The 288,358-nt window shown below is 46.8% G+C and overlaps 3 protein-coding genes across 3 annotated transcripts; 1 reads left to right on the forward strand and 2 right to left on the reverse strand.

Annotated features, from left to right (window-relative positions):
• The first annotated feature begins 29,755 nt into the window (after positions 1 to 29,755).
• Positions 29,756 to 30,691, forward strand: LOC136991807 (olfactory receptor 4S2-like). Its single transcript, XM_067295260.1, has one exon. It carries the CDS (start codon positions 29,756 to 29,758, stop codon positions 30,689 to 30,691), a length of 936 nt encoding a protein of 311 aa, XP_067151361.1.
• A 52,491-nt stretch (positions 30,692 to 83,182) lies between these two features.
• LOC136991961 (olfactory receptor 4S2-like) lies at positions 83,183 to 84,088 on the reverse strand (the record flags this gene model as incomplete). The annotated part of the gene is made up of 1 exon (XM_067295462.1): positions 83,183 to 84,088. A coding segment is annotated over exon 1 (906 nt), but the record flags the coding sequence as incomplete, so codon positions are not given.
• A 274-nt stretch (positions 84,089 to 84,362) lies between these two features.
• On the reverse strand, positions 84,363 to 229,426 carry LOC136991808 (olfactory receptor 4S2-like). The gene is made up of 2 exons (XM_067295261.1): positions 228,518 to 229,426; positions 84,363 to 84,422 (listed from the first exon to the last, which is right to left on the reverse strand). The coding sequence occupies exons 1-2, from the start codon at positions 229,424 to 229,426 to the stop codon at positions 84,363 to 84,365; spliced, it is 969 nt and encodes a 322-aa protein (XP_067151362.1).
• Positions 229,427 to 288,358: the final 58,932 nt, after the last annotated feature.

The following is a 288,358-nucleotide window of genomic DNA, read 5'->3' on the forward strand; positions in this document are numbered from 1 at the left end:
AGCCTGTGCGGCCACCAACACATCCAGGTTCCCCCATCCCCTGGACTGTACCTTCTTCAGCCATGGCCTTGCAAAGGAGGCGACAGAGTTGTGCAGGGACAGCCCTGAAGAGCTGGAATTTACTACCCGCTGCTAAGGATACAGAAAAAAACAAGGATACAATTGCCAGTTTGGGCAGGGGGCTGTTCTTCCTCCCCTGCCCCACTACTTCAGTGACCACCTCCATTTATGCCCCACTGAAATTTTCCAAGATTCTGCTCTGTTGGGTCTTGGCAATTTTGCTGCCATTACTTAGAAACCCAATTTTTCATTTAATTTTAGAATAAAGAACATTCTGAGGGAGCCTAGCAGGGAGGATGGAGCCCACCTGCAATGTGAGCTGCAGGGAGGGATTATTCCCTTGCAACAGAACTACCTCAGAGCATCTTGTCTCCATGTCTGAAACACAAATGGCCATGAAAGAAAAAAGGATCGTTCTCAGCCCCATGTCTGAAGGCAGCAGCTAAGTCTGTAACTGGCCTGGGCTCATAACGAGCATCCTTAGTTGGACAGCTCAAGACCTGACAAAGCTCATTAATCCCACTATTAGTCAAAATCAGATTGCTTTGATCGCATTACTCCAGGAACATAGTCCTGGTGTGGCATGAGAGGGCTGAACAAAGCCCTTCTCCAGACAAACACTTGCCCCTCTGCCGCCTACATAAATCCCATAGTGATGGCTCCTCAGGTATAAGGCTAACGACCCTCGGTGGAAGCACCAGTCTGCAGGGTTACACAATGCAGTAGCATGCACAGGGCAAAGAAGAGGCCTAAATAAAACAGCAGTATGGCATGCATAAAAAGACTTTTCCTCTCCTTCCGAGCTTTCTATTTGCTTTGAGATCCAAAGCTAGGATGAAACGAGGCAGGGGCTGCCTGACACAAAGCTTCGTTAAGCCAAAAGGCATCCTCCCAGGACTCCCTTTGGCTCCTGCATCTCCAGAGCTCTGGGGATACCCATGAATGGACAAGCTCTTCTGTGAACACTGCAGCTCTCCAGATTTCATATGGGTGGCCCCCTTCGCCCACAACACTCCTTGCCTGCTATTCAGGAGCAATGAACTGCTAAGAGGAACAGTGCTGGCTGGTGCTCAAATGGGTGTAAAGGCTGCCAGGTGAAAGCCAGTCTGCCGGTTTTGGAGACCACAAGTCATCACTTTGACCGGGGGCTGAAGGACGCAGAAGTGCACCCCTGCACACTGGCGCCATCTGGTCCCAGCTGTCTACATGCTCACCTCTCAGCCCCACTCCCCCCTGCAAACCTGCCCTTGCTCATGTCACGCTGCACACTCTCTGCACGGGCTTTTCACAGAGGCCACGGTGGCAATGCAGCAGGCAATGTGGGCATGCCTGAAAACCGAGGGGTGCCTCTCCTTCCACTTCCCACCCCCAGCCTGGAGCCTGCCATTCCCGACAAGCATGAAGCCTGAGCACTGTGCCATGGCGTCCAACCCTGCCACGTGACATGTCCCCATGACTCACCAGCAAGTGTCAACACACATGCCAGTGGGCCAGAGGAGGATGAGGGAATTCCTGCTTTTGGGGCACAACTCCTCCTCTGCCAGCTTCTTCCTGCCCAGGCACCTCCTTCGCACCACAGAGCATCTGCAGCTCCCGGGGCCCCAGCCAGTGCTTCAGGCAGAAGGTCCTGCCTCCTCTGCAGAGAGGAACAGCAGGGGCTGACGTGGAGGCTGCTTTCTTGGGGGCCGTGCTGGCAATCCCCCTGGCAGAGCCTCGGGAACAGAGGCCAGAGTGCACGGTGCTCGAAATCTGCCACAGTCACTGCCCCTGTGGGCCCCTGCTGTGGAGGTTTGAGCTGGGGCCATGGGGCAGGAGGTCTCTGTGTTGGGCTCTGTGGGGCACCGGGACAGAGCTGGGGCCTTGGGGCAGTGAGTGGCAGCGGGGGCCATGGGCCAGGAGGTCTGGGCTGGGGCTGTGGGGCAGGGGGAAAGAGCTGGCCCCCGGGGCTCCACGGGGGCAGGGGCCGCGTCTCCCCAGGCTGAGCCGTGGTGCCCCATAGCAGCCCTGCTCCCAGCAGGCCGTGGGGATGCCCCAAGGCATGCTGGGAGTGTCGCTGCCGCCAGCCCAGCCCTGGTGTGGCAGAGCTGAGGTGCTGGCACCCTGAGGGCGCTGCCTTCCTGCCAGCTTAAAGCCATGGGCTCTATGCAGCCAGTGCGTCGCTGTCTGCTTTCCGGGGGCGTGCAGTCGTGTGCCTTGCAACCTCCTCGATCGCCTCCTTGGCACACTCCAGGCTCCTTTGTGCGACCTTAGATCCCTTCTCCATGCATGCTCTGATGCTCTGGTCCCCTCACACCTGCTAAAGTCTCCTACAGTCCTCTCCCTGCATCCTCAGGTTCCTTCTGTTTCCCTCCATGAGCACCTGAGCCCCCTGCTTTCCCCACCCTCAGCACTCTCCTCCCTTCCATTTCCCCCAAAGCTTCCTCTGATCCCCTCCGTTGCTCGCCACGTGCACCCTCAGCCCCTCCATCCCCTTCCCTCTGTGCTCCCGTCCCCTCCATTCACCTCCCGGCATGCTCGCATCCCCTCCCTTTCCCCCACTCACACTCACTTCCCCTCTACAGCTTCTCTCTTCTGCAGACAGTGCTGCTGCCGAAGGCACCGTGCCCCTTCCACAGACCTCTGCAGCTGGAGAGTTGGGGCGCGGGGGTCAGTAGGAACTCAGCTCTGCTCCCACTGTCTTGCTCACTCCATTGCTTCCTTTGAGGCTCCCTCAGATTTGCAGGGCGGAAAATAATGTGCAGGGGATGCCTTTCAGGCACTCGGTGTAAAGCCACTCTGCTTTCCATGCAGCCATCTCAGCTATCTGTTCTGCTTCTGCAAAGGGTCTCTCAGCCTGCAGTGCTTACCAAGCAGGTGAGAAAGGAAAGACCTCAGGCATCGTTTCCTTCCAAAGAGGCCAGAGGGCCGGCCGCTCCTTGGACCACCCTCAGGGCAGACTGAGAAGTAACCAGAGAGGGTCACCAGAATGTACTGCGTGCAGGCATTATTCCCGTGCCTCGTTCGGGTGTGTGATACTGCGTTGTCACGCTGTAGATGGGAAGCTGCTCTCAGTCTCCTCCACTGGGAACCCAAGCGGTGGGATGGCACTGCGAGTGTTGCAGGCTCCATCTGAGCATCACATTTTTCTTCTGCAAAACCAGTGACTTTAGAATGGATATGGGCTTTTGGGGCTCCAGTGATAATCTCCACCTGGCGCCACCCTTCTTTGGTTTTGCCCTGTTAGGACCACATCTTCAAAACCCCCCCAATTAGAACCCACCCCAAGACCAGGATTCACAGACGTCATCTCTAACGCAGAGAGAATTTAGTGCCAAGGGAAAGAAATGACCTTTCTGATAAGCGCTTTTATTTTTCTTGATTTTCCCATGCTTTGACACCGTTTGGAGGCATTCATGGTGGATTTGCCTTAACACAGTTTTCAGGGTGAGAGAGCAAACCCCTCTGCTCCTTCACTAGGCCATGCCATCTCCATGCCTGTGGCCTAGGGAAGCAACAGCTAGGACTTGGCCCTTCCTCCCCAGAGGCTGAGAGAGTGCAGTCACAGTCTTCCTCTTTATTCATCCACTTGCTCATTTAGGCCTTCCTTCCTGAGCAGAGCCTCTCCTTGCCAGCAGTTGTAGCCCCGCAACCCTGATCTGGGGACATTGTGGGAGTGGCATGCCTGAGGTGAGCCCCAGCCTGGGGGACCCCTCCTGTGGCTCCCCGTGCCCCCTGCTGTCCTTGGGGAGTGGGCAGTGAGGTGCGGGCAGCTCCCTAAAGTGCCCCAGGCAGCTCCCCTTGCCCTTGCAGGGCCCACCTTGGCAGCACCTGGGGGGTCAAGGGGTCCCTGCAGCCCCTCTGTGACATGGCCTGGGGCATCACGCAGTGCATCGCAGCAACAGCTGCGCCCTCCCCATATGGCCCTGGCAGCCTGAGCTGAGCCCAGGTGCTTGGGGCTGCTCTCGCCACAGCTCTGCCCTGCCCTGCTCTGCTCTGGAGCAGCTGCTGTGCAGCGAGCAGGAGAAGGCGAGAGGAGGTGGTGGGACAGTGCGAGACGCTGTTTGGTGACCTTCCCAGCAGGTCGTTGGAGAGGAGCGTTTCTTCCTGCCACAAGAGCTCTTTGAACTAACTCGGTAGGCTGGGAATTCCCTCTGTGCCCCTAGGGAAGTCCTCGGTGCTGCTGGGAATTGCTGCCTGCGGGAGCCCTCCATAATATGGCGCTGTCAGGGCTGCAGAACTTGCACGTTTAGAATCTTTGCTCCCCGGCAGTGCGTCCACCCCCGTGTTACTAGTCCCTTGTCAGCTGCGGTCATAGGACCTTTGGTCCTCGCTCCAATAACTCTTTCCTCCTATGCCGCTGTCACACCTGTGGTCCTTGGCACTGTGGAGCCAACCTGGTTTGACAGGAGTGTTTTGGAGGTGGACAGTCATGGCTACTGGAGTCTTTGAGCACTGGGAAGGTGCATGAGAGGAGCACTTGTAAAGGTGCTTCATGTCTGAAGAATTTGCAGACGGCTCCTGTGTATTTCCCTGTTGCTGCTGTCTTTGGTTTTGGATCATCTTTCCAACCAGACCTTCCAACTTCTGCCCCTCATGTCTGTGGGCTCAGTAATTTACGTATTCTCTTGTGAACCAAATGCTTGCTTCACTCACAGGAGTTTTACCATGTCCTCTTCAGCAATTTTCTTTGCCTGAGAAACTTCTGCAAAAGTAAAGAGCTTTACTTCCATGCTTACAAAAGTTCATTTGTGGTTCACATGCTCTTTGAGTTCAGGTTCTGAGGAAGAATGGACCTCAGGCAGACTGAGCGAGTCCTTGCAGAAGTCAAAATGACTTTACCTTACTCCTTTTCGGTAAGTAATGGATTTCACACAGTACAGTGATGCCAGTGCACTTTTCGCTCAGCTGAGAAGAACTTCCTCCAAAGTGTACCACAGTCTAAAAGAACCTGTATCTTTGCTCCCTATAGGCACGCTATAGCGTGAGAGAAAGGAAGCCTGTTGTATGCTATCAAGCTCCACTGGAAAGTAGGTTATAGGCACAGCTTCTCGGAAGGGCTAATCTCTCGTGTAGAAGGGGGATAGAAGATGTTAAACGAAAATGTAGCTACGCACAGCGCAATCAGAAACTATGTCTAGGTTCTGTAATTGTAGGGCCATTAAAGGCCGGTGGACACCAAGAAGGGGAAGATGGCCAAGATGATCACAAGGAGTATAACCTTTGGCGCAGGAATACTGTTGTCCAGTATCAAGAGCCTTTGGAATGTGGGTTACGTGTGCAGTTTGTCAGAAGGGCTGATTTCTTGTGCTTAAGGGTGGGAGCTATAAGTTCTTGAATGAAAATGTGCATATGCAGAGACAAACAAGAAATGATGACTTGGTACTGTAATGACAGGGTCCTCAGAGGACGATGAAGAGCAGGAAGAGGATGACGGTGAAGATACTCCAAAGCCATCTAACCTTTGGCAAACTGCTGAAGACACTCAAGCCCCACTCGAAGGTAGGCTATATGCAGAGCCTCTCTGAAGGGCTAATTTCTTGTGCGGGAGTGGCATACAGGGTGTTGAATGAAAAGCTATACGCGCACAGACAAATAAGAAGTTCTCGCTAGGTTCTATAATCATAGGGGCAACACAAGAAGGTGAAGGCCGAGAAGGGGAAGATGGCAAAGATCCCTGCAAGGAGTATAACCTTCGACCCAGGAAGACCATCATGTACTCCCAGGATCCACTGGAAAGTAGGTTCCATGCACAGTTTCTTGGAAGAGCTGATTTCTTGTGGATAGTGGGCTAGAGGTTGCTAAATGAAAAGACATATACCTCCCACCCCCCCTCCCCAATACCTTTCATTTAAATTCCTTGCCTTCATTCTGCAGGTAAAACTCTCCCTTTGGGATCGAGATGCCTGTATCCTGCGCACACTACAGTTCTTGGCCAGTGTGCTTGCTCACTGCTGCTTTTCATTTCTTCAGGGCCATCTTCTCCTGACAGGCAAAGGGCTGCTCCGTCGCAAAGGCCATGCTGCAGAAGAACAAATAGGTTGGTGTACGGATAGTGATAGTTCTCAGGGATCCATAGCGGTGCCACTCCCATCACTCAGTAATGCTTGAAAAGATTTTCCGATTGATGGCCGTGATGGGAAAATCGCAGCATTGTAGCTGGCACAGCTGGAGGGTCTAGAGGAAGCAAGGCTTTTCCTTTGGGAGAGAAGATAACTTTCATTAGCCCACAGCTTTTAAAAAGGCAGGATTTGGGGGTCAGCGATGAGATGATTGCGGATTGTCCTGGCTGAGATTGGGGATCTGCAATTCTTCTGTTCTGCACTTGAAGCCAGAATCCCCTTCCACAAATTGTCATTAGACGATTTCATCGTGCAGTATAAAAATGCCCACCTGCCTTTTCTTCTTGCATAGTGAACGCCAATCAAGTCTAGGGAATATTTCATGGTTTGGGAAGTTTATGCCAGTGTATAAGCGCTTCTGCACTCACTTGCCAACATGAAAACCACAGCAATCCCGCTAACTGCATGTTCAGTTAGAAAGCCCCTTTTCCTTTCTCCTCCATTCACATCTGGTGTCTTCCCCAAAGCTCTGGGAAAGACAAATTCAAGGCAAAGCACGTGGATGGAAGGAAAACCAGAACCACCCTGCCAGAAGCTGATCCAGTGCAAATCCAGAGTTCGGTAAGCAGTGGTAACTCATTGTGTCAGTGGGGACTTTTCCAGGGGTCATGAAAACCTTCCCTACTGTGCTGCCAACAGCTCCCGGGCTTTACACTTTCCTCTCAGGGAACTTCAAGATTGTCCTGAGCCTTTCCATAGGAAGAATTTGGAGGAAGCCTTTTTTTTCCAGGTGGCAGCTTTCTCTGGCCTCTGACATGTCTTCTGTTGCATGTCTCTTTAGGTATGCTTTGATGGTGTGGGTGGTCTCTCTCACCACATTTCAGCCTTAAAGGAGATGGTCCTGTTCCCACTGCTTTACCCAGAATTCTTTCAGAGATTCCAAATCCGACCCCCCAGGTAACGGGCAGTGCATTCGAACTACAGAGCTAACTGCTGCAATATGCTTTTCAACATGAAAAGTATTCTCCTCTTTTTTTCTTTTTTTTTTTGGAGGGGCAATATCTCAAGACGTAATGGTTAGCTTTATATATTCTTGGCCAACAAAGCTTGACTCACTGGATGTTGAAATATGACTTGAAATCCTTCCCTTTCCATACCTTTAAGAGTGTGCAAATCTTCAGATGCTTTGCTGCTTTGGTCACAGGAATTCCCTTTTCTGGCTGATGTTTTAAGTAGGGTGTGGAAACACAGAAGACCTTTTTTGGCCTCCCAGCTGAAGGCTTCCTCCCCAGTGCTTCCAACAAATTCTGGGAGGCACAGTCCAAGAGACTCCAACTGTGGCAAGGGAGAAAGACAGGCTTTGCTCTCAAATCTGTCTAAGACGGGAAGTGTTTTGGTTAGGAGGGAAGGCCGCTTTGCTTTCACAACGGGGGCTGTCATGGGCACTTTTCCATGTTTTTGTTGTAGCTACGTACATCTCTTTTTTTCATGTTGCAGAGGCTGTCTGTTCTACGGCCCACCAGGCACTGGAAAGACACTGGTGGCTCGAGCGCTCGCAAATGAATGTAGGCAAGGAGACAAGAGAATAGCATTCTTCATGAGAAAAGGTGCCGACTGCCTCAGTCAATGGGTGGGAGAATCCGAGCGACAGCTGTGCTCATTATTTCGGCAGGTAAGGAGGAAATGCGCAGTAGGTTGGGTCAGAGTTGGACCTCTACTTTTCCGGGGTGGACGTCTTCCAGGAGGACTTGGCCTCTTGGGCAGTTTGGCAGTGTCTCCTGTTGAAAAGGGAACATCAGGGTTTCCTGTTCCCGTGCTGTGCTGCTTTGCCTGAGGGGCTGGAAATCTTGCAGATGTTGGGTCCAGCACAGTGCCAGTGCCTTTGCAGCCATAATGTTTATCCTGCATGTTCTCGCTGCGTGGTGCTCTGTTTCACATACGTCAGTATGCCTGCATCTGTACTTCCCTTCCAGGCCTATGAGATGCGGCCTTCGATTATTTTCTTTGATGAGATCGACGGTCTCGCTCCTGTGCGCTCCAGTCGCCAAGACCAGATTCACAGGTACTTCCGTTCACTTCCATTTCCATGTCATCTGCTTCATCTCTAGGAAAAGAAGACCCACCTGCTTCCCTTTATACGACACACCCCCACACACCCACACTCTGAACTCCTCGAGTACAATGACACAGAGCTTCATAGCAGTTTAAAGGCAGGAGTTGAAATCAGGTCACTAAGCTTGGTGTCTGGACAAGGTCTCTCTCGAGACCTTGCCTCGCTTTTTCTGTCTTACCATGAGTCCTTTCGCTAACAACAGCTCATCCAGAAAAGCTTCTCCTTTCTGAGTGATGTGACTTTGGAGGAAGTCATGCCAAAGGTAACAACAGCTACTAACCCAGGGAATCCAAACAACATTTTTTTGGTAGTTCTATTGTCACAACGCTCCTGGCACTTATGGATGGCTTAGACAGCAGAGGAGAGATCGTGGTCATTGGAGCCACCAACAGGCCAGACTCCCTGGATCCTGCTTTACGAAGGCCTGGACGCTTTGACAGGGAGTTCCTTTTCACCTTGCCAAACAAAGAGGTAAGGCTGTTTCGGCAACCTTCCTGCTACTGGCACAAAGCCTTGCTTGACAAGAAAACCGGCTTACCCCACAGCATCTCCGAGAGTGAGCAAGGAAACAAGTGGCATACGTGCTCCACACCTCCCGGTTCCCCACACAGAACTGGCAGGAAGGCTGCAAACAGGAGTTTCACTCTGCCTGGAGCACATGGACATTCTTCCTTGCCCAAGGGCTTGCTCTTTGCTTAGTTAGTGAGTCCACCTAGGCTCTTGCCTTCTGAGGTTGCCACCTTGTTCTCAGTTCTCCAGTTGGGAAAGCCTCGGGGGAAAACTTGGGCTTAAGTGTGGCCAGGCTGACAATCCTGGGAGCCGCCCAAAAGCATTTAGGGAGCTGACATTGTTACTGGTATTAGCAGGGAGCTCCGGCTCTTTTTCTTTTTCTTTTTTTTTTTTTTTTCTGGCTACCCAGATTCTTTTGTCTTTAGTTCACATTTTGTGGGGAAAAGGACAAAAAGGTTATTGGATTGAAGGCTAGGAAAAATGCACAACACACTATACTGGACAGAAACAGGAAACACTTCACTGAAGCTCTGGCAAAGAGCAGCGATGAACATAGGCACAGCTTGACATTTGCTCGTTCAAGGATAGCAGCTGGAGTCAGAATTCTTGCTCCTACTACTGTACTTACTCTTCCTATCTACTTGAAAAGTACTGAGCTTTGAAAAGCAGGCAGTGTGTTACTAGAATGTAAACATTTCTTAATTTTAGCAGAGGAAGACAAGCAATTACGGGAATGTGACGGGGGGAGGGGGACTGCGCATTGCTTATTTTCTTTTTGAGAAAGAGTCTTAAGACAAACCACAGTGTGACCACCTCGTTTGTAGGCTCGAAAGGAGATTTTCAAGATCCACACCAGAGACTGGAGCCCTAAGCCCCTGGACGCACTGCTTGAGGAGCTTGCTGAAAAATGCGTCGGTAAGATGAAAAAACGCACCGAGTTCCTGCCTGTGCCTGGCTCCTGACAGCGTCTGAGCTTGTGCCAGGCAGTACCCAAGCTGCTTCTGTCTCCTTGCCTTCCCTTGCCTCTGAGAACATGGAAGGCTCTGGGGGGCGTCTTCCTCAGGAGCTAAGGTTGGCTCAGAGGCCTACTTCCGAAGCACAGGCTGTAGGGCGCTGGGCCTCCCGTAATGCAAGCTCCCCATCAGGGCACTGCTCTGCAGTGCAGGAACTCTTTTGCCATTGCCCATGAAACTCTTCCCCTTTGGGCCACATGCAAAGACTTTGAGAGTGTCCCTCAGCAAAGCCTGTCCTTGACTGCTTTCTGCTGCCTGAGACTGACATCCCTTTGGATTCTGCTCTTGTTGCTCAGGATACTGCGGGGCCGATATTCAAGCCCTCTGCGCTGAAGCTGCCCTCTGTGCTTTGCATCGACACTATCCGCAGATCTACACAAGCAGTCACAAGCTGCACATCGATGTTGCTGCCATTGAAATCACAGCAACAGATTTTCTTGTGGCTATGCAGAAGACTGCACCAGCTTCACAGAGGGCTGTGGCTTCCCCTGGACAACCACTGCCACCCCTGTCCAAGCCACTGCTTCAGAGCACGCTACAGAGACTCCTAAAAGGCGGGCAGAGGGTATTTCCCCACGCAGCACTTGCACTCCAGCAGGACCAACAGCCAGGTAGGGCTTCACTGCCTTCACCGCCGTAAAACTCTCCCAAAGCAAACACTGCTAGTTTGTGCAAGCAACAGAAACAAACCTTTCAGTCAGGATGAGGTGAAACTGAATGGTAGAGAGGGCAGAGCCAGGAACTCCTCCCACTTCACAGTACAGAACTCTATGTTCTCCACTCAAGCATCCAGTTTCTGAAGGCTGTCAGCATCATCTGTCCCGTTTGCAAGGAGAAAAGGAGCTTTCACCGCTAGCAAAACATAGCTTGCGCAAATCCAGACACTTAGGAGAGCTCTGTAGAGACTGAAGGCTTTGGAAAATGGCATTCAGCGTATGCTCCTCAGACAAAGAAATACAAGGCCCCAGGTTTCAGCTCACATTTAGAAGCTGTCTTAGCGCAAGAGAAGGTTGCAGACTCTTCGGGAAAGTTAACAAGCTTCTTTTGCCTTCTCATGGTACCACTCATTTCTTAGAAAATGACTGCATGGACTGTGATGAGGAGTCACCTTCTGGTCCTGAAGATGAGCCGTTTCCTCCAAGGCCAAGGCCTGGCCAGCAAAAGCAAACCTTCCTTAACTGTAACAGGTAACTGCCCGTGTCCTTTCATTGAAATTCTTCTGATTGCTGGGGCTTTCCAAGCTGTCGTGGCCGTTGCAAGTGGGAGGGGCGTTAGATGAGGGAGGACAGAAGAGTTAGTCCGGGGTGCTCTGGTATCAAAAACTGCAAGCAGGAAGCACGGAGATATAACTAGGTGCTACAGTTGTAGGAAAGCAAGTAGCTCCAGCCGATCATCCGGAAGGAGCCAGCCTCCTTTTCCTCCACCAAAGACATCCACAGACAATTAGGGCATGCTGATTTCATGCATGCTGTTCTTCAAGGATTCAAGGCCAAAGAAATGTGTTGTCTCTCCTCTTAGCTAAAGAAATGCAGTGTGGGTTTGTGGAGTCACCTAGCTTCCCAGATTGGGAATGCAGGAGTGACTCACTTCGTAGGAAGAAAATTGAGGAATGGCCGGCTAAAAGGGCATAATAAAAACCCTGCAAAAAAGGCTTCATTTGCGATCTTTAAGCCACTATGCTTACATTCATATTTTGATAGTGCAATGTGAAAGTAATTCAATCCCACAGTGGAGAAGTTAGCTTATGGGGTCCCAGCTGCATCAGTAATTTTTCTCACTCTCTCTTACCGTGCTGCTCAGGAAGGCTTCTGACCCACAGAACTTGGTCCAGTCTCTAGGCTCCTTGGCCTGAGCCAGAAAAGGTCCTGCAGTACTGGGAGGGCAAAAAAAGAGAAAAAAAAACAGTGCTATTCACAGATGTATTCCATGATAACAGAGCAAAAACCACGAGAAAGTTGTATTTGCAATCTAGGAGAGAGCACACAAGGAAAGATGAAACCATCTGAATGAAGGAATCTAATAAATATCCTCCAGTTCTATGGACTCACAGGAATGTTTTGCACTTTGTTAGATACAGCTAAGGCCTTTCAGAGCCCACGGCATTTCTTTTCCCACAAGGTTCTTCTGCTCCTTCCTGACCACCTTCTCCATTTCCAGTGGAGCCCCTGCACCTAAACTTGACCAAGGCAGAGGCCTCAAGGCTGCTCAGTCAAGACATCCTGAACATAAGAGCCTCACGGCCGGGGGGAAGAGATCCAGACCAGCGTGTGCTGAACAAAGAACGACACCTTGAACATCTGAGTCTTGACTGATCACTTCCTTTGCAAACTTCTTGTTTTGCAGTTGCGCTCCTAGCAATGCTTGTTGCCAGCCAACATGTCACAGGCCCAGGTTCTTAATCGCTGGAGAGCCCGGGTACGGGCAAAGTTCCCACTTGGCGCCTGCACTAATACACGCGCTGGAGAGGTTTGCGGTTCACGTGCTGGACCTGCCGGCTCTCTTTGGTAGGAGCACCTCACCCGAAGAAAGATGCGCACAGGTACCTCTTCTCTCTGCAATCTCACAGGATCAATAGACTCAGGGGAAGCAGGCAGACCTCCCGCGGTTAATGGTGGTGGCCCGGCTTTCCTCTGCTTCCTGTGGTGTTTATTTCGCGCTGAAAGAACACTTTTCTTGTACGCTGAACAATGGAGAAGAAGGACGTTGTGCATGAGCACCTTTTCCATTCCAGGCTAAACAGTAAGGATGTTGCTAGCAGCTCAGGGAGCTCCAAGATGCTCTTGATAAAGCCCTCTGCATGGCAAGAGCTGCTGCTCATGACAGTGGGCTCTCCAGAGTTGCTTCCCTTGCCTCTTCAGGCTCTGTAGCTCCCAGGAGGCGCCTCTGCCTCAGCCTGACTGCACGTCATGCCCTTTCTCTAGCCTCCCTCTTTATAACACTGAAATGCAACCCAGGCTTGGGAGGGGGGAAGAAAAGGGTTTCTCTTCTCTCATCATACCGCAGGGAAGAGGCAAGAACACACTTGCTGGATTCGAGCGGTGTAGCAGTGGCCCCAGGCTGATGTGGACCCTGCTGAAGGGCTGGGCCTGTTTTTTCAAGCACACTACCACTCGCACCGGGCGTGAGGCTCTGGGCGAGTTACCTGACACCTAAGCAGCTTGGAAATCAGGCAGAGATTCAGGCCTGCCTCTCGCTGTGGAGAGGCTGAAGGAACTGGGTCCAAGCAGCAATGTTACCTTATTCTTGGTGGCTTGTTTGGACGCTTTGTCTTTGTGCAGTCCCGTTTTGCAGGCAATTTTGATTGATCCATTGCTGTTCAGCAGCAGCCTCTGCTACCCGCTTCAACAGTCTTCTCCAAACTTCCTTTTGACTAGTTGATCCGAGAAGCCCAGAGGACAGCACCGAGCATCCTTTCTATTCCACATATCCATGCCTGGTGGGAGGCTGCCGGACTCACCTTGAGAGCTACGCTCACAACATTACTAGAGGGCATTCCAGCATATGCTCCAGTGCTGTTGCTCGCTACGTCGGATGTTTGCCATGAAGATCTCCCGCCAGAGGTATTTCTCTCACTGCCTTCCCGGCTTCTTTCAGTCTCATGTTAATTTATCACTCCATTAAGCACCCAAATACTGTGCTCTCCTAAGCCATTCAACACCGGCATTACTAGGGCACCCTGCTGGCATCTCTTCCCTCTGCAGTTGCCACAAGGCTTCAACATGAAGGGCAGCAAGGCAAGTAAATCCAAAACAGGCAACCTAGGAGATGCTCAGTGTCCTCCCTTGGAGCACTGGAACTTCGGGTTGCTTCACAGAGCTTTAATCCTAGAGGTGTTCCTTAAAGAAGATGCCCTAAATTGCCCTGCCGACCCACTACAATCTCGCCTTTAAGGCCAAGAAGCAAACTTGTTCTAGTCTCTCCCTTATTCAAAGCATTCCTCAGCTTCACTGGAAAAGGAATTCATCTTTGTGGAGCAGAACACACATTTGGGGGGGGGGCTTACGGCTGCGCTGTCTTTTCTCCTCCCACCTCAGGTACGAGCTTTATTTTCTGAGCTTTACGGAGAAGTTTTCAATGTCCAGTCACCTAGCGAGGAGGAAGGGAGAAAGTTTTTCGAGGACTTGCTTGTCCAGCAAGCTGCTAAGCCTGCTGCACCACAAAAGAAAGCAGGTGAGCCTATTCTACAAACACAGCGTTGCTATCTCTAGCTTAGCAGCCATTCGGCATTTGCTTTGGTAATAGATTTCCTGGCACGAAGGTTTACTCTGCTTGTGTCCACGCATCATCACTTGGCTAACCTTTTCTGGTTGACTGAAGCTTGTCAGGCACGGGAAGTCCTCCTGCCTGCGGCATCACCACCTGAGCCTCGACTGCTGAGAGAGGAGGAGGAGAGGCAGCTCGAGGAGCAAGGGGACGAGACATGGCCAGCGGTGCCTGCAGAGTCCAGTACACCCCTCTCTACTGGCAAGTCCTTTCTTCCTTTTTTCTTTTTTTCGTTTTTTCTTTTTTGGATAAGGTGCCAATGACATTGATATCTTCCCTCTTGTCATGGCATAGCTGGTTTTGGTGATGCCGGTGGCTTTATGCCAAAGGCATTCCATTTCCAAATTAGGTGCAGCATGTGAGGTCAGTCCCCAGGACAGTCACTCAACATGCTTATGAAATAAAGCCCAGCCACAGAGCTTGGCTCACACTGTAAAACACTGGCCTCGATGGCCCCACAACGGCTAACTCCTCAAATGTAACATGTTGTTTAGAGCAGTTGCTGAACACTCCACAAGTTCGTATGGTAATAGGAAACTGAGGATTTTTCCTGTGCTTTTGCTTCCTTTTTCTCTTCCTCTCCCTCTTGCCTTCCTGGCCACCACCCCCATACCAAGTAATGGCCGTCTGTCTGTGAGGCTTAGGCAACCTCTGCTTTTGGAACACAGGGGAAGGAGAGCTTGTCTCCAAAGACTTTTCTGCTTCTCACCTCTTTTACTTCCTGTGATGAGAGACGAAGCCACCTGAGCTTATGACCTTGCTTTGTGCTCATGCCTTCGGTCTACAGTCTGCTCTGTGCACAAAATCATCAAGGGCGTTCTTTTATGCATGATATAGTCTATTAGTTCTTGCGCTTTTTAATTCTAATAACAATTGGACCCCCTTCGCTTGCTGCCCTCTCTCCCTCAACACATGCATGTAGTGAGCCAGCACAATGGTACTTCAGTCCCTCTCACCATTTCCCTTGTGCACCAAGTAAGACGATGGTGCTAGATTTTGCAGACAGAACTGCTTAACTAATGCTTTGGCTTGCTTTTTCTCCTATCTCTGTGCAGCTGCCTGCAGACAAAAATAAAGGAGGAACGCATCGCCCTCAGAGAGCCTAGCAGAGAAGAGGAGGAAATGCTCACCCCCTGCCGAGAAGGAAACCAGCATCTCTCTCAGGGTAGGTTGGAGCTCACTGATCCACCTTTGCTTCCCGCTCTGCTGATGACCCTTGAGCTATCCATTCTGCCAGCAGAGCTGCAGGCATGGGCAACATTCAGCTAACGGGGAGACAGAAGCACCTGAGGAGGCTCCCACTGCCAGCTGGCAGCCCTCTTTCTGGAGGCTCTGTGGCCTCTCTTCAAAAGATGCATTTCGCAGGGCCCTGCATTGCAGCCACAGAAGCTCATCCAAGGCAAGAGGGCCTTTGCTGTGGCAGCTGCTGTTCTTTACTACAAAACGGGCCATGGCAGTTCCTGCTGTTCTCAGAGAAGTTCACTTGCAGTTAGGATCATGGAGGTGATAGCCTGAGGAGCAGCACAATGCTAGCTGAAACTGGAGCCTTGCTTTTTCTCGCAAGTCGGACACAGCAGCTCATTTCCTCCATGGAAATCTGCTGCGATAGTTAGTCTGTTCTTGGACGTTTCACTCCTTCTTTATTTAGCCATACAAGGAAGGAGGATGCGAGTTGTGTGGGACCATTTTCTTTTGTGTCTGAACACATCGAGAGCCCATTCAAATGTTCTCGTGCTAACGCAAACTTGTACTGTCTCCCTTTTTTCTTCAGCAACTTTTGAAGGTCGTTGGCGATGCAACAAAGGACTGCAACATCCGCCACCTCGAAAAACTACATCTGGTGCTCAGCCAGTGTGTTTACCGCCATCGGCAAGACGATGACAAAACGCAGTTGATAGAGGTACTTTGCTTACACAGCACTTCCTGTCACTGTTCTGCACTTCTTCCTTGTGCACAGTGGATATCCTGCTTATTCGCTATTCCTCTCTTTCCTGCTTAGCAGTCTGTGTTACATACGAGTTGCTGACTTCCACCTGGAAGGCATCTACACAGACTTTCATTTTATACAAAGCAGCTAGCTACAGGATTTTACATTTCTATTCCAGCTTATAGCAAGTTTGCCTGTGTTTAGTGGCAATTATTATTCCTTTTTTATCTTTTTAAATCTTTTTTTAGGAAATGAAGGAAGAAATTGAAAACTTCTCCCGTGCTCAGTAACAGGAAACGTGCTTCTACTCTGCCATTCTTTTTCATTATTTGCTGTTTAGTCCTCAGTGCACAATTCAGTGAAGAAAGCCTGTAGTTATCATATAAAGACATCTGTTTGTATATATATCCAAATATAGCGAGGCTATACCAATAAAGCTCATATAAATCCTTTTAAGCTTTCTTACTGGCTGTTTGTTGCTGTTGGTGTTCCAAACCTATTGCATATACATACATGATCTGTTGACATAGAGGCATTTGGCCTTCCTTTCGCATGTGCATTGCCTGAAAGTCTCGTGCCTGGCATTTTTAGGAGACCAATGGTCGTCAGTGCCTTTGACCTACACACATCTGGACGTCTTCCAAGTAATCTCAGTGCCTCTCTCAAAAGAAAGCAACGGAAAACTCGACCAAACGGTGACAGGCAGCTTTTCTGGCGTCGCCTGCGCTACTGCCTATGCTGTTGTCATTTAGGCAACGTTGCAAGGCAGCGCAGAGGTCATTCTTCTTCGGACCTGCTCGCGCCCCCAGGGGTTCTCAGAGAAGGAAAACAAACCTGCAGCAAGCGTCGGGGAGGAAAACTCTTCCCCAGGCAGCGGCACTTTGCTGTGCTCGGGGCGCCCCGCGCCCGGGCACGTCTCAGCCCGCAGCGCTGCCTGCTGCCCGCCGCCCCCCCCCAGCAGCTCTCCTCCGCCCGCTCGGCGGCAAGTGGCGCTCGCGGTCTCTCGGCCCCTCGCCTCGGCCCCGGCCCCCCTTCTCGGCCCGCCAGCGCCCCCGGCAGCCGCTCCGCCGCCAGGCACGGCTCTCCCGGCACAGCTCTCCGCCCGGGCGGCCGAGCCGAGCCGCGCCAGCCCCCGGCTCCCCCGGCGCCCACCCCCGCCCGCAGCGCCCGCCCGGCTCCCACCCGCCGCGACCCCCAGCTCCGCCGGCAGCCGCGCTCCGCGCCGGGAGCCGCCCTCGCGGCGGGAAGCGCCCCCGAGCCCCGCCGAGGCTGCGAGCCTGCCCGGGGCTGCAGCGCCCACGGCGCCGGCTGCCCCCGCACCCTCGCCCCCGCCGCGCCTGTCGCGCTCTCGGCTCCGCGCAGCGGCCCCACGCCCCGACGCCTCGCCGCCCGGCGCCCGCGCTCTGCCCCGCCGCTGCCCCGGCCCGCCTCGCCCGGCCGCAGCCTGTGCTAGCGCGCCCCGCAGCCGCGGCGCTCCAGCCCAGGGCGCTGCTCTTCCCCAGCGCTCTCCTGCTCGCCCCCGCCGAGCCTCAGCGCCCTCACCACAGATGCGAGCAGCGTGTTCATTGCACTGCTTTAAAGGCTCGCGTCTGGCATTGTAACACAACTATCGGCTTGGAGCAATGGTAACTCCCTTGCCAGGCTTGCTTGCCTGGATCGGCAGCGGTAATGGGCCTTCTTCCCAACGGAGAGCTGCCAGAGGCTGGTCACAGCCTGCCCTTCTGAGCGCAGATCCAAAAGCTGCCCTGGCAGATGGCCGTTGGCAGACGTCTGTCGCAGAGCAAGCGGCCATGGGAGCGTGGTCTTTCTTTTCCTGCTTCTGCCCGCTGCAAACAGAAATCAAGCAAACAGCAGGCAAGAAAATCAGGAGGAGAGAGCGCTTCTGCCCTTCCCCTTTGTGCAGGGCAGTGCTGTGCGATGCAGCAGGAAGAGCCGAGAGCGAACAGCTGAAGGCGCCACACACACTTTACCCCAGACTTTGGAGAAACTCCAAGGCAGCTAAGCACTTACGAAGGAAACAACCACCCGAGCTGTAAAACTGTGAGCATCCCTCAAGGGACACAGCCTTTGCTGATCTGGTTTTACATTTGACTCACTGTGTCCTCTCAGAGAGGGCTGCTGCCCAGGTGCTCCTGCTCCTCTGCATCTTCTACCCTTTCACTTGAAAAGCCCTCCCTCCTGCTCTCTCTCCTTGCTGCTAGCACTGGTGTTGAATGGTAGTGCTCTGAGTGGGGCTGCTGCTTGCCTAGGTGCTTGCCCAGCACTCCCTGGCAGGGCAGCGCTACCCAATGCAGTGCACTTGCCCCGGACGACGGGAGCATCAGTGCAGCCCTCTTTGGCTTCAAGAGGTTCGGAAACCTCTTAGCCTGGGATTTGCACCTGCATCTTAGGGAGGAGAGTGTGCTGGGAACTGAGAAGGATGGACTTGGTGGTGTGGCTGTGTGTTTCCTTCCCCTTTGGAACAAGCAGAAGAAGAGGACGGTGAGCATAGTCAGGGTGAAGAGCCTGCCTGTTTGGAGGTGCTGGGAGCTGCACTTGACTTTGAGGAAGAGGGTGAGGCTGAATACCAGCATGAGGGGCGTGCAGAAGAGGAAGTCCAGGACTCCAATGGTGATGAGGAGTATGTGGCAGTTGCTAGAGAGGCAAACAGTGCTAGAAACTTACCCCAGCATGTTCAGCAGCAGCGAGAGGCTCCAGAGCAGGCCGGAGATGATGCCGGACAAGTGCTTTGGGTGATGGCTTCGGCACCAGATGGGACAGAGGACAGACAGGCACCTCTCAGTGCTGATGGCTGTCAGGAGATAGAAGCCAGTCCCGTACGTGAAAAGATCCAGGAAGAGGGATATCCCAAACTGCACTCCCACATTGAAGTGCATCAGGTACTGAACTGTTTCGATGGCAATGCAGAGCAGGTAGCCAAAGTCAGCGGCAGCCACGTTCAGGATGTAGACAGTGAAGCGGTTCCTCCGGATGTGGAAGCCAAGGTACCACAGAACCATGCCATTTCCCACCATGCCAGAGGCAGAGCTGATGAGGCAGAAGCTCTCCATGAACTTGAGGAGAGCATATGACGGCTCTGCCTTTTGCACAGTCCCACTGTAATTAGTCCCTTCAGCCAAGCTTGAACTGCTTTGGAAGGAGAGCATTATGAACTGATCAGTCACTATGAAATAACCAAAATGGAGAAAGTTTCTTCTTCTCTCTGTTTCTGCAAGAGACAGAGGGGAATTTAGTGACTGATACACTGCTTTTATACTTACAGCCTTGTGGCCTGGGACAGCTATCGCTCACGGAGTATGCATGGCTGATGTCTGGGAAGGTAACAGCAAGATGCTACATATTGAGGAGAAGGCAAAATCATGCAGAAATTTGGAGAGGTTGAAGCAGGAAGACAGGGTGAGGCAGTTCAACAGAGTTCAAAAAAAGCAGAAGAAAACATTGCTACTTATAGAGAGGGAGGAGCAGGAGATGAGGAGGGAAGTCAAGCAAAGGAGGTAGGAGACCTGCATGGATGAGCAAGGAGCTCCTGGCAAAACTCAACCAGAAGAAGGAAGTCTACAGAAAGTGGAAAGGGGGACAGGCCACTTGGGATGAATATAGGAATGTTGTCAGAGTATGCAGGGATGCAACGAGGAAGGCTAAGGCCCGTTTGGAATTAAATCTGGCTAGAGATGTCAAGGACAACAAGAAGGGCTTCTTCAAATACATCAGCAGCAAGAGGAAGACTAGGGAAAATGTGGGCCCTTTGCTGAATGGGGTGGGTGCCCTGGTGACGAAGGATGCGGAGAAGGCAGAATTACTGAATGCCTTCTTTGCTTCAGTCTTTACTGGTCAGGCCAGCCCTCAGGAACCCCAGACCCTGGAGGCAAGAGAGAAAGTCTGGAGAGAGGAAGACTTTCCCTTGGTGGAGGAGGAGTGGGTTAGAGATCATTTAAGCAAACTTGACACCCACAAATCCATGGGCCCCAATGGGATGCACCCACGAGTGCTGAGGGAGCTGGCGGACATTATTGCTAAGCCACTCTCCATCATCTTTGAAAGGTCATGGAGAACAGGAGAGGTGCCCGAGGACTGGAAGAAAGCCAATGTCACCCCAGTCTTTAAAAAGGGCAAGAAGGAGGACCCAGGGAACTACAGGCCAGTCAGCCTCACCTCCATCCCTGGAAAGGTGATGGAGCAGCTCATCCTGGAAGCCATCTCCACGCATGTGGAGGAAAAGAAGGTGATCAGGAGTAGTCAGCATGGCTTCACCAAGGGGAAATCATGCCTAACCAATCTGATAGCCTTCTATGATGGAATGACTGGCTGGGTAGATGAGGGGAGAGCAGTGGATGTTGTCTACCTAGACTTCAGCAAGGCTTTTGACACTGTCTCCCATAGCATCCTCATAGACAAGCTCAGGAAGTGTGGGTTAGATGAGTGGACAGTGAGGTGGATTGAGAACTGGCTGAATGGCAGAGCTCAGAGAGTTGTGCTCAGTGGCACAGAGTCTAGTTGGAGGCCTGTAGCTAGCGGTGTCCCCCAGGGGTCAGTCCTGGGTCCAGTCTTGTTCAACTTCTTCATCAATGACCTGGATGAAGGCACAGAGTGCACCCTCAGCAAGTTTGCTGACGATACAAAACTGGGAGGAGTGGCCGATACGCCAGAGGGCTGTGCTGCCATTCAAAGAGACTTGGACAGGCTGGAGAGGTGGGCAGAGAGGAACCTCATGAAATTCAACAAAGGGAAGTGCAGGGTCCTGCACCTGGGGAGGAATAACCCCATGCAGCAGTACAGGTTGGGGGTTGACCTGCTGGAAAGCAGCTCTGCTGAGAAGGACCTGGGAGTGCTGGTGGACACCAAGTTAAGTATGAGGCAGCAATGTGCCCTTGTGGCCAAGAAGGCCAATGGTATCCTGGGCTGCATCAGAAAGAGTGTTGCCAGCAGGTCGAGGGAGGTGATTCTCCCCCTCTACTCAGCCCTGGTGAGGCCACATCTGGAGTACTGTGTCCAGTTCTGGGCTCCCCAGTACAAGAGGGATGTGGCACTACTGGAGCAAGTCCAGCGAAGGGCCACAAAGATGATTAGGGGACTGGAGCATCTCTCTTATGAGGAAAGGCTGCGAGAGCTGGGACTGTTTAGCTTGGAGAAGAGAAGGCTGAGAGGAGATCTTATCAATGTGTACAAGTATCTGAAGGGAGGGTGTCGAGAGGATGGGGCCAGACTCTTTTCAGTGGTGACGAGCGACAGGACGCGAGGCAATGGGCACAAACTGAAACACAGACACTTCCATCTGAACATGAGGAAAAACTTTTTCACTGTGAGGGTGACAGAGCACTGGAACAGGTTGCCCCGAGAGGTGGTGGAGTCTCCTTCTCTGGAGATATTCAAAATGCGCCTGGATGCAATCCTGTGCAATGTGCTCTAGGTGACCCTGCTTGAGCAGGGGGGTTGGACTAGATGATCTCCAGAGGTCCCTTCCAACCTCAGTGATTCTGTGATTCTGTGATTCTGTGATTCTGTGAGGGGGTAACTCTACGCAGTGATCGAGTGTGTGTGTGGATGTCTGTGAGAGAGGACATGAAGATGGAACAGCAGAGACAGAGAACATCCCAAAGCATTAATGATGGCAAGGAAATGCTGAACCTATCCCAGAAATGCTTACCTTCCTGCCCCAGTGCATCAGAACTGACTGCTCAGAGAAGCTGGGACCTGGCATCAGCTCTAGTGTCTTTCTCTTGGTTTCTGATTCATCCCATGGATCTTCTGGGAAACAGTTTCTGTGAAAAAGACAAGGAAGTTCTTTCAGCCTGCAGATTCAGTTCCTGTCTCCTGTGGTGTAATGAAGCAGGTGTTGTCAGGAAGGAGTGTTTTCACTGTACTGAGGAGGCTGGGATGAAGTCAGCGGCAGATGAGAATGGGGCTCTCTCATGTTGTGAGGCAGTTTCCTATTTCTGCTCTACTTCTCTGGTTGCTTTTACAGTAGGTGGGGAGAAAATTACCTGCCAGGGATTCCATTCCCAGGGATGCTGTGGGATTTTGCATGCATCTGTGAAAGGCTTTTGGTGCGTTCGTACTCTGGCCAAATGCTGTTATAAAGGAGATGTACAAATGAGCAGTCAGTAGAGATTGCGGGAAGTTGTCAGAGTAACTGTATTCTGTTTTGTTTTTTCTTTCTTGGAATATGAGAATCAGCTGGAATGGGATTATTCCAGAGGAGGATGTCCCTTCTTCCAATGTTTCCTTCAAAAATCCCTTCCTGTGCAATGTCTCGCCCCAAATTCTGCCAAGACCCCCAAAAGAGAAACGGCTTGTCTGCTGCGCGTGGGGTGGGAAAGGGAGATCAGACATTGAGGCCTTCACAGCCTGGGTGCTAGGCATCAATAAGCCTCTTTGGGCATTATCAGCCTTTGCCTGCCTCCCCGAATGCTTCTGGGCCTCCCTTTGACAACATGTGTAAAAAGGTGCCTATTTCTTTCTCCTGCAGATAGGAGGAGTCTCCCCAAACTGCACAGGGCTCTAACAGCATTTGATGAGTCGTCGTTCACCTCTGGCCCCAGAGAATTAAAGTATTTTAGCAGCTTGACCTGAAAGGGACTTTAGAAAAATAGTAAACACAGCGATTTATTCGCAGTAATACAACAGAAACCCTGCAGACAAGAAGTATGCTTGTTGTGTGCCACTTACTTACAAAATGAAGAGGAAGAAAAGAGTTTTAACAGTGTGATTGTGCAAGCTTCAAAATGGGCAGGTGTTGGCTCCAGAGGGACAAATCTCACTCAGACTTTGGGTATCACGTGGTGAAGCAGCAAAGGTCTCTCTCTCTCTGCCTCTACAGTCAGGAATTGTCTTTGATTAGACAAATTAGACCTATTTTGTGATATTCTGACTTTTGTTTGCTACTTTTGTTTGATGTTTGAGGTAGGCTGAGGTGAGGGAGAGAAGAGGGTTGACTGCAGTAGGAGCTCTTGGAGTTGAGAGGGGGGTAGCTGTGGGAAAGGAAGGGTGGGGATAACTACTGAGGGCAGAGGCTTGGGAAAGGGAAGCAAATCAAGTCTTTTTAGAGTTTTTCTCTGACCCTTCTGCATGGGGTGAAAATTGGACTGCTCTGAAACACACATATGCACCTACAGATTCCTTCCTCCAGGCCTCAACCACATTGCAGAAATACCAACAGTACCATGAGTGCCTTATGTTGCAATCAATGAGAAAATAAAGACTATTTCAAACACTGGTGTCTAGGAGCTCTTGTGATGAGTGGAGTTAGGTTTGCTGCCCTCAGGGCGGCAGGTGTCCCTTGCAGGCACCTCATGCCACTGGTACAGGGACTATGTTGAGGAACACACTCAGCACTAACATCCTTGGCTGCCTGTCTCCTTTCAACCGTCCCCAGGGAAGCAGAAATGTGGGTTTTTTTCAGGCTGCTGGTGGCTCCTGAGGAACACATTCTTCTTAGCCATGACCACTGACCTTCTAGAGTGCTCTGTGTCCTGGCATCTTCCCAGAGAGATACTGAGCAAGTCAGAGGACAAACATAGCTCCCATGCTGAGGGCATGCTCCATGGTAGGCTGGGCTGGCTATCTTAATGTTAGTTCAGGGCAGAAAATTCTGCACATGATCCCTATTCCTTGCAGTCATCCTATCACCGACTTCTTTTGGACCACAAGAAATATATTGCAAACATGTGGCAGATGGCACCTCTGAGAATGCTTGTCTCTTACTGTCAGTGATTGAGAGGGTCTACGATGGTGGTTTACATCCTCTGGAGGTGCCTCTCTCTCCATTGGGCATTCAGGGAATGTCAGGTGATTAGCTTTCTATCTAAGGCATTTCAAACAGATTTCATAATGTTAAATAGCATCAGCCTGGGCCATTGATATGTACTGTCATGTACTGTCATACTGGTTATAATGGACGCCCTGTGGAGATGTGCCGAATCATCAAAAACTTTGCATTCCATATAATGCAAGTGAAGTAACCATCCTATGACTTCCATAGGCCATGCAAAAGCAAGCTGAAAAAGTCACTCACATTTATCGTATACCTCTTATAAGACTTGGTAAGATTGGTCTCTTGTCTCCAAAGCATATTCAAAACCTTAGCCTACTTCCTTAATGAAACTAATTAATGAAAGCCTGCATCAAATAGCAGCAGCATAGCTCTAGTTTCACAGACCTTGCAGAAGATGCTCTACTGCTGCTCAGGGTCACACAGATTGAGAAATTGTCAGTCCTCTTCCCTAATGCCTGCTGCTGATTTCACAACCTCCCTCAACACAGCTTCTCATTACCCAAGGGTCCACTGTCACTGCAGAACCTCCCTTAGCACACTCATCACTACCGAGTGTCCTCTTCTGACCTCAAAACCTCTCCCAACACAAGCTGTCACCATACATTGTCCCCTACTACTTCACATTACCTGTTCTACAGTAGGGTCTCCTTGAACTCTCTAGCCAGCCTTATGACACCTCAGCAGCCACAATTTTGCAACCTCTCCTAGTGTTACCTTTCAAAACACGATGTCCGCTTCTGATGTCACAAGGTCTTTCAACACAGCTTAGCACCCACAGTATTACCTGCCACTTCATACGATCTTTCAGCACAGTCCCTCACCACACCTCAGGCACTTCTGATTTCACAAACTCCTCGAAGACAGCCCCTGGCCATGTAGCATCCATTTCAAGTTTCACAACTTCCCTCCACACCGTGCCTTGTCCCCATCCTGCTCATCATCAAATTCACAACACACATTCACCATGGCTCTATCAACAACCCCCTTGCCAGTATTCACTATCCAGCTGCAAAACCTCGTTCATCTCACCATGCACAGTCCCTCCTTCTCCAAATCACAGCTCCCCTGAGCATGACCTGCTGCCATAGTGGTGTCCAGAGCCAGGTGCCAAGGTAAGTGGAATGAAAATGGAGAAAAGACCTTTCTCCTTTGCTGGCACTAAGCACACCCCTACGGGGAATTATTTTGCAGCAGGAGGTAGCAGCAATTCTTCATTTGGACTTGTGCATTAAGTCACCTCTGGTAGTCCATTTGGCTAGGGAAACAAAAGGACACGAATGTGATGCTAGCCAAGTTGCTGCCATGTGTGCCACTGGGTACAGAAAGTGGCAGGCTGACTCATACTAGGTTAAGCAGGCCAGATGCTATTGGCCTGATCTCTGGCTTCTGTCATCTGTTGCTCCTCTTCCTTTCCCAAAGACTGTAAGACTTTGTTTACCTTCTTACCCAATACTCTTGTTTCCTGTAGTGACTACTGATAACCCTCATTAAGCTGCCCAAGACTCCAGGTGACAGTAAAAGGATATTTAAATTAGGGGACTATTTTCACCAAGACATTTCTTTACCAGTATTTATTCTCATTAACTGTAGGATTTCTGTTTTCAGTGTGGAGATCGCTGGCATTCTGTGCAGAGGAGATGGAGATATTAACTATGTTGCTATCAGGCCATTCCACATTTCCAGAAATTTCAGCAAAACAAAGCAAAGGACAGTAGCTGAGACAATGTCTTTCCTGACATCCATGAGGCATAAGCTACAAATACACAGTGGAGTTGAGAGAAACAATGAATTTGACTTGGGCCTTGGTTGAGATGATATGCTGATATAAATCAGCATGTCTATTTGCTTCGTTTGTTTCATTTCATAGGTTCACCTTTGACTGCAGCTGCTCAGGTTAAGAAAGATGGGGCCCGTCATGACAGTGAGATTTGTCCGCCCTAAGGTATTTTGTTTAAAAGCTAGATGTCTATTTCAGACCTAATCGCATCCTAAAATCAGTTCTGAGGTAGATCAGATGCATCTGCCTCCAGAGACATTCATTTTTTTCTGCAGAAGAGCCTAGAGTGACTAAGTCAGGGTTAAACTTGCTGACTTCCATCGGCATTAAATAGGTGACGTCCTCCCTCAGTTTCCCAATTCGTAAATGAAGGATTTTTTTGGTTGACTTGGTAATTCACTGACCTCTGTTAAAACATGCAAATTCTTGCAAAGAGGCTTTATTCACTGGATTTCCAGTGATGAAATTTCTGGTGAGATAGGACTTGGAGGGTCATCAAGAGGTCACCCAGGACATCTTCTGTCCCTATAAAAACTTAATCGTGACCACTCCTGAGAGAAATGAGCCCAACCTGTCCTTAAAAGACTCCTGTGATAGGAATTCTTTACCATCCCTGGAGGATGGTGACTCTTCCTACAGCTTGAGGTTTCTTTCTTTGTTTCCTTTAATGAGGATTTCTCTTTGACATGTTTTTTGGAATACACAGAAGTTAAAAAAGGAGAGAAAATATCTGGATTACAAATGGACTGTTTTAGCATTCACAATGCTAGGAAGCCAGAGCAGTGGACCTAATGGCCCTTTACACATGGGAAATCCATACAACTATCAGCTTGGAGTAAGGAAGAACTCCGAGAAGCGTTAACTGCATAGGTCTATGCATATGCTTGTCCAGTTGAATACTCAGCTACTCCTTTGACTGCTATTTCTTATGGAGAAACCCTGAAATGCCTTTGTGATATCATTAGAAAAGCATTGACTGACAACTGTTTCTTTAAAATATATTTACTTAAACTTTTCAGTCAAGACAGAACTCATTCTCCTCCTTTGCCCCTTTCTTTCACGCCTTCCCTTCACGAAGCCTCCACCCCTCCCTCCTGCAGTCCCAAGAGCCCTTCAGGTGGAAGATTTCCTGGGAGAGGGTTAAAGGTTGGTGCTTAAATGGTTTTCTTCTCAGCCCTGGGATATGAAAGCATCATTCAGGACACCCAGGTCACATCATCCACACAGCCTATTAAACCACTTCTCACATAGGCAGGAAACATCAAGATACACTTGTGACACACGAAAGCAAGTAATGAATTAGATGGGGTTGGATTATACACTAACAGCCACCTCCTAAGCAAGTTTTGGAAGCTTTCCAGAAGCCATTCTATGTTCTTTAAAGGTGCTGTGCTCTAACACATTCATACCAGGGGAGACAGAAGTTGAGGAGATAAAGTTGTACAGCCCTTACACAAAAAATTAGATCTCTAAACACAGGCGAGGTAAGTTTTGCAGCTTCTCTGGCTTCTCGTTTTGCTTCGCTTTGCTTTGCTTTGCTTTGCTTTGCTTTCCTCTTCCCTTTCCTTTCTTCTTGAACAAATGTGAAAATACAGAAAGGAACTTCCACTGAAGTTATCAACTGTCTCTAGTTATCTTTGGCTAGAATCATATACAGAGCTAGTTCTACAGCCGCAGATTCGATTGCTTCGATATTATTCTTTTGTTTCCCATAACCACCTGAGATTTTAGGGAAGAATGCATGCAGTAAGGAGATGGTGCAATTTCTCACCCTTTTTGAGATGTTAAGAGTACACATGAGATTCATTTTATTTTGCAGCTGATTGCATTATGTCATATAGCTCAGGTCTACCCCTGCAAAGGCACTTGAAGAGATAAGCCATAACTGGTGGCAATCCTCTACTGAATTAGTCATTCTAGTAATCCTCTTGGAGTCGACAGTAAGAAATGGGTACCTGCAGCACATGATTCATCACATCTACAAGTAGACTGGTCAGGTGTAATATGCCTAGCTTAGGTACAGGTGCCTACATGACTTAAGGCGATGAGATGAGATCACACAGATGGGTAGTTTGTTAAATGCAGTTTGGTGGTGATGGAAAGGACCTTATCAAGCAAGATACATAGCCAGGCTGTCTGAATTGTGAATCGGTCCTTTTGTAGATGCACACCTTGTTTTTAGCTCAGGAATTTGCCATCTGCTGGTATTCAGGCACATAGTTTCCCCTGACCATTTCTCTCTCGGTCACTCCTTTCTGACTGCCTAAATATGGCCCTGCGATTGCTGTGGTATGCTTCCAGTCATGCTCTGTCTTGGATGGAGCCCAGCTATTTCTTTTCGACTGGGTACTGCACAGCCATCAAGGTGTGCTCATTTCATCCCTGTCATTTATTTTGTTGAGAAGTCTACGTCGTTGCTCAGTAGAAGGAAGAGGGGTAGAAAGGATCACAACCTGGTAAGACGAGGCAGAAAGTGACCTCCCGTTGTTCTTACTGATCCTTTTCCTTGTAGAAATATCTGAAAGGGAACCATCCATGTAAATTTTACCGTTCTGCTTGAAAAACTTTCATCTAGTGTAAGTACAACTGTAAGCATAGGAAAAGTCCCTACCTTTCCCCACCTCCTCTCTCGGCTTCACTTTGTGGGTTTGAAAGTAATCTTGGGTTTTCTCAGTTTCAGTGTTTCCTGTGGATGCTTGATCCCTTTGTGCCTGCACAAGAATTTCTGATTATGCTGCAGATTGAAGTAGTTGGTAGATAACTTGGCTTAACTGAATCATTCCACAGATTTGCTCACAGATCACGAATACAAATGAGAAGACCTGGTTGTGATGTAATTCTGCAGGACTTAAAATGGTGCATTTTAACACCAGCTGACGGGGAATGCTTTGATGCTAGAAGGAAGCCCATACAGTGGATATTTTTATTAAAAGAGTGCCTGCTTTTGGCTGACCTTAAACTCTCTGTGAAGAGTTTCATCTGGTGGTTCCCAGACTTCTTTGACCAAAGGAACTCTGGTGGTCTCGGTGCATAATGGCAAGCTAGAGACGTTACACTCTTTCTAAAGATGTAGGCTACTCATTTATTAGTGACACGTAATGCTCGATGGGTTGTAGCTGGAATGCAGGGTGAACCAAAGAAGTCCCATGTTTATGCTGGAATGTGACCTTGTCTCGAATGAGAAACTGTATGGATGTAGAAATGCCTAGGGACAAGGAGCTCAGCCATAACCTAAAACAGGTGGATGGCATTACAAAAAGCTCTGAGCTACTTTCAGGCACCAAAAGGGATTATTCTCTAAAGGTCCTTCTAACCTGGTGGTGCTAATTTGCTTAAGCTCCTCATAGTGAGTGGAGGAAAAAAGGGTTCTGCAAAGGACCCTAATTCAGTCATTCTGAATCAGCCTATAGAGAGACTTATACTGGCTGTTGAAGGAGTTTAGTTAGATTAGCTTCATTAAGCTAAGTTAACCCTTGAAAGGATCACGCAGAGAGTATCAAAAATCATACTAGGTAAAATCAGTACAATGCTGGGACAGAAGATCTCACAAGAGTCTTTCATTCTTCCTTCCTCTGATAGAAACAATGCTGAGATTTAGAACAATGTGAAATACTACATTAAGTCATAGGTGCATTTTTTTCCCCTCCATGATAGATAACCTTCCCAGAACTCCTTTTTCAGCCTGTGACATTTCATATTTACGTTTCAAAATGTATATACACAAGAGAGTTCTTTTCTCTGCCTGTGGGTACATTTCCCTTCTAAACAAGAATTCAAACATCATGTGTACTTATAAAGCAAATCATCATTCTGAGCAGTATTTCCAGGTATTCTTAAAGACACCCATTTTACAAAGATTGCTGTCAGGGACTTTGTCTCCCCTGAGGGCAAACATGCTGCATTATCTGCCTTGTAGTGCCCAAGGTGAACACTCTGGCCTTGTCCTTAGTGCATGGAAGGCTACCAGCCATGGAGCCAGTCCTTCAAGATCCTGGAACACCAGGATTAAGGAACATATCACAGAATGCACCTATCTCCGTGCCACCAAAGCCATGGCAGAAGCTTTGTACTGTGGAGAATTAAATAGCCGTTAAAAAAAAATACATGACAGAAACTAAACACTTCATAAGCTTAATACTAATGCTATATCTTGCTTGGTTTGCATCCACTTCTGATATAGAACTCATCATTAATAATGAAAAAATGCTGATGAATCATGTGTCTGTCTTTATTTTCCCAGGTGTATAAGCCGTATATTGCATATTGGCACCCGACTGATCAACATGGAGAATGTAAGCAGTGTGAAGGAATTCATTCTTCTGGGCCTTTCAAAGAACCAAGGGGTGCAGAAAATATGTTTTGTGGTGTTTTTGTTCTTCTATATTGTTACTGTGGCAGGAAATCTGCTCATCGTTGTCACTGTAGTTAGCAGTCAAAGTCTGAACTCCCCCATGTATTTCTTCCTCTGCCACCTGTCCATTGCAGATCTTTGCCTCTCTTCTGTCTCAGCTCCCAAAATGATTGCTGACTTCCTTGTTGAGAAGAAAACCATTTCCTTTGGGGGTTGCATGGCACAGCTATTTGGGTTACATTTCTTCGGCGGCACTGAGGCCTTCATCCTCACAATGATGGCCTATGATCGCTACTTTGCCATATGCAGACCCCTCCACTACACCACCCTCATGACCAGGCATGTGTGTGGCTGGATGGTGATGGGTTCATGGGTGGGGGGCTTTGTGCACTCCCTGGTGCAGACCCTCATAACCGTTAGCCTCCCTTTTTGCGGCCCCAACAAAATTGACCACTACTTCTGTGATGTCCATCCCCTACTACAACTGGCCTGTACCGACACCTATGTTGCAGGCATCATTGTTGTTGCCAATAGCGGAATGATTACTTTGGTCTCTTTCATCATCCTGGTCACGTCCTACATTGTCATTTTGTTATCCTTGAAAAAGCGAACGTCCGAAGGGAGGAACAAAGCCCTCTCCACCTGTGGGTCCCACATTGCTGTGGTGATTCTCTTCCTTGGGCCATGCATATACACCTACATACGCCCATCCAGCAATCTCTCGGAGGACAAGAGCGTAGCTGTGTTTTACACTGTCATCACGTCCATGCTGAACCCACTCATCTACACACTGAGAAACGAGGAGGTAAAAAGTGCCATAAGAAAACTGTGGAATAGAAAAGTCTGGAGTGAAAAGGGTGAGGTGTAGAACTGTGGTAACTTTTTCTCAGGAGCTGAGAAAATCAAGTGTCTCTCACTATAATTCCATTTTGGAAAATTTACTGAAAGCTCCCTTTTGAAGAAAAGCTTGGTTTTAGCTGTTGCAGTAATTAGGAAGACACTGAAGGTTCATGTTTTGATTGGAATGGCATTGTAAACTCTGTGACTAGCAGGGATTCCCTTTATGTTCTCTTTCTGAATAGCACAGGCCCAGGACTGGGGCTTCCAAGCACTGTCGAGACACCAGCAAATAAATAAATGAATGCTATCAAAAATATTAAAATGTGTTGCAGGCAGAGCATCCCATTAGTCCGAGCTCTCCCAGGTGTAAACTTTCCGTCAGACAAACTCCATCTACTCTGCAGTCTGCTCTGCTAGGAAACGATGGCCCAAGGTGTCTGCAAGGCTGTTGGTCACCTGCTGCTGGAAGCAATTGTACCAAAGGCTTCCTTCCCCTTTACCTTGGAGTAAATGCCTTCTTAGGAGTACTGCATTGTCATATGCTGAATCCATGGGTTAGCAATTAAACTGCTGATATTAGGTGTGGGTTGGGTCATTTGCTGATGCAGATGATATGAGGAGAAGCTTCTCCCCTTCCCATTCCAGTGCAGCAACTCTCTGCCTTTCTGCAGTAGTTCACCTATCACTAATGCCCTCCTTCCTAACCATCCCCTCTGCCCTTCATCTCTGCCTCACATTTTGCATTTTACTGTTTAGACTAATAGCGAATCAAAGATCCAAGTGAAAGATAAATTGCTCACTGTAGGATATTGTCGCCACCAAAGAAAGCATTTGGGGGCAAAGAAAGCATTTGGGGGCACAATTTTATGTGTCAGTGAAAAAAAAGAGTTGTTTGGGAATAATTCCTGTACGCAGGATAACTCCTAGCCCAACAGGGCACATCTACAGGCCCAGGCAAAGGAAGAAACATATATTCCAAGGGAATAGCTGGAGCAGCTACTCCTGCAGGAGGGAAGAGAAGAAATGTGAAGATGGAAGATTAAATCATCTCAGAGCCAGTCACAGCTGCCACAGGGAGGTTAGTTCTAGCAGCTAAGGTTCTCCACAAGGACGAAGGAGCCACGAGGAGCCACGGGACCCTGACTCCTACCTTGCCAGGAGGAAAAGAGCAAATGAGCTGCGTGAGGGGGAAAGACATCTGTGTAATGCACTCTGAAAGTAACTAAAGCACTTTCTTTATTCTTCCTTCACTTCATGTTCTCTATAAACACTGCCTTGCACTTGTGTTGCACCTTAACATGGCTTAAGTGTGATTCAAGATAAGAAGGTGTTCCCTGCACAGGAGAGCGGCAGATCTACGGACCAAACCGTGGGACAATGTCGCAAATGCTCTGGTTCCCTGAATGTCCTCTGCTCTATGCAGGCGGTGCATTTGCAAAATCTTGCACATGGTCAGCCATGACATTGATTTTAAATAGAAATGTTTCCAAAAGAAGCACATAGCTAATACTAAATGAAGTCCATTTATCTAGACAGCTCTGGAAAGCAAGCAAGAAAGCAAGCAAACCTCCACACAATGTGACATGGTCTAGGTGATCACGCTCGAGTCACCCTGTAGAGATTACTCTAATAGCTGTCCAAAATATATATTTTAGCTCCCTGTCCACTGATTCTTTCTGATAAAGAAAACTTCACATGCCTCTGTGATCTCATTGCTTCTGGTAAGCTTGTGCTTCTGCTGTGCAATTTACTTGAAATATTTCTGCCACAACTTCCCCATCTGGAGAGAGAGAGAGAGAGAGAGAGAGAGAGAGAGAGAGAGAGAGAGTTGTTCTTGCAGATGCTCTTGGAAGTTGTTTTTGCAGAATGAGAAATGGAGCTAGACATTCAGGCTGTCCCTTTCATCCTCTGTAGTTTTCAGCCCTGGCAGAGATGTGGACTGCTCTCATGACATATAAGAAGCAGCTTGGAGCTGAGAGGTTTTGATGAAACTGCCTGAAGTGCTCCGAAAGGTCATCAGAGGAGAATAGCAGGCAAACTGTTGGAGACTAGCAAATATAAACTGTGTAAGTTTGGGCCTCCCCACATTGCTTTCCCTCTGCCCATGGAGTGGCAGGGAGATAGGGCTGGAGACACGAAAGAATATTTCCTCTGCTGCTGAAGTTGGAGGGTGGAAGAGGCAGAGATCTCGTGAGAAAGAACTGATTGACCTGTGATTGTGGAACAGGATTAAGGTCCCAAAGGACTTGCCAGTATTGTAGAAATTGTTATGCAGCTCTTGCCATCTATCTTTTCAGTGTAGAAACGGAACACTAGCGATACTTGCGTACTGCAATAGAGTGTAGCAAAGGTGAATACAAGATGTAGCCCAGTACAGCACATATAGGACAATGACTCTCCTGCTTCATGTTTCCCTGCATCCCTTGAACATGGTCTGATTTCCCTTAGGGCGCCTTAAAGACAGTTTGTGCCTAAAGGCACATCTCTGCTAAACAGACATGAGGTAGGTGTCCACTTTACCTCCTCCAGAAGGATCTACACTGATAGCTGAAGTGATGTTAATTAGCCAGCTGCCTTGTGTCATGATGTGAATACTGATGGTTGCACAGAAATGCATGGACATTCTACCAGAGTCAGAGAGCACTAGTAAGGACTAGTTCTGTTGAATTCCTTCAGGGGGTTGAAAAAGAAGGTACGTTCACTGCTTGAGCAGAATTCCTTAGGGCATGACTAACGTGTTGAGACTCAAATCAAAACATGCACTACCCTTCTCAGTCAGTTTTTCGTTTCCAAATCAACACTTCAAAAGTGGATGTTTAGGCAACCTAGTGACTAGTCTTCCTTTTTAAAAGGGGCAAAGATCAGAAATATGAATCTGGAGGATATTTCCACCAACTCCCTCAAATAAATGAACGGAGCTCCCTATTACACACTTCAGTAATACATTCTGAGTTAGATATCAACTGTCACTCCTTGAGAGAAGCATTGACTTTGAAAGGAAACTTTCCCCAAAAGGCATAAAAGGGAATACATTGATATTGAACATATCAGTGATCGACATGGATGTGTACTGATAGCACTGTGTTTCTAATGCCATCACAGGTGGCTTTATTCTGTGCTTCAGGTCCTGTCTACGTGACGTATGTGAAGAACAAGAACAATGTGACGGAGTTTGTCTTCCAGGGACTCACACAAGATGATACATTAGCAAAAGTATGCTTCACATTCTTCTTAGTCTTCTATGCCACTGTTATTCTTGGAAACCTGCTTAGCATCATCACTATACAGAACAGCCAACAGCTGGGCTCTCCCATGTACTTCTTCCTGAGCTACTTGTCCTTTGTAGATATCAGTTACTCTACTGTCACAGTTCCCAAACTTATTTATGACCTTCTTGCTGAAAAGAAGACCGTCTCTTCTGTGGGCTGCATAGCACAGCTCTTTGGGGTCCATCTCAACCATGGGGAGGCAAAGAGAAGTGTTCAGGAGGGACTTTTCAGGAATGTTGTTCTATTTTTAGCATGGCTATTCAGAATAGAACTGAAACTAAATTCAAGGTTTCATGTAGCTCTCATCTTTCTTTGGAAACTGTCAGTCACAAGGATGTGAGCATATTGTCACCAGTCAAACCCGAGCCTTCGGGGTGGTATTGTGGCTTTTACCTTTAGACACCTTAGAGCTGTGTAAGTCTCAGGTCTAGGCTTCTCCTGGCATTAAGAGGAATAACTAGGTATTTTGAGAGGTCATGCTTTCCCACTAGCTCCTACGAGCTTCGGAGAGTGGTGTCTGCTCACGTTTCTACACAAAAAAAGTGATGGTGGTGCTAAGCTTCCAAGAGAAAGCAAATCCTTCAGGATGGCACAGCACAAGCAGGTTTCATCTCACATATATTGGTGTGCTGACATGAGGTGCCTCAACTTGAGAGAGCTGCTGAAGACAGCAAGAGACCTTTGAGGGGACTGAGATTCATTGCATGGTAAAATAGGAGCATGAGAGGAGCAGGATGCTGCACTAGGTGTCTGCCTTACAGTGAAGGGTGACATACACTGCACTAGACTTTCCAAGGCTCCCAGGAACACTGATGGACACAGAGGCCGTTCCCCGATGCCAGGCATTTAACTCCGATTTTCAGCAGTCTGTGCCAGCCTGGTGTCTCTGGGAACGCTTCATTTAAAGGAGCTCTGCTAACACCTTTCCAAGGCCTTGACCTTATGTCATAGCTGAGCTTTATAATCTATCAGAGCAGCAATCCAAGCATGGTTAAATACCATAGTCAATGTTGGAGCCACAATCCAGTTCAATTGTCGGGACATTTTTCACCGCTTTATTTAGAGACTGGATGAAGTTTCATACTTTGGCCAGTCGTCTGGTGCTTTACACTATAAAGATCTAAGGAATAGGCATCTCAGTGGAAATATGGGGATCCAATATCTCTCCATACTCCACACAATATAACCTAATTCCTAGCTGAACACTGAAAATTTCCCTAAAATTCTTAACAGTACTGTTCTTGATCCATCGAGTTTTCCTCAACTGTTTGCAGCAGGAAAACCCCCAAATGCCCCTAGGACCTCCTGACTCTGGGCAATGCTGTTCTACTGCAAATGGACTTACTTTAGCATTGCTGTCATGACAAGTGATTCAAGGCCAGGATTTTCCCAAATCTCCTCCTGGAACTGAGATTTGGGGAAGGGAAGAAGAGGAACAGGATTCTGGAGGGTGGATCAGAAGGCTTTCTTAGAAAAGCAAACTGTAGATTTGAAGAGACAGCAGCTCTTTAACATTTTAAATTCCCTAATTTTGTCTGGGTTTCTCGAGGTGGGGACTAAGGCATAGGTGAATGCAGGGCTTATGATAATCTGTTCTTTTTGATGATATTTGTCAGAAAGCATATTTAGGTTTGAGATTGTGATTCTTGATTGAAACATGCTGCCGGTTCTGCTGATGCTTAGCTGTAGATGGCTTTGACTATCTTAAACATCAGCGCAGAGAGAGGTGTGCAGACATGACTCATTGCTGTGCAGGGAAGCTCTTTGATGACGATCTACCTGTCTTTTTCTGGAAGAGTAGTAGTGTACATTGCTCTTCCCAGAGACCTGTAAACATACACAGGAAAATAAAATGATGCCTGTGATTTCTTTTCAAGCTATTTCCTTCCTGTGAGCTGGGAGTCCACTGAAAGAGACAATTTTGGACACCTCAGACATCTGGTTTAAAAAGCTCACTTCTCTGTTCAAGATAAGGACAGCGCAACATTGATATGTGCAAAAACGGTGAACTTCACATATTTGATGATACTTAATGATGAGAAACAAGAGATAAACCTTGAGCTTCAGCCTCTGCAGCAACAGAAAGATGACAACTAGCAGCACCAAAAGGCTACATTTTCACATTCTTTTTCCTGCGTTTTGGGACCGTCAGGCCAGTGGGATAATACTGCATATAGTCCAAATGCTTTTACTACCCCGTGCATATTCTAATTTTAGCGTTACTGAGATAAATGTCTTCTGAGATAGTGATGGCCTTTAATCATCACTACTTGATCAAAATTCAGACTATAACATACTGAAGATAAGTCTTCTCCCCAGCCGTGTGTCTTTGGGCAGAAATAATGATGTTTCGCAGTCATATCACCTCTCTGTAAAATATGCTGGCAGCTGTTTGAAGAAAAGAGACTTGTAAAATCCTTCTTTAGGGTGCCATAGATGACCACAGGGACACAATCTTTGCTATAGTTATGCACAGCTTTAAGGAGAGGAAGTCAGGGGCAATAACAGCCCTAACAGGCTTGCAGTGAAATGCAAAGGGAATCCGCAAGACCTCTTTCCATCCCCCTTTGACTGTAAGCCTTATGCAGAGGCAGGAACTTCTCGCCTGTCTGAGATTAATTCTGTCACTTTCAGCTCAATAAAGATTTCAACTCCTTCTGCCAACTGAGGGACAGCATTTGTAAACTCAGCCAGAAGGGATGAAACATCGTTTAGCGCTAGAACACCTATCCTTAGAGCTAGCTTAGTTGAATTGATAAAAGGATTCCAAAGCCTTTCCCAACTTTCTCATCTCCCAGAAATGATTGGTCGTTTATTCTCAAAATCACATTGATGGCAGACATGTAGTTGGTAAGTCGCCATCTTATTTCGGCATTCTTTTAAGTGAAAGAACACTGCAGCTTGATTAACTTTCAAATTATGTCCAATGTCCTTAAAATAACTACCAGTTCACTCAGTTGCCTCAAGTGGATTGCTGATATGTGGAGATGAAAAGCAGGAATAAGTTCTTGTTACTTCACAATGGTAGCAAAATTAGAAGTCAATCTTTTCTGCATTTCTGTAGTTTTTTCATGTTTCCAGGCAGAAGGGGAAAAAGGAGGTAGTAATGAGTGACAGAAGAGGGGGATTTAACAGGAGAGGGACAGTTACTTTCCCTAGTGTTTGGGGGGCAAAAACACGGGTGTCTCTTCTCCAAGATTTCCTTTCCAGAACTTCAGGTTCTGTGTGTTGCACTGGAAGAGGCTACGCCTTTCAAATACTGAAGACGTAGCAGAAGTGGCCATAAATTCAAATCACATTGTTTTTCCCCTCTTGAATATCTCTGAAAGCTTTTTCTCGTCTTGATGGACTGGTGGTTTTCCTACATGAGCAAACGTTCCTAATAGAACAGAGAACTGCAGTTCTGTGCCACGCACTCCTCAGGCAGGAGTCCTGTTTGTGCTTGGAACTTGCAAGTTAAGAGTCAGGATTCCTCCAGCTTTCAGCAGCAGAGGAACACAGTCTTTCAAGATAGAAGTTGCAGATACAACCAGTTAAAAGTCCACCTAAAAGCACTTCTAACAATTAAGTACCTTTCTGAATCTCACCCTTGGAAGCTGATCAAATCTTCCTTGGAAGTCCTACTCTTTGTACCAAGGTTTTGATAAATTTTCCCCAAACAAAGTTCTCTTTCTAACAAGTCTTCTGAAGTTTCTCTAATATGACCTAAAACTCTCCTCAGAGCATCCTTCACCTCCTTATTCCTTAGGCTGTAGCTGATAAGATTCAGCACTGGAGTCACCACTGTAGAGAACAGAGAGGTCCATTTATCTCAGTCCAATGAGTAGCTGGATGTTGGGCTACCGCACATAAAAACGGTGCTCCCATAAAACAAGAAGAGAGCTCTCAGATGGGAAGTGCAGGTGGAGAAGGCTTTGCATCTGCCCTCAAAGGAGTGGATCCTCAGGGTGGTGGAGATGAGGTAGATGGAGGAGATTAGAATTGCCAGAGATGTGAAGATGCCACGAAACACACCAAAAATGTGAAGTACCGTCTCTTTGCTATAGGTGTCAGAGCATGAAAGCAGGATCCTAGGGGGATGTCACAGAAATAATGACCGATAACACCAAAGTCACAGAAAGAGAATGTGAAGGTGGAGATAGTTTGCGCAAGTGTGTGGACACTGGACAAAGCCAGTGAAAGAGGAGATGATTACCATCTGTGTACAGGCTTTTGAGGACATGACAGTTGCATAAAGGAGAGGGTTACAGAGAGCCACATGCAGTCATATGCCATTACTTCCAGCAGGAGACACACAGCACTAGCCATGAGGAGACAAGTGAATAGCTGTGCCACACAGGCACTGACTGAAGTGGCTCTCCTCACTGCTGAAGAGTTCACCAGCAACCTCGGGGAGAGAGCTGAGGAGTAACAGAAATCCACAGAAGCCAAGTCACTGAGGGAAAGGTATACAGTGTGTGAAGCCGGGGGATCAACCTTCATCTACATGATCCTTCCAAGATTCCCTATTAATGTGCTTAAAAAAAGCGGGTTACCTTTACCTCTTGGCTATCTGTTAGTCCAGAGAGGATAAACTCAATGGCCACACAGTGATTCCTCTCAGGCATGTTGCTAGCACACTCATGTTATCTCCCGACAAGAAACTGGTTCAACACCTAGAAGTGATGGGAAACTGGCAACACACAATGGATTGTCTCAGTAGCCGCAAGGAAGTACAGAGCATTTTCATCATAGCTTCTGACTAGACTTCTTTAATTACGCATTGAAATGACTTGTGATACAAGGGAGTACTGTTCCTATTTTTCAGGTGAGATAAGAAAGCGCAGAAAGATAAAATAATTTATTCAAAAGGCAACAGCAGCACTGTGAAACACCAGTCCTAGTCTGGCACTACAATGGTTTTCGTGTGACCTCTTTTAGTGTGCCTTTTTTAAGGAAAAAAGTCTGCTTTTCTTGAGGACATCTATGGAGCGCTCTTCTCCCCTCACTCGTGGCCACGGTTGGGTGTACAGTATCATCCAAATGGCCCACTCCAAGGACAATGGCCCGCTTGTTTCTGAAGATACATGGTCTTGACACTAGTTCAGACATCATTCTTCCTGTATTGCAATCACCAATACATTTTTTGCCTCTTAGCTAACTCCCCCGGGCATTGGTAGCAGGGTAGTTAGAGCTCAGTATGGGCCACAAAGTCCATTAACAGGACAAAGCAGCCCCCATTCAGCCTTGCTGAAATAGGAATATAATGGTTAGGCTGCAGCTGTGCCAACTTGCTAAGACCTGCCTTCATTACATGGACCTCCACCACCCTGACCTTTGGGACTGCAACTCGTAAACATACAAATAACACATCCACATCCTGGCAGAAGAAAGTAAGAGTTTCCTCTCTTGAATGAAATGGTGCCAAGCACTAAATGGCAACAGCAGCAGGAAAACTCAGCTTTGCATCTTCCGAAAGAGGAGCAGATACCACAAGATCCTCCAGGTTTGGCTGAGAAAGGATTTCTCATTTGCTTGCATCCCCGTTGTCAAGGAAAAGTGGCCATTTTCTGCTCAGGAATAAATTGGGAAGAGTCACCAAATGAAATACTGATCTGTTTTATCCAGTAAGACAAGAGTAGATACTGTAGACACCAAGCCAGTTTATTCCCCCCTTGAGCCAAATCTTCAGAAGTACTTGCCCATTTCAAGACAGCAGGATTAAAACCAGCCTATAATGGTTAGGTACACAGTTTAAGTGAGGAAAATGCTTACCCTGCTTAGATGCACAAAAGACCAGACTGCCTTTACACACTGAGTTATCTTTGCATAGCTGGCTGTTGTTTATCTCCAACCTACCCAACCTTTTCTGCCCTAAAGCACAGCAACTAGCCCAGTTAATTCTCAGAAAAGGGCTTCAATGAGCTTGCTATCAACAGGTTGCTCTCTTCCATGGACTACTTGGGAAACTGAAGGAGGAAATTTCCCTCTCCTGCCCCAACGTGAGTGATCAAACACTGGATTAGGTGCAAATTTGTACAATCTCCATCTGTGCTGACATTTAAAGTTCAGCTGGATCAGGCCGGAGCAGTCTGATCTGACTGAACCTGCTCTGAGGAGGAGGTTGGACTTGATGACCTCCAGAAATCCTTCCCAACCTAAATGATTCTATGATTCCATCTGCAGATTGAAAATGATCTTTTTGATCTCTAAAATGAAGAAATAGGCCTACCTTCCTTGCATGAAGGTGCGAGATATTTTAGGCAGTATTGTTCCCAGAAATAAACTCTTATTTCAAAAGCTACAAACATTTCATGTACCTTCGTAAGAGTGAGCAGCTTCCTTCTTCACTTCAAAGACATCTTACTGAAACAAATCAGAAGATTTATCTAAACAGAAAAACTTTAGGACTTCACACTTGCAGTAGAGCCCCTCCCTGCTCCAGATAAATGCCCAGATAAATGTTCTTTGCTTATAGGTTTGCAGAACTACGCAATTCAGTACTGCCTTTGGAACAACAGCTCATTCTTTTCCCTATATGTTGCAGCTGACCTGCAGCCTGGGCGTTGTGAAACATTAGTGGAGTGACACGCTGAGAAACAACTTCAATATGAAATGTGATATTCTAACACTCAGCTTGCCGCTTTGGAATTCTTTCTTCAGAAAAATGGTGTTACTGAAGTACTTGGTGTATTTATGACTCTCGATGCAGTTTAATGTCTGTAAATTAGATCTCCTGCAAGACACCAGGCCTTAATTAGGAGTCTCAGCAGATGCACTGTAATGAAGAATCTTTCTGCGAATTAATTTCCCCTACCCTTGGTTAGGGGTCTAGTCAACATCTATTCTGGGCTCCCCCTATAGACAAAGGAAGCAATATCACCTTCAAAGGACAATTCATCCCATCTTAAGATAAGTGTGATAAGCAGAAGGAATCATCCTCTAAGGGTGTCTTTGTTGTCATTGATTACAGGACATGCCCATCTCATTCCCTGCCCTTACTACTTTTTACTAGTGAAACTGATGACATTAAGTGTCCTAGTAAATTCAGTGAACCCTCGTCATGTCTGTCCCTATCAACTGACAAACAAAGCTTAACAAAGCTTTAGACTGCAAACTTTCATATAAATTCTTTTAATAATAATAAGACCGTATTCATGTAAATAGCAGTACAGTGTAAGATATCAGAGGAATCAGTTCTGCTTATCTTACTCTGAAGAGCTGCAGTGCAACTCCGTGGAGTTTAAGTGTGCCATCTGAATGTGAATCCACCTCTGTTATTAATTATGATCAAACTTGATAATTCTTCCTCTCATTAAAATGCACAGTCCTGATACACAGTTAGCTGGTTTTTCCACAGAAGACTCCTGTTGTCTCTAATAACACATCTACCCTTGGACTCGTGTCCTTTGTTAGATAACCTCTTTGGCTCATGGACCATCTAGTTTCAGGCAGCCTGCTCATCTGTGGAGCAGATATTTTGCTGTGATAACCTGTTCATCTGTGGACCATCCAGGCTCAGATTATGTGTCCATCCATCGGGGTAGATTTTTCTTCAAATGCAGATAGAAAATTCTTCAAGTAGGTAATCGCTGGTGATTTGCTTAGAGTTCTGGTGCCTCTGCCTTAACACTGCCTTTGCACTTGCACCTAATCCCAGATATATTTTTCTTCTAAGGTCCTTGAATAACTAACTCTTTTGAAGAAAAGAAAAATAATGGTCTATTGGAAGATGTTGACATAGATATCATGCTTTAGTAACAGTTTGCCATTAACACCCCTCTGTTCTTGCAATATCACTGGACACTTATTGAAATTACTTTACGATAAGATGATGAAGACAGCTGTTCTGGGAAGCTGAGGAGCCTTTGAGACATATGAACGAAGACCCTTCCCCTGATTCTGGCAGGAGTTTAAGGACATCTCTACCTGCCAGAAAAGCTAGCTTACTTGTGCTACTTTGAGGGCTTAGAGGTTGTTCGACAAACTGTTGGCTTTCAGAGCAGAGTGCTGAATTGGGTTACTCAGCTGAAGAGTGATCTGCTCTGACTGTCCCTAGCAGGGAAAGTCATCAGTGGGGCTTAGGCAGGCAGAAATGTCCCAGGTAACGCAGCCTTAGTTAGACTGTGCTTACAGTGGCTGCTCGTGTTGTGGAGTGGGGGCAACTCCTGGGACAATGAATGTGCAGTGCCGTGTGTAAGATGATGAGTGAGGGAAGCTCGTCTCTTTGGGCTGCACCATGAGGTCTGCAATGTATTTGCATTGGACCGAGTCCTCTTCCAGACTGCATTAGACTGGCAATGTAATGGCTTCCAGAGTTCTCGTCTAGACTATGTGAAAGCCGTGGTGTTCAGGAGATAGCTGGGTTAAAAGTGGATCAACAGGTATTGCTTGTCTGGGTTATTTATCTTTCCTTGCTGTAGTCCTCTCTCACAGTTTATTCAGGAATATCTGAAACCTCCATGGTATTCTAGGAAGCATGAAAATGTTTGCTTGCAGAAAATTTGTACTTCTAGATGCTGCCAGAGTTGCTCTGGGAACTGACTGGTTATTGCTTAATGACACCTGTCAGTCTTAATGATAAAGCTATGGATATGGAAGAGTGGAACATATTTCTTCCTCAGACACTACGTTTACACATTAAGGGGTCTAAGTGGTTCAGGATGGGCAGAATGGGTTGCTCTGAGTGATGACCCCCAGTGAGAGGGAGTGTAGCTTTTTATGGGACCTTTACTTGCAGTCCTTCCTAAGAATAGGGAAAAATGGTCTTACACCCATTTGTCTAATAACTCTGTGTATTGAGGTAGTGTTACAGCAGGTTCCATTTCCTTCTCTGTGCTACTTCCATGGCCAAAGCAGCTGAGACTGAAGTCTTTCCCTACTGAAGCCAGTGGCTTTTTGTTCTCTGAGAGCCAGCTCCCTGAGTTAGATGGAATGTGATCCAAAACCAGAACTCAGGGCAGCATTAAGCTGCATTAACATGGACTTGAAATAATTCCATAAACCTGAGCTGGTCACTCTACTGTACTGTACTGTACTGTAATTCATAGATATAAATATAGACCTTTCAGGGGAGACAGAGACAGGTGTGATCAATCTCTCTTCCAAAACTATGGAGGCAAACAGACTTTTATTTGCCTTCATGAGCTATAGAAAGAGCCTACAAGTTTGGTTTATGCTTTGGCAGCTCATTAACAGAAGTCTAAACTTAAGTAAGATGAATCCCAGCCTCAGCATTTGTAAAAAATTCTTCTGTGTGCACATTTTTAGCCTGCGATGCATGTGAATTGATTCAAGGATATTCAGCCACAACAAAAGAGGGTAGGCTGTCCCTCAGGACCACCTGCTGTGTGGTAACTTTGTTCTTGCATGGAAGACTCGAGTCGCCCACATCACTAATACTGTAAACAGTTTAAGGTGCCTGATGAATGTGACCCGGTTTTGCTAAAAGGTTAATGATCACCTTCAGACTGTGAGTCAGGAAAAAAAAGACTACAAGGATGTATGAGGTAAGGGAATGGAAACAGAACATGGAAGCGATACTGCTGAAGTGGTACTAGTTAGCAACAGTCGAAAACAAAGCTGGGATGTCTTCAAGGCATCAAACTTGAAAGCAAAAACTTAGGTGAAACTAATCGCCTTCAAAAGTGTCACAATTGTACTTTCTCACAGTGAAGCTGTAGCTCTTGCTATTACAGAAAAGTCTTTAATACAACAGTTATTTCTTTCTTCACTTCTGCATTCACTTTTCTCCTACTTCTATTGCATAACGAGCAATTATTTCAGAATAAATTCATCCATGAACAGCTGTACTCATCATTTTACTTTTTTAAGCACCTGTTCCAACTCCTTTGGAGGTTTTATTGACTGACAAACTATTTTCTCCATGTAACAGTCTGTTCAGTGCCTCATTTACCTCCTTGGTCCTCAAGCTGTAGAATGCAGGGCTTACCATTGTATAAAACACAGACATCACCTGGTCTTGGTCAGGCAAGGAGCCAGAGCTCTGGGGTGTGTAGCTGGAGTGCCAAAGGATATGGCAAAAACTATCAAGTGCACAGGTGGAGAAGGCTTTGTGCCTTCCCTTGCTGGAATGACACCCCAGGATAGCAGAGATGATGTAGATGTAGCAAAATGTGTACCTGCAGTATGACAAAGATGTCACCTAAGATGCAAAATGCTGCGAGGATGATCTTGTTAACCCCGATGTCAGAGCAGGAGATACCACAGATCAGGGGTACCACACCACAGAAGTGACTGGTGATGATGGAATGGCAGAAGGACACCCAAAAGGCACAGCTGCTGTGTATCATTGAGCTTAGAGACCCACAAGAGTAAGAACCAAGTCACAGCTGGATGCTGAGGCTTCATGACATGACAGCTTTGAATAGCACTGGTTTACAGCTGGTCATATGCCATCACAGCCCGAATGAAACATTCGTTGGTGCAAAATATAGAGAAACAATACATCTGGGCAGCACAGCCACCAAATGAGACAGCTTTGCTCTCTGCTAAGAGACTGGCCACCGTCCTGGGGGTGATGCCTGAGCAGCAGAGGTCTAAGACTGCCAGATGGCTAAGGAAAAGCTATTTGGGAGGGTGGTTTGGGGAGACAATCCTTATCAATGCGGTCAAGCCCAGATTTCCAACTACAGTCATCAGGTAAATAATTAAAAGCATTACAATGAGAGTGGGCTGTGCTTCTGCCTTCTTGATTAGATCTAGGAGGAGGAACTCAGCTACTGTGGTGTAATTTTCTGCTGCCGTTTTGCTCAGATATTTGTTCACATTAGGTAAGCAAGCTTGTCTTGATACACTCTGGAGAACAACTGGCAAAAACCGATCATGATCATATGCTCCCGCTAGCGGTGACCAGCATACTTCCTTTGGTCAACGAGGACAATACTGATTTCATCCAAAATGCCATTCTGAAATGGAATCACTTGTCTGTGTTATCCCAAACCAGCTGTAACACACATTATCTACCTAGATTGTTCCAGTGTGAAGCTGGAGCACTATGAATGCCACTAAGTCACAGTCTAATAATGGTAAATACATACGTATCAATGTTCAAGAGCTGTTAGTGGGAAGTAGGCTAAATGAGACTGGAAACAGAAGAAATAGTCTCTGACAGATCTTAAAGAGGTAGTAACATTTCCCAGTTCTTTGAATTCTTAAATCAAAATTACATATGCTAGTGAGCATTTCAATTACTACTGTTTCCAGGGTCTGAGGGCACTAACAGGCCTTAATGGGCCTGATCATCCTTGCCTGAGGCAGCCACTTGCACCTCCTGCCCATGTGCCCAGGAGCCCCATTTAAGCTCAACCCTGGGCCTTCAGTTTCTGTCTGAGCTACCCTAGAGGAGCATTGATCTCCAGCTCAGCTCAGCTCAGCTTAGCTCAGCGTGCAGACTCCATTGCTCTGGACCCTGCCCTGTGGACTGACTTCCCAGCTTGACCCTGGACCTATCTTGTCACTTTGGGCCTGCCCAGTAGGCACTGGACTCTCTCTGTCCCTGGTTACCTGATCCTGGCTCTGACCCGCAGGCTGACTTCTCAGCTTGACCTCATACCTGCTTCATCACCAGGAACTCTCCTGGTCAGCTGGACTCTTGGTTGAACTCGGCTACCATCTCCAGGTCTTCTCTGCCCACCTGGCTCAGGGCCAGAGGGACAGGCCCTGGCTGCAGCCTCCTGAACTTATCATTCTACACATCCTGAATAGGGAAAAGGAAGAAAAAAATGGGCACTTCTATGGCATAACTCATCTCATCATGTAGCAGATGTCTAAGATACTTAGATGAACCATTCTGTAAAAACACCTGTTACTTTTTTTTTCCTCCCCTATTGCGAAGAAACTAGGATGGAAGACAGAAACGAAGGCATGCTTAAAGGTATATCTCTAGGTGAGATGAATTCCATAAGCAGCCATATGCATGTAGAGCTACTCCAGATTTATTACAAATAAACCAACTATTCCTTCACTGCCATATTTATAACTGTGATACTAATATATTTTTTTATTCAGAAAAAGATATTAAAGTCCACTGGTTGGATTCCAACTCTTTCCAGTCAACTTGATGGCATTCTACTAGACAAATGTCTGATAGAAAACACTCTTTGATTAATTCTGCTCGTTCCTGCACCAAACCAAGCTCCATTCACACTCATAACAAACTGACTGTCTGACTAGTAGGTAAACGGGCGTATGAATTCATGAGCTGACTTTTGAAGGTGTGCAGGATATACAGAGTTACCTGTGAAGACAGAAATGGATGGTCAGCATCTCTGGGGAAAACAAGGTTTCAAATGCATTTGTCTGCCTGGGATTACAATGATATTCCATAGCAGATGTCAGCTGCACTTAAACTCCACGACTATGAAAAGAGTTAAATTCATATCCATTTTCACTTATCATGTCTTTATTAAACCAAAGGTAAGTAACTGCAATTTATTTGCACGGAAGAATAAATCACTACAATCTTCTGCTGCTGTATCAATTCTATCAATAAATTGGACATACAAGCCACAAAGAACACGTATGAAAATGAGGCTATTCTAGGATTCCTAGACTGTAACATTCTAGTTCCACATTGTCCTGAAATGATGTTTTGCTAAATTTCAGTCTACTTTTAAATAGAAACAGACTTTATCTATCTCTGTTATTTCAGTTTTGTATAACAGAGATGGTCTCTTTCCAAAATGTTGAGAAGATTTGGATTATTCCACTCTTGGTAATACCCAGCACTGTGAAGAATAAGGAGATCTGAACAGGCTTTCATCTGGTTAACGATGGAGCTTCTATATGTATCTACAGACATCTGGAGATCAAGGGTCATATGGCTCAGATATCTTTCTCAGCTCCAATATTTCAGGATACATGAGAAAGTAACCGGGTTATAATTACACTCACTGACTTGGATTCCCCAGTCTGAAGGACAAGATGTGAGGTTTTTGCTGTCTGCACTTTGGCTCTCTATGATGTAAGAGATATGATCTCAGAAGTAATCGACTTCACCTAAGCTGGTCATCTCGTGTTCTTCATAGTTTACAAAGAAGATTCATGGATTCCGGGGTATGAAGATGTCTCTTCTAAGAAAAGATGAACAGTGCCCAAGAAGTGCCCCCCTTTTTTTTTTTTTTAACCTTAAAGCAAGATTAGATTGACAAGGTCAGATGAACTCAAATCTTCTGCAGAGGTTTAAATTTGGGTAAGATAAATCAATGTGCCCACCTATGACTGGAATAAGCCAGGACAGCCTTTTGCTCAAGCCTATGACTAGATGCAGAGTCAACTATCTGAAAAGAGCATGTCGGATATTTTTGTGCCACAACACTCAGATATGATGCAATGCAATGTTGTTCAGTACAATACAATACAAGATAATACATTAAAACAAGTAGCAGCAGTAAACAATAAGTATCACCTATTTACAAAATAGAAGATCTCCAGATGATGTCTATATATAACTGATGGTATTATCAACAAACGTTGAAAAACGGAAACTTTCTCAACCATCTTACTTATTTCGAATTCTCATTTTCAAACAAATAGATAGGGTCCAAAAACTTTCTCAGCTCTGTGGACACGCTATGATCGTGCTTTGCCACCAGATGGCGAAGGCACAAACCTGAGTGTGTATAAATGTGTATACACTGGTGCTGATGCTTTCCGGTAAGTTGAAGATGGCTATTTTATTTGTTGGATTTTCTTTAGCCATAGTAGGGCGCTATATTTTAAAAAACTTTTCTGAAAATTGTCATAATTCTCCTGCACAAGTTAATTATGAAAAGTCATACAAGGGGACATCCATAGGAAAGGAGGAAGTGACACAATCCAGTATTATAGCTGGGGAGGCAGCACAAGTATTTGGGGAAGCAGAGTAAAGGGAAGACAGTAGGATTTTCTTCTGTGAGGTGAACTGAATAACTGTGAAACTTCCACCTTGCAGGAACTAAGTTACTGTGCTCCTTCAGCAAATTATCCATTATGAATGTATTAATTATGTCACCAAATACGTCAAAAGTTCAACATCTGGCAACAAGAGAAATACAGGGAGTTACATTATCTGTTTGTGTTAGAGTAACTGACTCTTAGGATTCAGTTCATCCGCCTAAATTCAGGCATCCTACTGAAGGACCTCATGCTGGTGCCTAGTAGGTTGGAGATCTCTCAGTGGAGATAAAAGGGAGAAATTAGGGAGGATTGTGGGTGAAAACGCTCATGTCTTCAGGAAGCACCTAAAAGCTTTGTCTGAATCTAATCTAGTCATCTAAACCCCCTCTGTACTCAATGGAGAGAGACAGGCAGTTCCTGGAGATGATTCAACTTGTCCTAAGGAAGAAGCGCTCTGTGAAGATGCTATCTTCTTTCTCTCTGATGAACACAGAGGAAGCCTGATTAGCTTTAAATAGGTCACTTGCATACAGCTAAAGCTCAGCAAGGAAGTCTTCCTGTATGTTTTCCCCAAGTGTTTCACACCTATGAGCATTTGAAAGAGTAATCATGGAGCCTGGCCTCCTGCATTGCTGTGGTATGGAAATAAGGTGTGATGGCATGGCGCAGAACTGCAGGCTTGGGAGGGTAAGGCTGGTGGATTTCCAGGGAAGGGTTTTGGTTTTGTTTTTTTACACATGCACATGCAATTTCACACATGCTTTCTCCATGTCATGTTGATTAGGCTCAATGCATCCCAGATTTTGGGATGTGCATAGTTTACTGCGCAGATAAAGACAGTCAGAACAGCACACAGTGCAGCTCAGTGTGATATTTCAGAGAATGTGAAATGCATCTCCTGGACAGAGCTGTGCAGTAGATCCAGACCCATCATGGATCTTGAGCACATGCCACATGTCTATACAGCAGTAAAGCAGATGGGATTCATCTCCCTGCAGTTAAGCTATTTAAAAGTTAGGTGACTGAATCTAATCTAGTTGTCTAAGCTGCCTTTGTAGTAAAGGAAGGAGACAGGCCATTCAAGAAGATAATTCATCATCTCTCTCTTGCAAACTCATCTTACAGGGACGTGGGACATTTTCCATTTCCACTCATTTCCTGCTGGTATTTTAAATGCTATCTTAAATTTGCCCTCACTCCCACACCTGCAGAAAGAGAAGGAAGGTCAGAAGCATTGGGGGAGTCATTGATATTCCTGGTGGAGGCTGCTCTCCAAAGATCTCCCATCTCTGGGCAAATAGTGTTTCTCTTCAATGGTGAATTCCTACTTCTCTAATCTTCCTTTTGCATGAGAGAGCAATGTTGAAACACTGAAATGTCTTCTGGGTCAATTATGCTAAATTTCAATTGAGAAAAATCAAAATGCTTCATTTTGATTGTTTTGATTCATTCAATTTCAATAAAGAAATTATTAGATATTTCAGAATGTATACCATAGACATTGCAATACAGTCATATAATATGTAATAACAGAGTGTATTTCAAATTAAATGAAGCTAGACAAGAAAGTAGGTATGAAAAATGCTTTGGAAACTGGAAGTGCTTCTCCACCTCAAATGTAAGGATGGCTCAAAGTCAAACTATACCAGCTGACTAGCTGGGCAGTTGGTTTAAAAGGAAGTGCTAAAAACCTGGGAACAGGAGCACTTACAGAGATGATTTATTTATTTATTTATTTTTCCTTGAGAGATGTTGTGCTGGAAGCGGGAAGGGGACCTGTGGGAAGATGGAGGCACTGTGGGATGCGTGGAGGAATACCGGGGCTATTAAGGTAGTGGTAATTCTGCATGTGTGTCCATCGCATGCATCTCTAAGCACACGAGGTTTATCAACTGGAAATAACTGAGTATGTAATTACCTCACAGGAACAGCTTTTGGGAAAGAGGTCTTCAGATATGCATGGGGGTGAGGGCAGACTGAAATAGCAGCAGGTGGCTATGGCCCAAAAGTGAAGGGGCTCAGCTGGACTTCAGGGAGAAATAACAGAATGGTGGAAGCAGTGAATTTAGGAGCAGAGTTAGCCAGCTACAAACGAGGGACATGTCTGCAGAGGATGCGCAAATGACTTTTTTGCAATTTCTGATCGCCTCACAGCCTGTCTTTGCTTGAAACAAGGTAAACCCTGGCCTCAGCTCAGTTCTGCCATTATGAGCATTCACAGTCTGTGTTGTTACCTGTGGAGGCTAGGTTGAGTGCCAGTCTGGATTTCCAGCTGCTTGAGCTTATCTAGGTAGTGTCCTAAACTGCGCTTCTCACACTCGCTTCTGTCACTTGCTCCAATTACTCATTTCTTCTCCTCCTGCTAGGCTGAGCCATGTCTCCTTTTAGTCCTCTCCTCCCTTCCTTTGCCTTCCCTCCATCCAGAGTCAGCGTCCTCACGCACAGCCTAACCAGGCCACCACAGCGGGACCATTCTTTCCCCAAACAGCCCCTGGAGTCTTCCTCAGCTGAGTCCCTTGCTCCAGGAGTTCAGCCAGACCTTGGCACTTACTTCACAGACCCCCTCCGTGTTGGCTGTAGCCTTTGTGGCCACCAACACATCCAGGTTCCCCCACCCCCTGGACTCTACCTTCTTCAGCCATGGCCTTGCAACAGCAGCCAGCTTATCCTCAGTGCTGAGTTCTTCAGTTTGAAAGGCATTGCAGTATAGTAAGGCTAGAGCTCATGATCACGGGTGGGGGCAAGTGGTATCTCTGCATGGTCTGACATTGTGTGAAAATCGTCTGGGATGCCAAAGCTCTTTGCAGGACAGGGGACTGAACTCTCTATTTCCAAGTCTGTAGGTAGCAGCCCTCACCTGGGTCTGTGAGTTGACACATATGGCGGAGGTGGGCTCGAGGTATTCTTGATCTTTGATCTCATAGGGAACATGGCAGTGGAAAACAGGATTTGGGATCCTTAATGGAACTATGGCGTGCTTGTCGGGTAGGGTTTAGGATAAGAGTTGCACTGGCAGACTTGAAGGGTTGGCTGACAGGCTTCTCGGCAGTTGAATTTTGTTGCCAAACCCAAAAGGAGGCCACAGAGTTGTGCAGGGACAGCCCTGAAGAGCTGGAATTCACTACCCGCTGCTAAGGATACAGCAAAAAACAAGGACACAATTGCCAGTTTGGGGAGGGGGCTGTTCTTCCTTCCCTGCCCCACTCCTTCAGTGACCACCTCCATTTATGCCCCACTGAAATTTTCCAGGATTCTGCTCTGTTGGGGTCTTGGCAATTTTGCTGCCATTGCTAATCTGCTGCCCAAGGCAACCCCTCTGCTCTGCCTAATAACCTGAGAGAGGTGGCAGGAGAGAGAACAAGTTGGGCTGGATTATGTATACTGTCAAATTTCAATTATTTTATTATTAAAGTTCTTTTTTTTTTTTTTTTTTTTTCCGGAAGGGGCACCCTGTTTCATAACCTGTGGCAGTGGTGGACTTCAGCACTGGATTCCTCTGTTGCCAGTTTGATTTCTCTCAGCATTAAGATGTATGCCTTTAAGAAGACATTTTGTGCTGGTGAGGCAAAATGGAGAGACTGTGGAAAACAGGCACGTCAGGCTGATACTTATTAAATGATGACTAGTAATATTCGACAGATGCTAACATAGCCATAAGAACAAAACTGTGGCATTTCAGATTTTTTTTTAATTGCTTCATCTGTAATTGTGAAACTGTAATTTCCTAGTTTCTTTTTTTAAGCTTTACCTTTCCTCCAGGGGAAATGTCTGTGACTTCCTTTGATTTTCTCTGAGGAAACCCTACGCAGATTATTACATGTATTGATTTGAACTAATCACTCTGCCTTTGACAAGGAAGCCAAATGCAAATTCCAGGTAGGTTACAGCTTGAAGGAGCCTGTGTCTAAAGACTCAAGGCAAGCAATTTAATATAATTGGTTTGTCTTTCCAGGAAATGACTTAGGATGATTTTAGTAAGGTCTCCGTAGGTACAGTTAAGAAACTTGTGCCTGACAAATTGCAATGATGCAACTTGGCAAGTGAGTCTGCGAGTGTGTTTAAATTGGCTCCAGTGTGCATCATTAAAATCTCAAGTTCTTTCACTCCTTGAAATTAGCAGCTCTCTCATCTTACAGTCAGACGTGATTATTGCTCTAATCTAGGGACAGTGTGAGACCGCCTTGAAGGAAAAGCAGCCTGTGAAAACTGGCAGGATCTCTACAATGCTTTTGCTGTATCTCCAAAAACCCCACAGAGACCCCGGTCTAATCTATTTCATTTAAAGATGATGGGTCAAACAGACCTGGCTGCATTGCACTAGTGGGGCTGCAGCTTAAAACTGCCTGGACTGAGCTGGTTTTGAACTGCTCTGTTTTTTGATGGGATGATACACAGCTGACTGACCAATTTGGTCTACATAGCAAAGGCAGTAAACTCAGAAATGGTTTCTGGCAAAGATAAGTCCAATTCACAAGTTTCACTGTCTTCTTCTGCTGTCCCAGGTCTCCTACTCTGCAGATTTCTTCTTGCTACTCCATCTCCTTTGCAGAACCTGGAAAATAGGGGACAAAGTTTTCATTAGAAACCCAGTTTTTCATTTAATTTTAGAATAAAGAACATTCTGAGGGAGCCTAGCAGGGAGGATGGAGCCCACCTGCAATGTGAGCTGCAGGGAGGGATTATTCCCTTGCAACAGAACTACCTCAGAGCATCTTGTCTCCATGTCTGAAACACAAATGGCCATGAAAGAAAAAAGGATCGTTCTCAGCCCCATGTCTAAAGGCAGCAGCTAAGTCTGTAATTGGCCTGGGCTCGTAACGAGCATCCTTAGTTGGACAGCTCAAGACCTGACAAAGCTCATTAATCCCACTATTAGTCAAAATCAGATTGCTTTGATCGCATTACTCCAGGAACATAGTCCTGGTGTGGCATGAGAGGGCTGAACAAAGCCCTTCTCCAGACAAACACTTGCCCCTCTGATGCCTACATAAACCCCATAGTGACGGCTCCTCAGGTATAAGGCTAAGGACCCTCGGTGGAAGCACCAGTCTGCAGGGTTACACAATGCAGTAGCATGCACAGTGCAAAGAAGAGGCCTAAATAAAACAGCAGTATGGCATGCATAAAAAGACTTTTCCTCTCCTTCTGAGCTTTCTATTTGCTTTGAGATCCAAAGCTAGGATTCAAAATCTAGGGGGGGGGGGGGGGAAACCAGCCAGGAAATTGCGATAATAATGAGTGTATAGATGTAAAAGCGTGTGGCTGGGCACCAGGGGAATGGCTGCTTATTTGTCTTGTCCTGGTTGCTGCACTGTGGATCGAGATGAAACTCCAGGAGATCTCAGTTGCCCCAAACATCCTGACCTTTGAGAGCCTTTTGGAAAGCAAGTGCCTTTGGCAGGGCAGGAGTTTGGTAGGGAATCTGCAGTTTGAATGCAGATTGGAGACAGCTGAGAGTTGCAGGGGGGCAGTGTGCTGCAGGACTTGGCCAGAGTGAGGCCTCTGAAGTGACAGAGGGAGAGAGACTCTCCTGGTGGGCCAAGAGGGCCAGGGCTGAGTTTTCTGCGACCAAAAATGCCACTGAGAGGTGTTGACCTGGAAAGCAGGGCTCAAAGGAAGAACTATTTTTCCAAGGACTCACTGAATTCAGAGGCGTGTGTTCAAAACTTTTGATTTAAATTGCTCCCCCAACAGGCCTGGGATTATCTGGGCCCAGCATATCATCAACTAGTGCATGCATGTATTCTCCAAATAGACTCCTGAGATTTTTTTTGTTTTAATTACTATTTCATCATAAAACAAAATGGAAGAACTGTAATTTAAAGGGCACATCCTCAATTAGAAATTTCCTGTGGTGACCATACCAAAATAAGCAGGTTGAGTAGTAGCAGGTGGCTTTGGATGATAGAGCCATTGGGATTAATAAGATCTGGAATAAGGAGTTTACGCTGCACTACATATATCCTGCAAGTTAGGCGTATGAAATAGTAACATTTGAGGGAGTTGCACCACCCAAGTACCTCCAAACTACTTTGAAGTATTTGTAGGTGAAGAATACTACCTGTGAAATGGGATTTTTATCCAAAGGCAGAATACCCTTTTTACAAGCAATATGTAACATCTACTTGCAACTGGCCTAAAGGCCTCCTTTTTTTTCCTGAGCAATACTTCACAAGTACTGCAATTATTGCATATGGACTGAATATTTCAGTATCTAGAATAGAGAGAGGCTAGTAATGCTATTGTTATGAAATATTTCTCTACTTAGGTAAAATTCACTAGGCCTCGGTAACCGTATGACAAAGCTGATAAAAAGAACAGCATAATACAGACACAGCTGAGGACACTTTTGGTAATTGCTGATATTTTCCTAAGGCCTTAAAGTCAGCATTTGCATTTGGTACATAATAGCGGCACATACAGTTCACAAGCATCGTGAGGATCAGTAACATCATATGCACAAGCCTAGACCTTTGTAGTCTTGGGCTAACAACATCACAACCAACCTGGTTAATTGGAAGGCCTCATTAGATATGGCTAAGAACATATCTCAGACACTGCCCTATGTTTCTACTTTTAATTACCCGGTACAACTAAGAATATGCCTACAATGACACATCTGAAAACTAGAGGTGTCACTGAGAGCCAGCAGCCCAAAGCTCTCTCCATAGTCATGGGAGACTCTCACCTTGAAGGGGCAATGCATCCCAACCTGAAAGAGGTTTCTAAGATACATGACGTGAAGCTCTCCTTGAACTTGTTTATACTTTCACATACAACTACACCACTACCTTTTAGACGTGTGCATTTTGATGACATAGTTAGCTTTACCACGTACTTCATGCTGATGGCTAGCGATGTATGGTTTAGCAGAATGTCAGACGTTGCATTGTGACAGGATTGGATTATCAGCACTGGGATCTAGATGTAAGGTCTCAGGTTAGAAGTTCCAGAAAGGGAGCATCTCACAGGCAGGAGGTGCATTCGTTTGGCTAGTATTTGCACATCGTCACTTGACTATCTGTACAGCACTGTATTTTGGAGCCGTGTATCACAGAGAGATTTTGTATGAAGTATTGCCCTCTTGTGGCTGTCCAACAAAAGATGGGTAACTCGGAAAGTTTTCAGCTAGTGGAGAGCACATTAAGCCAGTTTGGGAAGACGGAAGGGCACAGCCCTAGTTCTACTCCTAGGAATACATGAAATGTATCTGTTCACTGTGTCCATTTCTGGCATCTGTTGGGTTTATTACCTAATGATTAGCTCCATTCTCTGTTTCAAAACTTCATGGGATACGTGATTTCTGATGGTCCTAGGGCTTACTGCAGTACACACAAAGAGAACTGGACCTCATGCATTTATTCCAGCCGAAGGTCTATGCAAGCATTGCATAAGGTAGACCTGTGTTTGGTAATCCTTGGAGAATACCAGCATATCTTCTAACATATACATGGGAGTCTTAATTTTGCAAGAGGCACACACTGCAAACATAGAGAAGAGGCTTTAGGAGTGATTGATCAACAATATTATCCACATTAACACTGCAAAAGTTATTGGTTGGTAGTGTTGGAACAGTAACATATACACCAAGCTGTGCATCCAGAGGGAAAGTGGCATTGCAATAAATAAATGCATGGATGCTTCCTGGAACAAGAGTGGGATTTTTTTGATTGTTCTCTGAAGTAGTGCTGGTAATTTGTGTTCATTCTTATGCCTGGCTACACATGCACTTCAAGCAGTGCATGGATTTCACAAGTGGTTTACCTTTTGTCATTTCTGGAGGGCCTATACAAAATCATAGCTGATCATAGTAATGAATTGCTAGAATGGTTATCAGTAAAGAATTTTCTGCATAAGATTCAGCTAGAATATTCTTGTGAGCTCTCGCTATAGAGCCAGTGTGTAAGTCATTCCTGCAAGTACTGAGTTACTGTTTAATATAGTAATGCAATGTATATGGAAAGATCCTTCAAAGCCAAGTCTGCCTAGACTTCTATGCACTGGGAGAGGGGAAAAAATTAAATGTCTGAGTAGATCCTAAAGGTGATAATACCGTTGTTATGAAAGTCTACAGGGCAAAATTTATAGGAAGAAGTGTAGTCTTTTATCAGATACTGGATTATATTCCATTTTGTATCCCACCAGATAAAGCCAAAAGAACAAAATGCATTCTGGGTACACCATCCCTTCCCTGAGCTTCAGTTTGTGCCCATTGCCTATTTTCCTGTCATTGGGCATTTCCTGTCATTGAGAAGAGTCTGGCTCCATCTTCTTCACACCTTCCCATCAGATATTTATAAACATCGATAAGATCCCCCACCATGAGCCCTCTCTTCTCTGGGCTAAACAGTCCTCTGCCTCCCTTTGTAAGAGAGATGCTCCAGTGCCTTAATCATTTCATGGCCCTTCACTGGACTTGCTTTGGTAAGAGGCAGAGTGCTGTGCAGACTCCTGTGCGTGCGTGTTGTGGTGATAAATCTGGGTGCATCTTAACTATGCTTCTGTGCTGCGATGATGAACACTCATGGCTGGAGATAGACCTCAGGTTTGTTAAAGCACTATGGCATGGCATTCCAGCTGTGGTGCCTGGTGCAGAATAATTGAGAGGACTTTGTTGTTTGCACACTGCTCTGTACTGAAACCAAGTGTCAAGGATGTGTTTCTTAGTGGCCTTTTATTGTGGTTGCTGCCTTTCTGTAAAGGCTAAGCTCATGACTGTTTCCTGCTGGAACTCAGCTCTCAGTGCTAATGAATGTGCATTCTTAACAGTAAATCAGTGAAAGTATGAAAGTAATTTAAGTTTTGTTCACCCTCAGCTGTGGGTCATCATGTTGACAAGGGGTTCATAATGCATTTTCTGATTTTTTTAAGTATATTTCAACAACTTTAAAAATAGCATGATTGTCCATTCCTATCCCAAACCATTTAAATTCCAAAGCCAGGCTTTAAGAAGTTGGTAAATGCCTCCATGAATTTTTCATGAAGCTTTTTTTTTTTTGTGGGGGGGGGGGCTGCCTCTGTTCTCATGTTGACATCACAGCAGAGTTGTTATGGATGGGATTGATGGGAAACAGTGCAGGTGAGGCATCTGTACCAGGGCTTTCTGTGCAGTTCCCTGTGCAGCAGGTGAAGAGAAATCAAGAATTGGCATTCATCCCATCCCAAAGTAAATATTTCTCCTACGCCAGATGAACTGCACCATCATAGCACCTTTTCTCTCGGCTGAAAAAGAGCCTTGGAGCCACGCACGGATGTGTAATTTCAGGGTCCGAACTAGGCAATTCCTACATCTGCAGTTAAATAAAAACCAGCAGGGCATTGTCTCCAGAACTGGTTTGGTATGACTGTCACTAGTTAAATAATACAGAGCCTATCACAGTGTTGGCATGCACCAAATCCATGTCCGTCTATCTCTTTCCCTCCCCCCTCTACCCCCAAGACAATGACAGGATACAGTGCCAGGTGACTGCTCATTAATAGTTTGCCCATGGCTAACCCCTTCTGAAGTGGTAAATGGGAGAAGAGAACTGACCCATTTGGATGTGAGCCATGCTATACTCTCATAGTTTTGGGGAACAATAGTCTGCATTGACAGCTGGAAGACCCTTTCTTACCCTTTTCAGTAAGGTCATACCAATGTAATATTCACCAACAAACTGAGGCAACCAGATCATTGCTTCTGGTACCAACAGGCTGTGCAGTCACCAACAACGTTTACTACCTCTATAAATGGAAGGAATCTCTTACGAATTGTGGACTAAACTAGCACTGTCTGAATACTATGGAAAAGTTTTCTGTAGCTACACCATCAAAAAACACTTCAGATGTTTCTAAAAGCTACAGGTAAGTTAATGACCATGAATTTCCAAACATTTGCTTCTGAGTTGGGAAATGAAGCAGACAGCTGGGGACTGGACAAACATATCTCTTCTCATTAATCAAGATTTTCAAAATGAATATTAACCCAGATGGATGACCAGCATAAGGCACTACACTTCCTAAAACTCTTTCTTCTGAAAAGAATATTCTGAAAAGAAATTTCTTTAAAGCATCTAAGACTGAGCTGTTGTGAAAGGTCTGGAACTAGGTTTAATAATATTTTAAAATGATATGTGCGTTCCATTGTTTTGGCCACAAACTATTTCACAGCAGATAAAAGCTTGAGCAAATGTCAGCTGTTTCTAACAGCCTCTTTCTAATCAAAATGATATGCAGGTGACTTTGAACTGCATATCAAACAGTTGTCTGAGAGTGGGAATGGACAGCACTGTCAAGGAAATCCTGATGTAATGGGTTAAAAGAAAAAAAAAAAGTGTGACAATAGTATAGTGATCTCTGCTGGGAACAGAGGCCAAGGCCTTTAGAAGCTGTAGGGATTAGCTTCTTTGTGCTTGAGGTAGGTTTGGTCATTGCTGCTTCTGTTGGGTTTAGCATGGATATCTGTCTGTTTGAATACCTGATCTAGAAGATTGGGGTTTTTTTGGAAGGAGATTGTCTGCTGTAGAAACAATAGCCCTACTAAGAGCAGCATGCAGAGATGCAACCAGACTGCAGCACCCTGAAAGCCTTGTGGGATTATACAGGAAAATGCAAAATTCAGAGATGCAAGAAATTTTTCTGACTCTTCCTCTCTGCCTCATATACAGTTGTTTGAGAGTGAGTGGACTAAGGAAAGAAGTTGTGACGGTGTGCTCCTTTCTGCCCCCACTGATGTACTCTCTCCCCCTCAACCTGACCTCCCTGTAAACAGCACGTATGTAGGGGCTAGTTGAGCATGCACCAGCTAAGACCTGTCTAGCATGCAAATACGACCATGAGTCAATCATCTCCCCCCCATAAATAGGGGGCAGCCCAGAGACCATTGAGCTCTCCTGCACAGCAGCGGGCTGCACTGCAGAACCTCCTTTTGAGTGGGAGCGCCTCTCAAGGTCACTCCTCGAGGCTGAGAGATTCCTTACCCGCCACAGATCCTCAGTAAGTGATCAACAGCATGCTGAACTTTTGTGAACTTCGCAAAACTTTCCTGAGTTATATCCCTGACTGATAGCACACCTAATTCCTTACACATAAACCGTTGACCAAGTCTGAGACTAGGACTGGATTCTGCCGCACCTAGGCTTCTCTTCGGAGGAGTTTAGAAAGCAAGGGGGTCCAGTCTGAATCTTGTGACTCAACAGGAGGGTTCCCTTTGCACTCACTCCTTTAGATATGAACCGCTGACCAAGTCTGGGACTAGGACTGGATCCAGCTGCACCTGGGCTCCTCTCCAAAGGAGTTTAGAAAGCAAGGGGGCCAAGTCTGAACCTCGTGACTCAATGGGAGGGTCTCCATTGCACACGCATCTGACCCTGTCCTTCATGCAGTGAATAACTGAGAGAACCTTGCCAATCGAACCTCGTTAAATTGTTCTTATTTACGACTGAACTTTGTTAAGTCGCTGTCTTACTGCAGTAAACGTAGTGCTGCTTCCCTCTTACGAGGGAAGTGCATCACTCCTTTTGCGACAGAAGTCTTTTCTCAAACCTTTTGCAACTAAATCATAGGTGGAAGAGACAAAAGGGGCATGTTGTAGAATGTCATGTAGTACACCTCTGTTTTCTTCCCTGCTCTGCTGTTGGATATTAGACCAATCACTTGTAAATCCCTATGGATTTCCTATCTATGGAATGAAAGGCCAGTGACGCAAAGGACTTAGAAACTTCTTCCATTACATGCCTGCTTTCCTGTAGTTTTACTCTTGTTGTTTATTTATATCCACCATATTTAATAAATACTGTCTGTATATTAAGATAATTCTCCAGGAATGAAATGAATCACCATCTAAAGGTTCTTCTATCTCTCTAGTTTAGAGGGAAACATCCAAATCAGAGTCAATATATTCCGCTCCTCAGGCTGACAGTGCAAACAAAATGCATAACGTAAAATACTGAAAATCTTCAGTGGCATCTAAGCACACTGCAGGGGGCTTTCAAAGCATCCTGAGGATGCTATCAGCTCACAGAAAAGAATTTCTCCATCTGATAGCAGTCAGTGTGCTATATGCAACAGCTAGTTGTGTTTATGTTCAACCTCAGTGCAACAGCTCACAGTGCTCCAATTTTGCCTTGCCATTATTTTATATGATGTCATCCCCATGCTAAATCTCTTGATCCACAGCCTGAGAAACACAGGTGGAAAGGATGCCCTGATGTCAGCTGTCACTGTCCACCTATCTAGCCTGAACTTCATCAGTTTCTCTAGCAGGATGTCATGAGAGACTGTGTCAAAAGCCTTGTTGCAACTGAGGTAAACAAGTACCTCTCCTCTCCCCTCACCCGCCAAGCCAATCATCTCCTCAGAGCAGGCTGGCAGCTTTGTTAAGCAGAGTTTTCCCCTCATAAAGCCATCCTGTCTACCTCCAGCCTATCACCTTTCCTTCCCATGTCTGGAAATGATGTCCAGGATTAGTTGCTCCATCACCATCCTAGGGACTGAGGTGAGGCTGACTGGCTTGTAGTTCCCTGAATCCTCCTCCTTGCCCTTCTTGAAGGTAGCCGGGGCGTTTGCTCTCTTGCGATCCTTGGGAATCTCTCCTGTACACTTCCTTTTTAGGTTTGAGGTCAGCCAGGAGCTCCTTGTTCATCCACATAGGCCTCTTGCTACCTTTGCTTGATTTCCTGCTTGTTGGAATGGACCACTCTTGAGCTTGGAGGAGGTGATCCTTGAATATCAGCCAGCTGTCTTGGACCCCTCTTCCCTCCAGGACCATAACATATGGAATCCTTCCCAAGCAGGCCAAATTCTCTTCTCCTCAAGCCCAGGGTATTGATCCTGCCTTTTGTCCTCTGCTCCCTCTTCACAGGATCCTCAGCTCCACCATTTTGTGGTCACTGCAGCTAAGACTGCCCCCGACTTCCACATCTCCAATCAGTCCTTCCTTGTTTGTATGTGTGAGATCCAGAGTGCCTCTCCTCCTCAGCTCCTTGATCACCTGTGTTAGAAAGCTGTCATCAATGCACTCCATAAACTCCCTGGATTTCTTGTGCCCTACTCCGTTGTCCAGCCAGCCAATATCAGGGTGGTTGAAGCTCATAGGACCGGGGCCTATGGACATAAACTTTATTCCAGTTCTCTGAAGAATGCCTCACCTATTTCTTCTTCCTGAAGAGATTGTCTACAGCAGACACCCATTACATGGTCACCAGTGCTGGTCTGCCCCCCAGTCCTGACCCATGAGCTCTCAGCTGGCCCCTCACCTGTCCCCAGGGAGAGCTCCATGCATTCCAGCTGCTCATTCAAGTATTTCTCTTCTCTTCACACTTGAAACAGATTGCATTTTAAGCAAGAGCCTAAATTTTGTCAAATTTAACTTGATGGCTTCAAGGAAGTACTTCAGCTGCTGCCTTGTACATCATATCCATTCAACTTCATCTGCAACATCTAATGTTGATTGTAGAGAGGGGCACACTATTTCTGTGCTCATCCTGCACCACAGGTGTCTGCCTCCTGACAATATAGAGAAAGAAGATTGAAATCAATATTCAGAGATATGACATCCCCGCTGTTGAAGGGACCATGTCTGTACTTACCAACAGTTTGTGCCATTAGGGACAAATTCAAAAGACTCTTTTGCTCTTCCCATGAGTCTGAACAATAGTGTACTAAGCTGTCACAGCAGAAGAGTCTGGCAGGTGAGCGTTCCACAGGTCAGCTGGTGACCACTGTTCAAACAGCCTACATAAGACTTCCTCCAGGAAAGCAAAGGTTCTTCCATGTCAAAACCATGATGCTACAGAGCCTCCCACAGAGTTCAGTGTCCTGACCGACAGTAAGGGTGGGACTCAGTTCTAAGAGACACTCACAGACACTAAGCAGCAGTGGGGTGAAGGGGGTGGTCATGGCCACATATTTTTCATTCCATCGACGCACCCTCCAGTAGCCCACCTCCTGCTTGGGGTCCTCTACATGGCAGCTGGCAGACTCATAACAGACACCCAGGGCCCAGTGGGTTTTGTCTCCTACTTCAGCCTCCCAGTAGTGGCAGCCTGATGAGTAGGCAGATGATCCCAGCACACAGGGATAAGTGGTGGAACGCCGAGAGCTTTGTGGCAGCTCCTGGGGCATGTCAGTGAAATAAACACTCTTGAGATTCTCCGAGAGCACCACACTGGCATGAGCTGTCTGAGGGTCCAGAGACACATCTCCTTTGGCAGAGCAGAGACTATGAGAAAGCAGGGAAAACCAAGGGGGAGGGAGCAATGGATTCACACACCTCACCCCAGAAGAATCAGCTGGAGAAGAGCAATTACACAGCCATTTGCCCATTGACCACAAGGCAGCTAGGCATCTGTCAACCCTCCATGCCCCATCTCCTCACCATACCACACACTTGAATTGCCTTCTCTGAGTCCCTACCCCAAACTGTCTTAGCTCTATGCTATGCCACCTTTCTCCTGAAGTTGCTTACCTTCCTCTGATAGTCTACACTGTCATCTGTTTCATCTCTCAAGCGCCCCACTCCTGACCCCTTATTCAGGCAGGCACCAACAATACTGGCACCAGGGGTCACTTCTGCACTTTGGCAGAGTGACAGGGGTGCTGTTGAGCACATGCACTGATATAATGGGCTTTCTCCACAAAGGGGCCCACAAATGAGCTCTCAGGTCCGTTCATTGGGTTCACCAACAAGATAACCATTCAAATGAAAAGAGTCAAGTCTAGTCACTTCAACATTTTAAACCAGGCCTAGACATACAGGTGAATTCAGAATGCCAAACAGAAGACACTTTTCAGAGCCAAGGACTGGACTCAGGTCCCAGACCGAGGCCTCTATATAGCTTGACTACCAGTGTACTTCTTCAGCATCTGCTTAAGCTGAAATAACGGCCTAGGGAAACAGGCCATTGCCCTCTTCAGCTCAAGAGGGACAGAAGGTAGCTCCAGCTTCTTAAGTGTTTCATACCTAAGGAAAGAAGTGACCTCATCTAGTAATTAAATCAATCACAGTGTCTAGAAGATGCCAATCACAGCAGCTGTTTCTAGGAATTATTACTATGCTAAGGTTGAAATGCTGGAAGCTTACCAAAAGTCTATATTCCCACTGAGAAACCATGACAGGAAAAAATTAAGGGGAAGAAGCTGACAGTTCATATATATTGGGATTTGGCCCAGAGTCAGTATAACTATCCTGGTCTGAGAAAAGGCAAAGGATGGAACTGACCACCAATATATCAGGTTTTATCTTCCAGGGGGATCATTCTATTACAGTGCAATGCAGCCAGTCTCCTAACACTGCACTGAAACACTGGCATGGCACTAATCCCAGAGGAAAGGAGCACTCCTACCAAGCAATTGCATCTTCAACTACTAACAGCTCCTTCCCTATCCCCTCCCCTCCCCTCCCCCCAAATAGGAAGAGGAATAGGGTACATCACCTCTGCAGAACACTCTGCATGTCCTAGAAAAGGAGAGGGAAGACAGCAAGTCAGATCCCACCAAAAAACCCCCCATCAGCATAAATATTGTAGGGTGTGTCTGCATGCCCAGCAATCCTTTTGCCTGCTAGTGCTGGGCTTTATCTAACCCAGGTGTCATTAATTCTGCTAATTATTTGGGGGAAATGGAAAGAAAGGCAGCACTTGTAAGGTCTGGCTCATGACATCTGGATGAGTCACACCCCATTTTTACCCTTTGAGTATAAAGTCTTGCTTTCCAAGGTGCAGACCTACCATGACTAAGTTTAAAGCTCAGCCTTTTCCTCACCTCACCAAGAAAGATGAAAGTCATGTTGCTCTCAGCTAGACCACATGGAAGAGATTCAACAGGGAGATCCAGGGCTCCTGGTTGCAGAGGGCCATACAGATTAATAGTGACCTCTCAAAATGCAAGGCAGAGCTTCAGCCCTGCCCCAGAGAAAGGGACTGCCACAAGAGCTTCTTTGAAAGGCTGTGACAGAGAAGTCACCAGGAGATTAGAGAGCATCTCCCAGCTGGGGACTGACCTGAGGCAACACCCCCAGGGAAGAAAGAGCCCCTCTTGTCAACTCTTCTGAGCTCACCATACCACTCCAGTTCACTCCAGATGGGTGGGCCTAAAGAGAAGGCCCCTACGCCACTCCTCCCAGCTCTGCCCCTTCTTCCACTTACTCTCAGCTCCTTGGGCTTTTTCTCCTCCATGGATAAATGTTCCTTCAAATCCTTTGCTTTTCTGCCCAGATGCTCCACGCAAGCTTGTAGCTTATCCTGGAGAGGGAAGGGCAAGAGATTCTACTCAGGCAAAATGGTCCAAGGCATCAGATGCTGAAGCAGCACTGAGGAGGCTTGGATCATACCAGCTGAGAATCATATACCAATTGATCTGACATGTCACTTCATGCACTTTGCTTTCATGGGGTGTCAATTATAAATTCCAGCAATCCTCTGGCTATTCACACTGAACATCTGCATCAGGTACTACACAGAGTGTTTCTGGGTTAAAGTTCTGAACACCTGTGTGTACAGCAGCAATACAGGTTACAATATTCCTCTGCCTTCCAAATTTAGCTTCTGTCACCTGGAAGTGCAGACAAGGAGTCAAAGCAAGATAGTTCTACACTGTATAGATTAATTTTTTCTAGGGAGTCAATCACCAGAACAACTTTCCAGGAAACCTACTGTATCTCTGAATCAAAATGGAACTTCTGACTCCACCCTCAGATATGGGACAGCAGGAATTACTCAGTGGAACTCAGTGGAAATTTTGCTGTAACACTCCCTCCTGCCTCTGAAAATGACTAATCGAATCCTAAGTTGAGATTCCGAGGAAAAAAAAAAAAGAATGGGGGGGGGCCTGAAAAATGCCTCCAACATTTTGGATGCAACTTGTGCAGACATCTTGGCTGGGATTCTGTCCAAGATTAAGACATCTAAATTTAGATGAATTAGATGCCTAAATTCCACTAGATGTCAGTATAGTCACAGGAGTATTCTAGAAAGCTAATTAGCTGACCATGCATCTACTGTCGGGTGAAGTGAATAAGTACACTTGTCAGACTGTTGGTTCTAGCCACCAACACAGCTAGCTCAATTGGTTGAAGTTGCCTCAGAGGGTGAAGCACACATCCCACTCAGCTGCTGGAATGTTTCTTCAGCTTCAAGAGTTTCTCTAGAAAGAGTTTCTCTAGAGTTTCTCTGGTCACTAGCACCCTTTTGAAATATTTAGCGTCAAAGTCAAACTAGAGATGCAACACTTGTTCCCAGACTGTTCTGCTGCATTCCTGTGACTTAACAAGTATTGGTGGGTCTGAACTGCCCTACTTCCTTACTTAGGATGAGATGGTTAGAAGTTTAAAGACTGGAGTGGAATGCCAGGTATCTCAAACCTTGTGAAGGAAATGCTTTCTAGCAGTACCTCTGGGAGATACCATTTGCTTTCCTTGTGTTTTTTGAGGGCTTCATCCAGGGGCCCTCCTGTATGAGCGAGATGGCCGTGGGAGACTGCACACACCACACACATGGCTTCCTGGTCCTCCTTGCAGAAGAGATTGATGACCTCATGGTGCCGGCAGCAGAGCTTCTCGTTCTGCATCTTTTCCTTGACAAAAGGCAACTGCCAGGCTGTCTCCACTATGCTGGCCAGCTGCCGGTTGGGGTACATGACTTGCTGAGCACAAACATGCTGACACATTGGGCAGCTGAAGTCCTTGACCACTGGCTCCCAGTAGTGGGTGATGCAGGCTCTACACAAGCTGTGGCCACCAGGAATCATGACAGGGTCCTGCAGGTAGTCAGACTGATGGAGCAAGTGGTGTCTATGTTAAGGACCTCCAAATGACTGAGGCAAGCCATTGGTGGTAGTGCTATGAGATGGGCACAGACTTTGGGAGACAGTTCCTATATCCTGATACAGGAATAGTCACCTGGAGAAAAAAAAAGAAGAAGAAAAAAAGAAAACCACACCACAGAGCAAATAGATCACATACATACATTATTCACCATGTGGACTCAAGGAAGCCTAAGAATCAGGCCTCATAGATATTCTCTCCTAGCTTGAGTGAGGAGAGAAGACTAGAGAAAAGACATGGGCTATGTAACCCAGACACCTGGTTCAGCTTCATTGTCCTGTTCCTCACTGACCAAGGCAAGCAGTAATTTAAGTAACAAGCATTTATTGAATTCCCCAATACCTTGCAGGAGAAGGAGTTCTTTCCCCATATCAGACATGGGGGGGGGGGGGTTGAAGGCAGGCTGGAAATAGCATGCATGTTAGCAAGCATAGTAGTACTGAATATTTCTGCTCTGTCACCTACATACAGACTTTTTCCCTTGAACTCAGTACATGGTAACTAGACACACAGAGAAACAGAAATGAGAGGTCCCACTTTCATACATAGCCCCCTGAAGGCAGTCTGGAAGAGGACTTATTAAAAGATAGCCCAGGCCTCATGGCATAGACTAAATAGACTAGCTTCCCCCTCTCACTGTTTACACATGGTGCTTACAAGATGAAAAATTCCAATGCAAACAAGTTTGTTAACAAGGAAAACATTTTTCATCCAGAGGGTGACAAAACACTGGGACAGAAGCCTAGAGAGACTGTGAAACCTTCATACTTGGAGACAGGGAAAAACCAGCTGGATAAGACCCTTAATGTCTTAATCTAATTAGGCCTACTTTGAGCAAAAGACTAAATTAGGAGACCTACAGAGAACTCATTGAACATAAACTAGTCCACAATTTCACAACCCTGTAGATCTCCACTTCAAAAAAGAAAAAGCATACTACAGTTGAAGGAAATCAACAGGAGCAGAACACCCCTAGACAGACTGAAAAAGAACAAGTCTAACCAAGTAAGACCTCTTGATAAAATTTTAAAAGCTAGAAGCACTACGAGCTAGGCATTCAGGGCATCTAAGCTTTTTGGTCACAACACTACCTTGCCAAGGATAACTTCCAAGCTAAAGAATTTGTTAGGCAATACACATCCCAGGTGAACTGCCACAGACCTTTGCTTTCAGCAACTAGAGAACAATTCCCCCTCTTCTCCTTTACAGAAAAAAACACAGATGTGGCTAACAATGGCATTTATATAGGAGCAACAGCTGTGATTGCCACCCACATGCCCTTTCCTACCTCACCCTATGAGTATGAATATGAAGCATATTAATTTGTGGTTTTAGGGATTAGTCATGGAATCTCTCTCCTTTCCCTCTACGTTGGATGTATATTCCCTGAGATGTTGCAGAAATCCTCTGCGCCCTCCGGGGTGACCCCTTCATCGATGTTAGGAGAAACAGTGCAGGTTTCCTTGACTGCAGAAGCAACTTTGACACCTGTGGTATGGTCAGAAATACAAGTTTATTGTCCTGTTCCAGGCTGTGTTGATCAGATTCAGGACTAATCAACAGGTACCCACAAGCAGCCCTAATGTCATTAGCTTATATTTCTCTTTCCTCTCTTCCCCTCCCAACTATGCTTTCCCTTTTGACTCCTGTTTTGCTCGTTTCACACCTGTATTTGCTATTTATATGATTATGTTGGTAACTATAGCCTTCCTGAGCAACTTTGCTAAGACAGCAATCCTATTTCACTGTCTTTCAATATCCTTCACCCATGGGGAGTTCCTGACAAGCCTCTTTCACTCTCTGTAATGTCCAGCAGTTTCTCGTGTTTTTATCCTATTAGTGTAACCTCGGGTCATGGAGAGCCACCTGCCCAGACAGATAAAAGCCTGTTCAGATCTCCTTCTTTTTCAGAGTGCTGGGTATTACCAAGAGTGGAATAAATCCAAATCTTCTCAACATTTTGGAAAGAGACCATCTCTGTTATACAAAACAGAAATAACAGAGATAAAGTCTGTTTCTATTTAAAAGTAGACTGAAATTTAGCAAAACATCATTTCAGGACAATGTGGAACTAGAATGTTACAGTCTAGGAATCCTAGAATAGCCTCATTTTCACACGTGTTCTTTGTGGCTTGTATGTCCAATTTATTGATAGAATTGATAACAGCAGCAGAAGATTGTAGTGATGTATTCTTCTGTGCAAATAAATTGCAGTTACTTACCTTTGGTTTAATAAAGACATGATAAGTGAAAATGGATATGAATTTAACTCTTTTCATAGTCCTGGAGTTTAAGTGCAGCTGACATCTACTCTGGAATATCATTGTAATCCCATGCAGACAAATGCATTTGAAACCTTATTTTCCCCAGAGATGCTGACCATCCATTTCTGTCTTCACAGGTAACTCTGTATATCCTGCACACCTTCAAAAGTCAGCTCAGGAATTCATACGCCCATTTACCTACTAGTCAGACAGTCAGTTTGTTATGAGTGTGAATGGAGCTTGGTTTGGTGCAGGAACGAGCAGAATTAATCAAAGAATGTTTTCTATCAGACATTTGTCTAGTAGAATGCCATCAAAGTTGACTGGAAAGAGTTGGAATCCAACCAGTGGACTTTAATATCTTTTTCTGAATTAAAAAAAAATATTAGTATCACAGTTATAAATATGGCAGTGAAGGAATAGTTGTTTTATTTGTAATAAATCTGGAGTAGCTCTACATGCATATGCCTGCTTATGGAATTCATTTCACCTAGAGATATACCTTTAAGCATGCCTTCGTTTCTGTCCTCCATCTTAGTTTCTTCTCAATAGGGAGGGGGAGGAAAAAAAATAACAGGTGTTTTTACAGAATGGTTCATCTAAGTATCTTAGACATCTGCTACATGATGAGATGAGTTATGCCATAGAAGTGCCCATTTTTTCCTTCCTTTTCCCTATTCAGGATGTGTAGAATGATAAGCTCAGGAGGCTGCAGCCAGGGCCTGTCCCTCTGGCCCTGAGCAAGGTGAGCAGAGAAGACCTGGAGATGGTAGCCGAGTTCAACCAAGAGTCCAGATGACCAGGAGAGTTCATGGTGATGAAGCAGGTATGAGGTCAAGCTGAGAAGTCAGCCTGCGGGTCAGAGCCACGATCAGGTAACCAGAGACAGAGAGAGTCCAGTGCCTACTGGGCAGGCCCAAAGTGACAAGATAGGTGCAGGGTCAAGCTGGGAAGTCAGCCCACAGGGCAGGGTCCAGAGCAATGGAATCTGCACGCTGAGCTGAGCTGAGCTGAGCTGAGCTGGAGATCTGTGCTCCTCTAGGGAAGCTCAGACAGAAACTGAAGGCCCAGGGTTGAGCTTAAATGGGGCTCATGGGCCCATGGGCAGGAGGTGCAAGTGGCTGCCTCAGGCGAGGATGATCAGGCCCATTAAGGCCTGTTAGTGCCCTCAGACCCTGGAAACAGTAGTAATATTAAATATTAAAAATAAATATTAAAGACTTTTCTGTAATAGCAAGAGCTACAGCTTTACTGTGAGAAAGTACAATTGTGACACTTTTGAAGGTGATTATTTTCACCTAAGTTTTTACTTTCAAGTTTGATGCCTTGAAGATATCCCAGCTTTGTTTTCAACTGTTGCTAACTACTACCACTTCAGCAGTATTGCTTCCATGTTCTGTTTCCATTCCCTTACCTCATACATCCTTGTAGTCTTTTTTTTCCTGACTCACAGTCTGAAGGTGATCATTAACCTTTTAGCAAAACCGGGTCACATTCATCAGGCACCTTAAACTGTTTACAGTATTAGTGATGTGGGCGACTCGAGTCTTCCATGCAAGAACAAAGTTACCACACAGCAGGTGGTCCTGAGGGACAGCCTACCCTCTTTTGTTGTGGGTGAATATCCTTGAACCAATTCACATGCATCGCAGGCTAAAAATGTGCACACAGAAGAATTTTTTACAAATGCTGAGGCTGGGATTCATCTTACCTAAGTTTAGACTTCTGTTAATGAGCTGCCAAAGCATAAACCAAACTTGTAGGCTCTTTCTATAGCTCATGAAGGCAAATAAAAGTCTGTTTGCCTCCATAGTTTTGGAAGAGAGATTGATCACACCTGTCTCTGTCTCCCCTGAAAGGTCTATATTTATATCTATGAATTACAGGAAGAAAGAGTGTAGAGTGACCAGCTCAGGTTTATGGAATTATTTCAAGTCCACGTTAATGCAGCTTAATGCTGCCCTGAGTTCTGGTTTTGGATCACATTCCATCTGACTCAGGGAGCTGGCTCGTAGAGAACAAAAAGCCACTGGCTTCAGTAGAGAAAGACTTCAGTCTCAGCTGCTTTGGCCATGGAAGTAGCACAGAGAAGGAAACGGAACCTGCTATAACACTGCCTCAACACACAGAGTTATTAGACAAATGGGTGTAAGACCGTTTTTCCCTATCCTTAAGAAGGACTGCAAGTAAAGGTCCCATAAAAAGCTACACTCCCTCTCACTGGGGGTCATCACTCAGAGCAACCCATTCTGCCCATCCTGAACCACTTAGACCCCTTAATGTGTAAACGTAGTGTCTGAGGAAGAAATATGTTCCACTCTTCCATATCCATAGCTTTATCATTAAGACTGACAGGTGTTATTAAACAATAACCAGTCAGTTCCCAGAGCAACTCTGGCAGGATCTAGAAGTACAAATTTTCTGCAAGCAAACATTTTCATGCTTCCTAGAATACCATGGAGGTTTCAGATATTCCTGACTAAACTGTGAGAGAGGACTACAGCAAAGAAAGATAAATAACCCAGACAAGCAATACCTGTTGATCCACTTTTAACCCAGCTATCTCCTGAACACCATGGCTTTCACGTAGTCTAGACGAGAACTCCAGAGGCCATTACATTGCCAGTCTAATGCAGTCTGGAAGAGGACTCGGTCCAATGCAAATACATTGCAGACCTCATGGTGCAGCCCAAAGAGACGAGCTTCCCTCACTCATCATCTTACACATGGCACTGCACATTCATTGTCCCAGGAGTCGCCCCCACTCCACAACACGAGCAGCCACTGTAAGCACAGTCTAACTAAGGCTGCGTTACCTGGGACATTTCTGCCTGCCTAAGCCCCACTGATGACTTTCGCTGCTAGGGACAGTCAGAGCAGATCACTCTTCAGCTGAGTAACCCAATTCAGCTCTCTGCTCTGAAGGCCAACAGTTTGTCGAACAACCTCTAAGCCCTCGAAGTAGCACAAGTAAGCTAGCTTTTCTGGCAGGTAGAGATGTCCTTAAACTCCTGCCAGAATCAGGGGAAGGGTCTTTGTTCGTATGTCTCAAAGGCTCCTCAGTTTCCCAGAACAGCTGTCTTCATCATCTTATCGTAAAGTAATTTCAATAAGTGTCCAGTGATATTGCAAGAACAGAGAGAGGTTAATGGCAAACTGTTACTAAAGCATGATATCTATGTCAACATCTTCCAATAGACCATTATTTTTCTTTTCTTCAAAAGAGTTAATTATTCAAGGACCTTAGAAGAAAAATATATCTGGGATTAGGTGCAAGTGCAAAGGCAGTGTTAAGGCAGAGGCACCAGAACTCTAAGCAAATCACCAGCGATTACCTACTTGAAGAATTTTCTATCTGCATTTGAAGAAAAATCTACCCCGATGGATGGACACATAATCTGAGCCTGGATGGTCCACAGATGAACAGGTTATCACAGCAAAATATCTGCTCCACAGATGAGCAGGCTGCCTGAAACTAGATGGTCCATGAGCCAAAGAGGTTATCTAACAAAGGGCACGAGTCCAAGGGTAGATGTGTTATTAGAGACAACAGGAGTCTTCTGTGGAAAAACCAGCTAACTGTGTATCAGGACTGTGCATTTTAATGAGAGGAAGAATTATCAAGTTTGATCATAATTAATAACAGAGGTGGATTCACATTCAGATGGCATACTTAATGCTTAAACTCCACAGAGTTGCACTGCAGCTCTTCAGAGTCAGATAAGCAGAACTGATTCCTCTGATATCTTACACTGTACTGCTATTTACATGAATATGGTCTTATTATTATTAAAATAATTTATATGAAAGTTTGCAGTCTAAAGCTTTGTTAAGCTTTGTTTGTCAGTTGATAGGGACAGACAGGTTCACTGAATTTGCTAGGACACTTAATGTCATCAGTTTCACTAGTAAAAAGTAGTAAGGGCAGGGAATGAGATGGGCATGTCCTGTAATCAATGACAACAAAGACACCCTTAGAGGATGATTCCTTCTGCTTATCACACTTATCTTAAGATGCGATGAATTGTCCTTTGAAGGTGATATTGCTTCCTTTGTCTATAGGGGGAGCCCAGAATAGATGTTGACTGGACCCCTAACCAAGGGTAGGGGAAATTAATTCACAGAAAGATTCTTCATTACAGTGCACCTGCTGAGACTCCTAATTAAGGCCTGGTGTCTTGCAGGAGATCTAATTTACAGACATTAAACTGCATCGAGAGTCATAAATACACCAAGTACTTCAGTAACACCATTTTTCTGAAGAAAGAATTCCAAAGCGGCAAGCTGAGTGTTAGAATATCACATTTCATATTGAAGTTGTTTCTCAGCGTGTCACTCCACTAATGTTTCACAACGCCCAGGCTGCAGGTCAGCTGCAACATATAGGGAAAAGAATGAGCTGTTGTTCCAAAGGCAGTACTGAATTGCGTAGTTCTGCAAACCTATAAGCAAAGAACATTTATCTGGGCATTTATCTGGAGCAGGGAGGGGCTCTACTGCAAGTGTGAAGTCCTAAAGTTTTTCTGTTTAGATAAATCTTCTGATTTGTTTCAGTAAGATGTCTTTGAAGTGAAGAAGGAAGCTGCTCACTCTTACGAAGGTACATGAAATGTTTGTAGCTTTTGAAATAAGAGTTTATTTCTGGGAACAATACTGCCTAAAATATCTCGCACCTTCATGCAAGGAAGGTAGGCCTATTTCTTCATTTTAGAGATCAAAAAGATCATTTTCAATCTGCAGATGGAATCATAGAATCATTTAGGTTGGGAAGGATTTCTGGAGGTCATCAAGTCCAACCTCCTCCTCAGAGCAGGTTCAGTCAGATCAGACTGCTCCGGCCTGATCCAGCTGAACTTTAAATGTCAGCACAGATGGAGATTGTACAAATTTGCACCTAATCCAGTGTTTGATCACTCACGTTGGGGCAGGAGAGGGAAATTTCCTCCTTCAGTTTCCCAAGTAGTCCATGGAAGAGAGCAACCTGTTGATAGCAAGCTCATTGAAGCCCTTTTCTGAGAATTAACTGGGCTAGTTGCTGTGCTTTAGGGCAGAAAAGGTTGGGTAGGTTGGAGATAAACAACAGCCAGCTATGCAAAGATAACTCAGTGTGTAAAGGCAGTCTGGTCTTTTGTGCATCTAAGCAGGGTAAGCATTTTCCTCACTTAAACTGTGTACCTAACCATTATAGGCTGGTTTTAATCCTGCTGTCTTGAAATGGGCAAGTACTTCTGAAGATTTGGCTCAAGGGGGGAATAAACTGGCTTGGTGTCTACAGTATCTACTCTTGTCTTACTGGATAAAACAGATCAGTATTTCATTTGGTGACTCTTCCCAATTTATTCCTGAGCAGAAAATGGCCACTTTTCCTTGACAACGGGGATGCAAGCAAATGAGAAATCCTTTCTCAGCCAAACCTGGAGGATCTTGTGGTATCTGCTCCTCTTTCGGAAGATGCAAAGCTGAGTTTTCCTGCTGCTGTTGCCATTTAGTGCTTGGCACCATTTCATTCAAGAGAGGAAACTCTTACTTTCTTCTGCCAGGATGTGGATGTGTTATTTGTATGTTTACGAGTTGCAGTCCCAAAGGTCAGGGTGGTGGAGGTCCATGTAATGAAGGCAGGTCTTAGCAAGTTGGCACAGCTGCAGCCTAACCATTATATTCCTATTTCAGCAAGGCTGAACGGGGGCTGCTTTGTCCCGTTAATGGACTTTGTGGCCCATACTGAGCTCTAACTACCCTGCTACCAATGCCCGGGGGTGTTAGCTAGTAGGCAAAAAATGTATTGGTGATTGCAATACAGAAAGCATGATGTCTGAACTAGTGTCAAGACCATGTATCTTCAGGAACAAGCGGGCCATTGCCCTTGGAGTGGGCCATTTGGATGATCCTGTACACCCAACCGTGGCCACGAGTGAGGGGAGAAGAGTGCTCCATAGATGTCCTCAAGAAAAGCAGACTTTTTTCCTTAAAAAAGGAGAAAGAGGTCACACAAAAACCATTGTAGTGCCAGACTAGGACTTGTGTTTCACAGTGCTGCTGCTGCCTTTTGAATAAATTCTTTTATCTTTCTGCGCTTTCTTATCTCACCTGAAAAATAGGAACAGTACTCCCTTGTATCACAAGTCATTTCAACACGTAATTAAAGAAGTCTAGTCAGAAGCTGTGATGAAAATGCTCCGTACTTCCTTGTGCCTACTGAGACAATCCATTGTGTGTTGCCAGTTTCCCATCACTTCTAGGTGTTGAACCAGTTTCTTGTCGGGAGATGATATGAGTGTGCTAGCAACATGCCTGAGAGGAATCACTGTGTGGCCATTGAGTTTATCCTCTCTGGACTAACAGAAAGCCAAGAGGTGAAGGTAACCCACTTTTTTTAAGCACATTAATAGGGAATCTTGGAAGGATCATGTAGATGAAGGTTGATCCCCCGGCTTCACACACTGTGTACCTTTCCCTCAGTAATTGGCTCCTGTGGATTTCTGTTACTCCTCAGCTATCTCCCCGAGGTTGCTGGTGAACTCTTCAGCAGTGAGGAGAGCCATTTCAGTCAGTGCCTGTGTGGCACAGCTATTCACTTGTCTCCTCATGGCTAGTGCTGTGTGTCTCCTGCTGGCAGTAATGGCACATGACTGCATGTGGCTCTCTGTAACCCTCTCCTTTATGCAACTGTCATGTCCTCAAAAGCCTGTACACAGATGGTAATCATCTCCTCTTTCACTGGCTTTGTCCACGCACTTGCGCAAACTATCTCCACCTTCACATTCTCTTTCTGTGACTTCAGTGTTATCAGTCATTATTTCTGTGACATCCCCCTAGGATCCAGCTTTCATGCTCTGACACCTATAGCAAAGAGACAGTACTTCACATTTTTGGTGTGTTTCGTGGCATCTTCACATCTCTGGCAATTCTCATCTCCTCCATCTACCTCATCTGCACCACCCTGAGGATCCACTCCTCCAAGGGCAGATGCAAAGCCTTCTCCACCTGTGCTTCCCATCTGAGAGCTCTCTTCTTGTTTTATGGGAGCACCGTTTTTATGTGCGGTAGCCCAACATCCAGCTACTCATTGGACTGAGATAAATGGGCCTCTCTGTTCTCTACAGTGGTGACTCCAGTGCTGAATCTTACCAGCTACAGCCTAAGGAATAAGGAGGTGAAGGATGCTCTGAGGAGAGTTTTAGGTCATATCAGAGAAACTTCAGCAGACTTGTTAGAAAGAGAACTTTGTTTGGGGAAAATTTATCAAAACCTTGGTACAAAGAGTAGGACTTCCAAGGAAGATTTGATCAGCTTCCAAGGGTGAGATTCAGAAAGGTACTTAATTGTTAGAAGTGCTTTTAGGTGGACTTTTAACTGGTTGTATCTGCAACTTCTATCTTGAAAGACTGTGTTCCTCTGCTGCTGAAAGCTGGAGGAATCCTGACTCTTAACTTGCAAGTTCCAAGCACAAACAGGACTCCTGCCTGAGGAGTGCGTGGCACAGAATTGCAGTTCTCTGTTCTTTTAGGAACGTTTGCTCATGTAGGAAAACCACCAGTCCGTCAAGATGAGAAAAAGCTTTCAGAGATATTCAAGAGGAGAAAAGAAATGTGATTTGAATTTATGGCCACTTCTGCTACATCTTCATTATTTGAAAGGCGTAGCCTCTTCCAGTGCAACACACAGAACCTGAAGTTCTGGAAAGGAAATCTTGGAGAAGAGACACCCGTGTTTTTGCCCCCCAAACACTAGGGAAAGTAACTGTCCCTCTCCTGTTAAATCCCCCTCTTCTGTCACCCATTACTACCTCCTTTTTCCCCTTCTGCCTGGAAACATGAAAAAACTACAGAAATGCAGAAAAGATTGACTTCTAATTTTGCTACCATTGTGAAGTAACAAGAACTTATTCCTGCTTTTCATCTCCACATATCAGCAATCCACTTGAGGCAACTGAGTGAACCGGTAGTTATTTTAAGGACATTGGACATAATTTGAAAGTTAATCAAGCTGCAGTGTTGTTTCACTTAAAAAAATGACGGAATAAGATGGTGACTTACCAACTACATGTCTGCCATCAATGTGATTTTGAGAATAAATGACCAATCATTTCTGGGAGATGAGAAAGTTGGGAAAGGCTTTGGAATCCTTTTATCAGTTCAACTAAGCTAGCTCTAAGGATAGGTGTTCTGTCGCTAAACGATGTTTCATCCCTTCTGGCTGAGTTTACAAATGCTGTCCCTCAGTTGGCAGAAGGAGTTGAAATCTTTATTGAGCTGAAAGTGACAGAATTAATCTCAGACAGGCGAGAAGTTCCTGCCTCTGCATAAGGTTTACAGTCAAAGGGGGATGGAAAGAGGTCTTGCGGATTCCCTTTGCATTTCACTGCAAGCCTGTTAGGGCTGTTATTTCCCCTGACTTCCTCTCCTTAAAGCTGTGCATAACTATAGCAAAGATTGTGTCCCTGTGGTCATCTATGGCACCCTAAAGAAGGATTTTACAAGTCTCAGGAAAATGTAGCCCTTTGGTCCTGCTAGTTGTCATCTTTCTGTTGCTGCAGAGGCTGAAGCTCAAGGTTTATCTCTTGTTTCTGATTATTAAGTATCATCAGATATGTGACGTTCACAGTTTTTACACGTATCAATGTTGCACTGTCCTTATCTTGAACAGAGAAGTGAAATTTTTAAACCAGATTTCTGAGGTGTCCAAAATTGTCTCTTTCAGTGGACTCCCAGCTCACAGGAAGGAAATAGCTTGAAAAGAAATCACAGGCATCATTTTACTTTACTGTGTATGTTTACAGGTCTCTGGGAAGAGCAATGTACAATACTACTCTTCCAGAGAAAGACAGGTAGGTTGTCATCAAAGAGCTTCCCTGCACAGCAATGAGTCATGTCTGCACACCTCTCTCTGCGCTGATGTTTAAGATAGTCAAAGCCATCTCGAGCTAAGCATCAGCAAAACCGGCAGCATGTTTCAATCAAGAATCACAATCTCAAACCTAAATATGCTTTCTGACAAATATCATCAAAAAGAACAGATTTTCATAAGCCCCACATTCATCTAAGTCCTGCATTCACCTATCCCTTAGTCTCCACCTCGAGAAACCCAGACAAAATTAGGGAATTTAAAATGTTAAAGAGCTGCTGTCTCTTCAAATCTACAGTTTGCTTTTCTAAGAAAGCCTTCTGATCCACCCTCCAGAATCCTGTTCCTCTTCTTCCCTTCCCCAAATCTCAGTTCCAGGAGGAGATTTGGGAAAATCCTGGCCTTGAATCACTTGTCATGACAGCAATGCTAAAGTAAGTCCATTTGCAGTAGAACAGCATTGCCCAGAGTCAGGAGGTCCTAGGGGCATTTGGGGGTTTCCCTGCTGCAAACAGTTGAGGAAAACTCGATGGATCAAGAACAGTACTGTTAAGAATTTTAGGGAAATTTTCAGTGTTCAGCTAGGAATTAGGTTATATCTTATGGAGTATGGAGAGATATTAGATACCTGTATTTCCACTGAGATACCTATTCCTTAGATCTTTATAGTGTAAAGCACCAGACGACTGGCCAAAGTATGAAACTTCATCCAGTCTCTAAATAAAGCGGTGAAAAATGTCCCGACAATTGAACTGGATTGTGGCTCCAACATTGACTATGGTATTTAACCGTGCTTGGATTGCTGCTCTGATAGATTATAAAGCTCAGCTATGACATAAGGTCAAGGCCTTGGAAAGGTGTTAGCAGAGCTCCTTTAAATGAAGCGTTCCCAGAGACACCAGGTTGGCACAGACTGCTGAAAATCGGAGTGAATGCCTGGCATTGGGGAACGGCTTCTGTGTCCATCAGTGTTCCTGGGAGCCTTGGAAAGTCTAGTATGGTGTATGTCACCCTTCACTGTAAGGCAGACACCTAGTGCAGCATCCTGCTCCTCTCATGCTCCTATTTTACCATGCAATGAATCTTAGTCCCCTCAAAGGTCTCTTGCTGTCTTCAGCAGCTCTCTCAAGTTGAGGCACCTCATGTCAGCACACCAATATATGTGAGATGAAACCTGCTTGTGCTGTGCCACACTGAAGGATTTGCTTTCTCTTGGAAGCTTAGCACCACCATCACTTTTTTTTGTGTAGAAACATGAGCAGACACCACTCTCCGAAGCTCGTAGGAGCTAGTGGGAAAGCATGACCTCTCAAAATACCTAGTTATTCCTCTTAATGCCAGGAGAAGCCTAGACCTGAGACTTACACAGCTCTAAGGTGTCTAAAGGTAAAAGCCACAATACCACCCCGAAGGCTCAGGTTTGACTGGTGACAATATGCTCACATCCTTGTGACTGACAATTTCCAAAGAAAGATGAGAGCTACATGAAACCTTGAATTTAGTTTCAGTTCTACTCTTGTCTGCTGAGAAGATGGTGGAAGGGCGCATATAGATGAAAATGCATGACCCAAGGAACAGAAGTGCAACAGTGATATGGGAGGTGCAGGTAGAGAGTGCTATCAGACGCCCTTTGGAAGAATGTGTCCTCAAAGAGACCAAAATAATGACACAGGACACAACAAGAACAAGCAAAAGAGCCCGAGGAAATCAGACCACTATTGGCAACCACGATGCAACCAACCACGTAGGTGTCAGTGCAGGCCAGCTTCAGCAAAGCGTGTGCATCACAGAAGTAGTGGTCGATCTCATTGGGCCCACAAAACAATAGCTGAGCGGTCAGCAGGGTCTGCACCAGGGAGTGCACACAGCCTCCCACCCACGAAGCTGCCACCAGCCGGCCACACACATGCTTGTTCATAATGCTTGCGTAATGAAGCGGCTTGCATATAGCAGTGTAACGATCATACGCCATTGCTATGAGGATGAACATCTCGGTGCAGGCAAAGAGATGGACCCCAAAGAGCTGTGCTATGCAGCCCACAAAAGAGATGGTCTTCTTTTCAGCAAGAAGGTCATAAATGAGTTTGGGAACTGTGACAGTAGAGTAACTGATATCTACAAAGGACAAGTAGCTCAGGAAGAAGTACATGGGAGAGCCCAGCTGTTGACTGTTCCGTATAGTGATGATGATAAGCAGGTTTCCAAGAATGATAGTGGCATAGAAGACTAAGAAGAATGTGAAGCATACTTTTGCTAATGTATCATCTTGTGTGAGTCCCTGGAAGACAAACTCCGTCACATTGTTCTTGTTCTTCACATACGTCACGTAGACAGGACCTGAAGCACAGAATAAAGCCACCTGTGATGGCATTAGAAACACAGTGCTATCAGTACACATCCATGTCGATCACTGGTATGTTCAATATCAATGTATTCCCTTTTATGCCTTTTGGGGAAAGTTTCCTTTCAAAGTCAATGCTTCTCTCAAGGAGTGACAGTTGATATCTAACTCAGAATGTATTACTGAAGTGTGTAATAGGGAGCTCCGTTTATTGGTTTGAGGGAGTTGGTGGAAATATCCTCCAGATTCATATTTCTGATCTTTGCCCCTTTTAAAAAGGAAGACTAGTCACTAGGTTGCCTAAACATCCACTTTTGAAGTGTTGATTTGGAAACGAAAAACTGACTGAGAAGGGTAGTGCATGTTTTGATTTGAGTCTCAACACGTTAGTCATGCCCTAAGGAATTCTGCTCAGGCAGTGAATGTACCTTCTTTTTCAACCCTCTGAGGGAATTCAACAGAACTAGTCCTTACTATTGCTCTCTGACTCTGGTAGAATGTCTATGCATTTCTGTGCAGCCATCAATATTCACATCATGACACAAGGCAGCTGGCTAATTAACATCACTTCAGCTATCAGTGTAGATCCTTCTGGAGGAGGTAAAGTGGACACCTACCTCATGTCTGTTTAGCAGAGATGTGCCTTTAGGCACAAACTGTCTTTAAGGCGCCCTAAGTGAAATCAGACCATGTTCAAGGGATGCCAGGAAACCTGAAGCAGGAGAGTCATTGTCCTATATGTGCTGTACTGGGCTACATCTTGTATTCACCTTTGCTGCACTCTGTGCAGTACGCAAGTATCACTAGTGTTCAGTTTCTACATTGAAAAGATAGACAGCAAGAACTGCATAACAATGTCCACAATACTGGCAAGTCCTCTGGGATCTTAATCCCAAAGTTAAGACTGAGTACATAGGAAGTGCTGCAGCTACCTATTGACTCCTTGACTCTGTAACACCAGAAACTTCCTTTTGACAGATATTGCTGGAAATGGCATATAACTGAAAAATAAGCAAAGAAGACAACAATTAAAACAAAGGGTAAAAAAAATTGAGTTCTTTCTAATTCATAAAATGCACCTCACAAAAGTCACTCAACAGTAATGCCTCTTTTCAAAGGCAGGATTTCATAGTCATGCTTGAACAAAACAAAGAAGCAAGATCAGAAAACTTACACAGTTTATATTTGCTAGTCTCCAACAGTTTGCCTGCTATTCTCTGATGACCTTCTAGGACCACTTTAGGCAGTTTCATCAAAACCTCTCAGCTCCAAGCTGCTTCTTATGTGTCACGAGAGCAGTCCACATCTCTGCCAGGGCTGAAAACTACAGAGGATGAAATGGACAGCCTGAATGTCTAGCTCCATTTCTCATTCTGCAAAAACAACTTCCAAGAGCATCTGCAAGAACAACTCTCTTTCTCTCCAGATGGGGAAGTTGTGGCAGAAATATTTCAAGTAAATTGCACAGCAGAAGCACAAGCTTACCAGAAGCAATGAGATCCCAGAGGCATGTGAAGTTTTCTTTGTCAGAAAGAATCAGTGGACGGGGAGCTAAAATATATATTTTGGACAGCTATTAGAGTAATCTCTACAGGGTGACTCTGGAGCGTGATCACCTAGACCATGTCACATTGTGTGGAGGTTTACTTGCTTTCTTGCTTGCTTTCCAATGCTGTCCAGATAAATGGACTTCATTTAGTATTAGCTATGTGCTTCTTTTGGAAACATTTCTATTTAAAATCAATGTCATGGCTGACCATTTGCAAGAGTTTGTGTTCACATTACCCTTGCAATCAAACATTTTTTGAGTAAAGATGTCTCCTACATGTGTCAGATATTTTTTCCCTTCCAAGCCAATATTTCACATATGCTTTCTTATTTCTTATTAACTTGCTCTTACCATTGCATGTTTGCAGCATAAATAAATATCAGAACTGTGCTATATGACTGTTGGCACTTAGACATCTGGTCTGTACACGTTTGAAACAAGGAGTAAACGAGGAAATTATTTCAAGACTTTAAAAATGTTTGTGGTCAGGCCTCACTACTTGCAGGTATTTTTACTCAGGCAATGCAAAATACAGAAGCAGCTGTTTAGTCCTCATATTAAGTCATTCTAAGAATCTGGGCCAATGTGTAGAGGAATCAAATGTTGTTGTTGACGCCTTCCATAAGCTATGGTCCCGCTGTTGCCTGCTAGCATCCAGCAGCCAGAAGAGAAATCAGAAAAATCATGGTGTTCTTCCCCAAAACATTAAAAAAAAAAAAAAACAGTTTTTAAATTATAAGCCTTAGCTTGAACTGGCCGTGTGCCCTAACCCCTCAGCAGTTTCAGTATGAAGGGGGTCGGTGGGCCCCATCTGTCTTTCTACCTGCCCCACCTATGGTAAGACAGACCAGCCTCTGAAGGCGCCTGTCTCTCTCTGTTGACAATGGTGCTGAGCTAGACAACTGTCCTTCATTGCATGAAGAATTTAGACTGCTACAAATAGGTGGGGCTGGTCCCACCTTTAGCTGTGTCCACAGAGTGTGAATGCTGGGTGAGGGACATGCTGGCCCAGGCCTGAGGGACACTATCCCTCTAAGCCTTGAGAATCAGGATTTATCCCAGTTCCGTCCTGCTGGCTGCCATCCACATAACCCACCACGGTGAGGAGAAGACACTGAGACGTCCGCAGTGTACTGGTGCATGCCTGTGAAATGGGAACCCACTCTGCCACCCCCTGCATAGAGCAGAGGACATTCGGGGAACCAGAGCATTTGCGACATTGTCCCAGGGTTTGGTCTGTAGATGTGCCGCTCTCCTGTGCAGGGAACACCTTCTTATCTTGAATCACACTTAAGCCATGTTAAGGTGCAACACAAGTGCAAGCGTTTATAGGGAACGTGAAGTGAAGGAAGGAAAAAGAAAGTGCTTTAGTTACTTTCAGAGTGCATCACACAGATGTCTTTCTCCCTCACGCAGTTCATTTGCTCTTTTCCTCCTGGCAAGGTAGGAGTCAGGGTCCCGTGGCTCCTCATGGCTCCTTCGTCCTTGTGGAGAACCTTAGCTGCTACAACTAACCTCCCTGTGGCAGCTGTGACTGGCTCTGAGATGATTTAATCTTCCATCTTCACATTTCTTCTCTTCCCTCCTGCGGGAGTAGCTGCTCCAGCTATTCCCTTGGAATACATGTTTCTTCCTTTGCCTGGGCCTTTAGATGTGCCCTGTTGGGCTAGGAGTTATCCTGCGTACAGGAATTATTCCCAAACAACTCTTTTTTTTTCACTGACACATAAAATTGTGCTCCCCAATGCTTTCTTTGGTGGCAACAATTTCCTACAGTGAGCAATTTATCTTTCACTTGGATCTTTGATTCTCTATTAGTCTAAACAGTAAAATGCAAAATCTGAGGCAGAGATGAAGGGCAGAAGGGATGGTTAGGAAGGAGGGCATTAGTGATAGGTGAACTACTGCAGAAAGGCAGAGAGCTGCACTGGAATGGGAAGGGGAGAAGCTTCTCCTCATATCACCTGCATCAGCAAATGACCCAACCCACATCTCATATCAGCAGTTTAATTGCTAACCCATGGATTCAGCATATGACAATGCAGTACTCCTAAGAAGGCATTTACTCCAAAGTAAAGGGGAAGGAAGCCTTTGGTACAATTGCTTCCAGCAGCAGGTGACCAACAGCCTTGCAGACACCTTGGGCCATCGTTTCCTAGCTGAGTAGATTACAGAGTAGATGGAGCTTACCTGACGGAAAGTTTACACCTGGGAGAGCTCGGACTAATGGGATGCTCTGCCTGGAACACATTTTAATATTTTTGATAGCATTCATTTCTTTATTTGCTGGTGTCTCGACAGTGCTTGGAAGCCCCAGTCCTGGGCCTGTGCTATTCAGAAAGAGAACATAAAGGGAATCCCTGCTAGTCACAGAGTTTACAATGCCATTCCAATCAAAACATGAACTTTCAGCTTCTTCCTAACTACTGCAACAGCTAAAACCAAGCTTTTCTTCAAAAGGGAGCTTTCAGTAAATTTTCCAAAATGGAATTATAGTGAGAGAGACTTGATTTTCTCAGCTCCTGAGAAAATGTTACCACAGTTCTACACCTCACCCTTTTCACTCCAGACTTTTCTATTCCACAGTTTTCTCATGGCCCTTTTCATCTCCTCATTTCTCAGCGTGTAGATGAGTGGGTTCAGCATGGGTGTGATGATACTGAAAAACACAGCTAACCTCTTGTCCTCCGAGAGATTGCTGGATGGGCGTATGTAGGTGAATATGCATGGCCCAAAGAAGAGAATCACCACAGTAATGTGGGACCCACAGGTGGAGAGGGCTTTGTACCGCGCTTCGGACGTTCGCCTTTTCAAGGAAAACAAAATGACAATGTAGGACGTGACCAGGATGAAGAAAGAGACCAAACAAATCATTCCACTATTGGCAACGACAATGATGCCCGCAACATAGGTGTCTGTACAGGCCAGTTTTAGTAGGGGACGGACATCACAGAGGTAGTGGTCAATTTTGTTGGGGCCGCAAAAAGGGAGGCTAACGGTTATGAGGGTCTGCACCAGGGAGTGCACAAAGGCCCCCACCCATGAACCCATCACCATCCAGCCACACACACGCCTGGTCATGAGGGTGGTGTAGTGCAGGGGTCTGCATATGGCAAAGTAGCGATCATAGGCCATCGCTGTGAGGATGAAGATCTCAGCGCCGCCGGAGATATGTAACCCGAATAGCTGTGCCATGCAACCCCCAAAGGAAATGGTTTTCTTTTCAACAAGGAAGTCAGCAATCATTTTGGGAGCTGTGACAGAAGAGAAGCAAGTATCTGCAATGGACAGGTGGCAGAGAAAGAAATACATGGGGGAGTTCAGACGTTGACTGCTAACTACAGTGACAACGATGAGCAGATTTCCTGCCACAGTAACAATATAGAAGAACAAAAACACCACAAAACATATTTTCTGCACCCCTTGGTTCTTTGAAAGGCCCAGAAGAATGAATTCCTTCACACTGCTTACATTCTCCATGTTGATCAGTCGGGTGCCAATATGCAATATACAGCTTATACCCCTGGGAAAATAAAGACAGACACATGATTCATCAGCATTTTTCCATTATTAATGATGAGTTCTATATCAGAAGTGGATACAAACCAAGAAAGATATAGCATTAGCATTAAGCTTTTGAAGTGTTTAGTTTCTGTCATGTATTTTTTTTTAACGGCTATTTAATTCTCCACAGTACAAAACTTCTGCCATGGCTTTGGCAGCACAGAGATAGGTGCACTCTGTGATATGTTCCTTAATCCTGGTGCTCCAGGATTTTGAAGGACTGGCTCCATGGCTGGTAGCCTTCCATGCACTAAAGACAAGGCCAGAATGTTCACCTTGGGCACTACAAGGCAGATAATGCAGCATGTTTGCCCTCAGGGGAGACAAAGTCCCTGACAGCAATCTTTGTAAAATGGGTGTCTTTAAGAATACCTGGAAATACTGCTCAGAATGATGATTTGCTTTATAAGTACACATGATCTTTGAATTCTTGTTTAGAAGGGAAATGTAACCACAGGCAGAGAAAAGAACTCTCTTGTGTATATACATTTTGAAACGTAAATATGAAATGTCACAGGCTGAAAAAGGAGTTCTGGGAAGGTTATCTATCATGGAGGGGAAAAAAAATGCACCTATGACTTAATGGAGTATTTCACATTGTTCTAAATCTCAGCATTGTTTCTATCAGAGGAAGGAAGAATGAAAGACTCTTGTGAGATCTTCTGTCCCAGCACTGTACTGATTTTACCTAGTGTGATTTTTGATACACTCTGCGTGATGCTTTCAAGGGTTAACTTAGCTTAATGAAGCTAATCTAACTAAACTCCTTCAACAGCCAGTATAAGTCTAATTCATAGGCTGATTCGGAATGACTGAATTAGGGTCCTTTGCAGAACCCTTTCTTCCTCCATTCACTATGAGGAGCTTAAGCAAATTAGCACCACCAGGTTAGAATGACCCTCAGAGAATAATCCCTTTTGGTCCCTGAAAGTAGCTCAGAACTTTTTGTATGCCATCCACCTGTTTTAGGTTATGGCTGAGCTCCTTGTCCCTAGGCATTTCTACATCCATACAGTTTCTCATTCGAGACAAGGTCACATTCCAGCATAAACATGGGACTTCTTTGGTTCACCCTGTATTCCAGCTACAACCCATCGAGCATTACATGTCACTAATAAATGAGTAGCCTACATCTTTAGAAAGAGTGTAACGTTTCTAGCTTGCCATTATGCACCCAGACCACCAGAGTTCCTTTGGCAAAGAAGTCTGGGAACCACCAGATGAAACTCTTCACAGAGAGTTTAAGGTCAGCCAAAAGCAGGCACTCTTTTAATAAAAATATCCACTGTATGGGCTTCCTTCTAGGATCAAAACATTCCCCGTCAGCTGGTGTTAAAATGCACCATTTTAAGTCCTGCAGAATTACATCACAACCAGGTCTTCTCATTTGTATTCGTGATCTGTGAGCAAATCTGTGGAATGATTCAGTTAAGCCAAGTTATCTACCAACTACTTCCATCTGCAGCATAATCAGAAATTCTCGTGCAGGCACAAAGTCATCAAGCATCCACAGGAAACACTGAAACTGAGAAAAGCCAAGATTCCTTTCAAACCCACAAAGTGAAGCTGAGAGAGGAAGTGGGCAAAAGTAGGGACTTTTCCTATGCTTACAGTTGTACTTACACTAGATGAAAGTTTTTCAAGCAGAAGGGTAAAATTTACATGGATGGTTCCCTTTCAGATATTTCTACAAGGAAAAGGATCAGTAAGAACAACGGGAGGTCAGTTTCTCCCTCGTCTTACCAGGTCGTGATCCTTTCTACCCCTCTTCCTTCTACTGAGCAACGACGTAGACTTCTCAACAAAATAAATGACAGGGATGAAATGAGCACACCTTGATGGCTGTGCAGTACCCAGTCCAAAAGAAATAGCTGGTCTCCATCCAAGCCAGAGCATGACTGGAAGCATACCACAGCAATCGCAGGGCCATATTTAGGCAGTCAGAAAGGAGTGACCGAGAGAGAAATGGTCAGGGGAAACTATGTGCCTGAATACCAGCAGATGGCAAATTCCTGAGCTAAAAACAAGGTGTGCATCTACAAAAGGACCGATTCACAATTCAGACAGCTCGACTATGTGTCTTGCTTGATAAGGTCCTTTCCATCACCACCAAACTGCATTTAACAAACTACCCATCTGTCTGATCTCATCTCATCGCCTTAAGTCATGTAGGCACCTGTACCTAAGCTAGGCATATTACACCTGACCAGTCTACTTATAGATGTGATGAATCATGTGCTGCCGGTACCCGTTTCTCACTGTTGACTCTAAGAGGGTTACTAGAATGACTAATTCAGTAGAGGATTGCCACCAGTTATGGCTTATCTCTTCAAGTGCCTTTGCAGGGGTAGACCTGAGCTATATGACATAATGCAATCAGCTGCAAAATAAAATGAATCTCATGTGTACTCTTAACATCTCAAAAAGGGTGAGAAATTGCACCATCTCCTTACTGCATGCATTCTTCCCTAAAATCTCAGGTGGTTATGGGAAACAAAAGAATAATATCGAAGCAATCGAATCTGCGGCTGTAGAACTAGCTCTGTATATGATTCTAGCCAAAGATAACTAGAGACAGTTGATAACTTCAGTGGAAGTTCCTTTCTGTATTTTCACATTTGTTCAAGAAGAAAGGAAAAGGAAAAGGAGGAGGAAAGAAAAGCAAAACAAAGCAAAGCAAAGCAAAGCGAGAAGGCAGAGAAGCTGCAAAACTTACCTCGCCTGTGTTTAGAGATCTAATATTTTGTGTAAGGGCTGTACAGCTTTATCTCCTCAACTTCTGTCTTCCCTGGTATGAATGTGTTAGAGCACAGCACCTTTAAAGAACATAGAATGGCTTCTGGAAATCTTCCAAAACTTGCTTAGGAGGTGGCTGTTAGTGTATAATCCAATCCCATCTAATTTATTACTTGCTTTCGTGTGTCACAAGTGTATCTTGATGTTTCCTGCCTGTGTGAGAAGTGGTTTAATAGGCTGTGTGGATGATGTGACCTGGGTGTGCTGAATGATGCTTTCATATCCCAGTGCTGAGAAGAAAACCATTTAAGTACCAACCTTTAACCCTCTCCCAGGAAATCTTCCACCTGAAAGGCTCTTGGGGCTGGAGGAAGGAGGGGTGGAGGCTTAGTGAAGGGAAGGCGTGAAAGAAAGGGGCAAAGGAGGAGAATGAGTTCTGTCTTGACTGAAAAGTTTAAGTAAATATATTTTAAAGAAACAGTTGTCAGTCAGTGCTTTTATAATGATATCACAAAGGCATTTCAGGGTTTCTCCATAAGAAATAACAGTCAAAGGAGTAGCTGAGTGTTCAACTGGACAAACATATGCATGGACCTATCCAGCTAACGCTTCTCGGAGTTCTTCCTTACTCCAAGCTGATAGTTGTATGGATTTCCCATGTGTAAAGGGCCATTAGGTCCACTGCTCTGGCCTCCTAGCATTGTGAATGCTAAAACTGTCCATTTGTAATCTAGATATTTTCTCTCCTTTTTTAACTTCTGTGTATTCCAAAAAAACATGTAAAAGAGAAATCTTCATTAAAGAAAAAAAGAAAGAAACCTCAAGCTGTAGGAAGAGTCACCATCCTCCAGGGATGGTCAAGAATTCCTATCACAGGAGTCTTTTAAGGACAGGTTGGGCTCATTTCTCTCAGGAGTGGTTACGATTAAGTTTTTATAGGGACAGAAGATGTCCTGGGTGACCTCTTGATGACCCTCCAAGTCCTATCTCACTAGAAATTTCATCACTGGAAATCCAGTGAATAAAGCCTCTTTGCAAGAATTTGCATGTTTTAACAGAGGTCAGTAAATTACCAAGTCAGTCAAAAAAATCCTTCATATACGAATTGGGAAACTGAGGGAGGAAGTCACCTATTTAATGCCGATGGAAGCCAGCAAATTTAACCCTGACTTAGTCACTCTAGGCTCTTCTGCGGAAAAAAATGAATGTCTCTGGAGGCAGATGCATCGGATCTTCCTCAGAACTGATTTTAGGATGCGATTAGGTCTGAAATAGACGTCTAGCTTTTAAACAAAACAACCTAGAGCGGACAACTCTCAACTGTCATGATGGGCCCCATCTTTCTTAACCCGAGCAGCTGCAGTCAAAGGTGAACCTATGAAATGAAACAAACGAAGCAAATAGACATGCTGATTTATATCAGCATATCATCTCAACCAAGGCCCAAGTCAAATTCATCGTCTCTCTCAACTCTACTGTGTATTTGTAGCTTATGCCTCACGGATGTCAGGAAAGACATTGTCTCAGCTACTGTCCTTTCCTTTGTTTTGCTGAAATTTCTGGAAATGTGGAATGGCCTGATAGCAACATAGTTAATGTCTCCATCTCCTCTGCACAGAATGCCAGCGATCTCCACAGTGAAAACAGAAATCCTACAGTTAATGAGAATAAATACTGGTAAAGAAATGCCTTGGTGAAAACAGCCCCCTAACTTAAATGTCCTTTTACTGTCGCCTGGAGTCTTGGGCAGCTTAATGAGGGTTAACAGTAGTCACTACAGGAAACAAGAGTATTGGGTAAGAAGGTAAACAAAGTCTTACAGTCTTTGGGAAAGGAAGAGGAGCAACAGATGACAGAAGCCAGAGATCAGGCCAATAGCATCTGGCCTGCTCACCTAGTATGAATCAGCCTGCCACTTTCTGTACCCAGTGGCACACATGGCAGCAACTTGGCTAGCATCACATTCATGTCCTTTTGTTTCCCTAGCCAAATGGACTACCAGAGGTGACTTAATGCACAAGTCCAAATGAAGAATTGCTGCTGCCTCCTGCTGCAAAATAATTCCCCATAGGGGTGTGCTTAGTGCCAGCAAAGGAGAAAGGTCTTTTCTCCATTTTCATTCCACTTACCTTGGCACCTGGCTCTGGACACCACTATGGCAGTAGGTCATGCTTGGGGAGCTGTGATTTGGACAAGGAGGGACTGTGCATGGTGAGATGAACGAGGTTTTGCAGCTGGATAGTGAATACTGGCAAGGGGGTTGTTGATAGAGCCATGGTGAATGTGTGCTGTGAATTTGATGATGGGCAGGATGGAGACAAGGCAGGGTGTGGAGGGAAGTTGTGAAACTTGAAATGGATGCTACATGGCCAGGGGCTGTCTTCATGGAGTTTGTGAAATCAGAAGTGCCTGAGGTGTGGTGAGGGACTGTGCTGAAAGATAGCATGAAGTGGCAGGTAATACTGTGGGTGCTAAGCTGTGTTGAAAGACCTTGTGACATCAGAAGCGGGCATCGTGTTTTGAAGGGTAACACTAGGAGAGGTTGCAGAATTGTGGCTGCTGAGGTGTCATAAGGCTGGCTAGAGAGTTCAAGGAGACCCTACCGTAGAACAGGTAATGTGAAGTAGTAGGGGACAATGTATGGTGACAGCTTGTGTTGGGAGAGGTTTTGAGGTCAGAAGAGGACACTCGGTAGTGAGGAATGTGCTAAGGGAGGTTCTGCAGTGACAGTGGACCCTTGGGGAAGGAGAAGCTGTGTTGAGGGAGGTTGTGAAATCAGCAGCAGGCATTATGGAAGAGGACTGACAACTTCTCAATCTGTGTGACCCTGAGCAGCAGTAGAGCATCTTCTGCAAGGTCTGTGAAACTAGAGCTGCTCATGGATGCAGCTGGGAAGCAAAGCATCAGTGCAAGAGTCAAGCTATAATTTTGGACAGACAGTTCTTGTGTTCTTTATATTGTGAGACTGTCTGAAGAAGGGAGAAGTAGTGAAAAAGCATTACTGTTGCATGCCAAACATTGGTAAATTCTCATTTTTGATGGTCCCTGGCTCATCTCTCTGGGACAGCAGCACCAACCCGGTCATTTACTTCCTCTTCAGGAGCAACCGTCACCACCGGCTCCATGGCTCTGGGAAAGTCACCTTCCGACAAGCATTTGCAGAGAAAGCAACATGCGGAGAAGGAAGCCAAGTGCCTAGAGACACTGCTGCAGAGACTGCTGTATAAATCCCTGCAGGCGAGGAGGTGTGGGAGGGTGGGGCAGCCTGCAGAGGGGACTGAGGGGAGGTGGGCAGCAGTGCTCAGCCCCCAGCAGAGCCAGGGCATCTCCACTGCAGTGGGAGCAGCTCAGCTGGTGACGTGCCCCTTGCGAGCAGGGCTGTGCTGGGGACCAGGGAGCTGGGTAAGAGCGATCCTTGTCTGCACACCATGCCAGTGCCTCTTCTCATTACATGGTCCCCCCTTGTGGAAGGGGACATGGTGCACAGAGCATGGCTATGCAGAGCATGCAGAGCGCGGGGAGGAAGAGTGACCCAGGATGCTGGGCATGTCTTTGGGACCCTGAACCTTACAGGGAGTCTTTTCCCTCACTTTGACTTGAGGCCAAGCCTGCAGGACTCCAGTGCATTCTGGCAGCTCCTGGGAGGCCACTCTCAGCAGGCATGAGTTTCATCCTGGCTATTTTGGGCTTGTATAGAAACATCCTTCAGGTCTGAACACCTAGGGGACCGTTCAGCTGGTGCCACGGCTGCTCTGGTCAACACGCAGGGGTCCTGGAGTGATGCGTGGTGCTTCTGTGTGTGTAGAAAGAGCACCAATTCCTCACCTACAGCCTGAGCCTCTCCATCGCTGTCCCCAGAGGGCTGGAGGGGGGACTCATCACTCCCAGCTTTCGCCCAAGATGGCCATCTCCAGATGAGTTAGTTGCCCTAGGCTGCCTGTACAGGCAGTGGAGAGAAAGGTGCTTGTAAGGAGCTTTTCCCTTCCCTATGTGGCTGCAGCACACAGCTCCTGCTGAGCCATCAGCCACCCTCCTGTGCCTGTGCCAAATCTCTTCCCCACCACCGTCTCGCCCCACACTGGGGATGCCTCGCTCCCCTTACGCGGTGCCATGCAAGGCCTCTCACCCTAGTGCTTCTGAGAAAGCTTTCAGCTCCCAGCCACAGCACCTTATCTCACTGTCTTCCTGGTAGCTGCTGTGAGGGTCACCTCTCTTCCTGGCACTGGCACTTGCCTCTTGCTGCAGGGCTGAAAGGGCATTTCTCTGCCTCTCCATCCAGCTCTCCACACTTTCTATTTGTTTTTATTTTGGCTCCTGCCCTCAATCCTTCCCTCCTTTGTTTCTCCATTACTCTCTTTCTGGTTTGGCTGGTGCGTGGATCTGATTAACACTAAAACAGTTTATGAGCAAATGAAGGGCTGGATTTAAAAGGAATGGATCTAAATCTGATTTTTTGAAATTAAGTTGAGGGCAGAGAAAGAAGGGAGAATGTCTGCACCAGAACATTGAAAGAACTAACAGGTGTCAAAACTTTTCTCTTTTGTTCATTTTAATTCTATGGGGTAACAGTATTCCTGAAGCCATTTCACAGAATCACAGAATGGTTGAGGTTGGAAGGGACCTCTGGAGATCATCTAGTCCAACCCCCTGCCCAAGCAGGGTCACCTAGAGCAGTTGCCCAAGATCGCGTCCAGGCGGATTTTTGAATATCTCCAGAGAAGCAGACTCTACAGCCTCTCTGGGCAACCTGTTCCAGTGCTCTGTCACCCTCACAGTGAAGAAGTTTTTCCTCATGTTCAGATGGAAGTGTCTGTGTTTCAGTTTGTGCCCGTTGCCTCGCGTCCTGTTGCTGGGTACCACTGAAAAGAGTCTGGCTCCATCTTCTTGATACCCTCCCTTCAGATACTTGTACACGTTAATAAGATCTCCTCTCAGCCTTCTCTTCTCCAAGCTAAACAGGCCCAGCTCTCTCAGCCTTTCCTCATAAGAGAGATGCTCCAATCCCCTAATCATCTTTGTAGCCCTTCGCTGCACTTGCTCCAGTAGTGCCACATCCCTCTTGTACTGGGGAGCCCAGAACTGGACACAGTACTCCAGATGTGGCCTCGCCAGGGCTGAGGAGAGGGGGAGGATCACCTCCCTCGACCTGCTGGCAACATTCTTCCTGATGCACCCCAGGATACCATTGGCCTTCTTGGCCACAAGGGCACATTGCTGCCTCATGCTTAACTTGGTGTCCACCAGCACTCCCAGGTCCTTCTCGGCAGAGCTGCTTTCCAGCAGGTCAGCCCCAACCTGTCCTGGTGCATGGGGTTATTCCTCCCTAGGTGCAGGACCCTGCACTTGCCTTTGTTGAGCTTCAGGAGGTTCCTCTCCACCCACCTCTCCAGCCTCTCCAGGTCTCTCTGAATGGCAGCACAGCCCTCTGGTGTATCCGCCACTCCTCCCAGTTTTGTATCCTCAGCAAACTTGCTGAGGGTGCACTCTGTCCCTTCATCCAGGTCACTGATGAAGAAGTTGAACAAGACTGGACCCAGGACTGACCCCTGGGGGACACCGCTAGCTACAGGCCTCCAACTAGACTCTGCGCCTCTGATCACAACTCTCTGAGCTCTGCCATTCAGCCAGTTCTCAATCCACCTCACTGTCCACTCATCTAACCCACACTTCCTGAGCTTGTCTATGAGGATGCTATGGGAGACAGTGTCGAAAGCCTTGCTGAAGTCTAGGTAGACAACATCCACTGCTCTCCCCTCATCTACCCAGCCAGTCATTCCATCACAGAAGGCTATCAGATTGATTAAGCATGATTTCCCCTTGGCGAAGCCGTGCTGACTACTCCTGATCACTTTCTTGTCCTCCACATGCTTGGAGATGGCCTCCAGGATGAGCTGCTCCATCACCTTTCCAGGGATGCAGGTGAGGCTGACTGGCCTGTAGTTCCCTGGGTCCTCCTTCTTGCCCTTTTTGGAAGACTGGGGTGACATTGGCTTTCTTCCAGTCTTCAGGCACCTCTCCTGTTCTCCATGACCTTTCAAAGAGGATGGAGAGTGGCTTAGCAATACCATCCGCCAGCTCCCTCAGCACTCGTGGGTGCATCCCATTGGGGCCCATGGATTTGTGGGTGTCAAGTTTGCTTAAATGATCTCTAACCCACTCCTCCTCCACCAAGGGAAAGTCTTCCTTTCTCCAGACTTTCTCTCTTGCCTCCAGGGTCTGGGGTTCCTGAGGGCTGGCCTGAGCAGTAAAGAATGAAGCAAAGGCGGCATTCAGTAACTCTGCCTTCTCTGCATCCTTCCTCACCAGGACACCCTCCCCGTTCAGCAAAGGGCCCACATTTTCCCTAGTCTTCCTCTTGCTACTGATGTCTTTGAAGAAGCCCTTCTTGCTGTCCTTGACATCTCTTGCCAGATTTAATTCCAAACGGGCCTTAGCCTTCCTCGTTGCATCCCTGCATACTCTGACAATGTTCCTATATTCCTCCCAAGTGGCCTGTCCCCCTTTCCACTCTCTGTATACTTCCTTCTTCTAGTTGAGTTTTGCCAGGAGCTCCTTGCTCATCCATGCAGGTCTCCTGCCCCCTTTGCTTGACTTCCTACTCATAGGGATGCACCGCTCTTGAGCTTGGAGGAAGTGATGTTTGAATATTAACCAGCTCTCTTGGACCCCCCTTACTTCTAGGGCCCTAACCCATGGCATTCCTCCAAGTAGGTCCCTGAAGAGGCCAAAGTTTGCTCTCCTCAAGTCCAGGGTTGCGATCCTACTCAGTGCCCTGCTGCCTCCTCGCAGGATCCTGAACTCCACCATCTCATGGTCACTGCAGCCAAGGCTGCCCCCGACCTTCACATCTTCCACCAGTCCTTCTTTGTTTGTTAGTACGAGGTCCAGCAGCACACCTCTCCTCGTTGGCTCCTCCACCACCTGTGTCAAGAAGTTATTACCAATGCTCTGCAGGAACCTCCAGGACTGTTTGTGCCTAGCTGTGTTGTCTTCCCAGCAGATCTCAGGGTGGTTGAAGTCCCCCATGAGAACCAGGGCCTGGGATTGTGAGGCTGCTTCCAGCTGTCTGTAGAAGACCTCATCGACTTCCTCTTCCTGATCAGGCAGCCTGTAGTAAACACCCACAGCAGTGTCACCCATGCTAGCCTGCCCTTTAATCCTTACCCATAAGCTCTCGACTCGCTCTTCATCCACCCCTAGGCACAGCTCAATACATTCCAGTTGCTCTCTCACATAAAGAGCAACTCCACCACCTCGCTTTCCTGGTCTGTCTTTCCTAAAAAGCACGTAGCCATCCATGACAGCGTTCCAGTCATGCGAGCTATCCCACTAGTTCAAAGAACTAACAGGGGTCAAAACTTCTCTTTTTTGTTTGTTTTAATTCTACGGAGTAACAGTACTCCTGAAGCCATTTCATGTCAGTTAACAAGGTTTGGAGAAGCCCTTTGACAGTTGATTATAATATTGCTTTAGCAGAGATTTCACTAGAAACCATGAGACCTCTCTGCTGTTCTCCTTCTATATCCACTTGTTCTTTCGGCTTCACTGACTGCATTTCCTGGATCTCCCTGGTTGTAGTGGGATCCTAGGCACCTGGCACACCTACACTGTGAGGACCCAAAGTCCAGTGACCTAAATCCTACCCTTAGCTTTTACGAAGACTAAAGATAAATCCTTCCCACCCTAAATACTTTACATTTATTTTATCTCTAAATGCAGTTTTCTTGAACAACACGAGAGAAGAGAAAATGACCATAACTAGTAGAAGTGTTGCTCTTTCTTGTGATAGTCTCAGGGGGAATGTGCAGGTTTAGGTAATACCTCTGCACCTTGCTGGAGCTCACACAAACGCAGTTCACATGAAAACCTTGCTCTTGTGTGGACCAAGGCAGCCGTAAGAAGCTGTGACCAACAGCCAGGTGTTTACCCAAGCACAAATGTCTGATGAGGTCAGGAGCATGGCACGGGAGGAGCACTTGAGGCCTGGAGTTTATTAAGCACAGGATGGACTGGGGCCGGTATGGTAAAGGTGGAACATGAAGAGCCATCCTGGGGCACAGATCAAACATGTTACAGGGTGGAATTGGGTAACGGGGATGCTATAAATTGTTTGCATGACAAAAGATCCACTTGGGCAGGCCAGCTGCAAGGGAATATGCCAAGCATGCTAAATCCTCATATGTAGTTCATTGAATCACATAGGGACTGGTCCTGCTCCCTCTGAAATCACTGCAGGACATGTTATTCCCTTGCCAAAGAGCAAGTGCAGCTGTGCAGTACCAGACTAGCACGGCTGGAGTTAGCTCTTCTCAAATAACCTTGGCTTTTTTTGTCCTTTTTCAGCCCACACTGAATCTTTCAGCAAAGATTTTTCCTGTGTCTTACATAAAAAAGTATTTCCCTGGTCCAGTCCCTATTTCCTTTTCCTTTTGTTTTCCCTTTATTTCTTTTCATTATGATTTGCCTTATATTTAGGGTTCTCTTTGACAGTAGTTTTAATAGTATTCCCTCCACCACACATTGTACGATGGGTATTCTCGGTTCTTCTCAGATCCCTTTTCTTTGTCAGGAACATCCCACGAAATGGGTGATGCATATGTTGCTACTCTAATGCAAAGCACAGCTATAACGGAAATGCATCCTAAGGCAGCTCCAGAAAATGCAAAATGGACTGAGAAAATCAGATGGATTTTCAGATGGAGAAAATATATTACCAAATGTGCACGAGATCCATGAAGAGCAGAGAACAACAATGACAACAACAACAAATCTCACAATTAAGTGGGTGCTAATATTCATCTGATTACCAGGACAGAAACAATCTATACAAAATAGGAATCTCTGTCAGCTAAAAACTTTTTTTTTTTTTTGCCCTCTTTGTCTCCTGAAATTTCTTTCCGTGAGTCATTTCCTCTACACAGAGAAGATTAGAAGTCAAGAGCATGGCTGAATGCCCTGAAACTTGCTCCATGTTCAGACAAAACCAGACTTTGTGAGCTCAATTCTCCTTCAGTTTGAGCTGGTGTAGAGCGACCTCTTCACGAAAAGTCCTGAGGGATGTTGAGGGGACAAATTCCAGCTATCATGCAGCTGGGAAATACTAGCTTTCCAAGTGACAAGGTTGCTTAAGGGATGGGAGAGGAAGGCGAAAAGCAGGGACAGAAACACCAGCAAGGAAAGCTTTGTAAGGAGTCCTTGCCTCTGACAGAGACAGGTTTGAGCTGCAGGGATTGATTCACTATGTCAGAACATGACAAAAAGCATCAGTTCTTTTTAAAATTGTTGGACAAATGTGTCCCTAATTCCTCTTTGCATATGTATAATTTGTACAAGGGTTCTAATTTTCATGCTAACAAATGTGTTTGGACTGCACTCTGTCTACAACAGGTAAAAACGGTTTTTGATAGTATCTCTCTCCTGAGATATGGTCTTTAGCAGGCTATTTCCTGTTAGAGATCAGTTTCAAAAGAACGGTAATCCCGATGAGCTCGGAAACCATCTAGTGTTCAGAAAATGTAAGGTTAAGTTGGTGTCCAACCTTGCACAGCCTAGAAAGGACAACCTCTGATAGGATTTGGCTGCTTTTCCTGGAAAGGGCGTTCTGAATGCGGGTAGCCAAGAGCAACCTTCCAATAAGAATTACGATGAGTTCTTGAGATATATATATATATATATAGGGAGTGTGTGGCCAATCCGCTTTAGGCCAGTTTCCATAAGGATGCAATACAGACTGCAGGGTTTCTTGGGGAAAAATGTGAAGGACTGCTGGCCCAAATCTCTGCTTCCTTCTGTGTTTACTGCTTCACTGCCTCTCTCCCTCCCTCACCCTCCAGCACTCTCCTCCCTGCTCTTCCATATCCTTATATCCTTACACAACTGATAAAAATCCCCAGGAAGGGAGAAGCAGCAGCTCATAACAGTCCAGATTCCTGACCAGTTAACTGCCAGGGCAGATGTACTCGCACTTTACAAAGCTGAACAGGAAAAGCAGAAAAATAGTATCTGTACTTCTAAGTTTCGTGTAATTGTGTCATCTTAAGTAGCATTAGCATATTACTTCCCCTCTCAGATCACATCTGTTCTTTTAAGAAGAAAGAGAGTGAATGGCCTGTTGGGGATTACCTCTGACATGACAGATGACATGGGAAGTGTACGAGAGACCATGCAGTCAGCTTTGGCCCCAGCTCTCTATTTATTTGGCTGAATTTCTTGCATTAACCCTATCAGCCCGTTTTACTGCAGGGATGTGTCACACTACTTGAGAGTCATGCTCAGAGTGAGATGATGTCCTTGACAGGTCGATCCTGCCTGTATTCTCCCTGTGATCCTCCAGAAGATGTTCTGGATTACTTCTGGCCAGGTTTTCACAGGGCCCTCGCGGGTCTTCGGAGCAGATTGCAGGAGAAGGGGACTGCCTGCTGTGTGCCTTCCTTCGCTGCCCCCGCAGGCTCTTGTGTGTCTGATAGAGCCTCACTGCCTCCCCAGCTTGCTGCTGTTTTACAGGAGTGCTTCTGGCCTGCAAGGGGGCTTGGCTCTACCCAGCAACCTTTCCCAGCAAATCAGGTGGTCGACCCACTGCACCTCCTGCTACCTCCTTTGCAAGGTCAGGGCTAGCCAAGTTCTCTCCTACCTCTAGTGGCTTCTTTGGGATGGGAATTTGTCAGTCTTCCCTTCTCTCTGCCCGGAGGAACTTCCTACACAGTCCTGTGCCCCACAGATGGTGGGAGTTTTGTGGCAGCAGGGGGACTCTCTTCATTATTCCCTTAGGATTCCTTCCTTTGAACTCTGACACACTCACATCCCTTTTTTCATTTGTATTCCCACAACCTGCACCCTGCCTCACCCTGAATCTCTTCCTTTTTCAGGGAGAGCTTTCAGTTTGTGGCTGGAGGCAGGTTGGCCTGTTCCTTCTGGTAAGCAGGAACAGCATCCAGGCAGACACCTCAAGCAGAGGAGAACATACATCCCCATATAGCTCTCCCTTCCTTCAATACATTGTGGTCATTCTTCCTTCCACATTTCTTTTAGAAAACCTTCTTTTTTTCCAAAAAATGAATGTTGAGGGGTGGGGAGAGATCCCTTGTATGGTTTATTGCCAAAAATAATTGTTTTTGAAATTATTTTTGACCAGACACTTTTGACAATATGTGATCTATGCAATGGCTTTAGGAGCAAGAAAATTGATGGAGAAGGAGCTGAGATTTTTGCTCTCAGTTAACGTGAAGGCTGAAAGCAAGAAGCAAACAAAGACCAAGCTGACACATTTCAAGATGGTGTTTAATAAATTTAGCACCCAAGGACAGTGACAGTAAGCAGAGTTAGAAAGCTATGCAGCCTGCTTCTCATGCCATATTGTGCAGGAGTCTAAATGAACAAAGGGCATTTGAATATGGGCTAAATGTAGGGGACTAGCAACATGGCTTGGGATAACCCTAAATTAAAGCCTTATGTTCACTTCCCCCCCGTCCCGATTTCTAGAGTCCAATGGTTTAAAGGAATCTTCATAGTCTTCCTCTCTCTTTCCTTTTGTCTCCAATGCAGAAGGTGTTCAGGCAAAAGAAGGGATGAATTTGAGAGGGCATAGTTATTGTTTGTGGCTTTCCCGTTCATCTTTGTCATCTGCTGAATCTTTAAAGGCCCTCTGGAAGGCCAGCCTGAGGGTGAGCCGAATCCTCCGATCCCTGTAGCTGCCCACAATGAAGTAAAGAACTGGACTGAGGCTGCTGTTGACGCAGGACAGCATAAAACCAGTGTCTGGGGAGTAGAGAAATTTATAGCCCCAGAAGTCAAAGAGGATCAGGACGCTCAGCGGAACAGCAAAAATGAGGAAGAAGAGGATGGTGAGCATAATCACGGTGAAGAGCCTGCCTGTTTGGAGGTGCTGGGAGCTGCACTTGACTTTGAGGAAGAGGGTGAGGCTGAATACCAGCATGAGGGGCGTGCAGAAGAGGAAGTCCAGGACTCCAGTGGTGATGAGAAGTATGTGGCAGTTGCTAGAGGGGTGAACAGTGCTAGAAACTTACCCCAGCATGTTCAGCAGCAGCGAGAGGCTCCAGAGCAGGCCGGAGATGATGCCAGACAAGTGCTTTGGGCGATGGCTTCGGCACCAGATGGGACAGAGGACAGACGGGCACCTCTCAATGCTGATGGCTGTCAAGAGATACAAGCCAGTCCCGTACGTGAAAAGATCCAGGAAGAGGAATATCCCAAACTGCACTCCCACATTGAAGTGCATCAGGCACTGAACTGTTTCAATGGCGAAGCAGAGCAGGTAGCCAAAGTCAGCGGCAGCCAGGTTCAGGATGTAGACAGTGAAGCGGTTCCTCCGGATGCGGAAGCCGAGGTACCACAGGACCGTGCCATTTCCCACCATGCCACAGGCAGAGCTGATGAGGCAGAAGCTCTCCATGAACTTGAGGAGAGCATATGACGGCTCTGCCTTTTGCACAGTCCCACTTTAATTAGGCCCTTCAGCCAGGCTGGTTGTATTTGGAAGGAAGGTTGATGTAGTTTTAGCACTCATAATGAGGGCTTCACTGTGAAGTATTGATCTGTCACTGTCTCTGATTTCACACAGACCTGTAAGCAGAGAGCACAGAGGTGGTAGCTCGTGTGACTTTCTCTCCTGATCATCTGGTGGTGTTTGCAATGCCTTTCCAGCTCTTTGTAGCCAGAGGTAGATTCAGGGAAGGATTGCTGTGTTTGGACTTGGAGCCCAGAGCTTCTATGTGTCATTTAGAACACCGTATCTGAGGCCAAATTGTGTGTGGCATGTAGGAAAAGCTAGACTGCAATGTATGTGTCTCTTTTTGAACTTATTTCTTGAGGCTCCTTTTACAGCCAGTGGTGGGAAACAAGTAGGCTAAAATAAAGCAATGTTAGCTCAGATTGATCATACCCAAAAATTTCCTCATTTTCTTGTCTTAATAAAAAGGGAACCCAGGGATATTAGCTCAGATATAATTGTCTTTGCTTTATATAGCTAGGATTAGGTGAGATGAATATTGTCAAAAGTGTATGAAAGTTGTAGACAATCAACATACAAATTTAGGCAGCATTAAATCAGACCGAGTTTTTCCTATCCATACTCCCAGAAAACATTGTCGACTAGTCATAATAGCTGGTAGTTTCTTATGTTGATGACTGATTTCTATTTTAATGAAATGTAGTTTAATGTAATGGGTTTGGCCTCTGGAGCCTTATGTATAGATAATAATTCAGCCTGACAGAGTCAGGCCTTACTAATTTCTTTCTCAGAAGTTTTAAGCACCATGTGTAGGAGAAAGTGTCTGACCCTCACATGACATTGGAATTATGGCTTAAATAATTCTTTCACACCGTTCTGTCAATTCACCCTGCTCCCTCCCCATGATACTGGGATTTGAATGAGAATCTTGCCCCCCCAAAAAAACCCAAAAGCAAAGGTCCAGAAATAAAATTCACTCCATTTTTGTGCAATGAGGTCAAACTGTGTGACTCTTTCCTGCTCGCCCCGCCAGCTGTTAATTTGGACGTGACAAGATAGAGAAGTGCCATGAAAGACAGCAGGAGATAGTCAAAAAGAAGAGAGAAACAAGTCAAAATAAGGACAGCGGTGAAGAGGTGAATCATGGGATAATCTAACCGACACGAATAGTTCCTTATCCCCTTGTCAAAAGCCACAGCAAGTGGGGAGACAGACTACCTGAACGGGTGAAATGTGACAAATTGAAACATTATTGTTTCGTCTGAACAGCCCACCCTGTCTCCAGTGCTACACGGAAAGACTATGCAGGTAATCTCCTCATCCAGCTGATGGCCGGGGCAGCGGGGATAGTTTTGCCGCATGAGTCTGCGACAGACATATACACGGGCAGTGCTTGGTTGAGAATCCAAGTGGAACCATTGCACCTAACTTTGTCCATTAAGAATACAAATGTCTCATTGCACTTAGCTTTTAAAGCTACCATTAGAATTAATGGAGGTTTAGGAGCACCTGCAAGGGTAATATTTTGGCCCTAAGATAGGTGTCTTAGGTGTGCATAGTCAGCTGCCTGTCTTTCTCTGCTGACTGCAGACACATCCCATGGTGCTAGCTTCACCTAGTGGCTTAACATCTGGATGGCTGAAGGCAGGTGAGGTGAACTGCACCCTTAATGTCATCACCACAGCTTGCAGGATGTGTCTTTTAGGGTTGACTGAATCCAGGGAACTTCTGGCACTGCGGCATACTCTTTTGCAGGGAGCTAGAAGATCCCATCCTCAGCCATTATGGGACCTCAAGTGTTTCTAACATCAAGCCTTTAGAGCCTGTTAGATCCAAGAAAGAATTTAAGTACGTACTTCTGAAACGGACTAAGGGAAATAAAAAGCATTGTCTCTTTCAGAAAGCAAGGAATGTCTGTTGTAGCATAGTTTGTTTCAGAACAGGTAGGTAAGTGCTGCATGTAACATCTGAGTCCAAACTCACCTTCTGTTTCTTTATCTTAGTAGAGTAGCTTACTGCTTGCCCAACAGCACTCACAAGGCTACCTGCTCCCTGAACATCTGTAGCAAGCCCATTGAAAATATATGGCCTTATGACTGTGTCCACTTCCTCTCCATCTGGTTGTGGGGTGGCAGCAGATCTCCCACAATGAAAAATTATCAGACCTTGATCCACAGTAGAAAGTACCTGAAGCAGCTGCTAATTCTGTGAACCAAGTCTGCTGTGAGGAGAAAGGAAGACCCGATGGTTAGTGGTTACCCACCCTTTGGAGAATCCAGTTGCAGCACACTCCTCTGCCACAACCTCTCTATGTGACCTGAAGCAATTTGCCAACTGATTTAAAGAGGACACAACTATTTGAGTGGCACCTACCTCTGCCTTTGCCCACTCCAACCTTCTGACCAGGTGCTCACGTCAAGAAAGTGGTGGTTTTACCTCCCTGCTGCCATCATCTCCACAAGGCAATTCACCCCATCTGAAATGTGGGTCATCCTCTGGAGGTGCCTCTCTCTCCATTGGCCATTTAGGGAACATCAGGTGATTACGTTTCTAGCTAAGGCATTTCAATCAGATTTCATAATGTTAAATAGCATCAGCCTGGGCCATTGATAGTGTACTGTCATGTAGTGTCATACTGGATGTAATGGACGCCCTGTGGAGATATGCCGAATCATCAAAAACTTTGCATTCCATATAATGCAAGTGAAGTAACCATCCTATGACTTCCATAGACCATGCAAAAGCAAGTGGAAAAGTGGCTCACAGTTCTCGTATATCTCTTATAAGACTTCGGTAGACTCCTTTGGTAAGACTGCTGCCTCCGAAGCATATTCAAAACCTGAGTCTACTTCCTTAATGAAACTAATTAATGAAAGCCTGCATCAAATAGCAGCAGTCTAGCTGGTCTTTCTTTCCCTTGAGATTAAACATCCTTCCTGTGGTTTACATGCTGAGTACAGTATAGTTCTTGTGGCAGCTGTTAGTCTGAACAAACTTGGCACCACAAAGACATCTCATTGTCTGGACACAGAGTTATGCTGTTGTGTTTTCTCAGCTAATTTTAATTGATCATCTAAGACCAAAACTGCTAGTGCTTGATCTCTGAAGAATGCCACCTTCTATGACGGATGGGCAGTTAGGGCAATGAAATAGCATTTGTTCTTGGAAAAAGATCCCTAGAAAGAAGATCTCCTTATCTTGAAGATGATCGAGACAATTGTGCAGCTATAGCCAATTTCTAACCAGCAGGAAAGGAAAATATTTGAGCTCCTTTCCCCCAGTTCTTTTTTCTTCTGCCTTCCCCTCACCATCTCTCCAAAATCATGGCAGAAAGCAAGAGACAGAGGGCAATGGCAAAGACCGCTGCAGCCATCCAGGACTTTCTCACCTTCTTGTGGGTTCCTTGGTATTTCAGGGACTATTTGCAGCAACTGCCTGGTGTGGATCTGCTGGTGAAAATTGTCACCTGAATTCTGTGACTGATGGTCCAGATAAAATCCTTGTGCTGTAAAATCAAATCCTGGTGCTGGGCTATTCAGACACTGTTAAAAAAGCCACGGTCATTGCAATGTGACGTCTGGAGAAACAGCCAATCACTCTCTTGGGGAAAGATCTAGTTTGTTGCATGTGGTCACTTAGATTTCAACCACTTCCCCCTTCCTTCCCAGCACAGAACCTGTCACTGTCATGGCTTAGGAAATGCTTTTTCACTACTTCTCCCTTCTTCAGACAGTCTCACGATATAAAGAACACAAGAACTGTCTGTCCAAAGTTATAGCTTGACTCTTGCACCGATGCTTTGCTTCCCAGCTGCATCCATGAGCAGCTCTAGTTTCACAGACCTTGCAGAAGATGCTCTACTGCTGTTCAGGGTCACACAGATTGAGAAATTGTCAGTCCTCTTCCCTAATGCCTGCTGCTGATTTCACAACCTCCCTCAACACAACTTCTCCTTCCCCAAGGGTCCACTGTCACTGCAGAACCTCCCTTAGCACACTCATCACTACCGAGTGTCCTCTTCTGACCTCAAAACCTCTCCCAACACAAGCTGTCACCATACATTGTCCCCTCCTACTTCACAGAACCTGTTCTACTGTAGGGTCTCCTTGAACTCGGTAGCCAGCCTTATGACACCTCAGCAGCCACAATTTTGCAACCTCTCCTAGTGTTACCCTTCAAAACACGATGTCTGCTTCTGATGTCACAAGGTCTTTCTAACCAATACTCTTGTTTCCTGCAGTGACTACTGTTAACCCTCATTAAGCTGCCCAAGACTCCAGGTGACAGTAAAAGTATATTTAAGTTAGGGGACTATTTTCACCAAGGCATTTCTTTACCAGTATTTATTCTCATTAACTGTAGGATTTCTGTTTTCACTGTGGAGATCGCTGGCATTCTGTGCAGAGGAGATGGAGACATTAACTATGTTGCTATCAGGCCATTCCACATTTCCAGAAATTTCAGCAAAACAAAGGAAAGGACAGTAGCTGAGACAATGTCTTTCCTGACATCCGTGAGGCATAAGCTACAAATACACAGTAGAGTTGAGAGAGACGATGAATTTGACTTGGGCCTTGGTTGAGATGATATGCTGATATAAATCAGCATGTCTATTTGCTTCGTTTGTTTCATTTCATAGGTTCACCTTTGACTGCAGCTGCTCAGGTTAAGAAAGATGGGGCCCATCGTGACAGTGAGATTTGTCTGCCCTAAGTTACTTTGTTTAAAAGCTAGACGTCTATTTCAGACCTAATCGCATCCTAAAATCAGTTCTGAGGTAGATCAGATGCATCTGCCTCCAGAGACATTCATTTTTTTCTGCAGAAGAGCCTAGAGTGACTAAGTCAGGGTTAAATTTGCTGACTTCCATCGGCATTAAATAGGTGACGTCCTCCCTCAGTTTCCCAATTCGTAAATGAAGGATTTTTTTTTGACTGACTTGGTAATTTACTGACCTCTGTTAAAACATGCAAATTCTTGCAAAGAGGCTTTATTCACTGGATTTCCAGTGATGAAATTTCTGGTGAGATAGGACTTGGAGGGTCATCAAGAGGTCACCCAGGACATCTTCTGTCCCTATAAAAACTTAATCGTAACCACTCCTGAGAGAAATGAGCCCAACCTGTCCTTAAAAGACTCCTGTGACAGGAATTCTTTATACAATACACAGAAGTTAAAAAAGGAGAGAAAATATCTAGATTACAAATGGACTGTTTTAGCCTTCACAATGCTAGGAAGCCAGAGCAGTGGACCTGATGGCCCTTTACACATGGGAAATCCATACAACTATCAGCTTGGAGTAAGGAAGAACTCCGAGAAGCGTTAGCTGGATAGTTCCATGCATATGCTTGTCCAGTTGAATATTCAGCTACTCCTTTGACTGTTATTTCTTATGGAGAAACCCTGAAATGCCTTTGTGATATCATTATAAAAGCATTGACTGTCAACTGTTTCTTTAAAATATATTTACTTAAACTTTTCAGTCAAGACAGAACTCATTCTCCTCCTTTGCCCCTTTCTTTCACGCCTTCCCTTCAATAAGCCTCCACCCCTCCCTCCTCCAGCCCCAAGAGCCCTGCAGGTGGAAGATTTCCTGGGAGAGGGTTAAAGGTTGGTACTTAAACGGTTTTCTTCTCAGCCCTTTTTGCAGCTGCTGGAGTATGAAAGCATCATTCAGCACACCCAGGTCACATCATCCACACAGCCTATTAAACCACTTCTCACACAGGCAGGAAACATCAAGATACACTTGTGACACACGAAAGCAAGTAATAAATTAGATGGGGTTGGATTATACACTAACAGCCACCTCCTAAGCAAGTTTTGGAAGATTTCCAGAAGCCATTCTATGTTCTTTGAAGGTGCTGTGCTCTAACACATTCATACCAGGGGAGACAGAAGTTGAAGAGATAAAGTTGTACAGCCCTTACACAAAAAATTAGATCTCTAAACACAGGCGAGGTAAGTTTTGCAGGTTCTCTGGCTTCTCGCTTTGCTTCGCTTTGCTTTGCTTTGCTTTCCTCTTCCTTTTCCTTTCTTCTTGCACAAATGTGAAAATACAGAAAGGAACTTCCACTGAAGTTATCAACTGTCTCTAGTTATCTTTGGCTAGAATCATACACAGAGCTAGTTCTACAGCCGCAGATTAGATTGCTTCGAAATTATTCTTTTGTTTCCCATAACCACCTGAGATTTTAGGGAAGAATGCATGCAGTAAGGAGATGGTGCAATTTCTCACCCTTTTTAAGCACACATGAGATTCATTTTATTTTGCAGCTGATTGCATTATGTCATATAGCTCAGGTCTACCCCTGCAAAGGCACTTGAAGAGATAAGCCATCACTGGTGGCAATCCTCTCCTGAATTAGTCATTCTAGTAATCCTCTTGGAGTCAGCAGTAAGAAACGGGTACCTGCAGCACATGATTCATCACATCTACAAGTAGACTGGTCAGGTGTAATATGCCTAGCTTAGGTACAGGTGCCTACATGACTTAAGGCGATGAGATGAGATCAGACAGATGGGTAGTTTGTTAAATGCAGTTTGGTGGTGATGGAAAGGACCTTTTCAAGCAATATACATAGCCGAGCTGTCTGAATTGTGAATCGGTCCTTTTGTAGATGCACACCTTGTTTTTAGCTCAGGAATTTGCCATCTGCTGGTATTCAGGCATACAGTTTCCCCTGACCATTTCTCTCTTGGTCACTCCTTTCTGACTGCCTAAATATGGCCCTGCGATTGCTGTGGTATGCTTCCAGTCATGCTCTGGCTTGGATGGAGACCAGCTATTTCTTTTCGTCTGGGTACTGCACAGCCATAAAGGTGTGCTCATTTCATCCCTGTCATTTATTTTGTTGAGAAGTCTACGTCGTTGCTCAGTAGGAGGAAGAGGGGTAGAAAGGATCACGACCTGGTAAGACGAGGGAGAAACTGACCTCCCGTTGTTCTTACTGATCCTTTTCCTTTTAGAAATATCTGAAAGGGAAACATCCGTGTAAATTTTACCCTTCTGCTTGAAAAACTTTCATCTAGTGTAAGTACAACTGTAAGCATAGGAAAAGTCCCTAACTTTTGCCCACTTCCTCTCTCGGCTTCACTTTGTGGGTTTGAAAGGAATCTTGGCTTTTCTCAGTTTCAGTGTTTCCTGTGGATGCTTGATGACTTTGTGCCTGCACGAGAATTTCTGATTATGCTGCAGATGGAAGTAGTTGGTAGATAACTTGGCTTAACTGAATCATTCCACAGATTTGCTCACAGATCACGAATACAAATGAGAAGACCTGGTTGTGATGTAATTCTGCAGGACTTAAAATGGTGCATTTTAACACCAGCTGACGGGGAATGTTTTGATCCTAGAAGGAAGCCCATACAGTGGATATTTTTATTAAAAGAGTGCCTGCTTTTGGCTGACCTTAAACTCTCTGTGAAGAGTTTCATCTGGTGGTTCCCAGACTTCTTTGCCAAAGGAACTCTGGTGGTCTGGGTGCATAATGGCAAGCTAGAGACGTTACACTCTTTCTAAAGATGTAGGCTACTCATTTATTAGTGACACGTAATGCTCGATGGGTTGTAGCTGGAATACAGGGTGAACCAAAGAAGTCCCATGTTTATGCTGGAATGTGACCTTGTCTCGAATGAGAAACTGTATGGATGTAGAAATGCCTAGGGACAAGGAGCTCAGCCATAACCTAAAACAGGTGGATGGCATACAAAAAGTTCTGAGCTACTTTCAGGGACCAAAAGGGATTATTCTCTGAGGGTCATTCTAACCTGGTGGTGCTAATTTGCTTAAGCTCCTCATAGTGAATGGAGGAAAAAAGGGTTCTGCAAAGGACCCTAATTCAGTCATTCCGAATCAGCCTATGAATTAGACTTATACTGGCTGTTGAAGGAGTTTAGTTAGATTAGCTTCATTAAGCTAAGTTAACCCTTGAAAGCATCACGCAGAGTGTATCAAAAATCACACTAGGTAAAATCAGTACAGTGCTGGGACAGAAGATCTCACAAGAGTCTTTCATTCTTCCTTCCTCTGATAGAAACAATGCTGAGATTTAGAACAATGTGAAATACTCCATTAAGTCATAGGTGCATTTTTTTTCCCCTCCATGATAGATAACCTTCCCAGAACTCATTTTTCAGCCTGTGACATTTCATATTTACGTTTCAAAATGTATATACACAAGAGAGTTCTTTTCTCTGCATGTGGTTACATTTCCCTTCTAAACAAGAATTCAAAGATCATGTGTACTTATAAAGCAAATCATCATTCTGAGCAGTATTTCCAGGTATTCTTAAAGACACCCATTTTACAAAGATTGCTGTCAGGGACTTTGTCTCCCCTGAGGGCAGACATACTGCATTATCTGCCTTGTAGTGCCCAAGGTGAACACTCTGGCCTTGTCTTTAGTGCGTGGAAGGCTACCAGCCATGGAGCCAGTCCTTCAAGATCCTGGAGGACCAGGATTAAGGAACATATCACAAAGTGCACCTATCTCCGTGCCACCAAAGCCATGGCAGAAGCTTTGTACTGTGGAGAATTAAATAGCCGTTAAAAAAAAATACATGACAGAAACTTAACAATTCATAAGCTTAATACTAATGCTATATCTTTCTTGGTTTGTATCCACTTCTGAAATAGAACTCATTATTAATAATGAAAAAAATGCTGATGAATCATGTGTCTGTCTTTATTTTCCCAGGTGTATAAGCTGTATATTGCATATTGCGACCCAACTGATCAACATGGAGAATGTAAGCAGTGTGAAGGAATTCATTCTTCTGGGCCTTTCAAAGAACCAAGGGGTGCAGAAAATATGTTTTGTGGTGTTTTTGTTCTTCTATATTGTTACTGTGGCAGGAAATCTGCTCATCGTTGTCACTGTAGTTAGCAGTCAGCGTCTGAACTCCCCCATGTATTTCTTTCTCTGCCACCTGTCCATTGCAGATACTTGCTTCTCTTCTGTCACAGCTCCCAAAATGATTGCTGACTTCCTTGTTGAAAAGAAAACCATTTCCTTTGGGGGTTGCATGGCACAGCTATTTGGGTTTCATTTCTTTGGCTGCGCTGAGATCTTCATCCTCACAATGATGGCCTATGATCGCTACTTTGCCATATGCAGACCCCTGCACTACACCACCCTCATGACCAGGCGTGTGTGTGGCTGGATGGTGATGGGTTCATGGGTGGGGGGCTTTGTGCACTCCCTGGTGCAGACCCTCATAACCGTTAGCCTCCCTTTTTGCGACCCCAACAAAATTGACCACTACTTCTGTGAAGTCAATCCCCTACTACAACTGGCCTGTACCGACACCTATGTTGCAGGCATCATTGTTGTTGCCAATAGCGGAATGATTACTTTGGTCTCTTTCTTCATCCTGCTCACGTCCTACATTGTCATTTTGTTTTCCTTGAAAAGGCGAACATCCGAAGGGCGGTACAAAGCCCTCTCCACCTGTGGGTCCCACATTACTGTGGTGATTCTCTTCTTTGGGCCATCCACTTTCACCTACATACGCCCATCCAGCAATCTCTCGGAGGAGAAGAGGTTAGCTGTGTTTTACACTGTCATCACGCCCATGCTGAACCCGTTCATCTACACGCTGAGAAATGAGGAGGTGAAAAGGGCCATGAGAAAACTGTGGAATAGAAAAGTCTGGAGTGAAAAGGGTGAGGTGTAGAACTGTGGTAACATTTTCTCAGGAGCTGAGAAAATCAAGTCTCTCTCACTATAATTCCATTTTGGAAAATTTACTGAAAGCTCCCTTTTGAAGAAAAGCTTGGTTTTAGCTGTTGCAGTAATTAGGAAGACGCTGAAAGTTCATGTTTTGATTGGAATGGCATTGTAAACTCTGTGACTAGCAGGGATTCCCTTTATGTTCTCTTTCTGAATAGCACAGGCCCAGGACTGGGGCTTCCAAGCACTGCTGAGACACCAGCAAATAAATAAATGAATGCTATCAAAAATATTAAAATGTGTTGCAGGCAGAGCATCCCATTAGTCCGAGCTCTCCCAGGTGTAAACTTTCCGTCAGACAAACTCCATCTACTCTGCAGTCTACTCAGCTAGGAAACAATGGCCCAAGGTGTCTGCAAGGCTGTTGGTCACCTGCTGCTGGAAGCAATTGTACCAAAGGCTTCCTTCCCCTTTACTTTGGAGTAAATGCCTTCTTAGGAGTACTGCATTGTCATATGCTGAATCCATGGGTTAGCAATTAAACTGCTGGTATTAGATGCTGGTTGGGTCATTTGCTGATGCAGATGATATGAGGAGAATCTTCTCCCCTTCCCATTCCAGTGCAGCTCTCTGCCTTTCTGCAGTAGTTCACCTATCCCTAATGCCCTCCTTCCTAACCATCCCCTCTGCCCTTCATCTCTGCCTCAGATTTTGCATTTTAAAGTTTATTAGTAATAGAGAATCAAAGATCCAAGTGAAAGATAAATTGCTCACTGTAGGATATTGTCGCCACCAAAGAAAGCATTGGGGGGCACAATTTTATGTGTCAGTGAAAAAAAAGAGTTATTCAGTAATAATTCCTGTACGCAATATAACTCCTAGCCCAACAGGGCACATTTACAGGCCCAGGCAAAGGAAGAAACATGTATTCCAAGGGAATAGCTGGAGCAGCTACTCCTGCAGGAAGGAAGAGATGTGAAGGTGGAAGATTAAATCATCTCAGAGCCAGTCACAGCTGCCACAGGGAGGTTAGTTGTAGCAGCTAAGGTTCTCCACAAGGCCAAAGGAGCCACGAGGAGCCACGGGACCCTGACTCCTACCTTGCCAGGAGGAAAAGAGCAAATGAGCTGCGTGAGGGAGAAAGACATCTGTGTAATGCACTCTGAAAGTAACTAAAGCACTTTCTTTTTTCTTCCTTCACTTCACGTTCCCTATAAACACTTGCTTGCACTTGTGTTGCACCTTAACATGGCTTAAGTGTGATTCAAGATAAGAAGGTTTTCCCTGCACAGGAGAGCAGCAGATCTACAGACCAAACCCTGGGACAATGTCAGAAATGCTCTGCTTCCCCAAATGTCCTCTGCTCTATGCAGGGGGTGGCAGAGTGGCTTCCCATTTCACAGGCATGCACCAGTACACTGCGGACATCTCAGTGTCTTCTCCTCACCGTGGTGGGTTATGTGGATGGCAGCCAGCAGGACGGAACTGGGATAAATCCTGATTCTCAAGGCTTAGAGGGATAGTGTCCCTCAGGCCTGGGCCAGCATGTCCCTCACCCAGCATTCACACTCTGTGGACACAGCTAAAGGTGGGACCAGCCCCACCTATTTGTAGCAGTCTAAATTCTTCATGCAATGAAGGACAGTTGTCTAGCTCAGCACCATTGTCAACAGAGAGGGACTGGTGCCTTCAGAGGCTGGTCTGTCTTACCATAGGTGGGGCAGGTAGAAAGACAGATGGGGCCCACCGACCCCCTTCATACTGAAACTGCTGAGGGGTTAGGGCACACGGCCAGTTCAAGCTGAGGCTTATAATTTAAAAACTATTTTTTTAAAATGTTTTGAGGAAAACACCATGATTTTTCTGATTTCCGGGTGCCAGATGCCAGCAGGCAACAGTGGGACCATAGCTTATGGAAGGCATCAACAACAACAACTTTCGTTTCCTCTACACATTGGCCCAGATTCTTAGAATGACTTAATTTGAGGACTAACCAGCTGCTTCTATATTTTGCATTGCCTGAGTAAAAATTCCTGGCAAGTAGTGAGGCCTGACCACAAAGTCTTGAAATAATTTCCTCGTTCTTGTTATTGCCCCCTGTGGTGTCTCAAACTTTTCTCCTTTGTTGCTGCTCAGTTGCCTCCCAAAAGTAGACACAATCTCCTGTCCTTCCCAGGTTATTCATCCTGCCCAACCATTTCTTAGTGGAACATCATAAATAACTGAGGATGCACAAAGATGAAAACAAACCAAATGGATACTATCTGTCCTGGTAGTCCATGCCCCCATGCCCCTGTTAAAGGGCTTAGCAAGTAGAGCTGGAATGAAAAAGTCAGGATTTTTCTATCATAGGTTGTGAGGCATCGTCATTCAGATGGTTTCATCTTTCCTTGTGTGCTCTCTCCTAGATTGCAAATACAACTTTCTTGTGGTTTTTGTTCTGTTATCATGGAATACATCTGTGAATAGCACCTTTTTTTTTCTTTTTTTTTTGCCATCCCAGTACTGCAGAACCTTTTCTGGCTCAGGCCAAGGAGCCTAGAGACTGGACCAAGTTCTGTGAGTCAGAAACCTTCCTGAGCAGCACGGTAAGAGAGAGTGAGAAAAACTACTGATGCAGCTGGGACCCCATAAGCTAACTTCTCCACTGTGGGATTGAATTACTTTCACATTGCAATATCAAAATATGAATGTAAGCATAGTGGCTTAAAGATCGCAAATGAAGCCTTTTTTACAGGTTTTTTATTATGCCCTTTTAGCTGGCCATTCCTCAATTTTCTTGAGTCACTCCTGCATTCCAATCTGGGAAGCTAGGTGACTCCACAAACCCACGTTGCATTTCTTTAGCTAAGAGGAGAGACAACACATTTCTTTGGCCTTGAATCCTTGAAGAACAGCATGCATGAAATCAGCATGCCCTAATTGTCTGTGGATGTCTTTGGTGGAGGAAAAGGAGGCTGGCTCCTTCCGGATGATCGGCTGGAGCTACTTGCTTTCCTACAACTGTAGCACCTAGTTATATCTCCGTGCTTCCTGCTTGCAGTTTTTGATACCAGAGCACCCTGGACTAACTCTTCTGTCCTCCCTCATCTAACGCCCCTCCCACTTGCAACGGCCACGACAGCTTGGAAAGTCCCAGCAATCAGAAGAATTTCAATGAAAAGACACGGACAGTTACCTGTTAGAGTTAAGGAAGGTTTGCTTTTGCTGGCCAGGCCTTGGAGGAAACGGCTCATCTTCAGGACCAGAAGGTGACTCCTCATCACAGTCCATGCAGTCATTTTCTAAGAAATGAGTGGTACCATGAGAAGGCAAGAGAGGCTTGTTAACTTTCCCGAAGAGTCTGCAATCCTGTCCTGTGCTAAGACAGCTTCTAAATGTGAGCTGAAACCCAGGGCCTTGTATTTCTTCGTCTGAGGGGCATACGCTGAATGCCATTTTCCAAAGCCTTCAGTCTCTACAGAGCTCTCCTAGGCGTCTGGATTTGCGCAAGCTATGTTTTGCTAGCGGTGAAAGCTCCTTTTCTCCTTGCAAATGGGAAAGATGATGCTGACAGCCTTCAGAAACTGGATGCTTGAGTGGAGAACATAGAGTTCTGTACTGTGAAGTGGGAGGAGTTCCCGGCTCTGCCCTCTCTGCCATTCAGTTTCACCTCATCCTGACTGAAAGGTTTGTTTCTGTTGCTTGCACAAACTAGCAAGCAGTGTTTGCTTTGGGAGAGTTTTACGGCGGTGAAGGCAGTGAAGCCCCACCTGGCTGTTGGTCCTGCTGGAGTGCAAGTGCTGCGTGGGGAAATACCCTCTGCAGGCCTTTTAGGAGTCTCTGTAGCGTGTTCTGAAGCAGTGGCTTGGAAAGGGGTGGCAGTGGTTGTCCAGGGGAAGCCACAGCCCTCTGTGAAGCTGGTGCAGTCTTCTGCATAGCCACAAGAAAATCTGTTGCTGTGATTTCAATGGCAGCAACATCGATGTGCAGCTTGTGACTGCTTGTGTAGATCTGCGGATAGTGTCGATGCAAAGCACAGAGGGCAGCTTCAGCGCAGAGGGCTTGAATATCGGCCCCACAGTATCCTGAGCAACAAGAGCAGAATCCAAAGGGATGTCAGTCTCAGGCAGCAGAAAGCAGTCAAGGACAGGCTTTGCTGAGGGACACTCTCAAAGTCTTTGCATGTGGCCCAAAGGGGGAGAGTTTCATGGGCAATGGCAAAAGAGTTCCTGCACTGCAGAGCAGTGCCCTGATGGGGAGCTTGCGTTACGGGAGGCCCAGCGCCCTACAGCCTGTGCTTCGGAAGTAGGCCTCTGAGCCAACCTTAGCTCCTGAGGAAGACGCCCCCCAGAGCCTTCCATGTTCTCAGAGGCAAGGGAAGGCAAGGAGACAGAAGCAGCTTGGGTACTGCCTGGCACAAGCTCAGACGCTGTCAGGAGCCAGGCACAGGCAGGAACTTGGTGCGTTTTTTCATCTTACCAACGCATTTTTCAGCAAGCTCCTCAAGCAGTGCGTCCAGGGCCTTAGGGCTCCAGTCTCTGGTGTGGATCTTGAAAATCTCCTTTCGAGCCTACAAATGAGGTGGTCACACTGTGGTTTGTCTTAAGCGTCTGTCTGAAAAAGAAAATAAGCAATGCGCAGTCCCCCTCCCCCCATCACATTCCTGTAATTGCTTGTCTTCCTCTGCTAAAATTAAGAAATGTTTACATTCTAGTAACACACTGCCTGCTTTTCAAAGCTCAGTACTTTTCAAGTAGATAGGAAGAGTAAGTACAGTAGTAGGAGCAAGAATTCTGACTCCAGCTGCTGTCCTTGAACGAGCAAATGTCAGGTTGTGCCTATGTTCATCGCTGCTCTTTGCCAGAGCTTCAGTGAAGTGTTTCCTGTTTCTGTCCAGTATAGTGTGTTGTGCATTTTTCCTAGCCTTCAATCCAATAACCTTTTTCTCCTTTTCCCCACAAAATGCGAACTAAAGACAAAAGAATCTGGGGTAGCCAGGAAAAAAAAAAAGAAAGAGAGCCCGAGCTCCCTGCTAATACCAGTAACAATATGTCAGCTCCCTAAATGCTTATGGGCGGCTCCCAGGATTCCCAGCCCGGCCACACTCAAGCCCCAGTTTTCCCCTGAGGCTTTCCCAACTGGAGAACTGAGAACAAGGCGGCAACCTCAGAAGGCAAGAGCCTAGGTGGACTCACTAACTAAGCAAAGAGCAAGCCCTTGGGCAAGGAAGAATGTCCGTGTGCTCCAGGCGGAGTGAAACTCCTGTTTGCAGCCTTCCTGCCAGTTCTGTGTGGGGAACCGGGAGGTGTGCAGCACGTATACCACTTGTTTCCTTGCTCACTCTCGGAGATGCTGTGGTGTAAGCCGTTTTTCTTGTCAAGCAAGGCTCTGTGCCAGTAGCAGGAAGGTTGCCGAAACAGCCTTACCTCTTTGTTTGGCAAGGTGAAAAGGAACTCCCTGTCAAAGCGTCCAGGCCTTCGTAAAGCAGGATCCAGGGAGTCTGGCCTGTTGGTGGCTCCAATGACCACGATCTCTCCTCTGCTGTCTAAGCCATCCATAAGCGCCAGGAGCGTTGTGACAATAGAACTACCAAAAAAATGTTGTTTGGATTCCCCGGGTTAGTAGCTGTTGTTACCTTTGGCATGACTTTCTCCAAAGTCACGTCGCTCAGAAGGGAGAAGCTTTTCTGGATGAGCTGTTGTTAGCGAAAGGACTCATGGTAAGACAGAAAAAGCGAGGCAAGGTCTCGAGAGAGACCTTGTCCGGACACCAAGCTTAGTGACCTGATTTCAACTCCTGCCTTTAAACTGCTATGAAGCTCTGTGTCATTGTACTCGAGGAGTTCAGAGTGTGGGTGTGTGGGTGTGTGTCCTATAAAGGGAAGCAGGTGGGTCTTCTTTTCCTAGAGATGAAGCAGATGACATGGAGATGGAAGCGAAAGGAAGTACCTGTGAATCTGGTCTTGGCGACTGGAGCGCACAGGAGCGAGACCGTCGATCTCATCAAAGAAAATAATCGAAGGCCGCATCTCATAGGCCTGGAAGGGAAGTACAGATGCAGGCATACTGACGTATGTGAAACAGAGCACCACGCAGCGAGAACATGCAGGATAAACATTATGGCTGCAAAGGCACTGGCACTGTGCTGGACCCAACATCTGCAAGATTTCCAGCCCCTCAGGCAAAGCAGCACGGCACGGGAAAAGGAAACACTGATGTTTCCTTTTCAACAGGAGACACTGCCAAACTGCCCAAGAGGCCAAGTCCTCCTGGAAGACATCCACCCTGGAAAAGTAGAGGTCCAACTCTGACCCAACCTACTGCGCATTTCCTCCTTACCTGCCGAAATAATGAGCGCAGCTGTCGCTCGGATTCTCCCACCCATTGACGGAGGCAGTCGGCACCTTTTCTCATGAAGAATGCTATTCTCTTGTCTCCCTGCCTACATTCATTTGTGAGCGCTCGAGCCACCAGTGTCTTTCCAGTGCCTGGTGGGCCGTAGAACAGACAGCCTCTGCAACATGAAAAAAAGAGATTTACGTAGCTACAACAAAAACATGGAAAAGTGCCCATGACAGCCCCCGTTGTGAAAGCAAAGCGGCCTTCCCTCCTAACCAAAACACTTCCCGTCTTAGACAGATTTGAGAGCAAAGCCTGTCTTTCTCCCTTGCCACAGTTGGAGTCTCTTGGACTGTGCCTCCCAGAATTTGTTGGAAGCACTGGGGAGGAAGCCTTCAGCTGGGAGGCCAAAAAAGGTCTTCTGTGTTTCCACACCCTACTTAAAACATCAGCCAGAAAAGGGAATTCCTGTGACCAAAGCAGCAAAGCATCTGAAGATTTGCACACTTTTAAAGGTATGGAAAGGGAAGGATTTCAAGTCATATTTCAACATCCAGTGAGTCAAGCTTTGTTGGCCAAGAATATATAAAGCTAACCATTACGTCTTGAGATATTGCCCCTCCAAAAAAAAAAAAAGAAAGAAAACAAAAGGAGAATACTTTTCATGTTGAAAAGCATATTGCAGCAGTTAGCTCTGTAGTTCGAATGCGCTGCCCGTTACCTGGGGGGTCGGATTTGGAATCTCTGAAAGAATTCTGGGTAAAGCAGTGGGAACAGGACCATCTCCTTTAAGGCTGAAATGTGGTGAGAGAGACCACGCACACCATCAATTACAGAACCTAGACATAGTTTCTGATTGCGCTGTGCGTAGCTACATTTTCGTTTAACATCTTCTATCCCCCTTCTACACGAGAGATTAGCCCTTCCGAGAAGCTGTGCCTATAACCTACTTTCCAGTGGAGCTTGATAGCATACAACAGGCTTCCTTTCTCTCACGCTATAGCGTGCCTATAGGGAGCAAAGATACAGGTTCTTTTAGACTGTGGTACACTTTGGAGGAAATTCTTCTCAGCTGAGTGAAAAGTGCACTGGCATCACTGTGCTGTGTGAAATCCATTACTTACCGAAAAGGAGTAAGGTAAAGTCATTTTGACTTCTGCAAGGACTCACTCAGTCTGCCTGAGGTCCATTCTTCCTCAGAACCTGAACTCAAAGAGTATATAAACCACAAATGAACTTTTGTAAGCACGGAAGTAAAGCTCTTTACTTTTGCAGAAGTTTCTCAGGCAAAGAAAATTGCTGAAGAAGAAAAGGTAAATCTCCTGCAAGTGAAGCAAGCGTTTGGTTCACAAGAGAATACGTAAATTACTGAGCCCACAGACATGAGGGGCAGAAGTTGGAAGGTCTGGTTGGAAAGATGATCCAAAACCAAAGACAGCAGCAACAGGGAAATACACAGGAGCCGTCTGCAAATTCTTCAGACATGAAGCACCTTTACAAGTGCTCCTCTCATGCACCTTCCCAGTGCTCAAAGACTCCAGTAGCCATGACTGTCCACCTCCAAAACACTCCTGTCAAACCAGGTTGGCTCCACAATGCCAAGGACCACAGGTGTGACAGCGGCAAAGGAGGAAGGAGTTACTGGAGCAAGGACCAAAGGTCCTATGACCGCAGCTGACAAGGGACTAGTAACATGGGGGTGGACGCGCTGCCGGGGAGCAAAGATTCTAAACGTGCAAGTTCTGCAGCCCTGACAGTGCCATATTATGGAGGGCTCCCACAGGCAGCAATTCCCAGCAGCACCGAGGACTTCCCTAGGGGCACAGAGGGAATTCCCAGCCTACCGAGTTAGTTCAAAGAGCTCTTGTGGCAGGAAGAAACGCTCCTCTCCAACGACCTGCTGGGAAGGTCACCAAACAGTGTCTCGCACTGTCCCACCACCTCCTCTCGCCTTCTCCTGCTCGCTGCACAGCAGCTGCTCCAGAGCAGAGCAGGGCAGGGCAAAGTCGTGGCGAGAGCAGCCCCAAGCACCTGGGCTCAGCTCAGGCTGCCAGGGCCATATGGGGAGGGCGCAGCTGTTGCTGCGATGCACTGCGTGATGCCCCAGGCCATGTCACAGAGGGGCTGCAGGGACCCCTTGACCCCCCAGGTGCTGCCAAGGTGGGCCCTGCAAGGGCAAGGGGAGCTGCCTGGGGCACTTTAGGGAGCTGCCCGCACCTCACTGCCCAATCCCCAAGGACAACAGGGGGCACGGGGAGCCACAGGAGGGGTCCCCCAGGCTGGAGCTCACCTCAGGCATGCCACTCCTGCAATGTCCCCAGATCAGGGTTGCGGGGCTACAACTGCTGGCAAGGAGAGGCTCTGCTCAGGAAGGAAGGCCTAAATGAGCAAGTGAATGAATGAAGAGGAAGACTGTGACTGCACTCTCTCAGCCTCTGGGGAGGAAGGGCCAAGTCCTAGCTGTTGCTTCCCTAGGCCACAGGCATGGAGATGGCATGGCCTAGTGAAGGAGCAGAGGGGTTTGCTCTCTCACCCTGAAAACTGTGTTAAGGCAAATCCACCATGAATGCCTCCAAACGGTGTCAAAGCCTGGGAAAATCAAGAAAAATAAAAGCGCTTATCAGAAAGGTCATTTCTTTCCCTTGGCACTAAATTCTCTCTGCGTTAGAGATGACGTCTGTGAATCCTGGTCTTGGGGTGGGTTCTAATTGGGGGGGTTTTGAAGATGTGGTCCTAACAGGGCAAAACCAAAGAAGGGTGGCGCCAGGTGGAGATTATCACTGGAGCCCCAAAAGCCCATATCCCTTCTAAAGTCACTCGTTTTGCAGAAGAAAAATGTGATGCTCAGATGGAGCCTGCAACACTCGCAGTGCCATCCCACCGCTTGGGTTCCCAGTGGAGGAGACTGAGAGCAGCTTCCCATCTACAGCGTGACAACGCAGTATCACACACCCGAACGAGGCATGGGAATAATGCCTGCACGCAGTACATTCTGGTGACCCTCTCTGGTTACTTCTCAGTCTGCCCTGAGGGTGGTCCGAGGAGTGGCTGGCCCTCTGGCTTCTTCGGAAGGAAACGATGCCTGAGGTCTTTCCTTTCTCACCTGCTTGGTAAGCACTGCAGGCTGAGAGACCCCTTGCAGAAGCAGAACAGATAGCTAAGATGGCTGCATGGAAAGCAGAGTGGCTTTACACCGAGTGCCTGAAAGGCATCCCCTGCACATTATTTTCCGCCCTGCAAATCTGAGGGAGCCTCAAAGGAAGCAATGGAGTGAGCGAGACAGTGGGAGCAGAGCTGAGTTCCTATTGACCCCCTTGCCCCAACTGTACAGCTGCAGAGGTCTGTGGAAGGGGCACGGTGCCTTTGGCAGCAGCACTGCCTGCAGAAGAGAGAAGCTGTAGAGGGGAAGTGAGTGTGAGTGGGGGAAAGGGAGGGGATGCGAGCGTGCCAGGAGGTGAATGGAGGGGACGGGAGCACAGAGGGAAGGGAATGGAGGGGCTGAGGGTGCGCGTGGCGAGCAACGGAGGGGATCAGAGGAAGCCTTGGGGGAAATGGAAAGGAGGAGAGTGCTGAGGGCAGGGAAAGCAGGGGGCTCAGGTGCTCACGGAGGGAAACAGAAGGAACCTGAGGATGCAGGGAGAGGACTGGAGGAGACTTTAGCAGGTGTGAGGGGACCAGAGCATCAGCGCATGCATGGAGAAGGGATCTAAGGTCGCACAAAGGAGCCTGAAGTGTGCCAAGGAGGCGATTGAGGAGACTGCAAGGCACACGACTGCACGTCCCTGGAAAGGAGACAGCGATGCACTGGCTGCATAGAGCCCATGGCTTTAAGCTGGCAGGAAGGCAGCGCCCTCAGGCTGCCAGCACCTCGGCTCTGCCACACCAGGGCTGGGCTGGCGGCAGCCACACTCCCAGCATGCCTTGGGGCATCCCCACGGCATGCTGGGAGCAGGGCTGCTATGGGGCACCACGGCTCAGCCCGGGGAGACGCGGCCCCTGCCCCCATAGAGCCCCGGGGGCCAGCTCCTTCCCCCTGCCCCACAGCCCCAGCCCAGATCTCCTGGCCCATGGCCCCAGCTGCCACTCACTGCCCCAAGGCCACAGCTCTGTCCCGGTGCCCCACAGAGCCCAACAGAGAGACCTCCTGCCCCACAGCCCCAGCTCAAACCTCCACAGCAGGGGCCCACAGGGGCAGTGACTGTGGCAGATTTCGAGCACCGTGCACTCTGGCCTCCGTTCCCGAGACTCTGCCAGGGGCATTACCAGCACGGCCCCCAAGAAAGCAGCCTCCACGTCAGCCCCTGCTGTTCGTCTCTGCAGAGGAGGCAGGACCTTCTGCCTGAAGCACTGGCTGGGGCCCCGGGAGCTGCAGATGCTCTGTGGTGCGAAGGAGGTGCCTGGGCAGGAAGAAGCTGGCGGAGGAGGAATTGTGCCCCAAAAGCAGGAATTCCCTCATCCTCCTCTGGCCCACCGGCATGTGCGTTGACACTTGCTGGTGAGTCGTGGGGACATGTCACGTGGCAGGGTTGGACGCCATGGCACAGTGCTCAGGCTTCATGCTTGTTGGGAATGGCAGGCTCCAGGCTGGGGGTGGGAAGTGGAAGGAGAGGCACCCCTCGGTTTTCAGGCATGCCCACATTGCCTACTGCATTGCCACCGTGGCCTCTGTGAAAAGCCCGTGCAGAGAGTGTGCAGCGTGACATGAGCAAGGCCAGGTTTGCAGGGGGGAGTGGGGCTGAGAGGTGAGCATGTAGACAGCTGGGACCAGATGGCGCCAGTGTGCAGGGGTGCACTTCTGCGTCCTTCAGCCCCCAGTCAAAGTGATGACGTGGTCTCCAAAACCAGCAGACTGGCTTTCACCTGGCAGCCTTTACACCCATTTGAGCACCAGCCAGCACTGTTCCTCTTAGCAGTTCATTGCTCCTGAATAGCAGGCAAGGAGTGTTGTGGGCGAAGGGGGCCGCCCATATGAAATCTGGAGAGCCGCAGTGTTCACAGCAGAGCTTGTCCGTTCATGGGTATCCCCAGAGCTCTGTAGATGCAGGAGCCAAAGGGAGTCCTGGGAGGATGCCTTTTGGCTTAATGAAGCTTTGTGTCAGGCAGCCCCTGCCTCGTTTGATCCTAGCTTTGGATCTCAAAGCAAATAGAAAGCTCGGAAGGAGAGGAGAAGTCTTTTTATGCATGCCATGCTGCTGTTGAGATTTGTTTAGGCCTCTTCTTTGCCCTGTGCATGCTACTGCATTGTGTAACCCTGCAGACTGGTGCTTCCACCGAGGGTCGTTAGCCTTATACATGAGGAGCCGTCACTATGGGGTTTATGTAGGCATCAGAGGGGCAAATGTGTGTCTGGAGAAGGGCTTTGTTCAGCCCTCTCATGCCACACCAGGACTATGTTCCTGGAGTAATGCGATCAAAGCAATCTGATTTTGACTAATAGTGGGATTAATGAGCTTTGTCAGGTCTTGAGCTGTCCAACTAAGGATGCTCGTTAACGAGCCCAGGCCAATTACAGGCTTAGCTGCTGCCTTCAGACATGGGGCTGAGAACGATCCTTTTTTCTTTCATGGCCATTTGTGTTTCAGACGTAGAGATAAGATGCTCTGAGGTAGTTCTGTTGCAAGGGAATAATCCCTCCCTGCAGCTCACATTGCAGGTGGGCTCCATCCTCCCTGCTAGGCTCCCTCAGAATGTTCTTTATTCTAAAATTAAATGAAAAATTGGGTTTCTAAGTAATGGCAGCAAAATTGCCAAGACCCCATCAGAGCAGAATCCTGGAAAATTTCAGTGGGGCATAAGTGGAGGTGGTCACTGAAGGAGTGGGGCAGGGAAGGAAGAACAGCCCCCTCCCCAAACTGGCAATTGTGTCCTTGTTTTTTTCTGTATCCTTAGCAGTGGGTAGTGAATTCCAGCTCTTCAGGGCTGTCCCTGCACAACTCTGTGGCCTCCTTTCGGGTTTGGCAACAAAATTCAACTGCCGAGAAGCCTGTCAGCCAACCCTTCAAGTCTACCAGTGCAACTCTTATCCTAAACCCTACCCGACAAGCACGCCATAGTTCCATTAAGGATCCCAAATCCTATTTTCCACTGCCATGTTCCCTACGAGATCAAAGATCAAGAATACCTCCAGCCCACCTCCACCATATGTGTCAACTCACAGACCCAAGTGAGGGCTGCTACCTACAGTCTTTGAAATAGAGAATTCAGTCCCCTGTCCTGCAAAGACCTTTGGCATCCCAGACTATTTTCACACAATGTCAGACCGTGCAGACATACCACTTGCCCCCACCTGTGAACATGAGCTCTAGCCTTACTATACTGCAATGCCTTTCAAACTGAAGAACTCAGCACTGAGGATAAGCTGGCTGCTGTTGCAAGGCCATGGCTGAAGAAGGTAGAGTCCAGGGGGTGGGGGAACCTGGATGTGTTGGTGGCCACAAAGGCTACAGCCAACACGGAGGGGGTCTGTGAAGTAAGTGCCAAGGTCTGGCTGAACTCCTGGAGCAAGGGACTCAGCTGAGGAAGACTCCAGGGGCTGTTTGGGGAAAGAATGGTCCCGCTGTGGTGGCCTGGTTAGGCTGTGCGTGAGGACGCTGACTCTGGATGGAGGGAAGGCAAAGGAAGGGAGGAGAGGACTAAAAGGAGACATGGCTCAGCCTAGCAGGAGGAGAAGAAATGAGTAATTGGAGCAAGTGACAGAAGCGAGTGTGAGAAGCGCAGTTTAGGACACTACCTAGATAAGCTCAAGCAGCTGGAAATCCAGACTGGCACTCAACCTAGCCTCCACAGGTAACAACACAGACTGTGAATGCTCATAATGGCAGAACTGAGCTGAGGCCAGGGTTTACCTTGTTTCAAGCAAAGAAAGGCTGTGAGGCGATCAGAAATTGCAAAAAAGTCATTTGCGCATCCTCTGCAGACCTGTCCCTCGTTTGTAGCTGGCTAACTCTGCTCCTAAATTCACTGCTTCCACCATTCTGTTATTTCTCCCTGAAGTCCAGCTGAGCCCCTTCACTTTTGGGCCATAGCCACCTGCTGCTATTTCAGTCTGCCCTCACCCCCATGCATATCTGAAGACCTCTTTCCCCAAAGCTGTTCCTGTGAGGCAATTACATACTCAATTATTTCCAGTTGATAAACCTCGTGTGCTTAGAGGTGCATGCGATGGACACACATGCAGAATTCCCACTAACTTAATAGCCCTGGTATTCCTCAACACATCCCACAGTGCCTCCGTCTTCCCACAGGTCCCCTTCCCGCTTCCAGCACAACATCTCCCAAGGAAAAATAAATAAATAAATAAACAAATCATCTCTGTAAGTGCTCCTATTCCCAGGTTTTTAGCACTTCCTTTTAAACCAACTGCCCAGCTAGTCAGCTGGTATAGTTTGACTTTGAGCCATCCTTACATTTGAGGTGGAGAAGCACTTCCAGTTTCCAAAGCATTTTTCATACCTACTTTCTTGTCTGGTTTCATTTAATTTAAAACACTCTATTACTACATATCATATGACTGTACTGCAACGTTTATGATGTACTTTCTGAAATATCTAATAATTTCTTTGTTGAAATTAAATGATTCAAAATGATCAAAATGAAGCATTTTGATTTTTCTCAATTGAAATTTAGCATAATTGACCCAGAAGACATTTCAGTGTTTCAACATTGCTCTCTCATGCAAAAGGAAGATTAGAGAAGTAGGAATTCACCATTGAAGAGAAACACTATTTGCCCAGAGATGGGAGATCTTTGGAGAGCAGCCTCCACCAGGAATATCAATGACTCCCCCACTGCTTCTGACCTTCCTTCTCTTTCTGCAGGTGTGGGAGTGAGGGCAAATTTAAGATAGCATTTAAAATACCAGCAGGAAATGAGTGGAAATGGAAAAGGTCCCACTTCCCTGTAAGATGAGTTTGCAAGAGAGAGATGATGAATTATCTTCTTGAGTGGCCTGTCTCCTTCTTTCACTACAAAGGCAGCTTAGACAACTAGATTAGATTTAGTCACCTAACTTTTAAATAGCTTAACTGCGGGGAGATGAATCCCATCTGCTGTACTGCTCTATAGACATGTGGCATGTGCTCAAGATCCATGATGGGTCTGGATCTACTGCACAACTCTGTCCAGGAGATGCATTTCACATTCTCTGAAATATCACACTGAGCTGCACCGTGTGCTGTTCTGGCTGTCTTTATGTGCACAGTAAACTATGCACATCCCGAAATCTGGGATGCATGGAGCCTAATCCACATGACATGGAGAAAGCATGTGTGAAATTGCACGTGCATGTGTAAAAAAACAAAAACAAAACTCCTGCCCTGGAAATCCCCCAGCCTTACCCTCCCAAGCCTGCAGTTCTGCGCCATGCCATCACACCTTATTTCCATACCACAGCAATGCAGGAGGCCAGGCTCCATGATTACTCTTTCAAATGCTCATAGGTGTGAAACACTTGGGGAAAACATACGGGAAGACTTCCTTACTGAGCTTTAGCTGTATGCAAGTGACCTATTTAAAGCTAATCAGGCTTCCTCTGTGTTCATCAGAGAGAAAGAAGTTAGCATCTTCACAGAGCGCTTCTTCCTTAGGACAAGTTGAATCATCTCCAGGAGCTGCCTGTCTCTCTCCATTGAGTACAGAGGGGGTTTAGATGACTAGATTAGATTCAGACAAAGCTTTTAGGTGCTTCCTGGTAGATGACATGAGCGTTTTCACCCACAGTCCTCCCTAATTTCTCCCTTTTATCTCCACTGAGAGATCTCCAACCTACTAGGCACCAGCATGAGGTCCTTCAGTAGGATGCCTGAATTTAGGCGAGATGAACTGAATCCTAAGAGTCAGTTACTCTAACACAAACAGATAATGTAACTCCCTGTGTTTCTCTTGTTGCAAGATGTTGAACTTTTGACGTTATTTGGTGACATAATGAATACATTCATAATGGATAATTTGCTGAAGGAGCACAGTAACTTAATTCCTGCAAGGTGGAAGTTTCACAGTTATTCAGTTCACCTCACAGAAGAAAATCCTCTTGTCTTCCCTTTACTCTGCATCCCCAAATACTTGTGCTGCCTCCCCAGCTATAATACGGGATTGTGTCACTTCCTCCTTTACCTATGGATGTCCCCTTGTATGACTTTTCATAATTAACTTGTGCAGGAGAATTATGACAATTTTCAGAAAAGTTTTTTAAAATATAGCGCCCTACTATGGCTAAAGAAAATCCAACAAATAAAATAGCCATCTTCAACTTACCGGAAAACATCAGCACCAGTGTATACACATTTATATACACTCAGGTTTGTGCCTTCGCCATCTGGTGGCAAAGCACGATCATAGCGTGTCCACAGAGCTGAGAAAGTTTTTGGACCCTATCTATTTGTTTGAAAACGGGGATTCTAAATTAATAAGTAAGATTGTTGAGAAAGTTTCCGTTTTCCAACCTTTATTGATAATATCATCAGTTATATACATACATCATTTTGAGAGGTTCTATTTTGTAAATAGGTGATACTTATTGTTTACTGCTGCTACTTGTTTTACTGTATCATCTTGTAATTATATTGTACTGAACAACATTGCACTGCATCATATCTGAGTGTTGTGGCACAAAAATATCCGACATGCTCTTTTCAGATAGTTGACTATGCATCTAGTCACAGGCTTGAGCAAAAGGCTGTCCCAGCTTATTCCAGTTATAGCTGAGCGCATGGATTTGTCTTACCCAAATTTAAACCTCTGCAGCAGATTTGAGTCCATCTGACCTCACCAATCTAATCTTCCTTTAAGCTTAATAAAAAAAAAAAGGGCACTTCTTGGGCACTGTTCATCTTTTCTTAGAAGAGACATCTTCATAGCCCGGGATCCATGAATCTTCTTTGTAAACTATGAAGAACACGAGATGCAGAGCTTAGGTGAAGGCGATTACTTCTGAGATCATATACCTTATATCTTAGACAGCCAAAGCGCAGACAGCAAAAACCTCACATCTTGTCCTTCAGACTGGGGAATCCAAGTCACTGAGTGTAATTAGAACCCGGTTACTTTCTCATGTATCCTGAAATATTGGAGCTGAGAAAGATATCTGAGCCATATTACATACTAAGATCAAATTAAAAAAAAAAAAAGTACTTCTCTTTTTCTATTTTCTCACTCTTACATTGCGTAGGAGGGGATTTACTAGTTACACTGGTTAGTATGAAATTTGCATTTTCCTGGCCTTAGAAATTAGTAGCTGAAAGATCTATTTCCCATCTCTAGGTTCTTTGCTATGAAGGATGGCCATTCATTTTCTTGCACCCACTGCTTAATCCTGCCTGCTATAACACTGGATTTCAACACAGGTGGAGTTGCTTGCTTTCTCAACTGGGAAGTAACATCTGTGTTCACTTTGGAAGTTCTTGTATGATCCAAGCATAAGTTGCTATGTAATTGCTTCTGAGACTTTTTTTTTTTTCTTTCAGTAAGGACTGGATTATTTACCAGATTTGCTTATAAACCCTTGATCTCCAGATGTCTATACATACATATAGAAGCTCCATCGTTAACCAGATGAAAGCCTTTTCAGATCTCCTTATTTTTCAGAGTGCTGGGTATTACCAAGAGTGGAATAAATCCAAATCTTCTCAACATTTTGGAAAGAGACCATCTCTGTTATACAAAACAGAAATAACAGAGATAGATAAAGTCTGTTTCTATTTAAAAGTAGACTGAAATTTAGCAAAACATCGTTTCAGGACAATGTGGAACTAGAATGTTACAGTCTAGGAATCCTAGAATAGCCTCATTTTCATACGTGTTCTTTGTGGCTTGTATGTCCAATTTATTGATAGAATTGATACAGCAGCAGCAGATTGTAGTGATGTATTGTTCCGTGCAAACAAATTGCAGTTACTTACCTTTGGTTTAATAAAGACATGATAAGTGAAAATGGATATGAATTTAACTCTTTTCATAGTTCTGGAGTTTAAGTGCAGCTGACATCTACTCTGGAATATCATTGTAATCCCATGCAGACAAATGCATTTGAAACCTTATTTTCCCCAGAGATGCTGACCATCCATTTCTGTCTTCACAGGTAACTCTGTATATCCTGCACACCTTCAAAAGTCAGCTCAGGAATTCATACGTCCATGTACCTACTAGTCAGACAGTCAGTTTGTTATGAGAGTGAATGGAGCTTGGTTTGGTGCAGGAACGAGCAGAATTAATCAAAGAGTGTTTTCTATCAGACATTTGTCTAGTAGAATGCCGTCAAAGTTGACTGGAAAGAGTTGGAATCCAACCAGTGGACTTTAATATCCTTTTCTGAATTAAAAAAAATATTAGTATCACAGTTATAAATACGGCACTGAAGGAATAGTTGGTTTATTTGTAATAAATCTGGAGTAGCTCTACATACATTTGCCTGCTTATGGAATTCATCTCACCTAGAGATATAACTTTAAGCATGCCTTCGTTTCTGTCTTCCATCTTAGTTTCTTCTCAATAGGGAGGGGGAGGGAAAAAAAAGTAACAGGTGTTTTTACAGAATGGTTCATCTGAGTATCTTAGACATCTGCTACATGATGAGATGAGTTATGCCATAGAAGTGCCCATTTTTTCCTTCCTTTTCCCTATTCAGGATGTGTAGAATGATAAGCTCAGGAGGCTGCAGCCAGGGCCTGTCCATCTGACCCCGAGCCAGGTGGGCAGAGAAGACCTGGAGATGGTAGCCGAGTTCAACCAAGAGTCCAGATGACCAGGAGAGTTCCTGGTGATGAAGCAGGTATGAGGTCAAGCTGAGAAGTCAGCCTGCGGGTCAGAGTCAGGATCAGGCCTGGTGAGGGTAACCAGGGACAGAGACAGTCCAGTGCCTACTGGGCAGGCCCAAAGTGACAAGATAGGTCCAGGGTCAAGCTGGGAAGTCAGTCCACAGGGCAGGGTCCAGAGCAATGGAGTCTGCACGCTGAGCTAAGCTGAGCTGAGCTGAGCTGAGCTGGAGATCAGTGCTCCTCTAGGGCAGCTCAGACAGAAACTGAAGGCCCAGGGTTGAGCTTAATTGGGGCTCCTGGGCCCATGGGGCAGGAGGTGCAAGTGGATGCCTCAGGCGAGGAAGATCAAGCCCATTAAGGCCTGTTAGTGCCCTCAGACCCTGGAAACAGTAGTAATTGAAATGCTCACTAGCATATGTAATTTTGATTTAAGAATTCAAAGAACTGGGAAATGTTACTACCTCTTTAAGATCTGTAAGAGACTATTTCTTCTGCTTCCAGGCTCATTTAGCCTACTTCCCACTAAGAACTCTTGAACATTGGTATGTATGTATTAGACTGTGACTTAGTGGCATTCATAGTGCTCCAGCTTCACACTGGAACAATCTAGGTAGATAATGTATGTTATGGCTGGTTTTGGATAACACAGACAAGTGATTCCATTTCAGAATGGCATTTTGGATGAAATCAGTATTGTCCTCATTGACCAAAGGAAGTAAGCTGGTCACCGCTAGTGGGAGCATATGATCATGATCGGTTTTTGCCAGTTGTTCTCCAGAGTGTATCAAGACAAGATTGCTTACCTAATGTGAACAAATATCTGAGCAAAACGGCAGCAGAAAATTACACCACAGTAGCTGAGTTCCTCCTCCTAGATCTAATCAAGAAGGCAGAAGCACAGCCCACTCTCATTGTAATGCTTTTAATTATTTACCTGATGACTGTAGTTGGAAATCTGGGCTTGACCGCATTGATAAGGATTGTCTCCCCAAACCACCCTCCCAAATAGCTTTTCCTTAGCCATTTGGCAGTCTTAGAGCTCTGCTGCTCAGGCATCACCCCCAGGACAGCGGCCAGTCTCTTAGCAGAGAGCAAAGCTGTCTCATTTGGTGGCTGTGCTGCCCAGATGTATTGTTTCTCTATATTTTGCACCAACGAATGTTTCATTCGGGCTGTGATGGCATATGACCAGCTGCAAACCACTGCTATTCAAAGCCATCATGTCATGAAGCCTCAGCATCCAGCTGTGACTTGGTTCTTACTCTTGTGGGTCTCTAAGCTCAATGATACACAGCAGCTGTGCCTTTTGGGTGTCCTTCTGCCATTCCAGCATCACCAGTCACTTCTGTGGTGTGGTACCCCTGATCTGTGGTATCTCCTGCTCTGACATCGGGGTTAACAAGATCATCCTCGCAGCATTTTGCATCTTAGGTGACATCTTTGTCATACTGCAGGTACGCATTTTGCTACATCTACATCATCTCTGCCATCCTGGAGTGTCACTCCAGCAAGGGAAGACACAAAGCCTTCTCCACCTGCGCACTTGATAGTTTTTGCCATATCCTTTGGCACTCCAGCTACACACCCCACAGCTCTGGCTCCTTGCCTGACCAAGACCAGGTGATGTCTGTGTTTTATACAATGGTAAGCCCCACAGTCTACATCTTGAGGACCAAGGAGGTCCTCAAAATGAGGCACTGAACAGACTGTTACATGGAGAAAATTGTTTGTCAGTCAATAAAACCTCCAAAGGAGTTGGAACAGGTGCTTAAAAAATTGAAATGATGAGTACAGCTGTTCATGGATGAATTTATTCTGAAATAATTGCTCGTTATACAATAGAAGTAGGAGAAAAGTGAATGCAGAAGTGAAGAAAGAAATAACTGTAATATTTAAAGCTTTTCTGTAATAGCAAGAGCTACAGCTTTACTGTGAGAAAGTACAATTGTGACATTTTTGAAGGCGTTTAGTTTCACCTAAGTTTTTGCTTTCAAGTTTGATGCCTTGAAGACATCCCAGCTTTGTTTTCGACTGTTGCTAACTAGTACCAGTTCAGCAGTATCGCTTCCATGTTCTGTTTCCATTCACTTACCTCATACATCCTTGTAGCCTTTTTTTTCCTGACTCCCAGTCTGAAGGTGATCATTAACCTTTCAGTAAAACCGGGTCACATTCATCAGGCACCTTAAACTCTTTACAGTATTAGTGATGTGGGAGAGCAGCCACTCTAAGCACAGTCTAACTAAGGCTGCGTTACCTGGGACATTTCTGCCTGCCTAAGCCCCACTGATGACTTTCCCTGCTAGGGACAGTCAGAGCAGATCACTCTTCAGCTGAGTAACCCAATTCAGCTCTCTGCTCTGAAGGCCAACAGTTTGTCGAACAACCTCTAAGCCCTCGAAGTAGCACAAGTAAGCTAGCTTTTCTGGCAGGTAGAGATGTCCTTAAACTCCTGCCAGAATCAGGGGAAGGGTCTTTGTTCGCATGTCTCAAAGGCTCCTCAGCTTCCCAGAACAGCTGTCTTCATCATCTTATCGTAAAGTAATTTCAATAAGTGTCCAGTGATATTGCAAGAACAGAGAGAGGTTAATGGCAAACTGTTTACTAAAGCATGATATCTATGTCAACATCTTCCAATAGACCATTATTTTTCTTTTCTTCAAAAGAGTTAATTATTCAAGGACCTTACAAGAAAAATAAGCATGTGATTACGTGAAAATGCAAAGGCAGTGTTAAGGCAGAGGCACCAGAACTCTAAGCAAATCACCAGCGATTACCTACTTGAAGAATTTTCTATCTGCATTTGAAGAAAAATCTACCCCGATGGATGGACACAGAATCTGAGCCTGGATGGTTCACAGATGAACAGGTTATCACAGCAAAATATCTGCTCCACAGATGAGCAGGCTGCCTGAAACTAGATGGTCCATGAGCCAAAGAGGTTATCTAACAAAGGGCACGAGTCCAAGGGTAGATGTGTTATTAGAGACAACAGGAGTCTTCTGTGGAAAAACCAGCTAACTGTGTATCAGGACTGTGCATTTTAATGAGAGGAAGAATTATCAAGTTTGATCATAATTAATAACAGAGGTGGATTCACATTCAGATGGCATACTTAATGCTTAAACTCCACAGAGTTGCACTGCAGCTCTTCGGAGTCAGATAAGCAGAATTGATTCCTCTGATATCTTACACTGTACTGCTATTTACATGAATATGGTCTTATTATTATTAAAAGAATTTGTATTAAAGTTTGCAGTCTAAAGCTTTGTTAAGCCTTGTTTGTCAGTTGATAGGGGCAGACCAGGGTTCACTGAATTTGCTAGGATACTTATGTCATCAGTTTCACTAGTAAAAACTAGTAAGGGCAGGGAATGAGACGGGCATGTCCTATAATCAGTGACAACAAAGACACCCTTAGAGGATGATTCCTTCTGCTTATCACACTCATCTTAAGATGGGATGAATTGTCCTTTAAAGGTAATATTGCTCCCTTTGTCTATAGGGGGAGCCCAGAATAGATACTGCCTGGACCCCTAACCAAGGGTAGGGGAAATTAATTCACAGAAGGATTCTTCATTACAGTGCATCTGCTGAGACTCCTGATTAAGGCCTGGTGTCTTGCAGGAGATCTAATTTACAGCCATTAAACTGCATCGGGAGTCATAAACACACCAAGTACTTCAGTAACACCATTTTTCTGAAGAAAGAATTCCAAAGTGGCAAGCTGAGTGTTGGAATATCACATTTCATAATGAAGTTGTTTCTCAGCGTGTCGCTCCACTAATGTTTCACAACGCCCAGGCTGCAGGTCAGCTGCAACATATAGGGAAAAGAATGAGCTGTTGCTCCAAAGGCAGTACTGAACTGCATAGTTCTGCAAACATCTCAGCAAAGAACATTTATCTGGGCATTTATCTGGAGCAGGGAGGGGCTCTACTGCAAGTGTGAAGTCCTAAAGTTTTTCTGTTTAGATAAATCTTCTGATTTGTTTCAGTAAGATGTCTTTGTAGTGAAGAAGGAAGCTACTCACTATTATGAAGGTACATGAAATGTTTGTAGCTTTTGAAATAAGAGTTTATTTCTGGGATCAATACTGCCTAAAATATCTCGCACCTTCATGCAAGGAAGGTAGGCCTATTTCTTCATTTTAGAGATCAAAAAGATCATTTTCAATCTGCAGATGGAATCATAGAATCATTTAGGTTGGGAAGGATTTCTGGAGGTCATCAAGTCCAACCTCCTCCTCAGAGCAGGTTCAGTCAGATCAGATTGCTCGGGCCTGATCCAGCTGAATTTTAAATGTCAGCACAGATGGAGATTGTACAAATTTGCACCTAATCCAGTGTTTGATCACTCACGTTGGGGCAGGAGAGGGAAATTTCCTCCTTCAGTTTCCCAAGTAGTCCATGGAAGAGAGCAACCTGTTGATAGCAAGCTCATTGAAGCCCTTTTCTGAGAATTAACTGGGCTAGTTGCTGTGCTTTAGGGCAGAAAAGGTTGGGTAGGTTGGAGATAAACAACAGCCAGCTATGCAAAGATAACTCAGTGTGTAAAGGCAGTCTGGTCTTTTGTGCATCTAAGCAGGGTAAGCATTTTCCTCACTTAAACTGTGTACCTAACCATTATAGGCTGGTTTTAATCCTGCTGTCTGCTTCTTGAAATGGGCAAGTACTTCTGAAGATTTGGCTCAAGGGGGGAATAAACTGGCTTGGTATCCACAGTATCTACTCTTGCCTTTCTGGATGAAACAGGTCAGTAAGAGAATAGTTTTGTACCTATGCAATACCTTGAAGCCTATGCTAGAAACAGACCTCAGCAAGAATTGAAACCTCCATTCAGTCACCCACATGATAAGAACTCCGCTTTGAGAGCGTCAACCAGGTTACTGCTAACCTCCAATAGATTAACAATAATTTTTCATGTGAGGTGAAGCTGGTAGAACCTTTACAGGGATGAGTGATTCCCTTTTTGTTCAGGATTCCTCCCCTTTTAGCATGAGATTTTCCACCCTCTAAATGGAAAGTATTTCATTTGGTGACTCTTCCCAATTAATTCCTGAGCAGAAAATGGCCACTTTTCCTTGACAACAGGGATGCAAGCAAATGAGAAATCCTTTCTCAGCCAAACCTGGAGGATCTTGTGGTATCTCCTCCTCTTTGGGAAGATGCAAAGCTGGGTTTTCCTGCTGCTGGTGCCATTTAGTGCTTGCTGCCATTTCTTTCAAGAGAGGAAGCTCTTACTTTCTTCTGCCAGGATGTGGATGTGTTATTTGTATGTTTACAAGTTGCAGTCCCAAAGGTCAGGGTGGTGGAGGTCCATGTAATGAAGGCAGGTCTTAGCAAGTTGGCACAGCTGCAGCCTAACCATTATATTCCTATTTCAGCAAGGCTGAACGGGGGCTGCTTTGTCCCGTTAATGGACTTTGTGGCCCATACTGAGCTCTAACTACCCTGCTACCAATGCCCGGGGGTGTTAGCTAGTAGGCAAAAAATGTATTGGTGATTGCAATACAGAAAGCATGATGTCTGAACTAGTGTCAAGACCATGTATCTTCAGGAACAAGCGGGCCATTGCCCTTGGAGTGGGCCATTTGGATGATCCTGTACACCCAACCGTGGCCACGAGTGAGGGGAGAAGAGTGCTCCATAGATGTCCTCAAGAAAAGCAGACTTTTTCCTTAAAAAAGGCACACTAAAAGAGGTCACACGAAAACCATTGTAGTGCCAGACTAGGACTTGTGTTTCACAGTGCTGCTGCTGCCTTTTGAATAAATTATTTTATCTTTCTGCGTTTTCTTATCTCACCTGAAAAATAGGAACAGTACTCCCTTGTATCACAAGTCATTTCAATGCATAATTCAAGAAGTTTACTCAGAAGCTGTGATGAAAATGCTCCGTACTTCTTTGTGGCTACTGAGACAATCCATTGTGTGTTGCCAGTTTCCCATTACTTCTAGGTGTTGAACCAGTTTCTTGTCGGGAGATAACATGAGTGTGCTAGCAGCATGCCTGAGAGGAATCACTGTGTGGCCATTGAGTTTATCCTCTCTGGACTAACAGAAAGCCAAGAGGTGAAGGTAACCCGCTTTTTTTAAGCACATTAATAGGGAATCTTGGAAGGATCATGTAGATGAAGGTTGATCCCCCGGCTTCACACACTGTGTACCTTTCCCTCAGTAACTTGGCTCCTGTGGATTTCTGTTACTCCTCAGCTATCTCCCCGAGGTTGCTGGTGAACTCTTCAGCAGTGAGGAGAGCCACTTCAGTCAGTGCCTGTGTGGCACAGCTATTCACTTGTCTCCTCATGGCTAGTGTTAAGTGTCTCCTGCTGGCAGTAATGGCATATGACTGCATGTGGCTCTCTGTAACCCTCTCCTTTATGCAACTGTCATGTCCTCAAAAGCCTGTACAGAGACGGTAATCACCTCCTGTTTCATTGGCTTTGTCCACGCACTTGCGCAAACTATCTCCACCTTCACATTCTCTTTCTGTGACTTCAGTGTTATCGGTCATTATTTCTGTGACATCCCCCGAGGATCCAGCTTTCATGCTCTGACACCTATAGCAAAGAGACGGTACTTCATGTTTTTGGTGTGTTTCGTGGCATCTTCACATCTCTGGCAATTCTAATCTCCTCCATCTACCTCATCTCCACCACCCTGAGGATCCACTCCTCCAAGCGCAGATGCAAAGCCTTCTCCACCTCTGCTTCCCATCTGAGAGCTCTCTTCTTGTTTTATGGCAGCACCGTTTTTATGTGCGGTAACCCAACATCCTGCTACTCATTGGACTGAGATAAATGGGCCTCTCTGTTCTCTACAGTGGTGACTGCAGTGCTGAATCTTACCAGCTACAGCCTAAGGAATAAGGAGGTGAAGGATGCTCTGAGGAGACTTTTAGGTCATATCAGAGAAACTTCAGCAGGCTTGTTAGAAAGAGAACTTTGTTTGGGGAAAATTTATCAAAACCTTGATACAAAGAGTAGGACTTCCAAGGAAGATTTGATCAGCTTCCAAGGGTGAGATTCAGAAAGGTACTTAATTGTTAGAAGTGATTTTAGGTGGACTTCTAACTGGTTGTATCTGCAACTTCTATCTTGAAAGACTGTCTTCCTCTGCTGCTGAAAGCTGGAGGAATCCTGACTCTTAACTTGCAAGTTCCAAGCACAAACAGGACTCCTGACTGAGGAGTGCGTGGCACAGAATTGCAGTTCTCTGTTCTATTAGGAACGTTTGCTCATGTAGGAAAACCACCAGTCCATCAAGATGAGAAAAAGCTTTCAGAGATATTCAAGAGGGGAAAAGCAATGTGATTTGAATTTATGGCCATTTCTGCTACGTCTTCAGTATTTGAAAGGAGTAGCCTCTTCCAGTGCAACACACAGAACCTGAAGTTCTGGAAAGGAAATCTTGGAGAAGAGACACCCGTGTTTTTGCCCCCCAAACACTAGCGAAAGTAACTGTCCCTCTTCTCTTAAATCTCCCTCTTCTGTCACTCATTACTACCTCCTTTTTCCCCTTCTGCCTGGAAACATGAAAAAACTACAGAAATGCAGGAAAGATTGACTTCTAATTTTGCTACCATTGTGAAGTAACAAGGACTTATTCCTGCTTTTCATCTCCACATATCAGCAATCCACTTGAGGCAACTGAGTGAACCGGTAGTTATTTTAAGGACATTGGTCATAATTTGAAAGTTAATCAAGCTGCAGTGTTCTTTCACTTAAAAGAATGCTGAAATAAGATGGTGACTTACCAACTACATGTCTGCCATCAATGTGATTTTGAGAATAAATGACTAATCATTTCTGGGAGATGAGAAAGTTGGGAAAGGCTTTGGAATCCTTTTATCAATTCAACTAAGCTAGCTCTAAGGATAGGTGTTCTAGCGCTAAACGATGTTTCATCCCTTCTGGCTGAGTTTACAAATGCTGTCCCTCAGTTGGCAGAAGGAGTTGAAATCTTTATTGAGCTGAAAGTGACAGAATTAATCTCAGACAGGCGAGAGGTTCCTGCCTCTGCATAAGGTTTACAGTCAAAGGGGGATGGAAAGAGGTCTTGCGGATTCCCTTTGCATTTCACTGCAAGCCTGTTAGGGCTGTTATTTCCCCTGACTTCCCCTCCTTAAAGCTGTGCATAACTATAGCAAAGATTGTGTCCCTGTGATCATCTATGGCACCCTAAAGAAGGATTTTACAAGTCTCTTTTCTTCAAATGGCTGCCAGCATATTTTACAGAGAGGTGATATGACTGCGAAACATCATTATTTTTGCCCAAAGACACACGGCTGGGGAGAAAACTGATCTTCAGTATGTTATAGTCTGAATTTTGATCAAGTAGTGATGATTAAAGGCCATCACTATCTCAGAAGCCGTTTATCTCAGTAACGCTAAAATTAGAATATGCACGGGGTAGTAAAAGCATTTGGACTATATGCACTATTATCCCACTGGCCTGACGGTCCTAAAATGCAGGAAAAAGAATGTGAAAATGTAGCCTTTTGGTGCTGCTAGTTGTCATCTTTCTGTTGCTGCAGAGCCTGAAGCTCAAGGTTTATCTCTTGTTTCTGATTATTAAGTATCATCAGATATGTGAAGTTCACAGTTTTTACACATATCAATGTTGCGTTGTCCTTATCTAGGACAGAGATGAGAGATTTTTAAACCAGATTTCTGAGGTGTCCAAAATTGTCTCTTTCAGTGGACTCCCAGCTCAAAGGAAGGAAATAGCTTGAAAAGAAATCACAGGCATCATTTTACTTTACTGTGTATGTTTACAGGTCTCTGGGAAGAGCAATGTACACTACTACTCTTCCAGAAAAAGACAGGTAGATCGCCATCAAAGAGCTTCCCTGCACAGCAATGAGTCATGTCTGCACATCTCTCTCTGCATTGATTGCTGCTCTGATAGATTACAAAGCTCAGCTATGACATAAGGTCAATGCCTTGGAAAGGTGTTAGCAGAGCTCCTTTAAATGAAGCGTTCCCAGAGACACCAGGTTGGCACAGACTGATGAAAATCGGAGTGAATGCCTGGCATCGGGGAACAGCCTCTGTGTCCATCAGTGTTCCTGGGAGCCTTGGAAAGCCTAGTACAGTGTATGTCACCCTTCACTGTAAGGCAGACGCCTAGTACAGCATCCTGCTCCTCTCATGCTCCTATTTTACCATGCAATGAATCGCAGTCCCCTCAAAGGTCTCTTGCTGTCTTCAGCAGCTCTCTCAAGTTGAGGCACCTCATGTCAGCACACCAATATATGTGAGATGAAACCTGCTTGTGCTGTGCCACACTGAAGGATTTCCTTTCTCTTGGAAGCTTAGCACCACCATCACTTTTTTTGTGTAGAAACGTGAGCAGACACCACTCTCCGAAGCTCGTAGGAGCTAGTGGGAAAGCATAACCTCTCAAAATACCTAGTTATTCCTCTTAATGCCAGGAGAAGCCTAGACCTGTCTTACACAGCTCTAAGGTGTCTAAAGGTAAAAGCCACAATACCACCCCAAAGGCTCGGGTTTGACTGGTGACAATATGCTCACATCCTTTTGACTGACAGTTTCCAAAGAAAGATGAGAGCTACATGAAACCTTGAATTTAGTTTCAGTTCTACTCTTGTCTGCTGAGAAGATGGTGGAAGGGCTCATATAGATGAAAATGCATGGCCCAAGGAACAGAAGTGCAACAGTGATACGGGAGGTGCAGGTAGAGAGTGCTTTGAGACACCCTTTGGAAGAGTGTGTCCTCAAAGAGACCAAAATAATGACACAGGACACAACAAGAACAAGCAAAGAGCCCGAGGAAATCAGACCACTATTGGCAACCACGATGCAACCAACCACGTAGGTGTCAGTGCAGGCCAGCTTCAGCAAAGCGTGTACATCACAGAAGTAGTGGTTGATCTCATTGGGCCCACAAAACAATAGCTGAGCGGTCAGCAGGGTCTGCACCAGGGAGTGCACACAGCCTCCCACCCACGAAGCTGCCACCAGCCGGCCACACACATGCTTGTTCATAATGCTTGTGTAATGAAGTGGCTTGCATATAGCAGTGTAACGATCATACACCATTGCTATGAGGATGAACATCTCCGTGCAGGCAAAGAGATGGACCCCAAAGAGCTGTGCTATGCAGCCCACAAAAGAGATGGTCTTCTTTTCAGCAAGAAGGTCATAAATGAGTTTGGGAATAGTGACAGTAGAGAAACTGATATCTACAAAGGACAAGTAGCTCAGGAAGAAGTACATGGGAGAGTCCAGCTGTTGACTGTTCTGTACAGTGATGATGATAAGCAGGTTTCCAAGAATAATAGTGGCATAGAAGACTAAGAAGAATGTGAAGCATGCTTTTGCTAACGTATCATCTTGTGTAAGTCCCTGGAAGACAAACTCCATCACATTGTTTTTGTTCTTCACATAGGTCACGTAGACAGGACCTGAAGCACAGAATAAAGCCACCTGTGATGGCATTAGAAACACAGTGCTATCAGTACACATCCATGTCGATCATTGGTATGTTCAATATCAATATATTCCCTTTTATGTCTTTTGCGGAAAGTTTCCTTTCAAAGTCAATGCTTCTCTCAAGGAGCGACAGTTGATATCTAACTCAGAATGTATTACTGAAGTGTGTAATAGCGAGCTCCGTTTATTGATTTGAGGGAGTTGGTGGAAATATCCTCCAGATTCATATTTCTGATCTTTGCCCCTTTTAAAAAGGAAGACTAGTTGCTAGGTTCCCTAAACATCCACTTTTGAAGTGTTGATTTGGAAACGAAAAAGTGACTGAGGATAGTGCATGTTACCATTTGAGTCTCAACACGTTAGTCATTCCCTAAGGAATTCTGCTCAAGCAGTGAACGTACCTTCTTTTTCAACCCTCTGAAGGAATTCAACCAAACTAGTCCTTGCTATTGCTCTCTGACTCTGGTAGAATGTCCATGCATTTTTGTGCAACCATCAGTATTCACATCATGACACAAGGCAGCTGGCTAATTAACATCACTTCAACTCTCAGTGTAGATCCTTCTGGAGGAGGTAAAGTGGACACCTACCTCATGTCTGTTTAGCAGAGATGTGCCTTTAGGCACAAACTGTCTTTAAGGCGCCCTAAGTGAAATCAGACCATGTTCAAGGCATGCCAGGAAACCTGAAGCAGGAGAGTCATTGTCCTATATGTGCTGTACTGGGCTACATCTTGTGTGGATGGGTTCCAGTTATTGCTCATGAGTTTCTGGGTTGCCACCTCAGTCTCCAAAAGAGCGGGCTTGTATTTCCTCAGACCACCTTTCACACAGCACATGGGTGAATACTGGAGATAATCTGCATTAATGATGTGTCAGTAAGGTTTTTGTACACCTCAGCCAAGTTCTGGACTAGGCATGGAAACGCCCGTAAACACACCTGTGATGCCACCGGGGTAATACATACACCGCTGCTGAATCTCCTTTATTCACCAACACCCTTGTATTCACCTTTGCTGCACTCTAGTGCAGTACGCAAGTATCACTAGTGTTCAGTTTCTACACTGAAAAGATAGACAGCAAGAGCTGCATAACAATGTCCACAATACTGGCAAGTCCTTTGGGCTCTTAATCCTGTTCCACAATCGCAGGTCAATCACTTCCTTCTCACGAGATCTCTGCCTCTTCCACCCTCCAAGTTCAGCAGCAGAGGAAATATTCTTTTATGTCTCCGTCCCTATCTCCATGCCACTCCATGGGCAGAGGGAAAGCAGTGTGGGGAGGCCCAAAGCGTGTGTGTTAAGAGCATTGTTGCCACGATGTGTACAGCTAGAGGGGACAAGTTAAGATTGAGTACACAGGAAGTGCTGCAGCTACCTATTGAGTCCTTGACTCTGTAACACCAGAAACTTCCTTTTGACAGATATTTCTGGAAATGGCATATAACTGAAAAATAAGCAAAGAAGACACCAATTAAAACAAAGGGTAAAAAAAAAATTGAGTTCTTTCTACTTCATAAAATGCACCTCACAAAAGCCACTCAACAGTAATGCCTCTTTTCAAAGGCAGGATTTCATAGTCACGCTTGAACAAAGCAAAGAAGCAAGATCAGAAAACTTACACAGTTTATATTTGCTAGTCTCCAACAGTTTGCCTGCTATTCTCCTCTGATGACCTCTCGGACCACTTCAGGCAGTTTCATCAAAACCTCTCAGCTCCAAGCTGCTTCTTATGTGTCACGAGAGCAGTCCACATCTCTGCCAGGGCTGAAAACTACAGAGGATGAAAGGGACAGCCTGAATGTCTAGCTCCATTTCTCATTCTGCAAAAACAACTTCCAAGAGCATCTGCAAGAACAACTCTCCCTCTCTCTCTCTCTCTCTCTCTCTCCAGATGGGGAAGTTGTGGCAGAAATATTTCAAGTAAATTGCACAGCAGAAGCACAAGCTTACCAGAAGCAATGAGATCGCAGAGGCATGTGAAGTTTTCTTTGTCAGAAAGAATCAGTGGATGGGGAGCTAAAATATGTATTTTGGACAGCTATTAGAGTAATCTCTACAGGGTGACTGTGGAGCGTGATCACCTAGACCATGTCACATTGTGTGGGGGTTTGCTTGCGTTCTTGCTTGCTTTCCAATGCTGTCCAGATAAATGGACTTCATTTAGTATTAGATATGTGCTTCTTTTGGAATGTGCACTGTTGTGCTAGGAGGCGGACAGGCCTTGAGCACAGGAATTATTCCCAAATACCTCTATTTTTTTCATTGACACATAAAATTGTGCCCCCCAATGCTTTCTTTGCCCCCAAATGCTTTCTTTGGTGGCGACAATTTCCTACGGTGAGCAATTTATCTTTCACTTGGATCTTTGATTCTCTATTAGTCTAAACAGTAAAATGCAAAATCTGAGGCCGAGATGAAGGGCAGAGGGGATGGTTAGGAAGGAGGGCATTAGTGATAGGTGAACTACTGCAGAAAGGCAGAGAGCTGCACTGGAATGGGAAGGGGAGAAGCTTCTCCTCATATCATCTGCATCAGCAAATGACCCAACCAGCATCTAATATCAGCAGTTTAATTGCTAACCCGTGGATTCAGCATATGACAATGCAGTACTCCTAAGAAGGCATTTACTCCAAAGTAAAGGGGAAGGAAGCCTTTGGTACAATTGCTTCCAGCAGCAGGTGACCAACAGCCTTGCAGACACCTTGGGCCATTGTTTCCTAGCTGAGTAGACTGCAGAGTAGATGGAGTTTGTCTGACGGAAAGTTTACACCTGGGAGAGCTCGGACTAATGGGATGCTCTGCCTGGAACACATTTTAATATTTTTGATAGCATTCATTTATTTATTTGCTGGTGTCTCCACAGCACTTGGAAGCCCCAGTCCTGGGCCTGTGCTATTCAGAAAGAGAACATAAAGGGAATCCCTGCTAGTCACAGAGTTTACAATGCCATTCCAATCAAAACATGAACTTTCAGTGTCTTCCTAATTACTGCAACAGCTAAAACCAAGCTTTTCTTCAAAAGGGAGCTTTCAGTAAATTTTCCAAAATGGAATTATAGTGAGAGAGACTTGATTTTCTCAGCTCCTGAGAAAATGTTACCACAGTTCTACACCTCACCCTTTTCACTCCAGACTTTTCTATTCCACAGTTTTCTCATGGCACTTTTCATCTCCTCATTTCTCAGCGTGCAGATGAGTGGATTCAGCATGGGCGTGATGATACTGAAAAACACAGCTAACCTCTTGTCCTCCGAGAGACTGCTGGATGGGCATATGTAGGTGAATGTGCATGGCCCAAAGAAGAGAATCACCACAGTAATGTGGGACCCACAGGTGGAGAGGGCTTTGTAACGCCCTTCGGACGTTCGCCTTTTCAAGGATAACAAAATGACAATGTAGGACGTGACCAGGATGAAGAAAGAGACCAAACAAATCATTCCGGTATTGGCAACGACAATGATGCTCACAACATAGGTGTCGGTACAGGCCAGTTGTAGTAGGGGAAGGACATCACAGAAGTAGTGGTCAATTATGTTGGGGCCGCAAAAAGGGAGGCTAACGGTTATGAGGGTCTGCACCAGGGAGTGCACAAAGGCCCCCACCCATGAACCCATCACCATCCAGCCACACACACGCCTGGTCATGAGGGTGGTGTAGTGCAGGGGTCTGCATATGGCAAAGTAGCGATCATAGGCCATCGCTGTGAGGATGAAGATCTCAGCGCCGCCGAAGACATGTCCCATGAATAGCTGTGCCATGCAACCCCCAAAGGAAATGGTTTTCTTCTCAACAAGGAAGTCAGCAATCATTTTGGGAGCTGAGGCAGAAGAGAAGCAAATATCTGCAATGGACAGGTGGCAGAGGAAGAAATACATGGGGGAGTTCAGACTTTGACTGCTAATTACAGTGACAACGATGAGCAGATTTCCTGCCACAATAACAATATAGAAGAACAAAAACACCACAAAACATATTTTCTGCACCCCTTGGTTCTTTGAAAGGCCCAGAAGAATGAATTCCTTCACACTGCTTACGTTCTCCATGTTGATCAGTTGCATGGCAATATGCAATATACAGCTTATTCACCTGGGAAAATAAAGACAGACACATGATTCATCAGCATTTTTTCATTATTAATGATGAGTTCTATATCAGAAGTGGATACAAACCAAGAAAGATATAGCATTAGTATTAAGCTTATAAAGTTTTTAGTTTCTGTCATGTATTTTTTCACAGCTATTTAATTCTCCACAGTACAAAGCTTCTGCCATGGCTTTGGTGGCACGGAGATAGGTGCACTTTGTGATATGTTCCTTAATCCTGGTGCTCCAGGATTTTGAAGGACTGGCTCCATGGCTGGTAGCCTTCCATGCACTAAGGACAAGGCCAGAGTGTTCACCTTGGGCACTACAAGGCAGATAATGCAGTATGTCTGCCCTCAGGGGAGACAAAGTCCCTGACAGCAATCTTTGTAAAATGGGTGTCTTTAAGAATACCTGGAAATATTGCTCAGAATGATGATTTGCTTTATAAGTACACATGATCTTTGAATTCTTGTTTAGAAGGGAAATGTACCCACAGGCAGAGAAAAGAACTCTCTTGTGTTTATACATTTGGAAACGTAAATATGAAATGTCACAGGCTGAAAAATGAGTTCTGGGAAGGTTATCTATCATGGAGGGGAAAAAAATTGCACCTATGACTTAATATAGTATTTCACATTGTTCTAAATCTCAGCATTGTTTCTGTCAGAGGAAGGAAGAATGAAAGACTCTTGTGAGATCTTCTCTCCCAGCACTGTACTGATTTTACCTAGTATGATTTTTGATACACTCTGCGTGATCCTTTCAAGGGTTAACTTAGCTTAATGAAGCTAATCTAACTAAACTCCTTCAACAGCCAGTATAAGTCTGATTCATAGGCTGATTCAGAATGACTAAATTAGGGTCCTTTGCAGAACCCTTTTTTCCTCCACTCACTATGAGGAGCTTAAGCAAATTAGCACCACCAGGTTAGAATGAACTTCAGAGAATAATCCCTTTTGGTGCCTGAAAGTAGCTCAGAGCTTTTTGTAATGCCATCCACCTGTTTTAGGTTATGGCTGAGCTCCTTGTCCCTAGGCATTTCTACATCCATACAGTTTCTCATTCGAGACAAGGTCACATTCCAGCATAAACATGGGACTTCTTTGGTTCACCCTGTATTCCAGCTACAACCCATCGAGCATTACGTGTCACTAATAAATGAGTAGCCTACATCTTTAGAAAGAGTGTAACGTCTCTAGCTTGCCATTATGCACCCAGACCACCAGAATTCCTTTGGTCAAAGAAGTCTGGGAACCACCAGATGAAACTCTTCACAGAGAGTTTAAGGTCAGCCAAAAGCAGGCACTCTTTTAATAAAAATATCCACTGTATGGGCTTCCTTCTAGGATCAAAACATTCCCCGTCAGCTGGTGTTAAAATGCACCATTTTAAGTCCTGCAGAATTACATCACAACCAGGTCTTCTCATTTGCCTTGGTGATCTGTGAGCAAATTTGCGGAATGATTCTGTTAAGCCAAGTTATCTACCAACTACTTCAATCTGCAGCATAATCAGAAACTCTCGTGCAGGCACAAAGTGATCAAGCATCCACAGGAAACACTGAAACTGAGAAAAGCCAAGATTCCTTTCAAACCCACAAAGTGAAGCTGAGAGAGGAAGTGGGCAAAAGTAGGGACTTTTCCTATGCTTACAGTTGTACTTACACTAGATGAAAGTTTTTCAAGCAGAAGGGTAAAATTTACATGGATGGTTCCCCTTCAGATATTTCTAAAAGGAAAAGGATCAGTAAGAACAACGGGAGGTCAGTTTCTCCCTCATCTTACCAGGTCGTGATCCTTTCTACCCCTCTTCCTTCTACTGAGCAACGACGTAGACTTCTCAACAAAATAAATGACAGGGATGAAATGAGCACACCTTGATGGCTGTGCAGTACCCAGTCGAAAAGAAATAGCTGGTCTCCATCCAAGCCAGAGCATGACTGGAAGCATACCACAGCAATCGCAGGGCCATATTTAGGCAGTCAGAAAGGAGTGACCGAGAGAGAAATGGTCAGGGGAAACTATGTGCCTGAATACCAGCAGATGGCAAATTCCTGAGCTAAAAACAAGGTGTGCATCTACAAAAGGACCGATTCACAATTCAGACAGCTCGGCTATGTGTCTTGCTTGATAAGGTCCTTTCCATCACCACCAAACTGCATCTAACAAACTACCCATCTGTCTGATCTCATCTCATCGACTTAAGTCATGTAGGCACCTGTACCTAAGCTAGGCATATTACACCTGACCAGTCTACTTGTAGATATGATGAATCATGTGCTGCCGGTACCCGTTTCTTACTGTTGACTCCAAGAGGATTACTAGAATGACTAATTCAGTAGAGGATTGCCACCAGTTATGGCTTATCTCTTCAAGTGCCTTTGCAGGGGTAGACCTGAGCTATATGACATAATGCAATCAGCTGCAAAATAAAATGAATCTCATGTGTACTCTTAACATCTCAAAAAGGGTGAGAAATTGCACCATCTCCTTACTGCATGCATTCTTCCCTAAAATCTCAGGTGGTTATGGGAAACAAAAGAATAATATCGAAGCAATCGAATCTGCGGCTGTAGAACTAGCTCTGTGTGTGATTCTAGCCAAAGATAACTAGAGACAGTTGATAACTTCAGTGGAAGTTTCTTTCTGTATTTTCACATTTTTTCAAGAAGAAAGGAAAAGGAAGAGGAAAGCAAAGCAAAACAAAGCAAAGCGAGAAGGCAGAGAAGCTGCAAAACTTACCTCGCCTGTGTTTAGAGATCTAATATTTTGTGTAAGGGCTGTACAACCTTATCTCCTCAACTTCTGTGTTCCCTGGTATGAATGTGTTAGAGCACAGCGCCTTTAAAGAACATAGAATGGCTTCTGGAAAGCTTCCAAAACTTGCTTAGGAGGTGGCTGTTAGTGTATAATCCAGTCCCATCTAATGTATTACTTGCTTTCGTGTGTCACAAGTGTATCTTGATGTTTCCTGCCTGTGTGAGAAGTGGTTTAATAGGCTGTGTGGATGATGTGACCTGGGTGTGCTGAATGACGCTTTCATATCCCAGCAGCTGCACAAAGGGCTGAGAAGAAAACCGTTTAAGTACCAGCCTTTAACCCTCTCCCAGGAAATCTTCCACCTGAAGGGCTCTTGGGGCTGGAGGAGGGAGGGGTGGAGGCTTCGTGAAGGGAAGGCGTGAAAGAAAGGGGCAAAGGAGGAGAATGAGTTCTGTCTTGACTGAAAAGTTTAAGTAAATATATTTTAAAGAAACAGTTGTCAGTCAGTGCTTTTATAATGATATCACAAAGGCATTTCAGGGTTTCTCCATAAGAAATAACACTCAAAGGAGTAGCTGAGTATTCAGCTGGACAAGCATATGCATGGAACTATCCAGCTAATGCTTCTCGGAGTTCTTCCTTACTCCAAGCTGATAGTTGTATGGATTTCCCATGTGTAAAGGGCCATTAGGTCCACTGCTCTGGCTTCCTAGCATTGTGAATGCTAAAACAGTCCGTTTGTAATCTAGATATTTTCTCTCCTTTTTTAACTTCTGTGTATTCCAAAAAACATGTAAAAGAGAAATCTTCATTAAAGGAAAAAAAGAAAGAAACCTCAAGTTGTAGGAAGAGTCACCATCCTCCAGGGATGGTCAAGAATTCCTATCACAGGAGTCTTTTAAGGACAGGTTGGGCTCATTTCTCTCAGGAGTGGTACAATTAAGTTTTTATAGGGACAGAAGATGTCCTGGGTGACCTCTTGATGACCCTCCAAGTCCTATCTCACTAGAAATTTCATCACTGGAAATCCAGTGAATAAAGCCTCTTTGCAAGAATTTGCATGTTTTAACAGAGGTCAGTGAATTACCAAGTCAGTCAGTCAAAAAATCCTTCATTTACGAATTGGGAAACTGAGGGAGGACGTCACCTATTTAATGCCGATGGAAGTCAGCGAGTTTAACCCTGACTTAGTCACTCTAGGCTCTTCTGCGGAAAAAAATGAATGTCTCTGGAGGCAGATGCATCTCATCTACCTCAGAACTGATTTTAGGACATTGTCTCAGCTACTGTCCTTTCCTTTGTTTTGCTGAAATTTCTGGAAATGCGGAATGGCCTGATAGCAACATAGTTAATGTCTCCATCTCCTCTGCACAGAATGCCAGCGATCTCCACAGTGAAAACAGAAATCCTACAGTTAATGAGAATAAATACTGGTAAAGAAATGCCTTGGTGAAAATAGTCCCCTAACTTAATTGTCCTTTTACTGTCACCTGGAGTCTTGGGCAGCTTAATGAGGGTTAACAGTAGTCACTACAGGAAACAAGAGTATTGGGTAGGAAGGTAAACAAAGTCTTACAGTCTTTGGGAAAGGAAGAGGAGCAACAGATGACAGAAGCCAGAGATCAGGCCAATAGCATCTGGCCTGCTCACCTAGTATGAATCAGCCTGCCACTTTCTGTACCCAGTGGCACACATGGCAGCAACTTGGCTAGCATCACATTCATGTCCTTTTGTTTCCCTAGCCAAATGGACTACCAGAGGTGACTTAATGCACAAGTCCAAATGAAGAATTGCTGCTACCTCCTGCTGCAAAATAATTCCCCATAGGGGTGTGCTTAGTGCCAGCAAAGGAGAAAGGTCTTTTCTCCATTTTCATTCCACTTACCTTGGCACCTGGCTCTGGACACCACTATGGCAGCAGGTCATGCTCAGGGGAGCTGTGATTTGGACAAGGAGGGACTGTGCATGGTGAGATGAACGAGGTTTTGCAGCTGGATAGTGAATACTGGCAAGGGGGTTGTTGATAGAGCCATGGTGAATGTGTGCTGTGAATTTGATGATGGGCAGGATGGGGACAAGGCAGGGTGTGGAGGGAAGTTGTGAAACTTGAAATGGATGCTACATGGCCAGGGGCTGTCTTCATGGAGTTTGTGAAATCAGAAGTGCCTGAGGTGTGGTGAGGGACTGTGCTGAAAGATAGCATGAAGTGGCAGGTAATACTGTGGGTGTTAAGCTGTGTTGAAAGACCTTGTGACATCAGAAGCGGACATCGTGTTTTGAAGGGTAACACTAGGAGAGGTTGCAGAATTGTGGCTGCTGAGGTGTCATAAGGCTGGCTACAGAGTTCAAGGAGACCCTACAATAGAACAGGTTCTGTGAAGTACTAGGGGAGAATGTATGGTGACAACTTGTGTTGGGAGAGGTTTTGAGGTTAGAAGAGGACACTCGGTAGTGATGAATGTGCTAAGGGAGGTTCTGCAGTGACAGTGGACCCTTGGGGAATGAGAAGTTGTGTTGAGGGAGGTTGTGAAATCAGCAGCAGGCATTAGGGAAGAGGACTGACAATTTCTCAATCTGTGTGACCCTGAGCAGCAGTACAGCATCTTCTGCAAGGTCTGTGAAACTAGAGTTGCTCATGGATGCAGCTGGGAAGCAAAGCATCAGTGCAAGAGTCAAGCTATAACTTTGGACAGACAGTTCTTGTGTTCTTTATATCGTGAGACTGTCTGAAGAAGGGAGAAGTAGTGAAAAAGCATTTCCTAAGCCATGACAGTGACAGGTTCTGTGCTGGGAGGGAAGGGGGAAGTGGCTGAAATCTAAGTGACCACATGCAAAAAACTAGATATTTCCCCAAGAGAGTGATTGGCTGTTTCTCCAGACGTCACATTGCAATGACCGTGGCTTTTTTAACAGTGTCTGAATAGCCCAGCACCAGGATTTGATTTTACAGCACAAGGATTTTATCTGGACCATCAGTCACAGAATTCAGGTGACAATTTTCACCAGCAGATCCACACCAGGCAGTTGCTGCAAATAGTCCCTGAAATACCAAGGAACCCACAAGAAGGTGAGAAAGTCCTGGATGGCTGCAGCGGTCTTTGCCATTGCCCTCTGTCTCTTGCTTTCTGCCATGATTTTGGAGAGATGGTGAGGGGAAGGGAGGAGAAAAAAGAACTGGGGGAAAGGAGCTCCAATATTTTCCTTTCCTGCTGGTTAGAAATTGGCTATAGCTACACAATTGTCTTGATCATCTTCAAGATAAGGAGATCTTCATTCTAGGGATCTTTTTCCAAGAACAAATGCTATTGCAGTGCCCTAACTGCCCATCTGTCATAGAAGGTGGCATTCTTCAGAGATCAAACACTAGCAGTTTTGGTCTTAGATGATCAATTAAGATCAGCTGAGAAAACACAACAGCATAACTCTGTGTCCAGACATTGAGATGTCATTGTGGTGTCAAATTTGTTCAGACTAACAGCTGCCACAAGAACTATACTGTACTCAGCATGCAAACCACAGGAAGGATGTTTAATCTCAAGGGAAAGAAAGACCAGCTAGACTGCTGCTATTTGATGCAGGCTTTCATTAATTAGTTTCATTAAGGAAGTAGACTCAGGTTTTGAATATGCTTCGGAGGCAGCAGTCTTACCAAAGGAGTCTACCAAAGTCTTATAAGAGATATACGAGAACTGTGAGCAACTTTTCCACTTGCTTTTGCATGGTCTATGGAAGTCATAGGATGGTTACTTCACTTGCATTATATGGAATGCAAAGTATTTGATGATTCGGCATATCTCCACAGGGCGTCCATTACAACCAGTATGACACTACGTGACAGTACACTATCAATGGCCCAGGCTGATGCTATTTAACATTATGAAATCTGATTGAAATGCCTTAGAGAGAAACGTAATCACCTGACATTCCCTGAATGCCCAATGGAGAGAGAGGCACCTCCAGAGGATGACCCACATTTCAGGTGGGGTGAATTGCCTTGTGGAGATGATGGCAGCAGGGAGGTAAAACCACCACTTTCTTAATGTGAGCACCTGGTCAGAAGGTTGGAGTGGGCAAAGGCAGAGGTAGGTGCCACTCAAATAGTTGCGTCCTCTTTAAATCGGTTGGCAAATTGCTTCAGGTCACACAGAGAGGTTGTGGCAGAGGAGTGTGCTGCAACTGGATTCTCCAAAGGGTGGGTAACCACTAACCATCGGGTCTTCCTTTCTCCTCACAGCAGACTTGGTTCACAGAATTAGCGGCTGCTTCAGGTACTTTCTACTGTGGATCAAGGTCTGATAATTTTTCATTGTGGGAGATCTGCTGCGACCCCACAACCAGATGGAGAGGAAGTGGATGCAGTCATAAGGCCATATATTTTCAATGGGCTTGCTACAGATGTTCAGGGAGCAGGTAGCCTTCTGAGTGTTACTGGGCAAGCAGTAAGCTACTCTACTAAGATAAAGAAACAGAAGGTGAGTTTGGACTCAGATGTTACGTGCAGGACTTACCTACCTGTTCTGAAACAAACTGTGCTACAACAGACATTCCTTGCTTTCTGAAAGAGACAATGCTTTTTACTTCCCTTAGTCCGTTTCAGAAGTACGTACTTAAATTCTTTCTTGGATCTAACAGGCTCTAAAGGCTTGATGTTAGAAACACTTGAGGTCCCATAATGGCTGAGGATGGAATCTTCTAGCTCCCTGCAAAAGAGTATGCCGCAGTGCCAGAAGTTCCCTGGGTTCAGTCAACCCTAAGACACATCCTGCAGGCTGTGGTGATGACATTAAGGGTGCAGTTCACCTCACCTGCCTTCAGCCATCCAGATGTTAAGCCACTAGGTGAAGCTAGCACCATGGGATGTGTCTGCAGTCAGCAGAGAAAGACAGGCAGCTGACTGTGCACACCTGAGACACCTATCTTAGGGCCAAAATATTACCCTTGCAGGTGCTCCTAAACCTCCATTAATTCTAATGGTAGCTTTAAAAGCTAAGTGCAATGAGACGTTTGTATTCTTAATGGACAAAGTTAGGTGCAATGGTTCCACTTGGATTCTCAACCAAGCACTGCCCGTGTATATGCCTGTCGCAGGCTCATGCGGCAAAACTATCCCCACTGCCCCGGCTATCAGCTGGACGAGGAGATTACCTGCATAGTCTTTCCGTGTAGCACTGGACACAGGGTGGGCTGTTCAGATGAAACAATAATGTTTCAATTTGTCACATTTCACCCGTTCAGGTAGTCTGTCTCCCCGCTTGCTGTGGCTTTTGACAAAGGGGTAAGGAACTATTTGTGCTAGTTAGATTATCCCATGATTCACCTCTTCACCACTGTCCTTATTTTGACTTGTTTCTCTCTTCTTTTTGACTATCTCCTGCTGTCTTTCATGGCACTTCTCTATCTTGTCACGTCCAAATTAACAGCTGGCAGGGCGAGCAGGAAAGAGTCACACAGTTTGACCTCATTGCACAAAAATGGAGTGAATTTTATTTCTGGACCTTTGCTTTTGGGTTTTTTTGGGGGGGCAATATTCTCATTCAAATCCCAGTATCATGGGGGAGGGAGCAGGGTGAATTGACAGAACGGTGTGAAAGAATTATTTAGCCATAATTCCAATGTCATGTGAGGGTCAGACACTTTCTCCTACACATGCTTCTTAAAACTTCTGAGAAAGAAATTAGTAAGGCCTGACTCTGTCAGATTGAATTATTATCTATACATAAGGCTCCAGAGGCCAAACCAATCACATTAAACTACATTTCATTAAAATAGAAATCAGTCATCAACATAAGAAACTACCAGCTATATGACTACTCGACAATGTTTTCTGGGAGTATGGATAGGAAAAACTCGGTCTGATTTAATGCTGCTTAAATTTGTATGTTGACTATCTACAACTTTCATACACTTTTGACAATATTCATCTCACCTAATCCTAGCTATATGAAGCAAAGACAATTATATCTGAGCTATTATCCCTGGGTTCCCTTTTTATTAAGACAAGAAAATGAGGAACTTTTTGGGTATGATCAATCTGAGCTAACATTGCCTTCTTTTAACCCACTTGTTTCCCACCACTGGCTGTAAAAGGAGCCTCAAGAAATAAAGTCAAAAAGAGACGCACACATTGCAATCTAGCTTTTCCTACATGCCACACACAATTTGGCCTCAGATACGGTGTTCTAAATGACACATAGAAGCTCTGGGCTCCAAGTCCAAACACAGCAATCCTTCCCTGAATCTACCTCTGGCTACAAAGAGCTGGAAAGGCATTGCAAACACCACCAGATGATCAGGAGAGAAAGTCACACGAGCTACCACCTCTGTGCTCTCTGCTTACAGGTCTGTGTGAAATCAGAGACAGTGACAGATCAATACTTCACAGTGAAGCCCTCATTATGAGTGCTAAAACTACATCAACCTTCCTTCCAAATACAACCAGCCTGGCTGAAGGGGCTAATTAAAGTGGGACTGTGCAAAAGGCAGAGCCGTCATATGCTCTCCTCAAGTTCATGGAGAGCTTCTGCCTCATCAGCTCTGCCTGTGGCATGGTGGGAAATGGCACGGTCCTGTGGTACCTCGGCTTCCGCATCCGGAGGAACCGCTTCACTGTCTACATCCTGAACCTGGCTGCCGCTGACTTTGGCTACCTGCTCTGCATTGCCATCGAAACAGTTCAGTGCCTGATGCACTTCAATGTGGGAGTGCAGTTTGGGATATTCCTCTTCCTGGATCTTTTCACGTACGGGACTGGCTTGTATCTCCTGACAGCCATCAGCATTGAGAGGTGCCTGTCTGTCCTCTGTCCCATCTGGTGCCGAAGCCATCGCCCAAAGCACTTGTCCAGCATCATTTCCGGCCTGCTCTGGAGCCTCTTGGTGCTGCTGAACATGCTGGGGTAAGTTTCTTGCACTGTTCGCCCCTCTAGCAACTGCCACATACTCCTCATCACCATTGGAGTCCTGGACTTCCTCTTCTGCACGCCCCTCATGCTGGTATTCAGCCTCACCCTCTTCCTCAAAGTCAAGTGCAGCTCCCAGCAACTCCAAACAGGCAGGCTCTTCACCGTGATTATGCTCACCGTCCTCTTCTTCTGCTCGTTCTGAAGGGGATGGAAACACACAGCCGCACCATAGAGTCGATACTTGTCAGTTCCCAGCACACTCTGCTCCCTAAGATGCAGGTGCAAATCCCAGGCTAAGAGGTTTCCGAACCTCTTGAAGCCAAAGAGGGCTGCACTGATGCTCCCGTCGTCCGGGGCAAGTGCACTGCATTGGGTAGCACTGCCCTGCCAGGGAGTGCTGGGCAAGCACCTAGGCAAGCAGCAGCCCCACTCGGAGCACTACCATTCCACACCAGTGCTAGCAGCAAGGAGAGAGAGCAGGAGGGAGGGCTTTTCAAGTGAAAGGGTGGAAGATGCAGAGGAGCAGGAGCACCTGGGCAGCAGCCCTCTCTGAGAGGACACAGAGAGTCAAATGTAAAACCAGATCAGCAAAGGCTGTGTCCCTTGAGGGATGCTCACAGTTTTACAGCTCGGGTGGTTGTTTCCTTCGTAAGCGCTTAGCTGCCTTGGAGTTTCTCCAAAGTCTGGGGTAAAGTGTGTGTGGCGCCTTCAGCTGTTCGCTCTCGGCTCTTCCTGCTGCATCGCACAGCACTGTCCTGCACAAAGGGGAAGGGCACGAGCGCTCTCTCCTCCTGATTTTCTTGCCTGCTCTTTGCTTGATTTCTGTTTGCAGCGGGCAGAAGCAGGAAAAGAAAGACGACGCTCCCATGGCCGCTTGCTCTGCGACGGATGTCTGCCAACGGCCATCTGCCAGGGCAGCTTTTGGATCTGCGCTCAGAAGGGCAGGCTGTGACCAGCCTCTGGCAGCTCTCCGTTGCGAAGAAGGCCCATTACCGCTGCCGATCCAGGTAAGCAAGCCTGGCAAGGGAGTTACCATTGCCCCAAGCCGATTTCTTGTGTTACAATGCCAGACGCGAGCCTTTAAAGCAGTGCAATGAACACGCTGCTCGCATCTGTGGTGAGGGCGCTGAGCCTCGGCGGGGGCGAGCAGGAGAGCGCTGGGGAAGAGTAGCGCGCTGGGCTGGAGCGCTGCGGCTGCGGGGCGCGCTAGCACAGGCTGCGGCCGGGCGAGGCGGGCCGGGGCAGCGGCGGGGCAGAGCGCGGGCGCCGGGCGGCGAGGCGTCGGGGCGCGGGGCCGCTGCGCGGAGCCGAGAGCGCGACACGCGCAGCGGGGGCGAGGGTGCGGGGGCAGCCGGCGCCGTGGGCGCTGCAGCCCCGGGCAGGCTCGCAGCCTCGGCGGGGCTCGGGGGCGCTTCCCGCCGCGAGGGCGGCTCCCGGCGCGGAGCGCGGCTGCCGGCGGCGCTGGGGGTGGCGGCGGGTGGGGGCCGGGCGGGCACTGCGGGCGGGGGTGGGCGCCGGGGGAGCCGGGGGCTGGCGCGGCTCGGCTCGGCGCGGCTCGACTCGGCTCGGCTCGGCCGCCCGGGCGGAGAGCTGTGCCGGGAGAGCCGTGCCCGGCGGCGGAGCGGCTGCCGGGGGCGCTGGCGGGCCGAGAAGGGGGGCCGGGGCCGAGGCGAGGGGCCGAGAGAGCGCGAGCGCCGCTTGCCGCCGAGCGGGCGGAGGAGAGCTGCTGGGGGGGGGCGGCGGGCAGCAGGCAGCGCTGCGGGCTGAGACGTGCCCGGCGCGGGGCGCCCCGAGCACAGCAAAGTGCCGCTGCCTGGGGAAGAGTTTTCCTCCCCGATGCTTGCTGCAGCTTTGTTTTCCTTCTCTGAGAATCCCTGGGGGCGCGAGCAGGTCCGAAGAAGAATGACCTCTGCGCTGCCTTGCAACGTTGCCTAATAGACAACGGCATAGGCAGTAGCCCAGGCGGCGCCAGAAAAACCGCCTGTCACCGTTTGGGCAAAGATGGTCGAATTTTCCGTTGCTTCCTTTTGAGAGAGGCACTGAGATTACTTGGAAGACGTCCAGATGTGTGTAGGTCAAAGGCACTGACAACCATTGGTCTCCTAAAAATGCCAGGCACGAGACTTTCAGGCAATGCACATGCGAAAGGAAGGCCAAATGCCTCTATGTCAACAGATCATGTATGTATACGCAATAGGTATGGAACACCAACAGCAACAAACAGCCAGTAAGAAAGCTTGAAAGGATTTATACGAGCTTTATTGGTATAGCCTCGCTATATTTGGATATATATACAAACAGATGTCTTTATATGATAACTACAGGCTTTCTTTACTGAATTGTGCACTGAGGACTAAACAGCAAATAATGAAAAAGAATGGCAGAGTAGAAGCACGTTTCCTGTTACTGAGCACGGGAGAAGTTTTCTATTTCTTCCTTCATTTCCTAAAAAAGATTTAAAAAAAGATAAAAAAGGAATAATAATTGCCAACTAGACACAGGCAAACTTGCTATAAGCTGGAATAGAAATGTAAAATCCTGTAGCTAGCTGCTTTGTATAAAATGAAAGTCTGTGTAGATGCCTTCCAGGTGGAAGTCAGCAACTCGTATGTAACACAGACTGCTAAGCAGGAAAGAGAGGAATAGCGAATAAGCAGGATATCCACTGTGCACAAGGAAGAAGTGCAGAACAGTGACAGGAAGTGCTGTGTAAGCAAAGTACCTCTATCAACTGTGTTTTGTCATCGTCTTGCCGATGGCAGTAAACACACTGGCTGAGCACCAGGTGTAGTTTTTCGAGGTGGCGGATGTTGCAGTCCTTTGTTGCGTCGCCAACGACCTTCAACAGTTGCTGAAGAAAAAAGGGAGACAGTACAAGTTTGCGTTAGCACGAGATCATTTGAATAGGCTCTCGATGTGTTCAGACACAAAAGAAAATGGTCCCACACAACTCGCATCCTCCTTCCTTGTATGGCTAAATAAAGAAGGAGTGAAACGTCCAAGACCAGACTAAATATCGCAGCAGATTTCCATGGAGGAAATGAGCTGCTGTGTCTGACTTGCGAGAAAAAGCAAGGCTCCAGTTTCAGCTAGCATTGTGCTGCTCCACAGGCTATCACCTCCATGATCCTAACTGCAAGTGAACTTCTCTGAGAACAGCGGGAACTGCCATGGCCCGTTTTGTAGTAAAGGACAGCGGCTGCCACAGCAAAGGCCCTCTTGCCTTGGATGAGCTTCTGTGGCTGCAATGCAGGGCCCTGCGAAATGCATCTTTTGAAGAGAGGCCACAGAGCCTCTAGAAAGAGGGCTGCCAGCTGGCAGTGGGAGCCTCCTCAGGTGCTTCTGTCTCCCCGTTAGCTGAATGTTGCCCATGCCTGCAGCTCTGCTGGCAGAACGGATAGCTCAAGGGTCGTCAGCAGAGCGGGAAGCAAAGGTGGATCAGTGAGCTCCAACCTACCCTGAGAGAGATGCTGGTTTCCTTCTCAGCAGGGGGTGAGCATTTCCTCCTCTTCTCTGCTAGGCTCTCTGAGGGCGATGCGTTCCTCCTTCGCTTTTGTCTGCAGGCAGCTGCACAGAGATAGGAGAAAAAGCAAGCCAAAGCATTAGCTAAGCAGTTCTGTCTGCAAAATCTAGCACCGTCGTCTTACTTGGTGCACAAGGGAAATGGTGAGAGGGACTGAAGTACCATTGTGCTGGCTCACTACATGCATGTGTTGAGGGAGAGAGGGCAGCAAGCGAAGGGGGTCCAATTGTTATTAGAATTAAAAAGCGCACGAACTGAATAGATTATATCATGCATAAAAGAACGCCCTTGACGATTTTGTGCACAGAGCAGACTGTAGACCGAAGGCATGAGCACAAAGCAAGGTCATAAGCTCAGGTGGCTTCGTCTCTCATCACAGGAAGTAAAAGAGGTGAGAAGCAGAAAAGTCTTTGGAGACAAGCTCTCCTTCCCCTGTGTTCCAAAAGCAGAGGTTGCCTAAGCCTCACAGACAGACGGCAATGACTTGGTGCGGGGGTGGCGGGCAGGAAGGCAAGAGGGAGAGGAAGAGAAAAAGGAAGCAAAAGCACAGGAAAAATCCTCAGTTTCCTATTACCATAAGAACTTGTGGAGTGTTCAGCAACTGCTCTAAACAACATGTTACATTTGAGGAGTTAGCCGTTGCGGGGCCATCGAGGCCAGTGTTTTACAGTGTGAGCCAAGCTCTGTGGCTGGGCTTTATTTCATAAGCATGTTGAGTGACTGTCCTGGGGACTGACCTCACATGCTGCACCTAATTTGGAAATGAAATGCCTTTGGCATAAAGCCACCGGCATCACCAAAAGCAGGTATGCCATGACAAGAGGGAAGATATCAATGTCATTGGCACCTTCTCCAAAAAAGGAAAAAAGAAAAAAAGAAAAAAGGAAGAAAGGACTTGCCAGTAGAGAGGGGTGTACTGGACTCTGCAGGCACCACTGGCCATGTCTCGTCCCCTTGCTCCTCGAGCTGCTTCTCCTCCTCCTCTCTCAGCAGTCAAGGCTCAGGTGGTGATGCCACAGGCAGGAGGACTTCCCGTGCCTGACAAGCTTCAGTCAACCAGAAAAGGTTAGACAAGTGATGATGCGCGGACACAAGCAGAGTAAACCTTCGTGCCAGGAAATCTATTACCAAAGCAAATGCCGAATGGCTGCTAAGCTAGAGATAGCAACGCTGTGTTTGTAGAATAGGCTCACCTGCTTTCTTTTGTGGTGCAGCAGGCTTAGCAGCTTGCTGGACAAGCAAGTCCTCAAAAAACTTTCTCCCTTCCTCCTCGCTAGGTGACTGGACATTGAAAACTTCTCCATAAAGCTCAGAAAATAAAGCTCATACCTGAGGTGGGAGGAGAAAAGACAGCGCAGCCGTAAGCCCCCCCCCCCCCAAATTTGTGTTCTGCTCCACAAAGATGAATTCCTTTTCCAGTGAAGCTGAGGAATGCTTTGAATAAGGGAGAGACTAGAACAAGTTTGCTTCTTGGCCTTAAAGGCGAGATTGTAGTGGGTCGGCAGGGCAATTTAGGGCATCTTCTTTAAGGAACACCTCTAGGATTAAAGCTCTGTGAAGCGACCCGAGGTTCCAGTGCTCCAAGGGAGGACACTGAGCATCTCCTAGGTTGCCTGTTTTGGATTTACTTGCCTTGCTGCCCTTCAGTTTGAAGCCTGCGGCAACTGCAGAGGGAAGAGATGCCAGCAGGGTGCCCTAGTAATGCCGGTGTTGAATGGCTTAGGAGAGCACAGTATTTGGGTGCTTAATGGAGTGATAAATTAACATGAGACTGAAAGAAGCCAGGAAGGCAGTGAGAGAAATACCTCTGGCGGGAGATCTGCATGGCAAACATCCGACGTAGCGAGCAACAGCACTGGAGCATATGCTGGAATGCCCTCTAGTAAAGGAAGTTTGGAGAAGACTGTTGAAGCGGGTAGCAGAGGCTGCTGCTGAACAACAATGGATCAATCAAAATTGCCTGCAAAACGGGAGTGCACAAAGACAAAGTGTCCAAACAAGCCACCAAGAATAAGGTAACATTGCTGCTTGGACCCAGTTCCTTCAGCCTCTCCACAGCGAGAGGCAGGCCTGAATCTCTGCCTGATTTCCAAACTGCTTAGATGTCAGGTAACTCGCCCAGAGCCTCACGCCCGGTGCGAGTGGTAGTGTGCTTGAAAAAACAGGCCCAGCCCTTCAGCAGGGTCCACATCAGCGTGGGGCCACTGCTACACCGCTCGAATCCAGCAAGTGTGTTCTTGCCTCTTCCCTGCGGTGTGATGAGAGAAAAGAAACCCTTTTCTTCCCCCCTCCGCCAAGTGGGAACTTTGCCCGTACCTGGGCTCTCCAGCAATTAAGAACCTGGGCCTGTGACATGCTGGCTGGCAACAAGCATTGCTAGGAGCGCAACTGCAAAACAAGAAGTTTGCAAAGGAAGTGATCAGTCAAGACACAGATGTTCAAGGTGTCTTTCTTTGTCCAGCACACGCTGGTCTGGATCTCTTCCCTCCGGCCGTGAGGCTCTTATGTTCAGGATGTCTTGACTGAGCAGCCTTGAGGCCTCTGCCTCGGTCAAGTTTAGGTGCAGGGGCTCCACTGGAAATGGAGAAGGTGGTCAGGAAGGAGCAGAAGAACCCTCCTGGGAAAAGAAATGCCGTGGGCTCTGAAAGGCCTTAGCTGTATCTAACAAAGTGCAAAACATTCCTGTGAGTCCACAGAACTGGAGGATATTTATTAGATTCCTTCATTCAGATGGTTTCATCTTTCCTTGTGTGCTCTCTCCTAGATTGCAAATACAACTTTCTCGTGGTTTTTGCTCTGTTATCATGGAATACATCTGTGAATAGCACCTTTTTTTCCCTTTTCTTTTTTTTTTTTTTTTTTGGCCATCCCAGTACTGCAAGACCTTTTCTGGCTCAGGCCAAGGAGCCTAGAGACTGGACCAAGTTCTGTGGGTCAGAAGCCTTCCTGAGCAGCACGGTAAGAGAGAATGAGAAAAATTACTGATGCAGCTGGGACCCCATAAGCTAACTTCTCCACTGTGGGATTGAATTACTTTCCCATTGCACTATCAAAATATGAATGTAAGCATAGTGGCTTAAAGATCGCAAATGAAGCCTTTTTTGCAGGGTTTTTATTATGCCCTTTTAGGCGGCCATTCCTCTATTTTCTTCCTAGGAAGTGAGTCACTCCTGCATTCCCAATCTGGGAAGCTAGGTGACTCCACAAACCCACGTTGCATTTTTTTAGCTAAGAGGAGAGATATCACGTTTCTTTGGCCTTGAATCCTTGAAGAACAGCATGCATGAAATCAGCATGCCCTAATTGTCTGTGGATGTCTTTGGTGGAGGAAAAGGAGGCTGGCTCCTTCCGGATGATCGGCTGGAGCTACTTGCTTTCCTACAACTGTAGTACCTAGTTATATCTTCGTGCTTCCTGCTTGCAGTTTTTGATACCAGAGCACCCTGGACTAACTCTTCTGTCCTCCCTCATCTAACGCCCCTCCCACTTGCAACGGCCACGACAGCTTGGAAAGTCCCAGCAATCAGAAGAATTTCAATGAAAAGACACGGACAGTTACCTGTTAGAGTTAAGGAAGGTTTGCTTTTGCTGGCCAGGCCTTGGAGGAAACGGCTCATCTTCAGGACCAGAAGGTGACTCCTCATCACAGTCCATGCAGTCATTTTCTAAGAAATGAGTGGTACCATGAGAAGGCAAGAGAGGCTTGTTAACTTTCCCGAAGAGTCTGCAATCCTGTCCTGTGCTAAGACAGCTTCTAAATGTGAGCTGAAACCCGGGGCCTTGTATTTCTTCGTCTGAGGGGCATACGCTGAATGCCATTTTCCAAAGCCTTCAGTCTCTACAGAGCTCTCCTAAGTGCCTGGATTTGCGCAAGCTATGTTTTGCTAGCGGTGAAAGCTCCTTTTCTCCTTGCAAACGGGAAAGATGATGCTGACAGCCTTCAGAAACTGGATGCTTGAGTGGAGAGCATAGAGTTCTGTACTGTGAAGTGGGAGGAGTTCCTGGCTCTGCCCTCTCTACCATTCAGTTTCACCTCATCCTGACTGAAAGCTTTGTTTCTGTTGCTTGCACAAACTAGCAAGCAGTGTTTGCTTTGGGAGAGTTTTATGGCGGTGAAGGCAGTGAAGCCCTACCTGGCTGTTGGTCCTGCTGGAGTGCAAGTGCTGCGTGGGGAAATACCCTCTGCCCGCCTTTTAGGAGTCTCTGTAGCGTGTTCTGAAGCAGTGGCTTGGAAAGGGGTGGCAGTGGTTGTCCAGGGGAAGCCACAGCCCTCTGTGAAGCTGGTGCAGTCTTCTGCATAGCCACAAGAAAATCTGTTGCTGTGATTTCAATGGCAGCAACATCGATGTGCAGCTTGTGACTGCTTGTGTAGATCTGCGGATAGTGTCGATGCAAAGCACAGAGGGCAGCTTCAGCGCAGAGGGCTTGAATATCGGCCCCGCAGTATCCTGAGCAACAAGAGCAGAATCCAAAGGGATGTCAGTCTCAGGCAGCAGAAAGGAGTCAAGGACAGGCTTTGCTGAGGGACACTCTCAAAGTCTTTGCATGTGGCCCAAAGGGGAAGAGTTTCATGGGCAATGGCAAAAGAGTTCCTGCACTGCAGAGCAGTGCCCTGATGGGGAGCTTGCATTACGGGAGGCCCAGCGCCCTACAGCCTGTGCTTCGGAAGTAGGCCTCTGAGCCAACCTTAGCTCCTGAGGAAGACGCCCCCCAGAGCCTTCCATGTTCTCAGAGGCAAGGGAAGGCAAGGAGACAGAAGCAGCTTGGGTACTGCCTGGCACAAGCTCAGATGCTGTCAGGAGCCAGGCACAGGCAGGAACTCGGTGCGTTTTTTCATCTTACCGACGCATTTTTCAGCAAGCTCCTCAAGCAGTGCGTCCAGGGGCTTAGGGCTCCAGTGTCTGGTGTGGATCTTGAAAATCTCTTTTCGAGCCTACAAACCAGGTGGTCACACTGTGGTTTGTCTTAAGCCTCTTTCTCAAAAACAAAATAAACAATGCGTAGTCCCCCTCCCCCCATCACATCCCCGTAATTGCTTGTCTTCCTCTGCTAAAATTAAGAAATGTTTACATTCTAGTAACACACTGCCTGCTTTTCAAAGCTCAGTACTTTTCAAGTAGATAGGAAGAGTAAGTACAGTAGTAGGAGCAAGAATTCTGACTCCAGCTGCTATCCTTGAACGAGCAAATGTCAAGCTGTGCCTATGTTCACGGCTGCTCTTTGCCAGAGCTTCAGTGAAGTGTTTCCTGTTTCTGTCCAGTATAGTGTGTTGTGCATTTTTACTAGCCTTCAATCCAATAACCTTTTTCTCCTTTTCCCCACAAAATGCGAACTAAAGACAAAAGAATCTGGGGCAGCCTCAGGCATGCCACTCCCGCAATGTCCCCAGATCAGGGTTGCGGGGCTACAACTGCTGGCAAGGAGAGGCTCTGCTCAGGAAGGAAGGCCTAAATGAGCAAGTGGATGAATAAAGAGGAAGACTGTGACTGCACTCTCTCAGCCTCTGGGGAGGAAGGGCCAACTCCTAGCTGTTGCTTCCCTAGGCCACAGGCATGGAGATGGCATGGCCTAGTGAAGGAGCAGAGGGGTTTGCTCTCTCACCCTGAAAACTGTATTAAGGCAAATCCACCATGAATGCCTCCAAACGGTGTCAAAGCCTGGGAAAATCAAGAAAAATAAAAGCGCTTATCAGAAAGGTCATTTCTTTCCCTTGGCACTAAATTCTCTCTGCGTTAGAGACGACGTCTGTGAATCCTGCTCTTGGGGTGGGTTCTAATTGGGGGGGGTTTTGAAGATGTGATCCTAACAGGGCAAAACCAAAAGAAGGGTGGCGCCAGGTGGAGATTATCACTGGAGCCCCAAAAGCCCATTTCCATTCTAAAGTCACTCGTTTTGCAGAAGAAAAATGTGATGCTCAGATGGAGCCTGCAACACTCGCAGTGCCATCCCACTGCTTGGGTTCCCAGTGGAGGAGACTGAGAGCAGCTTCCCATCTACAGCGTGACAACGCAGTATCACACACCCAAACGAGGCACGGGAATAATGCTTGCACGCAGTACATTCTGGTGACCCTCTCTGGTTACTTCTCAGTCTGCCCTGAGGGTGGTCTGAGGAGTGGCTGGCACTCTGGCCTCTTTGGAAGGAAACGATGCCTGAGGTCTTTGCTTTCTCACCTGCCTGGTAAGCACTGCAGGCTGAGAGACCCCTTGCAGAAGCAGAACAGATAGCTGAGATGGCTGCATGGAAAGCAGAGGGGCACGGTGCCTTCGGCAGCAGCACTGACTGCAGAAGAGAGAAGCTGTAGAGGGGAAGTGAGCGTGAGTGGGGGAAAGGGAGGGGATGCGAGCGTGCCGGGAGGTGAATGGAGGGGACGGGAGCACAGAGGGAAGGGAATGGAGGGGCTGAGGGTGCGCGTGGCGAGCAACGGAGGGGATCAGAGGAAGCCTTGGGGGAAATGGAAAGGAGGAGAGTGCTGAGGGCAGGGAAAGCAGGGGTCTCAGGTGCTCACGGAGGGAAACAGAAGGAACCTGAGGATGCAGGGAGAGGACTGGAGGAGACTTTAGCAGGTGTGAGGGGACCAGAGCATCAGCGCATGCATGGAGAAGGGATCTAAGGTCGCACAAAGGAGCCTGGAGTGTGCCAAGGAGGCGATCGAGGAGGTTGCAAGGCACACGACTGCACGTCCCTGGAAAGCAGACAGCAACGCACTGGCTGCATAGAGCCCATGGCTTTAAGCTGGCAGGAAGGCAGCGCCCTCAGGGTGCCAGCACCTCGGCTCTGCCACACCAGGGCTGGGCTGGCAGCAGCCACACTCCCAGCATGCCTTGAGGCATGCCCACGGCATGCTGGGAGCAGGGCTGCTATGGGGCACCATGGCTCAGCCCGGGGAGACGTGGCCCCTGCCCCCGTGGAGCCCCGGCCATCTCTTTCCCCCTGCCCCGCAGCCCCAGCCCAGATCTCCTGGCCCATGGCCCCAGCTGCCACTCACTGCCCCAAGGCCCCAGCTCTGTCCCGGTGCCCCACAGAGCCCAACACAGAGACCTCCTGCCCCATGGCCCCAGCTCGAACCTCCACAGCAGGGGCCCACAGGGGCGGTGACTGTGGCAGATTTCGAGCACCGTGCACTCTGGCCTCCACACCAGGACTATGTTCCTGGAGTAATGCGATCAAAGCAATCTGATTTTGACAGACATGGGGCTGAGAACGATCCTTTTTTCTTTCATGGCCATTTGTGTTTCAGACATAGAGACAAGATGCTCTGAGGTAGTTCTGTTGCAAGGGAATAATCCCTCCCTGCAGCTCACATTGCAGGTGGGCTCCATCCTCCCTGCTAGGCTCCCTCAGAATGTTCCCTACGAGATCAAAGATCAAGGATACCTCCAGCCCACCTCTGCCATATGTGTCAACTCACAGACCCAAGTGAGGGCTGCTACCTACAGACTTGGAAATAGAGAGTTCAGTCCCCTGTCCTGCCAAGACCTTTGGCATCCCAGATGGTTTTCACACAATGTCAGACCGTGCAGACATACCACTTGCCCCCACCTGTGAACATGAGCTCTAACCTTATTATAGTGCAATGCCTTTCAAATCGAAGAACTCAGCACTGAGGATAAGCTGGCTGCAGTTGCAAGGCCATGGCTGAAGAAGGTAGAGTCCAGGGGGTGGGGGAACCTGGATGTGTTGGTGGCCGCACAGGCTACAGCCAACACCGAGGGGGTCTGTGAAGGAAGTGCCAAGGTCTGGCTGAACTCCTGGAGCAAGGGACTCAGCTGAGGAAGACTCCAGGGGCTGTTTGGGGAAAGAATGGTCCCGCTGTGGTGGCCTGGTTAGGTTGTGCGTGAGGATGCTGACTCTGGCTGGAGGGAAGGCAAAGGAAGGGAGGAGAGGACTAAAAGGAGACGTGGCTCAGCCTAGCAGGAGGAGAAGAAATGAATAATTGGAGCAAGTGACAGAAGCAAGCGTGAGAAGCGCAGTTTAGGGCACTACCTAGATAAGCTCAAGCAGCTGGAAATCCAGACTGGCACTCAACCTAGCCTCCACAGGTAATGACACAGACTGTGAATGCTCGTAATGGCCGAACTGAGCTGAGGCCAGGGTTTACCTTGTTTCAAGCAATGACAGGCTGTGAGGCGATCAGCAATTGCAAAAAAGTCATTTGCACATCCTCTGCAGACCTGTCCCTCATTTGTAGCTGGCTAACTCTGCTCCTAAATTCACTGTTTCCACCATTCTGTTATTTCTCCCTGAAGTCCAGCTGAGCCCCTTCACTTTTGGGCCATAGCCACCTGCTGCTATTTCAGTCTGCCCTCACCCCCATGCATATCTGAAGACCTCTTTCCCAAAAGCTGTTCCTGTGAGGTAATTACATACTCAGTTATTTCCAGTTGATAAACCTCGTGTGCTTAGAGATGCATGTGATGGACACACATGCAGAATTACCACTACCTTAATAGCCCCAGTATTCCTCCACGCATCCCACAGTGCCAGGTCCCCTTCCCGCTTCCAGCACAACATCTCCCAAGGAAAAATAAATAAAAATAAATCATCTCTGTAAGTGCTCCTATTCCCAGGTTTTTAGCACTACCTTTTAAACCAACTGCCCAGCTAGTCAGCTGGTATAATTTGACTTTGAGCCATCCTTACATTTGAGATGGAGAAGCACTTCCAGTTTCCAAAGCATTTTTCATACCTACTTTCTTGCCTGGTTTCATTTAATTCAAAACACACTCTATTATTACATACTATATGACTGTATTGCAATGTCTATGGTATACATTCCGAAATATCTAATAATTTCTTTGTTGAAATTAAATGATTCAAAATGATCAAAGTGAAGCATTTTGATTTTTCTCAATTGAAATTTAGCATAATTGACCCAGAAGACATTTCAGTGTTTCAACATTGCTCTCTCATGCAAAAGGAAGATTAGAGAAGTAGGAATTCACCATTGAAGAGAAACACTATTTGCCCAGAGATGGGAGATCTTTGGAGAGCAGCCTCCACCAGGAATGTCAATGACTCCCCCACTGCTTCTGACCTTCCTTCTCTTTCTGCAGGTGTGGGAGTGAGAGCAAATTTAAGATTAAGTCACCTAACTTTTAAATAGCTTAACTGCAGGGAGATGAATCCCATCTGCTGTACTGCTGTATAGACATGTGGCATGTGCTCAAGATCCATGCTGGGTCTGGATCTACTGCACAGCTCTGTCCAGGAGATGCATTTCACATTCTCTGAAATATCACACTGAGCTGCACCGTGTGCTGTTCTGACTGTCTTTATGTGCATGGTAAACTATGCACATCCCGAAATCTGGGATGCATGGAGCCTAATCCACATGACATGGAGAAAGCATGTGTGAAATTGCACGTGCATGTGTAAAACAAACAAAACAAACAAACAAAAATCCTGCCCTGGAAATCCACCAGCCTTACCCTCCCAAGCCTGCAGTTCTGCGCCATGCCATCACACCTTATTTCCATACCACAGCAATGCAGGAGGCCAGGCTCCATGATTACTCTTTCAAATGCTCATAGGTGTGAAATACTTGGGGAAAACATTCAGGAAGACTTCCTTGCTGAGCTTTAGCTGTATGCAAGTGACCTATTTAAAGCTAATCAGGCTTCCTCTGTGTTCATCAGAGAGAAAGAAGTTAGCATCTTCACAGAGCGCTTCTTCCTTAGGAAGGGTTGAATCATCGCCAGGAGCTGCTTGTCTCTCTCCGTTGAGTCCAGAGGGGGTTTAGATGACTAGATTAGATTCAGACAAAGCTTTTAGGTGCTTCCTGGTAGATGACATGAGCGTTTTCATCCACAATCCTCCCTAATTTCTCCCTTTTATCTCTACCGAGAGATCTCAAACCACCTAGGCACCAGCATGAGGTCCTTCAGTAGGATGCCTGAATTTAGGCGAGATGAACTGAATCCTAAGAGTCAGTTACTCTAACACAAACAGATAATGCAACTCCCTGTATTTATCTTGTTGCCAGATGTTGAACTTTTGACGCATTTGGTGACATAATCAATACGTTCATAATGGATAATTTGCTGAAGGAGCACAGCAACTTAATTCCTGCAAGGTGGAAGTTTCACAGTTATTCAATTCACCTCACAGAAGAAAATCCTCTTGTCTTCCCTTTACTCTGCTTCCCCAAATACTTGTGCTGCCTCCCCAGCTATAATACTGGATTGTGTCACTTCCTCCTTTACCTATGGATGTCCCCTTGTATGACTTTTCATAATTAACTTGTGCAGGAGAATTATGACAATTTTCAGAAAAGTTTTTTAAAATATAGCGCCCTACTCTGGCTAAAGAAAATCCAACAAATAAAATAGCCATCTTCAACTTACCGGAAAACATCAGCACCAGTGAATACACATTTATACACACTCAGGTTTGTGCCTTCGCCATCTGGTGGCAAAGCACAATCATAGCATGTCCATAGAGCTGAGAAAGTTTTTGGACCCTATCTATTTGTTTGAAAATGGGGATTCTAAATTAATAAGTAAGATGGTTGAGAAAGTTTCCATTTTTCAACGTTTATTGATAATACAATCAGTTATATATACACATCATTTGGAGAGCTTCTATTCTGTAAATAGGTGATACTTATTGTTTACTGCTGCTACTTGTTTTAATATATTATCTTGTATTATATTGTACTGACCAACATTGCATTGCATCATATCTGAGTGTTGTGGCACAAAAATATCCGACATGCTCTTTTCAGATAGTTGACTCTGCATCTAGTCATAGGCTTGAGCAAAAGGCTGTCCCAGCTTATTGCAGTTATAGCTGAGCACATTGATTTATCTTACCCAAATTTAAACCTCTGCAGAAGATTTGAGTCCATCTGACCTCACCAATCTAATCTTCCTTTAAGGTGTAAAAAAAAAGGGCACTTCTTGGGCACTGTTCATCTTTTCTTAGAAGAGATGTCTTCATAGCCCGGGATCCATGAATCTTCTTTGTAAACTATGAAGAACACGAGATGCAGAGCTTAGGTGAAGGCGATTACTTCTGAGATCATATCTCTTATATCATAGACAGCCAAAGCGCAGACAGCAAAAACCTCACATCTTGTCCTTCAAACTGGGGAATCCAAGTCACTGAGTGTAATTAGAACCCGGTTACTTTCTCATGTATCCTGAAATATTGGAGCTGAGAAAGATATCTGAGCCATATTACATACTAAGATCAAATTTAAAAAAAATTACTTCTTCTTTTTTCTAACTCTTACATTGTGTAGGAGAGGATTTACTAGTTGCACTGGTTAGTATGAAATTTGCATTTTCCTGGCCTTAGAAATTAGTAGCTGAAAGATCTATTTCCCATCTCTAGGTTCTTTGCTATGAAGGATGGCCATTCATTTTCTTGCACCCACTGCTTAATCCTGCCTGCTACAACACTGGATTTCAACACAGGTGGAGTTGCTTGCTTTCTCAACTGGGAAGTAACATCTGTGTTCACTTTGGAAGTTCTTGTATGATCCAAGCATAAGTTGCTATGTAATTGCTTGCAAGTTTTGTTTTTTTTTTCCCAATAAGGACTGGATTATTTACCAGATTTGCTTATAGACCCTTGATCTCCAGATGTCTATACACACATATAGAAGCTCCATCGTTAACCAGATAGATAAAAGCCTGTTCGCCTTATTTTTCAGAGTGCTGGGTATTACCAAGAGTGGAATAAATCCAAATCTTCTCAACATTTTGGAAAGAGACCATCTCTGTTATACAAAACAGAAATAACAGAGATAAAGTCTGTTTCTATTTAAAAGTAGACTGAAATTTAGCAAAACATCATTTCAGGACAATGTGGAATGAGAATGTTACAGTCTAGGAATCCTAGAATAGCCTCATTTTCACACGTGTTCTTTGTGGCTTGTATGTCCAATTTATTGATAGAATTGATACAGCAGCAGAAGATTGTAGTGATGTATTCTTCCGTGCAAACAAATTGCAGTTACTTACCTTTGGTTTAATAAAGACATGGTAAGTGAAAATGGATATGAATTTAACTCTTTTCATAGTCGTGGAGTTTAAGTGCAGTTGAAATCTACTCTGGAATATCATTGTAATCCCATGCAGACAAATGCATTTGAAACCTTAATTTCCCCAGAGATGCTGACCATCCATTTCTGTCTTCACAGGTAACTTTGTATATCCTGCACACCTTCAAAAGTCAGCTCAGGAATTCATACGTCCATGTACCTACTAGTCAGACAGTCAGTTTGTTATGAGAGTGAATGGAGCTTGGTTTGGTGCAGGAACAAGCAGAATTAATCAAAGAGTGTTTTCTATCAGACATTTGTCTAGTAGAATGCCATCAAGTTGACTGGAAACAGTTGGAATCCAACCAGTGGACTTTAATATCCTTTTCTGAATAAAAAAAATATTAGTATCACAGTTATAAATACGGCACTGAAGGAATAGTTGGTTTATTTGTAATAAATCTGGAGTAGCTCTACATGCATATGGCTGCTTATGGAATTCATCTCACCTAGAGATATACCTTTAAGCATGCCTTCGTTTCTGTCTTCCGTCTCAGTTTTTTCTCAATAGGGAGGGGGAGGAAAAAAAGTAACAGGTGTTTTTACAGAATGGTTCATCTAAGTATCTTAGACATCTGCTACATGATGAGATGAGTTATGCCATAGAAGTGCCCATTTTTTCCTTCCTTTTCCCTATTCAGGATGTGTAGAATGATAAGCTCAGGAGGCTGCAGCCAGGGCCTGTCCCTCTGGCCCTGAGCCAGGTGGGCAGAGAAGACCTGGAGATGGTAGCCGAGTTCAACCAAGAGTCCAGATGACCAGGAGAGTTCCTGGTGATGAAGCAGGTATGAGGTCAAGCTGAGAAGTCAGCCTGCGGGTCAGAGTCAGGATCAGGCCTGGTGAGGGTAACCAGGGACAGAGACAGTCCAGTGCCTACTGGGCAGGCCCAAAGTGACAAGATAGGTGCAGGGTCAAGCTGGGAAGTCAGTCCACAGGGCAGGGTCCAGAGCAAGGGACTCTGCATGCTGAGCTGAGCTGAGCTGAGCTGAGCTGGAGATCAGTGCTCCTCTAGGGTAGCTCAGACAGAAACTGAAGGCCCAGGGTTGAGCTTAAATGGGGCTCCTGGGCACATGGGCAGGAGGTGCAAGTGAATGCCTCAGGCGAGGATGATCAGGCCCATTAAGGCCTATTAGTGCCCTGAGACCCTGAAAACAGTAGTAATATTAAATATTAAATGTTAAAAATAAATATTAAATATTAAAAACTTTTCTGTAATAGCAAGAGCTACAGCTTTACTGTGAGAAAGTACAATTGTGACACTTTCGAAGGCAATTATTTTCACCTAAGTTTTTACTTTCAATTTGATGCTTTGAGGATATCCCAGCTTTGTTTTCAACTGTTGCTAACTAGTACCAGTTCAGCAGTATCGCTTCCATGTTCTGTTTCCATTCCCTTACCTCATACATCCTTGTAGTCTTTTTTTTCCTGACTCACAGTCTGAAGGTGATCATTAACCTTTCAGCAAAACCGGGTCACGTTCATCAGGCACCTTAGACTGTTTACAGTATTAGTGATGTGGGTGACTCGAGTCTTCCATGCAAGAACACAGCAGGTGGTCCTGAGTGACAGCCTACCCTCTTTTGTTGTGGGTGAATATCCTTGAACCAATTCACATGCATCGCAGGCTAAAAATGTGCACACAGAAGAATTTTTTACAAATGCTGAGGCTGGGATTCATCTTACCTAAGTTTAGACTTCTGTTAATGAGCTGCCAAAGCATAAACCAAACTTGTAGGCTCTTTCTATAGCTCATGAAGGCAAATAAAAGTCTGTTTGCCTCCATAGTTTTGGAAGAGAGATTGATCACACCTGTCTCTGTCTCCCTTGAAAGGTCTATATTTATATATAGAATTCAATATATATGAATTACAGGAAGAGTGTAGAGTGACCAGCTCAGGTTTATGGCTCGTAGAGAACAAAAAGCCGCTGGCTTCAGTAGAGAAAGACTTCAGTCTCAGCTGCTTTGGCCATGGAAGTAGCACAGAGAAGGAAACGGAACCTGCTATAACACTGCCTCAATACACAGAGTTGTTAGACAAATGGGTGTAAGACCATTTTTCCCTATCCTTAGGAAGGACTGCAAGTAAAGGTCCCATAAAAAGCTACACTCCCTCTCACTGGGGGTCATCACTCAGAGCAACCCATTCTGCCCATCCTGAACCACTTAGACCCCTTAATGTGTAAACGTAGTGTCTGAGGAAGAAATATGTTCCACTCTTCTATATCCACAGCTTTATCATTAAGACTGACAGGTGTTATTAAACAATAACCAGTCAGTTCCCAGAGCAACTCTGGCAGCATCTAGAAGTACAAATTTTCTGCAAGCAAACATTTTCATGCTTCCTAGAATACCATGGAGGTTTCAGATATTCCTGACTAAACTGTGAGAGAGGACTACAGCAAAGAACGATAAATAACCCAGACAGGCAATACCTGTTGATCCACTTTTAACCCAGCTATCTCCTGAACACCACGGCTTTCACATAGTCTAGACGAGAACTCCAGGAGCCATTACATTGCCAGTCTAATGCAGTCTGGAAGAGGACTCAGTCCAATGCAAATACATTGCAGACCTCATGGTGCAGCCCAAAGAGATGAGCTTCCCTCACTCATCATCTTTCACATGGCACTGCACATTCATTGTCTCAGGATTCGCCCCCACTCCACAACACGAGCAGCCACTGTAAGCACAGTCTAACCAAGGCTGCGTTACCTGGGACATTTCTGCCTGCCTAAGCCCCACTGATGACTTTCCCTGCTAGGGACAGTCAGAGCAGATCACTCTTCAGCTGAGTAATCCAATTCAGCTCTCTGCTCTGAAGGCCAACAGTTTGTTGAACAACCTCTAAGCCCTCGAAGTAGCACAAGTAAGCTAGCTTTTCTGGCAGGTAGAGATGTCCTTAAACTCCTGCCAGAATCAGGGGAAGGGTCTTTGTTCGCATGTCTCAAAGGCTCCTCAGCTTCCCAGAACAGCTGTCTTCATCATCTTATCGTAAAGTAATTTCAATAAGCGTCCAGTGATATTGCAAGAACAGAGAGAGGTTAATGGCAAACTGTTACTAAAGCATGATATCTATGTCAACATCTTCCAATAGACCATTATTCTTCTTTTCTTCAAAAGAGTTAATTATTCAAAGACCTTAGAAGAAAATTATATGTGGGATTAGGTGCAAGTGCAAAGGCAGTGTTAAGGCAGAGGCACCAGAACTCTAAGCAAATCACCAGCGATTACCTACTTGAAGAATTTTCTATCTGCATTTGAAGAAAAATCTACCCCGATGGATGGACACATAATCTGAGCCTGGATGGTCCACAGATGAAGAGGTTATCACAGCAAAATATCTGCTCCACAGATGAGCAGGCTGCCTGAAACTAGATGGTCCATGAGCCAAAGAGGTTATCTAACAAAGGGCACGAGTCCAAGGGTAGATGTGTTATTAGAGACAACAGGAGTCTTCTGTGGAAAAACCAGCTAACCGTGTATCAGGACTGTGCATTTTAATGAGAGGAAGAATTATCAAGTTTGATCACAACTAATAACAGAGGTGGATTCACACTCAGATGGCATACTTAAACTCCACAGAGTTGCACTGCAGCTCTTCAGAGTCAAATAAGCAGAACTGATTCCTCTGATATCTTACACTGTACTGCTATTTACGTGAATATGGTCTTGTTATTATTAAAAGAATTTATATTAAAGTTTGCAGTCTAAAGCTTTGTTAAGCTTTGTTTGTGAGTTGATAGGGACAGGCATGACCAGGGTTCACTGAATTTGCTAGGATACTAATGTCATCAGTTTCACTAGTAAAAAGTAGTAAGGGCAGGGAATGAGAAGGGCATGTCCTATAATCAGTGACAACAAAGACACCCTTAGAGGATGATTCCTTCTGCTTATCACACTTATCTTAAGATGCGATGAATTGTCCTTTGAAGGTGATATTGCTTCCTTTGTCTACAGGGGGAGCCCAGAATAGATGTTGACTGGACCCCTAACCAAGGGTAGGGGAAATTAATTCACAGAAAGATTCTTCATTACAGTGCACCTGCTGAGACTCCTGATTAAGGCCTGGTGTCTTGCAGGAGATCTAATTTACAGACATTAAACTGCATCGAGAGTCCTAAATACACCAAGTACTTCAGTAACACCATTTTTCTGAAGAAAGAATTCCGAAGCGGCAAGCTGAGTGTTAGAATATCACATTTAGAATATCACATTTCATATTGAAGTTGTTTCTCAGCATGTCACTCCACTAATGTTTCACAACGCCCAGGCTGCAGGTCAGCTGCAACATATAGGGAAAAGAATGAGCTGTTGCTCCAAAGGCAGTACTGAACTGCATAGTTCTGCAAACATCTCAGCAAAGAACATTTATCTGGGCATTTATCTGGAGCAGGGAGGGGCTCTACTGCAAGTGTGAAGTCCTAAAGTTTTTCTGTTTAGATAAATCTTCTGATTTGTTTCAGTAAGATGTCTTTGTAGTGAAGAAGGAAGCTACTCACTATTATGAAGGTACATGAAATGTTTGTAGCTTTTGAAATAAGAGTTTATTTCTGGGAACAATACTGCCTAAAATATCTCGCACCTTCATGCAAGGAAGGTAGGCCTATTTCTTCATTTTAGAGATCAAAAAGATCATTTTCAATCTGCAGATGGAATCATAGAATCATTTAGGTTGGGAAGGATTTCTGGAGGTCATCAAGTCCAACCTCCTCCTCAGAGCAGGTTCAGTCAGATCAGATTGCTCGGGCCTGATCCAGCTGAATTTTAAATGTCAGCACAGATGGAGATTGTACAAATTTGCACCTAATCCAGTGTTTGATCACTCACGTTGGGGCAGGAGAGGGAAATTTCCTCCTTCAGTTTCCCAAGTAGTCCATGGAAGAGAGCAACCTGTTGATAGCAAGCTCATTGAAGCCCTTTTCTGAGAATTAACTGGGCTAGTTGCTGTGCTTTAGGGCAGAAAAGGTTGGGTAGGTTGGAGATAAACAACAGCCAGCTATGCAAAGATAACTCAGTGTGTAAAGGCAGTCTGGTCTTTTGTGCATCTAAGCAGGGTAAGCATTTTCCTCACTTAAACTGTGTACCTAACCATTATAGGCTGGTTTTAATCCTGCTGTCTGCTTCTTGAAATGGGCAAGTACTTCTGAAGATTTGGCTCAAGGGGGGAATAAACTGGCTTGGTATCCACAGTATCTACTCTTGCCTTTCTGGATGAAACAGGTCAGTAAGAGAATAGTTTTGTACCTATGCAATACCTTGAAGCCTATGCTAGAAACAGACCTCAGCAAGAATTGAAACCTCCATTCAGTCACCCACATGATAAGAACTCCGCTTTGAGAGCGTCAACCAGGTTACTGCTAACCTCCAATAGATTAACAATAATTTTTCATGTGAGGTGAAGCTGGTAGAACCTTTACAGGGATGAGTGATTCCCTTTTTGTTCAGGATTCCTTCCCTTTTAGCATGAGATTTTCCACCCTCTAAATGGAAAGTATTTCATTTGGTGACTCTTCCCAATTAATTCCTGAGCAGAAAATGGCCACTTTTCCTTGACAACAGGGATGCAAGCAAATGAGAAATCCTTTCTCAGCCAAACCTGGAGGATCTTGTGGTATCTCCTCCTCTTTGGGAAGATGCAAAGCTGGGTTTTCCTGCTGCTGGTGCCATTTAGTGCTTGCTGCCATTTCTTTCAAGAGAGGAAGCTCTTACTTTCTTCTGCCAGGATGTGGATGTGTTATTTGTATGTTTACAAGTTGCAGTCCCAAAGGTCAGGGTGGTGGAGGTCCATGTAATGAAGGCAGGTCTTAGCAAGTTGGCACAGCTGCAGCCTAACCATTATATTCCTATTTCAGCAAGGCTGAACGGGGGCTGCTTTGTCCCGTTAATGGACTTTGTGGCCCATACTGAGCTCTAACTACCCTGCTACCAATGCCCGGGGGTGTTAGCTAGTAGGCAAAAAATGTATTGGTGATTGCAATACAGAAAGCATGATGTCTGAACTAGTGTCAAGACCATGTATCTTCAGGAACAAGCGGGCCATTGCCCTTGGAGTGGGCCATTTGGATGATCCTGTACACCCAACCGTGGCCACGAGTGAGGGGAGAAGAGTGCTCCATAGATGTCCTCAAGAAAAGCAGACTTTTTCCTTAAAAAAGGCACACTAAAAGAGGTCACACGAAAACCATTGTAGTGCCAGACTAGGACTTGTGTTTCACAGTGCTGCTGCTGCCTTTTGAATAAATTATTTTATCTTTCTGCGCTTTCTTATCTCACCTGAAAAATAGGAACAGTACTCCCTTGTATCACAAGTCATTTCAATGCATAATTCAAGAAGTTTACTCAGAAGCTGTGATGAAAATGCGCCGTACTTCTTTGTGGCTACTGAGACAATCCATTGTGTGTTGCCAGTTTCCCATTACTTCTAGGTGTTGAACCAGTTTCTTGTCGGGAGATAACATGAGTGTGCTAGCAACATGCCTGAGAGGAATCACTGTGTGGCCATTGAGTTCATCCTCTCTGGACTAACAGAAAGCCAAGAGGTGAAGGTAACCCGCTTTTTTTAAGCACATTAATAGGGAATCTTGGAATGATCATGTAGATGAAGGTTGATCCCCCGGCTTCACACACTGTGTACCTTTCCCTCAGTAACTTGGCTTCTGTGGATTTCTGTTACTCCTCAGCTATCTCCCCGAGGTTGCTGGTGAACTCTTCAGCAGTGAGGAGAGCCACTTCAGTCAGTGCCTGTGTGGCACAGCTATTCACTTGTCTCCTCATGGCTAGTGCTGTGTGTCTCCTGCTGGCAGTAATGGCATATGACTGCATGTGGCTCTCTGTAACCCTCTCCTTTATGCAACTGTCATGTCCTCAAAAGCCTGTACACAGATGGTAATCATCTCCTGTTTCACTGGCTTTTTCCACGCCCTTGCACAAACTATCTCCACCTTCACATTCTGTTTCTGTGACTTCAGTGTTATTGGTCATTATTTCTGTGACATCCCCCTAGGATCCAGCTTTCATGCTCTGACACCTATAGCAAAGAGACGGTACTTCATGTTTTTGGTGTGTTTCGTGGCATCTTCACATCTCTGGCAATTCTCATCTCCTCCATCTACCTCATCTGCACCACCCTGAGGATCCACTCCTCCAAGGGCAGATGCAAAGCCTTCTCCACCTGTGCTTCCCATCTGAGAGCTCTCTTCTTGTTTTATGGCAGCACCGTTTTTATGTGCGGTAGCCCAACATCCTGCTACTCATTGGACTGAGATAAATGGGCCTCTCTGTTCTCTACAGTGGTGACTGCAGTGCTGAATCTTACCAGCTACAGCCTAAGGAATAAGGAGGTGAAGGATGCTCTGAGGAGAGTTTTAGGTCATATCAGAGAAACTTCAGCAGACTTGTTAGAAAGAGAACTTTGTTTGGGGAAAATTTATCAAAACCTTGGTACAAAGAGTAGGACTTCCAAGGAAGATTTGATCAGCTTCCAAGGGTGAGATTCAGAAAGGTACTTAATTGTTAGAAGTGCTTTTAGGTGGACTTTTAACTGGTTGTATCTGCAACTTCTATCTTGAAAGACTGTGTTCCTCTGCTGCTGAAAGCTGGAGGAATCCTGACTCTTAACTTGCAAGTTCCAAGCACAAACAGGACTCCTGCCTGAGGAGTGCGTGGCACAGAATTGCAGTTCTCTGTTCTTTTAGGAACGTTTGCTCATGTAGGAAAACCACCAGTCCATCAAGATGAGAAAAAGCTTTCAAAGATATTCAAGAGGGGAAAAGCAATGTGATTTGAATTTATGGCCACTTCTGCTACGTCTTCAGTATTTGAAAGGAGTAGCCTCTTCCAGTGCAACACACAGACCCTGAAGTTCTGGAAAGGAAATCTTGGAGAACAGACACCCGTGTTATTGCCCCCCAAACACTAGGGAAAGTAACTGTCCCTCTTCTGTTAAATCTCCCTCTTCTGTCACTCATTACTACCTCCTTTTTCCCCTTCTGCCTGGAAACATGAAAAAACTACAGAAATGCAGGAAAGATTGACTTCTAATTTTGCTACCATTGTGAAGTAACAAGACCTTATTCCTGCTTTTCATCTCCACATATCAGCAATCCACTTGAGGCAACTGAGTGAACCGGTAGTTATTTTAAGGACATTGGTCATAATTTGAAAGTTAATCAAGCTGCAGTGTTCTTTCACTTAAAAGAATGCTGAAATAAGATGGTGACTTACCAACTACATGTCTGCCATCAATGTGATTTTGAGAATAAATGACCAATCATTTCTGGGAGATGAGAAAGTTGGGAAAGGCTTTGGAATTCTTTTATCAATTCAACTAAGCTAGCTCTAAGGATAGGTGTTCTAGCGCTAAACGATGTTTCATCCCTTCTGGCTGAGTTTACAAATGCTGTCCCTCAGTTGGCAGAAGGAGTTGAAATCTTTATTGAGCTGAAAATGACAGAATTAATCTCAGACAGGCGAGAGGTTCCTGCCTCTGCATAAGGTTTACAGTCAAAGGGGGATGGAAAGAGGTCTTGCGGATTCCCTTTGCATTTCACTGCAAGCCTGTTAGGGCTGTTATTTCCCCTGACTTCCTCTCCTTAAAGCTGTGCATAACTATAGCAAAGATTGTGTCCCTGTGATCATCTATGGCACCCTAAAGAAGGATTTTACAAGTCTCAGGAAAATGTAGCCTTTTGGTGCTGCTAGTTGTCATCTTTCTGTTGCTGCAGAGGCTGAAGCTCAAGGTTTATCTCTTGTTTCTCATCATTAAGTATCATCAAATATGTGAAGTTCACCGTTTTTGCACATATCAATGTTGCACTGTCCTTATCTTGGACAGAGATGTGAGATTTTTAAACCAGATGTCTGAGTTGTCCAAAATTGTCTCTTTCAGTGGACTCCCAGCTCACAGGAAGGAAATAGCTTGAAAAGAAATCACAGGCATCATTTTATTTTACTGTGTATGTTTACAGGTCTCTGGGAAGAGCAATGTACACTACTACTCTTCCAGAAAAAGACAGGTAGATCGCCATCAAAGAGCTTCCCTGCACAGCAATGAGTCATGTCTGCACACCTCTCTCTGCGCTGATGTTTAAGATGATAGTCAAAGCCATCTCGAGCTAAGCATCAGCAGAACCGGCAGCATTGTTCAATCAAGAATCACAATCTCAAACCTAAATATGCTTTCTGACAAATATCATCAAAAAGAACAGATTTTCATAAGCCCCACATTCATCTAAGCCCTGCATTCACCTATGCCTTAGTCTCCACCTCGAGAAACCCAGACAAAACTAGGGAATTTAAAATGTTAAAGAGCTGCTGTCTCTTCAAATCTACAGTTTGCTTTTCTAAGAAAACCTTCTGATCCAACATCCAGAATCCTGTTCCTCTTCTTTCCTTCCCCAAATCTCAGTTCCAGGAGGAGACAGCAATGCTAAAGTAAGTCTATTTGAGGTAGAACAGCATTGCCTAGAGTCAGGAGGTCCTAGGGGCATTTGGGGGTTTCCCTGCTGCAAACAGTTGAGGAAAACTCGATGAATCAAGAACAGTACTGTTAAGAATTTTAGGGAAATTTTCAGTGTTCAGCTAGGAATTAGGTTATATTGTGTGGAGTGTGGAGAGATATTGGATCCCCATATTTCCACTGAGATGCCTATTCCTTAGATCTTTATAGTGTAAAGCACCAGACGACTGGCCAAAGTATGAAACTTCATCCAGTCTCTAAATAAAGCGGTGAAAAATGTCCCGATAATTGAACTGGATTGTGGCTCCAACATTGACTATGGTATTTAACCATGCTTGGATTGCTGCTCTGATAGATTATAAAGCTCAGCTATGACATAAGGCCAAGGCCTTGGAAAGGTGTTAGCAGAGCTCCTTTAAATGAAGCGTTCCCAGAGACACCAGGTTGGCACAGACTGATGAAAATCGGAGTGAATGCCTGGCATCGGGGAAAGGCCTCTGTGTCCATCAGTGTTCCTGGGAGCCTTGGAAAGTCTAGTACGGTGTATGTCACCCTTCACTGTAAGGCAGACACCTAGTGCAGCATCCTGCTCCTCTCATGCTCCTATTTTACCATGCAATGAATCGCAGTCCCCTCAAAGGTCTCTTGCTGTCTTCAGCAGCTCTCTCAAGTTGAGGCACCTCATGTCAGCACACCAATATATGTGAGATGAAACCTGCTTGTGCTGTGCCACACTGAAGGATTTGCTTTCTCTTGGAAGCTTAGCACCACCATCACTTTTTTTGTGTAGAAACGTGAGCAGACACCACTCTCTGAAGCTTGTAGGAGCTAGTGGGAAAGCATAACCTCTCAAAATACCTAGTTATTCCTCTTAATGCCAGGAGAAGCCTAGACCTGAGACTTACACAGCTCTAAGGTGTCTAAAGGTAAAAGCCACAATACCACCCCAAAGGCTCGGGTTTGACTGGTGACAATATCCTCACATCCTTTTGACCGACAATTTCCAAAGAAACATGAGAGCTACATATAAATTGAATTTAGTTTCAGTTCTATTCTGAACAGCCATGCTAAAAATAGAACAACATTCCTGAGAAGTCCCTCCTGAACACTTCTCTTTGCCTCCCCATGGTTGAGATGGACCCCAAAGAGCTGTGCTATGCAGCCCACAAAAGAGATGGTCTTCTTTTCAGCAAGAAGGTCATAAATGAGTTTGGGAACTGTGACAGTAGAGTAACTGATATCTACAAAGGACAAGCAGCTCAGGAAGAAGTGCACGGGAGAGTCCAGCTGTTGACTGTTCTGTATAGTGATGATGCTAAGCAGGTTTCCAAGAATAACAGTGGCATAGAAGACTAAGAAGAATGTGAAGCATACTTTTGCTAATGTATCATCTTGTGTGAGTCCCTGGAAGACAAACTCCGTCACATTGTTCTTCTTCTTCATATATGTCACGTAGACAGGACCTGAAGCACAGAATAAAGCCACCTGTGACGGCATTAGAAACACAGTGTTATCAGTACACATCCATGTCGATCACTGGTATGTTCAATATCAATGTATTCCCTTTTATGCCTTTTGGGGAAAGTTTCCTTTCAAAGTCAATGCTTCTCTCAAGGAGTGACAGTTGATATCTAACTCAGAATGTATTACTGAAGTGTGTAATAGCGAGTTCCGTTTATTTGTTTGAGGGAATTGGTGGAAATATCCTGCAGATTCATATTTCTGATCTTTGCCCCTTTTAAAAAGGAAGACTAGTCACTAGGTTGCCTAAACATCCACTTTTGAAGTGTTGATTTGGAAACGAAAAACTGACTGAGAAGGATAGTGCATGTTACCACTTGAGTCTCAACATGTTAGTCATCCCCTAAGGAATTCTGCTCAAGCAGTGAGCATACCTTGATGTCTCTTACACATGTCAGATATTTTTTCCCTTCCAAGCCAATATTTCACATATGCTTTCTTATTAACTTATTTCTTATTTCTTATTAACTTGCTCTTACCATTGCATTTTTGCAGCATAAATAAACATCATAACTGTGCTATATGACTGTTAGCACTTAGACATCTGGTAGTAATAACGGAGAGAAAATTAAATTTCTACTCTTTTAAGTGAGTTGTTTTAACTAGAAGTGGGAGAGAGACATAGCTCCCAAATGACATGTGCATGGATCCAGTCCTCATTTGAGACAAACAAAAATGTCCTTTCCAGCAAAAAAAGCCTGTTGTGGATGTCTGTGGGCACCACTTTCTTTTGAACCCCATGTGCACTGAGCTATAACAGTGATTTCTGGAGTGCTCAAAGCTTATTTGCAGGCTTTCCATAAACCCAGCATTACATTGTTTGTATGCTTCCTAGACATAGAGGAGTTTATCCCAAATACATCTGTCTGTAACTATCCTGTTTTGGAAAACAAAGTAGAGTAATGGAATCTTAGAGAAGTGATTTGTGGACAACTGTGTCAAAGTAGGACTAGATCAGCTACTTCAGCAATGAGATCAAACACAAGATCAGCCAACGATAACATCTTCCTTTTTGATCTCCCTCTTGCTCCATCTATCTCCATAGTTGCCAAAACAGACCACACCGACCACAGTCATGTTCACCCTGATGAGGTTGCTTTACGGAGTAAGGGATTTGACGATGCCTCACACCCTATGATAGAAAAATCCTGACTTTTTCATTCCAGCTCTACTTGCTAAGCCCTTTAACAGGGGCATGGGGGCATGGACTACCAGGACAGACAGTATCCATTTGGTTTGTTTTCATCTTTGTGCATCCTCAGTTATTTATGATGTTCCACTAAGAAATGGTTGGGCAGGATGAATAACCTGGGAAGGACAGGAGATTGTGTCTACTTTTGGGAGGAAAGTGAGCAGCACCAAAGGAGAGAGAAAAGTTTGAAACACCACAGGGGGCAATAACAAGAGGAACGAGGAAATTATTTCAAGACTTTAAAAATGTTTGTGGTCAGGCCTCACTACTTGCCAGGTATTTTTACTCAGGCAATGCAAAATATAGAAGCAGCTGCTTAGTCCTCATATTAAGTCATTATAAGAATCTGGGCCAATGTGTAGAGGAATCAAATGCTGTTGTTGTTGTTGTTGTTGACGCCTTCCATAAACTATGGTCCCACTGTTGCCTGCTAGCATCCGGCAGATGGAAGAGAAATCAGAAAAATCATGGCATTCTTCCCCAAAAGATTAAAAAAAAAAAAACAGTTTTAAAATTATAAGCCTTAGCTTGAACTGGCCGTGTGCCCTAACCCCTCAGCAGTTTCAGTATGAAGGGGGTCAGTGGGCCCCATCTGTCTTTCTACCTGCCCCACCCCGGGTGAGACAGACCAGCCTCTGAAGGCGCCTGTCCCTCTCTGTTGACAATGGTGCTCAGCTAGACAACTGTCCTTCATTGCATGAAGAATTTAGACTGCTACAAATAGGTGGGGCTGGTCCCACCTTTAGCTGTGTCCACAGAGTGTGAATGCTGGGTGAGGGACATGCTGGCCCAGGCCTGAGGGACACTATCCCTCTAAGCCTTGAGAATCAGGATTTATCCCAGTTCCGTCCTGCTGGCTGCCATCCACATAACCCACCACGGTGAGGAGAAGACACTGAGACGTCCGTGGTGTACTGGTGCATGCCTGTGAAATGGGAAGCCACTCTGCCACCCCCTGCATAGAGCAGAGGACATTTGGGGAAGCAGAGCATTTCTGACACTGTCCCAGGGTTTGGTCTGTAGATCTGCTGCTCTCCTGTGCAGGGAACACCTTCTTATCTTGAATCACACTTAAGCCATGTTAAGGTGCAACACAAGTGCAAGCAAGTGTTTATAGGGAACGTGAAGTGAAGGAAGGAAAAAGAAAGTGCTTTAATTACTTTCAGAGTGCATTACACAGATGTCTTTCTCCCTCACGCAGCTCATTTGCTCTTTTCCTCCTGGCAAGGTAGGAGTCAGGGTCCCGTGGCTCCTCGTGGCTCCTTCGTCCTTGTGGAGAACCTTAGCTGCTACAACTAACCTCCCTGTGGCAGCTGTGACTGGCTCTGAGATGATTTAATCTTCCATCTTCACATTTCTTCTCTTCCCTCCTGCGGGAGTAGCTGCTCCAGCTATTCCCTTGGAATACATGTTTCTTCCTTTGCCTGGGCCTGTAGATGTGCCCTGTTGGGCTAGGAGTTATCCTGCGTACAGGAATTATTACTGAATAACTCTTTTTTTTTCACTGACACATAAAATTGTGCCCCCAAATGCTTTCTTTGCCCCCAAATGCTTTCTTGGGTGGCGACAATTTCCTACAGTGAGCAATTTATCTTTCACTTGGATCTTTGATTCTCTATTAGTCTAAACAGTAAAATGCAAAATCTGAGGCAGAGATGAAGGGCAGAAGGGATGGCTAGGAAGGAGGGCATTAGCGATAGGTGAACTACTGCAGAAAGGCAGAGAGCTGCACTGGAATGGGAAGGGGAGAAGCTTCTCCTCATATCATCTGCATCAGCAAATGACCCAACCAGCATCTAATATCAGCAGTTTAATTGCTAACCCGTGGATTCAGCATATGACAATGCAGTACTCCTAAGAAGGCAATTACTCCAAAGTAAAGGGGAAGGAAGCCTTTGGTACAATTGCTTCCAGCAGCAGGTGACCAACAGCCTTGCAGACACCTTGGGCGATCGTTTCCTAGCTGAGTAGATTACAGAGTAGATGGAGTTTGTCTGACGGAAAGTTTACACCTGGGAGAGCTCGGACTAATGGGATGCTCTGCCTGGAACACATTTTAATATTTTTGATAGCATTCATTTATTTATTTGCTGGTGTCTCGACAGTGCTTGGAAGCCCCAGTCCTGGGCCTGTGCTATTCAAAAAGAGAACAGAAGGGGAATCCCTGCTAGTCACAGAGTTTACAATGCCATTCCAATCAAAACATGAACTTTCAGCTTCTTCCCAATTACTGCAACAGCTAAAACCAAGCTTTTCTTCAAAAGGGAGCTTTCAGTAAATTTTCCAAAATGGAATTATAGTGAGAGAGACTTGACTTTCTCAGCTCCTGAGAAAATGTTACCACAGTTCTACACCTCACCCTTTTCACTCCAGACTTTTCTATTCCACAGTTTTCTCATGGCACTTTTCATCTCCTCATTTCTCAGCGTGTAGATGAGTGGGTTCAGCATGGGTGTGATGACAGTGTAAAACACAGCTACGGTCTTGTCCTCTGAGAGGCTGCTGGATGGGCGTATGTAGGTGAAAGTGGATGGCCCAAAGAAGAGAATCACCACAGTAATGTGGGACCCACAGGTGGAGAGGGCTTTGTACCGCGCCTCGGACGTTCGCCTTTTCAAGGAAAACAAAATGACAATGTAGGATGTGACCAGGATGAAGAAAGAGACCAAACAAATCATTCCACCATTGGCAACGACAATGATGCCCACAACATAGGTGTCGGTACAGGCCAGTTGTAGTAGGGGATGGACATCACAGAAGTAGTGGTCAATTTTGTTGGGACCGCAAAAAGGGAGGCTAACAGTTATGAGGGTCTGCACCAGGGAGTGCACAAAGGCCCCCACCCATGAACCCATCACCATCCAGCCACACACACGCCTGGTCATGAGGGTGGTGTAGTGGAGGGGTCTGCATATGGCAAAGTAGCGATCATAGGCCATCGCTGTGAGGATGAAGACCTCAGCACCGCCGGAGATATGTAACCCGAATAGCTGTGCCATGCAACCCCCAAAGGAAATGGTTTTCTTTTCAACAAGGAAGTCAGCAATCATTTTGGGAGCTGTGGCAGAAGAGAAGCAAAGATCTGCAATGGACAGGTGGCAGAGAAAGAAATACATGGGGGAGTTCAGACGTTGACTGCTAACTACAGTGACAACGATGAGCAGATTTCCTGCCACAATAACAATATAGAAGAACAAAAACACCACAAAACATATTTTCTGCACCCCTTGGTTCTTTGAAAGGCCCAGAAGAATGAATTCCTTCACACTGCTTACGTTCTCCATGTTGATCAGTCGGGTGCCAATATGCAATATACAGCTTATACACCTGGGAAAATAAAGACAGACACATGATTCATCAGCATTTTTTCATTATTAATGATGAGTTCTATATCAGACGTGGATACAAACCAAGAAAGATATAGCATTAGTATTAAGCTTTTGAAGTGTTTAGTTTCTATCATGTATTTTTTTCACAGCTGTTTAGTTCTCCACAGTACAAAGCTTCTGCCATGGCTTTGGTGGCACGGAGATAGGTGCACTCTGTGATATGTTCCTTAATCCTGGTGCTCCAGGATTTTGAAGGACTGGCTCCATGGCTGGTAGCCTTCCATGCACTAAGGACAAGGCCAGAGTGTTCACCTTGGGCACTACAAGGCAGATAATGCAGTATGTTTGCCCTCAGGGGAGACAAAGTCCCTGACAGCAATCTTTGTAAAATGGGTGTCTTTAAGAATACCTGGAAATATTGCTCAGAATGATGATTTGTTTTATAAGTACACATGATCTTTGAATTCTTGTTTAGAAGGGAAATGTACCCACATGCAGAGAAAAGAACTCTCTTGTGTTTATACATTTGGAAACGTAAATATGAAATGTCACAAGCTGAAAAATGAGTTCTGGGAAGGTTATCTATCATGGAGGGGAAAAAAATTGCACCTATGACTTAATGTAGTATTTCACATTGTTCTAAATCTCAGCATTGTTTCTATCAGAGGAAGGAAGAATGAAAGACTCTTGTGAGATCTTCTCTCCCAGCACTGTACTGATTTTACCTAGTATGATTTTTGATACGCTCTGCGTGATCCTTTCAAGGGTTAACTTAGTCTAATGAAGCTAATCTAACTAAACTCCTTCAACAGCCAGTATAAGTCTCTCTATAGGCTGATTCAGAATGACTAAATTAGGGTCCTTTGCAGAACCCTTTTTTCCTCCACTCACTATGAGGAGCTTAAGCAAATTAGCACCACCAGGTTAGAATGAACTTCAGAGAATAATCCCTTTTGGTGCCTGAAAGTAGCTCAGAGCTTTTTGTAATGCCATCCACCTGTTTTAGGTTATGGCTGAGCTCCTTGTCCCTAGGCATTTCTACATCCATACAGTTTCTCATTCGAGACAAGGTCACATTCCAGCATAAACATGGGACTTCTTTGGTTCACCCTGTATTCCAGCTACAACCCATCGAGCATTACGTGTCACTAATAAATGAGTAGCCTACATCTTTAGAAAGAGTGTAACGTCTCTAGCTTGCCATTATGCACCCAGACCACCAGAGTTCCTTTGGCAAAGAAGTCTGGGAACCACCAGATGAAACTCTTCACAGAGAGTTTAAGGTCAGCCAAAAGCAGGCACTCTTTTAATAAAAATATCCACTGTATGGGCTTCCTTCTAGGATCAAAACATTCCCCGTCAGCTGGTGTTAAAATGCACCATTTTAAGTCCTGCAGAATTACATCACAACCAGGTCTTCTCATTTGTCTTGGTGATCTGTGAGCAAATTTGCGGAATGATTCTGTTAAGCCAAGTTATCTACCAACTACTTCCATCTGCAGCATAATCAGAAATTCTCGTGCAGGCACAAAGTGATGAAGCATCCACAGGAAACACTGAAACTGAGAAAAGCCAAGATTACTTTCAAACCCACAAAGTGAAGCCGAGAGAGGAGGTGGGGAAAGTTAGGGACTTTTCCTATGCTTGCAGTTGTACTTACACTAGATGAAAGTTTTTCAAGCAGAAGGGTAAAATTTACACGGATGTTTCCCTTTCAGATATTTCTAAAAGGAAAAGGATCAGTAAGAACAACGGGAGGTCAGTTTCTCCCTCGTCTTACCAAGTCGTGATCCTTTCTACCCCTCTTCCTTCTACTGAGCAACGACGTAGACTTCTCAACAAAATAAATGACAGGGATGAAATGAGCACACCTTGATGGCTGTGCAGTACCCAGTCGAAAAGAAATAGCTGGGCTCCATCCAAGCCAGAGCATGACTGGAAGCATACCACAGCAATCGCAGGGCCATATTTAGGCAGTCAGAAAGGAGTGACCAAGAGAGAAATGGTCAGGGGAAACTATATGCCTGAATACCAGCAGATGGCAAATTCCTGAGCTAAAAACAAGGTGTGCATCTACAAAAGGACCGATTCACAATTCAGACAGCTCGGCTATGTGTCTTGCTTGATAAGGTCCTTTCCATCACCACCAAACTGCATCTAACAAACTACCCATCTGTCTGATCTCATCTCATCGACTTAAGTCATGTAGGCACCTGTACCTAAGCTAGGCATATTACACCTGACCAGTCTACTTGTAGATATGATGAATCATGTGCTGCCGGTACCCGTTTCTTACTGTTGACTTTAAGAGGGTTACTAGAATGACTAATTCAGTAGAGGATTGCCACCAGTTATGGCTTATCTCTTCAAGTGCCTTTGCAGGGGTAGACCTGAGCTATATGACATAATGCAATCAGCTGCAAAATAAAATGAATCTCATGTGTACTCTTAACATCTCAAAAAGGGTGAGAAATTGCACCATCTCCTTACTGCATGCATTCTTCCCTAAAATCTCAGGTGGTTATGGGAAACAAAAGAATAATATCGAAGCAATCGAATCTGTGGCTGTAGAACTAGCTCTGTATATGATTCTAGCCAAAGATAACTAGAGACAGTTGATAACTTCAGTGGAAGTTCCTTTCTGTATTTTCACATTTGTTCAAGAAGAAAGGAAAAGGAAAAGGAGGAGGAAAGAAAAGCAAAACAAAGCAAAGCAAAGCAAAGCGAGAAGGCAGAGAAGCTGCAAAACTTACCTCGCCTGTGTTTAGAGATCTAATATTTTGTGTAAGGGCTGTACAACTTTATCTCCTCAACTTCTGTCTCCCCTGGTATGAATGTGTTAGAGCACAGCGCCTTTAAAGAACATAGAATGGCTTCTGGAAAGCTTCCAAAACTTGCTTAGGAGGTGGCTGTTAGTGTATAATCTAACCCCATCTAATTTATTACTTGCTTTCGTGTGTCACAAGTGTATCTTGATGTTTCCTGCCTGTGTGAGAAGTGGTTTAATAGGCTGTGTGGATGATGTGACCTGGGTGTGCTGAATGATGCTTTCGTATCCCAGCAGCTGCACAAAGGGCTGAGAAGAAAACCGTTTAAGTACCAACCTTTAACCCTCTCCCAGGAAATCTTCCACCTGAAGGGCTCTTGGGGCTGGAGGAAGGAGGGGTGGAGGCTTAGTGAAGGGAAGGCGTGAAAGAAAGGGGCAAAGGAGGAGAATGAGTTCTGTCTTGACTGAAAAGTTTAAGTAAATATATTTTAAAGAAACAGTTGTCAGTCAATGCTTTTATAATGATATCACAAAGGCATTTCAGGGTTTCTACATAAGAAATAACAGTCAAAGGAGTAGCTGAGTATTCAACTGGACAAGCATATGCATGGACCTATCCAGCTAACGCTTCTCGGAGTTCTTCCTTACTCCAAGCTGATAGTTGTATGGATTTCCCATGTGTAAAGGGCCATTAGGTCCACTGCTCTGGCTTCCTAGCATTGTGAATGCTAAAACAGTCCGTTTGTAATCTAGATATTTTCTCTCCTTTTTTAACTTCTGTGTATTCCAAAAAACATGTAAAAGAGAAATCTTCATTAAAGGAAAAAAAGAAAGAAACCTCAAGTTGTAGGAAGAGTCACCATCCTCCAGGGATGGTCAAGAATTCCTATCACAGGAGTCTTTTAAGGACAGGTTGGGCTCATTTCTCTCAGGAGTGGTACAATTAAGTTTTTATAGGGACAGAAGATGTCCTGGGTGACCTCTTGATGACCCTCCAAGTCCTATCTCACCAGAAATTTCATCACTGGAAATCCAGTGAATAAAGCCTCTTTGCAAGAATTTGCATGTTTTAACAGAGGTCAGTGAATTACCAAGTCAGTCAAAAAAATCCTTCATATACGAATTGGGAAACTGAGGGAGGACGTCACCTATTTAATGCCAATGGAAGCCAGCGAATTTAACCCTGACTTAGTCACTCTAGGCTCTTCTGCGGAAAAAAATGAATGTCTCTGGAGGCAGATGCATCTGGTCTACCTCAGAACTGATTTTAGGATGCGATTAGGTCTGAAATGGACATCTAGCTTTTAAACAAAATAACTTAGGGCGGACAAATCTCACTGTCACGATGGGCCCCATCTTTCTTAACCTGAGCAGCTGCAGTCAAAGGTGAACCTATGAAATGAAACCAACGAAGGAGGACAGCAGAGAGGTCTCATGGTTTCTAGTGAAATCTCTGCTAAAGCAATATTGTAATCAACCATTAAAGGGCTTCTCCAAACCTTGTTAACTGACATGAAATGGCTTCAGGAATACTGCTACTCCATAGAATTAAAACAAACAAAAAAGAAAAGTTTTGACCCCTGTTAGTTCTTTCAATGTTCTGGTGCAGACATTTTCCCTTCTTTCTCTGCCCTCAACTTAATTTCAAAAAATCAGATTTAGATCCATTCCTTTTAAATCCAGCCCTTCACTTGCTCACAAACTGTTTTAGTGTTAATTAGCTCCACGCACCAGCCAACCCAGAAAGAGAGTAATGGAGACACAAAGGAGGGAAGGATTGAGGGCAGGAGCCAAAAATAAAAAATAAAAAATAGAAAGTGTGGAGAGCTGGATGGAGAGGCAGAGAAATGCCCTTTCAGCCCTGCAGCAACAGGCAAGTGCCAGTGCCTGGAAGAGAGGTGACCCTCCCAGCAGCTACTGGGAAGACAGTGAGATAAGGTGCTGTGGCTGGGAGCTGAAAGCTTTCTCAGAAGCACTAGGGTGAGAGGCCTTGCATGGCACTGCGTAAGGGGAGCGAGGCATCCCCAGTGTGGGGCGAGACAGTGGTGGGGAAGAGATTTGGCACAGGGACAGGAGGGTGGCTGATGGCTCAGCAGCAGCTGTGTGCTGCAGCCACATAGGGAAGGGAAAAGCTCCTTACAAGCACCTTTCTCTCCACTGCCTGTACAGGCAGCCTAGGGCAGCTAACTCATCTGGAGATGGCCATCTTGGGCGAAAGCTGGGAGAGATGTGTTCCCCCTCCCACCCTCTGGGGACAGCGATGGAGAGGCTCAGGGTGTAGGTGAGGAATTGGTGCTCTTCTCTACACACACAGAAGCACCACGCATCACTCCAGGACCCCTGTGTGTTGACCAGAGCAGCCGTGGCACCAGCTGAACGGTCCCCTAGGTGTTCAGGCCTGAAGGATGTTTCTATACAAGCCCAAAATAGCCAGGATGAAACTCATGCCTGCTGAGAATGGCCTCCCAGGAGCTGCCAGAATGCACTGGAGTCCTGCAGGCCTGACCTCAAGTCAAAGTGAGGGAAAAGACTCCCTGTAAGGTTCAGGGTCCCAAAGACATGCCCAGCATCCTGGGTCACTCTTCCTCCCCGCACTCTGCATGCTCTGCATAGCCATGCTCTGTGCACCATGTCCCCTTCCACAAGGGGGACCACGTAATGAGAAGAGGCACTGGCATGGTGTGCAGACAAGGATCGCTCTCACCCAGCTCCCTGGTCCCCAGCACAGCCCTGCTCGGAAGGGGCACATCACCAGCTGAGCTGCTCCCACTGCAGTGGAGATGCCCTGGCTCTGCTGGGGGCTGAGCACTGCTGCCCACCTCCCCTCAGTCCCCTCTGCAGGCTGCCCCACCCTCCCACACCTCCTCGCCAGCAGGGATTTATACAGCAGTCTCTGCAGCAGTGTCTCTGGGCACTTGGCTTCCTTCTCCGCACGTTGCTTTCTCTGCAAACACTTGTCAGAAGGTGACTTTCCCAGAGCCATGGAGCCGGTGGTGACGGTTGCTCCTGCCCAGGAAGTAAATGACGGGGTTGGTGCTGCTGTCCCAGAGAGATGAGTCAGGGACCATCAAAAAATGGGAATTTACCAATGTTTGGCATGCAACAGCACAAGGGCTTCATCCATTGATTCTAATCACATTGCCTGCATGAACATGTTGCCTCAGAGATTACATGTCGTGGAGTACAGAGGGCTGCAAATGAGCTTTTCTCTGCAAGAGATTCTTGTCTCACAGAATCTCATCCATCAGCCTTATGGAGACTGCATCTTTACTGCTCACTTGTCTTTCCTTCCTTCCCTTCCTTCCTTTCCTTTACTCCTTCTTTCTGAGGTGTTTCCTGGGGAAAGATGGAGATCTCGAGAGGCTGCACACACACTACACGTGCCGCAGGCCCTGCTCACCCCCCAGCACAGCAACGCCATGGGAGAAGTGGGAAAGGCACCAAGACAGGAAACAAGGGCAGGCAAAGGAGAGCACCACCTTCCCTGGCAGGGGCTGCTCTGCAGAGTGAGGGGGACATGCCCAGGCTGGGGAAGAGAAGACAAAGACCTCTGAGTGAGGGCTGCACACTTCTGTGGGAGGGAAAGAGGGAACACTTCTTCGCTGCTTCAAATTTGACGAGGACACGGCGTCAGAAAAAGACGTGATCTGGGGGCAGGTTCAAAACACAGCTCTGGGGACTTTCTCATACAGCCGGTCACTGCCCGTGGAAATCACAGCCGTGGGGTGCTGAGGGTGCCGGATGTGTGCGAGAGGCCCAGACCCTGCCTGCCGAGCTCAAGGGAGAAAGACCCTGGGACATTTTCTTCACAGGGGTGTGTGCGCAGCCAAGGGGGTGCAGAGCCGGGCAGACCACAAGAGACGGCCTGCAAACTGACCCCCAGCCGTGCTGTTGCGGCCAGGGCCTGCCTGCAGTGAGCCAGCCCAGCCGCTCACCTGCTCTTTACACCAGCAAAGGGGGGCTGCAGCACAGAACACCGTGCCGGGGCAGCAGGGTGGGCACAGGGAGCAGCTCTCGCAGCAGACGCTGCTGCCTATGCCCGAGGGAGGTGACCGCTGACCAAATGCTGACCCAGCTGCATTTCTGCTTCCTGCTGGCAGGGTTCCCCTCTAGTTCTTGCTCAGCCTTTCACTTCAGCACAGGGACAGCAGGAAGAGGCAATCCCCCTCTGGTGGTCCACCACCACCACCACCACCACGTGTTGGCATTGCCGCTTTCACCCTGCCTGAAAACTTGCTTCCCTGAGTTGGCCAAAGCTCCACCAGAGCCTTCCTGTGAATGTGGCTCACTTCTCCTGAGCGAGAGAGCCCCAAGAAGACCACAAGGGCTTGTTTGCTGGCAGAAGAAAGCCAAAGTTTATTGGGCGAGGACCAGGACCATGGCGGAGGTTGCAAAGGGGAATACAGGCAGTGCTTGGAGACCAAGTCCAGCAGAGCAGCACTATGCCAGGCTTGTGGCCCTGTCCCCACACCCAGCTTTGGTCACCTCCCTGGTGGCAAGAGGGCCACAGCCATGGCGTGGGGCTCTCCGTCTCCTCCCGGGCTGCCTGTGGAGATCAGCATCTCCACTCCTGCCTTGCCAGCAGGGATCTACACAGTGGTCTCCACAGCAGTGTCGCCGGGGCCTTGGCTGCCCTCCTCACATGTTGCTTTCTCTGCAAACACTCGCCGGAAGGCCACTTTCACAGAGCCCTGCAACCGGCGCTGACGGCAGCTCCCGACAAGGAAGTAAATGACAGGATTGATGCTACTGTTCAGAGACGCCAGCAAGAAAGACAGATTTTCAGGAAATAATTCTTTTGAATAAGCAACACTGAGTATTATTTCTACACTGTAAGGAAACCCAAAGGCAAAGAAGAAGAGGATGTTGAGTAAGATCGCAACAAACAGTCTCCCAGGGTGACGCCTCTGTGAGCCATATCGAAGTTTGATGAGCAGGATCAGGTTGGAAAGGAATGGGAAGAAAGAGAAAATGAAGAAATTCACAATGCCTAGTTGTAGAAATATATGTCAACAGTTCATATTAAAGGGGGAATAACAACCCAGAAAAAACAAGCAAACAAAAAGTCAGGAAAGAAACCAGATTACCCCACACACAATTCCAGACAAGCACTTTGGGCGACGGCATCGGTGCGAGACTGGGAATAAAACAGACAGACACCTCTCCATGCTCATTGCTGTCAGGAGATACATGCTGGTAAAGTACCACAAGAGAAACAGATCCATCAGGAGATATTTGGAAAAGATATAGTTCTATAACCATGTCTAGTGGTAATATAACAAGAAGAAAGAGGAGCAAAGAGAAGTCGGTGATGGCCAGGTTCAGAATGTAGATGGTGAAGGGGCTCTTCTTCATGTGAAAGCCCAGGAACCACACAACCATCCCGTTACCCACTAGCCCACACAGAGACACTCAAAATTATCACCGCTCTGTAATCTCTTATGCACTGAGATTCTGCAGTCCTCTGAGAGTTTGTGTATCCTGTGGCCGTGTAGCTCAGAGAAAGGGCTGTTGTGTTGGTGTCCACCATGGTGAAGCCCCTGCTGTCGGCGTCATCTTGTCCCTCTCCCCTCTCCCGCCACCTCCTAGGAGAGACAAGGAAGGAGAGAGGAGATCAGGGGCATCAGCACTCCCAGCACTCGCCTTCCCTCCCCACTGCCCCACGCCAAGCCCCGGCCTGGGGTGGGAAGGACCACCTCCCCCTGTGAGAAACCGGGAAAGGCCTGGAGAGAGACTGTCCTGGGGCAGCCGGGAGAGGTGGAGACAGGTTGGAGGTTCGGGGCAAGAGACATCTGGGAGAAAAAGAGAGACAGAGAGCGGTGGTGATGGGGTGGAATCGCTGCAAACAGGGGATGTCAAAAAGGAGGGGTCCTGGAGAGTCCCAAGAGCAATGGAGAGCTGCTCCCACAAGATCCACCTAAGTCCACAGCCTCCTCCGGGCACAGAGAGCCCATGTGTAAACATGCAGAGCTCCCTGAGCTGCTTAGCCATGAGCTTGCAAATTGACACCAGCCTCATCTAGCTGTCACCACGGCTCACTTTGGCCTCCATTGAAAAGGGAAAGCTGCTTTTTCCTCTGCTGGAAGCAGGTAGAGCAGCAGGACTGAGTACATGGCAGAGAGGGGCTTGCCGTGAGCACAGCTGGATTCCTGCCTGCTGCAGGATGTCTGGCAGTGTGGGATAGCACTTTTAAACCTTCTGCTGCCTTGCAGGAGAGAGGGAAAAGAAGGGCTTGGTATTACAGAGCTCCGCCTTTGTCCATTGCCTGTGCTACATGGAAACATCACCTGGTAGATGCCTTGTGTTTTCTGCACATCACTGCTCCAGGGGCAACCAGAGCGACCAGACTTCCCTCAGTTAAGCTCCTTGCGTTGGAGGTAAGCCACTAGAATGGTGTGCCTTTACAGTTCCCTCTGCACCAGCAGAGTGACTTTGGAAAGCAGTGATTTCTAAAATGAAGCACCACATGCATTTCCCACGTGCAGTCTTTGTTCTCTTGCCTAGTCAACGATAGGAAGTGCCAGGACCACGCAGACTTTGCCTGAGTGCCAGGCAAAGGTGAGCAGTCCATCTGCTCCAGCAGATTCCTGCAGTGCACTGGTATGCGGGATCTTAGCAAATTGCAGTCAGCTCCTGCAGGAGAGTAACTTGGCCCTGCCTGGGGGAGCTCAGGTGAGCCAGCTGGCGGGCAGCAGTGCAGGAACCCCATGGCACTGCCTGCTGCCTGCAGGGACACCGCGATGGATAGCACCAATCAAAGGGGAATCTGGACAGCCAAGGGAAAAATGTGTTGGACTTTGCGTGAGTAGCAAACACGTACCGAGGCTGCAGGGGAGTTTTGCTAGGGAAGATGGAAGAAGGGATCTGAATGCATGGAGACAGATGCCACTTGCTCCCTGGAGGAGCCTGGGAGGAAGTCTCATGTGCAGAGGCAGAGAGGCCAGGCGGGCAGCGTGCCCCACCTCTTCCTCGGTCAGATTGCTTGTGCCTGGCTGTGGCTTCACTGGATCAGAGCAGCAGCCTAAGAGAGCCCTGGAGTGATGGCCCACTGGGCAGGTGCCGGGTCGCTGGATGCAGCACAACCCGTTGAGACAAACCTCCCTGCGGCATATAGAGCCACAGCTTCCTTCCTGGGCCCAGGAGTCTCTCCAGCACATGCTTGGCTCTCTCCGCTTTTTCCCTGGAGCCTCTCCCAGATTTCTGAGTGGCTGATGCTGCTCACTGGTGGCCCTTACTGCTGAGAGGCTGCACTGTAAGCGTGACAGGTTTCTTGAAGGCCAGCAGGTGGAAATGCCCTCCCTTGCTCCCACCGGGCAGTGAAGATGGACTCCAGAGCAAGGAAACCCTCTTGGCAGCAGCACCAGCAGAACCAGCAGCAGCAGCAGCAGCAGCAGGGCTTGTTTTCTCTGGCCATGCCAAGTCTCTGCTACAGCCAGCAACTTGGAAGAGACGGTCAGCAAGGCAGGGCCAGATGTGGAGGAAGCTGTCATGGCATACTCACTTCCACAGCATCAGAAGCAGGAAAAGAAAAATTATTTTGCAGAGACACTGCTTGGAACCCTTCTCTCTCCAGGACCTGTGTTGAGCCACAAATAGAGGTGCTGAGAGCTTCCTCTTGGTGTGGGACAATTTCATTCTGGGGCAGTGGTGGATGCCTTCTGCGGAGGAGGCAAGTGCTTTTGAAGGCCCTCCAGCAAGAGGATTCATCTGTTGCTCGTTCCGAAGGGGAAGGAAACACACAGCCACACCAGAGAGTCGATACTTGTCAGTTCCCAGCACACTCTCCTCCCTAAGATGCAGGTGCAAATCCCAGGCTAAGAGGTTTCTGAACCTCTTGAAGCCACAGAGGGCTGCACTGATGCTCCCGTCGTCCAGGGCTAGTGCACTGCATTGGGTAGCGCTGCCCTGCCAGGGAGTGCTGGGCAAGCACCTAGGCAAGCAGCAGCCCCACTCGGAGCACTACCATTCGACACTAGTGCTAGCAGCAAGGAGAGAGAGCAGGAGGGAGGGCTTTTCAAGTGAAAGGGTAGAAGAGGTGGAGGAGCAGGAGCGCCTGGGCAGCAGCCCTCTCTGAGGGGACACAGTGAGTCAAATGTAAAACCAGATCAGCAAAGGCTGTGTCCCTTGAGGGATGCTCACAGTTTTACAGCTCGGGTGGTTGTTTCCTTCGTAAGCGCTTAGCTGCCTTGGAGTTTCTCCAAAGTCTGGGGTAAAGCCTTCAGCTGTTCGCTCTCGGCTCTTCCTGCTGCATCGCACAGCACTGCACTGCACAAAGGGGAAGGGCAGGAGCGCTCTCTCCTCCTGATTTTCTTGCCTGCTCTTTGCTTGATTTCTGTTTGCAGCGGGCAGAAGCAGGAAAAGAAAGACAACGCTCCCATGGCCGCTTGCTCTGCGATGGACGTCTGCCAACGGCCATCTGCCAGGGCAGCTTTTGGATCTGCACTCAGAAGGGCAGGCTGTGACCAGCCTCTGGCAGCTCTCCGTTGCGAAGAAGGCCCATTACCGCTGCCGATCCAGGTAAGCAAGCCTGGCAAGGGAGTTTCCATTGCCCCAAGCCGATTTCTTGTGTTACAATGCCAGACGCGAGCCTTTAAAGCAGTGCAACGAACACGCTGGTCGCATCTGTGGCGAGGGCGCTGAGGCTCGGCGGGGGCGAGCAGGAGAGCGCTGGGGAAAAGCAGCGCCCTGGGCTGGAGCGCCGCGGCTGCGGGGCGCGCTAGCACAGGCTGCGGCTGGGCGAGGCGGGCCGGGGCAGCGGCGGGGCAGAGCGTGGGCGCCAGGCGGCGAGGCGTTGGGGCGCGGGGCCGCTGCACGGAGCCGAGAGCGCGACAGGTGCGGCGGGGGCGAGGGTGCGGGGGCAGTCGGCGCCGTGGGCGCTGCAGCCCCGGGCAGGCTCGCAGCCTCGGCGGGGCTCAGGGGCGCTTCCCGCCGCGAGGGCGGCTCCCGGCGCGGAGCGCGGCTGCCGGCAGCGCTGGGGGTCGCGGCGGGTGGCGGCGGGTGGGGGCCGGGCGGGCGCTGCGGGCGGGGGTGGGCGCCAGGGGAGCCGGGGCCTGGCGCGGCTCGGCGCGGCGCGGCGCGGCTCGGCTCGGCTCGGCCGCCCGGGCGGAGAGCTGTGCCGGGAGAGCCGTGCCCAGCGGCGGAGCGGCTGCCGGGGGCGCTGGCGGGCCGAGAAGGGGGGCCGGGGCCGAGGTGAGGGGCCGAGAGAGCGCGAGCGCCGCTTGCCGCCGAGCGGGCGGAGGAGAGCTGCTGGGGGGGGGCGGCGGGCAGCAGGCAGCGCTGCGGGCTGAGACGTGCCCGGGCGCGGGGCGCCCCGAGCACAGCAAAGTGCCGCTGCCTGGGGAGGAGTTTTCCTCCCCGACGCTTGCTGCAGCTTTGTTTTCCTTCTCTGAGAATCCCTGGGGGCGCGAGCAGGTCCGAAGAAGAATGACCTCTGCGCTGCCTTGCAACGTTGCCTAATAGACAACGGCATAGGCAGTAGCGCAGGCGACGCCAGAAAAGCTGCCTGTCACCGTTTGGGCAAAGATGGTCGAGTTTTCCGTTGCTTCCTTTTGAGAGAGGCACTGAGATTACTTGGAAGACGTCCAGATGTGTGTAGGTCAAAGGCACTGACGACCATTGGTCTCCTAAAAATGCCAGGCACGAGACTTTCAGGCAATGCACATGCGAAAGGAAGGCCAAACACCTCGATCTCAACAGATCACGTATGTATACGCAATAGGTTTGGAACACCAACAGCAACAAACAGCCAGTAAGAAAGCTTAAAAGGATTTATATGAGCTTTATTGGTATAGCCTCGCTATATTTGGATATATATACAAACAGATGTCTTTATATTATAACTACAGGCTTTCTTTACTGAATTGTACACTGAGGACTAAACAACAAATAATGAAAAAGAATGGCAGAGTAGAAGCACGTTTCCTGTTACTGAGCACGGGAGAAGTTTTCTATTTCTTCCTTCATTTCCTAAAAAAAGATTAAAAAAAAGATAAAAAAGGAATAAAATTGCCAACTAGACACAGGCAAACTTGCTATAAGCTGGAATAGAAATGTAAAATCCTGTAGCTAGCTGCTTTGTATAAAATGAAAGTCTGTGTAGATGCCTTCCAGGTGGAAGTCAGCAACTCGTATGTAACACAGACTGCTAAGCAGGAAAGAGAGGAATAGCGAATAAGCAGGATATCCACTGTGCACAAGGAAGAAGTGCAGAACAGTGACAGGAAGTGCTGTGTAACCAAAGTACCTCTATCAACTGCGTTTTGTCATCATCTTGCCGATGGCGGTAAACACACTGGCTGAGCACCAGGTGTAGTTTTTCGAGGTGGCGGATGTTGCAGTCCTTTGTTGCGTCGCCAACGACCTTCAAAAGTTGCTGAAGAAAAAAGGGAGACAGTACAAGTTTGCGTTAGCACGAGATCATTTGAATGGGCTCTCGATGTGTTCAGACACAAAAGAAAATGGTCCCACACAACTCGCATCCTCCTTCCTTCTATGGCTAAATAAAGAAGGAGTGAAACGTCCAAGACCAGACTAAATATCGCAGCAGATTTCCATGGAGGAAATGAGCTGCTGTGTCCGACCTGCGAGAAAAAGCAAGGCTCCAGTTTCAGCTAGCATTGTGCTGCTCCTCAGGCTATCAGTCACCTCCACGATCCTAACTGCAAGTGAACTTCTCTGAGAACAGCGGGAACTGCCATGGCCCGTTTTGTAGTAAAGGAGAGCGGCTGCCACAGCAAAGGCCCTCTTGCCTTGGATGAGCTTCTGTGGCTGCAATGCAGGGCCCTGCGAAATGCATCTTTTGAAGAGAGGCCACAGAGCCTCTAGAAAGAGGGCTGCCAGCTGGCAGTGGGAGCCTCCTCAGGTGCTTCTGTCTCCCCGTTAGCTGAATGTTGCCCATGCCTGCAGCTCTGCTGGCAGAATGGATAGCTCAAGGGTCGTCAGCAGAGCGGGAAGCAAAGGTGGATCAGTGAGCTCCAACCTACCCTGAGAGAGATGCTGGTTTCCTTCTCAGCAGGGGGTGAGCATTTCCTCCTCTTCTCTGCTAGGCTCTCTGAGGGCGATGCGTTCCTCCTTCGCTTTTGTCTGCAGGCAGCTGCACAGAGATAGGAGAAAAAGCAAGCCAAAGCATTAGCTAAGCAGTTCTGTCTGCAAAATCTAGCACCGTCGTCTTACTTGGTGCACAAGGGAAATGGTGAGAGGGACTGAAGTACCATTGTGCTGGCTCACTACATGCATGTGTTGAGGGAGAGAGGGCAGCAAGCGAAGGGGGTCCAATTGTTATTAGAATTAAAAAGCGCACGAACTGAATAGATTATATCATGCATAAAAGAACGCCCTTGACGATTTTGTGCACAGAGCAGACTGTAGACTGAAGGCATGAGCACAAAGCAAGGTCATAAGCTCAGGTGGCTTCGTCTCTCATCACAGGAAGTAAAAGAGGTGAGAAGCAGAAAAGTCTTTGGAGACAAGCTCTCCTTCCCCTGTGTTCCAAAAGCAGAGGTTGCCTAAGCCTCACAGACAGACGACAATGACTTGGTGCGGGGGTGGCAGGCAGGAAGGCAAGAGGGAGAGGAAGAGAAAAAGGAAGCAAAAGCAAAGGAAAAGTCCTCACTGTTTCCTATTACCATAAGAACTTGTGCAGTGTTCAGCAACTGCTCTAAACAACGTTACATTTGAGGAGTTAGCCGTTGCGGGGCCATCGAGGCCAGTGTTTTACAGTGTGAGCCAAGCTCTGTGGCTGGGCTTTATTTCATAAGCATGTTGAGTGACTGTCCTGGGGACTGACCTCACATGCTGCACCTAATTTGGAAATGAAATGCCTTTGGCATAAAGCCACCGGCATCACCAAAAGCAGGTATGCCATGACAAGAGGGAAGATATCAATGTCATTGGCACCTTCTCCAAAAAAGGAAAAAAGAAAAAAAGAAAAAAGGAAGAAAGGACTTGCCAGTAGAGAGGGGTGTACTGGACTCTGCAGGCACCACTGGCCATGTCTCGTCCCCTTGCTCCTCGAGCTGCTTCTCCTCCTCCTCTCTCAGCAGTCAAGGCTCAGTTGGTGATGCCACAGGCAGGAGGACTTCCCGTGCCTGACAAGCTTCAGTCAACCAGAAAAGGTTAGCCAAGTGATGATGCGCGGACACAAGCAGAGTAAACCTTCGTGCCAGGAAATCTATTACCAAAGCAAATGCCGAATGGCTGCTAAGCTAGAGATAGCAACGCTGTGTTTGTAGAATAGGCTCACCTGCTTTCTTTTGTGGTGCAGCAGGCTTAGCAGCTTGCTGGACAAGCAAGTCCTCAAAAAACTTTCTCCCTTCCTCCTCGCTAGGTGACTGGACATTGAAAACTTCTCCATAAAGCTCAGAAAATAAAGCTCATACCTGAGGTGGGAGGAGAAAAGACAGCGCAGCCGTAAGCCCCCCCCCCCCCCCAAATTTGTGTTCTGCTCCACAAAGATGAATTCCTTTTCCAGTGAAGCTGAGGAATGCTTTGAATAAGGGAGAGACTAGAACAAGTTTGCTTCTTGGCCTTAAAGGCAAGATTGTAGTGGGTCGGCAGGGCAATGTAGGGCATCTTCTTTAAGGAACACCTCTAGGATTAAAGCTCTGTGAAGCGACCCGAGGTTCCAGTGCTCCAAGGGAGGACACTGAGCATCTCCTAGGTTGCCTGTTTTGGATTTACTTGCCTTGCTGCCCTTCAGTTTGAAGCCTGCGGCAACTGCAGAGGGAAGAGATGCCAGCAGGGTGCCCTAGTAATGCCGGTGTTGAATGGCTTAGGAGAGCACAGTATTTGGGTGCTTAATGGAGTGATAAATTAACATGAGACTGAAAGAAGCCAGGAAGGCAGTGAGAGAAATACCTCTGGCGGGAGATCTGCATGGCAAACATCCGACGTAGCGAGCAACAGCACTGGAGCATATGCTGGAATGCCCTCTAGTAAAGGAAGTTTGGAGAAGACTGTTGAAGCGGGTAGCAGAGGCTGCTGCTGAACAACAATGGATCAATCAAAATTGCCTGCAAAACGGGAGTGCACAAAGACAAAGTGTCCAAACAAGCCACCAAGAATAAGGTAACATTGCTGCTTGGACCCAGTTCCTTCAGCCTCTCCACAGCGAGAGGCAGGCCTGAATCTCTGCCTGATTTCCAAACTGCTTAGATGTCAGGTAACTCGCCCAGAGCCTCACGCCTGGTGCGAGTGGTAGCGTGCTTGAAAAAACAGGCCCAGCCCTTCAGCAGGGTCCACATCAGCGTGGGGCCACTGCTACACCGCTCGAATCCAGCAAGTGTGTTCTTGCCTCTTCCCTGCGGTGTGATGAGAGAAAAGAAACCCTTTTCTTCCCCCCTCCGCCAAGTGGGAACTTTGCCCGTACCTGGGCTCTCCAGCGATTAAGAACCTGGGCCTGTGACATGCTGGCTGGCAACAAGCATTGCTAGGAGCGCAACTGCAAAACAAGAAGTTTGCAAAGGAAGTCATCAGTCAAGACACAGATGTTCAAGGTGTCTTTCTTTGTCCAGCACACGCTGGTCTGGATCTCTTCCCCCCGGCCGTGAGGCTCTTATGTTCAGTATGTCTTGACTGAGCAGCCTTGAGGCCTCTGCCTCGGTCAAGTTTAGGTGCAGGGGCTCCACTGGAAATGGAGAAGGTGGTCAGGAAGGAGCAGAAGAACCTTGTGGGAAAAGAAATGCCGTGGGCTCTGAAAGGCCTTAGCTGTATCTAACAAAGTGCAAAACATTCCTGTGAGTCCATAGAACTGGAGGATATTTATTAGATTCCTTCATTCAGATGGTTTCATCTTTCCTTGTGTGCTCTCTCCTAGATTGCAAATACAACTTTCTCGTGGTTTTTGCTCTGTTATCATGGAATACATCTGTGAACAGCACCTTTTTTTTTCTTTTTTTTTGCCCTCCCAGTACTGCAGGACCTTTTCTGGCTCAGGCCAAGGAGCCTAGAGACTGGACCAAGTTCTGTGGGTCAGAAGCCTTCCTGAGCAGCACAGTAAGAGAGAGTGAGAAAAATTACTGACGCAGCTGGGACCCCATAAGCTAACTTCTCCACTGTGGGATTGAATTACTTTCCCATTGCAATATCAAAATATGAATGTAAGCATAGTGGCTTAAAGATCGCAAATGAAGCCTTTTTTGCAGGGTTTTTATTATGCTCTTTTAGCTGGCCATTCCTCAATTTTCTTGAGTCACTCCTGCATTCCCAATCTGGGAAGCTAGGTGACTCCGCAAACCCACATTGCATTTCTTTAGCTAAGAGGAGAGACAACACATTTCTTTGGCCTTGAATCCTTGAAGAACAGCATGCGTGAAATCAGCATGCCCTAACTGTCTGTGGATGTCTTTGGTGGAGGAAAAGGACGCTGTCTCCTTCTTGATGATCGGCTGGAGCTACTTGCTTTCCTACAACTGTAGCACCTAGTTATATCTCCGTGCTTCCTGCTTGCAGTTTTTGATACCAGAGCACCCTGGACTAACTCTTCTGTCCTCCCTCATCTAACGCCCCTCCCACTTGCAACGGCCACGACAGCTTGGAAAGCCCCAGCAATCAGAAGAATTTCAATGAAAGGACACAGGCAGTTACCTGTTACAGTTAAGGAAGGTTTGCTTTTGCTGGCCAGGCCTTGGAGGAAACGGCTCATCTTCAAGACCAGAAGGTGACTCCTCATCACAGTCCATGCAGTCATTTTCTAAGAAATGAGTGGTACCATGAGAAGGCAAGAGAGGCTTGTTAACTTTCCCGAAGAGTCTGCAATCCTGTCCTGTGCTAAGACAGCTTCTAAATGTGAGCTGAAACCCGGGGCCTTGTATTTCTTCGTCTGAGGGGCATACGCTGAATGCCATTTTCCAAAGCCTTCAGTCTCTACAGAGCTCTCCTAGGCGTCTGGATTTGCGCAAGCTATGTTTTGCTAGCGGTGAAAGCTCCTTTTCTCCTTGCAAACAGGGAAGATAATGCTGACAGCCTTCGGAAACTGGATGCTTGAGTGGAGAACATAGAGTTCTGTACTGTGAAGTGGGAGGAGTTCCTGGCTCTGCCCTCTCTACCATTCAGTTTCACCTCATCCTGACTGAAAGGTTTGTTTCTGTTGCTTGCACAAACTAGCAAGCAGTGTTTGCTTTGGGAGAGTTTTACAGCGGTGAAGGCAGTGAAGCCCTACCTGGCTGTTGGTCCTGCTGGAGTGCAAGTGCTGCATGGGGAAATACCCTCTGCCCGCCTTTTAGGAGTCTCTGTAGCGTGTTCTGAAGCAGTGGCTTGGAAAGGTGTGGCAGTGGTTGTCCAGGGGAAGCCACAGCCCTCTGTGAAGCTGGTGCAGTCTTCTGCATAGCCACAAGAAAATCTGTTGCTGTGATTTCAATGGCAGCAACATCGATGTGCAGCTTGTGACTGCTTGTGTAGATCTGCGGATAGTGTCGATGCAAAGCACAGGGGGCAGCTTCAGCGCAGAGGGCTTGAATATCGGCCCCACAGTATCCTGAGCAACAAGAGCAGAATCTAAAGGGATGTCAGTCTCAGGCAGCAGAAAGCAGTCAAGGACAGGCTTTGCTGAGGGACACTCTCAAAGTCTTTGCATGTGGCCCAAAGGGGAAGAGTTTCATGGGCAATGGCAAAAGAGTTCCTGCACTGCAGAGCAGTGCCCTGATGGGGAGCTTGCATTACGGGAGGCCCAGCGCCCTACAGCCTGTGCTTCGGAAGTAGGCCTCTGAGCCAACCTTAGTTCCTGAGGAAGACGCCCCCCAGAGCCTTCCATGTTCTCAGAGGCAAGGGAAGGCAAGGAGACAGAAGCAGCTTGGGTACTGCCTGGCACAAGCTCAGACGCTGTCAGGAGCCAGGCACAGGCAGGAACTCGGTGTGTTTTTTCATCTTACCGACGCATTTTTCAGCAAGCTCCTCAAGCAGTGCGTCCAGGGCCTTAGGGCTCCAGTCTCTGGTGTGGATCTTGAAAATCTCTTTTCGAGCCTACAAACCAGGTGGTCACACTGTGGTTTGTCTTAAGCGTCTGTCTGAAAAAGAAAATAAGCAATGCGCAGTCCCCCTCCCCCCGTCACATTCCCGTAATTGCTTGTCTTCCTCTGCTAAAATTAAGAAATGTTTACATTCTAGTAACACACTGCCTGCTTTTCAAAGCTCAGTACTTTTCAAGTAGATAGGAAGAGTAAGTACAGTAGTAGGAGCAAGAATTCTGACTCCAGCTGCTGTCCTTGAACGAGCAAATGTCAAGTTGTGCCTATGTTCATCGCTGCTCTTTGCCAGAGCTTCAGTGAAGTGTTTCCTGTTTCTGTCCAGTATAGTGTGTTGTGCATTTTTACTAGCCTTCAATCCAATAACCTTTTTCTCCTTTTCCCCACAAAATGCGAACTAAAGACAAAAGAATCTGGGGTAGCCAGAAAAAAAAAAAGAAAAAGAAAAAGAGCCGGAGCTCCCTGCTAATACCAGTAACAATGTCAGCTCCCTAAATGCTTTTGGGCGGCTCCGAGGATTCCCAGCCCGGCCACACTCAAGCCCAAGTTTTCCCCCGAGGCTTTCCCAACTGGAGAACTGAGAACAAGACGGCAACCTCAGAAGGCAAGAGCCTAGGTGGACTCACTAACTAAGCAAAGAGCAAGCCCTTGGGCAAGGAAGAATGTCCGTGTGCTCCAGGCGGAGTGAAACTCCTGTTTGCAGCCTTCCTGCCAGTTGTGTGTGGGGAACCGGGAGGTGTGCAGCACGTATACCACTTGTTTCCTTGCTCACTCTCGGAGATGCTGTGGTGTAAGCCGTTTTTCTTGTCAAGCAAGGCTCTGTGCCAGTAGCAGGAAGGTTGCCGAAACAGCCTTACCTCTTTGTTTGGCAAGGTGAAAAGGAACTCCCTGTCAAAGCGTCCAGGCCTTCGTAAAGCAGGATCCAGGGAGTCTGGCCTGTTGGTGGCTCCAATGACCACGATCTCTCCTCTGCTGTCTAAGCCATCCATAAGCGCCAGGAGCGTTGTGACAATAGAACTACCAAAAAAATGTTGTTTGGATTCCCCGGGTTAGTAGCTGTTGTTACCTTTGGCATGACTTTCTCCAAAGTCACGTCGCTCAGAAAGGAGAAGCTTTTCTGGATGAGCTGTTGTTAGCGAAAGGACTCATGGTAAGATAGAAAAAGCGAGGCAAGGTCTCGAGAGAGACCTTGTCCGGACACCAAGCTTAGTGACCTGATTTCAACTCCTGCCTTTAAACTGCTATGAAGCTCAGTGTCATTGTACTCGAGGAGTTCAGAGTGTGGGGGTGTGTGTGTGTCCTATAAAGGGAAGCAGGTGGGTCTTCTTTTCCTAGAGATGAAGCAGATGACATGGAGATGGAAGCGAAAGGAAGTACCTGTGAATCTGGTCTTGGCGACTGGAGCGCACAGGAGCGAGACCGTCGATCTCATCAAAGAAAATAATCGAAGGCCGCATCTCATAGGCCTGGAAGGGAAGTACAGATGCAGGCATACTGACACATGTGAAACAGAGCACCAGGCAGCGAGAACATGCAGGATAAACATTATGGCTGCAAAGGCACTGGCACTGTGCTGGACCCAACATCTGCAAGATTTCCAGCCCCTCAGGCAAAGCAGCACGGCATGGGAAAAGGAAACACTGATGTTCCCTTTTCAACAGCAGACACTGCCAAACTGCCCAAGAGGCCAAGTCCTCCTGGAAGACATCCACCCTGGAAAAGTAGAGGTCCAACTCTGACCCAACCTACTGCGCATTTCCTCCTTACCTGCCGAAATAATGAGCGCAGCTGTCGCTCGGATTCTCCCACCCATTGACGGAGGCAGTCGGCACCTTTTCTCATGAAGAATGCTATTCTCTTGTCTCCCTGCCTACATTCATTTGCGAGCGCTTGAGCCACCAGTGTCTTTCCAGTGCCTGGTGGGCCGTAGAACAGACAGCCTCTGCAACATGAAAAAAAGAGATGTACGTAGCTACAACAAAAACATGGAAAAGTGCCCATGACAGCCCCCGTTGTGAAAGCAAAGCGGCCTTCCCTCCTAACCAGAACACTTCCCGTCTTAGACAGATTTGAGAGCAAAGCCTGTCTTTCTCCCTGCCACAGTTGGAGTCTCTTGGACTGTGCCTCCCAGAATTTGTTGGAAGCACTGGGGAGGAAGCCTTCAGCTGGGAGGCCAAAAAAGGTCTTCTGTGTTTCCACACCCTACTTAAAACATCAGCCAGAAAAGGGAATTCCTGTGACCAAAGCAGCAAAGCATCTGAAGATTTGCACACTTTTAAAGGTATGGAAAGGGAAGGATTTCAAGTCATATTTCAACATCCAGTGAGTCAAGCTTTGTTGGCCAAGAATATATAAAGCTAACCATTACGTCTTGAGATATTGCCCCTCCAAAAAAAAAAAAGAAAGAAAACAAAAGGAGAATACTTTTCATGTTGAAAAGCGTATTGCAGCAGTTAGTTCTGTAGTTCGAATGCACTGCCCGTTACCTGGGGGGTCGGATTTGGAATCTCTGAAAGAATTCTGGGTAAAGCAGTGGGAACAGGACCATCTCCTTTAAGGCTGAAATGTGGTGAGAGAGACCACCCACACCATCAAAGCATACCTAAAGAGACATGCAACAGAAGACATGTCAGAGGCCAGAGAAAGCTGCCACCTGGAAAAAAAAGGCTTCCTCCAAATTTTTCCTATGCCAGCACAAAGGAAAGGCTCAGGACGATCCTGAAGTTCCCTGAGAGGAAAGTGTAAAGCCCGGGAGCTGTCGGCAGCACAGTAGGGAAGGTTTTCATGACCCCTGGAAAAGTCCCCACTGACACAATGAGTTACCACTGCTTACCGAACTCTGGATTTGCACTGGATCAGCTTCCGGCAGGGTGGTTCTGCTTTTCCTTCCATCCACGTGCTTTGCCTTGAATTCGTCCTTCCCAGAGCTTTGGGGAAGACACCAGATGTGAATGGAGGAGAAAGGGAAAGGGGCTTTCTAACTGAACATGCAGTTAGCGGGATTGCTGTGGTTTTCATGTTGGCAAGTGAGTGCAGAAGCGCTTATACACTGGCATAAACTTCCCAAACCATGAAATATTCCCTGGTCTTGATTGGCGTTCACTATGCAAGCGTGAAGAAAGGCAGGTGGACATTTTTATACTGCACGATGAAATCGTCTAATGACAATTTGTGGAAGGGGATTCTGGCTTCAAGTGCAGAACAGAAGAATTGCAGATCCCCAATCTCAGCCAGGACAATCTGCAATCATCTCATCGCTGACCCCCAAATCCTGCCTTTTTAAAAGCTGTGGGCTAATGAAAGTTATCTTCTCTCCCAAAGGAAAAGCCTTGCTTCCTCTAGACCCTCCAGCTGTGCCAGCTACAATGCTGCGATTTTCCCATCACGGCCATCAATCGGAAAATCTTTTCAAGCATTACTGAGTGATGGGAGTGGCACCGCTATGGATCCCTGAGTTTTACCTGCAGAATGAAGGCAAGGAATTTAAATGAAAGGTGTGTGTGTGGGGGGGGGGGGGGGTTTGCGTGGGAGGTATATGTCTTTTGATTTAGCAACCTCTAGCCCACTATCCACAAGAAATCAGCTCTTCCGAGAAACTGTGCATGGAACCTGCTTTCCAGTGGATGCTGGAAGTACATGATGGTCTTCCTGGGTCGAAGGTTATACTCCTTGCAGGGATCTTTGCCATCTTCCCCTTCTCGGCCTTCACCTTCTTGTGTTGCCCCTATGATTATAGAACCTAGCGAGAACTTCTTATTTGTCTGTGCGTGTATAGCTTTTCATTCAACACCCTGTATGCCACTTCTGCACAAGAAATTAGCCCTTCAGAGAGGCTCTGCATATAGCCTACCTTCGAGTGGGGCTTGAGTGTCTTCAGCAGTTTGCCGAAGGTTAGATGGCTTTGGAGTATCTTCGCCGTCATCCTCTTCCTGCTCTTCATCGTCCTCTGAGGACCCTGTCATTACAGTACCAAGTCATCATTTCTTGTTTGTCTCTGCATATGCACATTTTCATTTAAGAACTTATAGCTCCCACCCTTAAGCCCAAGGAATCAGCCCTTCTGACAAACTGTGCGCGTAACCCACATTCCAAAGGCTCTTGGTACTGGACAACAGTATTCCTGCGCCAAAGGTTATACTCCTTGTGAGCATCTTGGCCATCTTCCCCTTCTTGGTGTCCACCGGCCTTTGATGGCCCTACAATTACAGAACCTAGACATAGTTTCTGATTGCGCTGTGCGTAGCTACATTTTCGTTTAACATCTTCTATCCTCCTTATACAGGAGAGATTAGCCCTTCCGAGAAGCTGTGCCTATAACCTACTTTCCAGTGGAGCTTGATAGCATACAACAGGCTTCCTTTCTCTCACGCTATAGCGTGCCTATAGGGAGCAAAGGTACAGGTTCTTTTAGACTGTGGTACACTTTGGAGGAAGTTCTTCTCAGCTGAGCGAAAAGTGCACTGGCATCACTGTGCTGCGTGAAATCCATTACTTACCGAAAAGGAGTAAGGTAAAGTCATTTTGACTTCTGCAAGGACTCGCTCAGTCTGCCTGAGGTCCATTCTTCCTCAGAACCTGAACTCAAAGAGCATATGAACCACAAATGAACTTTTGTAAGCACGGAAGTAAAGCTCTTCACTTTTGGAGAAGTTTCTCAGGCAAAGAAAATTGCTGAAGAGGACAAGGTAAATCTCCTGCAAGTGAAGCAAGCATTTGGTTCACAAGAGAATACGTAAATTACTGAGCCCACAGACATGAGGGGCAGAAGTTGGAAGGTCTGGTTGGAAAGATGATCCAAAACTGAAGACAGCAGCAACAGGGAAATACACAGGAGCCGTCTGCAAATTCTTCAGACATGAAGCACCTTTACAAGTGCTCCTCTCATGCACCTTCCCAGTGCTCAAAGACTCCAGTAGCCATGACTGTCCACCTCCAAAACACTCCTGTCAAACCAGCTTGGCTCCACAGTGCCAAGGACCACAGGTGTGACAGCGGCAAAGGAGAAAAGAGTTATTGGAGTGAGGACCAAAAGTCCTATGACCGCAGCTGACAAGGGACTAGTAACACGGGGGTGGACGCGCTGCCGGGGAGCAAAGATTCTAAATGTGCAAGTTCTGCAGCCCTGACAGTGCCATATTATGGAGGGCTCCCACAGGCAGCAATTCCCAGCAGCACCGAGGACTTCCCTAGGGGCACAGAGGGAATTCCCAGCCTACCGAGTTAGTCCAAAGAGCTCTTGTGGCAGGAAGAAACGCTCCTCTCCAACGACCTGCTGGGAAGGTCACCAAACAGCATCTCGCACTGTCCCACCACCTCCTCTCGCCTTCTCCTGCTCGCTGCACAGCAGCTGCTCCAGAGCAGAGCAGGGCAGGGCAAAGTCGTGGCGAGAGCAGCCCCAAGCACCTGGGCTCAGCTCAGGCTGCCAGGGCCATATGGGGAGGGCGCAGCTGTTGCTGCGATGCACTGCGTGATGCCCCAGGCCATGTCACAGAGGGGCTGCAGGGACCCCTTGACCCCCCAGGTGCTGCCAAGGTGGGCCCTGCAAGGGCAAGGGGAGCTGCCTGGGGCACTTTAGGGAGCTGCCCGCACCTCACTGCCCAATCCCCAAGGACAACAGGGGGCACGGGGAGCCACAGGAGGGGTCCCCCAGGCTGGAGCTCACCTCAGGCATGCCACTCCTGCAATGTCCCCAGATCAGGGTTGCGGGGCTACAACTGCTGGCAAGGAGAGGCTCTGCTCAGGAAGGAAGGCCTAAATGAGCAAGTGAATGAATAAAGAGGAAGACTGTGGCTGCACTCTCTCAGACCCTGGGGAGGAAGGGCCAACTCCTAGCTGTTGCTTCCCTAGGCCACAGGCATGGAGATGGCATGGCCTAGCGAAGGAGCAGAGGGGTTTGCTCTCTCACCCTGAAAACTGTGTTAAGGCAAATCCACCATGAATGCCTCCAAACGGTGTCAAAGCATGGGAAAATCAAGAAAAAAAAAAAAAGCGCTTATCGGAAAGGTCATTTCTTTCCCTTGGCACTAAATTCTCTCTGCGTTAGAGATGACGTCTGGGAATCCTGGTCTTGGGGTGGGTTCTAATTGGGGGGGTTTTGAAGATGTGATCCTAACAGGGCAAAACCAAAAGAAGGGTGGCGCCAGGTGGAGATTATCACTGGAGCCCCAAAAGCCCATTTCCATTCTAAAGTCACTCGTTTTGCAGAAGAAAAATGTGATGCTCAGATGGAGCCTGCAACACTCGCAGTGCCATCCCACTGCTTGGGTTCCCAGTGGAGGAGACTGAGAGCAGCTTCCCATCTACAGCGTGACAACGCAGTATCACACACCCAAACGAGGCACGGGAATAATGCTTGCACGCAGTACATTCTGGTGACCCTCTCTGGTTACTTCTCAGTCTGCCCTGAGGGTGGTCTGAGGAGTGGCTGGCGCTCTGGCCTCTTTGGAAGGAAACGATGCCTGAGGTCTTTGCTTTCTCACCTGCCTGGTAAGCACTGCAGGCTGAGAGACCCCTTGCAGAAGCAGAACAGATAGCTGAGATGGCTGCATGGAAAGCAGAGTGGCTTTACACCGAGTGCCTGAAAGGCATCCCCTGCACATTATTTTCCGCCCTGCAAATCTGAGGGAGCCTCAAAGGAAGCAATGGAGTGAGCGAGACAGTGGGAGCAGAGCTGAGTTCCTACTGACCCCCTTGCCCCAACTGTACAGCTGCAGAGGTCTGTGGAAGGGGCACGGTGCCTTCGGCAGCAGCACTGACTGCAGAAGAGAGAAGCTGTAGAGGGGAAGTGAGTGTGAGTGGGGGAAAGGGAGGGGATGCGAGCGTGCCGGGAGGTGAATGGAGGGGACGGGAGCACAGAGGGAAGGGAATGGAGGGGCTGAGGGTGCGCGTGGCGAGCAACGGAGGGGATCAGAGGAAGCCTTGGGGGAAATGGAAGGGAGGAGAGTGCTGAGGGCAGGGAAAGCAGGGGGCTGAGATGCTCATGGAGGGGAACAGAAGGAACCTGAGGATGCAGGGAGAGGACTGGGGGAGACTTTAGCAGGTGTGAGGGGACCAGAGCATCAGCGCATGCATGGAGAAGGGATCTAAGGTCGCACAAAGGAGCCTGGAGTGTGCCAAGGAGGCGATCGAGGAGGTTGCAAGGCACACGACTGCACGTCCCTGGAAAGCAGACAGCAACGCACTGGCTGCATAGAGCCCATGGCTTTAAGCTGGCAGGAAGGCAGCGCCCTCAGGGTGCCAGCACCTCGGCTCTGCCACACCAGGGCTGGGCTGGCGGCAGCCACACGCCCAGCATGCCTTGAGGCATGCCCACGGCATGCTGGGAGCAGGGCTGCTATGGGGCACCACAGCTCAGCCCGGGGAGACGTGGCCCCTGCCCCCGTGGAGCCCCGGGGGCCAGCTCTTTCCCCCTGCCCCACAGCCCCAGCCCAGACCTCCTGCCCCATGGCCCCCGCTGCCACTCACTGCCCCAAGGCCCCAGCTCTGTCCCGGTGCCCCACAGAGCCCAACACAGAGACCTCCTGCCCCATGGCCCCAGCTCGAACCTCCACAGCAGGTGCCCACAGGGGCAGTGACTGTGGCAGATTTCGAGCACCGTGCACTCTGGCCTCCACACCAGGACTATGTTCCTGGAGTAATGCGATCAAAGCAATCTGATTTTGACTAATAGTGGGATTAATGAGCTTTGTCAGGTCTTGAGCTGTCCAACTAAGGATGCTCGTTATGAGCCCAGGCCAATTACAGACTTAGCTGCTGCCTTTAGACATGGGGCTGAGAACGATCCTTTTTTCTTTCATGGCCATTTGTGTTTCAGACATAGAGACAAGATGCTCTGAGGTAGTTCTGTTGCAAGGGAATAATCCCTCCCTGCAGCTCACATTGCAGGTGGGCTCCATCCTCCCTGCTAGGCTCCCTCAGAATGTTCTTTATTCTAAAATTAAATGAAAAATTGTGTTTCTAAGTAATGGCGGCAAAATTGCCAAGACCCCAACAGAGCAGAATCCTGGAAAATTTCAGTGGGGCATAAATGGAGGTGGTCACTGAAGGAGTGGGGCAGGGAAGGAAGAACAGCCCCCTCCCCAAACTGGCAATTGTGTCCTTGTTTTTTTCTGTATCCTTAGCAGCGGGTAGTGAATTCCAGCTCTTCAGGGCTGTCCCTGCACAACTCTGTGGCCTCCTTTCGGGTTTGGCAACAAAATTCAACTGCCGAGAAGCCTGTCAGCCAACCCTTCAAGTCTGCCAGTGCAACTCTTATCCTAAACCCTACCTGACAAGCACCCCATAGTTCCATTAAGGATCCCAAATCACATTTTCCACTGCCATGTTCCCTATGAGATCAAAGATCAAGAATACCTCGAGCCCACCTCCGCCATATGTGTCAACTCACAGACCCAAGTGAGGGCTGCTACCTACAGACTTGGAAATAGAGAGTTCAGTCCCCTGTCCTGCAAAGACCTTTGGCATCCCAGACGGTTTTCACACAATGTCAGACCATGCAGACATACCACTTGCCCCCACCTGTGAACATGAGCTCTAACCTTATTGTAGTGCAATGCCTTTCAAATCGAAGAACTCAGCACTGAGGATAAGCTGGCTGCTGTTGCAAGGCCATGGCTGAAGAAGGTAGAGTCCAGGGGGTGGGGGAACCTGGATGTGTTGGTGGCTGGACAGGCTACAGCCAACACGGAGGGGGTCTGTGAAGGAAGTGCCAAGGCCTGGCTGAACTCCTGGAGCAAGGGACTCAGCTGAGGAAGACTCCAGGGGCTGTTTGGGGAAAAATGGTCCTGCTGTGGTGGCCTGGTTAGGCTGTGCGTGAGGACGCTGACTCTGGATGGAGGGAAGGCAAAGGAAGGGAGGAGAGGACTAAAAGGAGACGTGGCTCAGCCTAGCAGGAGGAGAAGAAATGAGTAATTGGAGCAAGTGACAGAAGCGAGCGTGAGAAGCGCAGTTCAGGGCACTACCTAGATAAGCTCAAGCAGCTGGAAGTCCAGACTGGCACTCAACCTAGCCTCCACAGGTAACGACACAGACTGTGAATGCTCGTAATGGCCGAACTGAGCTGAGGCCAGGGTTTACCTTGTTTCAAGCAAAGACAGGCTGTGAGGCGATCAGAAATTGCCAAAAAGTCATTTGCGCATCCTCTGCAGACATGTCCCTCGTTTGTAGCTGGCTAACTCTGCTCCTAAATTCACTGCTTCCACCATTCTGTTATTTCTCCCTGAAGTCCAGCTGAGCCCCTTCACTTTTGGGCCATAGCCACCTGCTGCTATTTCAGTCTGCCCTCAAACCCATGCATATCTGAAGACCTCTTTCCCAAAAGCTGTTCCTGTGAGGTAATTACATACTCAGTTATTTCCAGTTGATAAACCTCGTGTGCTTAGAGATGCATGCGATGGACACACATGCAGAATTATCACTACCTTAATAGCCCCGGTATTCCTCCACGCATCCCACAGTGCCTCCATCTTCCCGCAGGTCCCCTTCCTGCTTCCAGCACATCTCCCAGGGAAAAATAAATAAATAAATAAATAAACAAAACATCTCTGTAAGTGCTCCTATTCCCATGTTTTTAGCACTTCCTTTTAAACCAACTGCCCAGCTAGTCAGCTGGTATAGTTTGACTTTGATCCATTGTTACATTTGAGATGGAGAAGCACTTCCAGCTTCCAAAGCATTTTTCATACCTACTTCTTGTCCAATTTCATTTAATTCAAAACAAACTCTATTATTACATACTACATGACTGTATTGCAATGTCTATGGTATACATTCTGAAATATGTAATAATTTCTTTGTTGAAATTAAATGATTCAAAATGATCAAAGTGAAGCACTTTGATTTTTCTCAGTTGAAATTTAGCATAATTGACCCAGAAGACATTTCAGTGTTTCAACATTGCTCTCTCATGCAAAAGGAAGATTAGAGAAGTAGGAATTCACCATTGAAGAGAAACACTATTTGCCCAGAGATGGGAGATCTTTGGAGAGCAGCCTCCACCAGGAATATCAACGACTCCCCCACTGCTTCTGACCTTCCTTCTCTTTCTGCAGGTGTGGGAGTGAGGGCAAATTTAAGATAGCATTTAAAATACCAGCAGAAAATGAGTGGAAATGGAAAATGTCCCACGTCCCTGTAAGATGAGTTTGCAAGAGAGAGATGATGAATTATCTTCTTGAATGGCCTGTCTCCTTTTCTTACTACAAAAGGCACCTTAGACAACTAGATTAGATTTAGTCACCTAACTTTTAAATAGCTTAACTGCAGGGAGATGAATCCCATCTGCTGTATAGACATGTGGCATGTGCTCAAGATCCATGATGGATCTTTACCTATGGATGTCCCCTTGTATGACTTTTCATAATTAACTTGTCCAGGAGAATTATGACAATTTTCAGAAAAGTTTTTTAAAATATAGCGTCCTACTATGGCTAAAGAAAATCCAACAAATAAAATAGCCATCTTCAACTTACCGGAAAACATCAGCACCAGTGTATACACATTTATGTACACTCAGGTTTGTGCCTTCGCCATCTGGTGGCAAAGCACGATCATAGCGTGTCCACAGAGCTGAGAAAGTTTTTGGACCCTATGTATTTGTTTGAAAATGAGAATTCGAAATAAGTAAGATGGTTGAGAAAGTTTCTGTTTTTCAACTTTTGTTGATAATACCATCAGTTATATATACACATCATTTGGAGAGCTTCTATTCTGTAAATAGGTGATACTTATTGTTTACTGCTGCTACTTGTTTTAATGTATTATCTTGTATTATATTGTACTGAACAAAATTGCATTGCATCATATCTGAGTGTTGTGACACAAAAATATCCGACATGCTCTTTTCAGATAGTTGACTCTGCATCTAGTCATAGGCTTGAGCAAAAGGCTGTCCCAGCTTATTCCAGTTATAGCTGAGCACACTGATTTATCTTACCCAAATTTAAACCTCTGCAGCAGATTTGAGTCCATCTGACCTCACCAATCTAATCTTCCTTTAAGCTTAATAAAAAAAAAAAAGGGCACTTCTTGGGCACTGGTCATCTTTTCTTAGAAGAGATGTCTTCATAGCCCGGGATCCATGAATCTTCTTTGTAAACTATGAAGAACACGAGATGCAGAGCTTAGGTGAAGGCGATTACTTCTGAGATCATATACCTTATATCATAGACAGCCAAAGCGCAGACAGCAAAAACCTCACATCTTGTCCTTCAAACTGGGGAATCCAAGTCAGTGAGTGTAATTAGAACCCGGTTACTTTCTCATGTATCCTGAAATATTGGAGCTGAGAAAGATATCTGAGCCATATGACCCTTGATCTCCAGATATCTATACACGCATATAGAAGCTCCATCATTAACCAGATAGACAAAAGCCTGTTCGCCTTCTTTTTCAGAGTGCTGGGTATTACCAAGAGTGGAATAAATCCAAATCTTCCCAACATTTTGGAAAGAGACCATCTCTGTTACACAAAACAGAAATAACAGAGATAGATAAAGTCTGTTTCTATTTAAAAGTAGACTTAAATTTAGCAAAACATCATTTCAGGACAATGTGGAACTAGAATGTTACAGTCTAGGAATCCTAGAATAGCCTCATTTTCACACATGTTCTTTGTGGCATGTATGTCCAATTTATTGATAGAATTGATACAGCAGCGGCAGATTGTAGTCATGTATTCTTCCGTGCAAACAAATTGCAGTTACTTACCTTTGGTTTAATAAAGACATGGTAAGTGAAAATGGATATGAATTTAACTCTTTTCATAGTCGTGGAGTTTAAGTGCAGCTGACATCTACTCTGGAATATCATTGTAATCCCATGCAGACAAATGCATTTGAAACCTTATTTTCCCCAGAGATGCTGACCATCCATTTCTGTCTTCACAGGTAACTTTGTATATCCTGCACACCTTCAAAAGTCAGCTCAGGAATTCATACGTCCATGTACCTACTAGTCAGACAGTCAGTTTGTTATGAGTGTGAATGGAGCTTGGTTTGGTGCAGGAATGAGCAGAATTAATCAAAGAGTGTTTTCTATCAGACATTTGTCTAGTAGAATGCCATCAAGTTGACTGGAAACAGTTGGAATCCAACCAGTGGACTTTAATATCCTTTTCTGAATTAAAAAAATATTAGTATCACAGTTATAAATACGGCACTGAAGGAATAGTTGGTTTATTTGTAATAAATCTGGAGTAGCTCTACATGCATATGGCTGCTTATGGAATTCATCTCACCTAGAGATATACCTTTAAGCATGCCTTCGTTTCTGTCTTCCGTCTCAGTTTTTTCTCAATAGGGAGGGGGAGGAAAAAAAGTAACAGGTGTTTTTACAGAATGGTTCATCTAAGTATCTTAGACATCTGCTACATGATGAGATGAGTTATGCCATAGAAGTGCCCATTTTTTCCTTCCTTTTCCCTATTCAGGATGTGTAGAATGATAAGCTCAGGAGGCTGCAGCCAGGGCCTGTCCCTCTGGCCCTGAGCCAGGTGGGCAGAGAAGACCTGGAGATGGTAGCCGAGTTCAACCAAGAGTCCAGATGACCAGGAGAGTTCCTGGTGATGAATCAGGTATGAGGTCAAGCTGAGAAGTCAGCCTGCGGGTCAGAGTCAGGATCAGGCCTGGTGAGGGTAACCAGGGACAGAGAGAGTCCAGTGCCTACTGGGCAGGCCCAAAGTGACAAGATAGGTCCAGGGTCAAGCTGGGAAGTCAGTCCACAGGGCAGGGTCCAGAGCAAGGGACTCTGCATGCTGAGCTGAGCTGAGCTGAGCTGAGCTGGAGATCAGTGCTCCTCTAGGGTAGCTCAGACAGAAACTGAAGGCCCAGGGTTGAGCTTAAATGGGGCTCCTGGGCACATGGGCAGGAGGTGCAAGTGAATGCCTCAGGCGAGGATGATCAGGCCCATTAAGGCCTATTAGTGCCCTGAGACCCTGAAAACAGTAGTAATATTAAATATTAAATGTTAAAAATAAATATTAAATATTAAAAACTTTTCTGTAATAGCAAGAGCTACAGCTTTACTGTGAGAAAGTACAATTGTGACACTTTCGAAGGCAATTATTTTCACCTAAGTTTTTACTTTCAATTTGATGCTTTGAGGATATCCCAGCTTTGTTTTCAACTGTTGCTAACTAGTACCAGTTCAGCAGTATCGCTTCCATGTTCTGTTTCCATTCCCTTACCTCATACATCCTTGTAGTCTTTTTTTTCCTGACTCACAGTCTGAAGGTGATCATTAACCTTTCAGCAAAACCGGGTCACGTTCATCAGGCACCTTAGACTGTTTACAGTATTAGTGATGTGGGTGACTCGAGTCTTCCATGCAAGAACACAGCAGGTGGTCCTGAGTGACAGCCTACCCTCTTTTGTTGTGGGTGAATATCCTTGAACCAATTCACATGCATCGCAGGCTAAAAATGTGCACACAGAAGAATTTTTTACAAATGCTGAGGCTGGGATTCATCCTACTTAAGTTTAGACTTCTGTTAATGAGCTGCCAAAGCATAAACCAAACTTGTAGGCTCTTTCTATAGCTCATGAAGGCAAATAAAAGTCTGTTTGCCTCCATAGTTTTGGAAGAGAGATTGATCACACCTGTCTCTGTCTCCCCTGAAAGGTCTATATTTATATCTATGAATTACAGGAAGAGTGTAGAGTGACCAGCTCAGGTTTATGGAATTATTTCAAGTCCACATTAATGCAGCTTAAAGCTGCCCTGAATTCTGGTTTTAGATCACATTCCATCTGACTCAGGGAGCTGGCTCGTAGAGAACAAAAAGCCACTGGCTTCAGCAGAGAAAGACTTCAGTCTCAGCTGCTTTGGCCATGGAAGTAGCACAGAGAAGGAAACGGAACCTGCTATAACACTGCCTCAATACACAGAGTTATTAGACAAATGGGTGTAAGACCATTTTTCCCTATCCTTAGGAAGGACTGCAAGTAAAGGTCCCATAAAAAGCTACACTCCCTCTCACTGGGGGTCATCACTCAGAGCAACCCATTCTGCCCATCCTGAACCACTTAGACCCCTTAATGTGTAAACGTAGTGTCTGAGGAAGAAATATGTTCCACTCTTCCATATCCATAGCTTTGTCACTAAGACTGACAGGTGTCATTAAGCAATAACCAGTCAGTTCCCAGAGCAACTCTGGCAGCATCTAGAAGTACAAATTTTCTGCAAGCAAACATTTTCATGCTTCCTAGAATACCATGGAGGTTTCAGATATTCCTGACTAAACTGTGAGAGAGGACTGCAGGAAAGAAAGATAAATAACCCAGACAAGCAATACCTGTTGATCCACTTTTAACCCAGCTATCTCCTGAACACCACGGCTTTCACATAGTCTAGACGAGAACTCCGGAAGCCATTACATTGCCAGTCTAATGCAGTCTGGAAGAGGACTCAGTCCAATGCAAATACATTGCAGACCTCATGGTGCAGCCCAAAGAGACGAGCTTCCCTCACTCATCATCTTACACATGGCACTGCACATTCATTGTCCCGGGAGTCGCCCCCACTCCACAACACGAGCAGCCACTGTAAGCACAGTCTAACCAAGGCTGCGTTACCTGGGACATTTCTGCCTGCCTAAGCCCCACTGATGACTTTCCCTGCTAGGGACAGTCAGAGCAGATCACTCTTCAGCTGAGTAACCCAGTTCAGCTCTCTGCTCTGAAGGCCAACAGTTTGTCGAACAACCTCTAAGCCCTCAAAGTAGCACAAGTAAGCTAGCTTTCCTGGCAGGTAGAGATGTCCTTAAACTCCTGCCAGAATCAGGGGAAGGGTCTTTGTTCGCATGTCTCAAAGGCTCCTCAGCTTCCCAAAACAGCTGTCTTCATCATCTTATCGTAAAGTAATTTCAATAAGTGTCCAGTGATATTGCAAGAACAGAGAGAGGTTAATGGCAAACTGTTACTAAAGCATGATATCTATGTCAACATCTTCCAATAGACCATTATTCTTCTTTTCTTCAAAAGAGTTAATTATTCAAAGACCTTAGAAGAAAATTATATGTGGGATTAGGTGCAAGTGCAAAGGCAGTGTTAAGGCAGAGGCACCAGAACTCTAAGCAAATCACCAGCGATTACCTACTTGAAGAATTTTCTATCTGCATTTGAAGAAAAATCTACCCCGATGGATGGACACATAATCTGAGCCTGGATGGTCCACAGATGAAGAGGTTATCACAGCAAAATATCTGCTCCACAGATGAGCAGGCTGCCTGAAACTAGATGGTCCATGAGCCAAAGAGGTTATCTAACAAAGGGCACGAGTCCAAGGGTAGATGTGTTATTAGAGACAACAGGAGTCTTCTGTGGAAAAACCAGCTAACCGTGTATCAGGACTGTGCATTCTAAAGAGAGGAAGAATTATCAAGTTTGATCATAATTAATAACAGAGAGATTCACATTCAGATGGCATACTTAATGCTTAAACTCCACAGAGTTGCACTGCAGCTCTTCAGAGTCAGATAAGCAGAACTGATTCCTCTGATATCTTACACTGTACTGCTATTTACGTGAATATGGTCTTGTTATTATTAAAAGAATTTATATTAAAGTTTGCAGTCTAAAGCTTTGTTAAGCTTTGTTTGTGAGTTGATAGGGACAGACATGACCAGGGTTCACTGAATTTGCTAGGACACTTATGTCATCAGTTTCACTAGTAAAAAGTAGTAAGGGCAGGGAATGAGACGGGCATGTCCTATAATCAATGACAACAAAGACACCCTTAGAGGATGATTCCTTCTGCTTATCACACTTATTTTAAGATGGGATGAATTGTCCTCTGAAGGTGATATTGCTTCCTTTGTCTATAGGAGGAGCCTAGAACAGATGTTGACTGGACCCCTAACCAAGGATAGGGGAAATTAATTCACAGAAAGATTCTTCATTACAGTGCACCTGCAGAGACTCCTAATTAAGGCCTGGTGTCTTGCAGGAGATCTAATTTACAGACATTAAACTGCATCGAGAGTCATAAATACACCAAGTACTTCAGTAACACCATTTTTCTGAAGAAAGAATTCCGAAGCGGCAAGCTGAGTGTTAGAATATCACATTTCATATTGAAGTTGTTTCTCAGCGTGTCACTCCACTAATGTTTCACAACGTCCAGGCTGCAGGTCAGCTGCAACATATAGGGAAAAGAATGAGCTGTTGCTCTAAAGGCAGTACTGAATTACGTAGTTCCGCAAACATCGATGGAAAGAACATTTATCTGAGCATTTATCTGGAGCAGGGAGGGGCTCTACTGCAAGTGTGAAGTCCTAAAGTTTTTCTGTTTAGATAAATCTTCTGATTTGTTTCAGTAAGATGTCTTTGAAGTGAAGAAGGAAGCTACTCCTCTTACGAAGGTACATGAAATGTTTGTAGCTTTTGAAATAAGAGTTTATTTCTGGGATCAATACTGCCTAAAATATCTCGCACCTTCATGCAAGGAAGGTAGGCCTATTTCTTCATTTTAGAGATGAAAGAGATCATTTTCAATCTGCAGATAGAATCATAGAGTCATTTAGGTTGGGAAGGATTTCTGGAGGTCATCAAGTCCAACCTCCTCCTCAGAGCAGGTTCAGTCAGATCAGATTGCTCGGGCCTGATCCAGCTGAATTTTAAATGTCAGCACAGATGGAGATTGTACAAATTTGCACCTAATCCAGTGTTTGATCACTCACGTTGGGGCAGGAGAGGGAAATTTCCTCCTTCAGTTTCCCAAGTAGTCCATGGAAGAGAGCAACCTGTTGATAGCAAGCTCATTGAAACCCTTTTCTGAGAATTAACTGGGCTAGTTGCTGTGCTTTAGGGCAGAAAAGGTTGGGTAGGTTGGAGATAAACAACAGCCAGCTATGCAAAGATAACTCAGTGTGTAAAGGCAGTCTGGTCTTTTGTGCATCTAAGCAGGGTAAGCATTTTCCTCACTTAAACTGTGTACCTAACCATTATAGGCTGGTTTTAATCCTGCTGTCTGCTTCTTGAAATGGGCAAGTACTTCTGAAGATTTGGCTCAAGGGGGGAATAAACTGGCTTGGTATCCACAGTATCTACTCTTGCCTTTCTGGATGAAACAGGTCAGTAAGAGAATAGTTTTGTACCTATGCAATACCTTGAAGCCTATGCTAGAAACAGACCTCAGCAAGAATTGAAACCTCCATTCAGTCACCCACATGATAAGAACTCCGCTTTGAGAGCGTCAACCAGGTTACTGCTAACCTCCAATAGATTAACAATAATTTTTCATGTGAGGTGAAGCTGGTAGAACCTTCACAGGGATGACTGATTCCCTTTTTGTTCAGGATTCCTTCCCTTTTAGCATGAGATTTTCCACCCTCTAAATGGAAAGTATTTCATTTGGTGACTCTTCCCAATTAATTCCTGAGCAGAAAATGGCCACTTTTCCTTGACAACAGGGATGCAAGCAAATGAGAAATCCTTTCTCAGCCAAACCTGGAGGATCTTGTGGTATCTCCTCCTCTTTGGGAAGATGCAAAGCTGGGTTTTCCTGCTGCTGGTGCCATTTAGTGCTTGCCAGCATTTCTTTCAAGAGAGGAAGCTCTTACTTTCTTCTGCCAGGATGTGGATGTGTTATTTGTATGTTTACAAGTTGCAGTCCCAAAGGTCAGGGTGGTGGAGGTCCATGTAATGAAGGCAGGTCTTAGCAAGTTGGCACAGCTGCAGCCTAACCATTATATTCCTATTTCAGCAAGGCTGAACGGGGGCTGCTTTGTCCCGTTAATGGACTTTGTGGCCCATACTGAGCTCTAACTACCCTGCTACCAATGCCCGGGGGTGTTAGCTAGTAGGCAAAAAATGTATTGGTGATTGCAATACAGAAAGCATGATGTCTGAACTAGTGTCAAGACCACGTATCTTCAGGAACAAGCGGGCCATTGCCCTTGGAGTGGGCCATTTGGATGATCCTGTACACCCAACCGTGGCCACGAGTGAGGGGAGAAGAGTGCTCCATAGACGTCCTCAAGAAAAGCAGACTTTTTTCCTTAAAAAAGGAGAAAGAGGGCACACGAAAACCATTGTAGTGCTGCTGTTGCCTTTTGAATAAATTATTTTATCTTTCTGCGCTTTCTTATCTCACCTGAAAAATAGGAACAGTACTCCCTTGTATCACAAGTCATTTCAATGTGTAATTAAAGAAGTCTAGTCAGAAGCTATGATGAAAATGCTCTGTACTTCCTTGTGGCTACTGAGACAACCAATTGTGTGTTGCCAGTTTCCCATCACTTCTAGGTGTTGAACCAGTTTCTTTTCGGGAGATAACATGAGTGTGCTAGCAACATGCCTGAGAGGAATCACTGTGTGGCCATTGAGTTTATCCTCTCTGGACTAACAGAAAGCCAAGAGGTGAAGGTAACCCGCTTTTTTTAAGCACATTAATAGGGAATCTTGGAATGATCATGCAGATGAAGGTTGATCCCCCGGCTTCACACACTGTGTACCTTTCCCTCAGTAACTTGGCTTCTGTGGATTTCTGTTACTCCTCAGCTATCTCCCCGAGGTTGCTGGTGAACTCTTCAGCAGTGAGGAGAGCCACTTCAGTCAGTGCCTGTGTGGCACAGCTATTCACTTGTCTCCTCATGGCTAGTGTTGTGTGTCTCCTGCTGGCAGTAATGGCATATGACTGCATGTGGCTCTCTGTAACCCTCTCCTTTATGCAACTGTCATGTCCTCAAAAGCCTGTACAGAGACGGTAATCACCTCCTGTTTCATTGGCTTTGTCCACGCACTTGCGCAAACTATCTCCACCTTCACATTCTCTTTCTGTGACTTTGGTGGTATTGGTCATTATTTCTGTGACATCTCGCTAGGATCCAGCTTTCATGCTCTGACACCTATAGCAAAGAGATGGTACTTCACATTTTTGGTGTGTTTCGTGGCATCTTCACATCTCTGGCAATTCTCATCTCCTCCATCTACCTCATCTCCACCACCCTGAGGATCCACTCCTCCAAGGGCAGATGCAAAGCCTTCTCCACCTGTGCTTCCCATCTGAGAGCTCTCTTCTTGTTTTATGGCAGCACCGTTTTTATGTGCGGTAGCCCAACATCCAGCTACTCATTGGACTGAGATAAATGGGCCCCTCTGTTCTCTACAGTGGTGACTGCAGTGCTGAATCTTACCAGCTACAGCCTAAGGAATAAGGAGGTGAAGGATACTCTGAGGAGAGTTTTAGGTCATATCAGAGAAACTTCAGCAGACTTGTTAGAAAGAGAACTTTGTTTGGGGAAAATTTATCAAAACCTTGGTACAAAGAGTAGGACTTCCAAGGAAGATTTGATCAGCTTCCAAGGGTGAGATTCAGAAAGGTACTTAATTGTTAGAAGTGCTTTTAGGTGGACTTTTAACTGGTTGTATCTGCAACTTCTATCTTGAAAGACTGTGTTCCTCTGCTGCTGAAAGCTGGAGGAATCCTGACTCTTAACTTACAAGTTCCAAGCACAACCAGGACTCCTGCCTGAGGAGTGCATGGCACAGAATTGCAGTTCTCTGTTCTGTTAGGAACATTATCTCATGTAGGAAAACCACCGGTCCGTCAAGATGAGAAAAAGCTTTCAGAGATATTCAAGAGGAGAAAAGAAATGTGTTTTGAATTTATGGCCATTTCTGCTACGTCTTCAGTATTTGAAAGGAGTAGCCTCTTCCTGTGCAACACACAGAACCTGAAGTTCTGGAAAGGAAATCTTGGAGAACACACACCCGTGTTTTTGCCCCCCAAACACTAGGGAAAGTAACTGTCCCTCTCCTGTTAAATCTCCCTCTTCTGCCACTCATTACTACCTCCTTTTTCCCCTTCTGCCTGGAAACATGAAAAAACTACAGAAATGCAGAAAAGATTGACTTCTAATTTTGCTACCATTGTGAAGTAACAAGAACTTAGTCCTGCTTTTCATCTCCACATATCAGCAATCCACTTGAGGCAACTGAGTGAACTGTTGGTTATTTTAAGGACATTGGACATAATCTGAAAGTTAATCAAGCTGCAGTGTTCTTTCACTTAAAAGAATGACGGAATAAGATGGTGACTTACCAACTACATGTCTGCCATCAATGTGATTTTGAGAATAAATGACCAATCATTTCTGGGAGATGAGAAAGTTGGGAAAGGCTTTGGAATCCTTTTATCAGTTCAACTAAGCTAGCTCTAAGGATAGGTGTTCTGTCGCTAAACGATGTTTCATCCCTTCTGGCTGAGTTTACAAATTCTGTCCCTCAGTTGGCAGAAGGAGTTGAAATCTTTATTGAGCCGAAAGTGACAGAATTAATCTCAGACAGGCGAGAGGTTCCTGCCTCTGCATAAGGTTTACAGTCAAAGGGGGATGGAAAGAGGTCTTGCGGATTCCCTTTGCATTTCACTGCAAGCCTGTTAGGGCTGTTATTTCCCCTGACTTCCCCTCCTTAAAGCTGTGCATAACTCTAGCAAAGATTGTGTCCCTGTGGTCATCTATGGCACCCTAAAGAAGGATTTTACAAGTCTCTTTCTTTCAAACTGCTGCCAGCATATTTTACAGAGAGGCAATATGTCTGCGAAACATCATTATTTCTGCCCAAAGACACACGGCTGGGGAGAAAACTTACCTTCAGTATGTTATAGTCTGAATTTTGATCAAGTAGTGATGATTAAAGGCCATCACTATCTCAGAAGCCGTTTATCTCAGTAACGCTAAAATTAGAATATGCACGGGGTAGTAAAAGCATTTGGACTATATGCACTATTATCCCACTGGCCTGACGGTCTCAAAATGCAGGAAAAAGAATGTGAAAAAGCAGCCTTTTGGTCCTGCTAGTTGTCATCTTTCTGTTGCTGCAGAGGCTGAAGCTCAAGGTTTATCTCTTGTTTCTGATTATTAAGTATCATCAGATATGTGAAGATCACAGTTTTTACACGTATCAGTGTTGCGCTGTCCTTATCTTGGACAGAGATGTGAGATTTTTAAAACGGATTTTTGAGGTGTCCAAAATTGTCTCTTTCAGTGGACTCCCAGCTCAAAGGAAGGAAATAGCTTGAAAAGAAATCACAGGCATCATTTTATTTTCCTGTGTATGTTTACAGGTCTCTGGGAAGAGCAATGTACACTACTACTCTTCCAGAAAAAGACAGGTAGATCGCCATCAAAGAGCTTCCCTGCACAGCAATGAGTCATGTCTGCACACCTCTCTCTGCGCTGATGTTTAAGATAGTCAAAGCCATCTCGAGCTAAGCATCAGCAGAACCGGCAGCATGTTTCAATCAAGAATCACAATCTCAAACCTAAATATGCTTTCTGACAAATATCATCAAAAAGAACAGATTTTCATAAGCCCCACATTCATCTAAGTCCTGCATTCACCTATCCCTTAGTCTCCACCTCGAGAAACCCAGACAAAATTAGGGAATTTAAAATGTTAAAGAGCTGCTGTCTCTTCAAATCTACAGTTTGCCTTTCTAAGAAAGCCTTCTGATCCAACATCCAGAATCCTGTTCCTCTTCTTTCCTTCCCCAAATCTCAGTTCCAGGAGGAGATTTGGGAAAATCCCTGCCTTGAATCACCTGTCATGACAGCAATGCTAAAGTAAGTCTATTTGCAGTAGAACAGCATTGCCCAGAGTCAGCAGGTCCTAGGGGCATTTGGGGGTTTCCCTGCTGCAAACAGTTGAGGAAAACTCAATGAATCAAGAACAGTACTGTTAAGAATTTTAGGGAAATTTTCAGTGTTCAGCTAGGAATTAGGTTATATTGTGAGGAGTGTGGAGAGATATTGGATCCCCGTATTTCCACTGAGATACCTATTCCTTGTAAAACAGCAGATGACTGGCCAAAGTATGAAACTTCATCCAGTCTCTAGATAAAGCGGTGAAAAATGTCCTGATAATTGAACTGGATTGTGGCTCCAACATTGACTATGGTATTTAACCGTGCTTGGATTGCTGCTCTGATAGATTACAAAGCTCAGCTATGACATAAGGTCAAGGCCTTGGAAAGGTGTTAGCAGAGCTCCTTTAAATGAAGCGTTCCCAGAGACACCAGGTTGGCACAGACTGATGAAAATTGGAGTTAATGCCTGGCATTGGGAAACGGCCTCTGTGTCCATCAGTGTTCCTGGGAGCCTTGGAAAGCCTAGTACAGTGTATGTCACCCTTCACTGTAAGGCAGACACCTAGTGCAGCATCCTGCTCCTCTCATGCTCCTATTTTACCATGCAATGAATCGCAGTCCCCTCAAAGGTCTCTTGCTGTCTTCAGCAGCTCTCTCAAGTTGAGGCACCTCATGTCAGCACACCAATATATGTGAGATGAAACCTGCTTGTGCTGTGCCATCCTGAAGGATTTGCTTTCTCTTGGAAGCTTAGCACCACCATCACTTTTTTTGTGTAGAAACGTGAGCAGACACCACTCTCCGAAGCTCGTAGGAGCTAGTGGGAAAGCATAACCTCTCAAAATACTTAGTTATTCCTCTTAATGCCAGGAGAAGCCTAGACCTGAGACTTACACAGCTCTAAGGTGTCTAAAGGTAAAAGCCCCACTACCACCCCAAAGGCTCGGGTTTGACTGGTGACAATATGCTCACATCCTTTTGACTGACAGTTTCCAAAGAAAAGATGAGAGCTACATGAAACCTTGAATTTAGTTTCAGTTCTACTCTGAACAGCCATGCTAAAAATAGAACAACATTCCTGAAAAGTCCCTCCTGAACACTTCTCTTTGCCTCCCCATGGTTGAGATGGACCCCAAAGAGCTGTGCTATGCAGCCCACAAAAGAGATGGTCTTCTTTTCAGCAAGAAGGTCACAAATGAGTTTGGGAACTGTGACAGTAGAGTAACTGATATCTACAAAGGACAAGTAGCTCTGGAAGAAGTACATGGGAGAGTCCAGCTGTTGACTGTTCTGTATAGTGATGATGCTAAGCAGGTTTCCAAGAATAATAGTGGCATAGAAGACTAAGAAGAATGTGAAGCATACTTTTGCTAATGCATCATCTTGTGTGAGTCCCTGGAAGATAAACTCCGTCACTTTTTTTTGTTCTTCATATACGTCACGTAGACAGGACCTGAAGCACAGAATAAAGCCACCTATGATGGCATTAGAAACACAGTGCTATCAGTACACATCCATATTGATCACTGGTATGTTCAATATCAATATATTCCCTTTTATGTCTTTTGTGGAAAGTTTCCTTTCAAAGTCAATGCTTCTCTCAAGGAGTGACAGTTGATGTCTAACTCAGAATGTATTACTGAAGTGTGTAATAGGGAGCTCCGTTTATTTGCTTGAGGGAGTTGGTGGAAATATCCTCCAGATTCATATTTCTGATCTTTGCCCCTTTTAAAAGGGAAGACTAGTCACTAGGTTGCCTAAACATCCACTTCTGAAGTGTTGATTTGGAAACGAAAAACCGACTGAGAAGGATAGTGCATGTTTTGATTTGAGTCTCAACACATTAGTCATCCCCTAAGGAATTCTGCTCAAGCAGTGAACGTACCTTCTTTTTCAACCCTCTGAAGGAATTCAACAGAACTAGTCCTTACTATTGCTCTCTGACTCTGGTAGAATGTCCATGCATTTTTGTGCAACCGTCAGTATTCACATCATGACACAAGGCAGCTGGCTAATTAACATCACTTCAGCTATCAGTGTAGATCCTTCTGGAGGAGGTAAAGTGGACACCTACCTCATGTCTGTTTAGCAGAGATGTGCCTTTAGGCACAAACTGTCTTTAAGGCGCCCTAAGTGAAATCAGACCATGTTCAAGGCATGCCAGGAAACCTGAAGCAGGAGAGTCATTGTCCTATATGTGCTGTACTGGGCTACATCTTGTATTCACCTTTGCTGCACTCTAGTGCAGTACGCAAGTATCACTAGTGTTCAGTTTCTACACTGAAAGGATAGACAGCAAGAACTGCATAACAATGTCCACAATACTGGCAAGTCCTTTGGGCTCTTAATCCTGTTCCACAATCACAGGTCAATCAGTTCTTTCTCACGAGATCTCTGTCTCTTCCACCCTCCAACTTCAGCAGCAGAGGAAATATTCTTTTGTGTCTCCGTCCCTATCTCCATGCCACTCCATGTGCAGAGGGAAAGCAGTGTGGGGAGGCCCAAAGCGTGTGTGTTAAGAGCATTGTCACCACGATGTGTACAGCTGGAGGGGACAAGTTAAGACTGAGTACATAGGAAGTGCTGCAGCTACCTATTGACTCCTTGACTCTGTAACACCAGAAACTTCCTTTTGACAGATATTTCTGGAAATGGCATATAACTGAAAAATAAGCAAAGAAGATACCAATTAAAAGAAAGGGTAAAAAAAATTGAGTTCTTTCTACTTCATAAAATGCACCTCACAAAAGTCACTCAACAGTAATGCCTCTTTTCAAAGGCAGGATTTCATAGGCACGCTTGAACAAAACAAAGAAGCAAGATCAGAAAACTTACACAGTTTATATTTGCTAGTCTCCAACAGTTTGCCTGCTATTCTCCTCTGATGACCTCTCAGACCACTTCAGGCAGTTTCATCAAAACCCCTCAGCTCCAAGCTGCTTCTTATGTGTCACGAGAGCAGTCCACATCTCTGCCAGGGCTGAAAACTACAGAGGATGAAACGGACAGCCTGAATGTCTAGCTCCATTTCTCATTCTGCAAAAACAACTTCCAAGAGCATCTGCAAGAACAACTCTCCCTCTCTCTCTCTCTCTCTCTCTCTCCAGATGGGGAAGTTGTGGCAGAAATATTTCAAGTAAATTGCACAGCAGAAGCACAAGCTTACCAGAAGCAATGAGATCGCAGAGGCATGTGAAGTTTTCTTTGTCAGAAAGAATCAGTGGACAGGGAGCTAAAATGTATATTTTGGACAGTTATTAGAGTAATCTCTACAGGGTGACTCTGGAGCGTGATCACCCAGACCATGTCACATTGTGTGGGAGTTTGCTTGCTTTCTTGCTTGCTTTCCAATGCTGTCCAGATAAATGGACTTCATTTAGTATTAGCTATGTGCTTCTTTTGGAAACATTTCTATTTAAAATCAATGTCATGGCTGACCATTTGCAGGATTTTGTGTTCACATTACCCTTGCAATCAAACATTTTTTGAGTAAAGATGTCTCTTACACGTGTCAGATATTTTTTCCCTTTCAAGACAATATTTCACATATGCTTTCTTCTTTCTTATTAACTTGCTCTTACCATTGCACATTTGCAGCATAAAGAAATATCAGAAATGTGCTATATGACTGTTGGCACTTAGACATCTGGTCTGTACACGTTTGAAACAAGAAGTAAACGAGGAAATCATTTCAAGACTTTAAAAATGTTTGTGGTCAGGCCTCACTACTTGCCAGGTATTTTTACTCAGGCAATGCAAAATATAGAAGCAGCTGCTTAGTCCTCATATTAAGTCATTATAAGAATCTGGGCCAATGTGTAGAGGAATCAAATGTTGTTGTTGTTGACGCCTTCCATAAGCTATGGTCCCGCTGTTGCCTGCTAGCATCCAGCAGCCGGAAGAGAAATCAGAAAAATCATGGCGTTCTTCCCCAAAACATTAAAAACCCAACCAAACAGTTTTGAAATTATAAGCCTTAGCTTGAACTGGCCATGTGCCCTAACCCCTCAGCAGTTTCAGTATGAAGGGGGTCAGTGGGCCCCATCTGTCTTTCTACCTGCCCCACCCCGGGTGAGACAGACCAGCCTCTGAAGGCGCCTGTCTCTCTCTGTTGACAATGGTGCTGAGCTAGACAACTGTCCTTCATTGCATGAAGAATTTAGACTGCTACAAATAGGTGGGGCTGGTCCCACCTTTAGCTGTGTCCACAGAGTGTGAATGCTGGGTGAGGGACATGCTGGCCCAGGCCTGAGGGACACTATCCCTCTAAGCCTTGAGAATCAGGATTTATCCCAGTTCCGTCCTGCTGGCTGCCATCCACATAACCCACCACGGTGAGGAGAAGACACTGAGATGTCCGCAGTGTACTGGTGCATGCCTGTGAAATGGGAACCCACTCTGCCACCCCCTGCATAGAGCAGAGGACATTTGGGGAAGCAGAGCATTTCTGACACTGTCCCAGGGTTTGGTCTGTAGATCTGCTGCTCTCCTGTGCAGGGAACACCTTCTTATCTTGAATCACACTTAAGCCATGTTAAGGTGCAACACAAGTGCAAGCAAGTGTTTATAGGGAACGTGAAGTGAGGGAAAAAAAAAAAGAAAGTGCTTTAGTTACTTTCAGAGTGCATTACACAGATGTCTTTCTCCCTCACGCAGCGGATCTGCTCTTTTCCTCCTGGCAAGGTAGGAGTCAGGGTCCCGTGGCTCCTCGTGGCTCCTTCGTCCTTGTGGAGAACCTTAGCTGCTACAACTAACCTCCCTGTGGCAGCTGTGACTGGCTCTGAGATGATTTAATCTTCCATCTTCACATTTCTTCTCTTCCCTCCTGCAGCAGTAGCTGCTCCAGCTATTCCCTTGGAATACATGTTTCTTCCTTTGCCTGGGCCTGTAGATGTGCCCTGTTGGGCTAGGAGTTATCCTGCATACAGGAATTATTCCCAAACAGCTCTTTTTTTTCATTGACACATAAAATTGTGCCCCCCAATGCTTTCTTGGGTGGCGACAATTTCCTACAGTGAGCAATTTATCTTTCACTTGGATCTTTGATTCTCTATTAGTCTAAACAGTAAAATGCAAAATCTGAGGCAGAGATGAAGGGCAGAAGGGATGGCTAGGAAGAAGGGCATTAGTGATAGGTGAACTACTGCAGAAAGGCAGAGAGTTGCTGCACTGGAATGGGAAGGGGAGAAGCTCCTCCTCATATCATCTGCATCAGCAAATGACCCAGCCAGCATCTAATATCAGCAGTTTAATTGCTAACCCATGGATTCAGCATATGACAATGCAGTGCTCCTAAGAAGGCATTTACTCCAAAGTAAAGGGGAAGGAAGCCTTTGGTACAATTGCTTCCAGCAGCAGGGGACCAACAGCCTTGCAGACACCTTGGGCCATCGTTTCCTAGCTGAGTAGATTACAGAGTAGCTGGAGTTTGTCTGACGGAAAGTTTACACCTGGGAGAGCTCAGACTAATGGGGTGCTCTGCCTGGAACACATTTTAATATTTTTGATAGCATTCATTTATTTATTTGCTGGTGTCTCGACAGTGCTTGGAAGCCCCAGTCCTGGGCCTGTGCTATTCAAAAAGAGAACAGAAGGGGAATCCCTGCTAGTCACAGAGTTTACAATGCCATTCCAATCAAAACATGAACTTTCAGTGTCTTCCTAATTACTGCAACAGCTAAAACCAAGCTTTTCTTCAAAAGGGAGCTTTCAGTAAATTTTCCAAAATGGAATTATAGTGAGAGAGACTTGATTTTCTCAGCTCCTGAGAAAATGTTACCACAGTTCTACACCTCACCCTTTCCACTCCAGACTTTTCTATTCCATAGTTTTCTCATGGCACTTTTCACCTCCTCATTTCTCAGTGTGTAGATGAACGGGTTCAGCATGGATGTGATGACAGTGTAAAACACTGCTACATTCTTGTCCTCTGAGACATTGCTGGATGGGTGTAAGTAGGTGAATATGCATGGCCCAAGGAAGAGAATCACCACAGTAATGTGGGACCCACAGGTGGAGAGGGCTTTGTTCCTCCCTTCGGACGTTTGCCTTTTCAAGGATAACAAAATGACAATGTAGGATGTGACCAGGATGATGAAAGAGACCAAAGTAATCATTCCACTGTTGGCAACGACAATGATGCCCACAACATAGGTGTCGGTACAGGCCAGTTGTAGTAGGGGATTGACTTCACAGAAGTAGTGGTCAATTTTGTTGGGGCCACAAAAAGGGAGGCTAACGGTTATGAGGGTCTGCACCAGGGAGTGCACAAAGCCCCCCACCCATGAACCCATCACCATCCAGCCACACACACGCCTGGTCATGAGGGTGGTGTAGTGGAGGGGTCTGCATATGGCAAAGTAGCGATCATAGGCCATCATTGTGAGGATGAAGATATCAGTGCCGCCGAAGAAATGTAACCCAAATAGCTGTGCCATGCAACCCACAAAGGAAATGGTTTTCTTCTCAACAAGGAAGTCAGCAATCATTTTGGGAGCTGTGACAGAAGAGAAGCAAATATCTGCAACAGACAGGTGGCAGAGAAAGAAATACATGGGGGAGTTCAGACGCTGACTGCTAATTACAGTGACAACGATGAGCAGATTTCCTGCCACAGTAACAATATAGAAGAACAAAAACACCACAAAACATATTTTCTGCACCCCTTGGTTCTTTGAAAGGCCCAGAAGAATGAATTCCTTCACACTGCTTACGTTCTCCATGTTGATCAGTTGGGTGCCAATATGCAATATACAGCTTATACACCTGGGAAAATAAAGACAGACACATGATTCATCAGCATTTTTTCATTATTAATGATGAGTTCTATATCAGAAGTGGATACAAACCAAGAAAGATATAGCATTAGCATTAAGCTTATGAAATGTTTAGTTTCTGTCATGTATTTTTTCACAGCTATTTAATTCTCCACAGTAGAAAGCTTCTGCCATGGCTTTGGCAGCACAGAGATAGGTGCACTCTGTGATATGTTCCTTAATCCTGGTGCTCCAGGATTTTGAAGGACTGGCTCCATGGCTGATAGCCTTCCATGCACTAAGGACAAGGCCAGAGTGTTCACCTTGGGCACTACAAGGCAGATAATGCAGTATGTCTGCCCTCAGGGGAGACAAAGTCCCTCACAGCAATCTTTGTAAAATGGGTGTCTTTAAGAATACCCGGAAATATTGCTCAGAATGATGATTTGTTTTATAAGTACCCACGATCTTTGAATTCTTGTTTAGAAGGGAAATGTACCCACAGGCAGAGAAAAGAACTCTCTTGTGTGTAGACATTTTGAAACGTAAATATGAAATGTCACAGGCTGAAAAATGAGTTCTGGGAAGGTTATCTATCATGGAGGGGAAAAAAATACACATATGACTTAATGTAGTATTTCACATTGTTCTAAATCTCAGCATTGTTTCTATCAGAGGAAGGAAGAATGAAAGACTCTTGTGAGATCTTCTCTCCCAGCACTGTACTGATTTTACCTAGTATGATTTTTGATACGCTCTGCGTGATCCTTTCAAGGGTTAACTTAGTCTAATGAAGCTAATCTAACTAAACTCCTTCAACAGCCAGTATAAGTCTCTCTATAGGCTGATTCAGAATGACTAAATTAGGGTCCTTTGCAGAACCCTTTTTTCCTCCATTCACTATGAGGAGCTTAAGCAAATTAGCACCACCAGGTTAGAATGACCCTCAGAGAATAATCCCTTTTGGTGCCTGAAAGTAGCGCAGAGCTTTTTGTAATGCCATCCACCTTTTTTAGGTTATGGCTGAGCTCCTTGTCCCTAGGCATTTCTACATCCATACAGTTTCTCATTCGAGACAAGGTCACATTCCAGCATAAACATGGGACTTCTTTGGTTCACCCTGTATTCCAGCTACAACCCATCGAGCATTACGTGTCACTAATAAATGAGTAGCCTACATCTTTAGAAAGAGTGTAACGTCTCTAGCTTGCCATTATGCACCCAGACCACCAGAGTTCCTTTGGCAAAGAAGTCTGGGAACCACCAGATGAAACTCTTCACAGAGAGTTTAAGGTCAGCCAAAAGCAGGCACTCTTTTAATAAAAATATCCACTGTATGGGCTTCCTTCTAGCATCAAAGCATTCCCCATCAGCTGGTGTTAAAATGCACCATTTTAAGTCCTGCAGAATTACATCACAACATTTGTACTGGTGATCTGTGAGCAAATCTGTGGAATGATTCAGTTAAGCCAAGTTATCTACCAACTACTTCCATCTGCAGCATAATCAGAAATTCTCGTGCAGGCACAAAGTGATCAAGCATCCACAGGAAACACTGAAACTGAGAAAACCCGAGATTACTTTCAAACCACCAAAGTGAAGCCGAGAGAGGAAGTGGGCAAAGTTAGGGACTTTTCCTATGCTTACAGTTGTACTTACACTAGATGAAAGTTTTTCAAGCAGAACGGTAAACTTTGCATGGATGGTTCCTTTTCAGATATTTCTACAAGGAAAAGGATCAGTAAGAACAACGGGAGGTCAGTTTCTCCCTCGTCTTACCAAGTCGTGATCCTTTCTACCCCTCTTCCTTCTACTGAGCAACGACGTAGACTTCTCAACAAAATAAATGACAGGGATGAAATGAGCACACCTTTATGGCTGTGCAGTACCCAGTCCAAAAGAAATAGCTGGGCTCCATCCAAGCCAGAGCATGACTGGAAGCAGACCACAGCAATCGCAGGGCCATATTTAGGCAGTCAGAAAGGAGTGACCAAGAGAGAAATGGTCAGGGGAAACTGTATGCCTGAATACCAGCAGATGGCAAATTCCTGAGCTAAAAACAAGGTGTGCATCTACAAAAGGACCGATTCACAATTCAGACAGCTCGGCTATGTGTCTTGCTTGATAAGGTCCTTTCCATCACCACCAAACTGCATCTAACAAACTACCCATCTGTCTGATCTCATCTCATCGACTTAAGTCATGTAGGCACCTGTACCTAAGCTAGGCATATTACACCTGACCAGTCTACTTGTAGATATGATGAATCATGTGCTGCCGGTACCCGTTTCTTACTGTTGACTCCAAGAGGATTACTAGAATGACTAATTCAGTAGAGGATTGCCACCAGTTATGGCTTATCTCTTCAAGTGCCTTTGCAGGGGTAGACCTGAGCTATATGACATAATGCAATCAGCTGCAAAATAAAATGAATCTCATGTGTACTCTTAACATCTCAAAAAGGGTGAGAAATTGCACCATCTCCTTACTGCATGCATTCTTCCCTAAAATCTCAGGTGGTTATGGGAAACAAAAGAATAATTTCGAAGCAATCGAATCTGCGGCTGTAGAACTAGCTCTGTGTATGATTCTAGCCAAAGATAACTAGAGACAGTTGATAACTTCAGTGGAAGTTCCTTTCTGTATTTTCACATTTGTTCAAGAAGAAAGGAAAAGGAAAAGGAAGAGGAAAGCAAAGCAAAACAAAGCAAAGCAAAGCAAAGCAAAGCGAGAAGGCAGAGAAGCTGCAAAACTTACCTCGCCTGTGTTTAGAGATCTAATATTTTGTGTAAGGGCTGTACAACTTTATCTCCTCAACTTCTGTCTCCCCTGGTATGAATGTGTTAGAGCACAGCGCCTTTAAAGAACATAGAATGGCTTCTGGAAATCTTCCAAAACTTGCTTAGGAGGTGGCTGTTAGTGTATAATCCAACCCCATCTAATTCATTACTTGCTTTCGTGTGTCACAAGTGTATCTTGATGTTTCCTGCCTGTGTGAGAAGTGGTTTAATAGGCTGTGTGGATGATGTGACCTGGGTGTGCTGAATGATGCTTTCATATCCCAGGGCTGAGAAGAAAACCATTTAAGCACCAACCTTTAACCCTCTCCCAGGAAATCTTCCACCTGAAGGGCTCTTGGGGCTGGAGGAGGGAGGGGTGGAGGCTTAGTGAAGGGAAGGCGTGAAAGAAAGGGGCAAAGGAGGAGAATGAGTTCTGTCTTGACTGAAAAGTTTAAGTAAATATATTTTAAAGAAACAGTTGTCAGTCAATGCTTTTCTAATGATATCACAAAGGCATTTCAGGGTTTCTCCATAAGAAATAACAGTCAAAGGAGTAGCTGAGTATTCAGCTGGACAAGCATATGCATGGACCTATCCAGCTAACGCTTCTCGGAGTTCTTCCTTACTCCAAGCTGATAGTTGTATGGATTTCCCATGTGTAAAGGGCCATTAGGTCCACTGCTCTGGCTTCCTAGCATTGTGAAGGCTAAAACAGTCCGTTTGTAATCTAGATATTTTCTCTCCTTTTTTAACTTCTGTGTATTCCAAAAAACATGTAAAAGAGAAATCTTCATTAAAGGAAAAAAAGAAAGAAACCTCAAGCTGTAGGAAGAGTCACCATCCTCCAGGGATGGTCAAGAATTCCTATCACAGGAGTCTTTTAAGGACAGGTTGGGCTCATTTCTCTCAGGAGTGGTCACGATTAAGTTTTGATAGGGACAGAAGATGTCCTGGGTGACCTCTTGATGACCCTCCAAGTCCTATCTCACCAGAAATTTCATCACTGGAAATCCAGTGAATGAAGCCTCTTTGCAAGAATTTGCATGTTTTAACAGAGGTCAGTGAATTACCAAGTCAACCAAAAAAAGCCTTCATTTACGAACTGGGAAACTGAGGGAGGACGTCACCTATTTAATGCCAATGGAAGCCAGCGAATTTAACCCTGACTTAGTCACTCTAGGCTCTTCTGCGCAAAAAAATGAATGTCTCTGGAGGCAGATGCATCTGATCTACCTCAGAACTGATTTTAGGATGCGATTAGGTCTGAAATAGACGTCTAGCTTTTAAACAAAGTAACTTAGGGCAGACAAATCTCACTGTCACGATGGGCCCCATCTTTCTTAACCTGAGCAGCTGCAGTCAAAGGTGAACCTATGAAATGAAACCAACGAAGGAGGACAGCAGAGAGGTCTCATGGTTTCTAGTGAAATCTCTGCTAAAGCAATATTGTAATCAACCATTAAAGGGCTTCTCCAAACCTTGTTTACTGGAATGAAATGGCTTCAGGAATACTGCTACTCCATAGAATTAAAACAAACAAAAAAGAAAAGTTTTGACCCCTGTTAGTTCTTTCAATGTTCTGGTGCAGACATTTTCCCTTCTTTCTCTGCCCTCAACTTAATTTCAAAAAATCAGATTTAGATCCATTCCTTTTAAATCCAGCCCTTCACTTGCTCACAAACTGTTTTAGTGTTAATTCGATCCACGCACCAGCCAACCCAGAAAGAGAGTAATGGAGACACAAAGGAGGGAAGGATTGAGGGCAGGAGCCAAAAAAAACAAAAAACAAATAGAAAGTCTGGAGAGCTGGATGGAGAGGCAGAGAAATGCCCTTTCAGCCCTGCAGCAACAGGCAAGTGCCAGTGCCTGGAAGAGAGGTGACCCTCCCAGCAGCTACTGGGAAGACAGTGAGATAAGGTGCTGTGGCTGGGAGCTGAAAGCTTTCTCAGAAGCACTAGGGTGAGAGGCCTTGCATGGCACTGCGTAAGGGGAGCGAGGCATCCCCAGTGTGGGGCGAGACAGTGGTGGGGAAGAGATTTGGCACAGGGACAGGAGGGTGGCTGATGGCTCAGCAGCAGCTGTGTGCTGCAGCCACATAGGGAAGGGAAAAGCTCCTTACAAGCACCTTTCTCTCCACTGCCTGTACAGGCAGCCTAGGGCAGCTAACTCATCTGGAGATGGCCATCTTGGGCGAAAGCTGGGAGAGATGAGTTCCCCCTCCAGCCCTCTGGGGACAGCGATGGAGAGGCTCAGGGTGTAGGTGAGGAATTGGTGCTCTTCTCTACACACACAGAAGCACCACGCATCACTCCAGGACCCCTGTGTGTTGACCAGAGCAGCCGTGGCACCAGCTGAACGGTCCCCTAGGTGTTCAGGCCTGAAGGATGTTTCTATACAAGCCCAAAATAGCCAGGATGAAACTCATGCCTGCTGAGAATGGCCTCCCAGGAGCTGCCAGAATGCACTGGAGTCCTGCAGGCCTGACCTCAAGTCAAAGTGAGGGAAAAGACTCCCTGTAAGGTTCAGGGTCCCAAAGACATGCCCAGCATCCTGGGTCACTCTTCCTCCCCGCACTCTGCATGCTCTGCATAGCCATGCTCTGTGCACCATGTCCCCTTCCACAAGGGGGACCACGTAATGAGAAGAGGCACTGGCATGGTGTGCAGACAAGGATCGCTCTCACCCAGCTCCCTGGTCCCCAGCACAGCCCTGCTCGGAAGGGGCACATCACCAGCTGAGCTGCTCCCACTGCAGTGGAGATGCCCTGGCTCTGCTGGGGGCTGAGCACTGCTGCCCACCTCCCCTCAGTCCCCTCTGCAGGCTGCCCCACCCTCCCACACCTCCTCGCCAGCAGGGATTTATACAGCAGTCTCTGCAGCAGTGTCTCTGGGCACTTGGCTTCCTTCTCCGCACGTTGCTTTCTCTGCAAACACTTGTCAGAAGGTGACTTTCCCAGAGCCATGGAGCCAGTGGTGACGGTTGCTCTGGACCAGAAAGTAAATGACGGGGTTGGTGCTGCTGTCCCAGAGAGATGAGTCAGGGACCACCAAAAAGGGGAATTTACCAATGTTTGGCATGCAACAGCACAAGGGCTTCATCCACTGATTCTAATCCCATTGCCAGCATGAACATGTTGCCTCAGAGATTACATGTCGTGGAGTACAGAGGGCTGCAAATGAGCTTTTCTCTGCAAGAGATTCTTGTCTCACAGAATCTCATCCATCAGCCTTATGGAGCCTGCATCTTTACTGCTCACTTGTCTTTCCTTCCTTCCCTTCCTTCCTTTCCTTTATTCCTTCTTTCTGAGGTGTTTCCTGGGGAAAGATGGAGATCTCGAGAGGCTGCACACACACTACACGTGCCGCAGGCCCTGCTCACCCCCCAGCACAGCAACGCCATGGGAGAAGTGGGAAAGGCACCAAGACAGGAAACAAGGGCAGGCAAAGGAGACCACCACCTTCCCTGGCAGGGGTTGCTCTGCAGAGTGAGGGGGACATGCCCAGGCTGGGGAAGAGAGGACAAAGACCTCTGAGTGAGGGCTGCACACTTCTGTAGGAGGGGAAGAGGGAACACTTCTTCCCTGCTTCAAATTTGACGAGGACACGGCGTCAGAAAAAGACGTGATCTGGGGGCAGGTTCAAAACACAGCTCTGGGAACTTTCTCATACAGCCGGTCACTGCCCGTGGAAATCACAGCCGTGGGGTGCTGAGGGTGCCGGATGTGTGCGAGAGGCCCAGACCCTGCCTGCCGAGCTCAAGGGAGAAAGACCCCGGGACATCTTCTTCACAGGGGTGTGTGCGCAGCCAAGGAGGTGCCAGAGGTGCAGAGCCGGGCAGACCACAAGAGACGGCCTGCAAACTGACCCCCAGCTGTGCTGCTGCGGCCAGGCCTGCCTGCAGTGAGCCAGCCAAGATGCTCACCTGCTCTTCACACCAGCAAAGGGGGGCTGCAGCACAGAACCCCGTGCCGGGGCAGCAGGGTGGGCACAGGGAGCAGCTCTCGCAGCAGACGCTGCTGCCTGGGCCCGAGGGAGGTGACCGCTGACCAAATGCTGACCCAGCTGCATTTCTGCTTCCTGCTGGCAGGGTTCCCCTCCAGTTCTTGCTCAGCCTTTCACTTCAGCACAGGGACAGCAGGAAGAGGCAATCCCCCTCTGGTGGTCCACCACCACCACGTGTTGGCATTGCCGCTTTCACCCTGCCTGAAAACTTGCTTCCCTGAGTTGGCCAAAGCTCCACCAGAGCCTTCCTGTGAATGTGGCTCACTTCTCCTGAGCGAGAGAGCCCCAAGAAGACCACAAGGGCTTGTTTGCTGGCAGAAGAAAGCCAAAGTTTATTGGGCGAGGACCAGGACCGTGGCGGAGGTTGCAAAGGGGAATACAGGCAGTGCTTGGGGACCAAGTCCAGCAGAGCAGCACTATGCCAGGCTTGTGGCCCTGTCCCCACACCCAGCTTTGGTCACCTCCCTGGCGGCAAGAGGGCCACCAGCCATGGCGTGGGGCTCTCCGTCTCCTCCCGGGCTGCCTGTGGAGATCAGCATCTCCACTCCTGCCTTGCCAGCAGGGATCTACACAGTGGTCTCCACAGCAGTGTCGCCGGGGCCTTGGCTGCCCTCCTCACATGTTGCTTTCTCTGCAAACACTCGCCGGAAGGCCACTTTCACAGAGCCCTGCAACCGGCGCTGACGGCAGCTCCCGACAAGGAAGTAAATGACAGGATTGATGCTACTGTTCAGAGACGCCAGCAAGAAAGACAGATTTTCAGGAAATAATTCTTTTGAATAAGCAACACTGAGTATTATTTCTACACTGTAAGGAAACCCAAAGGCAAAGAAGATCACATTGAGCAATATCGCAACAAACAGTCTCCCAGGGTGACACCTCTGTGAACCATATCGAAGTTTGATGAGCAGGATCAGGTTGGAAAGGAACGGGAAGAAAGAGAAAATGAAGAAATTCACAATGCCTAGTTGTAGAAATATATGTCAACAGTTCATATTAAAGGGGGAATAACAACCTAGAAAAACCAAGCAAACAAAAAGTCCAGAAAGAAACCAGATCAACCCACACACAATTCCTGACAAGCACTTTGGGTGACGTCATCGGTGCGAGACTGGGAATAAAACAGACAGACACCTCTCCATGCTCATTGCTGCCAGGAGATACATGCTGGTAAAGTACCACAAGAGAAACAGATCCATCAGGAGATATTTGGAAAAGATATAGTTATATAATGGAGAACAAGAGATTTCTATAACCATGTCTAGCGGTAATATAACAAGAAGAAAGAGGAGCAAAGAGAAGTCGGTGATGGCCAGGTTCAGAATGTAGACGGTGAAGGGGCTCTTCTTCATGTGAAAGCCCAGGAACCACACAACCATCCCGTTACCCACTAGCCCACACAGAGACACTCAAAATTATCACCGCTCTGTAATCTCTTATGCACTGAGATTCTGCAGTCCTCTGAGAGTTTGTGTATCCTGTGGCTGTGTAGCTCAGAGAAAGGGCTGTTGTGTTGGTGTCCACCATGGTGAAGCCCCTGCTGTCGGTGTCATCTTGTCCCTCTCCCCTCTCCCGCCACCTCCTAGGAGAGACAAGGAAGGAGAGAGGAGATCAGGGGCATCAGCACTCCCAGCACTCGCCTTCCCTCCCCACTGCCCCACGCCAAGCCCCGGCCTGGGGTGGGAAGGACCACCTCAATGAGTGATTGGGAAAGGCCTGGAGAGAGACTGTCCTGGGGCAGCCGGGAGAGGTGGAGACAGGCTGGAGGTTCGGGGCAAGAGACATCTGGGAGAAAAAGAGAGACAGAGAGCGGTGGGGATGGGGTGGAATCGCTGCAAACAGGGGATGTCAAAAAGGAGGGGTCCTGGAGAGTCCCAAGAGCAATGGAGAGCTGCTCCCACAAGATCCACCTAAGTCCACAGCCTCCTCCGGGCACAGAGAGCCCATGTGTAAACATGCAGAGCTCCCTGAGCTGCTTAGCCATGAGCTTGCAAATTGACACCAGCCTCATCTAGCTGTCACCACGGCTCACTTTGGCCTCCATTGAAAAGGGAAAGCTGCTTTTTCCTCTGCTGGAAGCAGGTAGAGCAGCAGGACTGAGTACATGGCAGAGAGGGGCTTGCCGTGAGCACAGCTGGATTCCTGCCTGCTGCAGGATGTCTGGCAGTGTGGGATAGCACTTTTAAACCTTCTGCTGCCTTGCAGGAGAGAGGGAAAAGAAGGGCTTGGTATTACAGAGCTCCGCCTTTGTCCATTGCCTGTGCTACATGGAAACATCACCTGGTAGATGCCTTGTGTTTTCTGCACATCACTGCTCCAGGGGCAACCAGAGCGACCAGACTTCCCTCAGTTAAGCTCCTTGCGTTGGAGGTAAGCCACTAGAATGGTGTGCCTTTACAGTTCCCTCTGCACCAGCAGAGTGACTTTGGAAAGCAGTGATTTCTAAAATGAAGCACCACATGCATTTCCCACGTGCAGTCTTTGTTCTCTTGCCTAGTCAACGATAGGAAGTGCCAGGACCACGCAGACTTTGCCTGAGTGCCAGGCAAAGGTGAGCAGTCCATCTGCTCCAGCAGATTCCTGCAGTGCACTGGTATGCGGGATCTTAGCAAATTGCAGTCAGCTCCTGCAGGAGAGTAACTTGGCCCTGCCTGGGGGAGCTCAGGTGAGCCAGCTGGCGGGCAGCAGTGCAGGAACCCCATGGCACTGCCTGCTGCCTGCAGGGACACCGCGATGGATAGCACCAATCAAAGGGGAATCTGGACAGCCAAGGGAAAAATGTGTTGGACTTTGCGTGAGTAGCAAACACGTACCGAGGCTGCAGGGGAGTTTTGCTAGGGAAGATGGAAGAAGGGATCTGAATGCATGGAGACAGATGCCACTTGCTCCCTGGAGGAGCCTGGGAGGAAGTCTCATGTGCAGAGGCAGAGAGGCCAGGCGGGCAGCGTGCCCCACCTCTTCCTCGGTCAGATTGCTTGTGCCTGGCTGTGGCTTCACTGGATCAGAGCAGCAGCCTAAGAGAGCCCTGGAGTGATGGCCCACTGGGCAGGTGCCGGGTCGCTGGATGCAGCACAACCCGTTGAGACAAACCTCCCTGCGGCATATAGAGCCACAGCTTCCTTCCTGGGCCCAGGAGTCTCTCCAGCACATGCTTGGCTCTCTCCGCTTTTTCCCTGGAGCCTCTCCCAGATTTCTGAGTGGCTGATGCTGCTCACTGGTGGCCCTTACTGCTGAGAGGCTGCACTGTAAGCGTGACAGGTTTCTTGAAGGCCAGCAGGTGGAAATGCCCTCCCTTGCTCCCACCGGGCAGTGAAGATGGACTCCAGAGCAAGGAAACCCTCTTGGCAGCAGCACCAGCAGAACCAGCAGCAGCAGCAGCAGCAGCAGGGCTTGTTTTCTCTGGCCATGCCAAGTCTCTGCTACAGCCAGCAACTTGGAAGAGACGGTCAGCAAGGCAGGGCCAGATGTGGAGGAAGCTGTCATGGCATACTCACTTCCACAGCATCAGAAGCAGGAAAAGAAAAATTATTTTGCAGAGACACTGCTTGGAACCCTTCTCTCTCCAGGACCTGTGTTGAGCCACAAATAGAGGTGCTGAGAGCTTCCTCTTGGTGTGGGACAATTTCATTCTGGGGCAGTGGTGGATGCCTTCTGCGGAGGAGGCAAGTGCTTTTGAAGGCCCTCCAGCAAGAGGATTCATCTGTTGCTCGTTCCGAAGGGGAAGGAAACACACAGCCACACCACCAAGTCCATACTTGTCAGTTCCCAGCACACTCTCCTCCCTAAGATGCAGGTGCAAATCCCAGGCTAAGAGGTTTCTGAACCTCTTGAAGCCACAGAGGGCTGCACTGATGCTCCCGTCGTCCAGGGCTAGTGCACTGCATTGGGTAGCGCTGCCCTGCCAGGGAGTGCTGGGCAAGCACCTAGGCAAGCAGCAGCCCCACTCGGAGCACTACCATTCGACACTAGTGCTAGCAGCAAGGAGAGAGAGCAGGAGGGAGGGCTTTTCAAGTGAAAGGGTAGAAGAGGTGGAGGAGCAGGAGCGCCTGGGCAGCAGCCCTCTCTGAGGGGACACAGTGAGTCAAATGTAAAACCAGATCAGCAAAGGCTGTGTCCCTTGAGGGATGCTCACAGTTTTACAGCTCGGGTGGTTGTTTCCTTCGTAAGCGCTTAGCTGCCTTGGAGTTTCTCCAAAGTCTGGGGTAAAGTGTGTGTGGCGCCTTCAGCTGTTCGCTCTCGGCTCTTCCTGCTGCATCGCACAGCACTGCACTGCACAAAGGGGAAGGGCAGGAGTGCTCTCTCCTCCTGATTTTCTTGCCTGCTGTTTGCTTGATTTCTGTTTGCAGCAGGCAGAAGCAGGAAAAGAAAGACGACGCTCCCATGGCTGCTTGCTCTGCGATGGACGTCTGCCAACGGCCATCTGCCAGGGCAGCTTTTGGATCTGCACTCAGAAGGGCAGGCTGTGACCAGCCTCTGGCAGCTCTCCGTTGCGAAGAAGGCCCATTACCGCTGCCGATCCAGGTAAGCAAGCCTGGCAAGGGAGCTACCATTGCCCCAAGCCGATTTCTTGTGTTACAATGCCAGACGCGAGCCTTTAAAGCAGTGCAATGAACACGCTGCTCGCATCTGTGGTGAGGGCGCTGAGCCTCGGCGGGGCGAGCAGGAGAGCACTGGGGAAGAGCAGCGCGCTGGGCTGGAGCGCCGCGGCTGCGGGGCGCGCTAGCACAGGCTGCGGCCGGGCGAGGCAGGCCGGGGCAGCGGCGGGGCAGAGCGCGGGCGCCGGGCGGCGAGGCGTCGGGGCGCGGGGCCGCTGCGCGGAGCCGAGAGCGCGACAGGCGCGGTGGGGGCGAGGGTGCGGGGGCAGCCGGCACCGTGGGCGCTGCAGCCCCAGGCAGGCTCACAGCCTCGGCGGGGCTCGGGGGCGCTTCCCGCCGCGAGGGCGGCTCCCGGCGCGGAGCGCGGCTGCCGCGGCGCAGGGGGTCGCGGCGGGTGGCGGCGGGTGGGGGCCGGGCGGGCGCTGCGGGCGGGGGTGGGCGCCAGGGGAACCGGGGGCTGGCGCGGCTCGGCTCGGCTCGGCCGCCTGGGCGGAGAGCTGTGCCGGGAGAGCCGTGCCCGGCAGCGGAGCGGCTGCCGGGGGCGCTGGCGGGCCGAGAAGGGGGGCCGGGGCCGAGGCGAGGGGCCGAGAGAGCGCGAGCGCCGCTTGCCGCCGAGCGGGCGGAGGAGAGCTGCTGGGGGCGGGCGGCGGGCAGCAGGCAGCGCTGCGGGCTGAGACGTGCCCGGGCGCGGGGCGCCCCGAGCACAGCAAAGTGCCGCTGCCTGGGGAAGAGTTTTCCTCCCCGACGCTTGCTGCAGCTTTGTTTTCCTTCTCTGAGAAGCCCTGGGGGCGCGAGCAGGTCCGAAGAAGAATGACCTCTGCGCTGCCTTGCAACGTTGCCTAATAGACAACGGCATAGGCAGTAGCGCAGGCGATGCCAGAAAAACCGCCTGTCACCTTTTGGGCAATGATGGTCGAGTTTTCCGTTGCTTTCTTTTGAGAGAGGCACTGAGATTACTTGGAAGACGTCCAGATGTGTGTAGGTCAAAGGCACTGACGACCATTGGTCTCCTAAAAATGCCAGGCACGAGACTTTCAGGCAATGCACATGCAAAAGGAAGGCCAAACACCTCGATCTCAACAGATCATGTATGTATACGCAAAAGGTTTGGAACACCAACAGCAACAAACAGCCAGTAAGAAAGCTTAAAAGGATTTATATGAGCTTTATTGGTATAGCCTCGCTATATTTGGATATATATACAAACAGATGTCTTTATATTATAACTACAGGCTTTCTTTACTGAATTGAGCACTGAGGACTAAACAGCAAATAATGAAAAAGAATGGCAGAGTAGAAGCACGTTTCCTGTTACTGAGCACGGGAGAAGTTTTCAATTTCTTCCTTCATTTCCTAAAAGATTAAAAAAAAGATAAAAAAGGAATAATAATTGCCACTAAACACAGGCAAACTTGCTATAAGCTGGAATAGAAATGTAAAATCCTGTAGCTAGCTGCTTTGTATGAAATGACAGTCTCTGTAGATGCCTTCCAGGTGGAAGTCAGCAACTCGTATGTAACACAGACTGCTAAGCAGGAAAGAGAGGAATAGCGAATAAGCAGGATATCCACTGTGCACAAGGAAGAAGTGCAGAACAGTGACAGGAAGTGCTGTGTAACCAAAGTACCTCTATCAACTGTGTTTTGTCATTGTCTTGCCGATGGCGGTAAACACACTGGCTGAGCACCAGGTGTAGTTTTTCGAGGTGGCGGATGTTGCAGTGCTTTGTTGCGTCGCCAACGACATTCAGCAGTTGCTGAAGAAAAAAGGGAGACAGTACAAGTTTGCGTTAGCACGAGATCATTTGAATGGGCTCTCGATGTGTTCAGACACAAAAGAAAATGGTCCCACACAACTCGCATCCTCCTTCCTTGTATGGCTAAATAAAGAAGGAGTGAAACGTCCAAGAACAGACTAACTATCGCAGCAGATTTCCATGGAGGAAATGAGCTGCTGTGTCCGACTTGCGAGAAAAAGCAAGGCTCCAGTTTCAGCTAGCATTGTGCTGCTCCTCAGGCTATCACCTCCATGATCCTAACTGCAAGTGAACTTCTCTGAGAACAGCAGGAACTGCCATGGCCCGTTTTGTAGTAAAGGAGAGCGGCTGCCACAGCAAAGGCCCTCTTGCCTTGGATGAGCTTCTGTGGCTGCAATGCAGGGCCCTGCGAAATGCATCTTTTGAAGAGAGGCCACAGAGCCTCCAGAAAGAGGGCTGCCAGCTGGCAGTGGGAGCCTCCTCAGGTGCTTCTGTCTCCCCGTTAGCTGAATGTTGCCCATGCCTGCAGCTCTGCTGGCAGAACAGATAGCTCAAGGGTCGTCAGCAGAGCGGGAAGCAAAGGTGGATCAGTGAGCTCCAACCTACCCTGAGAGAGATGCTGGTTTCCTTCTCAGCAGGGGGTGAGCATTTCCTCCTCTTCTCTGCTAGGCTCTCTGAGGGCGATGCGTTCCTCCTTCGCTTTTGTCTGCAGGCAGCTGCACAGAGATAGGAGAAAAAGCAAGCCAAAGCATTAGCTAAGCAGTTCTGTCTGCACAATCTAGCACCGTCGTCTTACTTGGTGCACAAGGGAAATGGTGAGAGGGACTGAAGTACCATTGTGCTGGCTCACTACATGCATGTGTTGAGGGAGAGAGGGCAGCAAGCGAAGGGGGTCCAATTGTTATTAGAATTAAAAAGCGCACGAACTGAATAGATTATATCATGCATAAAAGAACACCCTTGACGATTTTGTGCACAGAGCAGACTGTAGACTGAAGGCATGAGCACAAAGCAAGGTCATAAGCTCAGGTGGCTTCGTCTCTCATCACAGGAAGTAAAAGAGGTGAGAAGCAGAAAAGTCTTTGGAGACAAGCTCTCCTTCCCCTGTGTTCCAAAAGCAGAGGTTGCCTAAGCCTCACAGACAGACGGCAATGACTTGGTGCGGGGGTGGCGGGCAGGAAGGCAAGAGGGAGAGGAAGAGAAAAAGGAAGCAAAAGCACAGGAAAAATCCTCAGTTTCCTATTACCATAAGAACTTGTGGAGTGTTCAGCAACTGCTCTAAACAACATGTTACATTTGAGGAGTTAGCCGTTGCGGGGCCATCGAGGCCAGTGTTTTACAGTGTGAGCCAAGCTCTGTGGCTGGGCTTTATTTCATAAGCATGTTGAGTGACTGTCCTGGGGACTGACCTCACATGCTGCACCTAATTTGGAAATGAAATGCCTTTGGCATAAAGCCACCGGCATCACCAAAACCAGGTATGCCATGAAAGAGGGAAGATATCAATGTCATTGGCACCTTCTCCAAAAAAGGAAAAAAGAAAAAAAGAAAAAAGGAAGAAAGGACTTGCCAGTAGAGAGGGGTGTACTGGACTCTGCAGGCACCGCTGGCCATGTCTCGTCCCCTTGCTCCTCTAGCTGCCTCTCTTCCTCCTCTGTAAGCAGTCGAGGCTCAGTTGGTGATGCCGCAGGCAGGAGGACTTCCCGTGCCTGACAAGCTTCAGTCAACCAGAAAAGGTTAGCCAAGTGATGATGCGCGGACACAAGCAGAGTAAACCTTCGTGCCAGGAAATCTATTACCAAAGCAAATGCCGAATGGCTGCTAAGCTAGAGATAGCAATGCTGTGTTTGTAGAATAGGCTCACCTGCTTTCTTTTGTGGTGCAGCAGGCTTAGCAGCTTGCTGGACAAGCAAGTCCTCGAAAAACTTTCTCCCTTCCTCCTCGCTAGGTGACTGGACATTGAAAACTTCTCCATAAAGCTCAGAAAATAAAGCTCATACCTGAGGTGGGAGGAGAAAAGACAGCGCAGCCGTAAGCCCCCCCCCCCCCCCAAATTTGTGTTCTGCTCCACAAAGATGAATTCCTTTTCCAGTGAAGCTGAGGAATGCTTTGAATAAGGGAGAGACTAGAACAAGTTTGCTTCTTGGCCTTAAAGGCGAGATTGTAGTGGGTCGGCAGGGCAATGTAGGGCATCTTCTTTAAGGAACACCTCTAGGATTAAAGCTCTGTGAAGCGACCCGAGGTTCCAGTGCTCCAAGGGAGGACACTGAGCATCTCCTAGGTTGCCTGTTTTGGATTTACTTGCCTTGCTGCCCTTCAGGTTGAAGCCTTGTGGCAACTGCAGAGGGAAGAGATGCCAGCAGGGTGCCCTAGTAATGCCGGTGTTGAATGGCTTAGGAGAGCACAGTATTTGGGTGCTTAATGGAGTGATAAATTAACATGAGACTGGAAGAAGCCGGGAAGGCAGTGAGAGAAATACCTCTGGCGGGAGATCTGCATGGCAAACATCCGACGTAGCGAGCAACAGCACTGGAGCATATGCTGGAATGCCCTCTAGTAATGTTGTGAGCGTAGCTCTCAAGGTGAGTCCAGCAGCCTCCCACCAGGCATGGATATGTGGAATAGAAAGGATGCTCGGTGCTGTCCTCTGGGCTTCTCGGATCAACTAGTCAAAAGGAAGTTTGGAGAAGACTGTTGAAGCGGGTAGCAGAGGCTGCTGCTGAACGGCAATGGATCAATCAAAATTGCCTGCAAAACGGGAGTGCACAAAGACAAAGTGTCCAAACAAGCCACCAAGAATAAGGTAACATTGCTGCTTGGACCCAGTTCCTTCAGCCTCTCCACAGCGAGAGGCAGGCCTGAATCTCTGCCTGATTTCCAAACTGCTTAGATGTCAGGTAACTCGCCCAGAGCCTCACGCCCGGTGCGAGTGGTAGTGTGCTTGAAAAAACAGGCCCAGCCCTTCAGCAGGGTCCACATCAGCCTGGGGCCACTGCTACACCGCTCGAATCCAGCAAGTGTGTTCTTGCCTCTTCCCTGCGGTGTGATGAGAGAAGAGAAACCCTTTTCTTCCCCCCTCCGCCAAGTGGGAACTTTGCCCGTACCCAGGCTCTCCAGCAATTAAGAACCTGGGCCTGTGACGTGCTGGCTGGCAACAAGCATTGCTAGGAGCGCAACTGCAAAACAAGAAGTTTGCAAAGGAAGTGATCAGTCAAGACACAGATGTTCAAGGTGTCTTTCTTTGTCCAGCACACGCTGGTCTGGATCTCTTCCCCCCGGCCGTGAGGCTCTTATGTTCAGTATGTCTTGACTGAGCAGCCTTGAGGCCTCTGCCTTGGTCAAGTTTAGGTGCAAGGGATCCACTGGAAATGGAGAAGGTGGTCAGGAAGGAGCAGAAGAACCTTGTGGGAAAAGAAATGCCGTGGGCTCTGAAAGGCCTTAGCTGTATCTAACAAAGTGCAAAACATTCCTGTGAGTCCATAGAACTGGAGGATATTTATTAGATCCCTTCATTCAGATGGTTTCATCTTTCCTTGTGTGCTCTCTCCTAGATTGCAAATACAACTTTCTCGTGGTTTTTTTTCTCGTGGAGCCTAGAGACTGGACCAAGTTCTGTGGGTCAGAAGCCTTCCTGAGCAGCACAGTAAGAGAGAGTGAGAAAAATTACTGATGCAGCTGGGACCCCATAAGCTAACTTCTCCACTGTGGGATTGAATTACTTTCCCATTGCACTATCAAAAAATGAATGTAAGCATAGTGGCTTAAAGATCGCGAAAGAAGCCTTTTTTGCAGGGTTTTTATTATGCCCTTTTAGCCAGCCATTCCTCAATTTTCTTCCTACAAAGTGAGTCACTCCTGCATTCCCAATCTGGGAAGCTAGGTGACTCCACAAACCCACACTGCATTTTTTTAGCTAAGAGGAGAGACAACACATTTCTTTGGCCTTGAATCCTTGAAGAACAGCATGCGTGAAATCAGCATGCCCTAACTGTCTGTGGATGTCTTTGGTGGAGGAAAAGGATGCTGTCTCCTTCTTGATGATCGGCTGGAGCTACTTGCTTTCCTACAACTGTAGCACCTAGTTATATCTCCGTGCTTCCTGCTTGCAGTTTTTGATACCAGAGCACCCTGGACTAACTCTTCTGTCCTCCCTCATCTAACGCCCCTCCCACTTGCAACAGCCACGACAGCTTGGAAAGCCCCAGCAATCGGAAGAATTTCAATGAAAGGACACGGGCAGTTACCTGTTACAGTTAAGGAAGGTTTGCTTTTGCTGGCCAGGCCTTGGAGGAAACGGCTCATCTTCAGGACCAGAAGGTGACTCCTCATCACAGTCCATGCAGTCATTTTCTAAGAAATGAGTGGTACCATGAGAAGGCAAAAGACGCTTGTTAACTTTCTCGAAGAGTCTGCAACCTTCTCTTGCACTAAGACAGCTTCTAAATGTGAGCTGAAACCCGGGGCCTTGTATTTCTTCGTCTGAGGGGCATACGCTGAATGCCATTTTCCAAAGCCTTCAGTCTCTACAGAGCTCTCCTAAGTGCCTGGATTTGCGCAAGCTATGTTTTGCTAGCGGTGAAAGCTCCTTTTCTCCTTGCAAACGGGAAAGATGATGCTGACAGCCTTCAGAAACTGGATGCTTGAGTGGAGAGCATAGAGTTCTGTACTGTGAAGTGGGAGGAGTTCCCGGCTCTGCCCTCTCTACCATTCAGTTTCACCTCATCCTGACTGAAAGCTTTGTTTCTGTTGCTTGCACAAACTAGCAAGCAGTGTTTGCTTTGGGAGAGTTTTATGGCGGTGAAGGCAGTGAAGCCCTACCTGGCTGTTGGTCCTGCTGGAGTGCAAGTGCTGCATGGGGAAATACCCTCTGCCCGCCTTTTAGGAGTCTCCGTAGCGTGTTCTGAAGCAGTGGCTTGGAAAGGGGTGGCAGTGGTTGTCCAGGGGAAGCCACAGTCCTCTGTGAAGCTGGTGCAGTCTTCTGCATAGCCACAAGAAAATCTGTTGCTGTGATTTCAATGGCAGCAACATCGATGTGCAGCTTGTGACTGCTTGTGTAGATCTGCGGATAGTGTCGATGCAAAGCACAGAGGGCAGCTTCAGCGCAGAGGGCTTGAATATCGGCCCCGCAGTATCCTGAGCAACAAGAGCAGAATCTAAAGGGATGTCAGTCTCAGGCAGCAGAAAGCAGTCAAGGACAGGCTTTGCTGAGGGACACTCTCAAAGTCTTTGCATGTGGCCCAAAGGGGGAGAGTTTCATGGGCAATGGCAAAAGAGTTCCTGCACTGCAGAGCAGTGCCCTGATGGGGAGCTTGCGTTACGGGAGGCCCAGCGCCCTACAGCCTGTGCTTCGGAAGTAGGCCTCTGAGCCAACCTTAGCTCCTGAGGAAGACGCCCCCCAGAGCCTTCCATGTTCTCAGAGGCAAGGGAAGGCAAGGAGACAGAAGCAGCTTGGGTACTGCCTGGCACAAGCTCAGACGCTGTCAGGAGCCAGGCACAGGCAGGAACTTGGTGCGTTTTTTCATTTTACCGATGCATTTTTCAGCAAGCTCCTCAAGCAATGCATCCAGTGGCTTAGGGCTCCAGTGTCTGGTGTGGATCTTGAAAATCTCTTTTCGAGCCTACAAACCAGGTGGTCACACTGTGGTTTGTCTTAAGCCTCTTTCTCAAAAAGCAAATAAGCAATGCGCAGTCCCCCTCCCCCCGTCACATTCCCGTAATTGCTTGTCTTCCTCTGCTAAAATTAAGAAATGTTTACATTCTAGTAACACACTGCCTGCTTTTCAAAGCTCGGTTCTTTTCAAGTAGATAGGAAGAGTAAGTAGAGTAGTAGGAGCAAGAATTCTGACTCCAGCTGCTGTCCTTGAACGAGCAAATGTCAAGCTGTGCCTATGTTCATCGCTGCTCTTTGCCAGAGCTTCAGTGAAGTGTTTCCTGTTTCTGTCCAGTATAGTGTGTTGTGCATTTTTCCTAGCCTTCAATCCGATAACCTTTTTGTCCTTTTCCCCACAAAATGCGAACTAAAGACAAAAGAATCTGGGGTAGCCAGAAAAAAAAAAGAAAGAAAGAAAGAAAAAGAGCCGGAGCTCCCTGCTAATACCCTAAATGCTTTTGGGTGGCTCCCAGGATTCCCAGCCCGGCCACACTCAAGCCCAAGTTTTCCCCCGAGGCTTTCCCAACTGGAGAACTGAGAACAAGACGGCAACCTCAGAAGGCAAGAGCCTAGGTGGACTCACTAACTAAGCAAAGAGCAAGCCCTTGGGCAAGGAAGAATGTCCGTGTGCTCCAGGCGGAGTGAAACTCCTGTTTGCAGCCTTCCTGCCAGTTGTGTGTGGGGAACCGGGAGGTGTGCAGCACGTATACCACTTGTTTCCTTGCTCACTCTCGGAGATGCTGTGGTGTAAGCCGTTTTTCTTGTCAAGCAAGGCTCTGTGCCAGTAGCAGGAAGGTTGCCGAAACAGCCTTACCTCTTTGTTTGGCAAGGTGAAAAGGAACTCCCTGTCAAAGCGTCCAGGCCTTCGTAAAGCAGGATCCAGGGAGTCTGGCCTGTTGGTGGCTCCAATGACCACGATCTCTCCTCTGCTGTCTAAGCCATCCATAAGCGCCAGGAGCGTTGTGACAATAGAACTACCAAAAAAATGTTGTTTGGATTCCCTGGGTTAGTAGCTGTTGTTACCTTTGGCATGACTTTCTCCAAAGTCACGTCGCTCAGAAAGGACAAGCTTTTCTGGATGAGCTGTTGTTAGCAAAAGGACTCATGGTAAGACAGAAAAAGCGAGGCAAGGTCTCGAGAGAGACCTTGTCCGGACACCAAGCTTAGTGACCTGATTTCAACTCCTGCCTTTAAACTGCTACGAAGCTCTGTGTCTTTGTACTTGAGGAGTTCAGAGTGTGTGTGTGTGGGTGTGTGTCCTATAAAGGGAAGCAGGTGGGCCTTCTTTTCCTAGAGATGAAGCAGATGACATGGAAATGGAAGCGAAAGGAAGTACCTGTGAATCTGGTCTTGGCGACTGGAGCGCACAGGAGCGAGACCGTCGATCTCATCAAAGAAAATAATCGAAGGCCGCATCTCATAGGCCTGGAAGGGAAGTACAGATGCAGGCATACTGACGTATGTGAAACAGAGCACCACGCAGTGAGAACATGCAGGATAAACATTATGGCTTCAAAGGCACTGGCACTGTGCTGGACCCAACATCTGCAAGATTTCCAGCCCCTCAGGCAAAGCAGCACAGCACAAGGAAAAGGAAACCCTGATGTTCCCTTCTCAACAGGAGACACTGCCAAACTGCCCAAGAGGCCAAGTCCTCCTGGAAGACGTCCACCCCGGAAAAGTAGAGGTCCAACTCTGACCCAACCTACTGCGCATTTCCTCCTTACCTGCCGAAATAATGAGCGCAGCTGTCGCTCGGATTCTCCCACCCATTGACTGAGGCAGTCGGCACCTTTTCTCATGAAGAATGCTATTCTCTTGTCTCCTTGCCTACATTCATTTGCGAGCACTCGAGCCACCAGTGTCTTTCCAGTGCCTGGTGGGCCATAGAACAGACAGCCTCTGCAACATGAAAAAAAGAGATTTACGTAGCTACAACAAAAACATGGAAAAGTGCCCATGACAGCCCCCGTTGTGAAAGCAAAGCGGCCTTCCCTCCTAACCAAAACACTTCCCGTCTTAGACAGATTTGAGAGCAAAGCCTGTCTTTCTCCCTGCCACAGTTGGAGTCTCTTGGACTGTGCCTCCCAGAATTTGTTGGAAGCACTGGGGAGGAAGCCTTCAGCTGGGAGGCCAAAAAAGGTCTTCTGTGTTTCCACACCCTACTTAAAACATCAGCCAGAAAAGGGAATTCCTGTGACCAAAGCAGCAAAGCATCTGAAGATTTGCACACTTTTAAAGGTATGGAAAGGGAAGGATTTCAAGTCATATTTCAACATCCAGTGAGTCAAGCTTTGTTGGCCAAGAATATATAAAGCTAACCATTACGTCTTGAGATATTGCCCCTCCAAAAAAAAAAAAAGAAAGAAAACAAAAGGAGAATACTTTTCATGTTGAAAAGCATATTGCAGCAGTTAGCTCTGTAGTTCGAATGCACTGCCCATTACCTGGGGGGTCGGATTTGGAAACTCTGAAAGAATTCTGGGTAAAGCAGTGGGAACAGCACCATCTCCTTTAAGGCTGAAATATGGTGAGAGAGACCACCCACACCATCAAAGCATACCTAAAGAGACATGCAACAGAAGACATGTCAGAGGTCAGAGAAAGCTGCCACCTGGAAAAAAAAGGCTTCCTCCAAATTTTTCCTATGCCAGCACAAAGGAAAGGCTCAGGACGATCTTGAAGTTCCCTGAGAGGAAAGTGTAAAGCCCGGGAGCTGTCGGCAGCACAGTAGGGAAGGTTTTCATGACCCCTGGAAAAATCCCCACTGACACAATGAGTTACCACTGCTTACCGAACTCTGGATTTGCACTGGATCAGCTTCCGGCAGGGTGGTTCTGGTTTTCCTTCCATCCACGTGCTTTGTCTTGAATTCGTCTTTCCCAGAGCTTTGGGAAAGACACCAGATGTGAATGGAGGAGAAAGGGAAAGGGGCTTTCTAACTGAACATGCAGTTAGCGGGATTACTGTGGTTTTCATGTTGGCAAGTGAGTGCAGAAGCGCTTATACACTGGCATAAACTTCCCAAACCATGAAATATTCCCTAGACGTGATTGGCATTCACTATGCAAGTGTGAAGAAAGGCAGGTGGACATTTTTATACTGCACAATGAAATCGTCTAATGACAATTTGTGGAAGGGGATTCTGGCTTCAAGTGCAGAACAGAAGAATTGCAGATCCCCAACCTCAGCCAGGACAATCCGCAGTCATCTCATCGCTGACCCCCAAATCCTGCCTTTTTAAAAGCTGTGGGCTAATGAAAGTTATCTTCTCTCCCAAAGGAAAAGCCTTGCTTCCTCTAGACCCTCCAGCTGTGCCAGCTACAATGCTGCGATTTTCCCATCACGGCCATCAATCGGAAAATCTTTTCAAGCATTACTGAGTGATGGGAGTGGCAGCACTATGGATCCCTGAGAACTATCACTATCCGTAAACCAACCTGTTTGTTCTTCTGCAGCGTGGGCTTTGCGATGGAGCAGCCCTTTGCCTGTCAGGAGAAGATGGCCCTGAAGAAATGAAAAGCAGCAGTGAGCCTGCACACTGGCCAAGAACTGCAGTGTGCGCAGGATACAGGCATCTCGATCCCAAAGGGAGAGTTTTACCTGCAGAATGAAGGCAAGGAATTTAAATGAAAGGTGTGGGGGGGGGGGGGGAGGGGGGTTGGGTGGGAGGTATATGTCTTTTCATTTAGCAACCTCTAGCCCACTATCCACAAGAAATCAGCTCTTCCGAGAAACTGTGCATGGAACCTACTTTCCAGTGGATCCTGGAAGTACATGATGGTCTTCCTGGGTCGAAGGTTATACTCCTTGCAGGGATCTTTGCCATCTTCCCCTTCTCGGCCTTCACCTTCTTGTGTTGCCCCTATGATTATAGAACCTAGCGAGAACTTCTTATTTGTCTGTGCGTGTATAGCTTTTCATTCAACACCCTGTATGCCACTTCTGCACAAGAAATTAGCCCTTCAGAGAGGCTCTGCATATAGGCTACCTTCCAGTGGGGCTTGAGTGTCTTCAGCAGTTTGCCGAAGGTTAGATGGCTTTGGAGTATCTTCGCCGTCATCCTCTTCCTGCTCTTCATCGTCCTCTGAGGACCCTGTCATTACAGTACCAAGTCATCATTTCTTGTTTGTCTCTGCATATGCACATTTTCATTCAAGAACTTATAGCTCCCACCCTTAAGCCCAAGGAATCAGCCCTTCTGACAAACTGCGTGCGTAACCCACATTCCAAAGGCTCTTGATACTGGACAACAGTATTCCTGCGCCGAAGGTTATACTCCTTGTGAGCATCTTGGCCATCTTCCCCTTCTTGGTGTCCACCGGCCTTTGATGGCCCTACAAATACAGAACCTAGACATAGTTTCTGATTGCGCTGTGCGTAGCTACATTTTCGTTTAACATCTTCTATCCCCCTTCTACACGAGAGATTAGCCCTTCCGAGAAGCTGTGCCTATAACCTACTTTCCAGTGGAGCTTGATAGCATACAGCAGGCTTCCTTTCTCTCACGCTATAGCGTGCCTATAGGGAGCAAAGATACAGGTTCTTTTAGACTGTGGTACACTTTGGAGGAAGTTCTTCTCAGCTGAGCGAAAAGTGCACTGGCATCACTGTGCTGTGTGAAATCCATTACTTACCGAAAAGGAGTAAGGTAAAGTCATTTTGACTTCTGCAAGGACTCGCTCAGTCTGCCTGAGGTCCATTCTTCCTCAGAACCTGAACTCAAAGAGCATATGAACCACAAATGAACTTTTGTAAGCATGGAAGTAAAGCTCTTTACTTTTGCAGAAGTTTCTCAGGCAAAGAAAATTGCTGAAGAGGACAAGGTAAATCTCCTGTGAGTGAAGCAAGCGTGTGGTTCACAAGAGAATACGTAAATTACTGAGCCCACAGACATGAGGGGCAGAAGTTGGAAGGTCTGGTTGGAAAGATGATCCAAAACCGAAGACAGCAGCAACAGGGAAATACACAGGAGCTGTCTGCAAATTCTTCAGACATGAAGCACCTTTACAAGTGCTCCTCTCATGCACCTTCCCAGTGCTCAAAGACTCCAGTAGCCATGACTGTCCACCTCCAAAACACTCCTGTCAAACCAGCTTGGCTCCACAGTGCCAAGGACCACAGGTGTGACAGCAGCAAAGGAGGAAAGAGTTATTGGAGCGAGGACCAAAGGTCCTATGACCGCAGATAACAAGGGACTAGTAACACGGGGGTGGACGCACTGCCGGGGAGCAAAGATTCTGAACGTGCAAGTTCTGCAGCCCTGGCAGCACCATATTATGGAGGGCTCCCGCAGGCAGCAATTCCCAGCAGCACCGAGGACTTCCCTAGGGGCACAGCGGGAATTCCCAGCCTACCGAGTTAGTCCAAAGAGCTCTTGTGGCAGGAAGAAACGCTCCTCTCCAACGACCTGCTGGGAAGGTCACCAAACAGCATCTCGCACTGTCCCACCACCTCCTCTCGCCTTCTCCTGCTTGCTGCACAGCAGCTGCTCCAGAGCAGAACAGGGCAGGGCAGAGCTGTGGCGAGAGCAGCCCCAAGCACCTGGGCTCAGCTCAGGCTGCCAGGGCCATATGGGGAGGGCGCAGCTGTTGCTGCGATGCACTGCGTGATGCCCCAGGCCATGTCACAGAGGGGCTGCAGGGACTCCTTGACCCCCCAGGTGCTGCCAAGGTGGGCCCTGCAAGGGCAAGGGGAGCTGCCTGGGGCACTTTAGGGAGCTGCCCGCACCTCACTGCCCACTCCCCAAGGACAACAGGGGGCACGGGGAGCCACAGGAGGGGTCCCCCAGGCTGGGGCTCACCTCAGGCATGCCACTCCCACAATGTCCCCAGATCAGGGTTGCGGGGCTACAACTGCTGGCAAGGAGAGGCTCTGCTCAGGAAGGAAGGCCTAAATGAGCAAGTGGATGAATAAAGAGGAAGACTGTGACTGCACTCTCTCAGCCTCTGGGGAGGAAGGGCCAACTCCTAGCTGTTGCTTCCCTAGGCCACAGGCATGGAGATGGCATGGCCTAGCGAAGGAGTAGAGGGGTGTGCTCTCTCACCCTGAAGACTGTGTTAAGGCAAATCCACCATGAATGCCTCCAAACAGTGTCAAAGCCTGGGAAAATCAAGAAAGAAAAAAAAAGCGCTTATCAGAAAGGTCATTTCTTTCCCTCGGCACTAAATTCTCTCTGCGTTAGAGATGACGTCTGTGAATCCTGGTCTTGGGGTGGGTTCTAATTGGGGGGGTTTTGAAGATGTGATCCTAACAGGGCAAAACCAAAAGAAGGGTGGCGCCAGGTAGAGATTATCACTGGAGCCCCAAAAGCCCATTTCCCTTCTAAAGTCACTTGTTTTGCAGAAGAAAAATGTGATGCTCAGATGGAGCCTGCAACACTCGCAGTGCCATCCCACCGCTTGGGTTCCCAGTGGAGGAGACTGAGAGCAGCTTCCCATCTACAGCGTGACAGCGCAGTATCACACACCCGAACGAGGCACGGGAATAATGCCTGCACACAGTACATTCTGGTGACCCTCTCTGGTTACTTCTCAGTCTGCCCTGAGGGTGGTCTGAGGAGCGGCCGGCCCTCTGGCCTCTTTGGAAGGAAACGATGCCTGAGGTCTTTCCTTTCTCACCTGCCTGGTAAGCACTGCAGGCTGAGAGACCCTTTGCAGAAGCAGAACAGATAGCTGAGATGGCTGCATGGAAAGCAGAGTGGCTTTACACCGAGTGCCTGAAAGGCATCCCCTGCACATTATTTTCCGCCCTGCAAATCTGAGGGAGCCTCAAAGGAAGCAATGGAGTGAGCGAGACAGTGGGAGCAGAGCTGAGTTCCTACTGACCCCCCCCGCCCCAACTGTACAGCTGCAGAGGTCTGTGGAAGGGGCACGGTGCCTTCAGCAGCAGCACTGACTGCAGAAGAGAGAAGCTGTAGAGGGGAAGTGAGTGTGAGTGGGGGAAAGGGAGGGGATGCGAGCATGCCGGGAGCTGAATGGAGGGGACGGGAGCACAGAGGGAAGGGAATGGAGGGGCTGAGGGTGCGCGTGGTGAGCAACGGAGGGGATCAGAGGAAGCCTTGGGGGAAATGGAAGGGAGGAGAGTGCTGAAGGCAGGGAAAGCAGGGGGCTCAGGTGCTCACGGAGGGAAACAGAAGGAACCTGAGGATGCAGGGAGAGGACTGGAGGAGACTTTAGCAGGTGTGCCTGTGAGGTGTGCCTCAGGGTGCCAGCACCTCGGCTCTGCCACACCAGGGCTGGGCTGGCAGCAGCCACACTCCCAGCATGCCTTGGGGCATGCCCACGGCATGCTGGGAGCAGGGCTGCTTTGGGGCACCACGGCTCAGCCCGGGGAGACGTGGCCCCTGCCCCCGTGGAGACCCGGCCATCTTTTTCCCCCTGCCCCGCAGCCCCAGCCCAGATCTCCTGGCCCATGGCCCCAGCTGCCACTCACTGCCCCAAGGCCCCAGCTCTGTCCCGGTGCCCCACAGAGCCCAACACAGAGACCTCCTGCCCCATGGCCCAAGCTCGAACCTCCACAGCAGGGGCCCACAGGGGCAGTGACTGTGGCAGATTTCGAGCACCGTGCACTCTGGCCTCCACACCAGGACTATGTTCCTGGAGTAATGCGACCAAAGCAATCTGATTTTGACTAATAGTGGGATTAATGAGCTTTGTCAGGTCTTGAGCTGTCCAACTAAGGATGCTCGTTATGAGCCCAGGCCAGGTACAGACTTAGCTGCTGCCTTCAGACATGGGGCTGAGAACGATCCTTTTTTCTTTCATGGCCATTTGTGTTTCAGACATAGAGACAAGATGCTCTGAGGTAGTTCTGTTGCAAGGGAATAATCCCTCCCTGCAGCTCACATTGCAGGTGGGCTCCATCCTCCCTGCTAGGCTCCCTCAGAATGTTCTTTATTCTAAAATTAAATGAAAAATGGGGTTTCTAAGTAATGGCAGCAAAATTGCCAAGACCCCAACAGAGCAGAATCCTGGAAAATTTCAGTGGGGCATAAATGGAGGTAGTCACTGAAGTAGTGGGGCAGGGGAGGAAGAACAGCCCCAAACTGGCAACTGTGTCTTTTTTTTTTTTTTTCTGTATCCTTAGCAGCGGGTAGTGAATTCCAGCTCTTCAGGGCTGTCCCTGCACAACTCTGTGGCCTCCTTTGCAAGGCCATGGCTGAAGAAGGTACAGTCCAGGGGATGGGGGAACCTGGATGTGTTGGTGGCCGCACAGGCTATAGCCAACACCGAGGGGGTCTGTGAAGTAAGTGCCAAGGTCTGGCTGAACTCCTGGAGCAAGGGACTCAGCTGAGGAAGACTCCAGGGGCTGTTTGGGGAAGGAATGGTCCCGCTGTGGTGGCCTGGTTAGGTTGTGCGTGAGGACGCTGACTCTGGATGGAGGGAAGGCAAAGGAAGGGAGGAGAGGACTAAAAGGAGACATGGCTCAGCCTAGCAGGAGGAGAAGAAATGAGTAATTGGAGCAAGTGACAGAAGCGAGTGTGAGAAGCGCAGTTCAGGGCACTACCTAGATAAGCTCAAGCAGCTGTAAATCCAGACTGGCACTCAACCTAGCCTCCACAGGTAACGACACAGACTGTGAATGCTCGTAATGGCAGAACTGAGCTGAGGCCAGGGTTTACCTTGTTTCAAGCAAAGACAGGCTGTGAGGCGATCAGAAATTGCAAAAAAGTCATTTGCGCATCCTCTGCAGACCTGTCCCTCGTTTGTAGCTGGCTAACTCTGCTCCTAAATTCACTGCTTCCACCATTCTGTTATTTCTCCCTGAAGTCCAGCTGAGCCCCTTCACTTTTGGGCCATAGCCACCTGCTGCTATTTCAGTCTGCCCTCACCCCCATGCATATCTGAAGACCTCTTTCCCCAAAGCTGTTCCTGTGAGGCAATTACATACTCAATTATTTCCAGTTGATAAACCTCGTGTGCTTAGAGGTGCATGCGATGGACACACATGCAGAATTCCCACTAACTTAATAGCCCTGGTATTCCTCAACACATCCCACAGTGCCTCCGTCTTCCCACAGGTCCCCTTCCCGCTTCCAGCACAACATCTCCCAAGGAAAAATAAATAAATAAATAAATAAATAAATAAATAAATAAAACATCTCTGTAAGTGCTCCTATTCCCATGTTTTTAGCACTTCCTTTTAAACCAACTGCCCAGCTAGTCAGCTGATATAGTTTGACTTTGAGCCATCCTTACATTTGAGGTGGAGAAGCACTTCCAGTTTCCAAAGCATTTTTCATACCTACTTTCTTGTCTAGTTTCATTTAATTTAAAACACACTCTGTTATTACATATTATATGACTGTATCACAATGTTTTATGATATACATTCTGAAATATGTAATAATTTCTTTATTGAAATTAAATGATTCAAAATGATCAAAGTGAAGCATTTTGATTTTTCTCAATTGAAATTTAGCATAATTGACCCAGAAGACATTTCAATGTTTCAACATTGCTCTCTCATGCAAAAGGAAGATTAGAGAAGCAGGAATTCACCATTGAAGAGAAACACTATTTGCCCAAAGATGGGAGATCTTTGGAGAGCAGCCTCCACCAGGAATGTCAATGACTCCCCCACTGCTTCTGACCTTCCTTCTCTTTCTGCAGGTGTGGGAGTGAGGGCAAATTTAAGATAGCATTTAAAATACCAGCAGGAAATTAGTGGAAATGGAAAATGTCCCACGTCCCTGTAAGATGAGTTTGCAAGAGAGAGATGATGAATTATCTTCTTGAATGGCCTGTCTCCTTCCTTTACTACAAAGGCACCTTAGACAACTAGATTAGATTCAGTCACCTAACTTTTAAATAGCTTAACTGCAGGGAGATGAATCCCATCTGCTGTACTGCTGTAGAGACATGTGGCATGTGCTCAAGATCCATGATGGGTCTGGATCTACTGCACAGCTCTGTCCAGGAGATGCATTTCACATTCTCTGAAATATCACACTGAGCTGCACCGTGTGCTGTTCTGGCTGTCTTTATGTGCACAGTAAACTATGCACATCCCGAAATCTGGGATGCATGGAGCCTAATCAACATGACATGGAGAAAGCAGGTGTGAAATTGCATGTGCATGTGTAGAAAAAGAAAAACAAAAACAAAAACCCTTCCCTGGAAATCCACCAGCCTTACCCTCCCAAGCCTGCAGTTCTGCGCCATGCCATCACACCATATTTCCATACCACAGCAATGCAGGAGGCCAGGCTCCATGATTACTCTTTCAAATGCTCATAGGTGTGAAACACTTGGGGAAAACATACGGGAAGACTTCCTTACTGAGCTTTAGCTGTATGCAAGTGACCTATTTAAAGCTAATCAGGCTTCCTCTGTGTTCATCAGAGAGAAAGAAGTTAGCATCTTCACAGAGCGCTTCTTCCTTAGGACAAGTTGAATCATCTCCAGGAACTGCCTGTCTCTCTCCATTGAGTCCAGAGGGGGTTTAGATGACTAGATTAGATTCAGACAAAGCTTCTACATGCTTCCTGGTAGATGACATGAGCATTTTCACCCACAGTCCTCCCTAATTTCTCCCTTTTATCTCTACTGAGAGATCTCCAACCTCCTAGGCACCAGCATGAGGTCCTTCAGTAGGATGCCTGAATTTAGGCGAGATGAACTGAATCCTAAGAGTCACTTACTCTAACACAAACAGATAATGCAACTCCCTGTATTTGTCTTGCTGGCAGATGTTGAACTTTTGATGTATTTGGTGACATAATCAATACGTTCATAATGGACAATTTGCTGAAGGAGCACAGTAACTTAATTACTGCAAGGTGGAAGTTTCACAGTTATTCAATTCACCTCACAGAGGAAAATCCTCTTGTCTTCCCTTTACTCTGCTTCCCAAAATACTTGTGCTGCCTCCCCAGCTATAATACTGGATTGTGTCACTTCCTCCTTTACCTATGGATGTCCCCTTGTATGACTTTTCATAATTAACTTGTGCGGGAGAATTATGACAATTTTCAGAAAAGTTTTTTAAAATATAGCGCCCTACTATGGCTAAAGAAAATCCAACAAATAAAATAGCCATCTTCAACTTACCGGAAAACATCAGCACCAGTGTATCCACATTTATACACATTCAGCTTTGTGCCTTCGCCATCTGGTGGCAAAGCACGATCATAGCGTGTCCACAGAGCTGAGAAAGTTTTTGGACCCTATCTATTTGTTTGAAAATGAGAATTCTAAATAAGTAAGATGGTTGAGAAAGTTTCTGTTTTTCAACATTTGTTGATAACACCATCAGTTATATATAGACATCATTTGGAGATCTTCTATTTTGTAAATAGGTGATACTTATTGTTTACTGCTGCTACTTGTTTTAATGTATTATCTTGTATTATATTGTACTGAACAACATTGCATTGCATCATATCTGAGTGTTGTGGCACAAAAACATCCGACATGCTCTTTTCAGATAGTTGACTATGCATCTAGTCATAGGCTTGAGCAAAAGGCTGTCCCGGCTTATTCCAGTCATAGGTGGGCACATTGATTTATCTTACCCAAATTTAAACCTCTGCAGAAGATTTGAGTTCATCTGACCTCATCAATCTAATCTTCCTTTAAAGTTAATAAAGAAAAAAGGGGGCACTTCTTGGGCACCGTTCATCTTTTCTTAGAAGAGACATCTTCATAGCCCAGGATCCATGAATCTTCTTTGTAAACTATGAAGAACACGAGATGAACAGCTTAGGTGAAGTCGATTACTTCTGAGATCATATCCCTTATATCATAGACAGCCAAAGTGCAGACAGCAAAAACCTCACATCTTGTCCTTCAAACTGGGGAATCCAAGTCAGTGGGTGTAATTATAACCTGGTTACTTTCTCATGTATCCTGAAATATTGGAGCTGAGAAAGATATCTGAGCCATACTACATACTAAGATCAAATTAAAAAAAAAAAAAAAAAAAAAGTACTTCTCATTTTCTTCTTTCTAACTTACATTGCATAGGAGGGGATTTACTAGTTACACTGGTTAGTATGAAATTTGCATTTTCCTGGCCTTAGAAATTAGTGGTTGAAAGATCTATTTCCCATCTCTAGTTTCTTTGCTATGAAGGATGGCCATTCATTTTCTTACACCCACTGCTTAATCCTGCCTGCTACAACACTGGATTTCAACACAGGTGGAGTTGCTTGCTTTCTCAACTGGGAAGTAACATCTGTGTTCACTTTGGAAGTTCTTGTATGATCCAAGCATAAGTTGCTATGTAATTGCTTGCAAGTCTTCTTCTTCTTTTTTTTTTTTTCCAGTAAGGACTGGACTATTTACCAGATTTGCTTATAGACCCTTGATATCCAGATGTCTATACACACATATAGAAGCTCCATTGTTAACCAGATGAAAGCCTGTTCAGATCTCCTTATTTTTCAGAGTGCTGGGTATTACCAAGAGAGGAATAAATCCAAATCTTCTCAACATTTTGGAAAGAGACCATCTCTGTTACACAAAACAGAAATAACAGAGATAAAGTCTTTTTATATTTAGAAGTAGACTGAAATTTAGCAAAACATCATTTCAGGACAATGTGGAACTAGAAGGTTACAGTCTAGGAATCCTAGAATAGCCTCATTTTCACACGTGTTCTTTGTGGCTTGTATGTCCAATTCATTGATAGAATTGATACAGCAGCAGCAGATTGTAGTGATGTATTGTTCCGTGCAAACAAATTGCAGTTACTTACCTTTGGTTTAATAAAGACATGATAAGTGAAAATGGATATGAATTTAACTCTTTTCATAGTCGTGGAGTTTAAGTGCAGCTGACATCTACTCTGGAATATCATTGTAATCCCATGCAGACAAATGCATTTGAAACCTTAATTTCCCCAGAGATGCTGACCATCCATTTCCATAAGTCCTGCATTCACCTATGCCTTAGTCTCCACCTCGAGAAACCCAGACAAAATTAGGGAATTTAAAATGTTAGAGAGCTGCTGTCTCTTCAAATCTACAGTTTGCTTTTCTAAGAAAGCCTTCTGATCCACCATCCAGAATCCTGTTCCTCTTCTTCCCTTCCCCAAATCTCAGTTCCAGGAGGAGATTTGGGAAAATCCTGGCCTTGAATCACTTGTCATGACAGCAATGCTAAAGTAAGTCCATTTGCGGTAGAACAGCATTGCCCAGAGTCAGGAGGTCCTAGGGGCATTTGGGGGTTTCCCTGCTGCAAACAGTTGAGGAAAACTCAATGAATCAAGAACAGTACTGTTAAGAATTTTAGGGAAATTTTCAGTGTTCAGCTAGGAATTAGGTTATATCTTATGGAGTATGGAGAGATATTGGATCCCCGTATTTCCACTGAGATACCTATTCCTTAGATTTTTATAGTGTAAAGCACCAGACGACTGGCCAAAGTATGAAACTTCATCCAGTCTCTAAATAAAGCGGTGAAAAATGTCCCGACAATTGAACTGGATTGTGGCTCCAACATTGACTATGGTATTTAACCATGCTTGGATTGCTGCTCTGATAGATTATAAAGCTCAGCTATGACATAAGGTCAAGGCCTTGGAAAGGTGTTAGCAGAGCTCCTTTAAATGAAGCGTTCCCAGAGACACCAGGCTGGCACAGACTGATGAAAATCGGAGTGAATGCCTGGCATTGGGAAACGGCCTCTGTGTCCATCAGTGTTCCTGGGAGCCTTGGAAAGTCTAGTACAGTGTATGTCACCCTTCACTGTGAGGCAGACACCTAGTGCAGCATCCTGCTCCTCTCATGCTCCTATTTTACCATGCAATGAATCGCAGTCCCCTCAAAGGTCTCTTGCTGTCTTCAGCAGCTCTCTCAAGTTGAGGCACCTCATGTCAGCACACCAATATATGTGAGATGAAACCTGCTTGTGCTGTGCCACACTGAAGGATTTGCTTTCTCTTGGAAGCTTAGCACCACCATCACTTTTTTTGTGTAGAAACGTGAGCAGACACCACTCTCCGAAGCTCGTAGGAGCTAGTGGGAAAGCATAACCTCTCAAAATACCTAGTTATTCCTCTTAGTGCCAGGAGAAGCCTAGACCTGAGACTTACACAGCTCTAAGGTGTCTAAAGGTAAAAGCCACAATACCACCCCAAGGCTCGGGTTTGACTGGTGACAATATCCTCACATCCTTTTGGCTGACAATTTCCAAAGAAAGATGAGAGCTACATGAAACCTTGAATTTAGTTTCAGTTCTACTCTTGTCTGCTGAGAAGATGGTGGAAGGGCGCATATAGATGAAAATGCATGGCCCAAGGAACAGAAGTGCAACAGTGATATGGGAGGTGCAGGTAGAGAGTACTTTGAGACGCCCTTTGGAAGAGTGTGTCCTCAAAGAGACCAAAATAATGACATAGGACACAACAAGAACAAGCAAAAGAGCCCGAGGAAATCAGACCACTATTGGCAACCACGATGCAACCAACCACGTAGGTGTCAGTGCAGGCCAGCTTCAGCAAAGCGTGTACATCACGGAAGTAGTGGTCGATCTCATTGGGCCCACAAAACAATAGCTGAGCGGTCAGCAGGGTCTGCACCAGGGAGTGCACACAGCCTCCCACCTACGAAGCTGCCACCAGCCGGCCACACACATGCTTGTTCATAATGCTTGCGTAATGAAGCGGCTTGCATATAGCAGCGTAACGATCATACGCCATTGCTATGAGGATGAACATCTCCGTGCAGGCAAAGAGATGGACCCCAAAGAGCTGTGCTATGCAGCCCACAAAAGAGATGGTCTTCTTTTCAGGAAGAAGGTCATAAATGAGTTTGGGAACTGTGACAGTAGAGTAACTGATATCTACAAAGGACAAGCAGCTCAGGAAGAAGTACATGGGAGAGTCCAGCTGTTGGCTGTTCTGTATAGTGATGATGATAAGCAGGTTTCCAAGAATAATAGTGGCATAGAAGACTAAGAAGAATGTGAAGCATACTTTTGCTAATGTATCATCTTGTGTGAGTCCCTGGAGGACAAACTCCGTCACATTGTTCTTGTTCTTCACATACGTCACGTAGACAGGACCTGAAGCACAGAACAAAGCCACCTGTGACGGCATTAGAAACACAGTGCTATCAGTACAAATCCATGTCGATCACTGGTATGTTCAATATCAATGTATTCCCTTTTATGCCTTTTGGGGAAAGTTTCCTTTCAAAGTCAATGCTTCTCTCAAGGAGTGACAGTTGATATCTAACTCAGAATGTATTACTGAAGTGTGTAATAGCGAGCTCCACTTATTTGTTTGAGGGAGTTGGTGGAAATATCCTCCAGATTCATATTTCTGATCTTTGCCCCTTTTAAAAAGGAAGACTAGTCACTAAGTTGCCTAAACATCCACTTTTGAAGTGTTGATTTGGAAATGAAAAACTGACTGAGAAGGATAGTGCATGTTTTGATTTGAGTCTCAACACACTAGTCATCCCCTAAGGAATTCTGCTCAAGCAGTGAACGTACCTTCTTTTTCAACCCTCTGAGGGAATTCAACAGAACTAGTCCTTACTAGTGCTCTCTGACTCTGGTAGAATGGCCATGCATTTTTGTGCAACCATCAGTGTTCACATCATGACACAAGGCAGCTGGCTAATTAACATCACTTCAACTATCAGCGTAGATCCTTCTGGAAGAGGTAAAGTGGACACCTACCTCATGTCTGTCTAGCAGAGATGTGCCTTTAGGCACAAACTGTCTTTAAGGCGCTCTAAGTGAAATCAGACCATGTTCAAGGCATGCCAGGAAACCTGAAGCAGGAGAGTCATTGTCCTGTATGTGCTGCACTGGGCTACATCTTGTGTGGATTGGTTCCAGTTATTGCTCAGGAGTTTCTGGGTTGCGACCTCAGTCTCCAAAAGAGCAGGCTTGTATTTCCTCAGACCACCTTTCCTACAGTACGTGGGTGAATACTGGAGATAATCTGCATTAACGATGTGTCAGTAAGGTTTTTGTACACCTCAGCCAAGTTCTGGACTAGGCATGGAAATCCCCATAAACACACCTGTGATGCCACGGGGGTAATAAATACACCGCTGCTGAATCTCCTTTACTCACCAACACCCTTGTATTCACCTTTGCTGCACGCTAGTGCAGTACGCAAGTATCACTAGTGTTCAGTTTCTACACTGAAAAGATAGATGGCAAGAGCTGCATAACAATGTCCACAATACTGGCAAGTCCTTTGGGCTCTTAATCCTGTTCCACAATCACAGGTCAATCACTTCCTTCTCACGCGATCTCTGCCTCTTCCACCCTCCAAGTTCAGCAGCAGAGGAAATATTCTTTCGTGTCTCCAGCCCTATCTCCATGCCACTCCATGTGCAGAGGGAAAGCAGTGTGGGGAAGCCCAAAGCGTGTGTGTTAAGAGCATTGTTGCCACGATGTGTACAGCTAGAGGGGACAAGTTAAGATTGAGTACACAGGAAGTGCTGCAGCTACCTATTGACTCCTTGACTCTGTAACACCGGAATCTTCCTTTTGACAGATATTTCTGGAAATGGCATATAACTGAAAAATAAGCAAAGAAGATACCAATTAAAAGAAAGGGTAAAAAAAATTGAGTTCTTTCTACTTCATAAAATGCACCTCACAAAAGTCACTCAACAGTAATGCCTCTTTTCAAAGGCAGGATTTCATAGGCACGCTTGAACAAAACAAAGAAGCAAGATCAGAAAACTTCTACAGTTTATATTTGCTAGTCTCCAACAGTTTGCCTGCTATTCTCCTCTGATGACCTTCTAGGACCACTTCAGGCAGTTTCATCAAAACCTCTCAGCTCCAAGCTGCTTCTTGTGTGTCACGAGAGCAGTCCACATCTCTGCCAGGGCTGAAAGCTACAGAGGATGAAAGGGACAGCCTGAATGTCTAGCTCCATTTCTCATTCTGCAAAAACAACTTCCAAGAGCATCTGCAAGAACAACTCTCTCTTTCTCTCTCTCTCTCTCTCTCTCTCTCTCTCTCTCTCTCTCTCTCCAGATGGGGAAGTTGTGGCAGAAATATTTCAAGTAAATTGCACAGCAGAAGCACAAGCTTACCAGAAGCAATGAGATCCCAGAGGCATGTGAAGTTTTCTTTGTCAGAAAGAATCAGTGGACAGGGAGCTAAAATATATATTTTGGACAGCTATTAGAGTAATCTCTACAGGGTGACTGTGGAGCGTGATCACCTAGACCATGTCACATTGTGGGGGGGGTTGCTTGCTTTCTTGCTTGCTTTCCAATGCTGTCCAGATAAATGGACTTCATTTAGTATTAGCTATGTGCTTCTTTTGGAAACATTTCTATTTAAAATCAACGTCATGGCTGACCATGTGCAAGATTTTGCAAATGCACCCCCTGCATAGAACAGAGGACATTTAGGGAACCAGAGCATTTCTGACATTGTCCCAGGGTTTGGTCCGTAGATCTGCCGCTCTCCTGTGCAGGCAACACCTTCTTATCTTGAATCACACTTAAGCCATGTTAAGGTGCAACACAAGTGCAAGCAAGTGTTTATAGGGAACATGAAGTGAAGGAAGGAAAAAGAAAGTGCTTTAGTTACTTTCAGAGTGCATTACACAGATGTCTTTCCCCCTCACGCAGCTCATTTGCTCTTTTCCTCCTGGCAAGGTAGGAGTCAGGGTCCCGTGGCTCCTCGTGGCTCCTTCGTCCTTGTGGAGAACCTTAGCTGCTAGAACTAACCTCCCTGTGGCAGCTGTGACTGGCTCTGAGATGATTTAATCTTCCATCTTCACATTTCTTCTCTTCCCTCCTGCAGCAGTAGCTGCTCCAGCTACTCCCTTGGAATACATGTTTCTTCCTTTGCCTGGGCCTGTAGATGTGCCCTGTTGGGCTAGGAGTTATCCTGCGTACAGGAATTATTACTGAATAACTCTTTTTTTTCACTGACACATAGAATTGTGCCCCCCAATGCTTTCTTGGGTGGCGACAATTTCCTACGGTGAGCAATTTATCTTTCACTTGGATCTTTGATTCCGTTTTAGTAATAAACATTAAAATGCAAAATCTGAGGCAGAGATGAAGGGCAGAGGGGATGGTTAGGAAGGAGGGCATTAGGGATAGGTGAACTGCTGCAGAAAGGAAGAGAGTTGCACTGGAATGGGAAGAGGAGAAGCTTCTCCTCATATCATCTGCATCAGCAAATGACCCAGCCAGCATCTAATATCAGCAGTTTAATTGCTAACCCATGGATTCAGCATATGACAATGCAGTACTCCTAAGAAGGCATTTACTCCAAAGTAAAGGGGAAGGAAGCCTTTGGTACAATTGCTTCCAGCAGCAGGGGACCAACAGCCTTGCAGACACCTTGGGCCATCGTTTCCTAGCTAAGTAGATTACAGAGTAGATGGAGTTTGTCTGACGGAAAGTTTACACCTGGGAGAGCTCGGACTAATGGGATGCTCTGCCTGGAACACATTTTAATATTTTTGATAGCATTCATTTATTTATTTGCTGGTGTCTCGACGGTGCTTGGAAGCCCCAGTCCTGGGCCTGTGCTCTTCAAAAAGAGAACATAAAGGGAATCCCTGCTAGTCACAGAGTTTACAATGCCATTCCAATCAAAACATGAACTTTCAGCGTCTTCCTAATTACTGCAACAGCTAAAACCAAGCTTTTCTTCAAAAGGGAGCTTTCAGTAAATTTTCCAAAATGGAATTATAGTGAGAGAGACTTGATTTTCTCAGCTCCTGAGAAAATGTTACCACAGTTCTACACCTCACCCTTTTCACGCCAAACTTTTCTATTCCACAGTTTTCTCATGGCACTTTTCATCTCCTCATTTCTCAGTGTGTAGATGAGTGGGTTCGGCATGGGTGTGATGACAGTGTAAAACAAAGCTATTCTCTTGTCCTCTGAGAGATTGCTGGATGGGCGTATGTAGATGAATGTGCATGGCCCAAAGAAGAGAATCACCACAGTAATGTGGGACCCACAGGTGGAGAGGGCTTTGTACCGCGCCTCGGACGTTCGCCTTTTCAAGGAAAACAAAATGACAATGTAGGATGTGACCAGGATGAAGAAAGAGACCAAACAAATCATTCCAGTATTGGCAACGACAATGATGCCCGCAACATAGGGGTCGGTACAGGCCAGTTGTAGTAGGGGACGGACATCACAGAGGTAGTGGTCAATTTTGTTGGGGCCACAAAAAGGGAGGCTAACGGTTATGAGGGTCTGCACCAGGGAGTGCACAAAGGCCACCACCCATGAACCCATCACCATCCAGCCACACACACGCCTGGTCATGAGGGTGGTGTAGTGCAGGGGTCTGCATATGGCAAAGTAGCGATCATAGGCCATCACTGTGAGGATGAAGATCTCAGCGCCGCCGGAGATATGTTCCCAAAATAGCTGTGCCATGCAACCCCCAAAGGAAATGGTTTTCTTCTCAACAAGGAAGTCAGCAATCATTTTGGGAGCTGTGGCAGAAGAGAAGCAAAGATCTGCAATGGACAGGTGGCAGAGAAAGAAATACATCGGGGAGTTCAGACGCTGACTGCTAATTACAGTGACAACGATGAGCAGATTTCCTGCCACAGTAACAATATAGAAGAACAAAAACACCACAAAACATATTTTCTGCACCCCTTGGTTCTTTGAAAGGCCCAGAAGAATGAATTCCTTCACACTGCTTACGTTCTCCATGTTGATCAGTTGGGTGGCAATATGCAATATACAGCTTATACCCCTGGGAAAATAAAGACAGACACATGATTCATCAGCATTTTTTCATTATTAATGATGAGTTCTATATCAGAAGTGGATACAAGCCAAGAAAGATATAGCATTAGTATTAAGCTTATGAAGTGTTTAGTTTCTGTCATGTATTTTTTTTTAACGGCTATTTAATTCTCCACAGTACAAAGCTTCTGCCATGGCTTTGGTGGCACGGAGATAGGTGCACTCTGTGATATGTTCCTTAATCCTGGTCCTCCAGGATTTTGAAGGACTGGCTCCATGGCTGATAGCCTTCCATGCACTAAGGACAAGGCCAGAGTGTTCACCTTGGGCACTACAAGGCAGATAATGCAGCATGTTTGCCCTCAGGGGAGACAAAGTCCCTGACAGCAATCTTTGTAAAATGGGTGTCTTTAAGAATACCTGGAAATATTGCTCAGAATGATGATTTGCTTTATAAGTACACATGATCTTTGAATTCTTGTTTAGAAGGGAAATGTACCCACATGCAGAGAAAAGAACTCTCTTGTCTATATACATTTTGAAAGTTAAATATGAAATGTCACAGGCTGAAAAATGAGTTCTGGGAAGGTTATCTATCATGGAGGGGAAAAAAATTACACATATTACTTAATGTAGTACTTCACATTGGCGGAACTGGCGGAATGATTCAGTTAAGCCAAGTTATCTACCAGCTACTTCCATCTGCAGCATAATCAGAAATTCTCGTGCAGGCACAAAGTCATCAAGCATCCACAGGAAACACTGAAACTGAGAAAAGCCAAGATTACTTTCAAACCCACAAAGTGAAGCTGAGGGAGGAAGTGGGCAAAGTTAGGGACTTTTCCTATGCTTACAGTTGTACTTACACTAGATGAAAGTTTTTCAAGCAGAACGGTAAAATTTACATGGACGGTTCCTTTTCAGATATTTCTACAAGGAGAAGGATCAGTAAGAACAACGGGAGGTCAGTTTCTCCCTCGTCTTACCAGGTCGTGATCCTTTCTACCCCTCTTCTTTCTACTGAGCAACGACGTAGACTTCTCAACAAAATAAATGACAGGGATGAAATGAGCACACCTTTATGGCTGTGCAGTACCCAGTCCAAAAGAAATAGCTGGGCTCCATCCAAGCCAGAGCATGACTGGAAGCATACCACAGCAATCACAGGGCCATGTTTAGGCAGTCAGAAAGGAGTGACCAAGAGAGAAATGGTCAGGGGAAACTGTATGCCTGAATACCAGCAGATGGCAAATTCCTGAGCTAGAAACAAGGTGTGCATCTACAAAAGGACCGATTCACAATTCAGACAGCTCGGCTATGTGTCTTGCTTGATAAGGTCCTTTCCATCACCACCAAACTGCATTTAACAAACTACCCATCTGTCTGATCTCATCTCATCGCCTTAAGTCATGTAGGCACCTGTACCTAAGCTAGGCATATTACACCTGACCAGTCTACTTGTAGATGTGATGAATCATGTGCTGCAGGTAACCGTTTCTCACTTTTGACTTTAAGAGGGTTACTAGAATGACTAATTCAGTAGAGGATTGCCACCAGTTATGGCTTATCTCTTCAAGTGCCTTTGCAGGGGTAGACCTGAGCTATATGACATAATGCAATCAGCTGCAAAATAAAATGAATCTCATGTGTACTCTTAACATCTCAAAAAGGGTGAGAAATTGCACCATCTCCTTACTGCATGCATTCTTCCCTAAAATCTCAGGTGGTTATGGGAAACAAAAGAATAATTTTGAAGCAATCGAATCTGCGGCTGTGGAACTAGCTCTGTGTATGATTCTAGCCAAAGATAACTAGAGACAGTTGATAACTTCAGTGGAAGTTTCTTTCCGTATTTTCACATTTTTTCAAGAAGAAAGGAAAAGGAAGAGGAAAGCAAAGCAAAACAAAGCAAAGCGAGAAGGCAGAGAAGCTGCAAAACTTACCTCGCCTGTGTTTAGAGATCTAATATTTTGTGTAAGGGCTGTACAACCTTATCTCCTCAACTTCTGTCTCCCCTGGTATGAATGTGTTAGAGCACAGCACCTTTAAAGAACATAGAATGGCTTCTGGAAAGCTTCCAAAACTTGCTTAGGAGGTGGCTGTTAGTGTATAATCCAACCCCATCTAATTTATTACTTGCTTTCGTGTGTCACAAGTGTATCTTGATGTTTCCTGCCTGTGTGAGAAGTGGTTTAATAGGCTGTGTGGATGATGTGACCTGGGTGTGCTGAATGATGCTTTCATATCCCAGCAGCTGCACAAAGGGCTGAGAAGAAAACCTTTTAAGTACCAACCTTTAACCCTCTCCCAGGAAATCTTCCACCTGAAGGGCTCTTGGGGCTGGAGGAGGGAGGGGTGGAGGCTTAGTGAAGGGAAGGCGTGAAAGAAAGGGGCAAAGGAGGAGAATGAGTTCTGTCTTGACTGAAAAGTTTAAGTAAATATATTTTAAAGAAAGAGTTGTCAGTCAATGCTTTTCTAATGATATCACAAAGGCATTTCAGGGTTTCTGCATAAGAAATAACAGTCAAAGGAGTAGCTGAGTATTCAAGTGGACAAGCATATGCATGGAACTATCCAGTTAACGCTTCTCGGAGTTCTTCCTTACTCCAAGCTGATAGTTGTATGGATTTCCCCTGTGTAAAGGGCCATTAGGTCCACTGCTCTGGCTTCCTAGCATTGTGAATGCTAAAACAGTCCATTTGTAATCTAGATATTTTCTCTCCTTTTTTAACTTCTGTGTATTCCAAAAAACATGTAAAAGAGAAATCCTCATTAAAGGAAAAAAAGAAAGAAACCTCAAGCTGTAGGAAGAGTCACCATCCTCCAGGGATGGTCAAGAATTCCTGTCACAGGAGTCTTTTAAGGACAGGTTGGGCTCATTTCTCTCAGGAGTGGTTACGATTAAGTTTTTATAGGGACAGAAGATGTCCTGGGTGACCTCTTGATGACCCTCCAAGTCCTATCTCACCAGAAATTTCATCACTGGAAATCCAGTGAATAAAGCCTCTGTGCAAGAATTTGCATGTTTTAACAGAGGTCAGTGAATTACCAAGTCAACCAAAAAAATCCTTCATTTACGAACTGGGAAACTGAGGGAGGACGTCACCTATTTAATGCCAATGGAAGTCAACGAATTTAACCCTGACTTAGTCACTCTAGGCTCTTCTGCGGAAAAAAAATGAATGTCTCTGGAGGCAAAAAATGAATGTCTCTGGTCTATCTCAGAACTGACTTTAGGATGCGATTAGGTCTGAAATGGACATCTAGCTTTTAAACAAAATAACTTAGGGCGGACAAATCTCACCGTCATAATGGGCCCCATCTTTCTTAACCTGAGCAGCTGCAGTCAAAGGTGAACCTATGAAATGAAACAAACGAAGCAAATAGACATGCTGATTTATATCAGCATATCATCTCAACCAAGGCCCAAGTCAAATTCATCATGGCTCTGAACTCTACTGTGTATTTGTAGCTTATGCCTCATGGATGTCGGGAAAGATATTGTCTCAGCTGCCATCCTTTACTTTGTTTTGCTGAAATTTCTGGAAATGTGGAATGGCCTGATGGCAACATAGTTAATGTCTCCATCTCCTCTGCACAGAATGCCAGCAATCTCCACAGTGAAAACAGAAATCCTACAGTTAATGAGAATAAATACTGGTAAAGAAATGCCTTGGTGAAAATAGTCCCCTAACTTAAATGTCCTTTTACTGTCACCTGGAGTCTTGGGCAGCTTAATGAGGGTTAACAGTAGTCACTACAGGAAACAAGAGTATTGGGTAAGAAGGTAAACAAAGTCTTACAGTCTTTGGGAAAGGAAGAGGAACAACAGATGACAGAAGCCAGAGATCAGGCCAATAGCATCTGGCCTGCTAACCTAGTGTGAGTCAGCCTGCCACTTTCTGTACCCAATGGCACACATGGCAGCAACTTGGCTAGCATCGTATTCATGTCCTTTTGTTTCCCTAGCCAAATGGACTACCAGAGGTGACTTAATGCACAAGTCCAAATGAAGAATTGCTGCTGCCTCCTGCTGCAAAATAATTCCCCATAGGGGTGTGCTTAGTGCCAGCAAAGGAGAAAGGTCTTTTCTCCATTTTCATTCCACTTACCTTGGCACCTGGCTCTGGACACCACTATGGCAGTAGGTCATGCTTGGGGAGCTGTGATTTGGACAAGGAGGGACTGTGCATGGTGAGATGAATGAGGTTTTGCAGCTGGATAGTGAATACTGGCAAGGGGTTTGTTGACAGAGCCATGGTGAATGTGTGCTGTGAATTTGATGATGGGCAGGATGGGGACAAGGCAGGGTGTGGAGGGAAGTTGTGAAACTTGAAATGGATGCTACATGGCCAGGGGCTGTCTTCATGGAGTTTGTGAAATCAGAAGTGCCCGAGGTGTGGTGAGGGACTGTGCTGAAAGACAGTATGAAGTGGCAGGTAATACTGTGGGTGCTAAGCTGTGTTGAAAGACCTTGTGACATCAGAAGCGGACATCGTGTATTGAAGGGTAACACTAGGAGAGGTTGCAGAATTGTGGCTGCTGAGGTGTCATAAGGCTGGCTAGAGAGTTCAAGGAGACCCTACTGTAGAACAGGTAATGTGAAGTAGTAGGGGACAATGTATGGTGACAGCTTGTGTTGGGAGAGGTTTTGAGGTCAGAAGATGACACTCGGTAGTGATGAGTGTGCTAAGGGAGGTTCTGCAGTGACAGTGGACCCTTGGGGAATGAGAAGTTGTGTTGAGGGAGGTTGTGAAATCAGCAGCAGGCATTAGGGAAGAGGACTGACAATTTCTCAATCTGTGTGACCCTGAGCAGCAGTAGAGCATCTTCTGCAAGGTCTGTGAAACTAGAGCTATGCTGCTGCTGTTTGATGCAGGCTTTCATTAATTAGTTTCATTAAGGAAGTAGGCTAAGGTTTTGAATATGCTTTGGAGACAAGAGACCAATCTTACCAAAGCCTTATAATAGATATACGAGAACTGTGAGTGACTTCTTCAGCTTGCTTTTGCATGGTCTATGGAAGTCATAGGATGGTTACTTCACTTGCATTATATGGAATGCAAAGTTTTTGATGATTCGGCATATCTCCACAGGGCGTCCATTACAACCAGTATGACAGTACATGACAGTACATATCAATGGCCCAGGCTGATGCTATTTAACATTATGAAATCTGTTTGAAATGCCTTAGATAGAAAGCTAATCACCTGACATTCCCTGAATGCCCAATGGAGAGAGAGGCACCTCCAGAGGATGTAAACCACCATCGTAGACCCTCTCAATCACTGACAGTAAGAGACAAGCATTCTCAGAGGTGCCATCTGCCACATGTTTGCAATATATTTCTTGTGGTCCGTAAGAAGTCAGTGATAGGAGGACTGCAAGGAATAGGGATCATGTGCAGAATTTTCTGCCCTGAACTAACATTAAGATAGCCAGCCCAGCCTACCATGGAGCATGCCCTCAGCATGGGAGCTATGTTTGTCCTCTGAATTGCTCAGTATCTCTCTGGGAAGATGCCAGGACACAGAGCACTCTAGAAGGTCAGTGGTCATGGCTAAGAAGAATGTGTTCCTCAGGAGCCACCAGCAGCCTGAAAAAAACCCACATTTCTGCTTCCCTGGGGACGGTTGAAAGGAGACAGGCAGCCAAGGATGTTAGTGCTGAGTGTGTTCCTCAACATAGTCCCTGTACCAGTGGCATGAGGTGCCTGCAAGGGACACCTGCCGCCCTGAGGGCAGCAAACCTGACTCCACTCATCACAAGAGCTCCTAGACACCAGCGTTTGAAATAGTCTTTATTTTCTCATTGATTGCAACATAAGGCACTCATGGTACTGTTGGTATTTCTGCAATGTGGTTGAGGCCTGGAGGAAGGAATCTATATGCGCATATGAGTGTTTCAGAGCAGTCCAATTTTCACCACATGCAGAAGGGTCAGAGAAAAACTCTAAAAAGATTTGATTTGCTTCCCTTTCCCAAGCCTCTGCCCTCAGTAGTTATTCCCACCCTTCCTTTCCCACAGCTACCCCCTTCTCAACTCCAAGAGCTCCTACCCTCTTCTCTCCCTCACCTCAGCCTACCACAAACATCAAACAAAAGTAGCAAACAAAAGTCACAATATCACAAAATAGGTATAATTTGTCTAATCAAAGACAATTCCTGACTGTAGAGGCAGAGAAAGACCTTTGCTGCTTCACCACGTGATACCCAAAGTCTGAGTGAGATTTGTCCCTCTGGAGCCAACACCTGCCCATTTTGAAGCTTGCACAATCACACTGTTAAAACTCTTTTCTTCCTCTTCATTTTGTAAGTAAGTGGCACACAACAAGCACACTTCTTGTCTGCAGGGTTTCTGTTGTATTACTGCGAATAAATCGCTGTGTTTACTATTTTTCTAAAGTCCCTTTCAGGTCAAGCTGCTAAAATACTTTAATTCTCTGGGGCCAGAGGTGACCGACGAGTCATCAAATGCTGTTAGAGCCCTGTGCAGTTTGGGGAGACTCCTCCTATCTGCAGGAGAAAGAAATAGGCACCTTTTTACACATGTTGTCAAAGGGAGGCCCAGAAGCATTCAGGGGAGGCAGGCAAAGGCTGATAATGCCCAAAGAGGATTATTGATGCCTAGCACCCAGGCTGTGAAGGCCTCAATGTCTGATCTCCCTTTCCCACCCCACACGCAGCAGACAAGCCGTTTCTCTTCTGGGGGTCTTGGCAGGATTTGGGGCGAGACATTGCACAGGAAGTGATTTTTGAAGGAAACTTTGGAAGAAGGGACATCCTAATCTGGAATAATCCCATTCCAGCTGATTCTCATGTTCCAAGAAAGAAAAAACAAAACAGAATACAGTTACTCTGAAAACTTCCCGCAATCTCTACTGACTGCTCATTTGTACATCTCCTTTATAACAGCATTTGGCCAGAGTACGAACGCACCAAGAGCCTTTCACAGATGCATGCAAAATCCCACAGCATCCCTGGGAATGGAATCCCTGGCAGGTAATTTTCTCCCCACCTACTGTAAAAGCAACCAGAGGAGTAGAGCAGAAATAGGAAACTGCCTCACAACATGAGAGAGCCCCATTCTCATCTGCCGCTGACTTCGTCCCAGCCTCCTCAGTACAGTGAAAACACTCCTTCCTGACAACACCTGCTTCATTACGCCACAGGAGACAGAAACTGAATCTGCAGGCTGAAAGAACTTCCTTGTCTTTTTCACAGAAACTGTTTCCCAGAAGATCCATGGGATGAATCAGAAACCAAGAGAAAGACACTAGAGCTGATGCCAGGTCCCAGCTTCTCTGAGCAGTCAATTCCGATGCACTGGGGCAGGAAGGTAAGCATTTCTGGGATAGGTTCAGCACTTCCTTGCCATCATTAATGCTTTGGGATGTTCTCTGTCTCTGCTGTTCCATCTTCATGCCCTCTCTCACAGACATCCACACACACACTCGATCACTGCGTAGAGTTACCCCCTCCTCATCTCCTGCTCCTCCCTCTCTATAAGTAGCAATGTTTCCTTCTGCTTCTCTTTTTTACTCTGTCGAACTGCCTCACCCTGTCTTCCTGCTTCAACCTCTCCAAATTTCTGCATGATTTTGCCTTCTCCTCAATATGTAGCACCTTGCTGTTACCTTCCCAGACATCAACCATGCATACTCCGTGAGCGATAGCTGTCCCAGGCCACAAGGCTGTAAGTATAAAAGCAGTGTATCAGTCACTAAATTCCCCTCTGTCTCTTGCAGAAACAGAGAGAAGAAGAAACTTTCTCCATTTTGGTTATTTCACAGTGACTGATCAGTTCATAATGCTCTCCTTTCAAAGCAGTTCAAGCCTGGCTGAAGGGACTAATTACGGTGGGACTGTACAAAAGGCAGGGCCGTCATATGCTCTCCTCAAGTTCATGGAGAGCTTCTGCCTCATCAGCTCTGCCTGTGGCATGGTGGGAAATGGCACGGTCCTGTGGTACCTCGGCTTCCGCATCCGGAGGAACCGCTTCACTGTCTACATCCTGAACCTGGCTGCCGCTGACTTTGGCTACCTGCTCTGCTTCGCCATTGAAACAGTTCAGTGCCTGATGCACTTCAATGTGGGAGTGCAGTTTGGGATATTCCTCTTCCTGGATCTTTTCACATACGTGACTGGCTTGTATCTCTTGACAGCCATCAGCATTGAGAGGTGCCTGTCTGTCCTCTGTCCCATCTGGTACCGAAGCCATCGCCCAAAGCACTTGTCTGGCATCTTCTCTGGCCTGCTCTGGAGCCTCTCGCCGCTGCTGAACATGGTGGGGTATGTTTCTTGCACTGTTCGCCCCTCTAGCAACTGCCACATACTCCTCATCACCACTGGAGTCCTGGACTTCCACTTCTGCACACCCCTCATGCTGGTATTCAGCCTCACCCTCTTCCTCAAAGGCAAGTGCAGCTCCCAGCACCTCCAAACAGGCAGGCTCTTCACCCTGATTATGCTCACCATCCTCTTCTTCTGCTCGTTCCGAAGGGGAAGGAAACACACAGCCACACCATAGAGTCCATACTTGTCAGTTCCCAGCACACTCTCCTCCCTAAGATGCAGGTGCAAATCCCAGGCTAAGAGGTTTCTGAACCTCTTGAAGCCAAAGAGGGCTGCACTGATGCTCCCGTCATCTGGGGCAAGTGCACTGCACTGGGTAGCGCTGCCCTGCCAGGGAGTGCTGGGCAAGCACCTAGGCAAGCAGCAGCCCTACTCGGAGCACTACCATTCGACACCAGTGCTAGCAGCAAGGAGAGAGAGCAGGAGGGAGGGCTTTTCAAGTGAAAGGGTAGAAGATGAGGAGGAGCAGGAGCACCTGGGCAGCAGCCCTCTCTGAGGGGACACAGTGAGTCAAATGTAAAACCAGATCAGCAAAGGTTGTGTCCCTTGAGGGATGCTCACAGTTTTACAGCTCGGGTGGTTGTTTCCTTCGTAAGCGCTTAGCTGCCTTGGAGTTTCTCCAAAGTCTGGGGTAAAGTGTGTGTGGCGCCTTCAGCTGTTCGCTCTCGGCTCTTCCTGCTGCATCGCACAGCACTGCCCTGCACAAAGGGGAAGGGCAGGAGCGCTCTCTCCTCCTGATTTTCTTGCCTGCTGTTTGCTTGATTTCTGTTTGCAGCGGGCAGAAGCAGGAAAAGAAAGACGACGCTCCCATGGCCGCTTGCTCTGCGATGGACGTCTGCCAACGGCCATCTGCCAGGGCAGCTTTTGGATCTGCGCTCAGAAGGGCAGGCTGTGACCAGCCTCTGGCAGCTCTCCGTTGGGAAGAAGGCCCATTACCGCTGCCGATCCAGGCAAGCAAGCCTGGCAAGGGAGTTTCCATTGCCCCAAGCCGATTTGTGTTACAATGCCAGACGCGAGCCTTTAAAGCAGTGCAATGAACACGCTGCTCGCATCTGTGGCGAGGGCGCTGATCCTCGGCGGGGGCGAGCAGGAGAGCGCTGGGGAAGAGCAGCGCCCTGGGCTGGAGCGCCGTGGCTGCGGGGCGCGCTAGCACAGGCTGCAGCCGGGCGAGGCGGGCTGGGGCAGCGGCGGGGCAGAGCGCGGGCGCCGGGCAGCGAGGCGTCGGGGCGCGGGGCCGCTGCGCAGAGCCGAGAGCGCGACAGGCGCGGCGGGGGCGAGGGTGCGGGGGCAGCCGGCACCGTGGGCGCTGCAGCCCCGGGCAGGCTCGCAGCCTCGGCGGGGCTCGGGGGCGCTTCCCGCCGCGAGGGCGGCTCCCGGCGCGGAGCGCGGCTGCCGGCGGCGCTGGGGGTGGCGGCGGGTGGCGGCGGGTGGGGGCCGGGCGGGCGCTGCGGGCGGGGGTGGGCGCCGGGGGAGCCGGGGGCTGGCGTGGCTCGGCGCGGCTCAGCTCGGCTCGGCCGCCCGGGCGGAGAGCTGTGCCAGGAGAGCCGTGCCCGGCGGCGGAGCGGCTGCCGGGGGCGCTGGCGGGCCGAGAAGGGGGGCCGGGGCCGAGGCGAGGGGCCGAGAGAGCGCGAGCGCCGCTTGCCGCCGAGCGGGCGGAGGAGAGCTGCTGGGGGGGGGGGCGGCGGGCAGCAGGCAGCGCTGCGGGCTGAGACGTGCCCGGGCGCGGGGCACCCCAAGCACAGCAAAGTGCCGCTGCCTGGGGAAGAGTTTTCCTCCCCGACGCTTGCTGCAGGTTTGTTTTCCTTCTCTGAGAATCCCTGGGGGCGCGAGCAGGTCCGGAGAAGAATGACCTCTGCGCTGCCTTGCAACGTTGCCTAATAGACAACGGCATAGGCAGTAGCCCAGGCGGCGCCAGAAAAACCGCCTGTCACCGTTTGGGCAAAGATGGTCGAATTTTCTGTTGCTTTCTTTTGAGAGAGGCACTGAGATTACTTGGAAGACGTCCAGATATGTGTAGGTCAAAGGCACTGACGACCATTGGTCTCCTAAAAATGCCAGGCACGAGACTTTCAGGCAATGCACATGCGAAAGGAAGGCCAAACACCTCGATGTCAGCAGATCATGTATGTATACGCAATAGGTTTGGAACACCAACAGCAACAAACAGCCATATAAAAGGATTTATATGAGCTTTATTGGTGTAGCCTCGCTATATTTGGATATATATACAAACAGATGTCTTTATATTATAACTACAGGCTCTCTTCACTGAGTTGTGCACTGAGGACTAAACAGCAAATAATGAAAAAGAATGGCAGAGTAGAAGCACGTTTCCTGTTACTGAGCACGGGAGAAGTTTTCAATTTCTTCCTTCATTTCCTAAAAAAAGATTTAAAAAGATAAAAAAGGAATAATAATTGCCAACTAAACACAGGCAAACTTGCTATAAGCTGGAATAGAAATGTAAAATCCTGTAGCTAGCTGCTTTGTATGAAATGACAGTCTCTGTAGATGCCTTCCAGGTGGAAGTCAGCAACTCGTATGTAACACAGACTGCTAAGCAGGAAAGAGAGGAATAGCGAATAAGCAGGATATCCACTGTGCACAAGGAAGAAGTGCAGAACAGTGACAGGAAGTGCTGTGTAACCAAAGTACCTCTATCAACTGTGTTTTGTCATTGTCTTGCCGATGGCGGTAAACACACTGGCTGAGCACCAGGTGTAGTTTTTCGAGGTGGCGGATGTTGCAGTCCTTTGTTGCATCGCCAACGACCTTCAAAAGTTGCTGAAGAAAAAAGGGAGACAGTACAAGTTTGCGTTAGCACGAGATCATTTGAATAGGCTCTCGATGTGTTCAGACACAAAAGAAAATGGTCCCCCACAACTCGCATCCTCCTTCCTTCTATGGCTAAATAAAGAAGGAGTGAAACGTCCAAGACCAGACTAAATATCGCAGCAAACTTCCATGGAGGAAATGAGCTGCTGTGTCTGACTTGCGAGAAAAAGCAAGGCTCCAGTTTCAGCTAGCATTGTGCTGCTCCTCAGGCTATCACCTCCATGATCCTAACTGCAAGTGAACTTCTCTGAGAACAGCGGGAACTGCCATGGCCCGTTTTGTAGTAAAGGACAGCGGCTGCCACAGCAAAGGCCCTCTTGCCTTGGATGAGCTTCTGTGGCTGCAATGCAGGGCCCTGCGAAATGCATCTTTTGAAGAGAGGCCACAGAGCCTCCAGAAAGAGGGCTGCCAGCTGGCAGTGGGAGCCTCCTCAGGTGCTTCTGTCTCCCCGTTAGCTGAATGTTGCCCATGCCTGCAGCTCTGCTGGCAGAACAGATAGCTCAAGGGTCGTCAGCAGAGCAGGAAGCAAAGGTGGATCAGTGAGCTCCAACCTACCCTGAGAGAGATGCTGGTTTCCTTCTCAGCAGGGGGTGAGCATTTCCTCCTCTTCTCTGCTAGGCTCTCTGAGGGCGATGCGTTCCTCCTTCGCTTTTGTCTGCAGGCAGCTGCACAGAGATAGGAGAAAAAGCAAGCCAAAGCATTAGCTAAGCAGTTCTGTCTGCACAATCTAGCACCGTCGTCTTACTTGGTGCACAAGGGAAATGGTGAGAGGGACTGAAGTACCATTGTGCTGGCTCACTACATGCATGTGTTGAGGGAGAGAGGGCAGCAAGCAAAGGGGGTCCAATTGTTATTAGAATTAAAAAGCGCAAGAACTATTAGATTATATCATGCATAAAAGAACGCCCTTGAAGATTTTGTGCACAGAGCAGACTGTAGACCGAAGGCATGAGCACAAAGCAAGGTCATAAGCTCAGGTGGCTTCATCTCTCATCACAGGAAGTAAAAGAGGTGAGAAGCAGAAAAGTCTTTGGAGACAAGCTCTCCTTCCCCTGTGTTCCAAAAGCAGAGGTTGCCTAAGCCTCACAGACAGACGGCAATGACTTGGTGCAGGGGTGGCGGGCAGGAAGGCAAGAGGGAGAGGAAGAGAAAAAGGAAGCAAAAGCAAAGGAAAAATCCTCACTGTTTCCTATTACCGTAAGAACTTGTGCAGTGTTCAGCAACTGCTCTAAACAACATGTTACATTTGAGGAGTTAGCTGTTGCGGGGCCATCGAGGCCAGTGTTTTACAGTGTGAGCCAAGCTCTGTGGCTGGGCTTTATTTCATAAGCATGTTGAGTGACTGTCCTGGGGACTAACCTCACATGCTGCACCTAATTTGGAAATGGAATGCCTTTGGCATAAAGCCACCGGCATCACCAAAACCAGGTATGCTCCTTGCAGGGATCTTTGCCATCTTCCCCTTCTCGGCCTTCACCTTCTTGTGTTGCCCCTATGATTGTAGAACCTAGCGAGAACTTCTTATTTGTCTGTGCGCGTATAGCTTTTCATTCAACACCCTGTATGCCACTCCCGCACAAGAAATTAGCCCTTCAGAGAGGCTCTGCATATAGCCTACCTTCCAGTGGGGCTTGAGTGTCTTCAGCAGTTTGCCGCGGGTTAGATGACTTTGGAGTATCTTCGCCGTCATCCTCTTCCTGCTCTTCATCGTCCTCTGAGGACCCTGTCATTACAGTACCAAGTCATCATTTCTTGTTTGTCTCTGCATATGCACATTTTCATTCAAGAACTTATAGCTCCCACCCTTAAGCACAAGGAATCAGCCCTTCTGACAAACTGCGCGCGTAACCCACATTCCAAAGGCTCTTGATACTGGACAACAGTATTCCTGCACCGAAGGTTATACTCCTTGTGAGCATCTTGGCCATCTTCCCCTTCTTGGTGTCCACCGGCCTTTGATGGCCCTACAATTACAGAACCTAGACATAGTTTCTGATTGCGCTGTGCATAGCTACATTTTCGTTTAACATCTTCTATCCCCCTTCTACACGAGAGATTAGCCCTTCCGAGAAGCTGTGCCTATAACCTACTTTCCAGTGGAGCTTGATAGCATACAACAGGCTTCCTTTCTCTCACGCTATAGCGTGCCTATAGGGAGCAAAGGTACAGGTTCTTTTAGACTGTGGTACACTTTGGAGGAAGTTCTTCTCAGCTGAGCGAAAAGTGCACTGGCATCACTGTACTGTGTGAAATCCATTACTTACCGAAAAGGAGTAAGGTAAAGTCATTTTGACTTCTGCAAGGACTCGCTCAGTCTGCCTGAGGTCCATTCTTCCTCAGAACCTGAACTCAAAGAGCATATGAACCACAAATGAACTTTTGTAAGCATGGAAGTAAAGCTCTTTACTTTTGCAGAAGTTTCTCAGGCAAAGAAAATTGCTGAAGAGGACAAGGTAAATCTCCTGCAAGTGAAGCAAGCGTTTGGTTCACAAGAGAATACGTAAATTACTGAGCCCACAGACGTGAGGGGCAGAAGTTGGAAGGTCTGGTTGGAAAGATGATCCAAAACCGAAGACAGCAGCAACAGGGAAATACACAGGAGCCGTCTGCAAATTCTTCAGACATGAAGCACCTTTACAAGTGCTCCTCTCATGCACCTTCCCAGTGCTCAAAGACTCCAGTAGCCATGACTGTCCACCTCCAAAACACTCCTGTCAAACCAGCTTGGCTCCACAGTGCCAAGGACCACAGGTGTGACAGCGGCAAAGGAGAAAAGAGTTATTGGAGCGAGGACCAAAGGTCCTATGACCGCAGATAACAAGGGACTAGTAACACGGGGGTGGACGCACTGCCGGGGAGCAAAGATTCTGAACGTGCAAGTTCTGCAGCCCTGACAGCACCATATTATGGAGGGCTCCCGCAGGCAGCAATTCCCAGCAGCACCGAGGACTTCCCTAGGGGCACAGCAGGAATTCCCAGCCTACCGAGTTAGTCCAAAGAGCTCTTGTGGCAGGAAGAAACGCTCCTCTCCAACGACCTGCTGGGAAGGTCACCAAACAGCGTCTCGCACTGTCCCACCACCTCCTCTCGCCTTCTCCTGCTTGCTGCACAGCAGCTGCTCCAGAGCAGAACAGGGCAGGGCAGAGCTGTGGCGAGAGCAGCCCCAAGCACCTGGGCTCAGCTCAGGCTGCCAGGGCCATATGGGGAGGGCGCAGCTGTTGCTGCGATGCACTGCGTGATGCCCCAGGCCATGTCACAGAGGGGCTGCAGGGACCCCTTGACCCCCCAGGTGCTGCCAAGGTGGGCCCTGCAAGGGCAAGGGGAGCTGCCTGGGGCACTTTAGGGAGCTGCCCGCACCTCACTGCCCACTCCCCAAGGACAACAGGGGGCACGGGGAGCCACAGGAGGGGTCCCCCAGGCTGGGGCTCACCTCAGGCATGCCACTCCCGCAGTGTCCCCAGATCAGGGTTGTGGGGCTACAACTGCTGGCAAGGAGAGGCTCTGCTCAGGAAGGAAGGCCTAAATGAGCAAGTGGATGAATAAAGAGGAAGACTGTGACTGCACTCTCTCAGCCTCTGGGGAGGAAGGGCCAACTCCTAGCTGTTGCTTCCCTAGGCCACAGGCATGGAGATGGCATGGCCTAGCGAAGGAGCAGAGGGGTTTGCTCTCTCACCCTGAAAACTGTGTTAAGGCAAATCCACCATGAATGCCTCCAAACAGTGTCAAAGCCTGGCAAAATCAAGAAAAAAAAAAGCGCTTATCGGAAAGGTCATTTCTTTCCCTCGGCACTAAATTCTCTCTGCGTTAGAGTTGACGTCTGGGAATCCTGGTCTTGGGGTGGGTTCTAATTGGGGGGGTTTTGAAGATGTGATCCTAACAGGGCAAAAACCAAAAGAAGGGTGGCGCCAGGTGGAGATTATCACTGGAGCCCCAAAAGCCCATTTCCATTCTAAAGTCACTGGTTTTGCAGAAGAAAAATGTGATGCTCAGATGGAGCCTGGAACACTCGCAGTGCCATCCCACCGCTTGGGTTCCCAGTGGAGGAGACTGAGAGCAGCTTCCCATCTACAGCGTGACAGCGCAGTATCACACACCCGAACGAGGCATGGGAATAATGCCTGCACGCAGTACATTCTGGTGACACTCTCTGGTTACTTCTCAGTCTGCCCTGAGGGTGGTCCGAGGAGCGGCCGGCCCTCTGGCCTCTTCGGAAGGAAATGATGCCTGAGGTCTTTCCTTTCTCACCTGCTTGGTAAGCACTGCAGGCTGAGAGACCCCTTGCAGAAGCAGAACAGATAGCTGAGATGGCTGCATGGAAAGCAGAGTGGCTTTACACCGAGTGCCTGAAAGGCATCCCCTGCACATTATTTTCCGCCCTGCAAATCTGAGGGAGCCTCAAAGGAAGCAATGGAGTGAGCGAGACAGTGGGAGCAGAGCTGAGTTCCTACTGACCCCCTTGCCCCAACTGTACAGCTGCAGAGGTCTGTGGAAGGGGCACGGTGCCTTCGGCAGCAGCACTGACTGCAGAAGAGAGAAGCTGTAGAGGGGAAGTGAGTGTGAGTGGGGGAAAGGGAGGGGATGCGAGCGTGCCGGGAGGTGAATGGAGGGGACGGGAGCACAGAGGGAAGGGAATGGAGGGGCTGAGGATGCGCGTGGCGAGCAACGGAGGGGATCAGAGGAAGCCTTGGGGGAAATAGAAGGGAGGAGAGTGCTGAGGGCGGGGAAAGCAGGGGGCTCAGGTGCTCACGGAGGGAAACAGAAGGAACCTGAGGATGCAGGGAGAGGACTGGAGGAGACTTTAGCAGGTGTGAGGGGACCAGAGCATCAGAACATGCATGGAGAAGGGATCTAAGGTCGCACAAAGGAGCCTGGAGTGTGCCAAGGCGGCGATCGAGGAGGTTGCAAGGCACACGACTGCACGCCCCCGGAAAGCAGACAGCGACGCACTGGCTGCATAGAGCCCATGGCTTTAAGCTGGCAGGAAGGCAGCGCCCTCAGGGTGCCAGCACCTCGGCTCCGCCACACCAGGGCTGGGCTGGCGGCAGCCACACTCCCAGCATGCCTTGGGGCATCCCCACGGCATACTGGGAGCAGGGCTGCTATGGGGCACCACAGCTCAGCCCGGGGAGATGTGGCCCCTGCCCCCGTGGAGCCCCGGGGGCCATCTCTTTCCCCCTGCCCCACAGCCCCAGCCCAGACCTCCTGGCCCATGGCACCAGCTGCCACTCACTGCCCCAAGGCCCCAGCTCTGTCCCGGTGCCCCACAGAGCCCAACACAGAGACCTCCTGCCCCACGGCCCCAGCTTGAACCTCCACAGCAGGGGCCCACAGGGGCAGTGACTGTGGCAGATTTCGAGCACCGTGCACTCTGGCCTCCGTTCCCGAGGCTCTGCCAGGGGGATTGCCAGCACGGCCCCCAAGAAAGCAGCCTCCACGTCAGCCCCTGCTGTTCCTCTCTGCAGAGGAGGCAGGACCTTCTGCCTGAAGCACTGGCTGGGGCCCCGGGAGCTGCAGATGCTCTGCGGTGCGAAGGAGGTGCCTGGGCAGGAAGAAGCTGGCGGAGAAGGAATTGTGCCCCAAAAGCAGGAATTCCCTCATCCTCCTCTGGCCCTCCGGCATGTGCGTTGACACTTGCTGTTGAGTCGTGGGGACATGTCATGTGGCAGGGTTGGACGCCATGGCACAGTGCTCAGGCTTCATGCTTGTCAGGAATGGCAGGCTCCAGGCTGGGGGTGGGAAGTGGAAGGAGAGGCACCCCTCGGTTTTCAGGCATGCCCACATTGCCTACTGCATTGCCACCGTGGCCTCTGTGAAAAGCCCGTGCAGGGAGTGTGCAGCGTGACATGAGCAAGGCCAGGTTTGCAGGGGGGAGTGGGGCTGAGAGGCGAGCATGTAGACAGCTGGGACCAGATGGCGCCAGTGTGCAGGGGTGCACTTCTGCGTCCTTCATCCCCCAGTCAAAGTGATGACTTGTGGTCTCCAAAACCAGCAGACTGGCTTTCACCTGGCAGCCTTTACACCCATTTGAGCACCAGCCAGCACTGTTCCTCTTAGCAGTTCATTGCTCCTGAATAGCAGGCAAGGAGTGTTGTGGGCGAAGGGGGCCGCCCATATGAAATCTGGAGAGCCGCAGTGTTCACAGCAGAGCTTGTCTGTTCATGGGTATCCCCAGAGCTCTGGAGATGCAGGAGCCAAAGGGAGTCCTGGGAGGATGCCTTTTGGCTTAACGAAGCTTTGTGTCAGGCAGCCCCTGCCTCGTTTGATCCTAGCTTTGGATCCCAAAGCAAATAGAAAGCTCGGAAGGAGAGGAAAAGTCTTTTTATGCATGCTATACTGCTGTTTTATTTAGGCCTCTTCTTTGCCCTGCAGACTGGTGCTTCCACCGAGGGTCCTTAGTCTTATACCGGAGGAGCCGTCACTATGGGGTTTATGTAGGCAGCAGAGGGGCAAGTGTTTGTCTGGAGAAGGGCTTTGTTCAGCCCTCTCATGCCACACCAGGACTATGTTCCTGGAGCAATGCGATCAAAGCAATCTGATTTTGACTAATAGTGGGATTAATGAGCTTTGTCAGGTCTTCAGCTGTCCAACTAAGGATGCTCGTTATGAGCCCAGGCCAGGTACAGACTTAGCTGCTGCCTTTAGACATGGGGCTGAGAACGATCCTTTTTTCTTTCATGGCCATTTGTGTTTCAGACATAGAGACAAGATGCTCTGAGGTAGTTCTGTTGCAAGGGAATAATCCCTCCCTGCAGCTCACATTGCAGGTGGGCTCCATCCTCCCTGCTAGGCTCCCTCAGAATGTTCTTTATTCTAAAATTAAATGAAAAATTGTGTTTCTAAGTAATGGCGGCAAAATTGCCAAGACCCCAACAGAGCAGAATCCCGGAAAATTTCAGTGGGGCATAAATGGAGGTGGTCACTGAAGGAGTGGGGCAGGGAAGGAAGAACAGCCCCCTCCCCAAACTGGCAATTGTGTCTTTTTTTTTTTTTTTTCTGTATCCTTAGCAGCGGGTAGTGAATTCCAGCTCTTCAGGGCTGTCCCTGCACAACTCTGTGGCCTCCTTTCGGGTTTGGCAACAAAATTCAACTGCCAAGAAGCCTGTCAGCCAACCCTTCAAGTCTGCCAGTGCAACTCTTATCCTAAACCCTACCTGACAAGCACCCCATAGTTCCATTAAGGATCCCAAATCCTATTTTCCACTGCCATGTTCCCTACGAGATCAAAGATCAAGAATACTTCCAGCCCACCTCTGCCATATGTGTCAACTCACAGACCCAAGTGAGGGCTGCTACCTACAGACTTGGAAATAGAGAGTTCAGTCCCCTGTCCTGCAAAGACCTTTGGCATCCCAGACGATTTTCACACAATGTCAGACCATGCAGACATACCACTTGCCCCCACCCGTGAACATGAGCTCTAACCTTATTGTAGTGCAATGCCTTTCAAACTGAAGAACTCAGCACTGAGGATAAGCTGGCTGCTGTTGCAAGGCCATGGCTGAAGAAGGTAGAGTCCAGGGGGTGGGGGAACCTGGATGTGTTGGTGGCTGGACAGGCTACAGCCAACACCGAGGGGTCTGTGAAGTAAGTGCCAAGGTCTGGCTGAACTCCTGGAGCAAGGGACTCAGCTGAGGAAGACTCCAGGGGCTGTTTGGGGAAAGAATGGTCCCGCTGTGGTGGCCTGGTTAGGTTGTGCGTGAGGACGCTGACTCTGGATGGAGGGAAGGCAAAGGAAGGGAGGAGAGGACTAAAAGGAGACATGGCTCAGCGTAGCAGGAGGAGAAGAAATGAGTAATTGGAGCAAGTGACAGAAGCGAGCGTGAGAAGCGCAGTTCAGGGCACTACCTAGATAAGCTCAAGCAGCTGGAAGTCCAGACTGGCACTCAGCCTAGCCTCCACAGGTAACGACACAGACTGTGAATGCTGGTAATGGCAGAACTGAGCTGAGGCCAGGGTTTACCTTGTTTCAAGCAAAGACAGGCTGTGAGGCGATCAGAAATTGCCAAAAAGTCATTTGCGCATCCTCTGCAGACATGTCCCTCGTTTGTAGCTGGCTAACTCTGCTCCTAAATTCACTGCTTCCACCATTCTGTTATTTCTCCCTGAAGTCCAGCTGAGCCCCTTCACTTTTGGGCCATAGCCACCTGCTGCTATTTCAGTCTGCCCTCAAACCCATGCATATCTGAAGACCTCTTTCCCAAAAGCTGTTCCTGTGAGGTAATTACATACTCAGTTATTTCCAGTTGATAAACCTCGTGTGCTTAGAGATGCATGCGATGGACACACATGCAGAATTACCACTACCTTAATAGCCCCAGTATTCCTCCACACATCCCACAGGGCCTCCATCTTCCCACAGGTCCCCTTCCTGCTTCCAGCACAACATCTCCCAAGGAAAAATAAATAAATAAATAAATAAACAAACAAATCATCTCTGTAAGTGCTCCTATTCCCAGGTTTTTAGCATTTCCTTTTAAACCAACTGCCCAGCTAGTCAGCTGGTATAGTTTGACTTTGAGCCATCCTTACATTTGAGGTGGAGAAGCACTTCCAGTTTCCAAAGCATTTTTCATACCTACTTCTTGTCCAATTTCATTTAATTCAAAACACACTCTATTATTACATACTATATGACTGTATTGCAATGTCTATGGTATACATTCCGAAATATCTAATAATTTCTTTATTGAAATTAAATGATTCAAAATGATCAAAGTGAAGCACTTTGATTTTTCTCAGTTGAAATTTAGCATAATTGACCCAGAAGACATTTCAATGTTTCAACATTGCTCTCTCATGCAAAAGGAAGATTAGAGAAGCAGGAATTCACCATTGAAGAGAAACACTATTTGCCCAAAGATGGGAGATCTTTGGAGAGCAGCCTCCACCAGGAATGTCAATGACTCCCCCACTGCTTCTGACCTTCCTTCTCTTTCTGCAGGTGTGGGAGTGAGGGCAAATTTAAGATAGCATTTAAAATACCAGCAGGAAATTAGTGGAAATGGAAAATGTCCCACGTCCCTGTAAGATGAGTTTGCAAGAGAGAGATGATGAATTATCTTCTTGAATGGCCTGTCTCCTTCCTTTACTACAAAGGCACCTTAGACAACTAGATTAGATTCAGTCACCTAACTTTTAAATAGCTTAACTGCAGGGAGATGAATCCCATCTGCTGTACTGCTGTAGAGACATGTGGCATGTGCTCAAGATCCATGATGGGTCTGGATCTACTGCACAGCTCTGTCCAGGAGATGCATTTCACATTCTC

Source organism: Apteryx mantelli, chromosome 4 (assembly GCF_036417845.1).
Source record: "Apteryx mantelli isolate bAptMan1 chromosome 4, bAptMan1.hap1, whole genome shotgun sequence".
NCBI lineage: Eukaryota > Metazoa > Chordata > Aves > Apterygiformes > Apterygidae > Apteryx > Apteryx mantelli.

Coding starts and splice junctions, on each gene's coding strand:
- LOC136991807 (XM_067295260.1), top strand. CDS start 29,756: ATGGAGAATGTAAGCAGTGTGAAGGAATTCATTCTTCTGGGCCTTTCA.
- LOC136991808 (XM_067295261.1), bottom strand. CDS start 229,426: ATGGAGAACGTAAGCAGTGTGAAGGAATTCATTCTTCTGGGCCTTTCA. Junction 84,423..228,517: donor GAAAACTATGGAATAGAAAA/GTCTGGAGTGGA, acceptor CCTTGTCTTTAG/TGCATGGAAGGCTACCAGCC.